At 40.3% G+C, this 287956-nt stretch overlaps 4 protein-coding genes and 2 pseudogenes across 11 annotated transcripts in view; 3 read left to right on the top strand and 3 right to left on the bottom strand.

Annotated features, from left to right (window-relative positions):
- Positions 1–12998, bottom strand: part of SRPX (sushi repeat containing protein X-linked) — a 114951-nt gene extending 101953 nt beyond the window's left edge. For all 4 annotated transcript variants that reach the window (XM_021681685.1, XM_021681702.1, XM_044911703.1 and 1 more), the window contains exon 1: positions 12777–12998. In XM_021681685.1, coding sequence (XP_021537360.1) covers positions 12777–12873 — 97 coding nt within the window. In that variant the 5' untranslated portion in view covers positions 12874–12998. The remainder of the gene's footprint in view (positions 1–12776) is intronic.
- A 37871-nt stretch (positions 12999–50869) lies between these two features.
- RPGR (retinitis pigmentosa GTPase regulator) lies at positions 50870–103505 on the bottom strand. 5 transcript variants are annotated; one of them, XM_044911503.1, is made up of 19 exons: positions 103328–103505; positions 101507–101632; positions 100714–100806; positions 99176–99238; positions 96817–96975; positions 95246–95395; positions 91906–92064; positions 87209–87364; positions 83850–83974; positions 82642–82827; positions 81513–81684; positions 76106–76203; positions 75705–75770; positions 72330–73286; positions 62450–62563; positions 60972–61029; positions 59613–59701; positions 58275–58277; positions 50870–51345 (listed from the first exon to the last, which is right to left on the bottom strand). In XM_044911503.1, the coding sequence occupies exons 1-19, from the start codon at positions 103488–103490 to the stop codon at positions 51139–51141; spliced, it is 3144 nt and encodes a 1047-aa protein (XP_044767438.1). In that variant the 5' UTR covers positions 103491–103505; the 3' UTR covers positions 50870–51138. The 5 variants fall into 5 exon arrangements, with proteins under 5 accessions (XP_044767438.1, XP_021537389.1, XP_044767440.1 ...); XM_021681714.1 differs by lacking the exon at positions 58275–58277 and adding an exon at positions 55196–55198; XM_044911505.1 differs by lacking the exon at positions 72330–73286.
- Positions 74381–74544, top strand: LOC123323582 (annotated as a pseudogene).
- Positions 103506–128899: 25394 nt separating the features above from the next.
- Positions 128900–190559, top strand: OTC (ornithine transcarbamylase). The gene is made up of 10 exons (XM_021681724.2): positions 128900–129127; positions 140909–141047; positions 142506–142587; positions 151914–152001; positions 171524–171677; positions 173601–173723; positions 180259–180312; positions 180393–180542; positions 182998–183135; positions 189888–190559. The coding sequence occupies exons 1-10, from the start codon at positions 129051–129053 to the stop codon at positions 189945–189947; spliced, it is 1065 nt and encodes a 354-aa protein (XP_021537399.1). The 5' UTR covers positions 128900–129050; the 3' UTR covers positions 189948–190559.
- LOC110572765 lies at positions 152329–156240 on the top strand (annotated as a pseudogene).
- Positions 190560–254693: 64134 nt separating the features above from the next.
- Positions 254694–255218, bottom strand: LOC110573270 (ferritin light chain-like). Its single transcript, XM_044911797.1, has one exon. The coding sequence runs from the start codon at positions 255216–255218 to the stop codon at positions 254694–254696; it is 525 nt and encodes a 174-aa protein (XP_044767732.1).
- Between the last annotated feature and the right edge of the window lie 32738 nt (positions 255219–287956).

Here is a 287956-nt window from a genome sequence, read left to right as displayed (position 1 = left end):
GGGGGGGGGGGGAGGGGAGGGGGGAAGAAGGGAGGGAGGGGCGGGGGGGAGGGAGGGAGGGAAGGCAGTAAGGGTACCGCTGGCTGGGCCACTGCTGTGGGCAACTAGGGCTCCATCCTCTTCTTCCCTCTCTTGCACCCAAACACCTGCCTTATGTAACGTCTTTCCCCATTCGGGCTACTCTTAACTATCCATTTTAACTTTATTTCCTCCGGGGGGGAAAAAAAATACAAGTGGTAAAGCAGGGAGCGGGCAAGAGAGTGATCGCTGCCCGACAGGAGCTGGCAGAGACAGCCTTGCTTCTACAGCTGCCTCTCCTGAGAGAATATTCCTTCTCGTATTCAAACTCTTGCACACAAAACCCCAAAGGAGAGACGTTCGGCAGAGTGGATGGTGCCCACAGTCCCCAGACGCTCCGCCTTTCCTTAGCAAAGACAATTAAGACAGCATGTGGTTTGGGAAATTTTCAGGGTGGTCATATTTTACACAGCTAACAAAAAGCAACTTGAAAGGATAACTTTATAAAGGAAGGCAGTACTCTCGTTCGAGGGAAAAAGAATATATTTTTGTCAGTTTATTTTCCTTCTATTGTTTAATATTATAAAGAGCCAAAGCGTGGCCTTGTCCCCCACCTAAAGCTGGAAGAGAGGAGAAACAGGGAAAAGACAGGCGCCTGATTCTGAGGTAGCCCAAACCAGGGGCCCTCAACAAACGGCACCTCCTGCCCCACCAAGGGGCATCCCCAAGGCCCTGGAGGCTGACCGCGCACATTCGACGCCAACACACAGTAAGAGGTCTAGCCTTTAAAGTGAAACCAGACAGCGGCACATGCAAAATCCAAGAAGGGAGGCAGGCCGTGGCAAGGCCTTTGGCAGAAGGCTCCAGAATGCGGCGCTGGCTGAGGTCACACGGCATCAGAGCCGCATGGCGCGCACGGGGGCCTCGGAGCCGGAGGAGGGCTCACCCTGGCGCCGCATTCACATTTGGGGCCCCTCAAACTGCCTCTGGTGCCTGGCAGTGAGGTGATTTTGCTTCTTTACAATTCCGGGCAGAAGGTAAAACCAAGTCAAGGACCCCCCCCCCGCCCCCCGCCGCCCCACCATCCACGGCAGCTCTTGCGCTCTTGAGGCCTCACCTCCATATAAACGAAGAGCGAAGGTCTAGGCAAGAGAACTTCGCAGTTCCTCTCCCCCCACTTCCAGCTTCAGCGTCACTGGCATTTTCAAACTCAGACACAACACAGCATTTACGAACTCTCTGGTAGCAAAGAATGAAAAGCTTCCATCGTAGGCCCGCAGCTGTGACTCCACTGGCCCTGACAGCGAATGGCAAAGGAGAAAGCTCTGGAAGGTGAAGCAGCAGGCTGAGCGCTGAGAAGGAATAGCCAGCTGCCCTGTGCTGAGAGGCGCTGCCTGGGGAGAGGCCATCCCCTCAGATCTGAAGGCTTCCCAGGGTGTTCCCGTGGGGAGAAGGGTCACTCGCTATGGGCAAGGGCACCAGCAAAAGCCAACTGGACTTGACTGGTCTGGAAAGATGGGGTTGCATGAGGAAAGTTTTCAGAAGGGGGAAAAAAGAGTATCCTAGAAGGGGCAGTGGGCAGAGAGGAGAGAAATAGATCTCAAGGGTTGTTGCCGGCTTTCTTCACATTTTTTTTTTTTAAAGATTTTATTTATTTATTTGTCAGAGAGAGACATCGAGAGAGGGAACACAAGTAAGGGGGGTGGGAGAGGGAGAAGCAGGCTTCCCGCCAAGCAGGGAGCCCGATGCGGGGCTCGATCCCAGGACCCTGGGATCATGACCTGAGCCGAAGGCAGGCGCTTAACGACTGAGCCGCTCAGGCGCCCCTTTCTTCACATTTTAATACACAAAACACATTTTAAAGAACACACGTTCGCACCAGTCAAAAGTTGGTGGCTTTCAACTGGAAGAAACTTCTATCAAGCAAGTATGCATGCAACTGCTTAGTGGGACAGATGGGGGACAGATGTTGCTACCCAAAGGTTTGGGGTTTTTTTTCTTTTTCCTCCCCCCTGGGCGTGCAGTGGGCACTGCCACCAGCTTTAAGAAATTCAATGTCATCTTCTCAAACGTCCTGTCCTGGAACCAAAAACACCGTTCCTTTTAAAAACAACAAATGTGATGACACAAACAAATGGAAAGGTATGCCGATTCATGAATTGGAATCATTAATATTAAAATGTCCCTACTACCCGAAGCAATCTACAGATTTAATGCAATCCCTATCAAAACACCAACAGCATTTTTCACAGAGCTAGAACAAACAGTCCTGAAATCGGTATAGAACCACGAAAGACCCCAAATAGCTAAAGCAATCTTGAGAAAGAAGAACAAAGCTGGAGGCATCACAATCCCAGATTTCAAGATATGTTACAAAACTGTAGTAATCAAAACAGTATGGTACTGGCACAAAACCAGACACAGATCAATGGAACAGAAGAGAGAGCCCAAAAATAAACCCACGCTTCTATGGTCAATTAATCTATGACAAAGGAGGCAAGAATATACAACAGGGAAAAGACAGTCTCTTCAATAAATGGTGTTGGGAAAATTGGACAGCTACATGCAAAAAGAATGAAACAGGACCACTTTCTTACACCATACACAAAAATGAACTCAAAATGGATGAAAGCCCTAAATGTGAGACCTGAAACCATAAAGATCCTAGACAAGAACATAAGCAGTAACTTCTTTGACATTGGCTATAGCAATTTTTTCTAGATATGTCTCCTGAGGTAAGGGAAACAAAAGTAAAAATAAACTATTGAGACTACATCAAAATAAAAAGCTTCTGCCCAGTGAAGGAAACAATCAACAAAACGAAAAGTCAGCCCACAGAATGGGAAAAGATATTTGCAAATGACATATCCAGTAAGGGGTTAATATCCAAAAATACATTAAAAGAAACTTACACAACTCAACACACATATACAAAAAAATAAGAATCTGATGAAAATGGGCAGAGGACTTGAACAGACATTTTTCCAAAGACACACATGGCCAACAGACACAGGAAAAGATGCTCACCATGACTCATCATCAAGGAAATGCAAATCAAAACCACAGTGAGATAGTACCTCACACCTGCCAGAATGGCTAGAATTAAAAAGACAAGAGATAACAAGTGCTGGTGAGGATGTGGAGGAAAAGGAACTGTTGGTGGGAATGAAACTGGTGCAGCCACTGTGGAAAACACTATGGAGCCTCCCGAGAAAAAATTAAAAATAGAACTACCATATGATCCAGTAATTCCACTACTGGGTATTTACCCAAAGAAAATAAAAATACTAATTTGAAAAGATATCTGCACCCCAGACAATAAACACTTTCGGCTTTGCAGGCCGCATCGTCCGTGTCACGACTGCTCAACCCCGCCACGGTATCACCAAGCAGCCAGAGACAGCATCCAAACGGATGAGCAGGGCTGTGATCCAGTGACACAGATATCTGAATCTCATAGAATTTTCCCGTGTTAGAAAATATTCTCCTTCTGACTTCTCCAACCATTTTAAAACTGAAAAACCATTCTTAGCTCACTGGTCATACAAAATCAAGCAGTGGGCCCTATCTGGCCTGCCCAGACTGACTCTGGAGATCCCTGCCTTAGATTCCTAGTCCCCAGCCCAGATCTGCCCAACGCAGAATATCGAGCCCACCACCCCCCGCCTGGAAAAGGTGGGAGGCTCCCTTTTTATTGCTGTTACCAGTTCCGTCTTCCTGACTTGCCTAATCCGTGGGGTATGGGGGGTGCTGAGTGCGAGGGGTGGCGTGTGCTCTTCGGACTTCCCCGATGGCATTGCACCCCCACACACGGGGCTGCCTCCTCCCGCACCCCAGGGGCATCAATTGCTAGGACAAAAATGTGTAGTCCCCGTGGTGGCAATTCTCAGTCACAGGACGGGGTCTCGCTGGAGGGGCGGGGCAGGCCCTGATCGTGTGGCTTTCCTAAGGAGCTGAAGTTATTTCTAAGGGACAAATTCTCTGCAGAGCTGAGCCACGCGAGGCCCCTGTCACCACCGATCACTGAAGATGGTTCTGCTGCTGTTGGAGGTTCAGCCAGGCGGGAGGGTTTAAAAGGACACAGAGTCAAGGTCCCCCTCAGGATTGGGTTTGTTTTGGAGTTGGAGGAGGGAATCGAGACCTAAAGGCTGTGCAGGCTTATCTCAGGAATGTCGGGAACTTCGGAAAGGAAGTCTAGCGACCATGATGAAGGCAAAGCCCACAGGAAAGAGGGGGAGGAGGGGAGGGGAGCTATTGTGTGGCCCATAGAAACAGGCAAGCCGCCCTGGCTTGGCAAAGGGCTGAACTCGTTCATCACATCAGTACCTCTGAAATTTCACCGTGGATAAGGGATTGGTGGGGGGGGGATCTTATTCAAATGCACGTGCTGATTTGGTAGGTAGGTCTCGGTGGGGCCCAAGCTTCCCGCACGTCTGATCTGCTCCCAGGGGATCCCAGGATTCACGCGTGCCAGGATGCTGTCCATACGCCAGCACACTTTTTTGTTTTGTTCTCCTTTTAAACAGTCACAAGCCATGAAAGACTATGGCGGTGTCATGGCTCACATGGGGTGAGCACTGACATCTAGACCCGCATGCACAGGGTTGTTCGGGGAACTGCCTACACCATCACACCCACCAAAAGAGCGAGTGGGGTCTCAAATCATCCTGCCCGCCACTCTTCAATCCCGAGTCCTGGGTCCGCCTCCATCCTTTTCCTACTGAGCCCAAAGTCTGTCTCCTGACCAAGCCCGGTGCCCCCGTACCCACACAGGGCATTTCCTTCTCATTTTCCTTCTAATGCACCCAAGGGTGCCCGATGACCAGCAGTGGCCCTGCAGCCAGCAGTGAAAGGGTGGAAGGCAGCCGCAGGTGACTCTCACCTGTATCCTGCCGCAGCTGGCAGAACAGACACTGCTTTCTCACTCAGTCCCTGAGTGGAAGCTGCTAATGACCTGAGCTAAAATGCTACCACTTAATCAAAATGACAGATAATATCAAGAGTTGCTGAAGGTGTGGAGAAGCTGGAACCACCACACGCCGCTGGTAGGAATGGACAAGGGGGCAGTCGCTTTGGAAAATCATCCAGGTATCTATCCAAGAGAAATGAAACCGTATGCCCACACAGACTATTTACTGCATTACTCATAATAATCAAAAAGTGGAAACACAAAGGTCCATCAACTGATGAATGGATAAAATGTGGTCGGTCTACCCATGCAGTGGAATAAACTTCAACCATACAAAGGAATCAAGTAGTGATACCTGCCTCAACACGGATGAACCTTGAAAACATTATGCTCAGCGAAAGAAGCCAGGCACAAAAGGACAAATATTGCATGATTCCATTTATACAGAATGTAATGAATAGGCAAATATGTAGACACAGAAAACAGGCGAATGGTTGCCTAGAGCTCAGGGGTCAGGGGTAGGGAGTGATGGCTAAGGGGACTAGGGTTTCTTTTGGGGATAATGAAAATGTTCTAAAATTGTGGTGATGGATACCCAACTCTGTGAACACACTAAAAATCACTGCATTGGTTTCAGTGGGTGAATGGTATGGGATGCGAATTATATCTCAATAAAGCTGTTAAGAACACGGTGACCTATCAGTTGGGGAGCTCAAAGCAAGTGGTGGAGAGAGGGAGCGTCCAGGACTCACAGCCCATGAGGACACGAAATGAATGAGAGACCCTAGGACCTGCCGGAGGCCTCTGATCCATGAGTAACTAATGGGGAAACAATATGATGCCACCCCTTGGAAAGCTAAATGAAATTCTAAGTGGAAACAGGATTTCAGCACTGGATAGTTAAAGGAATCGGAGCCTTTGTCTGACGAATGCTGAGTCAGTGGCAACAAGTCTGTCAGAGTTCCCACACAGAACGGCCAATCTGGGGGCAGAGTCTCAGAAGGTGGCGGACGTGGCCACACCACCACTTCCTCACCACTCCACAAAGGGCCTGCCAAACCTTGGCTCAGTCTTTGCCCTGTGACCCTAATTCAACCAGTGTTTTTGAACATTCCTGGATCCCTGGATCTGGCAGGGTCATTCGGCTCAGCCGCCCACACAGTAAGTGGCCAGCCAGAGTCATCAGTCAGAGGGTCCCGGGGTGCAATCGGCATTGGAGAGACCGATGCTCATTAGGCACAACCGGGCGCACGCCGCCAACAGCCAGCGACAGGAGACGAGAAACCAGCTGCCAGTACCTGCGACCACAGGTCACTGTGAGAGCGAGCAGAGCCGGAGAAAGCGCGCAGTGATATCTCAAGGCCAAGGCAGAAAGTCTGCCCCCAGTTCTATGTTTGGATTTGTCTATTACTCATAAAAAAAAGTTTTAAAACCAATATACTCAATTTACAACCCCAAACCTCCGGGATAATCCAAGCCATTAGGTCCAAGCCCATTTATCTTCCCCCTGGAGAACAATGCAGAAAGAGGCATCCAGTGTGAGCTAAGGATTACGGGTGAGTGAATCATGCAGCTCAGGAATGAGCACTCCAGAGGTTTCTGAGTCCAGTGCACCACGCGAACTGTAAGATCCAGGTGAAACCAATTATCATCTGGAAAACTTGGGAGCTTAGCAATGCTACCAATGACTTTTCTCTTGCGCAAGCTTTAGTCTTAAACCTCGATCTGCAAATCCTGCCCCTGGGACTCCTGGGAGTTTCTAAGTCTCCTAGAATAGTGTCCCAGGGGGATTTGAAATCCAAGAGCCTCAGCCATTAACTATGCCCTGACTGTTCGTCCGTCCTCTCCTGTTGAGGGCAGTGCAAATTTCCTCCGACATTTTGCAGTCTTGCATTCCTTTTTCTCTGGGAATTATCATCTTGGAAATTCCAGTTAAATCCTGCAGGGATATCTGAAACAGAACCCTTGCTCTCTACCACGATTGTTTTAGTCAGTTCGTTAATCCACAAATACTGACTAACGATCCTCCTCCAGGTCACAGACTCTGGGCTAAGTGAGAGGTACAACGAGTTGCCAGGCCAGGCCCGAAGGCGATTACAATCTATGATTATGCCGGCTTTGTTGGGTGTTGCTTTTTAAGCGAGGAGAAGGAGACGTTGTACCTTTGGTCGTAATCCGAGAGACCACCTGCTCATGGGTTCAGTCGCGGTTTTCCCACTCTGACAATTTCATTTTACTTCGTATGTGGATTTCTGTGCCCGTTAAGGGCAGCTTGCTCACAGAATCATGGAGATCACCTAGTGAGTAATGGTTCCGAACTGGGATAAGGGCCTTCTCCCCCTGAAAAAGAACACCCACGCAGATTTTTGTTTCCAATTTCCAAACGTTCTTAGAGAAGTACCCAGACCCCCTCTGTTAACCTTCCTTGGGCCTGCGGGACCACTGTCACAGGCTTCAGCCATCCCTCAGCATCATTCTCCGATATCCAGGCCCAGTGCTCCTGCATGGCTGCTCTCTGGGCTCCCAGGGCCTGTCCACCTGCCTCTGCTACAACATTTGCCCCCACAGATAAGCCGGTGTCTACTTCCCTGTAAGACAGAAAGCCCTGAGAGAAGGAATTCCCCTCCTTCTTCACCCCATTGTCCCAAGCACACCATCATTCGGTGTCCACTTGAAAAATTCTCCGGATAGAGCTCAGTTTTCATTAGAAAAGGCAGTAAGGGATTCTGTTTCAGAACTACATTCAAATATCCAAGAGAAAAGAGTTTGGGCTTAGGGGCACCTGGGTGGCTCAGTTGGCTAAGCGTCTGCCTTCGGCTCAGGTCATGATCCCAGGGTCCTGGAATCGAGTCCCGCATCGGGCTCCCTGCTCAGCGGGGAGTCTGCTTCTCCCTCTCCCACTCCCCCTGCTTGTGTTCCCTCTCTCGCTGTGTCTCTCTCTGTCAAATAAATAAATAAATAAAACCTTAAAAAAAAAGAGTTTGGGCTTAAAAGGCTCCCATAAACAATGGCCCATAAAAGCTGACAGTCAAGAACTCACACAATGGCCAACGGAACGAAGGGGCTGGCTTGAGAAACTCCCCAGGAACTGGAACTCATTCACAGCGCTCGGCTGGAAGTGAATCTTTAACCTGGGTATTCATCATAACTTGGCGGCCACAAGTTCGTACTATGTTATAGCCTGGCAAAAGGAAACCTTCTTCTGTTTAAACTCGATCTTCACTTTCAATTACCCATTTTAGCCTCGTTCTCTGAAAGGGGAATTGATGTAGCGCACATATTTGCGTTCACTAAGGAAACCATTCAACCACTTTGGAAGGGGCTGGAGCAAAGTGGCCAACAAAAATAATAAATGTACGCTCCAGCCTGTGGCTGCAGTAAGTCTCTCGCCTTACAGCCCCCAACAGAGAAGGTTATTGCTTAAACAGAGGGTGTTCATGGATTTAAAAAGCAACCTCTATAACCAGCAAGCCACAGTCCCTATGCATGGAGATTCATGGTGGCACAAAGCCCTGTGTACCTGTGCACGTTTCTCTCAGCTCTTTTCTTTCCAGTGGCCCATCAGCCAAATTATAGGGCTATTAACTCGATCAGCACAAATACCCACTTGGCTCTAGGTGTTCGGCTAGGCACCATGAGAAATACAAAGGGGAAGACGTAGTAGCGCCTGCCTTCCAGAGCTCAGAATCTAGAAGTATACAGGAGGGCGTAAATTATTGTACCATTCGACACATGTCATAAACACCACAAGAGAAACATGAAGTGCCGTGGGTATTTAAAGGAAGGCAGAAGCTTCCCATTCGAGGGATCAAGGAAACGTTTCATCCAGGAGAGGGTGTCACTGGAGGATGGGCAAAATTTGGGCAGACAGGTGGCTGGGGCGGGGGCCGGGAGGCAGGGGGTTCCAGGTGCAGGAAGCAGCAATCACCAAGAACGGGGAAAATGTGATTCAAGCTCTGCAAAAACAGGTAGTCTGTTTCGGCCACATTTTAGGAAACCAGGAGGGAAAGACTGAAAATTAAGGCTAGAAGCAATCGTGTAGTCCCCTGAAAACAACTGAGAACTTTCTAGTTAACGCGAGAGAGGACAGGGAGCTGCTGCTCTCGGTTTTTGAGGCAGAGAGTAATGTGATAAAAGTAGTTGTACTTAAAAGACCAGTATCTGGCCGGAGAAAGTAAAATGAGTCAGAATGAGGAAGACTAAAAGCAAGAACGTTCTAGTAACCATAGAAAAGAGAGGGGCTATATTTCAGTTGTGGTGTGAAGACTAATGAGGTGAGAAGGTTTGAAGACAGTCCTTGAAGGACGATTTCTGGTGTCTCTTTCAGCTCACAAATCTATGAAATGAGAAACAGTAACACCAACATACTGGACTGCAAGTGTTCTCGGTGAAGAAAATGCTAGATGAAAATGTCCTGCTCTCCCCAGCACTCCCCGCTTTTTATTCCCCCCTTTTTAATGAAGAGGAATTTTTGTCAGCTCCTTACATGTTTTAACTCCAAACAGAAATTTCTAGCTTAGCCTGCTCCTGGAGAGACTTTAATTGTAGATCCTGGGCCAGGTGTTCAGTTCCTAATACTTATCTGCAAAGGTGGTACTTCGGGGGACTGCTTTGGCTGATGTGGTCTGGCTGGGCTTTGAGCAAACCTCACTCGGTTTTCCTGACTGGTGAAACCACCCTAGTTCACCAGTTTTCTCCAGGCATAAGATTCACGGAGCCTTTCTTAGTGCCCGCAGTGCTCATTCTTCGTCTTCAGCCTTGCTCACTGGAAGAGGTGGGGTGAACCTCCAAACTCTCAGGTGTAAAAGAGGTTTCAAGGGTTCATTGAAGCACAGAATAAAAACGGAAATGCAAATCAAAACCACAATGAGTTATCACCTCACACCTGTTAGAATAGCTGTCATCAAAAAGACAAGAAATAACAACTGTTGGCCGGGATGTGGGGACAAGGGAGGCCTCTGTGCAGTGTTGGTGGGAACGCAAACTGGTGCACCACTGGGGAAAACAGTATGGCGGTGCTTCAAAAAGTTAAAAATAGAACTACCATATGATCCAGCATTCATTCCACATCTGGGTATTTATCCAAAGAAAATGAAAACATTAACTCAAAAAGACATCTGCATCCCCATGTTCATTGCAGCATTATTTACAATAGCCAAGATATGGAAGCAACCCAAGTGTCCACTGATAGATGAATGGATAAAGAAGATGTGGTATAGATAGATACACACACACACACATATGGCAGCCATAAAAAAAGAAAGGAATCTTGCCATTTGCAGTTGACAACATGGAATTTCGAGGGCATTATGCTAAGTAAAATAAGTCAGACAAAAGATAAATCACCATATGATCTCACTTGTATGTAGAATTTGAAAAACAAAACAAAGAAAAAACCCCAAGCTCGTAGATACAGAGAATAGATTGGTGGTTACAAAGTTGGGGGGGTGGGGGATGGGTAAAATGGGCAAAGGGGGTCAAAAGGTACAAACTTCCAGTTACAAAATAAATAAGCCATGAGGATGTAATAATGTACAGCCTGGTGATTACAGTTAATAATACTGTATTGCATATTTGAAAGTTACTCAGAGTAAATCTTCCAAGTCTTCATGGCAAGAAAAAAAAATTGTAACTACATATGGTGACCGATGGTAACTGGACTTCTTGTGGTGATCATTTCACAATGTATACAAATAGCAAGTTATTATGTTATACACCTAAAACTAACATGTTATGTCAACTATACCTCAAAAAAGTCCCCAAAAGAACAGAATGAAAACTCTTATAGCCATAGAAACACAATCAAACACAGACAAGTTTGCTATGAACTTTCTATACATTTCATGTGGATTTTTGTAGACACTGTGTCTTTGCTAGGCTGCAAAGAATGAATCAGATGGCCAGAAAAGCTGCATCAAATTCAAAGATGGAAGAACTCCAGAGACTTTCTAGGAGCGGAAATGATTTACTCTCACTCTGACAGATTTGCTATTAAATCTCAGACAGTTATATAATGGTGATGAGAGTGATGGGGCCCTTCATCCCCACCTCCCTCTTTCAGAGGTTCCTGATTCCAGGCCTCTTACCTTCTCTCTTACTGGAGACATAATGTCCACTTGCTAAGGGCGTGCCTCTGAAATGATCTGCAAAGCCCCTCTGTCACCCAGCACTTTAGGGTGAATTCAGCTGATGTGATTTGCCTTGGGACCCACTGGCCTAGAGAGTCTCCCCTCCCCAACCTTCCCAAACCTCTGGCTTGGACTGAAATCCCCTCCTTTGGATTCAGCAGCCCCAGCAGAGCACATTTCCTGAGAGACCCCACAGAGAGGTGCCAAACTGGGGGCAGCCTGCTGGCTGGCAGAATTAGCCAGGGGCAGTTCCCCAAAGACAGAGAGGAGTGCCCAAACTGGTGCACCCATTTTTCTGCGGATGCCTGGGCCCTGGCAGCAAGCTACACTATATTAAGGGTAGAAACTGGGAGAAAGGAGAGCAGAGGGATTTCAAATGGAAAAAAGAGAAGAGGCCCCTTGGCTGAGAAAGGCTGGAGCAGATGTACGGGCAGCTCAGAGACGCCTCCCACTTCAGCGTGAAAGGCTGCCTCTAGCTTCTCAACTTCTCTCCTGCTCCCTGTCCAGTACTGACCTCCCCTGCCCCTCTAGGTTCATTGTGACCCGACTCCTGCTAAAGGGCAGTGGGCAGCCTGGGAATGGCACTTGCCTGGGGCAGAGGATGAAGTCTCCTTTCTACTTTGCCCTGAAGCAGTTCCTACCAAACAGCTCAACACACGAATGTTCCTGTTTATCACTTTACACATCTGTTCGATTCACTCATTCATTTGGGGCTCTGCGGAGTATTTCCGGCAGCCTTCCCTACATCTCCGGAGCACACTATCTGGGAACCCTCCACCGCCCGCGGTCCGTCACCCAGAACTTGGTAGGTTCATTCCTAGGACCCCCGATTTAAACTGCCCACAGTGTTGAACGCAAAGCCAAATGTCTGCACGCCCTAAAGTCCATGTCACCCACCTTCCCACTAGCACTAAATTAAAATGCACCCCCGGATTTCTTCTCCATTCCAGGGGGACAGAGGTGCATCCATGTTGTCCTGCTCCCCTGAAGCCCTTTACTAACCTAAGACTCCCAGATGAGGGAGTTAGCTGGAGCTTTTTTAAAGGTTTTGTCAACACCAAGAGAGCCCCGAATAAATACCCGGGGGCCCCTTAGATGCTAGAGACCACGCCCCCCGCAACAAGAAGCCACACCCCCTGCCTCACAGCGCCGCGCGTGAGTAGTCCCGGGCCCCTGGGGCTAACCGAGCGCATGCCACAAGTCACCACTCTCAGCTGGCACCTCTCTCCCAGAGGCGCAGACTTTCTCGGAATCCCCAGCAGGGGGGGTTGGTTCGGGGGATGTGGGAGAGGCCCCAGCCTGTGCGGTCCAAGGGAGCCGCTCGCCCGTGGCACGTGCCTGCAGCCCCCGGGGTGGCCCGGGCCCTCCAGTGGGAGCGGATGGGGGCTCCTTCCAGGACAAGCTGCGCCCCCGCCCCGGGCCTCGGCCGTGCGCCACCCCGTGACAGGCACAACTCCAGGTGGGGAGAAACCAGCCCGTCGCCAAACTTCCCTTCGTGGCCTCGGGCGCCAACGTGGGTCCGTCCGCTCGGGCCCCCGGCAGCGCGGACGCAGAGGGTCTGCCGCTCGCGGCGCCGGGCGCGGGGCTGACAGCCGGCTCTCCCCTCCCGGCGCCCAGACGCGAGCCCGCGGCCCGCCACCCCCTCCCTGGGGCCGCCAAAGCCGGGTCCGGGGCAGACAAAGGGCGCCCCGCCGGGGAGGCTGCCCCGCCTCCGCTCCTACCTGGGAAGGCGCGGCTCGGCGGGAGGCGCAGCAGCAGCAGCAGAAGCAGCAGCAGCAGCGGCGGCAGCAGCGCGGCCCGGAGTGCGGGGCTCCCCATGTTGCGCACGGCGCTCGCTCGGCCACGCTCGGCTCCGCTCGGCTGCGCTGCGCTGCGCGCCTTCAGGGGGCGGAGGAGACAGACGGGGCCGAGGGGCTGCGCGGCGAGCGGGCGAAGCCGAGCTGGAAAACTCCTCCTCTCGCAGCTATCCCTCCCTCCTTCTCGCCTGGGGCCTCCTTCCTCCGCCTCCCCGGGACGCTGGCGCGGTCCGGGGCCCCGACCCAGCCCCGCCTTTGGTGCCGGCGCTTCTTCTGGAAGCGGGGCTGCACCCCACCCCCCCAGGGCCAGAGAGCGCCAGGCGCGTGCGCTGGCACATCGGATGACCCCGAATATCTTCCTGTTCTCCCATTCCGCTCAGCCCGAATACACACACTGGTGCCCAACCGCCTCCCAGATCTCGGGCCCCCACGCTGTCATCTGTGCGGAGAGCCGCGTGAGCCATTCTGTGTGAAGGGACAACCGATCGGGTCCACAGTGGCCCCTGCGGCCGGGCTACTAACGGCCACGTTCGCTGATCTGACCCTCACGACCACGTCTCAAGTTCGGTACTATGATGCCCATTTTACCCAAGAAGACACCAGTGCTTGGAAACGTGCCCAGTTCACCGTTCCGGGCAGAGAGGGGATTTGAAGTTAGGTGTGCGGTTCTGCCGGCACCAACGTCCATACTGCAGCTTTTTTGTTTCTCTTCTGTAAGGGAATGAATCAAGGGCTGGACGGGGTGCCTGCTGAACTGCGGTTTGGAATGGGGCTTGAGGTTCTCTTTCCAGGCTGTTTGATGGACAAAGCACAAGGCACAGAAAGTTCCCTGTCTCACTCCCAGTCTTGGGAATGCAACTTTCGTAGTTTCCTGCAACCCATTTCCCCATTTCCTGGGTGGTTCTCGACCACCTCCGAGGACACCAGGACCAGCCCGAAGCCTCCATCCTGTGGCCTGGCATCAGGATAGGGTTTCTAGGCTGCCTGCAGGACGGCTCTGGTTTCTTCGAGGCTTTCCCAAATGGTTTTGTTTTGTTGTGAACCCACAAGGCAGCACCTGGCTCCTTTCCTGCCCCAAAGAGGTCTTAGCTAAGGCAAATTGCGATCAGGGCTGCTGCGTCAGGTTGTGCACTGTGCAAAGGGACCTGGAGGAAGAGGCAAGTCGGAGGGGAAATCCAGCCACCTCTGGGTCAGGGAGCCCTGTGCCTTGGCAGGGGCCACATACATTGTGGAAGGGCAACTTTCCCCTTGCCACTAGTCTGATCCACTAGCTAGGCTAAGGGCCCTGGGTACATCCATCCAGAAGGTTTTCAAATTCTTTTATCCCAATTCTCACAAAAGCCCCTGACTTGAACTTCCATCTTATCCTCTCGCGGGCTGGGGGTGGGGTGCTTTTCTCCATCTCCTGTGAGATTCTCCACAGCTGCTCCCTCCTCAAGGAGCCAACAACCCTTCAATAGCCCCCCCCCCCCCCCCAGTCACAAGAAAATGAAGGAGAGCGGCCTCATCTATGGCCTCTGTCAGACCCGACTCGCCTCCGCCTCTGAGTGGTTCTCAGTCCTGTCCAACCACAAAGGGCGGGGCGAGGGGTGGGCATTTCATGAAAACACCTTATCAGAGCTGGACCCCAGACCAATGAGACTACAATCTTTAGGGAGGTGGCCTGGAGTTTGACCAGATGCCTAGTTTTGTTCCCGCATGTTCAGTGGGGCAGGTTTTAGAATGGGCTAAATTCTGGGCCAGCGTTTCTCAACCTAGGCACTATGGACATGTGGGGCCTGACACTGCTTTGTCGGGGAGAGTGGCTGCCCGAGCACTGAGGGATGGTTAGCATCCTGGGACTCTGTGCACCAGACGCCAATAAAACACCTCATTTTCCAAGTCAGGACAATGAAAAACCGCCAGACGTCGTCACATGTCCCCTAGGGGAAAGTCTGCCCCCAGTTGTGAACAACTGTTCTAGGCTCATGAACAGAGGTGAATGTGCACCCCAAATTCCAGGTCCAGGTTAGCCTGCCCAGTGGCCTTCCTTTACTGTGTCACCTCTGAAGCAAGCTCTCCTCACAAAAACCAGCCTAAGTTCTATTACTGGGCCGAGAAGGAACCCCTGGCGCTCTCCTAGCATCTGAATCTGGCTGAATTATAACAAATACCACTCTCTGTGTCAAGGCTTTTTCTCTTTGTGTGTATAATGCTAAGTGAAATAAGCCAGTCAGAGAAAGACAAATACCATATGATTTCTCTCATATGGGGAATTTAAGAAACAAAACAAAGGAACAAAGAAAAAAAGAGAGAAACCAAAAAACAGACTCTGAACTCTAGAGAACAAACCGACGGTTACCCGAGGGGACAAGGGTGGGGGGGATGGGGGAAACAGGTGATGGGGATTAAAGAGTGTACTTGTAAGAGAAGAGAGCACTGAGTAACATATGGAAGTGTTGAATCACTACATTGTACACCTGAAACTAATATAACACTGTACATTAACGATACTGGAATAAAAATAAAAATAAAATACCAAGTTTTATGGTAAAAAAAGTTTTTTCTTTGCTGCCTTAAAGCAAACTCCAATCAGATTTTATTATTTAGTCATAATGTTATTACAGTTATAATAATAATAGTAATACACTACTACTAATAATAATACTATTATTATTTTTTAAAGTAGGCTCCACACCCAATGTGGGGCTTGAACCCACGACCCGGAGATCAAGATTTGCACACTCTACCCACTGAGCCAGGCGCAGCATCACTATTACCATTATTCCAGGTCTCTGACAGAAGGGATGAGGGTGGAGGAAGGAAAGAGGTAATCAGTCCATCCCACAATATCTCGGTAGACAATAGGACGGTTACGTAGATAAATAAATCTGTCAAACAACTGAACCCAGAAGATGGGGTAATGAGTTGATGGAAACAGGAAGGGAAGTCGCTCAGGGAGTGCCACAGAGCTTTGATCTCATTCCTGTCCTGCCTCACATAACAATGACTGAATTGAAAAAAAAGACATTGTTGGTGTGAGACACCAAGACAGGCAGGCAAGAAGCAGGTTCCAAACATCTCTAGGGGCAGGAACGCGGCGTGGACGCTGAACAGTGAACAAGGATATGTACGGCATCCTACATTAGATCTCAAAAGCCAAGCGCACGGATACAGAGGAAGGGAAAATGGCTTCACGGGAACAGCCGTGAGAACGCAGTCTAGTTGCTTCCAAACTAAGATTGCCCGGGCCCCCCAGGGCCATGCTGACAGTGCCTGGTCGGTCCGCCGAAGCATTCCTGAGTGCTGGCCAAGGTGCCCGAGGAGAGCGAGGAGAACACGGACATCGAAGCCTGGCGGGGGCGCAGAGGTGTCTTTCCACCCTGTGCAGGGGTGAGGCGCTGGGCTTCACCACCACAGGCTTCTTCCGAGTCAGAGCAGAGCGACCCACGGTGGAGAAGGAAGGGGATACCCAGGATTCGCCCCCACTTTCTGCCTTGGGTTTGTCAACTGACGCCAGTGAAGGAGAACCTGCCGGCCCCCTCCCCCCCTACTGCAGGACACAGATCTCCTGGGGACGGCCGTCAAGGCCCTTCCCTGCCTGTGCCGCCGCCATTTCCCCCACACCTCCTCGTCCTTCTAGGCTTTCAAACCAGTTCTTCTCTTTCCACCTCCTTTCAGAGTAAAGGGCCTGCAGTTTGAGGGGAAGGTTGGTGGCCCACTGTACCTCAGGAAATGGATTGGCATTTCCCAATGTCGAGGAGCCACTCCGAAGTGAAGCGGCCTGTGTGAGTGCTTCGCAGACCATCTGTAGTAAAGGACTATTATTTTAAGATGTCCAATCCAAAAAATAAAAAAAATAAAACAAAATTTCCAGGGGCACCTAGGTGGCTCAGTCGGTTAAGCGTCTGCCTTCAGCTCAGGTCATGGTCTCAGGGTCCTGGGATCGAGTCCCGCATCCGGCTCCCTGCTCAGTGGGAAGTCTGCTTCTCCCTCTGCCCCTCCCCCCACTCGTGTTCTCTCTCTCACACTCTCTGTGCTCTCTCGCTCTCTCTCTCTAATAAATGGATAAAAAAAATCTTTAAAAAAAAACACCAAAATTTCCAATCCATCGTTGTTCAATGCTTTTGTAAAATCACTAAACAGGATTCACTAGAAAAACAAAATGAGAGAAAAAAAAAAAAAAAGCCAGAGAGCAGCCCGGCTCCAGGGACCACACTTTGAGTAGCAGAGTGAGAGTGGATTTAGCTTTTTACCTGCTGCTCCTGTACGAACTACAGACTACAGTAAACGCTCCAGGTTTCTGGGAACTCAAGACAAGGACCAGGAGATTTGACCTCAGTCTCTTGGAATCCCGCTAAAGGAATGCCAGAAAGATAGGGTGTGTTGGGTCAGTACTTTTGCTGACCCGTATCTATTAAACATCCAGATCGGAGAGGGTTAAAGTGAGAATGCTCCAGGTCAAGATCAAAGAGCTAAGGCCGGTCCAAGAATAGTATCTGTTTACAATCCCCTGGCTTCAAGAGATTTCTTCTCTTTCTAAGATAAATATTCAGAATGAAACAACACAAGCTCTAGGGGATGAAAAATGTCTGCAGTATAAGGGAAAGGGACTGTGCTCTAAAGATTCAAAGGAAGCCATCTCTTTTATAAAAATCATAAGCTACCAAGAAAAGGAAAAGCAATTGTAGAAAATATTTATTTGGCGTATTCAGTAACAGATTCGAGGCAAATGCTTTTAGAAAGTAGGAACAGGAGGTCATACCGAGAATTGAGAAATAAAAGAACGCAGAGATTTAAAAAGCTAATTAACAGCTTTCGGGTTCAATTGCCACATGCTAGGAAGTCATTATTCCTGTCTTGACAACCAGAAAAAGCTGGGCAAGCAGAAAAATCAATCCCTTTTCTTGGACCCAACAAAGAACTGGTTTTTCAGGGCAAATTGTCACCTATCACTACCCAGAAAGACAGGCAGATCCACACAGTCCTGGCAGAGATGGGCTTTCCTGGAGCTGAAGGCACCCGGGAGCCATTAATTGGTAGGAACACATAAAAGGCAATTTAGAAAAATTGCCAGAAGCTGAGTGTGGCCTGTTAGGAGCGTGAGAAACTCCTGGGGCTGAGGCACTGCACAGACTCTTCGTGGTACTGGGGTCTTTACCTCCCAGAAGCCTACCAGGTTTTCACGATGAAGGTCCAAGAGAGACCCTGCCTGCCCTGGCAGGGGGACAGGGAGAGCAATCATTCTGAGATAGGTCCAGAGACTTCTCCACACAAATGGGCCACTCTACAAGTGGACGGACTTCACCAGAGCCTTATCTCACCCCAGGGAAGGGTATTTCCTTCCCCTGTCTTGATGATTCATTCCCAGAAAAACCTCATTTGGGGAACTGCTCACGTGGTCGGTTCTCACCTTGCCCGAGTGCCACGGCCACTCCAAATCTGGGTCATAGGTGTGGTTACAGGAACCAGATCAGGTCAGGAGTAGAACTTTATCCCCGAGCCTCCGTAATTAGAGGGGCGAGCACAGGTCCCAGGCAGGCCAACCAGGCTGGCTCAAAAAATGTTAAGACAAAGCCCAGTGGAAAGAATCCCTCTTTGGGTAGGCGCTGTATGAACGGGACTTAGGAAATGCTAGCTCTGAGTGGGGCTCGGAAAGCCAGAAGACACCACTGTGTAAGCCTCTCCGCCACCAGGGCCATACGACCCGGGAGATGTAGCAATACTTACTCAAGGTGGCAGTGGCAGATAGGGATGCATCTTGAAGTCTCTGGCAAGCTCCGAGCAGGTCCTGAAGGCACAAGTAAGGTGCGTTAGGAAGGGGCCCGAAGGCCCATGGCATCTACTTTTGCTACATTACCTTCTCTCTTCCGGCCTCCATCTCGGGCCTGATGGAACATTGCCTAGGACCAGGTGACTGAGGAAGAAAAGCCTCAGAGCGCTGTGCACGGCGCATCAGTCCCACCTGAGACGGTAGGGGGGCGTGTCCCGCACCGCAGCCCTACTCTCTTGACAGCTCTGAGGGGCCGTGTTGAGGGGAAATCCACCTAGGAGGCAGGACTTTGACTAGTCGACCTGATTATGTGAATAGGCACCCACAAGGGGATAGGGGTTTTCCTCCCCTGTCCACATATTTCTGCCAAAATCACCATCCCACGGTCCTAGAGAATCCCTTATGTGCCATCACGGTATTCCCAAGTATTGCTTCCCGTCAAGGGACTCCCTTCACAGCAAATGGAGTGAGGCAATGGGCGCGCGCTCATGGAATTCACTGGTCTTACCATGTCCCCATCGGCCTGAAGCAGCTTGCTAGAGGCAGAGTGCCCTTTCGAAGACACAGTTAACGCACCAGCTAAGTGCATCGCAGCGAGGGCCAAGGTCCTCCCAGATGCTGTATATGCTTTGAGTCAGCATCCCATATGTGATGCTGTTACTCCCATAACCAGTACTCACTGATCCATGAGTACAGGGGTGAAAACGGGAAGGGAACCATTTACCGTTACCTCCGGTGATCCATTAGCAAAATGTTACTGCTCATCCCTGGGACGATGCATAGGCTCTGCGGGTCTAGAGGTCTTAGTTCCAAAGAGAGGAATGCTTCCATCAGGGGGTCCAACAATGACTCCACTCAAAAGGGAAGTTGAGACCGCTGCCTGGGCACTCAGGGTGCCTTGTGCCACTGAATGAATAGCAGAGAAGGGGGTGACTACCTGGCTGGGGTGATCGATCCTGACGGTCAGGGAGAAATCGTGTTGCTACAACCACACAGTGGGCGTGAGGAGAACGTCTAGAAAGCAGGAAATCCTCCAGATGCCTTGACTACGCCCATGTCCTATGATTAAAGTCCACAGAAAACTACAACAACCCAATTCAGGCCAGGCTGCTAGTAACCCAGAGCCGCCTTCACGAATGAAAGCTTGTGTCCCTCCACCTACCAAGCAAAGAGCCATGACCAGCAGCTGAGGGGCCTGCTGACATCAGCAAAAAGAATATGCAATGCTAGCACATAGGAAGAAGATAGTTATAGAGATCAGCGAGGACCATGTGACCGTCGCAGAGACAAGGACCATAATAGTTATGAATATTTCTTCCTTATTTTAATATAGATGTCTCTATATGCGTTAACTGGATATTTTTGTTTTTCTTTTGCATCCCCTTCTCATCTCACATAAGATGTATTAGTACTACTTAACTTTAACTTAATAGCTCAGGATTTAAGTTATACGGTATCAACGGAAGAATGTGAACCAACTTGGAAAAGGATCAACATCACCCAAGGACAAAAATGGAACTTTGCATTCTCCTTGGGGAAAAAGTTACCATTTTGTTGTTGTTGTTGCATAATGCTATGCGGAAGTAGGACTTTGATAGGGTCCTTCTGCAGAGATTAAGTATACCTTAAGGAGATGTATATGGATGCTAAATTGACTAGGGGTGGATTTTAATGACTTCGTCATGAGTCAACTTGGCTAGCCTGAGCTACATTTCCCAGAATTCACTCTCTCGTTTGTTTCCAGTTAGGGTCGGTCACAAGGGACATTCTTGGGGAATCTGGAGGCTGGAAGGGAAGCAGTGGCCATTTCATGGTTCTCACCTTGCCAGTTTGCTGACATACCTCATTGGCGTCAAGCAGCTGCCGGGCCTGCAAGTACCCTGCCTTCCCCTGACCCTCCCTCAGACCTAGCTGACTCCTAGGCCAGGTGTACGTGCTTAGCTCTGTGATAAAGAGCCCCGCTTCTGCTGGATACCCTCATCACCAAGGTCAGAGGCAACAAGAGCTGACATAGGTCACGGCCCTTCCCCACGGGGTTCCAGCTCAAGATGTGGGTTCCAGTCTGCCCTCGGTCTCCCCCCTCCACTTCACAGCTTGCCTTCTCTACTGCCTCTTTCGTGAGCCTCAAGCTCCAGCATCAGACTCAGAGACAACAGCTGTACGGAGACTGCTTAGCAAGCACCCACAATTGCATAAGAGCAATTTCCTGTAACCCATCCATACTGGCCTTATGCAATATAGCTCCCTACTAACTCTGCTTCCCTGGTTGGACTCACCCTGACACAGGTGAGGAGCCAGTGTGGAGGGAAAATGAGGTGGGTTTCGACCGTGCTAAGATGGCGCTAACGCGGGTGGAAGGACCATGTGGAGGTGGCTACTGCTAAGATCACTGGAGATTCAGTAGGAGAGATGAGGAGAGGGGTAGAGATTGGAAATGCTTGCCTGGAGGTGGAAGCTGAAGGCCGCGCAGTGGATGAATGCCTTGAGGACACTGGAGAAAAGAGGAAGAAAAGGAAAATGAGGATATACAAGCAGAACAGGGGAAAGGGAAGGAAGCCATAGCAAACATCAGCTCACAGGTCTTGACAGGGGTCATCCGAGTCTCAGAGGGGAAGGCCTTTTTTTTTTCTCTTGCCAGATAGGACCTGTGGAAATATATCCAAAGGAACGTGACCCAGGACTGGAGGCTGACAGAAAATGCGACCAAGTGAGGAAACATCAGTCAGATCCTGTGGCATCACCTCTTTCCTACACGGATTGAGCCCCATAACCTCAAAGCTCTCTCCTTGGGTTGAAATGTGGTTTGTGGCATTACTCTCCCTTCGGAGCAGAGAAGTAGGAGGCCAGCACACTTCTGAGACAGGAAGACTCGAAGGTGGTAAAGAGGAAACAATCAATTTCTGCCCCAGAGGCTATGCATCTGAAAAGGAGTGTTAACTGGGATGTGTTTTACCTAAAGACCATCCTCAGGGATAGGCTTCCAACCATTACGATACCAATTTCCAAAAGAAGACCCCAGTCCTTGGCCCAGCAGGATCTGTTCAGGACTCTGCAGAAGCAGTTCGGGCCCCTTCACCCTCTACTCCCAGCAAGATTCTTGGGCTGCCAACCTTGAAGGTGGTACAACCGACCCCTTGCTGAAGGCTGCATCCACTCAACTGTTTCCCCGCTCTCCTTAATCCCTGCTGATTCTGTTGATGTTGGCACATCCTGGGGCCTCTGTCTTCTAGAATGCTGATTCATCCAGAAAGCATCTGCAGGAGGTAACAGCCTGGTCACATGTTTCAAGTCAAAGAAGGATGTGCTGGAGGAGAGGGAAAGCTTTCATTTTCTCTCTTATAATCAACCCAAAGGTCAGCATCCCTGCGAGGACACAGACTGGAAAATTAGCCTTCGACACTCGAGAAGGGCTTCCAGCTACAAGAACAGCTGACATACACCCCTGTCTGTGTGTGGACGGGGCAGGCTGCCTCTCACTGTGCTTGTCCCCATGCCCTTTCTCCTCTTTTTTTCCCTAAAGACCTCTCCTGGTTCCTGAGGGTTTCTGGCTCGTTGTGAGGTCCTCAGGGAGGCCAGAGCACACACACAAACACTGCTGTTTGGCCAGAGCTTTGAGGGCTCCAGCCAAGTACAAAAGCAAGCCAGGTTTGGAAACAATGAGTTAATAGTCCTTCCTGGGTTGCATCATACTATTAGTGACAACTAATCAAATGCTTCATTTAGTCAAATCCTGTTGGACTTCTTGTTCTGAGTGCTTTTCAAGGATCAGCCTTTCTCTGACCCTGGTCAACAGCCAAAGAAAAGTTGATGCAGGGAAAAGTTACAAGACTTGCACAAAGGCCCACACGAGTTGAACACACCCAAGCTAAAAAGAGATTCTGAGCTATCCGCATTGGGATTCTACATGAATATTTTTTAGGTGGCCGCTTGAAGCTTCCCCACATTGCTCGGGTCCTTCTTTTTGCTGGAGTGGGTCCAATTTCTGTTTGTTTGGAACATATAGGATATAGGCACTTTCCTCACGCACCTCATGCTCCTTTCTCTTTAAAAGGAGAATACACCAGTAATGTGTCTCTTGAGTGTCTGATCTGGTCAAGGAAACTTAATGTTTCATACACCTTATTCTCAAATGCATGCTACTGCATGATGGTCATATTATAACATTTTTCCTCCAACTCTTTCTTTCTCTTTCAAAAACGTTGTCTAAACTCTGCCTCTGTCAACCTACTCCAATCTGGGTCCCACATTGCTCCTCTGAATTACCTTCTGCTGTCATGACCTCCATGTTGTTTGTATCAGTAGACCTGTTTTAGTCATCTTTGTACACTTCTCAAAAGCATTCAACACTAATGACTACTTGTCACCTCTAGTAACACTAATAATATTCAGCTTCCTGGACACCACATTATCATACTTCCAACCGCTCTGGATGCTCCTTAGCCTCTGGCCACCCGTCAATCTCTGGGCAACCACTGAACGTTACATTCTATGAGAATCTCTTTACTTTTTCCCTAAGTGATCTCATCCACACTCAGAACTTTAATCACCAGCTAAATGCTGAGAACTCATAAATCTATACCTTTAGGCTCCCTATGTGTTCTTGACCACACTATATAACTTCCCTTGAGTGTCCAAATACATCTCCAACACTACATGTACTGAACAGATTCAGGACCTCTAACCTGCAAAGCTGGTTGTCTTCCAGTATTTTCTGTCTCTATGACGGGCATCGCTACTCATCCTTGACTCCTTCCTTCCATTCCACCCTACCCAGATCCCTAAGTCCTGTTGATTTTCCCCTTTATGGTGCTTGAATCCAGCCATGCTGCTTCATCTTCGTGCCATCCACTTGGCCCATGCTACATTCCATCACTTCTCAACTGAATTCCTATCAGTGACTTCCTAAGTGGTCTCCTGCATCCACTTCTGTCTCTCCTACAACCTCTATATACTCTCCACTTGCCATAGTCAGAACAAACTGTCACTCATCAGCTTAAACCCTTTGATGGATTACTGGCACATGTAGATGAAAGAGCATGCTGCACACAGCATACAAGGCTCTGTTGGTCTGGAGCCCGTTGACCTATGCAGTCTTTTTTTTTTTTTTTAAGATTTTATTTATTCATTTGACAGAGAGACAGAGAGAGAGAAAGAGAGAGCACAAGCAGGGGGAGCGGGAGAAGCAGGATCCCCACTGAGCAGGGAGCCCGATGCAGGGCTCGACCCCAGGACCCCAGGATTGTGACCTGAGCCGAAGACAGATGCTTAACTGACTGAGCCACCCAGGTGCCCCTGACCTATGCAGTCTTTTTTTTTTTTTTTTAAAGATTTTATTTATTTATTTGAGACAGAGAGAATGAGAGAGAGAGAGCACATGAGAGGGGGGAGGGTCAGAGGGAGAAGCGGGCTCCCTGCAGAGCAGGGAGCCCAATGCGGGACTCGATCCAGGGACTCCAGGATCATGACCTGAGCCGAAAGCAGTCGCTTAACCAACTGAGCCACCCAGGCGCCCATGAGCCACCCAGGCGCCCTGACCTATGCAGTCTTAACGCTCACCGCCCTTGCCATCACTCTCAGGACTGCGGTCACACTGACCTTTCAGTCTGTGCTCTGTTCCTTTCTGTCTCAGGGCCTTTGTACATACTTCTCCTTCTGCTTGCTTTTCCTACTCCTTATTCTAGGTAACATCTCCTTATTTTCAGATCGTATCTTAAATGGAACTTCAGGGAAGCTTTCCCAGGCTCCCTAGTGGATAAGTTGAAGTCTGCCTGTCTTATGTGTTGTGTTTTTATCAAGATGGCTGCGACAATACCTCCCCCCCATCCCTCCTGTTCCTCACAATGTGACATTGAACAGTCCTCCCACCAAGGGAGCTCTATACTATCTCCCCTTTCTCAAGGTGGGTCTGTGGCTATGCCAGAAATGACCAAGGCTAGGTCATAGGAAGTGATACAGCTTCGTCTGTTGTTTTGTTTTGTTTTTTGAGATACTCATTTTTAGAAGCCAGCAACTGTGCTGTGCAGAAGCCACATGAAGGGTTCACATGCAGGCATACCACCTGATGGCTCAGATGAGCCCCCAACCGATAGCTAATGCCAACCACCGGAGAGAGGAGTGAGGAAGTCTTCAAGATGACTCTGAACTGAGTCTCACCTGCTCCAGAGGCAAATCCTCCTTATTCTAAGCCAGTCGTGCCAGCCTCCCGGGGACCATTTAGGAAAATGCATGTGACACAGTAGGACATTAAGTTGGGAGGGGATTTCAGAAAGATTTCTTTACTTCTTCTTGTAAATCATGTTCCCCCAAAAGCAAGCTCTGAGATGACAATGAACGTGCAGGAGGTTCATAAAGGAGTGCACTTGGGATCCACATCTGTGGAATGAAAGAGAAGGCAACAAGAGGGGGCAGAGGGAGAAGTGCAGCTGTGATACTGTCTTAGTGAAGACCTCAGCCAACACAACAAAGACCTCTGAAGATGGTCCCGTAGAGCTGTTCTGAGTTGGGGTGAGGAGGCTGGGCCTTTAAACACTTGTGACAAGTAGTTATTGGATATTGGCTACTCCCAGGAAGGGAAGGTGAACTTGGATAAGGCAGTTCTCATCTGCAAAGAGCATTTCCGAAAAGGGCTGCCAGCTGCAGGCTCTGCTGGAAACACTCCCAATAGCTGGGAGAGAAGTCCTCTGATCCTAAAGAGGGATACAGGCAGCACATCACAGCATCCACAATATTCCTAAAAGAATCATACAGACAAGAGAAGTTCCTGTCTTTCCACTGATGTTACTTATGGATGTGAGGCCTAGAATGTGTCAGCCATTTCACAACCAGCTTGTGACTGGAGCCAACATATGGATAAGGGGGAAGTGAAGCAAACTGCAAGCAAAACAGAACCAGAGCCCAGATCCATGGTGCCTGGAGCCTCCTTGTAATTCTGACCTGCTTGATACAGGTGGTAATAAATGTCCTTATTGTTTGCATCAGTTGAGCTCTAGGGTTTTCTCTTACCTGCATCCCAAGCATCCTAGCCAAGGACAGCTAGCTCAGGCAACAGATGATAAGGCTTGGGAAACATATAAAGAATAGGGAAGAAGGCACAGGTACAAGAAACATTACAAAGAAAGCATCAGCAAAACCTGGATCCTGGTAGCATATGGGGTACTAAGGCAGCTTCTTTTTTATAGTAGCCACAATCTTGTTTTTGGAATGGCCAAATAAACTGGATGGGACCAATATTCCATCTGTGGTAGATACGTTTTATAATAGGCCAACACCCCTCCCAACTGGTACCCCAATTTCTTTCCAAGAAACTACATTTCCCTTTTGTAAAAAAAAAAACTAGTAGGATGAGAAATCCAAATGGCTCCCTTTCCAGCTATGGACACCCAAGGGGCTTCAGGAGGAAGCATCCATCTGATTCTTCCTTATTTCCCCAATACAGTGTAAGGCAGGCACCATTTCTTGGTCATTTGGACGCTGAGTCTAGAACAAGTGACAGAAAAATGACAAAATGGTTGGGGTTTTATTTTATTTATTTATTTTTTTAAACACTTTATTTATTTATTTGAGAGAGAGAGAATGAGAGACAGAGAGCATGAGAGGGAGGAGGGTCAGAGGGAGAAGCAGACTCCCTGCCGAGCAGGGAGCCCGATGCGGGACTCGATCCCGGGACTCCAGGATCATGACCTGAGCCGAAGGCAGTCGCCCAACCAACTGAGCCACCCAGGCGCCTGGGTTTTATTTTTTTAACCCAACAGCTGTGCCTTGACTATTCCTATAGTGTTCATTTCCCTGTGCATCCCATCCCCATCCAAAGCCACCCTCCTTTGGCTTCTTTCCAAATCCTTTTCTTCTGCCTTCCTGTCAATATTATGTACTCCTGAAACCCTACTCATTTCCCACCAATATCCAGTCTCTCTCTTTCACACTAGAGCTCCCAAGCTTTAGCTACGCACTTTGATTCCCAACTCAGGATGGTATTTCCTCCCTTGCAATTTGGTGTGGTCATGAGACTAGGTTTTGGTCACTGGAGCTAAGTAGAAGTAGTGTATGCTATTTCTTTTTTTTTTTTTTTTTTTTTTTTAAAGATTTTATTTATTTATTTGAGAGAGAGAATGAGAGAGACAGAGAGCACATGAGAGGGGGGAGGGTCAGAGGCAGAAGCAAGCTCCCTGCCGAGCAGGGAGCCCGATGCGGGACTCGATCCTGGGACTCCAGGATCATGACCTGAGCTGAAGGCAGTCGCTTAACCAACTGAGCCACCCAGGCGCCCGTGTATGCTATTTCTAACTTGTCTTACTCCAATAGAAGGTTCATGTGCTCCCTTAAGCCCTTCCCTTTAATCTTGGCTGGGAGATGAGAACTCAGCAGCCATCTCCTATGAAGTAAATGGAAGCCCCATACTGAGGACTGCACAGCAGTTTTCTTAAGCTTGGACTGCACATTTCTGAACTGTGATCCAAGAGAGAAATATGCACCTTGAATAAGCTACTGAATAGTGCGTTTCTGTTGCAGCATCTTATCATGTGCCCTGAGTGATACAACTTATGGTAAGTTTTTAATTTGTGATCAAACAACCTTATCTGATATGCCCAGGAAGTTAATGATATGTGTTAATAATATGGAAATATTAACAAAATTCAAGCTTTTGTGGGGTTCCAAAGCCCAAATATTGATGGACATGAAATATTTAAACATTTCTGCAGCCATGCTGCAGTGAGATGCTGCTGCAGACACTGGAATATTTATAGTGTAAGACAGGAAGAATCATGGTATTTGTGTTTCCATAAGACTAAGGAACCATTTTCATCTTGGATCCAATCTAGAAATTATTTTTCCTGCCAAAGCTGAGCTTGGATAAAATTCTCTCTTTCACCAATGTGGAACAGAAGCCATAGGAAGAGAAAACTTGAGTTTCCACTGAACAGAGAATGGAGCCACAGCAAAGAGAATGTGATCTTATTTCCAGAATTGTACGATAAAAGCAATGGGCTTTTTTGCAGAGTGCTGGAGGGGATGAACTGACTATATCTTAGGACTTTGAAGTAAACTTTGAGCAATTACTCAATGTAGACATACTTTTCTCTAAACTTTCTGAAAGACCCCATGACACAGACATTTATTGACTACCAAATATCTATGTGCTCCCCTATATTTCCTAGCCTTCTTGCAATTAGGTAGAACCATGGGGCTGATTCTGACTATGAGAAATGCGATCCATCAATCCTAGGCTTTAGCATTTAAGAGCCAACAATTATAGTTAAAAACCTTCCCACGTAGAAAATTCCAGGCCCAGTTGACATTATTGCTGAATTCTAACTAACATTTAAGGAAGAAAGAATACCAATTCCCATCAACTCAGAGAAAATTGAAGAGGAAAAGATATGCCCCAACTCATTCTATGAGGCCAACATTACTCTGACAGTGAAACCAAAGATATTACCACAAAAGCAGAAAACTATGGAATAATTTCCCTCATGAACATAGATGTAAAAATTCTTTAAAATTTAGCAAATTGAACACTATATAATATAAAAAGTACAATACATCATGACCAAATGGAATTTATCCTAGGAATACAAATCAGTGTTAACATTCACAATTCAATCAATGTATTTCACCACATTAACAGACCATAAAAGAAAAACTATATGATAATCTCAATACATGCAGAAGAAGCATTTGACAAAATTCAACATCCACTCCTGGTAAAAAAAAAATTCAGCAAACTGAGACTAGAAGGAAACTTCTTCAAACTAATAAAGCACATTTACAAAAGAACTGTAGCTAATATCATACCTGGTGGTGAATGACTGAATGTTTTCCCCCTAAGATCACAATGTCCACTCTTGCCACTCAACTGAATATTCAATATTGTACTGGAAGTGCTAGCCAGTGCAATCAGGCAAGAAGAGGGAATAAAATATTCAGACTTGGAAGAAAAAAGCAAAACTTCGCACTCAAACATGAAATGATTACCTATGTAGAAAATCAAATGGAATCTATAAAAAGCTATTAGAACTAATAAGTGAGTTCTCTGTACTATGTACTATATAAACAATTGAAATTTTAAATATGGTACCATTTGCCATAGCATTAAAAATATGAAAGATTTAGGGATAAGTCTCACAAAAGCTGTGTAAGGCCTAAACACCAAGACAATATAATACTGTTGAGAGAGAGAAATTAAAGTTCATGGACCAGAAGCCCAAACTGATCTATACAGTAAACTCAATCCAAATCCAAATCTCAGTAGGCTTTTTAAAATAAAATGAACAGGCTGATTCTAAAATGAATATGGAAAGGCAAAGAACCTAGAAAAGCAAAAACAACTTCGAAAAAGAAGAACAAATTTGAAGAAATAACACTCCTTGACTTCAAGATGTATTAAAAATCTACATTGATGAAGATAGTGTGGTATTGGCATAAAGGTAGCCAAATAGATCAATGGAACAGAAAGTCTAGAAATAGGCTGGCACATATAAGGTCAACTGATTTCTGACAGATGTGCAAAGGCAATGCAGTGGAGAAAGGGTAGTCTTCTAGACAAATGGTTCCATTTGCTGGAACAATGAAACATTCATATGTTGATAAAACAAAAAAAGAACTTTGACCCGTACCTCACATTAAAGGCAAACATTAATTTAAAAGAACTGTAGTCCTGAATGTAAAACGTAAAACTATAAAATACCTAGAAGAAAACGGGGGAAAAATCTTTGTGGGCTTGAGGTGGGCAAAAATTTCTTAGATACAACACCAAAAACACAATCCATAAAGAAAAAAAAATATTGTTAAATAGAACTTCACCAACATTAAAAGCATTTGCTCTTTAAAAGACAGTGTTAGGAAAATTAAAAGACAAGCCCCAGATGGAGAGAAAACATTTGCACATCACATATTCAGCATATATAAGGAGCTCTCAAAACTCAATAATAAGAAAAAATAAACAATCCCCCAAATTCATAAAAGAGAGCTCATCAAAGTAGATATATGGTTTCAAATTAAAACCATAATGAGGGGCGCCTGGGTGGCTCAGTTGGTTAAGCATCCGACTCTTGCTTTCAGCTCAGGTTGTGATCTCGGGGTCGTGAGATCAAGCCCTATGTCAGGTCCCACGCTCAGCACAGAGTCTGCTTGGTATTCTCTGTCTCCCTCTGCCCACCCCCCACTCATGTGCGCTCTCTCGGCCTCTCTCAAATAAATGAAATCTTTAAAAAAATAAAACCAAAATGAGATCACTACCGTTCAGAATGACTCAAATTTAAAACACTGGCCATATATATACCAACTGTTGGCAAAGACGTGGAGAAACTGAAACTCTCATTCACTGCTGGTGGAAATGTAAAATGCTATAACCACTTTGGAAAATAGTTTAGCAGTTTCTTAAAAAGTTAACCATACACCTGCCATAAGACCCAGCCATTTCACTCAGAATAATCATGTGGAGTGAGTTCAGCCAGACAAAAAAGAGTACATACTGCAGTGTTCCATTTACACAAATATTAGAAAATGCAAACTAATCTATAGTAACAGAAAACCTATCAATGATTGCCTGGGGGAGTAGATGGGGAAGGGTGGAAAGGAGAGGTTACAAAGGGGCATAAGGAAGCTCTGGGGAGTATTAGGCTCATTACATTGAGTGTGGATATAAATACACATACACCCACATGTGTCAAAACTTGCCAAACTGTACATTTTAAATATATGCAGTTTATTTTATTTCAATTATACCTCAATAAAGCAATGTTTTGAAAAGTGCTATGATTACGGGTGTGGTCCTCAATAAAATCTCTCACTTATATAAAATTACTTAGGGAAAAGATCTGATTAAGAGTTCGGCCTTCTCTGTCCTCTATTCCCTTACCATTCAATCAAGAGAAAGGAAAAGATAGGGAAGTTAGAAAACAGCAAAAAAATGTGCCAGGTCTGTTAATTATGTCCCCCAAAGAACTGTGGGTGTGATTGCAACACAGAATTAATTACAAGCCTATATTAAGAAATCTAATAAGTTTTTACTAAGTTTACTTTTTAAGTGTATAATTCAGTAATGTTTAGTATATTTACAAAGCTGTACAACTATCACAATGATCTAATTCCATAACCTTTTCATCACTCCAAAAGGAAACATCACGCCAATTAGCAGTCACTCCCCATTTTGCCTCCTCCCAGCCCCTAGAAACCATGAATCTGTGATCTTTTGTTTCTGACTTCTATCACTTAGCATAATGTTTTTAAGGTTCATCCACATTGTAGCATGTGTGACCACTTCATTCTTTTTCCTGGTTAAATAATATCTGATTATATGGATATACCACATTTTATTTATCTATTCACCTACTGTTAAGTCTATTAAGTTTTTTCCAAAGATTTTATTTATTTATTTGAGAGAGAGAGAGAGAGAGAGAGAGAGAGTGGGGGAGGGGCAGAAGCAGAGGGGGAGAGAGAGAGAGAGAATCTCAAGCAGACTCCCCACCGAGCGCAGAGCTCACGACCCTGAGATCATGAACTGAGCCGAAACCAAGAGTTGGAGGCTCAACTGACTGAGCCACCCAGGCACCCCAAGTCTATTAAGTTTGTAAGAGTCTTGCTCTGCTTGAGAAGCCACAAGCCTGGGCAGTACCAAACAAAACAAGCCTTTGACTAGTTAAGACTTAAAACCAATCTTCTAATTTTAATTTTAATCCCTGATCTTCTAAGGGCAACTGAGAGAGCTACACAGACTTAAAGAGGGCATATATGTTCTTCAACAGCTAGTTCAGATATGGCAAGGGGCATTATAGAAAAGGAAAAACCTCCACAGAGCAGATCCAGGGACCATAAAGAACAGTGGAGAGTGGAATTACTGTAAGAGAGAAAAACCAGGGCATGATCCAGAATGTTCTTCACTCTCAGCATAGGGGCCTCCAATCATCTGCAAAGCAGAGTTTTGAAATTGCTACGTTTCAGGGACTTCTGTGGGTCTCTCTTGTGCCCCTTTCCACATAGGAGTGTTTATTGTTGCCATTATACGTTAGGTGTATGTTGGAAGGTAAGCCAGATAATTTGTCTTTTTTGTTAGTCTTTTAGACCAAGTAGAGCCAAGACTGGTCCAGGCATAGTTACCATGCATCACCCAGAGATGCAGGACTATGAGCTAGATTCATTGATTAGATGGGACTTTAGTGGTCTCCCTGGGAGAATGGTGGAGCGTGTGGAGCGTGTTCTATTTGTGGGAATGTTTTAGATCAGGTTTCCTAGGAGTAGAGTCTAAGATTCTTATTCAAGTGATTTATTGGGGGTCTATTCTTTTTTTTAAAGATTTTATTTATTAATTTGAGACAGAGAGAATGAGAGAGACAGAGAGCACATGAGAGGGGGGAGGGTCAGAGGGAGAAGCAGGCTCCCTGCTTGGAGCAGGGAGCCCGATGCGGGACTCGATCCAGGGACTCCAGGATCATGACCTGAGCCGAAGGCAGTCGCTTAACCAACTGAGCCACCCAGGCGCCCCTATTGGGGGTCTATTCTTAGCATAGAGGAATTTAGGGAAGGAAGATAGAGCAGGGGGGACAGCCAAGCAAAAAATGTAGTGTTAGGTATAGAATAGATTCGGTCTGATACTATGGGATATTTCTGGAGCACTAGAATTAGTCCCACCCTGAGGCAAGAGAGATGGCCTTTGGAAGGCCATGTCAGTCAATCACTGGCTAAGGTCCACTCCCCAGAGATAGAGGTATCACCTTCCATCCGAAGAGGCTTGCTTTTGGCCAAGGGCAACTTTCCAGAAGAGGGAGGAGCTGTGAGCCATTGGCCAACACCTACAGCCGCTGGGGATGTTGTGCATCTGCCTAATGAAAGAGACCAGGGTGGGGCACCAGTAGCGTCCAGGGCAGGGGAGTGGAAAGCATGAGGGTATTGGATAAACAGAAGTGTGAGCTGTGGCAGAGCCATTTACTGCTTATCGAAGAGCCATCTGTTTGTCCACATTTCCAAGTTCCCTTTACAGTTAAATGGAGTCAGGTGGCCAAAGGACTTGGAGAAGTAACGTTTGTCATTTTCAAGCCCAAGCACTGAACAGCCCACTAGTGCCCCTCTCCTTGGCTCAGCAACCATGAAGTCCAAGTGTTAGGATGTCAGCGTCTCCATTGGCCTGTGTCCCTGAGTGATTACGTGGAGGAGAGCCACCCCAATGACCCACCTTGCTGACTCACACTGGACTTACAATCTGAGCTCAAAATAACCCTTTGTCATGTTCAGCCACTGGTTTTGAGGTTAGTTCATTATCATAGCATAAATGAGCTAGTCCATTAGAGTTCAATTAGGAAAGCAGAACCACACCATTAAGTGACATGGAATTAGGAATTTACGACGAGGATTAGACCTGAGACAACTGTGGGAGCTGGCCAGGTACTGCATGGAAAGCTGTTGTCTCTGTGCACGGTAATGAGCCTGAGGTCACTACAGGTATTAGGGCTAGAAGAAAGAAATGCTGAGCTTGAAGCGGAAGAGACCAAGGACAAACTGGAACCCACAAGGACAAAGTGGAAACCATCTGTTACCATGTCCAGGTTCAATGATGTGGGTAACCTACAGAAGCTGGCATCTTTTCTCCCAGAGCTGCATATGCATCTGGCCCAGAACTTGCAGCTGAAGGAGAGCGGGCAGGAGCTGAAGAGTCTGCAGGCCCAGAATCTGCTGTCCCAGGCCAGCCTATCAGCAGCAACGAATGCACTCTGCGGTGTCGCCTGGCACGTTACACTGACCTTCAGGGAATAGTGACCACTGCTTCATCTTTACCTTCTAAAATCTGTTGTGGTCCATCAGAAACCGAAACCACACGAAGGATGAAGTTCTGGGAAACATAGTTCCAGTTTAGCGAAGCTGACATGGTACAAAGCCAACACATGTGGCCTCACTTAATACAGACCCCAATGGAGGTGGCAGTGGGACACCCATAAGGGGACTTGTCACCAGAACTTGACTAACAATGTGACAACAGAACAACATACACCAAAACGGGATCAAAACAAAGACCATTTTCTTAGTCACACGTGGTGAAGGATACTCATCAGTTCTTCAGAGAGAAAATAATTAAAAATTACTGTAGGAAATGAAAGACAGTGCTGTATTCTACACAATCTACAGTGGTTAAAAGCACAAGTTTTGTGAAGTCAGGAACCCATCTACAAGTTGTAAGTTCTTATGTTAATTCTCTTCTCTGTGACTCATGTGTACATCTGAAAAGGGGGATAATAAAACTTTTCTTATGGACTTGTTGGTAAGATTAAATGAGTTAAATAAAGAGAAAGCACTTAGACCAGTATGTGGTACATAGGCACTTATTAAATATTAACATTGTAATTGTTGTATATCATCATGCTTTACCTTTACAATAAAATATATACATTTATGATTCTTGATAAATTTCTAGGTTGTCCTCATGAAGTTCTGGGTGCAGTGCTTCTTCCATGGTTTATGTATTTCTGCCTGATAGTTGTAGGCAAGAGTCTGGTGTTCAGAATGGGGAAAACCAAGTGTGCCGTCTCTCTTGCTGAATGTTTCCCATTCAAGAAAGTTTCTGATACAATATACACCTCATTGACATGAATTATTCTCATTTCTATACATTTATATGTCTCATCAACACAGGACTTCTGGCCTAGAAAATTGATACATTAACTTTCCATGAACAATCAGTGAGAAAGCAAAAAACTGTCCACTTCTTAGGAAACTCTTCTAAAGTCTGTGCTGTGTGTCCAATGAAGATTTCTCAGGTAAATAAAGGTACTCAAGTAATTTGCAACTGTGGTTTATCAGAGTTAATTCCGGATCTGGGATGATTTCTACTAGAGTGTGTGTGTGTGTGTGTGTGTGTGTGTGTGTGTGTGTGTGTAAGAGAGGCTGTTACCAAATCTGAATTTGTATTTAGTAGATTTTTCATAGCCAATTTGGTTGACTGTATTTTGTTTAAATGTTATTTTAAAAATTGGGTACCTTGGGCGCCTGGGTGGCTCAGTTGGTTGGGCGACTGCCTTCGGCTCAGGTCATGATCCTGGAGTCCCTGGATCGAGTCCCGCATCGGGCTCCCTGCTCGGCGGGGAGTCTGCTTCTCCCTCTGACCCTCCCCCCTCTCATGTGCTCTCTCTCATTCTCTCTCTCTCAAATAAATAAATAAATCTTTTAAAAAAAATAAAAATAAAAATAAAAAAATAAAAATTGGGTACCTTTTTGGGGGTAAGCCTGAGGAGCCATGATTATGCAAGACCACACTGGTTAAGGAAGCTTATAACAGAACCATCTCTCTTTTTGTAAATGAGATATGGCTGAGCCCTTCCAATTTCTGTTATTCAAAACAAAAAAGTCTTCAATGACATATAAAAAAATCATGAAGTTGATTCCTGTTGAATCTCATGTCTGAGTTCTTTCCAGGGTCTCTAGGGTAGTGAGCAGACTCTTCTATGGCAACTCTTGGTCATGGAGGATCCCACTGCATGGTTCACAAAAGGGGTTCAATCTGCCCTCTTGTCTCTCTCTAGTGGGAGCCATAAGGAAAAATGTTACCCCAAGATCCTCTCTTTTCTGGTCATGCTGTTCAACTTCAACTAGATCAACGTAGATCTTTTAAACTGAAAGATCATTGTGGCAGACTTCTGTTTAATCACAGAAGCCTGGGTACATTGCTTCCCAGGATAAAGGACTACATTTTATGCCCTTTTTGTTGTGACTACGTTTTAACCAATAGGATTCGGCAGAAGTGGTACAAGCAAATTTGGGGAAATTTTTTTTAAAGGAGCTGACTCAGTTTTGGGGGAGAGCCTTTTTGCTTTCCTTCCATTCGCTTTCCTAGACTGCATATATAATGGCTGGAGCTTTGGCATCTACCTTGCAACATGGGATGACCTTAAGGACAGAAGCCACATGGTGAGAATGGCTGAGCAAAAAGGATGGTCCTAGGTTCCTGATGACTTTGTGGGGTTGTCACACGAATAGCAGACTATCTACCTGTGAGCTTGTTTTATGCGAGAGAACAAACCATTGTGTTTTTAGTCACCATATTCAGGTTTCTACTTCTAGCAGTTGAATGCAATTCTTGCATACAATTAGGAAAACTTAGAAGGCTATTGGGAGTATGCTCCTTTTTACCTCTTGCCTCAGGCTTTTGCCAGGATGGTGTTCCCTGTAGATCCTCCTTTGCGTCCTAATATAGCTTTCCCACATCATGTTGGTGACAACTTACTAAATTCAAATGGCTTTTGAATGCTCCCCCATACAACTGCCTCATCCCTTCCCACGGGAAGACTTTCCCCTCTGGGTTCTTTCAAGCATTGAGCAGTATCTTTGATTTAAGCCAGCAGACCTGGACAGAGATCAGTTCAGTTTCATGAATGAGGATGATTCTGGATCATCCAGTTCTAGCTTAGATACCTCACCAGTGAAAACTGCGAAGTTGGTGATCCATTTAACTATGCTACCCACTGTGTCCATTTAGGTCCTCTGAAAAGCAGATGCCAGTATGGAGTTAAATGTGCAAGAGATGTATTAGGGTAACAGCTGTGAAGAATAAAGGGTAAAGGATGAAAACCCATAGATTTGCCAGTAAGAAGTGATGGACTTGGTTTATAACAGATGGGGGGAAATCCCAGCTTTGCTAGCCCAAGGCTGAGGTCCTGCTTTGAAGTGAATGTTGATTTATAGCCAGATATTTAATGGAGAGACCCTGGATATCAGAGAAACACAGAAATGCTGAGATAAATTCTCCATACCTCCTCAGTGGACTGCCAAATTAAAAACGTTGGGGAGGCCCAAGAGATCCTGGAGAAAAGTGAAAGCCAAGGGAAACATGAGAACTGGCTACAGCTTCGAATGCATTCCTTAACCATGCACAGTTCATCCCGCAGAGGGTGGAAGCGTTATGGGCTCAGTTGTTAGAACACAACTTCAGCCAAATTAATTGGCTAACCACTAAGGTATTCAGACGCAGAGTGAACCTTTGGAACGTTGGGCTAAAGTGTAAAAATAAGACCTAAACATCTGAAGAGATGTCACTAGCTGCATACTGGGAGTAAGGTGGGATGGTATGGGTTGGGGGGTGGGTTAAAACAGATTCTACAGTGTAAATTCAGTCAAGTTACTAAACACCAGACAAACAAAGCAACCAAAGAAACTCTCAGGAAGATAAAACAATTCAGGGTTATTATAACATATTATATAAAATATTATCTAAAGTGTCTACTTTTAAACCAAAATTTACTAGATATACAAAGAAATTGGAAAGTGTAACCCAAACTCAGGAAAACAGTAGCCAATAGAAACTATGAGTGGACCCAGATGTTGCATTTAGCAGAGAATGTCTTTGAAGCAGGTATTATAAATTTGTTCAAGAAGCTGAAGGAAACTCTGTTTGACAAATTAAAAGAAAATATGCTAATAAAGAGATAACAAATAGGGAGTCTCAATAGAGAAAAATGATAAAAAAGAACCAAATGAAAATTCTAGAGTTGAAAAGTATAAGAACTGAAGTGAAAAATGTAATAAAGCTGTTCAAGATATCAGTTTGGTCAATTTGTTTGAGTTCTATTTTTTTTTTTGGCAGCTGTAGAGGATAAATTTTTAGCCTTCCTATTGAAACATGGAGTATTTCTAAAATGCTGAGAAAACTGTTTTCAAATGTTGTCATATTTCTACTCCTTTTTTTTCCTGAAAACTTTTGAGGTGGTAAATAACTAATTGTAGAAATATAAACACAATTTTCTTATATGGTCAATTAACCTGTGACAAAGGAGGCAAGAACATACAATGGGGAAAAGACAGTCTCTTCAATAAATGGTGCTGGGAAAACTTGGCAGCTACATGCAAAAGAATGAAGCTGGACCACTTTCTAACACCAAACACAAAAATAAACTCAAAATGAACTGAAGACCTAAATGTGAAAACTGAAACCATAAAAATCCTACACAAGAACACAAGCAGTAATTTCTCCAACATTGGCTGTAGCAACATTTTTCTAGATATGTCTCCTAAGGCAAGGGAAGCAAAAGGAAAAATAAACTACTGGGACCACATCAAAATAAAACACTTTTACACAGTGGAGGAAATCATCAATAAAATGAAAAGTCAACCTACTGAATGGGAGAAGATATTTGCAAATGATATAGCTGATAAGGGGTTAATATCCAAAATATATAAAGAACTCCTACAACTCAACACCAAAAAAACCAAATAATCTAATTTAAAAGTAGGCAGAAGACCTGAGTAGACATTTCTCCAGAGAAGACAGCCAGATGGCCAACAGACACGAGAAGATGCTCAACATGACTCAGCACCAGGGAAATGCAAATCAAAACCACAATGAGCTCTCTCCTCACACTTGTCAGAATGGCTAAAATTAACAACACAAGAAACAACATGTGTTGGCCAGGATGCAGAGAAAGGGGAACCCTCTTGTGTGTTGGTGGGAATGCAGACTGGCGCAGCCACTCTGGAAAACAGTATGGAGGTTCCTCAAAAAATTAACAATAGAAGTACCATATGACCCAATAATTCCACTACTGGGTATTTACCCACAGAAAACAAAAACACTAATTTGAAAAGATACAGGCACCCCTATGTTTACAGCAGCATTATTTACAATAGTCAAGATATGGAAGCAACCTAAGTGTCCACTGATAGACAAATGGATAAGGAAGATGTGGCATGTAGATACAACGGAATATTACTCAGCCATAGAAAGGATGGGACAGTGCCATTTGCGACGACATGCATGGACCTACAGTGTACTATGCTAAGTGAAATAATTCAGATGTAGAAGGACAAATACTGTATCATTTCATTCATATGTGGAATCCAAACAAAACAAATGAATAAATGAACAAAAAGCAGAATCAGACCTGTAAATACAGAGAGCAAACGGTTGCTAGAGGGGAGGGGACAGGAGGATGCACAAAATGGGTGAAGGGGAGTGGGAGACACAGGCTTCCAGTTATGGAACGAATAAGTCATGGAATAAAAGATGCAGCGTGGGGAATATAGCCAGTGATGTTGTAATAGCGGTGTGTGGTGACAGATGTCACCTGTGGTGAGCAGAGCATAGGGCATAGAGAAGTAGGATCAGTATGTTGTACACCCAAAATGAATGTAACACTGTATGTCAACTATACTCAAATTAAAAAATTAAAAAAAAAGAATAGTCAGGACCTGCCAACTTCCTTAACATTTGCCCCTGTTTCCAACTCAGGGCTCACCAGAGAAAGGCAAATACACTCTTCAGTACAAGGACAGGATGCCCCTCTTCTTGTTAGCCTGCCCCCGGCTTCCCCAGGCCAACGACTTCTAATTGGAGCATACCTGAAGCCTTCCATCTTTTTCCACTATAAAGCTTTTCCATTTCTTACCTATCTGTGTCTGCCGAACGCAAGTGATAATGGCTGACTCTCTTGCTACAGCAAGCTGTGCATAAAGAGTTTGTTTAGAAATAAAGAAAGACAGAAACACTTTTTCAACTCCATTGAGCCTCACGCAAATAGAAGAACTTTCCCTGCAGGAGATTTTGAGAGGTTAGATTTTTACCCTAAGATTTAGAGGGTTTGGCAGGCTCTGTGGTCATTGGTAAAATCATTTATATTATTTTAAGAAACTTGCACATGGCAGGTAGTTGCTTAAAGGAAAATGTACTTGTGTTACGAAACCAAGTTGCTTCAGCTTCTTGAGCGATGCTCAAATCCAAAAGTTCAGAGGGAGGGTCTATGTTTCTCTGTGTTACTTGGGTTTCATTTCTCTTTCAGCCTTCGCCATTTCAATCCCTTCAAGGCGTCTTTTTAATGTCTCCTATGGTTTATGAAATGTCACATTTCTTCCAACCCCTCCATTCTCTCTTTCATGATGATTCCCCTCAGTATTGGACAGCAACCCTGAGACAAGCACTCTGCTGGGCTCCCTATGAGAATGCATGGGGAATTTTAGGGAACAAGGGACATAGAGCCTTGCAAACCACACACCTGCTGCCTAGTTGACTAGTTGACATCAATTTTGTCCGTCTACACATGTATCTTATTCCTTTTTTTATTGCTTCACCCACACGCTGAGCCTGAGGTCTTACATTTCAATCCCTAACAAAAGCAAATTTTGCTGGTTTTCTCAATATGAAATCTTGCCACTAAGAAGTCATAACCCTACAATGTAGTTCTGACACTGACCTCATGCTGAAGACCGGGGTGTGGTCTCCTGGAGTACTTGCTCTCCTGACTCCTGAAAACACTTGCGTGGATGGAGTAATCCCTTTACTAATGATTATGAAAGACAGGAAAAACACCACTGTCCAGTTAGGTTACTCCATTCAGCTTTTCAGGAAGGAGGTGGCACAGAATCCTCTGCAAGTCCTCAGGTCCTGGAAGCAAAATTTGCTTTCAAATCAATGCAAATGCCGTCTGGTACAAACACCGGGAACAGACAAGATGTATTGATTGATTATTGTCTTTGTTTGGTATGTAGGCCCTTCTCAGAAAATAGGCCATAAATTCCTCTCTCAGTAGATCATAGAACAATCTTTATTCTTCGGTTTCCTCCTCTTTCCACATCTTCAGCCAAGGTCCCTGGATTACTGCGTGAGGCAAGGCCATCTGCTTACCCTTGGTGTACTTTGACACGACCAATAGACACTTATTGTACAAATCACTGGTATCACTGTCACACAAGCCAAAAAATCATTTTTCCAGCACCTAAGTGGAGAGTGAGGGAGATATAGGATATTCCGTGTGTGCTCTTCTTGGAGCCCTTCTGGAATGTCATCGCACTGACCCCATCCAATGTACCGTTTGTGGTAAGATGATAGATGGTACACGTGTTATGGTTAGGGATATTTGCCTAGACTGTAATAATACATGTGTAAAGAGTGGATTCCAGTGGGGAGGGAAGAAAACAGAATCGTCTGGAGAACAGAGCTGACCAAACCTACAGGACAAGTTCATTCTCTGGAGTACACGGGAAACAAGCAGTCATGGGTGACATCAGCAGGCCCTTGTGATCAAAAGCAAGAATGGGGCGGGAGGCCTCTGAAGCCAGAGAGGTTTCAAAAAAGAGACTTCTAGATACGACAGCCAGACCCTGATGTTACAGCAAGACCAGCTCCTGGGTTCTTGGAAGGTCACAGGCAAGGCACTTACTGGGAGTGCGAAGGAAAAGAAAAAGGTCAGCGAGTCGTGCCAAGATGTATCATCACAGCCGAAGCGAGCTTGTCCTTACACTGGCAAAGGGCCATTTGGGACTCAGTTAAATTCCTTTATGTATTTTCTAGTCTTCTTAGGAACACACAGTTATGCTTTGGAAACTTGACTGTTTTATGCTGATTGAACGGTCTTAAAAATGAGTTTTAAACCACAGAAAGTATAAAACTGTCCATCATCCTTCACTCAGTTCATTGTAAAGGCAGGTGCATATGCCCTCCATCGGCGTGTAGAGGAAGTACATTCAATTGTGGCAGTTTCCTTGTTTTCCTGGGATCGCAATTAGCCTCCATTTTGAATTTCCCTTGAAGTTGGGCCCATACCACTGAATGCCAGTGGAATGCAGGCAGAGGGGAGATGTACAGTTTCCAGGCCTGGAGGACGCCAAGGCACAAAGGTAAGACCAAAGCCACCAAATGACAAGAGCCAAGGTCCCTGGATTACTGCGTGAGGCAAGGCCATCTGCTTACCCTTGGTGTACTTTGACACGACCAATAGACACTTATTGTATGAAACAATTCAGATTTAGGGAGTGTTTGTTATAGCAGTTAAACCACCTAGACTGACACAATCAGTACCTTTCATAGAAAACAATGTGGACATTTCTGATGCCATTATTATGGCAGTTGGCTTGTGAGAAATAACATTCTGAGGTTTTGTAGTAATTTGTGAGTTCAAATCAGTTATTCTCCACTTGATGTAGGATAAATGCCTACGGAGTTATTTTAAAAGACATATCCAGGCCCTAGTCTTGACCCAGTGAATCGGAACCAGGGAAGGCATAGGCATTATTATTTTTAAAACTTCCCTGTGTTTTACATACACCCTTGGCTAAGAACCGCTACTCTACAATAAGCCAAATTTTACCTTTAGATTAAGCTAGATTGTCAGGCCACATTGTCTTGGTACATACAATTTGGCTGAATATAGTTTTTTTTTAAAGTATATTTTGATTGTATCTATAAATTAACATGTAACAAAATCTACCTTTTTCAGGCGTACAGTTCTATAAATTTTATTATTTTCAGGTAACACCACCCAAATCAGGATACACAACAAAAATATGCCCCTATACTATCCTTTTGTAGTCACACGGTCCTCTCACCCCAAACCCTTGCAACCACTGATCTGTTCCCCATCATTAGTTTTGTCTTTCCAAGAAAGTCATAGAAATGAAATCTTACATCGGTAACCAGTTGAGACTGGTTTCTTCCACTCGGCATAATCCTTTTGTGATCCATTCGTGTTATTAGCATTTATCAGTAATTTCTTTTTAATGCTCAGTAGTATTCCATCATATGGACCTACTACAGTTTGCTTTCCCTCCGCCATAGAAGAGATCTGCGTGTTGTTTCCAGGTTTCGGAGATCGCGAAGAGAGCTGCTATAAAACTGGTGAACTGGTGTCTGTGTCATCTTAAATTTTCCTTTCTCTAGGGCAAGGTTTCTCAACTGCAGTACTATTGACATTTTGGGATGGGGAATTCATTTGTTAGGGGGGCTGCCCTGTTCACTGTAGGATGCTCAGCAGCACCCCTGGCTTTTACCCGCTAGACGCCAATAGCATCCCCACTTCTCACCCCCACCCTCACTGTGACAAATACAAAATGTCTCCAAATATCACACCCCCCCCCACACCCCGTGGAGAACGACTACCTTAGGGAACAAAAACCTCCATTATTATTTAGTGTGGGATTGCTAGCGACGAGTATCAGTTTTTGTCTTAAAATGCCTTTGTTCACCTACACTTCTGAAACAAATTTTCTCTGGACATAGAATTCTAACTTGACAGTTGTTTTCTTTCAGCGCTTAAAAAAAATCATTATACTCTAGATTTTGTTGTTTCTGTTGAGAAGTCAGTTGTAAGTCTTTAAGTGCTCTTTTTGAGGTAATAGAACACTCTTTCTGATCACTTTCAATATTCATATCTATAGTGGTATTGTGGGTGAAATGAACCCTTGACGTAAGATTTACTTCTGATGATGAAAGTGATGAGGTCACATACACACCCAGAAAGTATGAAAGGTTTATTACACACATCATGAGGCTTACTGGGGAGAGCAGGGTTGGCTTCCCAAGCTGGTCTGAGAATGGTCTGAGAAAGCAGGCAAAGAAGGCTGGCTTGAAATTTGTGTGGTGGTCAGGGAGTGGGGCTGGAGTAGGAGTTTCAGCCTACAGGCCAAGGTTCGAACTTTCATCTGCTGCCAAAGACGAGAGGACCTGGGGGTTTTTTTAAGACTGTATTTTTAAGTAATCTCTATACCCATCGTGGGGCTCAAACCCATGACCCTGAGATCAAGAGCCGCACACTATACTGACTGAGCCAGCCAGGTGCCCCCACACCTGGGCTTTCTTACCAGCTTGCCCAAATGTGGGGCAGAAGGGAAGAGGGAGAGGTGGGCTTAAAAGCTGTCAGGAAGCATAAAAAATAGGAGTCATACGCTATTACAAGTTTGGTTAAAGGTTTTTAATGAACTGCATTGGTGTGGGTTTCTGTTTTTCCTGCTTGAAGTTTGTAGTGTCTCTTGAATTTTGGAGCTGATATCTCTTTGCCTTGAAAAGTTCTCAGGAATTATTTCTTTAAATAGTACTTCTATTCTCTCTTCTCCTTTTGGGATTCCAAATATACATATATTCAACCTTTTCATAGTACCATAAATATCTCACCGACTCTTTTCTATATTTTGCATCCTTTTGTCTCTCTGTGCTTGTCTGAATATTTCCCTCAGGCCTAGCTTTCAGTTTACCAATTTTTTTCTGCCAATCTATTAAGCCCATATAATTATGCCTTGATTTCAATGCTTGTATTTAGTTCTAGAATTCACATTCAGTCCTTTTTTTTTTAAGATTTTTTTAGTCCTTTTTTTAAACATTTATTTATTTGAGAGAGAGAGAGACTACAAGCAGGGGGAGGGGCAGAAGGGGAGAGAGAGAGAGAGAGAGAGAGAGAGAGAGAGAGGGAATCTCAAGCAGTCTCCACAACCAGCATGGAGCCCAATGTGGGGCTCGATCTTACAACTCTGAGATCATGACCTGAGCCGAAATCAAGAGGTGGCCACTTAACCGACTGAGCCACCCAGGTGCCCACTTAGTCCTTTTTAAAATAGTTTCCATTTTCTATCAAAATCCTCAATCTTTGGCATTATTTCCTTGAAAATGTTAAACTTTAGAAGCAACTAATACCTCTTGCTGAAAAGCAGTCCCACATGCAAAGCATATCCATTCGGGCTTCCTTCCTCCCGAATTTTGGCCCCATTATATCTTGTTAGCACTCTGATACTTTCAAGTTCTTCAAATACATACATTTGTCCAACTTTTCTATCGGTGTCCAGTGCTAGGATGCGTTTGAGCCACTTAGAGACTTGCTTTAAAGCCTGTGATTATTTTACAAGACAAGTGCCCCAGTTTGTAAAAACTTAGTGTCATGAAAAAAAAACATGATGAGAGAACTCTTCAAGATTAAGAGAGACTTTAAGAGACAACCTAATACAATGCATGGACCTTGAGTGATTCTCAATTTAAGTGAACTGGCTTATAAAAGATGTTTTGGGAAGAACAAGGGAAATCTGAATAAGAGACTGAGTGGTAAGTAGCGGATATTAGAAAATTACTGATAACTTTGTTAAATGAAAATGCTGGCACTGCAGTTATGTACAAAAATGTCATTTTTAGAAATGCATACTGATGTATTTAGGGTTGGAATGTCAGGATGTCTGGGTAGAACATGGAGCAAACACAGCAAAGTGTAATTGACTTAAATCTATGTGACAGGCTCATAGGTGTTTATTATATTGATCCTACTTTCCTACATATTTGAACTGTTTCCCAGTAAATTAAAAAAAACACAAGAGATTGATGTTAATAACCAGATTTCATAATTAAAATCCCTAGCTTTAATTTCTAAAATTGTATAGTATCTAGTAATTAATGAGGAAAATACTTTTAAATCCCGAATTGGTTTACACTTTTATATAATTTTTGTAATTCTTAATTACTATATGCAGTAAATTAAATAATTGTAATAATTAAGGAGTTAATGTAAATCTGATGCCAAGTTGGGAAATAAACATCTAAACATATGAAATCAAACATTCCTATGGACAGAATTTTAATGATTTTCAAACAACTGACAGACTAAGACTTTTCATAGAAAACTTTTCTGTTACAATAACCTTCATGCCCACAAGGAAAGTTCTGTAAAAATTTTAAAAAGTGTGCTACTATTTTGACAATTCTAAACAAATTACTCATAAAGATTGTGAGGAAGTTCGATAGGTTTTCTAGAATATAAAGACAATTTCTTTCACCTTGGGACAGATGTTTACCAGTGACTGAACCAGATAAGACTTTTCTTAAGTAAAAATAAAAAGGTATCATTGTTGTTTGTACATTTCTTTCTTTTTTTTTTTTTTAAGTAATCTTCACACCCAATGTGGGGCTCAAACTCACAACCCCGAGATCAAGAGTCGCATGTTCTTCCAACCGAGCCAGCCAGGCACCCCCATTTATATATTTCTTAAAGTTAGGTACAGCTCTCTAGTCTGCTGCTAACCTTACTTGGGACACCTTACCTATCATATTATACATGTATTATACATGCCAGATGAATGTGGAAGAGGAACTATCTGGGAGTGCAACCTGGCCTGGACAGGTAAGTTTCCCTGCTGTAGTTTTAGTAGGTAATTTTAGGGTTATGATAGCCTTTCCTGACGTTTTCAGTAATGAGGGTTGTGTAGTGACCGTGTGACAAAGTATCACCTGTTACAATTGTTGGAGGGACGGTTATCAAAAAGCCTGTCGGTCTATTGTCTCTTAACTTTAATGTAGCTTCTTCCAGCAAAAACATCTCACTTCACTGTATTCAATATACTTATACTCCATCATGCCCCCAACTCCCATTACTCAAGAAGGCCTAATGTACATAGGCATGCAACAAAAAAATGACCTCAGTAGAATGATCAGATCACTCTTCTAGTTAATTCTTTAGCTCTCATTTGCTGCTTAAAATCTGGTATCTAACTAGGGAAGATTACAGTTCAGATAAATCCAGGGCCTAATTAATTTTTTTTTTTTTTTAAGATTTTATTTATTTGCGAGAGAGCGAATGAGAGACAGAGAGCATGAGCGGGAGGAGGGTCAGAGGGAGAAGCAGACTCCCTGCCGAGCAGGGAACCTGATGCGGGACTCGATCCCGGGACTCCAGGATCATGACCTGAGCCGAAGGCAGTTGCTTAACCAACTGAGCCACCCAGGCGCCCCTAATTAATTCTTTTAACATATTTTCCTTGTGAACAAATTTCTCTTGCCAAAATACTGTACTGTTTAGAACAGAGGTTGCAAATTGCTTCTTGTTGGCCAAATCCGGCCCGCAGCTACGGCTTGGCTCCCCCCTAACCTATATACATGCATGCATGTACGTGCATGCACACAAATGGGTTATCCATAGAAAAACCCAGATTTCTACCTTCTTTTAAAAATGCTGAGCATCTGGCAATGCTGGGCCCGTCTTGAGAAACAGTAGTTACCAGCTAGAACACAGTGGCAGCAGTTCCGATATGCACACCTGCTTAGCCTTAGAAAATATTTTAGTTATGGGACCCCTGGTTTAAATGCATTGTTTGTTCAATTCAATAAAATATCCCCTTCACTCCTGAGATGAAGACTCCAACCTTCTGATTTGTCTCCTCTTTTGACTTCTTGAGACTTCTTATTCTTACAAGGTAAAAAAGTAAACCACATTTTAAAGTTCTGTCTAAAAAAGATACTCTAAGATTTTTAAAGAACTACTATCAGATGAAAAATCTTTAAACCATGTGCCCTGGCAAAAGGAAATTTGGAGTACGGAAATGTTTTCAGTTTCAATAGCCTCGCAAAATCAAAGCAGGCAGAAAAATGCTTAACTGAAATTCAGGAGCACAATAAAGACATCAGTCTGGCTCTCTCACCAAATAATTATTCTGAGTTTCATCTCTGATTCCACTGCCGCTTAGGTCCCTGAGAGTAGAAGTCTGTGACAGTGACTTGGGCTTCATTCTTGTTGTCAACCCTGATGATTTTAAAACTAGTTGGCCTAATTTTCCCCTTTGGGGTGCTTCGGATGGTGTTTGCTACTTCTGCTGGAAGAGATTCTCTTCTGCTCATGGAAAGACTTTCTTTTCCCTCTACAGATTTATAATAGCCTATGGGTAGAATTATACTGCAATACACCATATGGGAAATATGTTAAAAAAATGAGTTCAAGCTTACAGTATGTGTGTACAAATTTCGAAGAAACAAATCTTTATCCAAACTCTACGACTTCACATGTGATCATTTATTTGCTAATCATTTGACGTTGAACACGGGCCCCCTGGGTCTGGGATCCTGGGAAAGATAACCCCGCTACAATTCCTGCTTTGATGTAATTGGTGGCATCTTAGAGAGAAGTTTCAACACCACAAAATGTCTCCACTGAAGATATTTTATCATTAAAATTCCAGGATTTAGCAAGAGTCTTTCCATTTTAGGAAAGTCAGAGTAAGAATACAAGAGAGGAGAGGCTATAAAAAATTGAGGGTTTTTTTTGTGGGATCGGTAGAGCTCTCAAACTAACGTACTACTACGGGTTGAACTGTCTCCTGGAAAAGACACTGAAGTCCTAAGCTCCGGGACCTCAGAATGTGACACTATTTGGAAATAGAGTCTTTAAGGAGGTAATCACATTAAAATGAGGTCATTAGGGTGAGTTCTAAACTACTATCCTTATAAAAAGGGGAAATTTGGGAACAGAGATAGACATGCACAAAAGACAGACAACGTGAAGACACGGAAGGAGAAGGCCTCGTGAGGACAAAGGATTGGAGTGATGTATTTACAAGACAAAGAACGTCTGAGGTGACCAGAAGTTAGGAGAGAGGGAGCATGCCCTGCAAACACCTTAATTTCAGATGTCTGGCCTCCCGAACTATGAGACAATACATTTCTATGGTTTTAAGCCACCCAGTTTATGGTACTTTGTTACAGAAGCCCTAAGAAAATAATACAAGCACCTTTTCAGAACTGGATAGTTTCTTCATACATAGGAGGGCCTTAGTGCCTACCAATTTTTTCTTTTTTTTAAAGATTTTTTATTTATTTATTTGAGAGAGAGAATGAGATAGAGCAGGAGAGAGGGGAGGGTCAGAGGGAGAAGCAGACTCCCTGCCGAGCAGGGAGCCCGATGCGGGACTCGATCCCGGGACTCCAGGATCATGACCTGAGCCGAAGGCAGTCGCTTAACCAACTGAGCCACCCAGGCGCCCCCAATTTTTCCTTTTCCTTTAATGTTTTGACATGGATTTGCATGCTGTTTTATGATACCTTAAAAATTCTACCACTACTAACATTTTCTAAATTAATATCCTTAGAACACTTGGTCCATAGTAATCTGAACAATGTCAATGACCCCCTAATGTTCAACTCAACAGACTCTATTTTCAGGTCCCCAAAATGTCAGTAAAAATGGCCAAAGCAAATTTACTATATAAAGGAGAGAGGGGAATTCGTGGAAAAGATAATGAAGATGAATAGTTTGGGGATTAAGATAAATCATTTCACTTTCTATTAAAGCTAAGGTTATCAGTAAATATAATTCCTTTTATTTTTGAAACTGGTATAAATTGATCATTTTATTCCATTCTATCAATGATCTTTTCCGGCTTCTTTTTAAGAGTTCTCAAATATGTGAGCTTTGTTTTTTGTTTAAGTTTAGTGTCCACTAATCTCGTTTCCATCCAGTTAGGAAACAGGTTTTTAAGTTGCCCTAAGAGCTCCAGTTGAGAATGCAGAGTCATTCCCCATTTGCTCCCTTGTACTCCCCAGTAACTGTGACTCTGTTCTTAGTTTCTGGCATGGTATCTGGCACAGAGGAAGTGCTCAGTTAGTATTTCTTCAAAGTAAAAGCCAGATGTGACACCATGTTTAGGAAACAAATATAACACAAGCATTTACAGTCCATGGGCAGACAACTGGTACGGTGCTTTTATGCAGTTTTGTTTTGTTTTTTTTTAAGTATTTACTCATACTGCTAAAACCAACTCTTGCTGTTGATGATTCTCTACCAACCGCCTTATTCAAGTCTGAACTGCTTTGAGGCCTCCCAGAAAGCAGGGATACCCTGCCTGTTTGTTATGCTTGTCTCATGTCCACCTCTTCCCAGTGCTCGGACTTAATCCTTTCTTTGGTCTGTAACCTGTCCCATTCTTTTCAGTAATCGGCCAAACGACTGGTATGGTGGGTAGGCTCTAAGATGGTGCCTGTGACTCTTGCCTCCTGGTCTCCTTGCCGTCATCCTGAGTATGAGTAGACCCTGTGACTCACTTCTAACCAATAGAATGTGTCAAAGGGGGCAAAATACCACTTCCATGATTATGTTACCTAAGACTGTGACCCCTGTCTTGCTAGCAGCCTCCATTAACTCTCTTGCTGGCTCTGATGGAGGAAGCCGCCATACAGAAAGGCCTTTCGTCAGAATAAGAGTGCTATTGGTTTCTATCGCTACATAACAAATTATTGTAAACTTAGGGGATTAAAACTACATATATTTATTATCTCATAATTTTCATGGGTCAGGAGCCTGGGCAGTGCTGAGCTGTGTCCTCTGCTCGGGGCCTCACAGGGCTGCAGTCAGGGTGTCAGCCAGGGCTACGGCTTAATCTGAGGATTGGGTTCCTCTTCCAACCTCACTGGTTATTCGCAGAATTCAGTGCCTTGCAGTTGGAGGATGGAGGCCCTCACATCCTGGAGGCTTCCCACCATTCCCTGGTACATGGCCCTGTCTGTAACAGGGCACTTTGCTTCTTCAAAGCCGGCAGGAGAGCATCGCCACTGCTTTGAATTGCTCCGACTTCTTCCATGTCTGACCTCTAGAGCCTCTTTGAAAGGGCTCACCTGATTAGGTCAGACCCATCTAGGATTATTTCCCTTTTGCTTAAAGTTAACTGATTAGGAATTTTAATTACATCTGCAAAACGTCTCACCTCTCCCACATAATGGAACCGAAGCAATGGCGTGGTATTTCATCATCTTCACGGTTCCTGCCCACACTCAAGGGGAAGGGAGTATTCAGGGCAAGCAGAGCCCTGACGGAAACCGTGGGGGCCATCTTAGAATCCCGCCCGCCACAACTGGTGTGTCTTAGTACTGTCGGTGAGCTGTCTCGCGGTCTATAGCCTACGGCTCGGTGAAGTCTTTTTGCAATACTGCGCTAGCGCTGGAGCGGCAACAGCACGATCAGAACTCCCTAAATGTATTTACACAGGAGACTATTTTGTAAGATTTCAAGATCGCATCTACTCTAGACTAACGTCCCTCTGCGTGAAACACAGGAATGGAGTTTCTTTTCCTGTCTTCAAATGGGGCAATGGTCACCGTGAGTGAAGAACAAGTGTGTTAGCCGGGAGCTGGAATGGTGAGAACGAGGGCGGCGTGCCCCACTGAGTGGCCAGGATCCGTGAGCGCAGGACGGCAGCGGTTCTGTCGGAGTACATCTAGCAGCCTTACGCTTCCGATCCCCGCGGCAGGGGGCTGGGCCACGGGGCCAGCCCGGCTACGGACAGCTGCAGCGAGCAAGCCTGGCTGTGTGTGGTCGGGTTAGAGGCCGAGCTGTGGCAGGTGAAACACTCCAGATCATACCACAGAATCTGCCACATTTCCGTGCCACGTCGCCTCCCTAAAGCAGACTGGGAGGCAAAGAAATTTCGAGTTTCTCCACGAAGATGTACTGCTTACAGGGTGGCCCTGATATTTTCTTTACTCAGAGGTAAATGAAGTTTGTGTCTCGCAATATTTTCAACATAAACAGATTTTTTTGGCCCCCGTTCTGTGAACTGACAGAGAATTCCAAGTACCTCTACATTTTATTCATACTCATACATTTAAACAGTGGAAACGACCAGATATAGTTTATTAAAATGTTCATTAAAAACAGTTTTGACTCAGTTTTTTAAAATTGCAAATACATTAAAAACTGTTACAGTGTCATGAGATTGCAAATGTTGCCTTATGAAATTATAAAGAATTTGTTTAGTAAAAACTATGAAATATTTTAATTTAAACTTCACATATAAAAATATATATTTTATTGCAACACTGAACAGTCAAGGCCACAACACTTGAAGGAGAGTTTGAGATACACATATTTTAAAATTGCTTGTCAAAAATATTAGCATAAATAAATACCAAAACTGGTCGTAATATTCAAACCAAATAAAACATATTATTAAACTTGTGTCTTTAAAAGTTTGTTATCAGAAACTTTCCTTCAGAAGTCAAATTGTTTTTCAAGTATAAATTACAATGTGCTTGGTGACCACAGAAACATAAATATGTATTTATAGTATCGTACAAGATTTTGACCTTCTCTCCATATTTGGGGGTGAAGTATCCTGATGATTTTGCCCCATGTGGTTCTGGTTGGCATCTTTCTTACTGCTTTTAAAAGCTATTTGATCTCCTATCGGTTTTATCTCTGGGAGTGGCTCATTATTACTCTGCATACTTTTCTGACTCGTCAATGACATCCTTTTAAAGAGGAAAATCTAGAAAAAAACCCACACACACAAAGAATTCATTTCAGTAAGTGAATAGTCACTTAATAGTATTTAGGGGGTATAATTTTCAACTAGTCTTAACATTATTTCATCACATCTTTACGGGGCACCATGTGTACAAAGGTACACTCTCAGTGTCCATCAGCCTCTTCTTTTACCAATGGCAATCATGCTTCCTCCCCGAAACAAGACCTTTCAGGGTTTAACTTTCAACACTATCTCAGTGCCTTGGTAATACATTATCATTTTTCTTCAAAGAGCAAATTCAGTATTTCACTTTGTTGTGTTGTTAAGAGAAAAAAAGATGAAAACTAGGATATTCTGGAGGAGGACAGACCTCCCGTTCCTATAGATCAGAACTTCTGGCAAAATGTTAGCGCTGCCAAATGATGGCTTTGGGAGCCCCAGGGGTCTGACTAGGCAGGTGGATATATGGATCTGCTGCTCAGGGGAGGCTGGGGCTGTGAACAGGCAGATAACAGCCGGACAGAGGAAAGCAGACGCCACAACCCAGGGACTGCAGGCAGGCAGAAAGGAGAACAGAAGAAAAGAGACTGAGGGAGAGCCAAGTGTGAGATGCAGGCAGAGGAGTGAGCACTGGGGACAGAGCTTTGTAGAAACAAGATCAGGAAAGAGAGGCACCTCAGAACTGAGGGAGGAAAACGTGTTAAGAATGGAGTGCTCAATAGGGTACATACAGGAGAATTTGAGAAAGAGGACGATGGAAATGTCCCATGGGATTTTAGCCCTTTAGAGGATGTAGCCAGATAAAATAAGATTCCTGAAGAGTGACAACACATACATACGTTGGTTTTGACAAGATGCCAAAAACAAAAAAAGCAAGTGAGGACTTGGCTCCTTTGGAAACCAAAATGATGTGAATAATAGCTGGCCTTTAGTCTTTAAAGAATGGAGGAACTCAAGTGAAAAGTGGCGACCCAAAAGGTCAGAGTCTAGAAAAAGGGTCTGTGGGCTACAACGGAGGAACTCCTGTTTCATTTCTGCTATTGTGGAGGAATCTGTATCTTGAAAAATTCTGCTACTACAAAATACCAAGAAATGCTGAATAAGTGCAAAAAACATAATTTTATAATGTGTAAGTAAGTTCACAAAAACAAAATGAAGGAAAATCCCTGTGGGCCAACAAATGAAGAGGGAGCAGGAAACCTCAGAGGCGAGGGAGGAATGAAATGGCATTTATTGATCTCACAACTTAGACTCATTTTGTTAATGTATATTTGATCTCATAAAATGTGGAAACTTGGTACTGAGACCCCTCCACAAAGTAGGGACCCTCTAAGAACTATGCCCTTAATGTAAGTCCACCTACAAACATTCGGAGATGACAAAATACCATGGCTCTCCTGGTCTATGCTTTGAGTGAAGGAGAACCATGTTTTCCTAATGAGAGGCTGGGGTTCCCATTTACTTTACTGGTGTAGGTGGGAAAGCCCTAACTGAGAAATTAACTGAAAGTGGTCCTGGAATGGTAACACCCAGGGGAGCTAACAGAGGCTAATACAAATTCTCTATGGATGGATATGCCTTAATGTAAGTCTTAAAGGGGTTCCACAAAAAGTCCCAGTTGAACATGCACTCACAATCTGAATTTCAAAACACATAAGGAAACAAGATAGTACTAGCAAGTCAACCAGAGCAACAAACAGATTTAGATTGCTAAGGATGTCTGACATTGGAATAACTAAATATACAATATAAAATAAGTATGTTTAAATTATTTAAAGGACCAGAATAAAAAATATGAGCACAAAACAAGATACTAGTTTTTAAATGATTGATTTGAAAAAGAATCAAAATAGAATTTCACTTCAAAATGTGAAAAATATAATCACTGAAATAAAAATGCAACAGGTAGGTTGAAAAGATTAGTCTCAGCTGTAAGGAAACTATGGAATCAAAGAGCTCTGAAATATGAAAGCTCTGAAATTCCCTGAAATATTACTTAGACGTGGACAACGGGAAAGTAACATTAAAAGACATGGATAAAAGAATGAAAAGTTTTGTATCAGAATTCCAAAGAGGAGAGAGGAAACATTCAAATATATAATGGATGAGAATTTTCTTAAACCGATGAATGACTTGAATTCTCAGATTCAAGAGTCATAATGAATTAGAAGAAAGTTAAAGCAAAAAAATTCCCATCTAGGCATCTCGTAGTGAACTGAAGTACATCAAAGATAAACAATGTAAAAAAACCAGCCAGGGAGAAATGATAGATTATATACAAAGTTATCAGCAATTATACTAAAGCAAATTTCTTAATAGGAACAACGGGAGCAGATATCAAGAGAAAAATAACTGCCAACCAGCCATACGATCATTCATTTGCAAGTGAACAGAAACTAAAAAAGTTAACTACAAAAAGAAATCTATGACAGGAACTTCCAAAGGATTTCTTCAGGGAGAAGAAAAAGGATCCCAAGAAGGATATCTGAGATGTAAAACGGAATTGTGAGTAAGAAAGTGGTATAACAAATAATAGTAACATTTGATTGGTGAGGCCAAAAAATTAAAATACTGGATACAATAATATGTAAAATGGAAAGGAAGGGGTGATAGGAGAGAAAACTCTTCTAAGATCTTGGTATTACTTGAGGAAAAGACAGGAACATTAACTAGCTTTAGATTTTAGGTACGTATGTTAAAAAATTTAAAGACAAAATCCAGCTTATAGGCCATCTACAAGAGACTCATCTAAAACACAAGTAAAAGAATGAAAAAAGATGTATCGAAGTGCTAATCAAAGGAAAGCTAGTACAGCTCTATTAATAACAGATATACTTTAGCATTTTTTAGAGATAATGAAGAATACAAATAGTAAGATGATAGATTTAAATGTAACTGCATTAATGATCAGATTAAATATAAATGGGCTAGGGGCGCCTGGGTGGCTCAGTTGGTTAAGCGACTGCCTTCGGCTCAGGTCATGATCCTGGAGTCCCGGGATCGAGTCCCACATCGGGCTCCCTGCTCAGCGGGGGGTCTGCTTCTCCCTCTGACCCTCCCCCCTCTCATGCTCTCTCTCTCTCATTCTCTCTCTCAAATAAATAAATAAAATCTTTAAAAAAAAAAAAAAATATAAATGGGCTAAATGCTCCAATGAAAAGACAGGGATTTTCAGATTAGATAAAAAAAGCAAAACCCATCTTTTTGTTGCCTAAATCAAATGCACTTCAAATACAAAATCACAAATGAATTAAAAGTAAAAAGATGGAAAAAGACATATAACTCTAATCAAAAGAAAGCTAAAGTGGCTACGCAATATCAGACCAAGCAGATTTCAGAGCAAATATTATCAGGGATAAAGAAGTCATTTCATGATAAAGGGGTCAATTAATTAAGAGAATATAACAATCCTAAATGTTACAGAACCTAATAAGAGCTTTAAAGTACATGAAGCAATTGGGGCGCCTGCGTGGCTCAGATGGTTAAGTGTCTGCCTTCGGCTCAGGTCATGATCTCAGGGTCCTGGGATCGAGCCCCGCATCGGGCTCCCTGCTTGGCATGGAGCCTGCTTCTCCCTCTCCTTCTACTGTTCCCCCTGCTTGTGCTCTCTCGCTCTCTCTGTCAAATAAATAAATAAAATCTTTAACAAAAATAAAATAAAATACATGAAGCAAAAACTAATAGAAGTACAAGGAGAAATAGATGAATCCACAATTGTATTTAGGGATTTTAATACTCCTCTCTCAATAATAGATATTACAAGTAGACAGAAAATCAGGAAGTATAGGAAATACTTAAGCAACGCTATCAACCAACTTGATGCAATTGACATTGATAGGACACTCCACCCAACAACAGCATGCTTCTCAACCTTCTCAAGTGCACATGGAACACTAACCAAGATAGACCTGATTCTGGGCCACAAAATAGGTCTCAATAAGTTTAAAAGGACTCAATTCATACTGAGTATGTTCTCCAATCACAATGTAATTAAATTAGAAATTAATATCAGAAACCTCAATGGAAAATACCCAAATATCTTGAAATTAAATAACCCATAAGTCAAAGAAGAAATCAGAAAATATTTTGAACTGAATGAAAATGAAAACACAACATATCAAGTACTTCAGAGAAAATTTATAGAACAAAAAGCCTGTATTAAAAAATAAGAAAAGGCTCAAATCAGTGACCTCAACTTCCATGTTAAGAAACTAGAAAAAGAAAAGCAAATTAACCCAAAGAAAGTAGAAGAAAGGAAATAATAAAGATTAGAGTGCACATAAAATATAATACAGAACAATCAGTGAAACCAAAAACTAGTTCTTTGAAAAGATCAATAAAATTGATAAACTTCTAACCAGTTCATCAGGGAATAAAAAACAGAAGACATAAAATAAATCTGACAAAATCTATGCAAGACCTGTACACTAAAAACTACAAAACATTGCTAAGAAAAATAGAAGACATCCATAAATGGAGAAGTATCTTCATGAGTTAGGAGACTTAATATTGTTAAGATGTTAATTCTTCTTAAATTCATCTGTAGGTTCCAAGCAATCCCAATCAACATCCCAGCAGGCATTTTTTCCCAGTAATTGACAAACTGATTCTAAAAATTCATATGGAAATGCAAAGGGCCTAGAATAGCCAAAACAAGTTCGAAAAATAACAAAGTTGAAGGAGTAAAGCTTCCTGACTTCAAGACTTATTATGAAGCTACAGTAATCAAGACAGTATGGGACTGACACAAGATAAACAGATCGAAGGAACAGAACATAGACTCCAGAAATGTGCCCACACATGGAAAAGTTAACTGATTTCTGATTTCTGTGAAGACAATTCAGTAGAGAAAAGGTAGTCTTTTTTCAACACATGGTGCTAGAACGATCGGATGTCCATATGCAAAAACAAAAAACAAACAAACAAAAAAAACCCACAAACCTTAATTCATACCCTCACCATATAAAAAATTAACTCTGAATACAACTCAGCAATATAAATGAATGAACTATCGATACATGCATGAATGGATTTCAAAACAATTATGCTGAACAAAGGAAGCCAAACAAAAAGAGTACACAGTGTAGGATTTCATTTATATAAAAATCTAGAACTTACAAAATAATGTATGATGATAGAAGGAAGATCAGTGGTTTGCTGAGGACAGCAGGGGTCAGGGGGCATAGACAGGGGTCACAAAGAGGCACCAAGAACCCTCTGCCAACAATGGCACTGTTTACTCTCTGGTGATTATGGTTTCACAGGTGTATGCATATGTCAAAAGAAATCAAATTATATACTTTAAATATGGGGCATTTATTATATGTCAATTATACCTCAATAAAGCTCTTTTTAAAAAGCAGGGGAGTCATTATTGGGTGACCTGAGAGAGACTGTCTCAGGTTTTAAGCTTGGGGAAAACAGACAATGAGAGGAGACCATAGGTATAATCTACCTCAAATTTTCCTCACAACATAGAGTCTAGCTAACTGTGTACTTGAAGCGAGTGTGCTCATTTGTAGCTTGCAATGGGGAACAAAGCATACCATCAGAGAAAAGGTAGTAACTAGGAAAGGCAAGAATTCACAAGCATGCTTTTTTTGGTGGAGACATTCTCATCTCAGCGTCTTTTATTTACGGTAGTGACAGTGAATAAAAAATCTATTGACTGTGAACTGGCATGGGGAACTATCCAGGGGATCTGCCATGTTGCAGCTAGTTTCTGAGGGAAGGCATTTGTTCTTTAACCTCTGTATCTGCAGTCTCTGGCCTTGTGCCTGGCACATTAAGAGATAACCAATTAGTATACGCTAAATAAATACATGAATAAACTAACTCTATAATGTAATTATTTTTAATAGCTAAGAAGTTTACTACTTTTTTCATTAGCTACCTTAGGTGGAAATGAAGCCAATAACACGTTTTTCTTAGTAGCTAACTGTGGATCCGAATTATCAGCAGTGGCTACAGTGTGGAAAAGTAATATTTGGTAATTTCTAGATCTAACAATCACCTACCAGAAGATCTCTGCCGCCAGTTAAGATCATAGGTCCTAACCTGTCTATCTGAAACATTTAAAATTACCAAAACAAAATTCAGTGGTGAATTCTGTTTTGTAGATGCCAAGAGTACAGTTCTTTCTTTTCCTTTTTTTGGATTATCTTTGCGGTATCTGTCTAAATACCCAGGGGGTGGGGGGATGGGAATGCAAAATCTCAAACATATGTTTCTTTTGATGTAAGTTAATGCATCATTTACTTTCCAAGCTTTAAAAAGTTTGATTTGTTTGGCTTGGATGGTATAAATAGGTTAGAGACACTCTAGATTAAAAGAGGTCATATGGGATTGACTAAAAGAAAATCTCACCTAAATCATCTATTTCCTTTTTAAAATATGGAGAATAAGAGTATGTTCTTTAAGTAGAAATACATTTATTACTGCTTGACTTTTTAAATATGATTTTCATTACTTTTTGTTTCCTTTAACCAAGGACATGTACATTTACTGAAGTATATTTTTCCATTAGGTATAAATGAGAATTTGAGCAGAATCCAGGTTTAAGACTACATTCTTCAGCCTGGCACCTGCAGCCTGCTGTATCCTGGCCTGACCTCACCTTTGTCCCGTCCACTGCTGCCATTGCTCGGGCCCCCTGCCTGGCCTGCTCCTACGGGAGCATGCCACTCCCCCGTGCCACATGGCATTTCTCCCCTGGCTCAGCCCTCTCTCCTAGCCCTGTGTATCCAAATCCTCCCACCGATGGGCAATGCCATGCTGAAGGCTGGACAGCCTGAAAAATTCCCAAAACTCGATCATGTGTTCTAGAACACACATTTTCATTTGGTCTGTGTGTTTCAAATATTTTCTTCTGCTACTTCACTTCATTTATCCTCTTAGGTTCTTCTGTCTCCTGACTCCTTTACTTTTCATCTCCCTCCCTCATATTTGACTTTCTTTTCCAGAGTCTTTCCCTGAGCTCTTACAATTGGAAAAAAGTCTTCACAGGATCGCTATGAAGTACAGTAGAATATCTGAAATGTTCTTTTCTACCAGACAGAGAGAATCTGTTCCTCACACTTGATGGTACACGTTATAATTCTAAGGAGGAGAGTAATTCTGAGAGTATCCTTTGAGCCAGGTCACAGCTATCTCTAAACATAAGGCAATTTTTATAAAGATAAGAATACTCACAAAGTAATTTTTAATAAAAGATAACAACAGGGGACCTGTGCCAAAATTTTAGCTTGAAATTTCTGAAGTAATTCTGAAAGGAATTTCAGAGTGGCAAAAGACAGGCTGTTTACTCCTCTAAGGGCTGCTCCTGGTTTTACCCTCCTCCTGTCCTCTTCCTTACCTCCTTACGTTTTATAGTTCATTATCAACCAAAAATATTTACTGAGCATTTACCATGTCCCATATACCAGGGACTGTGCTACATGCCAAGGATCCATTGGAAAGCAAAACAGAAAATAGTTTTTGTCCCACAGAGCTGAAGGCCAGTGGAGAGAGAGAGTCATAAAGCAAGTAAATGTACACTTCACTATGAAATTGCCAATTACGATAAATACAAAGAAGGATGAGAAAAGGGTGTTACGTGACAGAATAGTAATGGGACATAATTTATCTAAGTGCAGCTGGTCACAAAAGGCCTCTATGTAGAAATAACTACTTTAAGCTGAAACCTGAAGGCTGAACAGGAATTAACAAGGCCTTTCATTGATCTTTTCTTCCACATTTCCTCCTAATGCTTCTACCTGGAAATGTGCTCTCCTGATTACAGAAGGTTCCCCTGCAAGTGGAAAGAGTAACTTCCAAGAAGAAGAAACATATCTCTCAGACTATTAACAACTCCAAAACAGGTATTTGGCAGGAGAGGCTGACGTAGCGTGTGGTCACGTTTCCTAAGCAACAACATCCTTATTTTTGCATTCATCCTCCTATTTCTTGGTTTTGACTTACTTTTTTCTAGACTCTCATGATGATTATACTCATAATTTAAGCAAGAAAGTTCTTTTGTGTATCTTTTCCTGTAAGTTGAATCAGTGTGAATGGGATTATTGAAAGGAACATGCTATTAAATTCTGGCTGGGCCACCTGACTCCATCTAAAGTCCAGGAAATAAATAGCTATGTTAAAACATGAAACATCACTTGAAATTCTTCACATGTTTTGGGGCCATAAAACCTCATATTAAGGAGGTAAATTATATGAATCACTATATAAAAAGTAAAAGGAGCAATTCAATACTTTGGTCTTAACACTAAAATGAAAAAATAAATTTCACTTACCTTTGATTTTTTGACGTCTTTACTTGGTGTTGATTCACTATCTTCCAGGACTTCTGAAGAACTGCTCTTTGCACGGTTATGCATGTTTCCTATAATAGAATATATTGAGAAATATGTTTTTCTAATAACGAGAAGAAGGAAAGTCCTGATGCCCTCAGTGCAACGCTATCAAGCCTGACCTACGGGGTAGCACTACAGAGAGCGTATCGCTACCGCTGAGGCAGTAGACAAGGTCTCTACTTCATAGTTCCTAGCGGGCGGAGTTAAGGCAAAAAAGCCCAGAATGACCCGACCAGTGTTGGAGATGTTTGCATGACAAGCACCCAAACACAGCTACAAAGGTAACAGTGAGTGTCAGGAAAGAGTTCTGTAAAATATAAATTACCTTTTTAAATTAACCTAGTTATAATTAAATTCTTTGTACTCAAATGGACATGTTACTTTTTGGTGTTTCAAATTCATCCACAAGTTATATAACGGAAAAATAATCTTTAAAGTATACTCATGAAGTATATGCGTTCTTATAATTTTATATTATCAACTACTTAAATCTTACTTTTAATTAGTTGCAAAGAATACTTACAGACACTATTTTAGTAAAACTTACTACTCTGTTGAAGTTAGAAGGAAAAAAGCATGAAGGGAAGTCCTCCTCCTCCTGCCTAAGTTCAGATCAGATATCTACTACTATGAATGGTCATTTTTAATGAGAACACAGCAAAAAGCACACTTTGATGTGATGGTGTGGAACATGATATAAGGGTTGTACAGCAAAACCCAGATGATCTGGCTGTAGAAGATGTAGGTCTCCAGGGTAGTCGCAGTCCCCTCTATTCTGTGGCACCTGTTCTCCGACACCAACAGTCAGGCCTGGGAAAGGACCTGTCTTAAATGTCCACGATAAGATGAAAGACCCACGTCTGAGCCCTGGGGGAAATAACGGGATGGCCAGCCGTAGCTCCAGGCCAGCCTGGTCTTTAGCAGTGGGGTCTGGCAGTGCCCACCAGAGACATAAACTGAGATGGGGGACAAAAGCCCAACTTACTACTACTGGTTGAAAAGAAAAGAAAGGGTAGTGAAAAGCCTGTCCTGAACCACTTAACACTGATACACGAGTAGCTGGGAGTGATGCGAATATTTTATATGAAGAAGCCGTGGTGGTGATTAATGAGAACAGGTACTCCTGTGTCACGTATTTCAGCGCTTGTCATGAGGCCCATGTGACAGTAAAAGGCAGGAAGCAGGATACACGTCTGTAGGCTTTAGCGCCTCAGCTACAGCATATGCGTGCGGACGTATGCATGCATGCGTGTGTGTATGTTAAAGTAGCTGGCCTTCTGAAGTCAAACGTGTTCACACCTTTTGGATTTTCATTGTATTCACAAATAGCCCGTTCCTCTTGGTTGGTTTTCTCGTCCTATAAATGATAAAGAAACAATATAATAAAAAACATAATTGTGATGGGCTGGAAAACATCATCTGGGTTTTAGGCAAGGGTTCTCGAGTCAGCCTCTAGCTAACAACATAAACACGTGACTACTGCTTCACTTTGCTGGGCTTTTGCCTCAGATGCTGAGTGACTGCTAACGTCCCTTCTAGCTTTAAGTTTTTGGATTCCAAAACGTTGTATGATTCAAGAATTCAACTCCAAGAAGATTCAGGAACGTTAGTTGGTAAATGAATTGGCTCAACATTTTACACTGTCAAACTGGAGTTTCAGGAATTCTATGTTAAAGAATTTCAGGGACTACCCAAACTGGAACTCATAAATATTCCTTATAAATCTTTCCCTCCCTCTGAAAGAAAACAGTAACGGCTAGAAGCTTTTTTTTTTTTTTTCCCCCTCAGTGAGAGGAAGGAGTCTTGAGAAAGGAATTAAGAAGATGATCTCGATAGCACAGCCCCATTTTGTAAATTAAAAATACATGCACATGAAACAACACAGGTTTACAAGTACACATTCAAATAAAAGGACAAGCGTGTTTCAGTGGTTGTCTGTGTTATGGAAAAGGAGAACACAAAGGGAATCAATTTAAGTAAAGAGAAGCCTTGCGCAGACCAAAGATGCAAGTGATTCATCAACAAGAAGGTATGATTAGAGGTACAAAAACTGAAAATGAAAACGAATCGACATAGTGTCGTTTTCAGTTTCGTTTTCTGAATTCTATACCTATGAAGTTAACCCAGAGCAACATTAGCAAATGAATGATTTCAAACCTATCAACTGTCTCCTAGCAGTGTCCCTCTTGGACAAAACTGCCAAATAGAAGAGATGTTTCTGGCATCCCTAGCTCCACTTTTAGGATGACTTCCTCTTCCTCAGTGATAGCTCCCCCTTTTCTTCCTATAATTCCTTTCTTCTACACCACATCTGTACAGAACTGATCACAGCCTCAAAGACCGCTGTGAACAGCTTTCACTTGTCCACATACATGTAAATATACACATGTATGTGTGCACACACCCACGCCTCATTCCTGCCACCAGTATAGGGCTCCTAACTTTGTAATTTGATCATTTCAAGGACCCAGTGCTGAACTTCTCGGTTAATTTCTCAACAGTATATTGTACTGGCCCATATCAGTTCATTTCCACTCAAGCGGGGAACAAACTGCTACCAAGAAGTGTGGAAAGGGTGTTAGAAACAAAGTGTGCCTGATTTATAAATCTGCCAAAGCTTTTCCTATAGCGCATGAACCAAGTTATTCAGAGAAGTATTTCTGCTCCCAAAGGAAGCTGGAGTCTGCCCTCTGCAGAGACCATGGAACTTGCTCTTAGGCAGGATCTCAGGATTTAAGCACATATCATCATACCTTTTCAGTGGTGTCAATCAATACCTTTTCAGCTGAGTTGTCATTGGCTTCATCCGCTGGTATGTTCTTCTTGCCTTCTGGATATTCATCAATTTCCTCATCCATGTCCTCTAGTTCTTCATCTGAAAATTCATGATCCTGTGTCAAAATTGATAATCAGGGAAGAGGTAAGATTTTCTTTTTAAAAAAAAAACAGATTTGATATTGCAGTCATAAATAATTTATATCATCTCAAAGAATACACAGAATATGAATTCAAATACTGAAGGCAAAGAAATAAAATGCTGCATAACCTATCATGCATATCAAGTTACTATATTACCAAGGCTTTTCCGCACATTGATCTATTTCAACATTTTCAATGACTAGGATTCCCAAAATTCTATTAGCGTCTACTACAAGGTTAAAATGGAAAAAAAATTAAATATGCTTTCTGAGCTGTCTCAAAAGAATGCTTTTAAACTTTAGAGAAGTTAAAAAGCTTTCTACTGTAGCATTATAACATAATCATATCTATATATTATGCTCATTTTCCAAAACATAGGGATTTAAAATCACTTCAGAAGTACAATTCACTGATATTCACGCGAGAGAGTTAAGTATAATTACTTACATTCCAGGAAGAAGATAAAGGGACATAGGCAGTTTAAATGGTTTGCTCTCGATTATTTAAAGCAGAGGGAAAACCAGAGGCAGAACTTAAGTCTATCTGGTCCTGTCCAACTAATCCAAATTATAAGACAGCCTGTCTATGGATTTGATAGAGTAAATCATGTAATACTAAATATAGGCGAAAAATATTAGTTATATTCTTTATTCTATACTGAGTTTTTTTCACAGTTTCATATTTTGGGTAGAATACTGCTTATTTTTTTGTCATTAAGAGATCAGGCTCCTTATTGGACTTTTTTTCCTATGCTTTTCATTTATGCACTTCTCTAATGGCCCCTAAAATAGGTGAGGCAGTAAGTAATTAATGCCCTTTACTCCCTTGAAGGATGTTTTTACAAAGTTCACCTCGCCATATTTGCCTCAGACGATATACACCCTTTATATCCCTTTAACACAGTAACTAGCTTCTCATGGTTCACCTTCCTAGTTGCTGTTTGGCTAAGGATGAGCTGGACACCCAAAAGAATCTTTAGTGGGTGGTCTGAAAATAATACCTCTCATAATTAACTCACCTTTCTTCTGGCAAAATAGCAAATGTGAGAGTTCAGGCTAGGGTGACTTACTGTTACTTAGTAACAGACGTTAAGTGGCATCCTCAGGCCAACAGCACTAAGGGTGTGGCCTGATAGCATTTTCACCAAGGACAAGCAATCCAGAAGTGAAGCCTGGAGATTTAAGAGTTTCGGCAGTGACGCAGTTACGCTGAGAGGGCTTGACTTAGGTTAAGCAAAGGTCATGAGGCGGTGCATGTGGGAGGGGAACACAGAGAGGAAAACAGCGTACCAGGGTAGACAGCTATATTAAAGGATGTGCTGCACGTTTAGGTTGGGTAGGGTTAACTATGAGGTAGCTACCATTTACCAATAATTTCTAAAGCTTTCTTTTTTCCTGCATAATTTCCCCTCTAAGTGACTTATATTGTATATTATGCCGAGCCAGAAGCACATAGAAGGTAAAATGATCAGAGACTACTTTGGAGGGGAATGGGAAGCAAGATTAACTAGATTTAAGATTTATGGCTGATAGATAGATGTAGTCATGAATGTATATAAACGAAGGCCAATTGGAAAGAACAGTGTTCCCAAGACAGAGAATTTCAGACTCTGTCCGTCTGTCTCCCACAGGGAGGGGTCAGTGAGCTGTGTTGCAGCAAAGTCCTCTTCTCTTGGAGAATTCTGCTAGTTTAGCACCTGGGTCAACTCCCATCGTGCTAGTTAACTAAGATATTAATGTAACCATAAGACAATATCATGCTATTATAAAAAGGAACATGACATTTTATCTTATTTTAGAAATAAGCAAAACACTCATTTCTTATAATGAACTATAAATTTACTCATAACTTTATGAAAATCTGTAACAATGAGTAACTGCTGGAACGGTATCATTTTCTAAATTTGAGAAAGCTCTTAGAAAACATTTTCACTAGAAATCACATCAGTTGTAGAACTTTGCACTTAAGCACATTTAGAATTAATCTATTCACATCTGGACAACTACTCTAAATCACAGTACTTACCTTCAAACTGAAACAATTTAGGAGAGATTGGCAGAATACTGTCATTTTACAAAGAGAAAGGGCAAAGTTTAAGTACATTCTTGTCACCAGAACCACATAAGACGTTAAGTAGTCTAGAATGGTCAACGGAAACACGTCTTGTGTTGGGACCACAGGAGCGAAGGGAAGGGGGCCTGGCTCTCGCAGAGGGACAGTTGTCTTGCTGGTCAGGCACAGCACTGGGAGCTGCAGTCTTGGGTGTGGCCCAGGGCCACATTTCTTATGGGAAATATCAAGAAACCGAAATGTTCCTCATGAGGTTTCAGTTTGCTTAAGAATACTACATTGCATACTGGAGAAACTTGAGGTTGCTCTCAGCAATTGGCATAGTGGTCATCTGGGGGGATGAGAAATGCCTGGAAGGGGGTTTGAAGGGAAGCCGCTGGGGAGCGCTCTACCTTGATCTGGGTGTTGACTATGTGGGCGGGTTCACCTTGTGGAAAATGCACTGAGCTATACACGCACGAGAAATGCTCTTTTCTAGATGTATTATATTTCAAGAGTTTTAAACAAGTTTTTTAAAGCGACTATAAAGTATAAAATTTTGTGCTACAATTCTCAATTTATGAGATGCCTCAATGTCATATAGGGTAGACAATGTTTTCCAAATAGGTTAATAGAGCATAAAACCTTATATCTACATAATACCACGTGGGGAAATGTATATATTTAAAATCTCAATCTCAAGGCTTTTAGGACAAGAAGGGTTAACATGGCAGTTCATGTTTTTACTGCACTGGAACTCACTGAGGCAGGGAGAGAGAGCGGGGAGGGCATTCAGTACAGAGACCTAGGTACTGCTATCCAAGCTCTGTACCATCAGCCACGGCCTGAGCAAGGGGTCTAATAATATTACTTTACAGTCTCTCTGTAGAATGGGAAAATGACACCAGCAATACCTACCTCAGAGGGTTCGTATCAAAATTAAAAAGATTATTTACAGAGAAAATAACACAAGCAAACAATGAGCATCTGTATATAAGTGATTTTAAGACTCCCTAGGATACACTGAGGGCCATCAAAAACCAAGATGCTTGGGCACCTTTTTGCCATAAAGTCCCAGATCTTATCACTAGAAAATAGTTGATTTAAAGTGTTCACGTATTTGTTCTACCCTCTCGCACAGCTCCCTTTACTGTCTGCCAGGCCCAGCAGCTAGAACAAGCAAGGGAAGAAAGCAGGACCCATCAGGAGCAGCCTAGGACGACAGGGAAGTGGAGGGGCGCCTTGGCTGGACTGTGGGCCAGTGCTGCCTCAGGTCCAAGTCAAGTCCAGAAAACACTGCTACAGTATAAAGTTTCCCGGTATTTCGGTGTTGGCAATGGATTCAAGCGTTACCAAAATCACTGTGTATACCAAGCGAAGTGAGTCTGCAAGCCAGGTTGCACCGAAGGGCTCCCAGTTTGACCTCCAAATTATTGCCTTCTAATGTCACTACTTTACAATCTCTAAACTCCTCCTCCTTTCTATGTACCAATCCCTTAGTTCATTCCTAATCTGGTATTTTTGCCACAAAATCCATTCCAGTTTGACTCTTGTAAGCAGGCCTGCAAAAGTGGCTACAATGCTGAGGATACAAACTTCTTGCTGGTAGGCAATTTTACTCTTTATGTTTGAGTTATTTTTTAACCTATTTTGATAAAAACATTAGGACACAGGGAAATCTGTCGTCCCGTACCATCAGCCTTTCACCACGCTTCAAATGTTGAATAGCAGTACTGGACCCACGTATGGTGTGCAGACTTTCACTCTACCCTATATTTAAGGGGGTTATCATTATTGTTACTTACTTCATTCCCACAGATCTACTTCCATAAGCCAATTTTGGGGAGGGGGCAGCTATGTTGTACTTAAACAGAAGTCAGGTCCACATGACTAGATGTTCATGCACATCTGTCAGTGACCTGGAGATTCCTGAGGGTAGTTCTGTACCTGACTTGATGTGGTCAGAGGGGTTAATTAGAGGGACACGGGTTACCATTTGCTGAGTACCTCTAACATGTTTCATGTGTTAACTAATTTAACTATCCAAAGACCCCTCCCTTTATAAAAAGAAATAAATAAGACTCAGAAAGGTTAAAAAAAAAAAAAAAAGAAAAGCTTTTCCAGGTGTCCACACAGCTAATCTGTGAAGGGCTGGGGTGTGAATCCAGGCCTACTGGGGGCCAGTGCCCAGGCTCTTTCCCAGCTCTGCTCAAATACCTGAAGACCAGAACAGGTGCCCTCAGGGCTGTTCCCCACCCCCGCCCTGAAACTGACAGCTCTGTAGTCTCTTCCTTTCTGCTGATCAGCTCACTTCGACAACATCCTGTGCTTATGCACCCTTGTATATAGTAATAGCAAGTGCAAGTCTAAGGTGTTTTCCCCCAGGGCATCAGTCCCTGACTCTAAGGCGGCCTTCCTGGAGCTCCCTCTTTGCTGGCAATGTGAGCTCTGGCCAGCCTTCTGCTGGGCCTCTCCCAGACCTCTCTGCAGCCCTCCACCATGCCTTCCTTGGCTTGGGTGGCACCTCTCTTTCCTAGGAAGTGTCCCTACACCGCCTCCTTCTCAGACTTCCCTTTCTCAACCTCCCCATTAGCTACTGAGGTTTCCTCAAACTCTGTCTTCAGTTCTCTTCTTCTCGTACTATGAGCGCTGCCTCTCACTCAACTCCATGGTTTCAATGACCCCTAAAAGCTGGCGATACCCAGCAATCTCCCATGAGTTCCAGGCCCACACATGTATCTGTCCGCTGAACATCTCCTGGGTCAACAAGCCCAAGCAGGCTCCTAAACCTGCCCCTACTCCTGTTCTCAGCCTTGGCCAATGGCGCCCTTTCCACCCGGCTCTTCACACAGAAACAAGAAAAGCTTGGCCTTCTCTCTCCCTCCAAGTTGCATCTCTTTACTAAGCCCTCCAATTCTATCCCTAAAGCTCTCTTGATAACACATGTCCCCAACTCTGTCCACACTGTCTAGTCCCCTCTTCTGTCTCTGCCTGCTCTCCTCGAGCTGCCTCCTAACTGGCACCCCTGGTCTGGTCTTGTTCCTCTCCAACCCACCCTCCATATTGCTGCCAGACCGTTACAAAAGCCCAAGTGTGATCACCTTACTCTTGCTGTTTAACATCTTTCAAAAACACATTAAGGTCCTTTGCCTCTCTACCCAGAACCAAAAGACACTCTTAAGTTGTGGTCACACTGAAATACTCTCAGGGCTCCCATCAACTGGGAAAGCCCTGCCCCTGCCGCTTGCATGACTCGCTTTTACTTCTCACGACTCAGCTGACATTTCCCCGTTGCCCCCGGAAGCCCTTTCCTAGCCCTTCTCTGCTGAAGTGCAGAAGTGGCTGCTGAAGTGCCACTCCTGAAACGCTCTATTGTCTGGGTAAAGTTTCTGGTCAGCCTATAGAAACAGCCAAGAGTCCCCTGAGATCCGGAACTGTATCTTACTCTCGGCATACTCAAGGCACAAAACCACTGTCTTCTTAATTAAGGGACTTCATGAAGGAAAGCAAAAGATTTGTTTTCAGATCATATTTTTATTTTCGGGTAGCCCTGGCTAAAAAGAACACGGGAGTGGGGGTGCGGGATAGATCAGGTAACTAAAGGGCATTGTTAAGTCATAGTTAAAGGCAGGGCCATGGGAACTCCTTTTACCTGGTGTCCTTTCAAGACATCTGTACCCACCTAATGTCCCTGACAGGTAAAAGGGCCACAGGAGGCTGCCTGTAAGCGGCCCTCGTTTCTTGAGCTCTCCCTGATTTGGGAAAGCTTCCGTTCCCTTTTGGGTGCTTGCCATGTACATGCTCATTTGTTGAGTGAATAGTATGTACCAGATATTAAGTTACAGGTCAGGGACACTGGGAAGAATGAAGGAAGAAGAAAGTACAGCACCTGCCTCTATGGTAGCATTTTATCTTGAATGTATACGTGTAGAGCAAGCTGACCTCTATAACGCAATTACAAAAAACATTTCATTGCACTCACCTCAAGAGTTACTGGTTCGGCAGCAGCAGATGTTTCTGTGATACTCCTTTGTAGCTTACCTGAAAATATTTTTCTGCCAGAGTCCTCATTTGAAACTGTAACTCAACGGATTCTACACACATACCCCTCACGCTGGCCTCAGTAATAACCAGTGAGAAACTACAATAAAAGCTTGATCCACCAGCAGATGGGGACAATAAAGAAGGAACCAGTTATTCCGATCTGTTTTACCAAGTACTAATTCACATCTCAAAATGACGAGGCCCGTGCTCTTGACCAGAACACTATGCCTGCCCGAGCTACTGCTTCAAAAAGAGCATACAACACTTTGGTTGGCCAGGGAAATGTGAAGAAATGGGTGGGAAATGTGAAGAAATGGGTGGGAAATGTGAAGAAATGGGTAGGAAATGCTGTTTGAAAGTGGCTCTCTAGGCCAGCTCAAATACTGAGATGGGCACATGCTCAGAACACCATTTCAGTGTTGCTGGCTGGTGAGGTCTCACCTTTGACATTAACAACTTGAGGGTTAAGAGTTTCTTTTCTCCCTGAAGGCTTTTCCTTTATGAACTCCATTCTATCGTTCATCTCAGTTCATCATTTTAAGTCAACGTTTTAAATAAACATGTTGGGCCCTAGCATTAACAACACAGCGCACACACTTGATCAAAGCACCAATTCCATTTCACTGACCGTCACTGAATGTGGCAGAATTTGACAGAACCCTGCAATGCCAAATTAGCGTGTTTGGTTAGTTAGGGGAAGCGACCAGAGATCCCTGAAGCTAAAACAAAACCTACAGTTGCTCCTAGGAGTTTCTTCTCTTTGTATTCTAGTCTTTCCCCCCATATTCTTTCTCACAGAGAATCAAATGTGCACAGGATTCAACTACACAAAATTCACAGGAAGTTTACCATCCAGATTCTCCTTGCTAAAAGTAGAAGAAATCCCTCATGCCCAAGATATGGAAGGGACTGGGGTGGGAAACCAGTTGAAAAGGGAGCTATGAATAAAGAACAGTCAAATGATCTAGCTGTATGAAAAATACTGAAAGTTTTAAGGGAAGATTGAATTTACACTAATCGAAATCTAGCCTCTCGAAAATTCAGTATCTAGTGTTAGTTTCTCTTTCCACAAACAATTACTGATGGTACACATTTACATTTTATTTTACTTGAAACATTCTGACAAGCAACAAACAGAATTACAGAATAGTCAATGAAGAACACACTCAGGGTACATAATAGACACTGGGAATGACGATTCTGATAGTACAGTTAAAGCTCAGAAGTTATAGTTTAGAAATACAGAATGACGGAACACAAGATACATTAAAGCTCTTCCTAAGTTTTTAAGAGTAAAGAACAATATATAATTTATAGAAAACTCAATTAATTTTAAAGTGCAATTTTTCTTCTAACTTAAAAAACTTTTATGCAAATGACAAACACAATGGGAGTAAATCAGCCTGTTAGAACAAAAGAATCTGAGAGTTAGGAGGGACTATAGTTCTATCATCTAATCCGCTCCATTTTACACATGAGGAAACTGAACCCCAGTGAGGAGCTCTGCTTGGCTAATAAATACTTACAAGTTTTACATACTTCCCGAATATATGTTTAGGTTCACCTCCATTTCATGAGATATACTGCCATTTGTCCAGACAGTAACTAAAAGACATCACATTAAGATCTAAGCTCTGAATCCAGCTGACACTTGGTAGATTGTTGCAAAAAGGACACATAAAAGGTAAAAAAACAGCACTATTTTTTTTTTAAATGCGAATTCTTCATTTTAGCTTTACAATACCATCCACCTTATAAAATTATTCTACGTAGTAGGCACATTGAAATCAGAGACCAAAAGAAACTCATAAGAAATGAGATGTTTTTATAGCCTTGAAGGATCTGTGCCATCTTTAAAGGGACCAGTTTGTATATACAAATGCAACATTCTTAGAGTATACTATTTCCTAACTCTGTCTTTAATGAGGAATATATAATGTTAATTATCTGCTATGACCTTTTGATATTTTCTAGTGACAGATTTATAATTTGGGGAGAAAATATACCAAAATATTAGTTTAAGAGGAGCCAAATTTACCAGTGCTTTGTGTTGTCTTTATCAGTCTATATTGTACCACACATAAAGTAACCATGACAAAAAGCAATTTAATAAAACATATTAAGTGCCTATTACGTGTAAGATGCTCAAACTGTTGGCTGGTCAACAGTTTTAAATTTAAAGTTTGTTAAATTTAAAATTTAAATTTTTAAAAATTTAAAAAGTTTAACACAAACTTTCAAATTTAAAGTTTGTTACTTCAATTCTAGATAATGTGGTAATACATTATTCCAGAATCTTTTGGAACCTGGTGGCCCATTTTCTAAAAGTTGTTTTGACCGCACTGGCATTTTGAACCTCTGTACCTCATGCTCTTTCCCTTTGCCCTCTGTGTTAGTAATAAACTTTGGGGGGTATGCCTTATCTTTGTCATATTTCACAGATCCTCTGATTTTGCTTGCTTTGTTGGACGCTTTTCCTTCACCCGGTCTTCCCTGCTTTTCACTCTCTTCATCTCCTGTCTCCTCGTATTTCCCCTCTTCTTCCTCAGTGTCCTCCTCTTCCCTCTCCCTCACTCCCCACTCTGCTTCTTCCCCCTCACCCTCCCCTTCCTCTTCTCCTTCCTGGTCCCCCTCCCCTTCTTTCTCCTCCTCCTCTCTTTCTTCCTCCTCCCCCTCTCCTTCCCCCTCCCCCTCTTCTTCCTCTTCCTCCCCTACCTCTTCTCCCTCTCCTTCCTCTTCTCCCTCCCCCTCTCCTTCCTCCCCTGCTTCCCCCTCTTCTTCCTCCTCCCCTGCTTCCCCCGCTTCTCCTTCTTCTTCTTCCCCCTCTCCTTCTTCCTCTCCTTCACTTTCTCCTTCATTCCCTTCCCCATCTCCTTCCTCTTCTGCTTCCTCCTCTTTCTCTGCTTCTCCCTCTCCCTCCTCCTCCCCTTCATCTTCTCTTTTCTTCCCTTCCCCCTCTCCTTCCTCCTCCACTTCCCCCTCTCCCTCTCCTTCCTCTTCCTCTTCTTCCTCCCCTTCTCCCTCTCCTTCCTCTTCCCCCTCTCCTTCCTCCCCTTCTCCCTCTCCTTCCTCCTCCACTTCCCCCTCTCCTTCTCCTTCCTCCCCTTCCCCCTCTTCTTCTCCCTCTCCTTCCTCCTCCCCTTCACCTCCTCTTTTCGTCCTTTCCCCCTCTCTTTCCTCCTCCATTTCCCCCTCTCCTTCCTCCCCTTCCCCCTCTTCTTCTTCCTCTCCTTCCTCCTCCGCTTCCCCCTCTCCTTCCTCTTCTTCTCTCCCCTCTCCCTGTCCTTCCTCTTGTCCTTCTTCCTCTTTCCTTTCTCCCTCCTCCTTGCCTTCTTCCTCCTCCTCTTCCCTGTCTTCTTCCCCTCCTCTCCCCCCCTCCCCTTCCTTCTCATCTCTTTTCTCCTCCCCTTCTCCTTCCTCCATCCCTTTGTTTCTTTCTTCCTGATGGCCTCGTTCCCCCTCCCTTTGCTCCTGGCCCTCCTCCTCTTCTAGGTCTTTCTCTCCCTTACCCAGGCCCTCTATTTCTCCTCCTCCCTTGTCTTCCTCCTCTTCTTCCTCCTCACTTTGCCTCTGTTCCACTCCTGAGTTTCCCTCCCACTGGATTCCCTCACCTCCACCTCCTGCCTTTCCCTTGCCTTCACTCACCTCTGCTCTGTCTGTCAGGACGTCTGACAGGATGTCTATTTCCTCCTCCTGTTTTCTTGCTGGCACCTTCACATTTTCCTCACTTGCCTCTACCTCTTGCTCCTCTATTCCACTTCCTTCTGAATCCTCTGCTCCTTCCTGCTCTTCGGGGATCTCTGACAAGTGGTCACACTTAAAATCATATCTTGCCATGAATCTGGATATTTTGTGTTCAGCCTCTTCCTCATGTACTTGTTCGAGAAATTTTCTGCTATACCACAAGTTTTGCTCGGTTTCCACTTCGTCATCCTCATTCTCTCCACTACTAAATTCTACTGACTCGGGCTGCTCGAAGCTGTCAGTGGTACCTTGCTGACTTGCGCTTTTGCCTTCCAAGTAACTGTCTGTCTCCTCTATAGATTCTCTTTCGCTGTCAAAAATCACATCTCGCTTATTCCTCTTACTGTCCTTAACAAAATCGTTACTGTCTTCATCCTCAATATTCATATCTCTATTTGGTAAGTCAAAGAACATATCAATATTTCTCAAATTCTCTTCGCTTTGTCTCCTAGCCTTCAGATCTGCCATTTCCGTCAGCTCAGTTTCCTTCTCAGAGACTGTTTCTTTTGCGTCTGGATCCTTCTGTCTTTGGCCTCCATCACTTGCCTTTGCTATTGCCTTACTGTCAGGTGGATAAATACAGTGCTTACTTTCACGTCTAAATAGCTCTCTTTGCACACCCTCTGCACGGGTGTCAGCCCGAGACCCAGGCTGGCCCGAGTCATTACCTACGTCCTCATCTGAAAATGCTTCCATAGTCATAGCTGCTTGCATCATGTACATTCCTTTGGCCAAAAGTTGTTTATAGGCTTTCCCCTCTTTCACTGTTTTAGACATCTCGTCACTTGCAAATCCTTTACTATCATCATGTCCAGAGTGAGCTGTACGCTGCTTCAGTTTCTCAATTGTTTCTTGTTTCTGTAAATTTTTGAAGTAATCGTCAAACTACTATTAGTTGACAAAGGTAACTTATCATCTACTACAAAACACTGCCAAGATTTTGCATTACTCTAAGTTTCGATAGCAGAATAAAAATGTCCAGTTTTACCAGACATTTTGCTCAGATTTGGCTTTCGCTGGAGATAACTTCTGCCACTCTCTGAGTCTGCAGCACCTTGGATTCTGCTGTGGCACACATGTCTGCATGCTCACTGCCTGCTCTCAGGATGCCACTACTCACACAGGACCATCAGTATGTCTTCTCTACCCCTTTTCTTAATCTGAATCAAGTCTTAAGTAGAATACCTTTCCAGACTGTGCAAAATACTGGTTAAAAAAAAATGTACACACTTCTCTTGCATGCAGTTGGGTTCAGTTTCTTTTCCTACCTTCCCTGTTACTTTAATTGTCAAATTTTGATTGGTCTTTTAATTCTATGAAATTCACAGAATTAAAGAAAATATGAAAATGTTAAATACTGGAAAAAATGAATAGCTTACTTCTACAAGAAAAATCTGAAATGAAAACTACAAATGAAATCTTTTTATCAGCATACTAAATAATATGTTTCTTTTCAAATTATTGACCCTCTTCCTTTTATCTATTATATTCTTTAATTATCATAACTTGCATACATGAAACTAACCACTATGTGGAAAAATATCTAGGGTAAAATGTTAAGATTTTTATAAAAACTACGAAATTAAACACTGCAATTTGAGTGATACATTAAGAATATGAAATTCATTTCTTGCTGGACAAAATAAAACAAAAATCAAATTGTTGACCTAAATTCTGTAAGCTAATGAATTGAAATATTTGATGAATTTGCATCTCTGGAGAGTAAAACCTCACTAAATCAAGTGTTACAAATTGTCGTGACTGCTAGGCTTAGGAAGAGGTCATTTTTTTTGCCAAAAACACCAAAAATTAAAACAGCACAAGTTAAACATCAATATATGGAAATATCATAATAAATCTTTTTTTCATTCACTAAAATAAGTCTGGTTGGGCCTCTACTTAAAAGGACTATGTGAAGTATAAAATATACATCAGTTTAAAAGGAAGTGCTGAGCTTTGCGCAGTGGCAGTATCGTAGCCAATGAGGTTTATCCGAGGCGCGATTATTGCTAATTGAAAGGAAGTGCTGAATAGAAGAGAATAAATACCAAAAAATAAATAAATAAATAAAAGGAAGTGCTTTCCTTCTGTTTGTTCTAGGTCCTATTCTTTAAAAAGTCACAATTCTTTCAAGAGCCCTAAAGAGAGGCAGAGAGGCCCAGTTGCCAGAAATGATTTTTAAATGTATGTCTCTTTATTTCCCTAGCACAATCAAATAGCTCAGAAGAGGCAGAGCCCTGGGTCTAAGAGAAGAGGAAAGAGAGACACAGGAAAGATGTCTGCTTGGAAGTGTAGTCAGTCAATAAAGTCAGTCAACCTTTGCTGAGCTTCCACACTGGGCTAGGACAACAGTTCTCCCATATTCAAAAGGAATGCTGTTACCATGCCTCTCAGTAAAACAGAGGTAAGACTAACAAAGACTGGCACTAAATTTTTATAATTCAGCAAGATTCTCTTGCATTTCGGTGACTTTGACTTTAAGGATTTTTAGCTTAATAACGTGGCAAAGGCACTGGAAATAGAAATTAAATATTGTCTAGAAGCCTTCTTCCTTCAATTCATATTTCTTCAACTTACTTTTCTAATCCCCAAACCCCACCTTCCTTTCACCCCGTAAAGTCTGGTCCGTAAAGTCAGAAGCAAAGGATTTCAGGGCAGGCCTTTATCTCTCCAGGGTTGTGAAAACCACCAACTATTCCTTCCTCTTCCTATTCACTGGTCATTCATTAAAAGTCTCTCTTTATCACCCATGCATGGTTTCTGATTAATTTCCAAATGTTTAATTTTGTTCTTAGGCTATCAATTCTGTGATAGATTAAAGCCCATTCCACACACTGGAAAAGCAATTATCAAATATTTTCACTAAAACCACCAAATTTTAGAGCTAGAAAAGATGTTAATATCATATTTGAGAACAACACGGTAACTCAACCAAAGTCATGCTCAACCCAAGTCCAAGAACCATTCTGATCAACAGTAGCCTCTTCTAATACTTATGAACTGCCATAATAATCCTTTGCTTTGATGATAAGAAAATGTGGCTACTATGACTTGTTAGTGACACCAAAAAGCAAATTTCAGCAATGAAATCCTGTCATATATCCGAAATATATACCAACAGAACAAACCCAAGTTGAGGCTACCTACAATGTAATCCTCTTTTAAAATCTAAAGTAAATGAAGACTTATCTTTCATGTATTCTTTCCAGAAAACTTTCAAGAAAAAATATAAACTGTTCTTACCCACCATAATGAAAATAACTCTCTATGTTGTACCTTTTGTTTTTGAATTGGTGATAATTTTAATGACTTCTCATTGGAATTCAGGCTCATCATATGTGTCTGCAATAAATAAAAAGTATATGTTCTAAAAAGAATAAAGACTATATATAAGATTATATATTTATACATTCTTGTATATAAAGTGAAGAAAACAGTTCAGACAGTAATATAATCTACTCTCAACTGCATACTAATGATATGAGGATCAAAATTAATTGTATTATATATAATCTATACTTCAATAAAATAATAAACATATAACATATAAAAATAACAAACAAAATGAAACCAAAACCTTTTATAATGCAAGGAACAGCACAGAATGTACACATATACAAATACATGATGAACTGAAATCCAAACATATCTATGTAGATAAATAAGAAAACCATTACCATATTTAAGACATCAGTAGTTTCTCCAAGGCTTTCTGAATCTGCTGCTGAAGAATTGTCTTCCTCTTTCCCTTTGGCCATTTTATCCTGGAAATAATCTGATTAAAAGGGAAAAGAGAAAACCAGCTTTCAATGGAAAATTGAAAGACAACTAGACAATAAATTATTCTGTAATATAAAGTGCAGGCATAATTTTACTAAAGTCCTTTAACCTCATGTTAAGGGAATTGAACAGAATTCATTCATAGTGATAAGAGGTTTTAAAGTCTCTTTCTGAAAGTTCAAAGACTTCCATGCTGATGAGATAGCAACTGCTTCCTTCATATGAACAGGCAAACACTATACCTTTGGGAGAACTACTACCTAGGTATCAAGCACCGTAACAGTGAGTCCCCAAAAAGGGTCCCAGTGACCCACATCCTCCTGATATGGGTCCCCTTGTGTCGTTCCCTTCCACATTTTACCAGGTTGTTCCATATGGCCAACAAAACAAAGCAGCCATAATTGTGATGTTATTGCAGCTTCTATCTCGGTCCCCCCACTCTGTCTTTCTTGCATCACTTTCTCCGGGGGAAGCCATGCTAGGACCATTCCTAGGGAGAAGTCCACGCACTGAGGAAGTAAAACCTCCTGCCAATGGCCACTCGAGTGAGCATGGAAGAGCATCCTTCAGCCCCAGTGGAGCCTTCAGGTGACTACAGCCCCATCTGAAGCATGATTGCAACTGCATGAAACACTCTGAGCCAGAACCCCTCAGCTAGGCTGCTCCTGGATTCTTGACCCTCACAAACTCTGTGAGATGAGTTTTAAGGCCACTTGTTATGTGAAAAATCAGATAACTAGTACAAGCACCTAGAAACTTTCATGGAAAACTGCCAGGTTATTATGTCATCGAGCAGGTAACTAAAACTTACGAGCTCTACTTGATGTTACATTTTTCTCAATTACTACACCCCCATTTAGCACCCACATATTTATTTGAGAGGAGCTCCTGAACGAAGTCTTTGCTAAAAATGCTAGTCCCCACTGATCTCGGCCTTATAAATTCATTCAATTCAAAGGAGCAAATAATCAGTTTGTGTTTATTTCATGTGAAGTGCTACGTGCAAGATAATCAACTTAATTAACGGCTCATTCTTAGTGAACTTATCATCTAAAGGGAATATAAAATATAGGATATACTGGCATGAGAAATCACACCCGAATGTCGGGAATCAGGAAATGTTTCACTAAAGAGGTGCGGGGAAGAGTGAGTAGAATTCTGAGATGCAGCGGTGGAGGTGGACGGAGAAGAAACTGAGGCCCAGTGCTAACAGAAGCAGCAGAATGGCTTCTACTGAAGGCTGACCATGTGCTGGGAACACATGCTTTCACACGTATCGAGTTACCTCCATGACAACAAGAGAGGTAAGCAGCGTATCCCCACTTCACAAATGAATAAATGAAGTGCCAAGTGTCGGTCTCAGGTCTGTCTTGACTTCACAGCCTTCTCCACTAAGTCTGACTGTGAAGAGCTCAGTTTGATCAAAATTAAGAGTTGGGAAACTTTCTCTGTAAAAGGCCATCTAGCAAACATTTTAGGCTTTGTGGCCATATACAGTCTCCATCCTAACGACTCAAACTCTGCCGCTGTCATGTCAAAGCAGCCATAGGTAATACATAAAGGAATGGCGTGACTGGATTCCAATAAAACTTTATTTACAAAAACAAGTGGCTGGCGGGATGTGGCTCATGAGCCGTACTTTACAGACCTGTGACCTACATTAAGGTTATAAGAAAAAGAGTACTGAGAGATGAAGCTACAAAAGCAGGTGGGAGTTCCATGGGGTAACTTACACTTATTTTCACAAATATTAGGGATTCTCAGAAGCCCCTGGAGCAGATGGGAACTAAAGCTGTGCCTGAGGAAGACTGATGTAGAAAGTGCTTAATGGGATAGACTGGAGAAGGCAGAGAATGGAGGTTTGGAAAACAGAGAAATCATTGAAGCTCACGGCCTTGCCTTACACTTGACTGAGAAAAAAAGTCATCAGACCTGATCTGCCTTATCTTTCCCCCCAACAAATGTACACATTTACCTCCATTTTCCTGTTGAAATACAGGATGCGTCTTTCCTTTTAGCAAAGACTGCTCTGTAGGCCAGCCCCATCTCTCCATGTCCATTAGCATACAAAAATGCTCTACTATTTCCCACTGACCCCGCATCTCCTCTAGTTGCCAGCCCTTTTCTCTGCTCCTCTTCCTGACCAAAATACGCAAAAGAATTCTCTACACACCTATCTCCTTTTCACTTCCTCATTTCCCATTCATGCCTCAACTCTTAGCCCTCTGGCTTCTGCTCTTATCTTCCCCTGAAGCTACTCTTGTCAAATCACAGGTACTCTCTACGATGCCAAATCCATGGGATGCTTCTTTGAGCTTTCTCCTTGGCCTATGAGCAGTACTTTGAATTCATGACCCTACTCTCTCCTGATTCCCCTCCTCTTACCCTACTAGCTGATGGGGGCTGAGGAAAATTTCTTTGCTGGCTCTTCCTCCGTTACCCGCTAAATGTTAGATGTTCTTCAGCCTGACTCCTGGCTCTCTTGTCTTGCTACTCTGTTATCTAACAGGTGATTTCACCAAGTCCCATGGATTGTAAATACCAACTCTGTGTTGCTGGGTTCCAAATGTATCTCCCTAGTTCAGACCTCCCTTTCGAACTTTAGGCTTGCATATTCAACTGCCTGCTCCATATTTCTGCTTGGATGTCCTGCAGGTATCTCAAGCTCGATTTTTTTTTTCCTCAAGCTTGTCAACCATCCTCTTGTCTAAGAATCATCCTTGATTCTCTATGTGTAAATTCAGTTAGTTCTAGGTCTCAAATGCACTCCCAGTCTGCCCCCTTCTCTCCAGCTCCACAGCAAACATCCTGGACCACACACGATAACCTCTTGCAAAGGGCTCTTAAGTATTCGTCCTACCTTTGGTCTTTCCTGCCTACGGTCCACACAGAGGCAAAAGTGAACATCTTAAAATGTAAATTGGATTGGAGCACATCACTCCACTGATTAAAACCCTTTAATGACTTTCTATTGTACTTAAGAAAAGCACTCAAATCAAATAGGCTTCTCACAGCCTATAAAATCACAAATACTTTTTCACTCTTTTCTCCAACATCTTGTCTAGCCTTTTCCCACATTCTCTAGCTCCAACAGTCTTCTTTCCTTTTCTTATAAACTGCCTCCAAGTCTTTGCCTATATGATTTTGTTTGCCTAGAATGCATATAACCTCTCTCTTCATGTGGCTGTCTTTCTTATCCTTTATGTTTTAGCTTAAATGTCACCTTCTCAGCAAGGTTTTCCCTGACCTTCCTCCCTCCATGATAAACACTGAAGTCTGCAAATAATTTAGAAAAGTGTTATATGTTAGATATAACTTTCAGAATACTTTTAAGACAGTTTTAGCAAACAGTCACAAAAAGATAAGGAATAGCTTTTCCTTTGGCTCTAGCTACAAAACTCTGTATATGTTCACATTCAAATCTCTTGAAGTGGGAAACAACTTCCCCCAAACCATAAACTTCTCTTTTCCTTGTATACACTGTTGTCAGACTCCACTTTTTCCATGTACAGGCCTGAAGGGTGTCAGTAATGCTTATCTCAAAATGAAGCATACAAAAGTTCTGTGTGAGATGCGAGAAACTGGCTCATTATCAGGGGCACCTGGGTAGCTCAGTCAGTTAAGTGTCTGACTCTCGATTTTGGCTCAGGTCATGATCTCAGGGTCCTGAGATTGGGCTCTGAGCTCAGCATGGAGCATGCTTGAGATCCTCTCCCTCTGCCCCTCCCCCCACATGCATGCTCTCTCTCTCTCTCTCTAAAACAAGTAAAATAAACCTTTGGAAAAAATACAGTTTAAGAAACTTGCTAATGATCAAGGTCCTAGTTGTAGATAATATTCTATTCCCATGGCCCACAATTCTTGCTTTTACTACCTCAACTTTTGCCTAGGTTCTTAATCCCAAAGATAACTAAAAATTATCTGTGCCGTGGTTCTTAATCCCACGTGCCCAAATCATCTTAATTCCAAACCTACTGTTTACTCTGATCTCTTGATCCTGGCTTCTTGCCCTGCCCCTACTATTCAAGCATATGCCCTTTGGTAACATATACACACTCAAGATACACAAATGCCTATAAACAAAATTATTTACAAGAGGTGTATAATAGGGGTGCCTGGGTGGCTGAGTCGTTAAGCATCTGCCTTCGGCTCCAGTCATGATCCCAGGGTCCTGGGATCGAGCCCCGCATCGGGTTCCCTGCGCCGCGGGAAGCCTGCTTCTCCCTCTCCCACTCCCCCTGCTTGTGTTCCCTCTATCGCTTTCTGTCAAATAAATAAATAAAAATCTTTTTTTAAAAAAAAAGAGGTGTATAATAACCAAAGAGCTGGGATTACAATTTAAAATATAATGTGTATCTAAAAAGCAGTGAGGTAGAAGTGTTAATAATAACCATGACTATAACTTATAAAGAGCTTCCTAGAGGTGCTAGGCTCAGTGCTAAGTATTTTATATACCCTATCTCATTTAATCTCAATCACTCTAAAGAAGTATTATTAAACTCATTTCAAAGATAGGAAAACTGAGGGTTAGAGAAATTAAGTAACTTCCCCAAAGTAAGGCACACAGTTAATAAATGTCAGAGCTGGCATCTGACCCCAGATCAGTCTAACTCCATACCCTATGCTCTTTTTTTTTTTCTTTTCTTTTTCTTGAGAGAGAGAGAACATGCATGCAAGGGCGGGGAGGGGAGGGGGAGAGGGAGAGGGGGAGATAGAATCTTAAGAGGGCTCCACGCTGGGCGGGGCTTGATCCCACAACCCTGAGATCATGACCTGAGCCGAAATCAAGAGTTAGATGCTTAACCAACTGAGCCACCCAGGCGCCCCCATGCCCCATGTTCTTGACCACTCTGGTATACTGCCTAAATGCAAGACTTCACATAGGTCCAGAAGATTCACATTCAACTCCGGCTCTCTTCATTTATAAGTTGAGTAACCTTGGCCAAGTCACTCAGTCTCTTCAAGCCTTGCTTTTCTCATCTATCCAAATGAAGAGTTTAGAACTCCCACCTATTTCATGGAGCTGCTTCAGGGTTTAAAGGAGGTAACATAAGAGAAGGTACCACGTATGTTATACATTTGCTCTATACAAATATGCTGCTATTGTTACATGGGATTTTTAGGGTCACTAGTGAGGCTTTGTATTTGTAAGAGTATTCCCGGACTGGAACTCAAACGAGAGATGTTAGCCTCCAACTAGGAAGAAAACAAGTTAATTGGCAAGAACATCCTAAGATAAACATGACACCAATAGGAATAAAAAGTACACTTTTCCTGTGAGCAGGCAGAGTTATCAGCTGTTACCTGGTTCCACTGGCAGCATGGGGTCCTCCTTTTCAAGTATCATTTTCCCTGGCCACTTACTTGCAGACATACAGAAAGGAACTGGCCTGGGGGAAAAGCAAACTGGTGGCACAGAAGTTCCTTCAATTGGAGGTAGAGTTTGTGTCATTTGAAAAGAATCGGGTGATTTCTCCTTTAAAATAAACAGGTTAAATAAACTATTAGATGATGTTATATGTTTAGTATTGACAGAAACTACCCCCCAGTTGCTAAAAATATTTAAGAGAGAGACTTCAAAGTTGCCCACATTCATTTTTAAATTATCCCCAAGGACTCAAAAATGTTTTGTTTTGTTATCTCTGTATCTAAGTTGCTCTAAATTGTTAAATTAGAAGCCTGTTTTTCACACGATGGGGAAAAGTATATGTGTATTCTCTCTGCTTTCCTTAGGAAACAAAAAATCAGTCACGAGACCTAAACAAACAATAACTACAAAATACTGCTATTTCTCAGTCTTTCCATATATACTTTTTCATAACAAAAAGCCAAACTTAACCTTTTTACTTCAAAGGGAATGTTTTGGAACTTAAAGCAACTCTTTAAAAAAGGAACATCTCCTTTAAAAATTATTTGGCATTTTCTGTTTTTTTTTTAAATACAAGTGTCATTGAAATAATTTTAAAGCAGAATGAGAACCTTTAAATTTAAACGAGAAAGAACATTCCCTATCTCGAACTGAAGTCCTTATTTCTCTGTTTCCCACATTTCATTGTTTATAGTGTATAACCTTCCACGGCTCATGAGGTGTAACTAAAAGATAAAAAGCAAAGTAAGTCAATCCATATGGAATTGAGAAAATAATTCAGCATTCAAGCTGAAGTGCGAAGATAGGCCTCTAAAAGGATGCTTTGTATCTTTGCTTTGTATCCACTCTCTATTAAGTCAAGGTTATCCATGATTATTTGAATTTTCTCATTTGTGTGTTTAACAGCTTAACTCTGAATTTGCTTTAAGTTTGTAAGCCTGCACCTCTAACCATTTTACTTAGTAAATCTATCTTAAAAGACCCTTCTTTGATTTAAAAAGAAAATGCATTTTTTTCCCATTCTCTTTGCAGTGCCATGATACAGAACTGGCCCCAACTCTATACCCTCTCTCTTCGCCGCACACGTGCTGACAGAGTTCTGTTCAGTACATTTCCTGAGCTCAGATCGCTGAGGGGCAGAGAAGGTGCTGCAGGGAAGTAAGAATCATTTATTTCTTCTAACTCCATTTCTTCTGTCCCACCGAGTCGTGGAGTGGCAAAAACAAGCATGTGGCACCCGCCACAAGCCACCTGCAGCAAAAAACCACATATTGATTAATCAACATTGATTTCAAACACAAATGGGTTTTTAACAGTTTTCAGCTACAAAATATTTACTTAATGGTAGACTTCCTAGGTAGTCAGTGTGTCTCTCCCCTCCTCCCAGATACACACACACACACACACACACACACACACGAATTATGTCTTCTTTAAACACTACAATTGAAAATTAGAACAAGTTTAACACACCATTTTACTTCCAATTTATCTGGCACATTATGTTCCTCCTCAAAGTCAGAAAATGTTATTTTAATCTGAGAGTAACACAAACACCTTAAAAAAAATTACCCAGAGAAGTTCTACTTGGAAAAAAGGGATCCAAGAAGAAATCAGTCTCTTGGGATAATTATGTCTCCAAACCTTTTTCTTTACATGAACACTTCTGAAGTTCAATGCTTAAAAGTCCTTAGAGCAAAATGTAAGCATGCACTATGGTGGAACAAGGAAAAATGAAACCAACGTTCAAAGGATTTTGAGAAAGAACTGATTTTCAATAAAATGCCTAAAAAACCATTGTGTAGTATTTGTAATACACAGATTTTTTTAGCAACTTTATAGTGTTCTACACGGTGGTTATAAGAATAGCATACTCTGAACATTTCTTTCATAATATTGTGAAATTATTATTATTTTAAATAAGTCTTTATTTATAGGTGATTGTCAGACACTCTGCTGGTTGCTGGAGCAGACAACCAAGCTTCCAGGCATGGCACAGTTCTGGTTCTCAAGAGACACAGGGGAACAAAGCAGGAGAGTCAAGATTAGGGTGAGAACTCAGGACGATGCTCAAAGGAGGAGAATTAGGAAAGGGACAGATTTTCTGAGTGGCATGATGTCTGACATTTGGCTTTTAGGAAATGAGTATACTGATTAGATATAGCCATGATATTCTTTCAACAAACATAAAAGTATCTATTTTCTATGAAATACTGCAAGACTCAAATATATAGGAATATGAAAATGTAAACAGGGAAATGTGATGTCCTTACCAGTTGAACTATAAACCTCAAAAAATTAGAGCACAAAGTGGGAATGAACTGATTGGTAAAATTCTCCAGTCCAAGTCCTAATTTTCCATGGCGGCCATCTCCAAAAGTATACATGAGACCTATATCTAAAATGCAAAAAAAGAGAGAGATTTATAAAAGCCTTACTTGTATGCATCTATTTGTAAATAGGCAAATATATTTACTTATATTGCAATTACCATTTCCCCCTCAAATGCTGCACTGAGTTTACTCTGATCCAATGATATTTCCACACTCTCTGTGGTCTCTGTGGTCCTGCATGTAACATTAGGCAACAGACACTGTGAGAATAAATCACTAAGCCATTGGTGGTTTGTGAACTTGAAGCCCAGTCATGTGAGGCACTGTGTGGAATAGCAGCAACCCAGCATGAGCCATCTCTTCATACACACCATCTTCTCAAGGGGAAGGGGATTTTTGTATTCTGACCCCCTATGTTCCAATACAATCTATTTTTTCCCCCTCAGGTTTCTCAACCTTGGCACTCCTGACATTTGGTGCCAGATAATTCTCGGTTGTGTGGGACTGTCTGGTGCACCGTAAGATGTTTAGCAGCATCCTTGGCTTCTACTAAATGTCCATAAAACACCCTGCCTCTGTAGCTGGGACAATCAAAAATGTATGCAGACACTGTCGTGTGTCCCTGGGTGACAAAATGGCCGCTGGTGGAAAACTACCAGCTTAGATCAATCCAACTGTCTCTTTTACTGATTCAGCTCCTGGGCTGTGGAACGCTGCTGAGGGAAGTGCCATAAACCAACCATGCTGACTAGTCCCTATGGCAATGGCGAGGGCCCCTCTATGGCTCACGATAATGATAAGTAGTCTTGCTGTTTCTCTCCAGTTAACCCTTTTGCCCACTGCCAGAGCAGCTATTCTGAACCTTCACTCCTCTTCTCAAGCCCTCCTTAACACCCTCTCTCTCAAGTGGTGGAAAGTGCCATGGAAGCAGAAGGAAAGGAAAGGGGGCCAGGATGGGGGCAGAAGAGGGGGATTTCCTTCTAGTCTGGGGATTAAGGAAGGCTTTCAAACAGACCTGAAGGATGATTAGGGTATTAGCTGCAAGAAAACACATATGAAGGCTTTGAATCAAGAGAAAACATAACACAGTCAAGAAACTGAAAGGCAACCGATGTGCCTGGAGCACAAAGGGGCCAGTGGTATGAGTTGAGTCTGAAGAGGTAGGAAGGAACCACACTACAGAGGACCCTGTTGGTTCATATTAAGAATTTCTGAACTCTATCTTAATGGCAATAAATTGAATGAATGGTTTTAAGCCAGGAAATGATAAGATCATTTCTAAGGGAACTTCTAGTTTAAGATGGCAAAGTAATCTCACACTAAGAAAATCCAAGAGAACCGAAGGAAAAATGAGGAGAAAAAAGAATATAATTCAGTAAAATTTTCAAAAATTAATACAGAGGGGCGACTAGGTGGCACAGCCAGCTAAGCTCTGACTCTTGGTTTCAGCTCAGGTTGTGATCTCAGGGTCATGAGATTAAGCCCTGAGTTGGGCTCTGTGCTCAGCGCACAGAGTATGCTTCAGATTTTTTCTCCCTCTCCTTTTGCCCCTCCTGCTTGTGTGCTTGCTCTCTCTCTCTCTCGATCACTCTCTTTCTCAAATAAATAAATATTAAAAAAAATACAGAAAATAAATGCCCTATTAATAAGCAATAACCAGTATTTAAACCCCAAATTTAGACTCTTATTAAATTTCTTACTATTAGCTACCTATTTCCTTTCTTTACATATACTCCTTTATCATCCTTTTCCCTTTTCCTCTTCTTTTGACCCTTGATTTTTTTTACCCAAAGTGCTTTTTAGGCTTTGTGTTTTAACTTGATTATCTTTAGCCAGAAAAGATAAACTCTGATCCAAGCTACCTGATTGTACTTCGAACTTGAAAGCTTTTTTAAACCATGAGCCACTGGCTACATAATGGGGAACTGGTAAGAACTTACAGAATAACTCACTACACACCTCTTGTTAGTCCTGAAAGAAAAAAATTCATAACACCTGTCCCCTGACGAAGCTTTATGAGCAAAAAGCAAACAAAGTTAATGGTCAATTATTAGTGCTGTAACTTCTTTCATCAGGGGGAAAGGTAGTATGAAAGTTTAACCAAATAATCTAATTGTGTGTTAGATGATCCATAAAAAGTACGTGTTTCCCATCAATGGCAATTTAGGGTTGATGAAAAACAGCAGTAAGGACAGCGAAATTGACATTAGGACCCTGCAGTAAGGGATACATATCAACAACTCTTCTGGGACTATGAGTGAATAATAATTCTTTACATTCTATATAGTTCTATTTCACGCTACATTAACAAAGACACTGACACTTGAAAATGGGCAGGTAGTTCTCTCTGAAAGGCTCTTTGGGGAAGAAGGAACAGTATACGGTAGTATACATTGTATTTGTGGATTACTACTTGCCCCAACTAGATACCATTAGATGAGCTCCATTTAGCAGTAGCTTTTTTAGAAAAAAGGAAACAAATGTAGAAATACCAGTATCTGGCTTATTGCGAAATACTGTATGATTTCTGCCTTTTTAATGCTTAATTTCATTTTTAGATAGAAACGTGGGCTAGAAATAGTGAAATTACAGGGGCTTTTGTTCCAAAGCAATTACAGTTGTGGAGTATATCAATTACCTACAGGTAAGTGAGTTATTTCTAGGGGAGAATCTTTATTGGGTCCATATTAGCAGCACCTAGTTTTTGACGTTGAGAAGCAGGCCCAAAGCAGTATCTCCCTGGGTAAAGGAGAAAGTACAGAGCAAAAGGTCTAGAGGAGCCAGGTATCCACCTAGTGGCCTTTGAGGTGTGTTTCTATCACTGTGGAGAAAGTAGCAGTCACTCCTGGAAACGCCTCCTAGCGGCAAAAGCTTCATAGGAATTTACTCAGCCTGTATGTAGCTGTGTCACACTGAACATGGAGAACGTTTTAAAGTTCTTTCCTGTAAGACTTTTCCCTCTGGCCTGAGCAGAGTTAAGAGTCTTCAAACTGATGCAATTTCAAAAAGATTCCAGCTTTCTGCCAAAGTATAATACTATGATATTACCTCTGACAGCACTGACTTGTTTTGAGGTTCTAAATCTTTGGATCATTTACACTGATTTGAAATTGAACTGAAATGTTAAAAAAGAGTTTACAACTTTACACTTTGGCAACTTTGGCATATTAAACAAGAACTCCCATTTTCTCAATTATTGATTCCTTTGCTTACGTTAGATACATTCGTTCCAACAGTTTGTATTTTGCAGTAAAACATACCCCGTTCTAGAAATATGTAACAGAAATTCTCATCTGTACCTGTTATCAGAGCTGTGTGATTTTCTCCACAGGAAATAGAACTTATTTTCTGATCCTTAATATGCTCAATGACTTTGGGTACCGAAGTTTCAAAACGAAAGGTACCAAGACCCAGCTGACCAAACTGTCCCAGCCCAAAGGTATACACGGCTTTCTCTGAAAGGGAATGAGCAAATACAAGAAAAAGATTGCAGGGAAGCGGACGCTGTCACCACTGTATCTAGAAAACTGTTGAATTCAAACTTTTGTGATGAAAGTTAAGTGCCTCTGAAATATCCATGTAAGAATACCTAATGCTGAGGTATACATTCTCAATGATGAAGGAGGAGAAAAATGACAAGGCACACGATTATAAAAGTTATGGCATGGGCCTGATTTTACCTTTTACGTATGACCGTAAAAAGAATTGCTAAAGACATATCAGTCAGTGAACTACCTAACATGTCCCTATAATTACCACTCAGCTCTTTAAAAACAGCATCAATTGTCATTAAACTAATTCCTTTCATTGCCTTAAAAAAGAGAGTAGTGTTTCCTACAGAAGAACTCCTTACTTCTCAAAAATAGTTTAACAGAATAATCTATTTTGTAAAACAATTTCAGAGGAGAATTTGCATGAGAATTGAAACTCACCGTAGATATGCTTGATTTACTCACAGGTCAAGTTCCTTTACTAGGAAGCGCAACAATAATGAAAGGGGGGACAAAAGCTTTTCCTTTTTGTTAATTTTTTTTGACTCCAAAGACCTCCAATAACTTAGTAAACATTAGTTCATATGTTCTCGAGAAATGGAAAAGCACAAAAACAGGATAAATGGGTGGTGACGAAAGGGTCCCTTCAGACACACAACTCTGGCTGGCCCTGAGTCAGGAAGTGTGGTCTCCTTCTCCAAAGTCCCACACATCGCCTCTCTGCACTACAGGAGGAAGAGCAAGAGCTTTGGATTCAGGCAGGAGTCCAAACCTCCATTATTAATGGCTGTGGCCAGCACGCCAGTTACCTAAATTCTCTGATGTTATGATTCCTCTCTAATAAAGTTGCTGTGAGGCTTACATGAGAAAGCATTCAGGCACATTTGAACACACACTAGGACATTCCGTTGTAAGAACATTTTTCTAAAAAGTAATCGACTCATCTTATTTCTGACAGTGGAGGATCCTGATGAACACACAACTATCTACTGTCGTATGGCTTTACATTTTTCCTGTCTAATAATACTTACTTCATAAACAAGACAGAGAGATAATACCTCTTAAAGAAAATATGCTGTGTCAGGATACGAAGCCACACTGAGGCTATGGCAAAACATCCTTATTTTAACGTAGAAAGTACCATCTCTTAGTTTAATTAATAATCGCATGGCATGTCACCAGTTCTGAATGTCAGGTTAGCAGTAGAGTGCTGGGTAAATGAAGACATCTGTCCATCTCTAGCTGGCTGCTGATCACTCTAGGTTACGTGGGCTGAGATAGCCTGTGAAGTGAGGCCATTCAGGCAGCCGGAGTCACGTGCCAGTTTTGCTCCTTACCCTATCGGGTTCGCTTTCAGGTACTTGGCTGATTAGCAGTGATGACAGTTTCTACTTTTCTTTTCTTTTTTTTTTTTTTTTTACCTAAGGACATTACATATAACAACTCATCCAATTGTTGGTCTTATCATCTTTGTAACATTTAACAATGTAATTCGATGTTGACAAATGATACTCTATTAGGAAAACAGGTTTTAGTAGGTGGCTTCATATGAATATTATTCTGATTTCTCAGAATACATTTGATTTCATGACTAGTAACTTGTTGCCCTGTAGAGATCCTGAGTTTGTCCAAATATAATCTAGAGAAGTTAAGATAAATTCTTATTTTCCCTTGGGATCCAGAGTTCATTGTGGACCCCATCTTATAACTTTCTTAGCTTTTGCTAATGCTGGCGATGACATTTCAGATTACGTATATCACTCTGCTTCACTTAGTGTATCCCAAGTTCCAAGCTGACACTTTCTCAGCAGTCCACTGTTTTCCCGATTCAAAGTAGAAACTAATCATACCATCGCCACAACCAATAGTTTTATTTTCTAACCTCTTACGATCACGTGGAGTATTATGTTTTAAATAAATTCATTGGCAATAAACTAATTTAAATTATCTTTAAAGTAGTTTAATGAATGGTACCCAAACAGATTTTGAGATCAGAGTTATAGACAAAAGGAAAAACAATGCTAGGGAGGGCCCCCATAGAATCATCTAATCCAAGCCCTTCCCTTTGGTGAAGGGAATGGTCTAGAACAGATGGTTAGCTATTCTTTCCTTTAAGGTCTTCAAAGTATTCTATAACTCTTAGGTATTCAATTTAGTACTTAGTCAAACTGATAATCAATATGTGCTTCAGGTCTGTTTCGTCATCAGTTAGGACTATTTCTGTCTACACTGTACTCCGGAACACAGGTTTCTCACCAGGGCTGGCGCATAATAAAGCTTGCACAGGTCCATGGAGAAATGTGAAAAACAGACAAAGCAGTAAATTTTCCATACAGATAAGTGAATATAATTTAAGAGGGTATCTTTTACAATAAAATTGAGAGTTTTTTAATTTTTGTTTTGAAATGCCCCCTTATTTACGATACAATGGTGAAAAGGTTGCATTTTTTCGCAATGCCGTATTTAGCCAAATGCAGATCAGAAGATCGCAACCATCTGTTGGTCTTCATATTCTTGTCACAAAATTAAAAACTTAAAATACAAAAACTCACATACTGGTATGTGAGATCCCAAAGTCTACAAAAATCTAGAGAGAATAATTTCTGGCAACATAGTTTTTAACCTCAAAATTAAGTCCACAGAAAGCTAAATGTCTATAATATTTCAAGAAAATATCATACTTCAGGGCATTTTTAAGTATAATTAAAAGTATCATGGATTATCTGGGTGCTCATTTTATGTAATGATATTTTATAATATATAGTTGAATGATGTTATTTTTACATAATCAACATTTGTGTGCTTTAGAGTAACCTTCAATCACCTAATAAATTCTATAATGTTTGTTTAAACTAGAGAAATTACAGAACACATAAGGAATAAGTTGAATTTCTGCCTACAGAATACATTTTCAGATAATTTATAGATTAATTTCTAAGTTTAAAATTCCTAAAATAAATCTTCTTAAAAATATATGGAAATCCGGGGCGCCTGGGTGGCTCAGTCGTTAAGCGTCTGCCTTCGGCTCAGGTCATGATCCCAGGGTTCTGGGATCGAGCCCCACACTGGGCTCCCTGCTCGGCGGGAAGCCTGCTTCTCCCTCTCCCACTCCCCCTGCTTGTGTTCCCTCTCTCGCTATGTCTCTCTCTGTCAAATAAATAAATAAAATCTTTAAAAAATATATATATATATGGAAATCCATTTTGTTAGCAGAAAAATCAAAGAAATCTTAAACCTCAGAATTATTTCCAAATACAGAATGGAGGCCTTGAAAAAAAATCATTTCTAACTTGGAAAGAGATTCCATCTGGGAATTGTAATTCTGGGAAACCACCGCTTAACAAGCATGACTTGGACTAGAACAAAAAGTCAAGGAAAAGCAATATGAGAGGAAAATCTAAAGATAAAATATTGCTCAATCACCTTGCAACAGTAAGCATATCATCTGAGAATTGGGTATTATTCAAAATTTGCCTACAACACTGCTAACTTTGGGCTACTGAAGATTAAGTGGTGACTTCAGAAACTGTTAATTTCTTTTTGACCAAAAAAATACAATAGTTCACTAGCTGTATTACCTGTATGCTACTCAAATAAATCTAATGTTGAACAAATTTGGAGGCAGCAATTTAGTAAGCATAGTATCAAGGAGTATGTATATTTTACCATATTGACTGGAATCCTGAAAAATGACATGTCATACCAAATATAAAATTCAGAAGCCAAAATTGACATTGCTATTAAGATTCTAACTTTCTTTAAATATCTGTAATTTAAAATCTTAACACTTTTTGTTGAATTACTATAATAGAACATAAAAAATCACAAAGAAATTACCAAGTTTTACATTGTGAATATCACAAAGAAAAGAATTATCAATGACATATAGAAAACAGCATGAACAGGGAAAAGAAGGTATTTCAGGAAAAGTGATATCAATTTTAGATAAATATAGAATACACACACACACACATGCGCGCGCAAGGCAGTTTGTCCTTGAAAACAAGTTAAAAACAATGTTATCTGCTGCCATTAAAGGTGTTAAGATCATGAAAATGTCCATTATGTTAGCAAAAACAATTCCACAAGATTCATTTTTTTCTACTTACAATTTTCTTCCATAGGCCAAAGATGTGTATTAACTATGGAAATCAAAGATGGGGATCTTAATGAAAAAAGATGTGAGGCCATCTTGTATGAGGTATCTAATAAAGTCAAGCTCACAGAAGCACAGACTAGGGTGGTGGCTGCCAGGGGCTGAGAGGGGGAAAGGGCTGCAGCTAATCAATGGGTATAAAGTTTCAGCTATGCAAGGTAAGGTCTAGAGATCTGCTGTACAACACTGTGCCTGTAGATAACAATACTGTATTATAGACTTAAAAATCTGTGAAGAGAGTGGATCAGATGTTGTGTTTTTATCACAATAGAAGAAAATGAGTGTAATTTTTTTTTTATTATTAGCCACCCCAGAAAGCAGGGAACAGAGCAGCAGGATCCACACATACCTGTGAGAACCACGGTGTGCCCTCCACCACAAGCTACTTGGACCACCTTCTCGGGAATTCCAGGCACCGGCTGGGGCATTTTGTGATTGACCAGCAGCTGACTGGGAAGACCTAACTTCCCACACTCTGGTTCTCCAAATGTGTACAGTTCTCCCTCCGCTATTGAAGGAAAAGAACAATGATCAAGGATGACATAATTATGGACAAAATACTAGTCTTTGGGGTACACATTCTCATGTTCAATAAAAAATTTAGAAAATGACAACTTGATCAATTTACCCTTTCTTGAGATATTTTTACTGTATGGTAAGGAAATAAAGCTAAAATCTTAGCTTGATTATGCTAATCCAAAATCTTTATGAATTCATGACCATCGCTACTAATGAACTAGAAAATGATTTTAGCTGTTTCACATAGAGACCATCTTATTTCTTCTACTTCCTTTTATAGTAAAGCAAAATGACTAGACATTAAGCCCCCATTAGGACATGGATTTTGTCTCGCTCACTTTGGTATTCCAAGAACCTAGCAGTGTCTGATATATGAAATACTCAGTGAATACTTGTTAAATGAATAATTGCTTTTATGAAACTTGTTTTAGAAAATGCATTTGTGTGTGAAGGAAATATGTTGAGTGAGCCTTAAGAGAGCAGATTTTGCTCAGTTAGATGGCACTTCCTCCGGAAAGATTCTCTTATCAAGGAACTCGTGACATTTAATCACTGTCTTGTCCATACCAACACTACTAAAAAAAATCATTTCTAACTTGGAAACAGATTCCATCTGGGAATTGTAGGAGCCAGAAAGTTGCCAATAAGTTGGTAGGTGATTTTTTATGTTCTTACCACACTATGACTATGAGCTTCTCGAAAGCAGGAACTTTTTAGAATTCATTTCTATGAACTGAACTGAGTTCTATAAGGCAGGAGTTTAAACACCTTTGTAGCTACATAACCTGATCTGACACAAAACATATCACCATTCATGTGAGGAGAGAGGTAACACAGCATATCTGGTTGGTTATTATCCGCATGTCTCCAAGAGAACCATGATTGACCATTGACCAACCCCTGGGAATGCGGCCCTTGGAGTGTTATGTTAGTGACTGATGATTTTGTTTGGTAACCTGACCAACAAATTACGACAGCTTGGGTTCTTAGGGTTGCTTTGAACAACCATCAACATTGATAACGTACACTTGGTTTCACTGTTGAGGGATCGGAGTTTCAGTTGCTGTGACTAGTTGCTAGCAGGGTATGCCTACACAATCAGCACCCCCACATAAAAGCCAAAGATCCTGAGAATAGAGTGGGCTTCTCTGGGCAGGGACATTACACACACATCCCTGTAGTTCAAAGCACGTCCTGTGCAGCAAAGAGTAAGGACTAGGAAGTGTATGCTAGACTTCTCTGGAGGACACATAACTCCTTCCAGCTGTGTTTGCTCTGTATCCTTTGCTGTAATAAATCTTTGCCATTGAGTATAACTCTCAAGCTATTGAAGCTTGAGAGTCCTTCTAGCAAAAGAGAACTTGGGGAAGCTGTGGGACATCCAACACACATAGTATGCACCACTTAAAACTTGGTTAAATACTACAAACCCAGCTCTACTGATTTTCTGGATTGATCTGCACAGAAAATGAAATTTTCTGAAGAACAGTTTTCTATACAGTATTTAGCAAACACTAGCACAGAAGTGCTCCCTTCCTCTTTTTCCCATGCCTCTTACATGAAAGGAGTTACTAAGTCCAGATGAGTTTCTTTCCACTTTTGTCTATAAATTCCTGCTGCTCCTCACACCTTAACATGGGTGAACTGTAAAGTATGTGAGCTGTATGTCAATAAAGCTGGTTTTGTGTATGTTCTTTGACTTTCTTTTTTTAATTTTTAAAATGTTAATTCCAGTTAGTTGTGTTAATATTAGTTTCAGGTGTACCATATAGTGATTCAACGCTTCCATACAACACCTGGTGCTCATCACAGTGCACTCCTTAATCCCCTTCACCTGTTTCACCCATCCCTCCTACCCCCGCCAACCATCAGATTGTTCTCTAGTTAAGAGTCTGTTTCTTAATTTGTCTTTTTTTCCCTTTGCTCATTTGTCTTGTTTCTTAAATTCCACCCAATAAAGCTGTTTTTTAAATAAAAGGCATAAATATAAACAAAATAAAAAAAGCTCAATGCAACGCCTGTTGGCTACAATAAGCAATTCCTTGTTTTCCTACTGGCTAGAGTTTAGTCATAAAACTGAATTTGGCAGTTTTATTAAAATCTAAAGAGAAGACAATGCTTTTGCTTGGACTTTTATTTGTTTTTCCATCTGTGTTTTTTGTTTGTTTCTTTGTCTCATAAACAAAGTGAGCACAGACTACACCAACCCCAGGAGCCAGAAAGTTGCCAATAAGTTGGTAGGTAGCATTGCCCCAAGGAACACAATGAATTGTTCATTCACTTACTTCCTCATTTGACGATATTTATTATTAGTTTGTTCAAGATACAAGCTGATATAGTGGCAACCAATGCCAGCTGAGTCGGGAGTTTGCCCTCTCTTGGTACCATGGTGCTACCAATTCACTGGGAAATCTGAGTGCCACTGGAATGGGTCAATCAGCACTTTCTAAATCTGAATATGAGGTGCATAGAATGTAAAAGATTTAGAGACATCTAAGAGGGGCCACAAAACTATTCCCTCTAGGTGTTTATGCTGTTAGAAAAACCACCAATAAGATGGAATGATCATACTTCTATCACTCCCTGTGTAGATACAGACTATAACATTTCAAATATTTAACTAAGGCAGAAAAGGTTGCCAGGGAGCCCCAGAAAGGGAGAGACTGGGGATGGTAAGGAAAGTTCCAGCAAAGGAAATCCTATCTCATACTGAGCAATCTTCCCTTTCCATCTACTCTACATCCCTGCTCTCACAGTGAAAGTCTATGACTCCCTTACTGAAACAATAAAAGCTAATTAGCAGGACAAGAGTAGAGTAGGTCTAAGTACAGAGGCAAGTGCACCAAGGGAAAGTGGCCCATAGATCTCATTTCCAACGCCAAGGAATCCAAGAAGTTTGAGAACCAAAGTTTAGAAGTCTCTGACATACATTTTGCTTTTCTAATATTTTCTAATATTCATTAAAAAAGTTAACATCTCAGAGTTTTGAATTATAAACTGTCATTACTAAAATGGAGAGGCATTGTGACCCAAAACGGACCACAATTATTTCATTACATAGGCTGCCATGGCATTATTTCTACAGAACTGTAAAATGTTAGATTTTATCATTAACTGAGTAAACACTTAGAAATACGAGGTAACATAATGAATCCAAAATGTTGTCTTACTTGTTACAAAAGCTGAATGGTAATATCCACAAGAGATCCAGGAGATAGGTTTCCCAACAGTCACTTGTTGAGGGACACACACATTAGTTATATTTTTTAAACCAATTTGCCCTTCAGAATTGTCACCCCACATAAAAAGCTCTCCATCCTCTATAAAGAAAACACAAGGAGGAAAAAAAGGTTTTAAGAGGTAGCAAGGCTATCGAGTTATTATATTTCCAACACAGCATTTATTTTTTAATTTAGAAAAACTACGTGTCTTGAGAGAAAAGTGCTACTAAGACATTCACACCAGCTAGCTGCATAAGAGTTCAATTTCTCCTATGAAAGGCTTCTATGATGATAAAGGACAGAGGATAACATGATGCTAATCGTGTCCATATTTTTATCTCAACTTAACCTTTTCCTAGTCTACTATCTCTGAACAGCAAATGTTTCTTCTTTTCAAGCAGTCAGCCTGCAACTGAACTGAACGACAGCATGAGCCACACTGGACATTTCCTGGGCAAGTCCCAGGTCAAAAGGGCCTGGAGGACCTTGCTCTTGAGAATACTATAAAAACGAAGTTTTAAAGAAAGACAAAAAAGAAAAAGAAATGCATTTCACTTTTTTTTTTTTTTTTTACAATTTATACTTGAAAACACATACCATAACTTCAGAGATTAAGGAGATATCTGAGCACATGGAGCATCTCCCAAATGCATTAGCGTGTATTCTTTCTGATTAGGGTTTCAATGGAAGAAAAAGTGAAGCTAGGCAAAATACTTTAGAAATTATCAAGACTTACGTCCTTTAATTTAAAATTTTCAAATCTTTGAAGTGGTTTAATAATAAGGCAAATCAAAGGAAAACTGAAAACAGGAACCACAAGGACGCCAAGAGGCTAAGTGGACGGTGGACGGTACTGCGGGCACAACGCTGCAGATGTGACTCCAGCCCTCCCGGCAGCCGGAGCAGCACCATGGGCCACACAGCTCCCCCACTGGAGCGGAGAAGCCCACAGCAGCTTCTTCACAGACACTGCGTGTATCCTGGCTCCCATTTTAAAGACACTTCTCATATGGGCTTTGAGAGGGAGGGCAGAGAGATGCAATGACCAATACAGACCATATTTTATTTTATTTTTTAAAGTTTATTTATTTAAGTAATCTCTATACCCAAGGTGGAGCTCGAACTCACAACCCTCCAAGATCAAGAGTCACGTGCTCTTCCGACTGAGCCTGCCAGGTGCCGCCAGACCATATTTTGATAACACATATCTAATAGATTTCTATGTTTCTGACAGCAACCTTATAACGGCTGCAAATATAACGTTCAGAACACACAATGACGATTTAATATCTACAGGAGTAGATGGAGGCATGGCAGCTACGTGTGAGTTTACATCTAACTCTAAATAAGCACAAAACTGGACTCTATGTCATGATTCAAAGTTCAATTTTTATGTCTTCATAAACACATAGTTAATGAAAGAAAACGAAACAGCAATGCTGGGGTCAGGTGACTCAGTTGGTATATCCTGGTCTAAAGGAAAGGGATGGTTCCCAGCCTGAAGTGGAACAAAGTCTCACCAGTTAGTGCAGCTGAAGTATTGGATCCAGCAGAGAGCTGCTTAATCTTATGCTGGGAAGTAAAAAAACTAATTAGATGAAAAGAGTTTCTCTCGTCAGTGTCACCAAGTCCCAGCTGTCCTTCATTATTTCCTCCAGCTGCGTATACTTTGCCTCCTTCTGCATATGGAAAAGGAAAGAAACATCAATATACTACAGTCACCATCTTTACGAGACAGGCCAGGTACCAGATATTTCCCCTGTTAACAGTGAAGAAAGCTGAAAGCTGACATTATCCTACCATTTATTATCCTACCATTTGGTGAACAACTTTAATTCGGTATCAAAAATCAAGCAAAACAAGCAAGGTTATACATGTTTGTGAGATTTTCAAAATCGGTTTAGAGCTTAAGTAGCAACTGAAATGCACAGAATGTGTGGAATGTATTTTCTTGCTAAGGCAGCACTTTATTAAATCAGAGCAAAAAGAGGAAAGTAATTTCCAAATTAGTTTATAATCCAAATCAAACTATTTTAAGAGATGTGGTTCATTAATTTTAACTTCCATACCCATTAAAGTTAAGATATAATATGTAATGAGTAAAATGAGGCAAATTCAAAAAGAGTATCATTAGAAACATGAAAATTCTATGTGTATTTTAATTTTCTAGCTAAATAGGAAGGCAGTATAGTATTGTGTTTAGGAGAAAGGACTGGAGAGCCAGATTTCCTGGGTGCAAATGCTGGCTTGCCACTCATCAGCTGTGTGACCTAGGGCAAGCTGTACTTAACTTCTCAGTGGCTCATTTTCCTCATCTGCAAAATGGGGATAAGAATACTGCCTACTTCACAGAGTTGTTTATAAAGATCAAATTAGCTGACATTTATAAAATTCTTAGAACGGCATTTGCTTGTTGTACACACTATGTAAATGTGTGTTAATTACTTTATTAATTAAATATGAAGTGTATCATGCCCAGATAATAAAAATTGCCAGTAAGCTCAAAAGTAATGAAGATTTTTAAAAACATACCCATATTAAAAATTAGTTATATCTGTCATACAAATGCACATGAAGTTAAAGCCTCACTAAATTATAGGGGAAACTGAGGGCAAAATCAGCCTGAATCAGTAAAAATTTAAAGTTAGATTATATTAGAAAAGATGACACCTAGCTGAGGAACCAAGACTAGCTTTCCAACGGAACATACCACAAGGCCACGTGATTTAACACATATCACGTGACCCAGAGTTGGTGGAATACTAAAGCAGTTCAGAGCATGACATGAGTCAAAGTTGAATAGGCACAGAAAGCTCCATGGAAGAAGACTTATACTGGGTCTTAAAAGATAAGAATCTGAATAAGAGAAAGATATTTTAGCAAGGAAAAAGTATGAATAAGGGGAAAGGCCTGAGGAGGAGCCGGAGGTGGTGAGAATAACCTGAACACAGAAGAGGCTATGGGAGAGAAGGAGGTAAGGAAGGCTGCTCGGTGATCAGCGCCTGGATGTCCATTTGCTCCAGCAGCATCTGTTGAAAAGACTACCCTTTCTCCACTGAATTGCCTTGGCACTTTTGCCAAACATTAGTCGGGCATATATGTGTGGGTCTACTTCTGGACTCTGTTTTGTTCTGATAATCTTTGTCTCTCTTTTTGCAAATAGCCCAGTGTCTTGATTACTGTGGCCTTAGAGGTCTTGAAATCAGTAGTGTTAGTCCTCCGATTTTGTTCTTTTCAAAACTGTTTTGGCTATTCTAGGTCCTGTGCTTTTTCATATAAACTTTAGAATCACCTTGTCAGTTTCTACACAGACACATACACAGCCCATTTGGATGTTGATTGGAATTGTGCTCACATCAATAGCCTTTTGGGGGTGGCTTCCACTCGCCCTCAGAAAAGAGGAAAGAGCGGGTGCCTGGGTGGCTCAGTCGTTAAGCGTCTGCCTTCGGCTCAGGTCATGATCCCAGGGTCCTGGGATCGAGCCCCGCATCGGGCTCCCTGCTCCACAGGAAGCCTGCTTCTCCCACTCCCCCTGCTTGTGTTCCCTCTCTCGCTCTCTGTCAAAAAAATAAATAAAATCTTAAAAAAAAAAAAAAAGAAAGAAAAGAAAGAGCAAGATCAGGAGCAAGCAGCCCCTGAGGTGTGCGCATAGGTAAGGATGGGCTTCCCCTTGACATAATCCAAGAAAAGAAGATTTTCTGCAGCCAGTTAACATTTATCTATGTATTTTCAAAGGCAAACAAGTGTGCTAACCATTTACATTTTTAAAAATCCTAATCTTATTATTGCCAAGGTACCATTTCTATTAATTTTACAAAGCCACAAATGAGAACTCTGTCCTCAAACTGGGAAAGAAGTCATACAGATTGAATACTACACCTGTTGAAACTAGGGTGTGGTTCCGTCCACAGGCAGCAAATTTCACCTTTTCAGGTTTTAAAGCTAAAAATACAAAAAAATATGACAATTAAAAGATTTTATGGTTACAAAAATGATAAATAACACAGGTCAAATGGTAACTAAGCAGTAGAAACGAGATTTAAACCCAGGCCCGTCAGACTCCAAAGTTGATGTTCTTAACTAATAAGCCAAAAGTTTTCAGGACATGCTGTGCATCATAATAACCAGCGGAGCTTTGAGAAAAATACAGATAGCTCAGCCCCACCCCTGGAGAATGTGAGTCAGTAGGTCTGCTATGTATTTTTCAAATCTCCACAGGTCATGAATATGTACTGAGATTTGTGGCACTGTTATGCTGCCTCCTCACCAACCTGACCTATTCCCTAATCTGCTATCACCATTGTCAAGTTCACCTTCTACCTCACACAATGAAACACTACAAGTCCAATATTCATAGGCATAACCTATAGTAAAGCTCTTCACTCATTCATTTACATGTTCAAAAAAAATTTACAGAACCCCTCCTAAGTGCTTAGCATAGAGGCTGCAAAGATCACTAAGACAGAGTCCCTGGTGTCAAAGTTCACAGTCTAGACAATCTGTTACTTCATCTATTAGATATCTGAGAGTAAAGATCATGTGAATAAACCCAGGGTTTTTAAAAAAAAAAAAAAAAACCCAAACAACCTAGGGTTTATAGTACATTGTGCTCAATAAACACTTTTTGACCAAGTAGAATACTTTGAAAATTCCATAACATTATCTATAAATAGCATGGATATGCTAAATTACAATGACATTTTGAGCTGAAATTAAAAATTTAGCTAAGAAGATTAAGAATACTGCTCTTGGCACATCCCAAAGAATCTCCATCACCACTCAAACTTAGCTGATGTTCACAGGTAACAACCCAACAGAAGCTTTACACATAATGCTAAGAAAGCTCTGTAAAGGTATTATACATCCCATATTTTCTGGGACAGTCCTGATTTAAAATATTTTGTCCTGTTCTTGTAAGGACACCAGTACTAATTAACCCCTAGTCCCGTTGTCTCATTCAGTACAGCTACTCACTATATGCAGCAGGGTAAAGCATAATTCATAAAACCAACAACTACATAGAACCATGATGTCCACAACTCTAACAAATGAGACAAAGCTCAAAATTCTTATATACTGTATTGGTTGTTCTTTGTATATACAATAACAGTAATATTTAAGCAGGTTAACAAACAGGCAAAATAACAGGATATTCAAGTGCAATACTGGAGAATTATTATTTCCTTTGTGTTCTTCGGGTTTAAAAAGCAATGTGATTTTTAGACCCTAATATATAAAAGTAGTTCTGATTATCATATAAAAAATAAAGTTAAACACCAATAATAGGTAAATAATGGAAACTAAAGAACTAAAGGCTTTATTATTCCTAATATGATATTAAAGAACATCACAATCAATATAAAAGTACTTTATGTAGTGCAAGTATTTAAAGCAATAAAGAAGAAAAGACCCCAAACCTTTGACACATGTTGGCTTGTTAACAGTTGACTTTGATCCTAATCCTAACTGGCCCCAGTTGTTACTGCCAAACATGTAAAGTTTATTATTTCCTGGTGGGAAGGAAAAAGACATAAGAAACTGAAGCATTTTCAACATAAAGTCATGTGAGATGAAGTCATCACAAAGCAATAAAAAAGCTACACTTAAAAGTTGTATTGCTTTTCCGTGTTGAAACAGGTTACAAGGTTACAAACAGGTTAAAATGAATTGTTTTAACTGTCCATCTAAGGGTTACCAGATTCTGTTAGGTGTAAAAAAGTTTCTAAGAGGGGCGCCTGGGTGGCTCAGTCGTTAAGCGTCTGCCTTTGGCTCAGGTCATGATCCCAGGGTCCTGGGATGGAGCCCCGCATTCAGCTCCCTGCTCTGCGGGAAGCCTGCTTCTCCCTCTCCCACTCCCACTCCCCCTGCTTGTGTTCCCTCTCTCGCTGTCTCTCTGTCAAATAAATAAATAAAATCTTTAAAAAAAAGTTTCTAAGATTATGCAGTAATCACTTTTGATCATATAGATATATTAAAATAAATTTATTCCAAGAAAGTAGTGTGTATACAAAATCATATTTAAATATACCAAGGGGATTCAAAATTTAAAACTCTCTTGATGAATCAAATTGTCAAGAATTCTCTGATAAAAGAAAGAAAAAACATTATTCTGGTAAAGGAAATATATTCAACATGTTTGAAACGCAGCACATCTATAATATTCAGGGTTCTCTAAGGATTACCATCCTCACTTAGGCTTTCAATACTAACCTGTAACAATAGCAGTATGTTCATCTCCACATGAAAGAAATGTAGGTATATCATTTTTAAACCAAAATTTGCTGGGAATATTTTCAGCAAATTTAGTTTTTCCAAATGTAAACACAGCACCCGAACCTGCAAATATATGACAGTATATTTTACAACTTTTACTATGTTGTCTGTTACTATTTTTTTCAGTAACTTATCTATACAGATTCCTTGTCTTGTGGCAGCTTTGCTTCCACTCTAGCACTGTTTACATCCTCCTTCTACCTTCAGTCTCACTCCTCAGACTTTATTCAGGTTTTATTTATGAAATCTACTAAATATGTATATTTACTGGTGGAAAGTAAAAAAAGGAAGGCAGTTCTCAATGCGTTACTAAAAGTCCTGCTGTGCCCAGGTGGACCATCTGCTCCCTGGAATGAGCTGACTGATAAAATCCGTGCCCCATTAACACTGGTTAACACCTCATGGTCTAGCCCGATTGAAGGCTTTTCTCCACACATGGGAACAGGACAGTATTGAGTTTCATCATTAGCATCATGTCGATATAGGATGTTGAGATTTAACATTCTTAAATTAAGTCATTAAATACTACCTGATCTGAGTAGTATTCACAGACTATTTTGGTCCAGTACCATTTTAGAGAGAGACCAAAAATCCCTACCAGTTTTCAATAACCATTTAAACACACACACACACAAGGCCAGATCCAGCTTTTGAGGAAATCTCAAGGAGAATAATCACACATAGGGAACATAAGTATTAATAATAAATGATAATGTACAAGGGACTAGCCACTGTGAAAAACTCTTTGAGAACAATTGTGAGGCGTGTCAATTCAAACTGGTAACTGAAATTGAAGAGGCCAGGTTCTAGAACACACTCTGGGTTTTTCTAGAATGAATAATTTTGTTTTGTTCTATTCTGGCTTCCCAGATAGCCTGCCCTGATACCCTCACCCCAAGCCAGGGTTTGGTGGCACTGCTCTGTCACCTGGTATCTATTGTGAAATGGTACTGTCATTTTGTTTACTTTCTAGTATCTCTTACTAGCCTGTGAACTCCAGGAGGTCAGGAATCTAATCATGTTAGAGCCAAGAGCATGGCAGAAAACGCTAAATATATATGTACACACACACACTTGATTCTGCTGTAATCCAGTGTTTTTTTTCAAACTGTTGGTCTCGACCCATTAGTGGGTCAGAAAATCAATTTAGTGGGTCACGATTATCATTTTTAAAGGAATGTACTATAAAAAAGATCTGAGAGCATACGAAGTGGTTAGAATAAGCACCACTTCATGAAACGTCTACGTCTGTTACACTACACGTGTGGTACGGCGTCACAATGTCAACTGTATTTCTGGAGCTCAGAGAAAAAGTCTTGAGAGAGCACTCGTAATGGCTCCCTCTGCACCCCCTTTCTCTAAGTTGTTTCCCCCCTTCCTTTTACCCCACGCTCTCTAGTCACCCACTCTTTACTGCATTCAATACATAACTGGGTCCTGGGGACCTCGAGGGAGGTACTTTGGGGAAGTTTATAGGGAGGTAAAAACTGACCCCGCGTTCGAGAAACTCATCGAAAGCTTATTTTAAAAGAAAGAGAAGAAAACACAAGCACCCCCTTCCCCGTGTTTCCCCCCGCCTTCCTTTCCGCTCCTCTCCAGCTTTCGCGGAGGCGCGGCCCGAGCTCCAGACCCAGTCCAGCGGCCGCCGCCCGGGCCTTTCCCCCGACGGGGCGGCCCGGAGGCGGGACCTGGCCGCCCGCCCGCCCGCCCGCGGACCCTCCCTCCCGGCCCGCCGCCCCCCCCGCGGACGCGACTCACCGGGCACCACCTCCTCGGGTTCCCCCATGCTGAGGGCGGTGCGGGGAGCCTGCGCCTGAACCGGAAAGGTGGCAAAGGCGATTCGGTGGGGCCTATGGCAGCACCTCAGTCCCGACGCGGGCCGCGGAAGCCCCCCGGGCCCCCATAGCGACACCCCGGACATCGGCTACTACCGCGTCCCCGGAAGTCAACAAACAGCCGCTAGGGGCAACGGAGGCGGAACGTTAGGGCGCGAGGCGGGGCCGGCGCCGGGGGAGGGGAGCGGAGGGCCGGGCGGCTGGCACGGCGCAGGCGCAGGCGCAGACGCAGCGGGCGGGGCGGTAGAGGCCGCGCGCCCTCTGGGGGCCGGGAGGGAAGGGGCGGCCACGCCGCGCAGTGATGCTTCTGAGCCCGCACGCTGATGTTGGCGGTTTATCTAGGCCCCTCAGGGACCCCGTAAGCATAGTGACAAACGTCACAAATATCACATGCTCTGTCACTCAGGCTGTGTGACGCAGGCAAACGTCGACACATAACTGTAATAATACTAGTAATAAGTGACTGTCTCTAACTAAATGAAATAGGGACTCTGCTAAACATCCAAAACGCATTTGTATTCCCAGCATGTAACCCGAGACCTTCCATATACTAGATGCTCATTAAATCTTTAATGAATGAATGAGTCCTACCGCAGTCCTGTAAGGTGGTTCATGTTGCTCCCTCGTGGATGTGTTGATTATACAGTGGAGGAGAGCTGGGGTCTAGTTTAGCCAGCCCAACCTGTCGACAGCTTTGAATGTCTCCCTCTGTCCTCCCCCAGAAGGCTGAGGTGTGCCATCCACTACCGACAGGAAATGCACAAAGAGATTCACCAACATTAGAACACCATTGCTTTAGGATTCATCCAGAGAGATTTTTCTACAGTCAAACTTTAATTTCCCATACACCATAAAACAAAGAGGCAAAAAGCCAACTTCCAGGACGAGGAAATGTATGTACATGTGGTAGTTGTGGGCACGAGCTCTGCAATCAAAGCTGGATTCAAGGACCTTGTGTGTAGGAGAGCATGTTATTGACTTTCTCAGGAAGTTTGATTAAAACTGGAAGGAGAGATTAAACGAGGCAATACACAAATAATCATGTACTTACAAAGCAAAGTGGGGGGTACAAAGAAAGTGTTTAATGGAGAGCACTGACATGGTGTGAGATGTTAAGAAATGCTTATCTGAAGAAACATCATTAAATCTAAGAACTGAAGAAGGATAAGCTGGGAGAGGTGAGAGAGCTCTGGGCAGAAAGTAAATCGTGGGCAAAGGCTCATAAAGAACAGAGCTCTTTCCAGGAGCTCAAAGAGGTAACACCAGCTCATGGCAAAGTGGCAGGGTTGTGGGCCTGTTAAGGATCTGAGATTTCACCCTAAGGACAATGGGAAGCCATTGAGGGGTTTTAGGCAGTGGAGTGACAGGATCAGCTATGTGTATTTCTGGAATCATTCTGCCTGGCTGATTTGTGGGGAATAAATTGGAGCAAGGAGGAGGGTTCAGAGACTACTGCAGATATACCAACAACCAGTCACTATGGCTTAGAATATGGTGTATTGGCAGATCTGGAGCAGGCCGACTTGAAAATGTCTTAGGAGGTAGAATCAATAGGAAATTATATCTGACTATTGACTCAGGCAGTGCAGGACTACCAAAGAGCTCTTAGAATAACAGCAAAGGGGGCGCCTGGGTGGCTCAGTCGTTAAGCGTCTGCCTTCGGCTCAGGTCATGATCCCAGGGTCCTGGGATTGAGCCCTGCGTCGGGCTCTCTGCTCAGCGGCAAGCCTGCTTCTCCCTCTCCCACTACCCCTGCTTGTGTTCCCTCTCTCGCTGTGTCTCTCTCTGTCAAAAAAAAAAAAAAAATCTTAAAAAAAAAAAAAAAAAAAGAACAACAGCAAAGAAGGGCCCTAAATTATTTTGGGAAAAATAAGATATTCTTTGTGAAAGCATCATAATAGTCACTATGGGAAAGTAAGAATTTTTAAAAACTTCCTTTAGTTATGCTACGTTTAGTTTTTTTTTAAAGATTTTATTTATTTATTTGAGACAGAGAGCGAGCTAGAAAGTAGGAACACGGGAGGAGAGGGGGAGGGAGAAGGAGCCTCCCCACTTAGGAGGGAGAAGCAGCCTCCCCACTGAGCAGAGAGCCCGATGTGGGGTTCGATCCCAGGACCCTGGGATCATGACCTTAGCCGAAGGCAGACGCTTAACCAACTGAGCCCCCCAGGCGCCCCAAGTTTGTTTTTTTTTTAATTTCAAAAAGAGAAAGCACATTTTGCTGCTGAGTGTTCCAGAAGGTATTGATGCAGCTCTACTCCCGGGTTTTCAACATAAGCAAAAAGGGGAAGGGTGGTGCCATTCACTAAGATGGGGCACACCGAGGAAAGAGAAGGAAGGGTGGAGTTAGGCAGGCGGGGTGGGGAGAACATTACAGTTCAGCCTTGAGCACACTAAGGCATCAAAGTGGAGGTGCTGAGCTGAGCAGCCAATTGGCAAGTAGGAGCCCCAGATGGAGAGACATATTTGGGGGTGCCTGGGTCTAGGTAGCCTCGGGAAAGACTTCTAGGTGAAAGACTGGAAAGTGACTATAGAATGAAAAGGAAAGAGAGGCTAGGATGAGTCGTGCTGAAGGCCAACATTTAATGGCCCAGCAAGAGATGATGAAGCTCGAAAGCAGAGAGGAGCCACAGAGAGAGAGCCGACAGAATAGGGTTTCAACAGGAGGGTGTGGTCAGTTGTGTCACGTGATGCTGAGAAATGAAGTAAGGTGGAAACTGCCCCCTGAATTTCTCAATGTATATCATTAATGCGGAAAAGAAGTGTTTGGTAGAGTGATGGAGGAAGAAACAATACTGGAGTAGAGAGTGGGAAAAGATGAAAGAAACAAGTGTGGGTGAACAGTTTGGACATCCAGGAGACTGAAATGGGATGGGAGAGGACAGGAGATAGTATTTGGAGGGGCAAGAGAGGTGGATGGAGAGCTTCTCTTAAGTTTGGAGAGACCTGAGAATGGTGAGGGGCAAAGCAAATAGGAGAGAAAACACAGATTCAGGAGAGTGAAGGAATAACCAATACTATAAGGGAGGAAGAGATGGTATCCAGATTGCCTGTGGAGGGACTAGTCTTAGCTAGAAGGGGAGACACTACTTTAGCATAACAAGAAGAAAGGAAGAAAACCTCCTTGCACAATATGCCGCATGTATATATGATATATATATATCATATATATATATCATACCTATATCTTATATATGATATATATACATATAAAAAAGATGGTATCTACATAAACTTGATACATATGATACAGATACATATCGCATATGTCATATAATATATAATACTATTGTCTGTCCTGGAAGGGGAGGTACTAGATCATGCACATGGAACACACTGTGGTGCCTGGGCTAGGGAGTAACACTCAACAGTGTTAGCTCTCATGAATAAGGCAGAGTCAGCTACACTCACTGTATCCGCATAACCCAGGCTATGCTACATCGCAAGCAACACTCAAATCTCAGTGGCTTAACACAAACAAAAGTGTTTTTTCCCTCACTCATGCTACATGTCCAACATGGGTCAGTGGGGAGGATCTGCTTTACCTGATCACTCAGGGGCCGGGACCACTGATCTCGTAGCTGCACCATTTGTGACTCCTGACCTCTTTGCTTGCCGTAGCAGGTCTAGAGAGAGAGGAAGCAGGAAATGAAATGTTTCAGGCCAGAGGGAACACGTTTCTGCTTCTTACCACCCCTTGGCCAGATCCAGTGTTCTGTGCCCCTGCATACTACGGGCAGGCGGGGATAGGGGGGAGCATCCGTGACATTCAGGAAGGAGTACGTATTTCCACCACACCCCCGTAGCCAGATGGTCTCAACCTGTGGAGTCACTTCCCTCGTGCTGGAGAAGGCAGGGAGTTCTGAGGTATAATTTTACGACTCTCGGCTGCAGTCCTGTGTTCTCACCGTGTGTGCTCCCCTTCCTAGCTGGCCAACCTCAGGAAATCATGTTGATATAGAGGAGTCATCACATGTCTGACGACATGCACAACTCTGGGCAGTTTCCCCTATTAATTCTAGTCGTTATTCATTTCTGGAGCATTCTGTGTCAACTTAAAAATAGAGGCATGTACGAACAAGGAAGACATTTGATGGATTATGCTTCCTGGCTGAACTAGTTCCTTTCTTGGCAGCATTCAACAAAACCTCCAAGGCTTGCATTTTGAATTGCATTACAATGCAGTTGCCAACACTGTTTCTTTCTTGGGAATCAGAAAAACAGGTGTATCTCCACTTTGAAAACCCCACTACGAAATCCCATAAACATCCAGACTTACAAATCAGATTCTTTTTTTTATATTTACGATTTATTTATCTGAGAGAGAGCACACGTGCACACTGGGGGGCAGGGGGAGGCAGAGGGAGAGAGAATCTTAAGCAGACTCTGTGCTGAGCGGGGAGCCTGATGCGGGGCTCAATCTCATGACCCCGAGATCAATAAATCAGATTCTAATAGCTTCTTTGATTTCTGAAATTTTGTGGTACAGCTCCAGGATATATGAACTGAGGACATACAGGTCCAAAGCCAAGGAATTTCATTTATAAAAAAGCAGCAGCAGCGCCTCGGTGGCTCAGATGGTTGAGCATCTACCTTCAGCTCAGGTCATGATCCCAGGGTCCTGGGATTGAGCCCCGCATCAGGCTCCCTGCTTGGCGGGGAGCCTGCTTCTCCCTCTCCCTCTACTGTTCCCCCTGCTTGTGCTCTCTCACTCTATCAAATAAATAAATAAAATCTTAAAAAAAAGAAAAAAAGCAGCAGAAAGCAGGCAGGGACTACTATGCTATTACCCCAGGGAAGAAAATTTGCACTTTCTTAATCACTTAATCCAGTATTTAAAAATCTTTAATGCATATAAATATCATCTAGTGGTCTTGTTAAAATTAAGATTCTGATTTAGCAGATCTCAGGTGGGCCCTAAGAATCTGCATTTTTAACAAATTCCCAGCTGATGCTGATGCTCCTGGCCCATGGATCACACTTTATGTAGCAAGAGTTTAACTCACAGAAAAGCCTAAGAAGTACTTTACTGAAGCAATAAACAAACAGGCTGGTAAATGTGACTATAGATAATTTGTTGGATAAAGGATCTAGTATTCAGAATACGTATAGAATACTAATGAGTCAATAAGAAAAAGACAAAAATATAAGAAATACAAAATAATCAAAGGATATTGCATTCGCAGAGATAAAAATCCAAATGGCCAATAAACATATAAAAAGATATTTAATCTCATTGGAAATAACGAAAATGCAAAATAAGGAATCATGAGATAATGTTTTATACTCATATTATTGGCAAAAATAGTAACATTATTGACTTTAAGTGTGTTTGACTCTTTAGGAAAACAGGAAGCTTGCTAGTGAGAATGCAAATTATTACAATCCCATTATTTAAATAATTTGCCAAAACAAAATAAAGCTGAACACGTAACTGTGCCCAAAGAGTCATACGTGAAGTTGTTCACAGCAGCATTGTTTATCCTAGAAAAAAGTGGAAATAACCTATATGTCCATCAGTAGGGGAATGGAAAGACTGTTTATTCACACAGGAATGAATATTGTATAGCAGTTGTAACAAATGAACCAGTTCTCCATGTATGGACATGAAGAATTCTCTAAAAAATGTAATGTTGAGAAAAATAAAATTACAAAGTGATATGCACTATATGATGCTATTTTATTGAAAATAATTTAAACATGAAAAATAGAACATTTGTAGGGGTGCCTGGGTGGCTCAGTCCGTTAAGCATCTGCCTTCGGCTCAGGTCATGATCCCAGGGTCCTGGGATCGAGCCCCGAGTCAGACTCCCTGCTTAGTGAGGGGCCTGCTTCTCCCTTTCCCTCTGCCACTCCCCCTGCTTGTGCTCTCCCTCGTGCTCTCTCTTTCTCTCAAATAAATAAAATCTTAAAAAAATAAGAAACAATTTTTTCTTTTTAAGTCAACTTGATTGGACATAACCAAAATAAAATAAACGCACCCATTTAAGTGTATACTTTGATGAGCTTTGGCAGAGGTTTATACCATTACACCATGTGACCACCACCCTAAGCCAGGTAAACATTTCCCCCTCCCCTTCCCACTCCCCTCTCCTAGAAAAAAAACCCATTCTGATTTTTCACCAGTCATAGATTAGTATTGTCTTTTGTATAATTTCATGTCTAGTTTCTTTTACTCAGCATAGTGTTTTTGAAATGATTTCACGTTGTTGTGTTTATCAATAATTTGTTCCTTTTTATGGATATACCTTAATTTATTTATCCATTTACCTATTGATGGACCTTTGGGTCCTTTCCAGTTTAGGGCACTCATAAATAAAGCTGCTATGGCTATTCATGGGTTTGTGTGTGTGTGTGTGTGTGTGTGTGTGTGGACAAATGCTCAAACTTCTTTTGAGTAGATACTTAGTGTTTGTTGTCAGTTTTATGTATTGCGAATATTTTCTCCCAGCCTATGGCTTGCTTTTTCCAGAACTTAAAGAAGAGAAAAGGAAAAAATAAAAAGAACCCAACCAAAAAAAAAATCAATGCAGAAAAATAGGGAGTATGTACAAAAAAAAAAATTAAACTTTAAACATTTGAAAAGACAATGAACTCTACTATTAAAAGTGCAAATAAAACCATAAAACTTATATTTATTTTTCCTACTAAACTGGCAAAGATTAAAAAGATTGCCAGGAGGGCGCCTGGGTGGCTCAGATGGTTAAGCGTCTGCCTTCGGCTCAGGTCATGATCCCAGTGTCCTGGGATTGAGTCCCGCATCGGGCTCCCTGCTCCTTGGGAGCCTGCTTCTCCCTCTGCCTCTCTCTCTCTTTCTGTCTCTCATGAATAAATAAATAAAATCTTAAAAAAAAAAAGATTGCCAGGATATGGTTAGTAGGAGAATAAGCACATTTATTCACAGTTTTTAGAAATTCAGAAAAAATATGATTTTTTCAAAAATTATAATTTTTTAAAAAATGGTATATCATTGTTACTCAATGTAACCATTTCTATAGATAAGTTCTTTCAGAACTTTTTCCTACAGAAATATAGAAATTTACACCAAGAATATGGGCAAGGATGTTACTGTAGCATTGTTTGTTACAGTGAAAAAGAAAAATAAAGACAACTAAATGACTTCACTAAGCTACTGAATGAATACATTATTGGGCTTCCATACAAGGGGATACTATGCGATCACAAAAATCAATATAATAGTTTTATGTGAACTTAAATGGAAAAAATATCTAAGATCAAATTTTAAGTGATCAAAACACATTGCAAAATAATATGCAGAGTACTATCCCATTTCATAAAAAGTAAATTAACATATGTGCATATATGGATAGGTATGATAAACACATAGGTAAAAATCTGGAGCAACATTTACTACACTGTTTAATAGTAGTTCCCTCTGGGGTGTGGAATTAAGAGGCCTTCTAATTTCTAAGTCATACATATCTGTATGGGTTTAATTTTTTTTACAATTAACACAATTTGCTTTTTCAATCAAAAACAAAAGGGTTCAAAATGAAAAATAAGAAATCAAACAACTAATAGAAGTTGTCAATCATAAGAGCTAACATTTCATGAGCATTTACTATGTGGCAGGCACAGTTCTAAGTACTTTACGTACATTAACTTAGTGAATCCTCACATAACTCTCTGGGGTATATTTTATTGAGTCTCCTCGTTTTACAGATAAAGACATTGAGGTACAGAGAGGTTAAGTAACTTGCTCTAGGTCAAACAGTAGGAGATGGAGCCAAGATTTGAACCCATATCTGTCTGGCTACAGAACCCTAGTTCTCAGGACCATGCTATCTGCCTATTGAGGAAAAATGAAAATATGTCAGGAAGGAAAAAATATAAGATCTTAGTTCTTACCAATCCTGAACAAACTGGCCATCTACTGATTATTGTACAAGTTTTGACCATAAAGTAGTAATGATTACGTCTCTTTATTGGTTTTGTTGTATACCACATACCTGATTGAGGCCTTTTACCTACATTATCTCTTTAAATATATGTTCAGAAAGATCAAGCTTCAAAATATATCTGCAAGATTAGGATAATACCCTCTAGGTCCATCCATGTTGTCACAAATGGCCAAATCTCATCATTTTTATGGCTGCATAATATTCCTGTGTGTGTGTGTGTGTGTGTGTGTGTGTGTGTGTGTGGCATCTTCTTTAACCATTCAGCTATCGATGAACACTTAGGTTGCTTCCATATCTTGGCTATTGTAAATAATGCTGCAATAAACATAGGGGTGTATATATCTTTTTAAATAGTGTTTTCATGTTCTTTGGGTAAATACGCAGTAGTGAAATTATTGGATCATAGGGTATTTCTAGTTTTAATTTTCAGACTAAGAGAGACAAATACCATATGATTTCACTCATATGTGGAATTTAAAAAACAGAACAAATGAATAAACAAACAAAAAAGCAGAATCAGACCTATAAATACAGAGAATAGACTGATGGTTGCCAGAGGGACAGGTGATGGGGGATGGGCAAAATGGGTGAAGGGGAGTGGGATGTACAAGCTTCCAGTCATGGAATGAATAAGTCATGGGAATAAAAGGCACAGCATAGGGAATATAGTCAATGATATTGTAATAGTGATGTAATGGGACAGATGGGAGCTACACTCGTGGTGAGCATAGCATAATGTGTAAACTTGTCAAATCCACCTGAAACTAATGTAACTTGTATGTCAACTATGCTCAAATGAAAGAATATATATATTATAGAGAATAAAATAAAAGAATATATATGTGTCGTGTGTGTGTATATATATATATATATAATACCTGCAAGCTCATTATGTCTCATCACCTCCACTATCACCTCCCAGTCCCAAAACACCATCACCTCTCACCTGGACCATTGCCATCACTTCTTTTTTTTTTTTAAAGATTTTATTTATTTGACAGAGAGACACAGCGAGAGAGGGAGCACAAGCAGGGGGAGTGGGAGAGGGAGAAGCAGGCTTCCCGCGGAGCAGGGAGCCCGATGTGGGACTCGATCCCAGGACCCTGGGATCATGACCTGAGCCGAAGGCAGACGCCTAACAACTTAGCCACCCAGGCGCCCCCATTGCCATCACTTCTTAATCGGTGTCCCTGCTTCCATCCTAACAGTCAGAAGGATTCTTTTTTTTTTTTTTTAAGATTTTATTTATTTGACAGAGAGAGACAGCGAGAGAGGGAACACAAGCAGGGGGAGTGGGAGAGGGAGAAGCAGGCCTCCTGTGGAGCAGGGAGCCCAATGTGGGGCTCGATCCCAGGACCCTAGGATCATGACCTGAGCCGAAGGCAGACGCTTAATGACTGAGCCACCCAGGCGCCCCTCAGAAGGATTCTTTTAAGAGCATGACATGCCTTCCTCTTTCTCAAGACCCTCTAATGGCTTCCCTGCTCACTGAAAATAAAAGCCATAGTCCTAACAGTAGTCTACATCATCTGGCTCTCCACCTCACTGAGCTCATCTCCCACTCAGAATCTGCAGCAAGGAATTTTTAAATCACTTTACAGATGTTAATGATCTGTAAGTGATTCTATTAGCAAATACTGAACCAGGAATAAAACTTGGTTTTATTTGACACTGATGATTAGACTCCCTATATTACACCATGCTCTAATAAAATGGTTAATTTTTTTGCAGTAAAATGACCATTACTTTTGCTAGACATAAAAGACATCCAAATGAGACATTTCCCCTTCTTCGGGAGGTCACTTAGTCTAGCACCACTGAAATTGTTGAGAACGTGCTTTGACCGTCTTGGAAGAAACTCCAGAGCTTGAGGTATGCTTCTGTAAAAAGCTACAGAAATGTAAGTCCTTAATCTTTGCATTTGTATTAGATTTTAGAAAATAGATTTGTTTTGAAAAATAACTTGAAACTTCAGTTGATGTAAACTATAAAAAAATTTCAAGAAGAAAAATATCCTTTGGGGCAATAAATAAAGTGTGACTATTAAGAAATGGATCTGATGATCTCAGGTGGCTCACAAACTAACTCAGGAGCCAGGTACCAAAGAAGAGCTGTAAGGGAAATATGGCAGTAGTTTTATGACAAGGTGCTTTCCTGGATGATGACTTTGAAGGATCATGTAATGTGATGATAATGGCTTATATTATTATATTCTTATTTTGCCAGATATTGGTCTAAGCACTCTATGTATTAATTATTAAATCTGCATATTGTGTAAGAGAAAACTGAGGTACAGAGAAGTTAAGTTATCCAGCGTCTCTCAGCTAAAACATGGTAGCTGAGGTTTGAACATGTGCAGCCTGGTTCCAGAACCTATGCTTCCAACAACTACACTATACTGCCTTTTGAAAGAGCACAGAGCAGTGGTCTTCAAATTTTTTGGATCACACATCACTTATAACCAACAAGAAGTCAGGTGATATAAGAGCTCATTGATGTGGCCCATGCAAATCGGTTTTCCTGAGTCTATACCTAGTACTTGAGGCTATCAGCTGGTGTAGACAATCAGTGAGTAGTTTGAGGGATGAGGCTCAGAAAAAATAAAGACAAAGATCAAGGAAAACTACCCAGTAGAAGCAATACACTTGCATTTACATATTTGTCTGCCTGTACTACTTATTATGTATATTATAAAACATGCACACAAAGATTTCAGATAATCTGATAAAAATTAAAATAACTAAAAGTTCTAACATTGGCTTTGCTCCACCAAAATGGATTGTCTTGACGATCTCCTGGGGGATACATGCCTCAATTTCAAAAATAGGCTTGGAATAGCATGGCTTTGAGTTGTGACTTTACCACTTGTTATGTGAGTAATCTGGGAAAGTTGCTTACTCTTTGCCTCTGATTCTTCACCTGTTAAATCAGGAGAATACTAATTTGCAAGACTGTATGGTTTAAATGAGATTATGGGTACAAAATCTGTGGGGCCTGGCTTTCAGCAGGCTCTTCACATATTGTTTATTTTCTTCCATAACTTTAATTCCCAGTTTTTGTTTCACGGTTCGTGTTTGTAGAATTTCATTGCTTTGTACATACTCTAATAATGAAGCTGGAGGCAGCCCTGCAGTTAGGCTTGGTGCGTCTAGATGGAGCTAGATTAATAGCTTTTTCATGCTGCATTGTTCCAAACATGGTGCAGCTGTGTCTCTCTGACAGCGAAGAAAACTGTAGAGGAGACATGTGGAAGAACCTATGTGCATTTTCCTTTGTGTAAAACACCATAGGACTTGGGAGAGAGGGAGGGAAGACTTGATGACTGTCCAGACACTTAAAAATGAATGGCCCGACTATTCAGCAATTGTATGTCTGTGAACAGAAGCTTCCTTTTACAATTAACTGTTAGCCATTGCCCTTTATGATTAGGGGTCAGGTTTGAAGACTTTAAGTGGATTTTGAGCTATTTTTATCTATGCCTTTCCATGGGTGACTTTTTCCTAACAGAGTCCCTTGGCTATATTCAGGCTCATTTATTACCATTCACTGAAAATTTCACCCTTGACCCCAACTCTGGGCTTTGGCTCCTTCTTTATCCTCCTGTCAGAATGCTAAGTCTGTTGGGTTTCTTTGGCACAAAGTTAACCGGAAAATGAAGGCATATCGTCAGGTTTCTGACAAACAGATGACACCCTCTTATTAGGATAATTGGAGAAGGGTTTATTTACAAAGGAACTCATTTCAAAGTGTTGGGGGGTTGGAGCAACCACAAGGCATGGTGCAAGGACCCAGGGCTGACAGCTTTGGCCCCAAAAGACGAAGAGATGGTGAGCTTATTAGAACTTGGAAGGAGAGAGAGTTGTGTAGAGTAGGCCACCTTGGGAGGAACAGTGAATTTCTGTTGAGGAACAGCCAACCCAAGGTGACCTCATGAGAAACCAGAAGGATAAATCTTTTTTTTTTTTAAAGATTTTATTTATTTATTTGAGAGAGAGAATGAGATAGAGAGAGAGCATGAGGGGGGAGGGTCAGAAGGAGAAGCAGACTCCCTGCTGAGCAGGGAGCCCGATGCGGGACTCAATCCCGGGACTCCAGGATCATGACCTGAGCCGAAGGCAGTCGCTTAACCAACTGAGTCACCCAGGCGCCCCAGAAGGATAAATCTTTTGACTTCACTCTACTCCCTCCCTCTATTCTCCAGCTCAACCAGAAGCTAGAAGAAAAGGGAGCTCATTGATGTAGCCCATGCAAATCAACTTTCCTGGTTGATATCTAGCCCTTGAGGTTATCAACTAATGCACAGAATCAGTGGGAAGATTGGGGAATGGGGCTCGGAAAAAAAAAAAAAAGTCATAGATCAAGGAAAGCTACCCAGCAGGGGTAGCTTAGACAAAGCCACTGCTTTCACCATGCTTCTAATCTCATTGTCCCTTCGTTTTTTGGCCACATTCTTGAGAGCAAAGTACTGGAGTGGAAGCATCCAATTGGCTGGGGCTAGTTCACCTACTAGTTCACCTTCTTTGCCAAGGGGAGAGAAGACAGGGAATATTGCTTCCTTTGGCTTCCTTGATGAGAATTGGGCTGCTGCTTTCTTTCAAAATTCACACATTTGGGGATTTCTAGAAATTTGGAAAGAGCTCAAAAACAAGACAATTCTGTCTCCTCTTAAAAAAAAAAAAAAGACAAATCTCCATTAACAAATGACCTCCTAGATATCCTTTATTAATCTGCAACAGTAAGACTATCAGCAAGAGTACAGAGATTTGGTTGTTGTTTCTAGTTCTCTGCTTGTTCTCTCTCTCTCATTTCCTTCCTTCCCCCATTTCCCAATCTTAGGAAGTTCCCTTTATGTCTCTAGATCCTTACATAAGAGAGCGGGAATAAGATTTTTTTTTTTTAAAGATTTTTATTTATTTGTTTGTTTAACACAGAGAGAGAGAGAGCACAAGTAGGCAGAGCAGCAGAGAGAGGGAGAGGGAGAAGCAGGCTCTCCGCCGAGCAGGGAGCCCGATGCGGGGCTCGATCCCAGGACCCTGGGGTCATGACCTGAGCCGAAGGCAGACGCTTAACGACTGAGCCACCCAGGTGCCCCGGGAATAAGATTTTTAAGTCTAATTGGGGGTTCAAATGCTGGGCAGCCAAAATATATATATATATATATATTAGCCCACCCAATAAAATGCCCTAATCAGTGTTTTCCTGATAGAACACCTAAACCTCTTGGGTTGTTAATACCTAAACTCCATTGAACATATATTTCTTTCAACACAATGTTGGTGTTTTTCAGCTGCTATTCATATAGGAAACACTTGTCTCCAGTCTTTAATCTTGTCCCTTCCATGTCTCTAATCATCTGGCCAAACCATTAACAACTGCTTGTGAATTCCTATAGATTCATGCCTCAGGGCTTCTCTCCTTCCAGGTTAAATGCCAGTCAAGGTACTCTACTTGAAGTTTTGCCCACTAGGAGCATTTCCCTTCTTTACTCCTTGGATTCGATATAGCTACCCAATCTACAGTGAATCTTAAACTGTTGGATCCAGACCAACCCAAAATTACATCTCTCCTCCTTGATCAAGCATCCTTTTACTCTATTCTCATACACCCTTTCAGAGTTTTTTCAATATAAACTAGAAATCCAGGAGTTCTTTGCCCTCCTTGGCTTCTGATTTTATCATTGCCATCCCCCTCCCAGAATTATGATGAGATCTGACAATCTTGGAAATTGGTGGGGGAGGATGAGGAGAACTGCCTTCATCTTACAAGGTAACTCTCTTCAGTAAAAATACATCTTCAATCAAGGGAAGAACAGGGTCATTAGACAGGGTAGGAGAGATTTCTTGAGCTGGCAAGGGAGAGTCAATGAGAATGAAGGGTTCTCTAAATCCTCTCATATATTTCCATGTGAATTTTCTAGCGTTCAGTCTAACCCAGATAATGCCACAATATACACCTCTGAAACCAGGGCTGTGAATACCACTGATATTGTAATTCATCAGCACACAGGATCAAACCAAAGTCTGAGTTTATCTTTGACCATCTCAGATCTGCTGAGGCAGATGACTTTTTTCACCATTAAGAAGCAGCCACCTCATTGGCTATCACTGAACTCCTCATACCCTTCACACGCTTCTCCTTAAATTGTACTCTCAACCAGCATTCCAGGTGACCATAAGCAATTATTTAATTGGCTGTTTTGCCACTGTATTTCTAAGGGGAGGTCAACCAACCCTGATTTTTATCACTTTTCCCTGAGGGTCAGTTGCCTGCAGCTCACTTTGTGGTACCAATTTCTGAATCAGCCAGAGTTCTTGCAGGGGAGTGGAGAAGAGGATTAGTAGGAAATCATCAGGGAACCCATAGAATTAACAGAGGGTCTGTCTGGAGAGGAATAGCTTGGGCAAAGGGGGGAGACTAGGAAGGCAAGGCAACCAGAGATTGGGGGAGGATATTTCTGCTGACTTTGCTGTAGTCCACAGCCACCACTGGGCCTAGTCACCATGGCAAGAGGGTGTTAGCCACTGGACACAGCCAGAAATGCTGGTAGATTATAGCATTGTAAACCTCATCTCCCTGGCTCTTTTTCTTTTGGTCCTTCAAGGTTCAAAGCCCCAGGTGGGAATGTCTGCTGGATTGATTATGTGTCCATGACCTGGCTTTGCAGGGAGTGGAGGGAGGGAGGGAAGAGTTTTACACTAAGACTCTACACTAAGATTCCACAGTGAGAACTAGAGGGGGCAGAGAAGACCCCTCCTTTTCTGTCAATCAGTGAAGGAAAGAGCTTTCCCTAACAGTCAAGAAGCCACTTTATTTCTTGCTCTCTCACTTGCTTTTTCTCTCTTTCTCCCTCCTTTACCTGACTTTGAGTACGTCACTGTATTTCCCTGGTCCTCTGGAGAAGAGAGTTGGATTAAGATATTCAGGGTCCATCTATGTCTAATATTCCATGATCTCAGAACTCTCAAGAATCTAGTAAGGAAGATACTATGCTTACATTAAACGTTTAATAAATGCATAGCCTAAAATCTTTCCTTTTTTCTAATGAGTAGTTCTAAACAGTCAGTTTGACCCAGTTTCTCATTGTCTATGAAACTTCTACCTATATCAGCAAGTCATAGTATTTGTGGAATTCCTCCTATGACATTAGATATTGAAGCATTCTAACCATACTTGCCTTTTGACATTTCATGTTGATTTTAATAGCTTCCCCAGTATCCCCCATCCAAGTTAAGAGGTGTGTAAAAATCAAGGTGAACCTTAGGGAGAAGAGCGATAAAGCAAGTTAATATTCCAGGAGGCCTTAGGGTCTTATCAAGGTTGATACATCAGTTTTACTTTAAATCTCTTATCTATCTAATTATTTCACCACTTTGATTAAATGAAGCTAAAATTGGTATTGATGAAAAGAGAAAGCACAATCAAAGAGGCAGATAAGCAAATAATTGAACATAAATAACTTTTAATTATACTTACTTAATAGAGTTAAGGAAGAGTGTCAGGTGCCAATATTACTTTGTTAAATGAAAAGGTAGAGTCGGGATGAAAAAGAAAAAAATAGCACAGAATGTTCTGAAAATTGTGATCAATTTCAAAATTGTTAAACACTTTTATATGAGTTGGGTTCCAAAACAACCCTGAATCCTGGGTGGTGAATCTATCCAGAGCCTCTAACGGAAACCCAATTCTTTGGATCCTTCACCATGTCTCAGCCATTTGTAGAATCATACTAAAGTTCCCAGGCTTCCCCAAACACAAAGAAATAGGTGGCCTTCCAGGTATGGCAGTTATACCTAGCAAGTTCAAAATGTTGTCCCATTCGGAATTACAATAGGAAAACGAGCAAATAGCTTTCACTTTAAGTTGATCAAACAGTTTCTTCTAAACTCAATAATGCATTTACTCTTTGCCCCCTACCTAACCTAAGGTTGCCTGGATTATTTATCCTCTGTGTCTAGTGTCCTGCTGTTATGATGCATGGTGCACAAAAACACCTGCGAGTGGGCGCCTGGGGGGCTCAGTCGGTGAAGCGTCTGCCTTCAGCTCAGGTCATGATCCCAGGGTCCTGGGATCGAGCCCCGCATCGGGCTCCCTGCTCGAAGGGGAGTCTGCTTCTCCCTCTCCCACTCTCCCCTGCTCATTCTCTCTCGCAAATAAATAAAAGAAAATAAATAAAATAAAACACCTGGTAGTGATATAAACTAACTCATACAAGACATGAGATGTGAACAGCACATTCCTTGCAGAAAAAGAGCTTGTGGGTGGGGGAAGAGTCAGTCATATCATTGGAAACTGAAGGTGATCATGATGTGTTATTCTCATATGAAATTTGCAAAATGTATTGATGATGTCTCCAGACTTTTTGTGTTCAATTGATTAGGGACACCTGCTTTGGAAAATCGACTGGACTGTTTTCATGTTCCTCATTGCTTTGCATAAACAGGCAATAATTATAAATTTTAAGTGACAAAAAGAGTAGTGGCCAGGATAGCAAAAAGATTTTATGATCTGTTTTTATGACACTGTTTCATTATACTGGAAAGCAACACTGGCTGTTGGCATTTACAGAGTCCTTTGTATTTTCAAAGCACTTAATCATTAATTACTTTATCTTATTTCCATCTCAAATGGGATAGGTTGGTTAGCATGGTAGGGTTACAGAAGGAAAATACTATAGGCAGTAAAAGATTCGAAACATGAAAAGTTAGTTGAAGTACTGAGGGAGAACAAAGTCCCTGGTTTTCCCATCACTGAGGGGGAAAAGGAAGAAAGAAGAAAACACATCATAGGTCCTCATTGAGAAACACTGGTTTTATTTCTTTCTTATTTTTGATTAATTTAGAGGACAATGGCGATAAAAAAAAAAAGTAGGGCGCACCTCTCTCTTATTTCTAGGAAAGTGACTAAAATAAACCAACAACCGGGATAGGGGGTAGGGGCTCTCACCGCATGTTCTGATGCCAATAACTACTAAAAGCTAACATTTATTGAACTGCTATAGTACTCTGTATCCATCAGTCACATTTCGTCTTCACAACAAAGTCATGAGATAGTACCACCAGTTAACAGAGGACAAAACAGGTTTAGAGATGAAGCATTTTCTCATAATAAATAGATCTTCAACTGTAATTGACTGACTCCGAAATTTCTGGATTAATTGTCTTTGTATGGCTTCCCAGATGATTTGCTTATTTCTTAATGGTAATACACTGAGGAACTATAGAGGATGACCTGGGAAGCCAGGAACTCCTTGGTTCTTTGGAAGAAAGGATGTTGAATTCCAGTTGAAGAATTCTGAAGGATGGAATCAGTCATGATGAGTGCCTAATCCCCATGACCCAGACTCCAAATGGTCAACAAAGCTCCAGGAAAAGGGCTTGTTTCTCTTTCACTTTAGAAACAAGAGTCTCATAGTTTATCGTCTGGACCCTGGTTAGGTCCCATCTTTATAGGCCACAAAATGTTACCAGTAGAGCAGCCTTAAAAGAAGGCTAAGTTTAGCTAGTCACTTAAGGTGAGAGCAGAGCTTAGAAGATATGGTCAAATAAAACAATTACTTAGAAGATATGGTCAAATAAAACAATCTTGAACACATAAAGAGGACTTTGCAGGTAGTGTCTGAAGAGAGGGACCAACCACAAAGAGGACTGTAGCTTTCATCAAGAGCCAGAACAGGTTGGGGAAGGCATTCACCAGTGATTTTTGAGGACATCCAGGAAATGTGTCCTGGGCTCAAGGTGAGAATATTGCCACAGATATTACTTTTGGGACAGTGCTTCTAGACCAAGGGCTGGGCAGCGGGAAGCAATGCCAATAGCCTCACAGGGCCCCCACATCACTCAAATTCTAGAAGTATCTGGGGCCCTAGGGAGCATCAGGTGTAATTGTTGAGGCCCTTGGTGGACTTTGAACCGCTATGATTTCCCTGTTTGCTTAATGCCTGATAGCCTTTGGTTTGCTAATAAATCTCCTTTATGCACAGATTGACCTCTGTGCTTCCGAGGGGAGGAATTGGAATCAGCCTATTGGGAAAGAGATGGCTCTAGGATTCTGGGTGGGAGCTTAAGCAAATAAAAGGGCACCCATAAAAGATAACCTCACCTTTTGCATCTCATCTGCCTCTGACACTAAGGTTGGATCATTAACCACATTTATTTGCCCTTTTCCTACCTTATAAATTGTGTGTGCATTTCCTAATATTGCCTTCTAAGGCCAGAATTTACCGGATCACAAAACAAAGAACACCAGGTAGGAAAACTTGAGATTTCTGTCCTTATCTAAGCTCTGAAAAATTTGAGGTCCTGCTTAAAATCACCAACTGCCAGAGTAAATGATTAACAGAAGAGTGACTTCAATGGAAATGTGATTTTACGACAAGAGAAAAAAGAGATTACACTTGAATTTGATAACCAGCATTTCATGCTCTGGTTCAGAATTTGGGATTTCATGTAGGACTCTGTCTACCTTCTTCACATGCCTCAATTGAAAGGATATGGTGGGAAAAAAGGTGGAGAGGGGATCAGAGATAATCTTCACTGATTTCACAATTTCCCCTAGGGCCTGCATGTTTGAACAAATACTTAGCAGTGATGCAGCAAGAAAACACCCCTGAATCAATATTGTGACAAAGTCCTATTAATATCTGTTAATTAAAAAGTAATTTTCAAATTCTCTGTAAAGCAGGAGCTCTGTGAGTGATATATATATGAGAGAAAAACATGGTAGCCAGCTGATGGGTGATTTATTTCACAATCATAATCCTAATTTATTTTCTATTGTCAATTCCCATGCATATCCAAGCCACATCAAAATATGTTCTTACAATAGAGCATAGCTTTACAGTTCACAAAGCATTTCAGGGACATTAACATACAAGGATTTTTTGAATTCTTCAGCAAATTGGATATGACCTAGGACATAGAGGGCTTTTAAGGAAAGGGAAAATGGATTCCTATATGCCCACCCCCCCCAAACCCCTAACCTAAACTTCATACCTCAACAAAACTTAACTCAGAATGGATCGTAGATCTAAATGTAATATGTAAGGTTATAAAACTTTCAGAAGACATAGGAGAAAATCTTTGTGACCTTGGCTTAGGCAAAGAGCTCATGGATATAGCATTGAGTTGAACTTACCAAAATTTAAAACTTTTGTTCTGCAAAATACACTATCAAGATAATGAAAAGACAAGCTGCAGACTGGAAGAAAATATTTGCAAATTGAATATCTAATAAAGATTTGTATCAAGAATATATAAAGAATTCTCAAAACTAAACAGTAAGAAAACAAATGACTCAATTAAAAATTCAAATAGGCATGCTATATGAAATGTAGGAAAGTAATAGTTCTCATCACAAAGAGAAAAATTTTTCCCTTTTTTCTATTCTTTTTATTGTATGTATATGAGAAGATGGATGTTAGCTGAACCTATTGTGGTGATCATTTCTCAACATATATAAATCAAACCATCATGCTGTATGCCTTAAACATATGCAGTGATGTATGTCAATTATTTCTCAATAAAACTGGACAAAAAATTAAGTAGGCAAAAGATTTGACAGACACTTCACCAAAGAAGATATACGGATGGCAAATAAGCACATGGAAAGATGCTTAACATCATTAGCCTTTAGGGAAATGCAAACTAAAACCACAATTAGAAACTACTACATACCGGGGTGCCTGGGTGGCTCAGTCGTTAAGTGCCTGCCTTCAGCTCAGGTCATGATCCCAGCGTCCTGGGATCGAGCCCCGCATTGGGCTCCCTGCTCGGTGGGAAGCCTGCTTCTCCCTCTTTCACTCCCCCTGCTTGTGTTCCTCTCTCACTGTGTCTCTCTCTGTCAAATGAATAAATAAAATCTTAAAAAAAAAAAAAGAAAAAAGAAACTACTACATACCTATCTGGATGGCAACAATGAAAAATACGGACAATACCAAGTGCTGCCAAGGACCCAGGACAACTGGAGCTCTCATGCATTACTAGGGAAACTGCAAAATGGTATACCCACTCTGGAAAATATTTTGGCAGTTTCTTCAAAAGTTAAATGTATACCTACCACATAACCCAGCCACTCTACTCCTAAATATTTACCCTAGAGAAATAAAACTTATGCTCACACAAAAACCTATATACAAATGTTTGTGACAGCTCTATTTTTAAGTTCTAAAACCAGGAAACAACCTAAATGTCCTTTAATGGGGAATGAATAAACAAACTATGATACACACACACACACACACACATACACACACACACTGGAATACTGTTCAGCAAGAAAAAGGAACAAACTAGTGATAAACACAGTAATACAATGAATCTCAAAGGTAAGACACTGAGTGAAAGAAGCTAATGTCAGAAGATTACATACTGTATGATTCCATTTATGTTACATTCTGGAAATGGGAAAAGCATAGGAGAGAGAGAAAAGATCAGTGTGCCAGGGATTGGGGGTGAGAGGAGGGGGTGCCTACAAAAGAATTTAAAGGGGAATTGTGGGGGGAGATGGAACTGTTCCGTGTCTGATTGCAGTAGTGGTTACACGGATCTATAGATGTGCTACAACTCATAGCTCTTTGTATGCTATGAGTATGCTAAATGTATGCTAAATATGTATTACATATTTACATATTTACTGTATGCTAATTTAAAAATTTTTTAAAACTTTAAATTACACAACATATTATGTTCTTTTAATCAAAATAAAAATATTTAATCAAAATAAATTGAATCAAAATTGAAAAAAATGAAGATGGGGCACCTGGGTGGCACAGTTGGTTAAGCGTCAGACTCTTGGTTTCTGCTCAGTTTGTGATCTCAGGGTCATGAGATTGAGCCCTACATGGGGCTCTCTGCTCAGAGGGGAGTCTGCTTGAGATTCTGTCTCCCTCTGCCCTTCCCGCTCATGCTCTCTCATGCTCTCTCTCTCAAATAAATAAATAAATCTTTTTCAAAAAAGAAGAGAAAAAGAGTATTGTTTTTGTTTGCAGATAGGAAACCGACTTGCCCAAGGTCATTCAATAAATAAATGATAGGTTCTGAACTAAAACCCACATCTTTGAAGGACATTATTGTTTTCCTGTTGTTATATGAGAAATAAACCTTCAAAAACCTAAGCCAAATTGTGTATTAGTTAGCATGTATTTGGTTGTGACAAAAACCTCAATCCAAAGTGACTTAAACAAAAGGACATGTATTGTTTTATATAACAAGGTGTCTAGTGGTAGGGAGGGTCATGAGGATGGTTGATTTTGCAACTCAACGATGTCATAAATGACCAAGATTCCTTCCTTCTTGCATTCTGGCCAACCACAACTTCATTCTAAGGCTGCTTCTCCTCACGGTCACAGGATGGCCTCTGGTGTTGTTTCTCCTCATGGTCACGGGATGGCTTCTGGTCTCAGATAGGGATACATGATTTTTTTGTTCTTATCTAGTGTAAGATAGAGAGCCAGCAACAATCCCATAGAGCTGGTAACTAAAGTGTATACTGCATGCAAAAGCTTTATGTTTCTTAGGATCCTAAAGATTTCAGACAACCAGCTATAAAAAGTATTTATGTCATTAGTAACACTGAAATAAACAGAGTTTCTCACTGCAGTAACAGCCATATGTCTTATTTGTACAGAGCTGAAATTTGCAATAGATCTTTGGCAATAGCTATGCCAAGGCTCTTAGACACTGTACCTCATGTTTGGTTAGCATGTTAAACCTTCCCAAGTAGTGTAATAGCTCATTTTGTAAAACCTTTATTTAGACAGGTGAGGACTCTGAGGGTCTTAAGGGAACCAAGTGATTTGGCCAAATTCACTATCTGTTAGCAACCCAGCCAGAGGTCACATTTGATCTTCAAGCAGCCTTCCCACAATTCTTTACATCACACTGATTCCCCCTTCAATGCCTGGACTTCACTAGGGAAACAGTAAGCAATTTCAAAGGAATATTGCAAATTCATACATGATGCTTCTAAGCTTTAAATGTCAAGAAACTAACATTCTTTATATCCCCAATGGAACATTTGGCCATTTGGAATTTTAGACTCAAATGTCAAGTGACAGGATAAACTTGAAATTCTGGAGTCTCATTAACTTTATCATCTCCCTTCTGTCAACATCCTATCAACTGTTCTGATAGGTGGAATCTAATCGCTAAATCTCTCTGGCATCCATCCTGTTTTCTATTTCCACATCCTCAGTATGTACTCATGTCCTTGTTATAACACAATAACCTTTGTCTCTTTGCCTCAATTTTCTGTCCACTGTACTTCTTACACAATGCTGCTGGATTGATATTTTCAAAATACAATGCAGATAATAACATATGTCCACCTGTCTGCCCCAGCTCTAAAACTTTAGTAATCTTCTTTTGACTACAGATTAAATTCTTAACCCCATAATTTGGCTTTCAAGGCCCTCAACAATCTGGCTCCAATATCCCTTTTCAAACTGAGAGAGGATTCTCCTTTCTGGGTGGGAGTCACAGGCGGTGGTGTGCTCACAATGGCCTGCAGGAGCCAATTTTACACCTCTCTTCCCAACTCCATGTTCGGTGATGTCACTTTGGTAGCCTGAATCTGGCCATGGTGGGAGCATATACACCACACAAATTGGTCAATGCCACAGATCAGAGCTTTTTTTTTTTCTTTTTTTTAAAGAGCTGGTTATTAAACATTTACTAGCACACTACCAGTTTCAAGGTAACCAGGGCTCAGTCTGAGAGTGAGGGTTCCATATGGTGTAGGGAACGAAGATGTTGACACTGAAAGCCCAGGTACCAAGTAAGAGATAAGAGGTTCTGCGGGAAGAGAACACAAGACAGCATTGAAAAATTACTGAAAAGGTAGATCTGGGCAAATATTGAGTTCCCACAGAAGCAGATATTGAGAGAGGAATTTGAGGTCAAGTGATTTACTTGGAAGATGATCCCAGGAAGCCCTGGTGGGGGAACAAGTGAAGGGAGAAAATGAAGGGACGGCAGCTACTACAGGGTACACGGATGAGCAGGTTACTACTGTGGATAATCAATGCTCAGTCCCACCAGGGCCCTTTAAGGGATTGTGTAAAATATGCCCCATGGTTGCCACACAGGGGTGAGGAGTGACTTGAGGCAGACAGCTGTGGGTGCTCTCCTTAAGAAGTGGCAGGTACGTAGGGGGAGACTGAATGCAAAGGGGATACAAACAGGATATGGACACTCATGGTTTTGTTTTTCATAATTTCCTGGGTGGTAGTGGGGCCTCATTTAAATGGTCAATGATGAGGTGGATTCATCACTGTGAAAGTTGTTGTTACCCCACACACCCTATTTATTCCTTCCTCTGGGTCTACTCACAGGTTCCTTCCTTTGCTGTAATATCTTTTGTAGCTCCCTCCAGTTTTGACAACTCCATAACTCTTCCCAACTCATCAAGGATCAATGCTACCGCCTCCAGAAACCCCAACTAATCTCTACCCCAACCCCCGATGATGGAAGCTGGATGAAGAGCAAGCCAAGCTGGAGGTCCCATGGGGCCTGATGCAAGGAAGCAGAGAACAAGCCCCTCCCCCTTGGTTAGAATGCCTGGATTCAGGGGAGGGAGACAAAATTTGTCCTCTGGAGTCATTCCAAATGGTTGACTCCATTTCCATGTGGGAAAGTACTCATCACTCTTGTTTATCACTCTATCCCTCAGAGCCCACCTGGTACAGAGATCCAGCCTGTGGCAGCTGCACAGCTGTTGTTGGTGGAAGAGAAAAATGAATGAATGGAGGACTGGGTGAACAAAGGGAACGAGGTAGGGAGCCAAACCAGGCGTCGACGTGGAATTAGAGGAGTCATGGTGTGGGTCAATAAAAGCCTCTGGATGAATTCTGAGGACTAATGTCAAATCCTGTAAGGTGCTTTCCCACATGTTACCCGGATATTTTGCCTCTTGAGAGTCAATGAAATTGCCTCTAACCTCATCCCACTTGTGGTGCAGCTTTTCTCTTCCAATCTCTCTTGGGGTTATGGGTGGTTTCAGTTTTCTTAGTCCCCGCTGGGGGACTGAGCTCCTACCTCCACAGAATTACAAGGGTTTCTGAGTTGCTTTGGCATCTCAGAAGTGCTGCCCCCTTTCAGACACTTCTTGATTTCTTCCCCAGCATTGCTAACATGAGTTGTTTGTGGAGGTAGCACACTTGACTAAGATACAGGATTTACAGTAGCATGCCGTTTGAACTCTTTTCCCTGAATCTCACTGCAAACATCCAGTTTCCTTCCTTGTATTACGTAGAACAATTTCACTCTAGGAAATCTGTCCAACTGGCTTCTTTTGCCTCTTCAAAGATGCTTTACAGTCTTTTCCAACAAAGCAGCCATCTCTTCTCCCACTTGGAACATTCACTCTCTACCTTCTTACCTCTGTACCCTTGCAAACACTTGCCTCTACCTGGAATATTCTTTCCAGGACAGAAGATTTAGTAAAGATTTGGACATTTCAGTCTTTCCCTCTCTGTTTCACATCATTCTTTGTAAGTAGAAGGGAATAGTATCAAGATTTATTTCCCTGCTGATATTAATTATGACATTACAACCATCCCTGCCCTTGTAGTGGCCATTATTGATTTTTAAATAACACCTTTTTCTTTTTTTTTTTTTTGCATTGCATAAACTTCTAGCATGTGCTTACCTGGGTTTGCGAAAGTTGTATCAATTGATCAGAAGAGGCAGCCCCCACCCCTTTCGCTCTTTCCCTGCCTGCCACCCTTCCCAGCTTAGAGTACTTTCTCTTCCCTGTGATATGGCAGCACTTTATCTGGACCTCTCCTATGGGTCTGTATTATCGATATTTATTTACAAATCATATCACCCTTACTGAACTGTAAACTCTGTGAGAGTGAGATCATCTTCCTTCACTGAAATTCCAGCCTAGTCCAGTATCTGATACAGAACAGATTTTGAATAATATCTGACTTACAACTGTGGATGAATGAATGAATGTAAAGTGTCGGATGACCACTTAGTGATCTGGAGAGGCTACCAGGGGAGGAGGAACATACGGTACTCCGTCCCCACGTCTACTGATTGTGGGTCCCTGCAAGAATTAATAGGCAACTACTTGCTTATTGAAGACCTGCTATGTGCGAGGCACAATGGGAGCTACAGGACTGAGATCTTTTTATTAGACCTCTATCCCCACTCCAGCTTCTTGCCACCAAAAAATAGCTCCAGGGCATTTCTTTCTATTTGTTTTTGTGGGAAAGCTGAGACTTAGAGTTACAAAAGTAGTATCACTGGAAATACTCAGGGCGGTCATGTCTACCTCTGGGGTTTTGCACTGATGATTCACATTTTCTGAAAGGGTTAGTTCTATGTATCTTCACAGCAGCTAGTACTGCAATGCCCTGCATATATAATACGCTCAATGAGTACTTGTCAATTGATTTCATACAAGCATGTGACAGCATAAATATATTATGCAAAATGAGGAGTTTGGGCACCAAAAGAATCAGGATTCCTTCTAAACACACACACACACACACACACACACACACAGAGTGGTGGAGCTTGGCTTAAAGTTCAGGTGTTCCTGTACCCTGCCCTGCAGTATCGCTAACCAGGGGAATTTGATTAGATAGTTGAAGGCTGATATTACCTTTGCTCTCTCACCACAATTGAAATCGTTCTTAGCTTTTAGGTGGACCCCACTGTCTACCTTGGTGAGGCGTTTTCAAGAGCATAGAATCATCTTTTTCATTATCAAAAGAAGATGCTGTTTAATTTGAGGATCCTGTTGAACAATGCAGCTCTTAGAAATGGTTACAGTTTCGTGGTTCGAAATTTTCGGTAAGTGATGGCCAGAGATTTGAGTCTGACTTAGGAACCATAGTGATAACTGAAGTTCTATTCTGAAAAGGAGTGCAGCCTGAAAAGGCCTCTTTCTGCAGGGTGTAGTGCTGGGTTCGACCCTTATTTGAGACAGCTGTCTCTAATTCCAGCTGAGCTTTCATTTCTCAGTCCTCTGTAATCAGATTTCATAGCAGGCTGTTTGTGGGGTCGGGCGGGGGGGACGTTAACCTCGGCAGGTAAAACAGACTAAATGTTCTGGACATCTTCCATTTGTGTACGTTTTAAGCAGGCTACTGGCTGAAGAAAATTAGAACTAATTTACACAGGGCCTTCAGTTTGTATTTGGGTTTGCTGGAAAATTATCATTCTAGGGAGTGTGGATTAATCAGTTCTTTATAAAATAAAAAAACCAGACTCCAAATAACAATTGGATAAATATTTACAAAGCTGCTGCAAAGGAGCCTTAGGTGTGATGAGGATAATGATATTTTTTTAAATGAAATCCATATTTGAAATCTATCCCTGAAATTCTTGGTAGCATATGAATGGGGGCTGTTTCCAATGAATTCATTATAAAAGCGACATCCTGTTTACAGCCACTGAACGTGCAGTGGCAGGTGGCGTGGAGTGTGTCTGTGGGGAAGGGGACAGGGATAATAAGTTAACCAAGGTAGGAAGGCCATGAAATGTGCACATCGTTGCTAGAAAGCTTCTGGAGTAATGGCACGTTAACAATCACATAGAATTTTCCCAGAGACTCTTTACAACCAACCTCAGAACAACTTCACTGACTTCCTAAAGGGAGAAGCTTCTAGTCTGGAAGTTCTCTTCCACTGTTAGGAAGCAGACCTGTGACAGTGGCCCTGAGTACCTCCTCTGGGGCCACCTGGCAGCTTTGTGTTCTTTGGACTCTACCACGAGCACCATTTCTTCAGTGAAGAGAAGACTCTCAGAAGCCAGATGACATTGTAAATGATACTGTAAATTAAGCCTGTAGTATTAGACCTAGATGGGACCGCAGAGCCACAGAATATTAGCCTTCTCTTATTTTACAGATAAGGTCAGTGAGGCCCAGACAGATTATGGCATTTACTGATTAGTACTAGAGTTAGATCACATAACCTAAAGATGTGGAGGAAAGCTCAGGTTTTGGAGTCTAAACTAGATTCAAAGCCTGGCACCACCACTTGCTGGCTATATTGACCTTGAGCAAGTCACTAAAATTTTCTGTAATGTTGCTTCACCTATAAAATGGGAAAAAGAGTAATATCTGCTCTGCTTACATCACAAGGTCGTTCAACAATTCATTTAATAAATACTTATTGAGCACCTACTTTGTGCCACACTCTCTGCAAGGTTTGGGGATACAGTGGCAAAGAAGGTAAGGAAGGTCCTTCATACCAGACACATGAAGTCATAGTCTACTGATAATCAGTGAGATAATATGTGTGCAAACTGTAAAGTGACAGACGAATGTTATTTTATTATTCCATCCCACTGAGGTACATCAGATAAAAGTATGATGAAATTTTATTCCCGAGTTTTTTTTTTTTTAAAGATTTTATTTATTTGACAGAGAGAGACACAGCGAGAGAGGGAACACAAGCAGGGGGAGTGGGAGAGGGAGAAGCAGGCTTCCCGCGGAGCAGGGAGCCCGATGCGGGGCTCGATCCCAGGACCCCGGGATCATGCCCTGAGCCGAAGGCAGACGCGTAACGACTGAGCCACCCAGGCGCCCCGACTCCCGAGTTTTTAACAAAGAATCATCACTGAGCTGAAAATAATCAACTGAATGAATAACCAAAGCTTGGAGCTTAAACTTATACTCTTCTTTGAAAATTACAGTGATGATTGATTTTTAAAATAAGGACGACAAGTTCAATTTTTGCAAGTAAAACCCCTTCCAAATATTTGGGCTTCTTTGGTATTTACTAATATTCTATTGTCTCTATCCAATAGCCAGACTGTAATTCACAGAGTCTTGGCTAGCCATCTCTCACAGTGAATGGGGGCTGAGGCAAAAGCATGGCGAAATCAGCCTGAATCTATACCTGCTATTTGAAAATATGAAAGCCTCGAATCACCCATGTCATTAGAAACTTAAGAGCATAAGCCTCTTGTGAAAATGGGATAATGTTGAAATGGTATCGTTCTCATGTGGCATGGGTATTTTTTTCCAACTATTTTAGTTAGCTATGCTACCTGCCAGCGAGATGAACTCAGAATTGCTGATCTCCAGTAAGACCTCTGGCTTTTGGTGACCTCTCAACAACAGAGAAAAGCTCCTTGTCAACTCTGCCTGTATTGTACTTTTACTTTGATTTTCAGCCTTCCACTGAGATTCGAGCTCTTTATTTCCTCCATATCTCTTGGGAAAGGTGGAGAGACCTTGCTACAGAATGTACCACATGATCTTAACACTAGAGCATAATAAGAAATGTGTGGTGAGGTTGTGGCAGCCATATTGCCATGGACAGGATAAAAATGACAGCTTCAGTGAGGCTGAAGCCATTCAGGCAGGCTCCCAAATCAATCATTTTTAGTCAATTATTATTTCTTTTTTTCTCCAAAATCAATAGGCTCAGACACCAAGACTGCCGAAAACACCCAATCCATAGGCTTTTCATCTCACAAACAAGGCTCTAGAGCCTGGCGGTGTTTGGATAATAGACAGTGTCCCATGATTTGTTGCCTATTAGGGAAACCACTTATAGCTTTTAAAGAAACCACTAAAAAAATCTCTTTCTTTATCAGAGAAGACCAATTTGTAAGTGCAGTTCAATTTCATCTCACAAATAGAAATTTCTTCAGAGAATATTGAGCTAAGCCACCCAATTTTGTGGAGGTTATGGATTGGGGTGGAGGTGACTCGTTTTCAGGTATTTCATTCCAGACCTCTCTTAAGGGCTTACATAACTCATTATGCTCCCTTCATCCCACACACATACTATCTCTATGCACGTGGACACATGGATGAAGCAATTATAGGCCATCCATGCTCTTGCCTAGAGGAGAGAAAATAATCCTCTTTGATTATTCACATCTTCTGTCATAGCTGAAAATGAATGCCTTTTAAAAAACATATTTCCTGACTTCAGAAAACTAGACAAGGTCTGAGATCAGGCATGGAACCGGGTTATGATGTTTCCCTTGGCCAACAGTAAAATTTGAGTCTATTTCTAGTTTGTTATTTTTAGTAATTTAGTGATTTAACTGAGATAGAAGAAGTAGAGGCAGATACAGATTTTCAACAGTTTCGGGGTTCCAGCCCTTTAATGTATCTGTACAAATCTAACCCTCTTCAATTTTCAGACGATGGGAAGTCGTGCCAGTTTAGAAGGTTGACGATCTCAGGTTTCTTAGAAACCACCTGTCACCCAGTTATAACAGTGACTTAGACCACATAAGAGCATGAGGCAACAGTGAGAAAGGTTGCAGGTCAATTTTTAGTAATAGACTATTGTTATTGTTGTTAATGAAGTAAAGAAATTTGGAGATAATTAGTGCTTTATTTTTTCAAATCAGTATAGGATGAGATTCAAGGGTTTTGTGAAAATAAAGTCACTCTCCCTTGCATGCATTGCAGTATGACTTCTTGAGATGGCAAGAAAGGGATGAAATTAAAGGCGGGTCACTGAGAATTCAGATGGCTCCAGTATGACCCATGGGAAGTCTTGTGTTTATAAACTTCATGGATGTTGTGGAAGACGAAGACAAGATGGATCACTGATTTTGAGTTGATTTTCTTAATTTTTCAGATGAGGAATTGAGGCCAAAGATAGAAAATGATCTTCCCAAGGTCACAGTTGAACTAGGACTAGAATTGGAATAATTAAAACCACTGCTCTTTTTTTCCCGCTGCTTTGATTACTTTGATCTTTTCAAACTGATCAAGTTGGTCATTCTACCCTTGCACAATCTCCTTTTTAAAAATACAGCCAAAATATCTCAGTAAAGGAAAAAAAAAAAACAAGAAAATATGCTTTAATGGTTGCATCAATCTGCAACATTAAAGAAAGACAAAAATCTCAGCCATAAGGCCCACTGTCTCCCTCTTATGCCTCCAGAAGATAAAGTCTTCATCTCAAATTTTCCATGGGGATCAAAATACCATTTAACACTGAATTTTTTCCTATTCTGGCAAAGTCTGTTTCTGACTGACCACGTTTTACTCGAATCAAGCACTTTCTCTTCCAACAAAATACAATTATACAAGGGAACACATCCAGATCTCCTTCCGTGCTCCAAACAATTTACCAGAGTTGGAAAACACAGACTCTTGCAATGAAAGGTTTTATTCTGCCAATACAGAATATGCTTCCATTTTCTAGCTAGGAAGATATTTGGGTGAAGCTAACACAAAGGTCTACTATTACCTTGGCTTAACTTCTTAGCATTCAGTGATTTGGGGTTGAGAAATCTATGTAATTATTTTTTCAAGGGATAAAATTAATGTAAGGAACTAGTCTTGCTTTTTTCAAAAGCTCTGGCTTTAGCCAGACTGCAATGACAGTTTTGACAGAAAATCTGCACATGGTTCTCATTGTTTTCTCCAATATTGTATCCTCCCTATTGTGTGTTGGCTGAAAAATGATAATGTGGTTTAGGTCTGGTTTACCAAGGAGACACACTGAAGTATAAGAAAACCAAGTATTTTATGGGAGCACTAAAATAGCAATTCTGGCCCTGGTTCAGGTGCTCCAGAACCAGAGTAGGCTGCTTCCAACTGAGGCATGGGGTCTCTATAAGAACTTAGAAGCCATTTATGCCAGTGGCTTTAGCTGGCTGATTTGAGTTATCGATTTATCACCAGAAAGCAAGAAATGCTTGATACAGACCAGAAAAAAAGGGGGCCTGTGGCAGAGGCATTTCAACATGGTACAATTGTGGAACTCTTCTACTTTTCTCGAATTTTTAAATAGCTTAGGAAAGAGGTGTGGCAGCTCCATTTCAGAGCCAAGAGGAGGTCTATGAGGAGACAGTAAACAGGATAGGAACTTAAACTTGAACCATTGTGTTTGCTTTCCTTCCAGTGATAAATTTTCCTGGTTAGTTCTTGATATCTATGAAAAACAGCTATTTTTCCTATGCAAACATTTCCTGCCCCACCTCCTGAATAGAATCGAGAAAGGTGGTGACTCCTCTAATGATTTTTCAATGGTATGACTCCCCTTCACTGGTTGAGATGCAATTAAAAAATTTCCAGAATCTACCTCTCTACCCTTTTTGTCCCCAAGTACCCTGGGGACTTATTCTGTACAAGAGGGGCTCATGGAGAGAGGGAACCATAGTATTGGTATAGTTCGCTGTTACTGTACTTTGGATTTGGCTCTCATGGTGCTATGGGCAGAAGTTTGTCCCACCAGGTCCTCTCACCAGCTTTCCAGGTTTTTCCACTTGACTCAGACTGCTGTGCCTGAGATCCAAGGTTATAATGCTCTTGTTTCACATGCATATGTCCAACTATTGTTCCCAGGAGTGTAAATACTGTCCGAGAATAGTTGAGCCCTGGGGAATTTCAACTTTAACAACACACTAGGCCACAATCAGTTTTCCTCCATGACTCTCAAGCCTTGTGTTCAGCCTGGGCCACAGCCCATACTTGCTTTTCCCTTAACATTAATTCTGTTTTGGGAGCTCTTGGTATTTTTTTTTTCATCATCAGAGTTTGATCAGGATATTGAAAATCCATCATGGCAAATCTCTCTAAATTCATTCTCAGAAATCTGCTGAATTCATTCATATACAAATTGTTCTACTTCTTCCCAGAGATATATCATTCATTCATCCTTTTACCTAAGAAATATTTATTGAATACCTACTATATCCCAGACATTGCAATAAGGACTGCATATATATTAATAAATAAAACAGGCAGGATCCCTGCCATCATGGATCATATAGTTCAATGGGAAGGTAAAAAGTAAGTAATATAAAGAGACACACAAATATATATTTAAGAATTGTGGTAAATATCATGAGCAAAATGAAGGCAAAACAGAGACTACTTAGTACAGTCAGGGAAGGAACCTCCCAGGAGGTGGTATTTAAGCCTAAGGATGAGAAGGAGCCAGCATTGAGAGCTGAGGGAATAGTGTTCTGGACAGGAAGAATGGTATGTGAAAGAGTCCTACAATGAGAAAGCATTTGGAGCATAGGCAGTCCTTCCTTTGTAAGGTCCCAACATGCAGGAATTTCAATTAGTGCAGTTGAGTCAAATAACACCAGTCTTTCAAGTACACAGTTCAAGTTTCAGCTGCCATAGTATATTAATTGTGAGTAGCTGCATAAAGTAAAAACCTCATTGCTGGCACTTTTGTATACAAATCACTATGTAAATCACTATGTAAATAACAGCTGCACATCATGATCAGTGACCAAATCACATCAAGTTTCGGTGATTGCTCACTGTGCATCTGTTATTCAGTTTACGTAAACAGCAAAGAGTATAGTTGTGCTGCTTTTTTCCCCAATGACAAACTGATGTGCCATTTTATAAAAATGAATAACTGAAAGGAGGAATTGTCTGACAGAGACCAAAGTGCAGCAGAGAAATAAAAAATAACACTGGCAGTTACATTTGAATCAAATGGGAATGCATTTATAGAAAAAATAGCTGCTGGTGGGATTGTTGACCCTGCTACTGTTTGAGAGGCTCTAGCTATGCAGTCAGAGGAATTGAGTGAAGACAAACTTACCGACATAAATGAGGAAAATGGTTGTGACATAAAGTATAAAGATGTTCCAGAGGAAGTGACACCAGCAAAACACTTAGACATTCAAGGAATTATCAGAGATATTTTACATATTGAAAGTGCAAAGGATAAAATGTTGGAAGTTGATCCAAACTTAGAAAGTACGGCAATTCACCAGAGCATAGACAAGATGTTTGCTCTGTAACATATGCTATATAATAAGAAGACAGCATGCACGGTTCAAACTACTCTTGACAGTTTTACAAAAAATAAAATACTCTAAGTCTCAATATTTCTAATGTTTTAAATTACAGTGTAATAAATATATTTGTTTTACTCTTTTTTTCATTTCCCTACACATTTATAACTGGAAATATGAGAGTGTTTCATGTCTTGACAAAAAATTAAAAGTCACGGAACAATTGTGATTTTTTTCCAACTTATTATTAAGGTTGCTCTGCACGGTTGCAGATATAATGGTCATTTACAGTCCCACACTACCATGCAAAGCCAGAATGATCTGTATTTAAAAAAAAAAAAAAGAAAAGAGAAAAGAAAAGAAAAAGCTTATCTGCTAATACTTATCAGAGGTGCAATCCCAGGGCAAGAGTGAAGGCGATATTATCAGTAACTGCCCTATGGAGATTGGAGTCACAAGGAGGTATTCTTCTGATTACTTGTGGTCTGAAAGAAATAATTTGAAATAAGGTTTCTCTTGTTATATAAATTTTAAAATGGAAGGTCTGGATGAAATGGGAAGATTCAAGCAGAATGTTTGTATCTTCCTTTTATCTTTAAACTTGAATCTGTCAATGGAGAAATAACAAGAACATCATCTCACAGTGCAATCCCAACAGCACAACATTAACCCAACCCTAAACCCAACCCTAATCCCAACTTCTTGGAGTATAAGGACAAATCTGAGAAACACCCAGAGACCTTTTACTTCTCCCAATCTGTCTCCTGCTTATAAGAGCTGGAAGTTGGAGCTTTTTTGAAGTAGCTGAAGATGATGTTGGGTCTCCTCTTTCACCATTATTTTCCTGCTTTCTCTCACGGGAAGGGGGAGAAAAATTAAGTTCCATGCATCCTTTCTTTTTCTCTGAGATTCAACACCACCACCACCACCACCACAATTCCAAGATCTATGCTATTCTCTTGAATGAAACTTGTAGTCCTGTGTTTAGAAGGAAGTAGATACAACACAACCCTGCAAGGGCTGAGAGTGTGGGAGGGTACTGAATCCCTGAAGTGTTGCCCTGATGACTCAGCTTTTCTGGGCTCCAAAATTGCCAAGAGAATGAGCTTGAGCTCTCAGCAAAAAATAATTCCTCAAAATTAGCATATGAGTGGTTTCTCCTGTTGTCGATGGGAGTTCAATAACCATAGTGATGTTTCACAAATATTATATGTTGGCTAATTGAACATAATAAAAAAATTTCTCAAATCCTGGGGAGCAGGGTTTTCCAGCAAAGCTTTTTCCCTTTTAAAAATAATACTGGAGGAAGTCTTAAGCCATAGAATATTAATGTTTTATTTGAGATACAGAGTCAAGAGAGTTTATCCCCTGTGATTTTATCTTACTTGGACCTTATTCCAGAAAAAAAAATTTTTTTTTTGCAAAGATGCCCTAAATGTGAATTGGGAAAGTTTAAGCTGCATGCCTCTACTTCAACTCAGATGTTAAACCTGTTTACAGATACCCAAATTCAGTTGACTGTAAGAAATGCAAGAATATCAGTTTAAGGGTTTACTTCTCAACAATATTAGTACTTGTTTATTCCAAGTGTTGCTTAATGTTATCACTAATTAACATTATCAGAACCAAACACATAACCAAAATACATATGTAAAAATACATTTTCTGCCTAAATGTCATATCTTTAAATTATCAAATTTCTGAATAGTATTATCCAAATCTTGGACACAGTTTTGTAAGATTTTTACTAGGGTTCAAGTGGAAGGAAGAAAATGAAGGTCTATTCCAGAAACTTGTTTAGCCAGCAAGATATTTTTGTATATTTACAAATTTATTTTTTAAATATTTGGTTCTTCTCAGTCTAAACTTTTACATTTTCTAATGTTTTGTTTTGTACACAGTCTATTAGGGTAGTAACACATATATTATATAAATAAGTAAACATACATTGTAGATCCATGTCCAAAATGTTTTAATGTTAGGGGTCTGTAATAAAAATAAATTGTGGACCACTGCTTTAAAGAAATTTCCATTTAGAGAATAGATGAATGACATATTTTTAAAAGTTGTAAGTGATGGGTGCACCTGGGTAGCTCAGTCGGTTAGGCATCTGCCTTCGACTCAGGTCATGATCCCAGGGTCCTGGGATCCAGCCCCATGTCGGGCTCCCTGCTCAGTGGGGAGTCTGCTTCTCCCTCTCCCTCTGCCTGCCACTCCCCCTGCTTGTGCTTTCTCTTTCTCTCTCTCTCTCTCTGTCAAATAAATAAATAAAATCTTTAAAAAAAAGTTGTAAGTGATGAATCACTGAATTCTATTTCTAAAACCAATATTGCACTGTATGTCAATAAAAATTTAAATAAAAAATTTAAAAATAATAAAAAAATAAAAGTTGAAGGCTATGGTACATCTTTGAAACGGGTACGTTGACCAAAATTTTGATCCACATATTAGCTGAAAACACTAATTTCTATTGGAATTGAATATCATTAGTATCTTTTCTTAAAAGATATTTTATTTATTCATTTGAGAGAGAGAGAGAGGAAGCGAGAGTGTGAGCAGGGGAGAGGGTCGGAGGGAGAGGGAGAAGCAGACTCCCCACTGAGAAGGGTGCCTGACAGGGGGCTTGGTCCCAGGACCCCAAGATCATGACCTGAGTTGAAGGCAGCCACTTAACCAACTGAGCCACCCAGGCGCCCCTGTCATTAGTATCTTATATTAAATCAATCAGTCAACCATTAGCCAACTAACTCATAAACCCTCGATCTTTATGGAAGTTCCTTTCCTTACTAACTAGAATCTCTGAAGGGCTTAACGTCACAAAAAGTCAACTGAAAAAAATCTATTCATCTATCAAAGACTAAATGAACCAATCAACTCTGCCAGAAAGTTGAATGTTTAGTGAAATATTCCTTTATCTAAGTTATTTGACATCATGCATTGGAAACAACAAATTGAGTGAATTTGTGATTTTCCTACCTATCCTCTTGTCATCATTGCAAGACATACATAAATCCCACCAAAGAATTTACTCTTCATCTCAAGTAGTCCAAGCTCTTTCGTTAAGCTGAAATTCAAGCATGATCATTTTGTGACAGTTGTTTTACTTCTAGTAAGATTAATGTTTAGTGCCTGTGGTGAACCACAATTTGCCCTTCATTATTCATAATTTCTAATTGTATACAATATAATTATTGTTAAATAGAGATAACACTGGGAAAATGAAAGAATAAACATTTTCAATTTTAGATACTGACTGCCCCAAATAATAATTATTGTCATCACAATGTTACCAAATGTTAAAATGGGACTCTTTCCATCTCAGTTTCTGCTCAGGCCCAATAGGTGTTACTCTTCCCTCATTCCAAAGTGAGATGCTATGCCATTAAAACAGGAACAAAGGAGATACATAAGAATTAGTTTTGCAACCCACTGGTGACCACTTCCAGCTTCTAAAATGGACTGCAGAAACTAAGAGATGGGTTGTAGATTAGAAGAGGACTTTTAAAGTGTTACCACTGAGTATGACAGGGAGAGGTACTCTCCCCTCACCTCCAGCCTAGGGAAAGTGGCTCCAAGGGCATCGATATCTTTAATAGGACAGCTTGAGGACACCATACACCAAATCCAGGCCTATACCTGGGAAATCTAGAGTAAGAAGGACAGGTTGCCTAGCTGTTTTGATGGCAGAACAAGAGGAGAGTCTATACTGGAATGAAACTGACTCTTGTCACAGCAAAGAGCATGAAGAGCTTCCCATGAACCAATACAGACTGAGAAAGAGACCTAGCATGGTATTGTTTCACATGATGGCCAAGAGACCTCTGGAGGTTGGGGAGATCTCTGCAAAAGGAGTCTGGATGCGTTCCCTCAGATGCAACGAGCAATGTAATTGTCCACCACCAAGGACTACTGTGAGAAATTCCCAGTGATGACAGAGTTCTCCGAAGGACCCTCCAAAGCACCCCACAAGAGAGAGAGCCTCAAGTACCAGAACAGAACCAGACTTTGTCTGACCCTTAACTCCTCGCCTTCCCTAGGCTTTACTTGGAGGGACTAAAGGCAGGGAAATAGAGGAAACAGCTCAAGGTCCCTCTTCCCTCTAGAGGGGGCCAGCTTGAATTAGGCATGAGCTGGAAGGAAAAAGGGTGTTAACTTGCAGTACATTTCTTAAAGTTAAAAAAAGTCATTATTATTATTACACATTATTTTACTGAGACTCTTAGGGGAGGAATAAAGTAAGCACAGAGGATTGTTTTTAATTTTATTTTCTGAAAGTTACTAGAAAAGCCACAAGGCCCATTGTATTTGGGACAAGTAAAGAACAAATCTCCCAGAATAGATTTGAAGGGTGGTAGGGTAAAAAGAATGAAAATGTTTTCTATTGTATGGACATTGTAAATTCTGTTTGTATAATCAATCATATAATCAATCAATAAAAGAGCTAAAATTTATCGAATGCTTATTCTATGCCAGGCATTGTCTGATTTCCATGCATTAAATCATTTCATCCTCACAACCCTATAAGATTATTATACTCATTTTCTAGGTGAGGGAGAAATTTAGGTGCAGAGAGAGATTAGGTAACTTGTCTGAAGTTGCACAGTTAGTAAGTGGCAAAGCCCAGCAAATGGCTATTCCCAGCAAATAAGAATTCAACTCCTTCCTCAAAGGTTTCTTTTCTCTCAACATCCAAAATATTGGATATCTAAAATGTAAACCAAAGCCATATCAATTTTAATGCATTAGCACTTTGCAGAGACACATGAGGCTCCATGTGATTTGCTATGTTTTGTTTCAAGAATAAAACAATGAATCACCATAGGTCATGGTTTTTTTTTTCTTAAATATATATTTCTCTTTCTTTTTCTTTTTTCTTTTTTGTAGATGTGGACAACCACTACAAAATAAAGTACAGCTGAAGGGTCGTGACCTCCTCACTCTAAAGAACTTTACAGAAGAAGAAATTAAGTATATGTTATGGCTATCGGCAGATCTAAAATTTAGGATAAAACAGAAAGGAGAGGTATGTAGCATTTTCATCTTACTTTCTGATACTACCAACCAGCCTTTTTAAAGACAGCCTTTCCGAAGAAGGAGGGGAAAGAAAATATATTAAAATTCCTAAACAGTAGCTAAGTAATGAAATCACACAGTCAAGGTAATTGATTATCACTGAGTGTACAGACATATAAAAAGCATAAGAATCAGTTATTCAATGACAAGTCATTGCACTTCTTTCATGTGGAATGTTGAAATTCATTATTAATTGGATCAGAACCTAAGGAACCATTTCTCTGGAAAGATTTTATTTTTATACCTTCATTCTTGTCTCTGTGCGTTTTCTACCAAGTTAAAAATAAGGATGATACTTTTTTTCCTGGCAAAAAATTTCAGTTGTGAATAACTATCAGCTATATGATCATTAGGATAATGTCCAAAAATTCATAGTGATGTGACAGTGTTAAAAATAATTTAGATTAGCAAAGAAACAATTAAGTGGTAACCAAGTAGGAGAAGAGATTGGATATGGTGCTTAGCGGTAAGCATTATTCTGCATTTTGAGCAATTTATGTTTGAAACACACTTAATTAATGCAGCAGCTTCATTTAGGCTGCTTAATTGTGAAAGCATTTTCGTGTTCCAAGCTGGTTCAAAAGCACTTTAAAGAGCTGGTTTCAGGTTGAGGAAGTTTTACACAACCTTGGTTCTCTTATCTAGTTCATTAGCTCTCCAAGTTTAGAAAACAGGAGTGTCTCCAACTATTATGAGTTGACATTCCCATATAAGACCTGAAATAAGGAGAAAAGGTCCCCTACTACCCCAGGCCTATTCTTCATACTTTGTGTGTAAGGAAAGTTAGTTGGCAGGAATCTATTTGTTCCAGAACTCATCCTATCGGGAAGTCTATCTACGAGAAGAGGAAGGAGGTAAAGCCCCACCCCACACCCAAACTCTCCAGATCATTTCCAAATGATTTCCAGAAACAAAGCCTTTGCACTCCCACAAGGATGCATGATTAAAGTGTAGTTGGGGCTTCATCTTTAGGAGTCTTAATGCCCCATGTTGTGACAGAGTAGCATTGTTTCTAGCTGAGAAAACACTTCTGAACCAAGCATCTTCAAGGTCATTGAGCATTGATATGGGTTTCCATGGATTTAGGTAAAAAGATGGCTCCAGTTGGAAATATTAAGATACTTTGGAACAAGTGTTCAGGTTGAACTCAGAGCAACTAATATTTTCTAATTACAAGTCAATAAGCTGTAGGAGTTTTCCTGTTCCCTTCCTCCACTTGTATAGAACATGAAAAAAAAAAAACACTTTAAATTCACTTTTTAAGTAATATTTTGAATGCTTATTTGGAAGCAGTGATTAATTATTCTACATCTTCTGGTAATGTAAAGAATAACTTTTGAAACATAATCTTTGATATTGGATATAAAATATTTTTCATTTTAATTATATTCTTGTCCTTAATTTTCAGTATTTGCCCTTATTACAAGGGAAGTCCTTAGGCATGATTTTTGAAAAAAGAAGTACTCGAACAAGACTGTCCACAGAAACAGGTGAGTCCCCAGACAAACTCGCACTTATGCTGAAGAGGGGGCCAGAGGGTGAGGATTTGGGAGGAGTTGCCCAGTGGGGGAATTTGTCTGTCTTGTTAGCAAGCACAAAGGGAAAACACTGTCACTGGGAGTAGCAGTGTGAGCCTCTGAGTGTTCTTTCCAATTCTCAAAGAAGCTGTAAGCAGAAAGATTAGCGTCATCTGTAGGAATTCCATGAAGAATTGATTACAAATCCCAAAGAGCTTTTCATGTTCAGTACAAAATATGAGTGGACACAAATTCTCAGCCTTCAAACTCATGTGGGTAAGAAATGTGTCCTAATAGGTAAAGAATTTTTTCTTGCTTGCTCCAATTTTGCAGGATGGTGGAAACCGAATCTCTGCAATGTTTGGCATCCTCAGTCATTTCAGGGTTTACTTTGTCAATGTAGGCTCTCTTCTCCCTTTCCCCACAGTCATGGGTAAGCCCTGGAGAGTATGTGAAGGAGATGTCTAGAGCTATGGGAATCTGAGCGTTGGTAGTCAGGACATCATCATCAGATATCCACACTGGAGTCCACTGGGACTTCTATATCCCCATTGGACCTTGGCTGTCTCCCATTCACTGGAGTTTGCTTCACTTGGATCACAAGACCTGAAATGTTTCTTGGTTTGACTCTCTCAACCCTTGGCAGCTCTCCATGTCATACTGGGTACAGAGATACTGCAAGGCTTTCTCTATCCTTCCTTCTTCAGGCTGAGTGCCAGGGAGTTCTATAACATGTGTTGCCTCCTAGAGCTCTGTCTTAAAAATGAGACACAGGTGTTATCAACTCTGGGGTTCCCCAGACTCATCTGAAATTTCCATCATGCTTCCCACCCCTCAGTAGTTGGCCTGGGGGGGCAGACAGCAGGGCACAGTGTCAAAGGTCCATCAATTTCTATTTCTGTTGTTGCTTCTCTCTTGCTTCTCTTTTTCTGCTCTAAGGTCCCAGTATTGGAGGCTAGGTGATGAAGCAGGAAGAAAAAACTGGCTCTGACTATCCAAGATTTCTTTCAAATCTACTGTTTGTGCCTGGAATCTTAAGCTATTGAAACTCAAAATTTCTTTTTTCTCAAACTATTATCTCTGTTATGTTTCAAAAAGTCCATTTTGAAACTCATAAATCACATATCACCTCTTTTCTTTTTCTCTGCCTTTCTGCTCTGTCAGATCTCCCTTGAATCAATAACATGACTGCCCAAATGGACGAATGGATAGGATCAAAGAGGAGGTACCACAAACAAAAACACATTGGTTGATTCTTCAAATATTTCATCCTATCTACAAGCATCAGAGCTTTCTAGGGTTAGTTAATTAATTAATTAATTAATTAATTTTAGAGAGGGAAAGAGAGAGAGGAGGGGCAGAGAGAGACTCTTAAGCAGGTTCCATATCCAGGGCAGAACCCAACGTGGGGCTCGACCTCACAACCCTGAGATCATGACCTGAGTCGAAATCAAGTCAGACGCTTAACAAACTGAGCCACCCAGGTGCCCCATAAGAGCTTTCTAGGGTTTAGAAGCAAACAACTATTTTACGCAGTTCTTGCCTTGTAATAATCAGTAATGAGGTTCATCAAATATATAACAAAATAAAGTTCAGAGGGATTAAGTGACTTGGTAATACAAATAGCACCAGGATACAGATCTCAAGTTCACTGTTCTTACTAATGCACTCCCCTTGCCCCTGGAGAGAAGAAAGGAGGGTGAGAGGAACCATATAAGGTGTCACCTAGTCTTTAAGTCTCAGGAAGAAAACAGATGAGAACATTTTGCTCTTTAAAGATGGCTCCTTTAAGAAATCATGTTGACATTTGAGGGAAAATGAATATTGCATAAACCAGTCAGTAATTCTCATATTCTGCTCCTTTTCAACGCCAGCCTTCTATGAGTTGGGCAGAATTTTATTTTATTATTAGTACTTAAGAGAGGTGTTCTTTTTTGAAGTCATCAGAAGAATGGATTAATACATAGACATTTCTCAATTTTAAGGTTTTTAAAATTAATTTTTCTTAGTTGTTGGTGTTTTCTGCAACTTTTCTCTGTTCAGATGCTATGCTACTTTTGATGTCAAATATCCCTGAATAAGTGATCAGTTTTACCATTCACATATAATGTGGTAGTTAAGCTATTAATAAAACTAAGAGTGAAGACTTAATAAGCCTTCGGGTACAGACCCTGTGCCAAGTGCTCTACATTAATTACAGGGATTATCTCATTTAATCCTTATGAAAATTCCATGAGGACAAGACAATTGAGGAAAACAGGCTGAAACGGGTTCAGCAAATGGCCCACAGACACATAGCTAATAAATGGCAGACCTAGGATTGTAAGCTATGATTAAATGTATTTTTTAAGGATCTAATTTAATTTGAACAGGTAATAGTCATGTTTTATTCCAGTAAAATTGTTTCTACAGATGGCATTAAGCAGTTTGTTGGATGATGGTTTTGTATCTAGAAGCGCTCTAAAACTGGCACAAAATTGCAAACTGTAACAACAAATACATGAGAAAAGCAACATCTGACCATAAAAAGTTATGGTTCACAGAATATTCATCATTATCTTCAATAAATATCCATGAGTCTAATTGTACATGGCATCCTGCCAAACTCAACAGGAGGAGAATCTGTCAGAATAAGTAGTTGCTTTAAATGCTTACAGAAACAGTAAACCTCAACCAAACCCATAGCAGAGCATTTCTATAATGTGCATGTGCATCTTATTTGTTGTCCTTTGGCACAATTTTCCATCAAAATCTGTTACCTTGGTATTTAGAATGAAAGTAGGATGTAATTAAAACTGTCTATTATTGCCTCAGACTTGTGCCAGCCTCCTCATAGGAAAGTCCTTGAGGATTCCATCCCCAGCCTGAGTTGCAGAGATACAACCGTATTTCTACTTATCTCAGGGGACAGAATAAAATTCGCCACTTAACTTAAGCCATCTGAATTGTTCATGTAATATTTTTATTAAAGTGTAACATGCCTACAGAAAAGTGCACAAATCCTGAAGCTCACATAGTTCAATGAATTCTTACAGTAAACACATCTTCGTAATTAATACCCAGAAAGAGAAACAGGACATTAAGAGTGCCCAGAAGCCTCCCTTGTATCTCCTTCTAGTTGCTACTCCCCCTACCCAAGGTAACCATGATCCTGGTTTCTAACATCACAGGTTAGTTTTGCCTGTGATGGAATCATTCAGCATATGCTCCTTTCTGTGTGGTTTCTTTTGCTCGGCATTATGTTTGTGAGATGTACCGACGTCGCTGTGGTAGTTGTAGATCATTCATTCCTCCCCCATTCTGTGTGTATGCCTGCCAGGCAAACTGCAATTCTCCTATGTGTCTACCAATGATTATATTCTTTTATTGCAAATTAAGTGAGCAGATAGAAGGATACATTTATTAATCTTGGTAAGTGCTGTAGCTGATAGAAAAAATGCACAAGGCATCCTAAGAGATGGTTCTTTTCATTATTTAACTTTGGTATCTCACTTTCAAGGTGACAGAGAAGCTGGTGCTTTCCAAGCTATTTCAAATGCATCATCTTTACAAAGGTGACAATGTAAAAAATCGTGATGCTATACTGCAGGTATGAAAGTGAAGCACAGAGAGGCTCATACTGCCTTAGTTCTACCAGCAAGAGCCCTCAGAGCCCTCACATTTCCAGTGCATGACTTCTTTTTAAATAGAAATAAAGCTTGCACAGATCTGTGAGGAAAAGAGAAAAATCAGATGTACACTTATTTTCCCAGCCAGAACCTAAGATATTAACAGAATAAACCCTTTGTTCAAAAAATATCCAACATGCATGCATAAACAAATGACAGATAAAAGCAGACTTCTCTGGATGAAGGGTGAAGAGAGAGGCGAGCCCTGTCCCTCTGCCCTCCTCTCCTCAGCAATGGCGGCTCCAAGAGGTGGCTCTGAACCCCTGGTACTCTCCAGAAGCACTTATCACCAGCCAGGTCTGAGAAGCTGGCAAATGCTTGACCTGTGCTTTTAAACTGGGGTCTGAGGCTTCTTTCTGACAAGTGACCACAATTGCAGAAGAAATTCCTTCTCAGAGGCAATGTCCCCCCATCTTATCTCCTTCGAGAACTGCTGAAGGCTTGGATTCTTACTTTTTTTTTTTTAAAGATTTTATTTATTTATTTGACAGAGAGACAGCAAGAGAGAGAGAGCACAAGGAGGGGGAGTGGGAGAGGGAGAAGCAGGCTCCCCACTGAGCAAGGAGCCCAATGAGGGGCTCGATCCCAGGACCCCGGGATCATGACCCGAGTGGAAGGCAGACCTTAACGACTGAGGCAGCCAGGTGCCCCTTGGACTCCTACTTCTTAACATTTTCTATAACCCCTCTCCCTACCCCTACCTCATAAGTCCAGGCTTGATGTGAGTCTTCCTTGTAAAACAAAGCGGAAAGTGAAAAGGCAGCAACCTAATCCTTCATTGTTATAGCAAAATGACTTCTAGTCGAAGTAAGAGTATGACTTGGAGCAGACCTGCCAGGAGGTCTTAAACTCTTTGAAACCTTCCTCCATAGTTTCCAACCCTCAATGACATTCATTTCTGTGCTAGGCAAACAGTAGGTGCACAGTAAGTCCTTTCTTGGTGAATGTGCAGTATTCACATTTGTGTAGGTGATATTCCCTGTTTAGAAACAGATTAAATACTCAAGAGTGATTAGTGATTATAATCATCACTAAATTCCATCAGCTCACTTCACACATAATAGAAAATTCTGTTCTTTCTGTTAACAATATTAAGAGATGTTTGCAAGTGAAAAGAATGGGTCCCCTCCCCAGAGTCAAAATCCCTCCTACATTTGTTCAATAAGTATTTGTTGAGTCCTTACTATGTACCGGTATTTATTCTAGGTTCTTGAGAATGATAAATCAGTGAACAAATGAGAGGAAAATTCCTGCCTTCGTTGAGCTTATGTTCTAGTGGGTACACAGACAATAAACAATAGACATAATAAATAAGTGGATGATATAGTATGTTGGAAACAAGGAGAAGAATGTTCCTGGAGCTGAGGGCAAAACACGTACTCCATTATTTGGATTTGGCTTTTACTCTGAGTGAAATGAAGAATCTTTGGAAGGTTTTGAACAGAGGGACATGATCTAATTTGCATTTTATTTTTTACTTTTTTTACTTTTTTAAAGATTTTATTTATTTATTTGAGATAGAGAGAGAGAGCACGAGCTGGGGTGGGGGGCAAAGGGAGAGGGAGAAGCAGGCTCTCCACTGAGCAGGGAGCCCAACACGGGGCTCGATCCTAGGACCCTGGGATCATGACCTGAGCAGAAGGCAGATGCTTAACCGACTGAGCCACCCAGGCACCTCTAACTTGCATTTTAAAAGGCTCTCTTGGACTGCTCTGTTGAAAATAAACTGCAGAGGTTGGGGGTTGAGACAAGACAGAATCAGTGAAATCCATCAGTAGGTAGCTATAATACATGGAGGCAAGGGTCAGAGTGGTAGCAGTGGAAGGGGTAAGAGGGACACATTCTGGATATGTTTTGAAGGGACAGCCATCAAGATTTCTGACGTATTGGGTAAGAGAAGAGATGTTAAGGATGACTTCAAGGTTTCTGCCTGAGCAACTGTGAACAGGATGGACCAGGTAGAGCAAGATAGAGGGGAAGATCAAGGGTTCAGTTTGGGAAGTATTGAGTTTAAGACATCTGTTAGATACATGAGCAAAGATGTTGAGAAGGCAGTGAGATTTACCCTAGAGATATTTGGGAGTCATCAGCATATAGATGGTATTCCAGGCTATGAGACTGGATATGATTAGAGAGGGATTAAGTATAGATGGAGAGAAGAAGACCAAGGACTGGCCCTGGGGGATATCAACATTAAGGGGTCAAGGAAAAGAGAAGAAACCAGCAATGGAGATTGAGAAGGAGCAACTACTAAGGTAGATGTAAAAGCAAGAAGGTGTGGTATCCTGGGCAGTGTGTGAAGAAAGTTTATCAAGGAGAAGGTGGTGAACAACTTTGTTAAATGCTGGTAATTCAAGAAAACTGAGAACTGAAATGGCCATTAGCTGAATCATTGGTAACTGGTGAGAGGAGCTTTGGTGCAGTGTTGTGGGGGGGGGAGGAGGAGGTGCGTGCAAAGTGTTATGGGGATATGAGAAAAGAGGCACCGAAGAGAGAAAGAAAAAACAGTTTTGCTGCAAAGCAAGCAAAGAGTTAACGGGGTACACAGCAGGGGAAAGAGGGACAAGAGGAAATTTGCATTTGTTTTTTATTAATGAGTGAAAAAATGAGAATAGCATATTCATGATGAAGGTAATGTAAGGGAGAAAGGAAAGAATTGCTAGAGCAATGTTCTTGAGTATGCAAGGAAGCATGGCTTCTAGTACATACATAGGGCATGAAAAGATCATCTATGCTTAATAGGAAGGAAAGCAGGATATATAGGCACAGATGCTGGCAGGTGGGGAAATGGGTGGTGGAATCTGGAAGTTCTCTGATTGCTACCATTTTATAGTGACACATGAAGCAAGGTCATCTGCTGAGTGCTGGCTCTACTTTCAAAATATATCAAGAATCCAATCACTTTCTCATCATTTCAGCTGCTACCATCCTGGTCCAAGCTATCAACTGTCACCCAGAGTTTTGCAAACGGGTCTAGGGACTGGTCTCCCTGCTTCTGCCCTTGCCCCACCACAGATGTTATATTAAAACATAAGTCCATCATGTGAGTCTTGTGCTCTAATCCTCCAATGGCTTTCTATCTTACTCAGACAAAAGTCAAAGTTGTTGTTTCCTTTCTACCTTCCTTCTGCAACCTCACCTCCTACTACTCTCCTCCTCACACACTCTGTACCTTCCCTACCAATCTTCTTGTGCCTTGAACCCACCAGTCATGCTCCTTTCTAAGGACCTCAGGACATGCTCTTTCCACTGTCTGGTATGTTTCAGTGTGGCTTCTTTGACCACATTCAAATTACAACTCATATTTCCTACATTCCCTATCTCCCCTCCCTGCTCTATTTTTCTTATGGCACTTACCAACGTCTACCATACAACATATTTAATTTACTCATTCAGTTTATTATTTGGCTCTCCCCATTGGAATGTAAGTTCTGGGTAAGCAGGGACTTGTACTCTGTTGTTTATAATGCTCTCCCCAATGCCTAGAATATCACCAGGCACATTCTTTTAGAATGAATGAATAAATTTCAGAACTATGCTGTGATGCCAGGGCCTATTGTGATCACTCCACAGAGACGAAATGTGCCTTCCACCAAAATTTGGTTTGACTGTTGACAGTGAGGATGCCACACACGCACCAGGAGAGCATGAAAAGGTTTGTTACTCACAATGTGGCTTCCTGGGTAGGGTAGGACTCTCTCCCACGCTGGTCTCAAAGTGGCATTAGAGAGTGGAGAAATGATACTGGCCTGTGCTTTTCGTGTGGGTAGGAGGTGAGGCTGGGGTGAAGCTTCCCATGCACAGGGCAGGCCTTGTTCAGTTTGAACCTCCTGCTAGTGCCAAGGGAGGGAGCATGTGCACTTTCTTACCAGCTTGCCCAGATATAGGGCAGAAGGATAAGGGAGTGTGATGGTTGGCTTGAAAACTGGTAGCAGTGAAACATCATAAATGGAGTCAGACTCTTTACTACAGGACCCATTGCAAGTAGAATCGTTAGTGTGTTTCATGTTCTCTGACTCTACCTGGGACGTAGCACATCACATCTGTGAGGGATCTCAGGGCTCTAGGCAAATTGTTTGATTTTCCAGATGAAAATGACTGAGTACAATTTCACTATATTGTCCTGTCTTTGCAAATTCCAATGGAAGTTGGCTCAGAGGCTGGCTCCCCTGTGGCAAGCCCTAGGGCTGTAAGTTCTTAAAAACAATCTTGAACAAGGTTTTAAACTCTTGACTCTCAGAACCTTTGTCTATAAAATTCTTTTTTTTAATTTTATTTTATTATGTTATGTTAATCACCATACATTACACCATTAGTTTTTGATGTAGTGTTCCATGATTCATTGTCTGCGTATAACACCCAGTGCTCCATTCAGTACGTGCCCTCTTTAACACCCATCACCAGGCTAACCCATCCCCCCACCCCCCTCCCCTCTAGAACCCTCAGTTTGTTTCTCAGAGTCCATAGTCTCTCATGGTTCGTCTTCCCCTCCGATTCCCCCCCTTCATTTTTCCCTTCCTACTATCTTCTTTTTTTTTTTTTTTAACATATAATGTATTATTTGTTTCAGGGGTACAGGTCTGTGACTCATCAGTCTTACACAATTCATAGTGCTCACCATAGCACATACCCTCCCCAATGTCTATCACCCAGCCACCCCATCCCTCCCACCCCCCACCACGCCAGCAACCTTCAGTTTGTTTCCTGAGATTAAGAATTCCTTATATCAGTGAGGTCATATGATACATGTCTTTCTCTGTTTGACTTATAAAATTCTTATATAGTAATATCTACTGTGCTTTTGTTAGAGTCAAGGTTTCAATGGAAGAATGTTTATAAAGTGCCAGCACATGGTAGTGCTCTGTGAATAGTCATTGCTAGAGTCAGAACATAGTACCCTCTAGCTAAAAACCATTTGCTCTGGGCATATTTAAGAGAATACTCTTAAACTGTATAAGATAGGTAGAATATAATTATTTCATTCCATTTCAGAAGGAACTACTTACTTTATTTTCCTTTTTTTTGGCCTACAAACTCTGTCAAGGTATAAAACATTCCCATTACCCTAGGAAGTTCACCAGTGTTCCTTCCCAGGTACCCACCCTCTCCAGAAGCAACTGCTCTTTTAATTTCTGCCACTCTCTGGTAGTTTTGCCTGTTCCAGAACTTCATATAAATGGAATTATACATATTTACTCTTTTGTATGTAGCTTCTTTCATCTAGCATAATGTTTGGGAGATTCATCCATGTTGTATGTATTAGTAGCTCATTCCTCTTTATTACTGATTAGTATTCCACTGTAATTCACGATGAATATCATCATATATTTTAAAGAACCAAAACCAGGCATGGCCTCCAAAAGGAAACAATGCCCCATTATTGCCAGGTTCTGAACAATAGGGTGGAGAAATGGACACACATCTGAAGGAGAGTTGGCTGTACAGAAAATTTCATCTACCTCTCTCAGTTCCTCATTTTGCTTTGCCTGGGAATTCCCTAGCAGAGATGTTACAGAGCTTTAAAGAGTTTGACTTCTCAGTTGAGATGGTGTCAATTCCTCATAATTTTGTTTTCTACTTTAGTTCTTTTTTTTTCAAAGTGCTATTTTTTTCCTTTTTCTTTTATTGTAGGCTTTGCGCTTCTGGGAGGACACCCTTGTTTTCTTACCACACAAGATATTCATTTGGGTGTGAATGAAAGTCTCACGGACACAGCCCGGTTTGTAAATCTTCTCTTCAAAGCTTATTTCAGAAGTGATGAATTTCAAAAAGAAAATATGCTTCTCTTTAAATAAGGTTTTTTTTTTTTCCTCTCAGCATCCTTTGTACTGTTCTCTGTTTCCTCCTTTCTCTCTTTACCTGATGTTCTGAATGCTTCTCCCCTCATCCTCTGGTCACTTTCTATCTGTTAAGATAATTTTTTTCTTAGCAATTTGAAGAGGTTTCTGATTATAAAATTTCAAACTTAGGGAAACCTAGAAAGCGTCAAGTGTAACTCATATTTGACAGTTGAAGAAATAGATGTCCAGGGAAACTGACATGGTCAATGACTCATAACTTAGTTAGCATCCCAGAGCAGGTAATACTATTAACAGCTAACATTTATTGAGCATTTATTATGTGTTAGGCATTGTTCTAACTCACTTAATCCTATAACAACCCAAATAGATTGGCATAACGAGGTGAAACAACTTAATTAGGAATGTACTAGCTACTATAACATAAAATCTCAAAATGTCAGCATTGGGTGTTATACGCAAACAATGAATCATGGAACACTACACCAAAAACTAATGAGGTATTGTATGGTGATTAATATAACATAATAAAATAAAATAAAATAAAAATGTCAGTGGCTAACATAGTGTGGATATTCCTGATTGGTAAGAGGGAAGGATTAATTATTCATGTGGCCCTTCAGGGACTCTGAATGAGAATGGCTCTACCATTTTCAGCGTGAGCCTCCAAGGTTGTTCTGGGTGTTAACATCCCATCAGGACCTAGGGGAAGAGAGGATGGAGATGGGATACTTGCTTCAAACTCATCTTAGCAGAGAAGTGACACAATCACATCCACTCCCATTCTATTGGCAAGTACTAGTAGCTCATCCCTACTCAGATGAAAGTAGAAGTAGGAAAAGCCTCTTAACAATTATATTATAAAGACTGAAACATAGGCCCCCTGATTCCCCATGCAATGCTGTCACCATTATATCATGTTTGGTTGAGAAATACAAAGCAAATGTCTTTGTTTAAATATTTCGCCCTTGATATCAAAGACTAATGACTTTTTTTTCCTGAAAATGATGTGCCATCAGTAACTCCTCGCAACACTACTTTTTATGGTACCTGCTCTAGTATATACTAAAGAATCTACCCCATTTGAATTGCTAAAGAGATTTGAAATAACTCATCTTTAAGTCTTTTAGTGACATTATTTCAGATGGACAATGTTAGTATTAAGAAGTGTGGCGTTCATCTTCTGGATGCATGGAACTAAAAGAATAAATAAACATAAATGAGTTTTTTTTTTTTTCCAACTATGCTGCCACTGACTGGGATTACATTTGCCTACTAATTCTGCTTCCACAAAAGTAAACTATACTTTACTCAAATACAAATATTACAGGCTGGTTAAGGGATGAAGCCAGGGGCACATCCAGGAGAGAAGTTTCAGTAGGGATCCTCCATATAGAACCAAGAGAACGATGGTGAATAAATCCTGTGTGAAGTAGTGGTTGGAAAAGGATAAAGTTGGAGGAATAGCTGAGCATCCAATAAAGAGTTAAGGAGTGCATATTGGCAGCCAGAAAGAGGTCAGGACCCAGAAATCAGTGGAGTGGGACCCAAAAGCAAGAGACAAATAACCAAGCATGGGTTGAAAGCTGAGAATGAGTATAAACGTGTTCTTTGCTGTGCTTGCTGTCCACACAACAATTCCCACTTCAAGTCCTTAGTTAGAGGAGCTCTACACAGAACCTGAGAAAAACAATCTGCTCACAAGTTCTAACATAATTGGAACCTTTTAGTCTATATAATTAGTTCCATTGCTACATAGATATATGGATACATAAAAGTGGATCCATAGAATTCATTCTGATCGTTCCATCTTATCCAAAAGACTCTGAATAAAAATAATAGCTCCTCCCTGAAGGATGGGTTTCTTATACTATTATCTCTAAATCTTTGTAAAAACCTTAAAAATTATATATTATTGGCCCAGCTCTATAGATGACAAAACCATGACTCAGAAAAGAAATGGAGCTTAGCAGCTAAATCAGCATTTAGATCATGCTTTTTTTTTTTTTTTAAGGCGATGCTGTTTTGACTACCCCTACTACCTCTTATATATAGCCCACAAGAGGGCCAGTGAAATACATTATGGAAAGCATTGGCTTGCATGTCATGAAGTCCCCAAGACCACCCCCACGTTTGATGATTCACTAGGAGGATTCATGGACTCAGCATATAGTCATAATACTCACAGCTATGATTTATTACAGTGGAAGTATAAGCACAATCAATGAAGGGAAAATGCACATGTAGCAAAGTTCAAGGGAAACCAGGTGCAAGATTCTAAGAGTCCTTTCCCAGTGGAGTCACTCAGGACATGTTTAATTCCCTTAGTAATGAGTTGTGACAACACCTGTGAAATGTTACCAACCAGGGAAGCTCCTTAGAGACTCAGTACCCAGGGTTTTTATTGGGGGCTGATCACATAGCATCCTCTGTTTGACATATACCCAAATCCCGACTCTCAGAAGGAAAGCTGGTGTTCACTTTAAACCATATTGTTTATAAAAAAAAAAATTTAGGCACAGTGAGCCACTCTTATCAGTCCTGGAAACCCTCCCCAAATCAAAGTTCCCAGATGCCACCCAAAGGCCAACCTTACATGCAGGCCTTTCTTTAAAAAAAAAAAAAAATTAGGGCGCCTGGGTGGCTCAGTTGGTTAAACGACTGCCTTCGGCTCAGGTCATGATCCTGGAGTCCCTGGATCGAGTCCCGCATCGGGCTCCCTGCTCGGCAGGGAGCCTGCTTCTCCCTCTGACCCTCCCCCCTCTCATGTGCTTTCTGTCTCTCTCATTCTCTCTGTCTCAGATAAATAAATAAAATCTTTAAAAAAAAATTATTTATTTATTTGAGAGAGAGAGAGAGAGTAGGAGGATGGGCAGATGGGGAGGATCTCAAGCAGTCTCTGCTCCACGCTGAGCGCCGAGCCTGACACCAGGTTCAATCTCACAACCCTGAGATCATAACCTGAGCCGAAATCAAGAATCGGATGCTTAAGTGACTGAGCCACCCAGGCGCCCCGACACAGGCCTTTAAAAGGCTATTAGTCAGGCATGGATTGAAAATCACAAAGCTTGAGATCTAGTCCAAGCTTTGCCACTTACCTACTGTGACTCATAGCTGAAAACTTCCCTGGTTTATTTTCTATAAGATGAGGGCATTCTGAAAACTTCCCTTAGTTTACTTTTCTATAAGATGAGGGCGTTCTGATCCTTAAGGTCCAATTTATACTCTCCAGTGCATGTGAGTGTATTAGATATCAAGTGGTGGTCCTTACACAGAGGTGTATCCCAATGCAGAAAAATGCAGAATTCTGGGCCCCACACTCAGAAATTCTAATTCTACAGTGAGAGCTCAGATCGTTTTGAGGAATCTGTATTTTAACAAGCTCCTCAAATGATTCTTTTGCATGGGTGGCTGGACCACACTTTGCGAAACCCTGAATTAGAAGGCTGTGTAGTGATCCTGGGCTGTTGTGCTGTCAATCTATGGTAGAGTGTGAGTGAAGGGAATGGTAAAGAAGGGTCAGCTAATAAAATATGTATATGGTTTCATGATAACTGATTGTGAAGGGTACATTGATAGTGGAGGCAAAATGATTTCAGATTTGTTATTCTTAAAATATATGTGGACACATTAGCAGAAGCAGAAAAATGAAAGGAGTTTCTGCTTTGGAGAGCAGGTGCTAGATTAGGTATTAGATATGTTGCATTAAAGGCTGAACCTCCAATGCAAATGTCCACAAGCCACCGGAGATAGACCTTGGGTGAAGTTGAGAGCTGGATAAATAGAACTGTAAGCTCAGTGGTAGAAAATGAGCTCCAGAATCTCCCTGTGGGAGAACTGCAGAAAGCTGAACCTTGAGGACAGGTGCAGTTAGGGAAGGGCAGGGAGGAAATGCTTAGGGTACAAGGAGAATAAGGATAGTGCAATAACAGAAGAGGCTGAAATGGGCAATGGGGATGTCAGAAAGAGGGGCACAGTAGCTACTGTGGAATCTGACTTTCTTCTATGTACCCCGTTACTGCTTAATTTGCCAAAATATCTGACAAACAAGATATGGCTGAGATTCAGAAATTCAATAAATCTAAATTGAAGAAGACAAGAGAAATCCACTGCCTTTCACAGAAGCAATTGAACTGGAGAAGCAAGGAAGTGAATCTTAATGACATCTACCCTGCCAATATGCACTGTACAATCCATAGCAATTGCCTCTTTGCTTTCTGTGGAAGTCCAACTTTGTAAGATGCAGAGATTGGATGATGTTTAAATGACAGTGCTGGCCTTTTCAAATTAAGAGAATAGTGCACACCTCACACTGATTGATGGTGTTGCTTCTCCATCTGCCTGTCTGGCTACTTTGGGGGCCTGGTGGAATGAAAACAGTGACTGCCCATTGGTGAAAGGAGAACCTAAGGGGGAACACAGTGAATGTGGCAACAGGAAAAAAAAAAAAAAAAAAAGAAGGCAAAACTGGGCTAGTCTCCTAAAAGCTGTTAAGTGCAATTTCCAAAGTGTTAATTATTTAGTCAAATGATTTAATTATTTGTTTATTCAAAAATATTTATTGAATGCCTAGTTTTTCTTCCAGGAATTGTTTTAGCACTGACAATAAAATGCTGATCAAATCAAACAAAATCCTTGTTTGAGTGGAAATTATAGTTCAGTGGAAGAGGGCTTTCACTAAACAAAGAAATAAAGCATGAATAGAATAGCAGGTTGGGATACGTGCTATGATGAAGCAAAAGCAGGGTGATCTGTGGGTGGGGTGGGGCTGACTTTCGATAGCGTGGTCAGGAAAGGCCTCTCTCCGAGGAGCTGACAGTTGAGAACTGACTGAAAAGGCAGAGGCACGTATGCAAACCTGTGGGAAAATGCATCGCAGATAGAAAGAACTGCTGCTACAAAAGCTTAAGGCAAGAACAAGTTTAATGTATCCAGGAAGAGAAGGACAGCAAGCAATGTTTTAAAATTTGCAAGTAAACATATTTTAGATCTTCAGATAATTAAAAAAGTACCCTTACAAGTTGGTCCTGTCTTAGCCACCAAAGGAAAGATAAATCAGACCAAGAAGTACCTACATACACATTCAAAATAAAACGTATTGCTCTTTACTTTCTTGACTACAAGAATAAAACCTGTCCACTCTTCAAAATATTGTGGGCAAATTCTCCTTAGCTGAGTCTGAGTTCAGTATTGTGTAATCTGAGGGTGCTAATGGGGAATAAGGGGAGCACTGAGATGGAGCTGTTGGCTGATATTGTGGAAGAGCTGGTGTGTCGGGTTCCCTAAGATCACCCCCAGGTTCAAGAATTCATTAGGAAGGCTCACTCGTAGGACACAACATATGGTCATACTAATGGCTAAGATCCATTACCAAAAAAACCAAAACAAACAAACAAACAAACAAAAACATACAAAGGAAAATCAGCAAAGGAAAAAGGTGCATGGGGCCAAGTTCAGGGGAGACCAGGCACAAGCTTCCAAGGGTCCTCTCCCTGTGGAGCCACACAGGACGTGCTTAATTCCCCCCCAGCAATGAGTTGTGTCAAAACATGTGAAATGTTGTCTATCAGGAAAGCTTATTAGAGACTCAGTGCCCAAGATTTTTATTGAGGGCTGGCGACATAGGCACCCTCAGGCTAGCATAAACCCAAATTCTAGACTCCCAGAAGGAAGGGAAGTTTCCGGTATAATCCATAGTATTTATACAATTTAGGCAGTGAGCCATCCTTACTATTTCCAAGAATGGTGGAAACCCTCCAGAAGACCAAGTTCCCAGATGCCAGCCAAGGGCCAACCCTGCAAGTAGGTCTTTCAAAAACAGCCATCTCAGGACTGCTGTGTTAACTCATGTTTTGCACCGCTGGCTTCTCATCCCTTCTGGATTTTGCTAAATGTCCTTTACCTAGATACACTCTAACTGGTAAGGGAGTATATATTGCATCCATGGAAGGAGAGCCTCAAGAATTAAACTGTTTCCTCAGTTCAGTGTGGATCCCTGTAGGGCCAAGCTCCCAACAGACAGAATCAATCATTGCTCACTTCCCTCTTTTGAAAAGTCTCTTAGCAATTCTTTTCCATCCCTAACATATCATAAGACACAAAAAATACGTATTTTTTCATTTAAATTTGCTTCAGATTTGAGGGCGTTTTCAGATTTTGGCAATTCTCTGGTGCTCTACTGGGGTTAGAGTCCCACTCTTAACCTCTAAGCCTTCACTCTGGGCTTGTCCTTTTAGATGTGACACCCAGAAGTGACACCTTAGCATGACTGAGATCATGGATTCCTTGGAAGTTTAAAATTGGATGGAACTTCGCAACACCATGGGACATTATCTCTCCACATTCAAGGCTTTCTGTGTCTTCCATAATGATGGCTGTTGGTGTCTAATGCTCTGAGTCCGCCGTTGAAAGGGGTATAATAACTTTACACTCATCTTCACTTTCATACAGCACCTAGTGATGCAGCCTCAGGAACGATGTGTATGAAAGGCTCCACAGAAAACCAAACAGTGTAACCTTGTTCTACTCTAACTATTTTCCCTATAGACATAATTAACTTACGGTAGCAATGGCTAAAATGTGTTCCACCAATGTAAAACTAGTAGAAAGGAAAATCAGCAGAAACTACTGTATTTCTTAGGGCTGCCATACAAATGACCACAAGCTTGGTGGCTTAAAACAACAGAGATTATTCGCTCACAGTTCTGGAGGCTAGAAGTCCAGAATCAATGTGTCAGCAAAGCCATGCTGTCTCTGAAGGCTCTGGGTAGAATCCTTCCTTGCCTTGCCTAGCTTCTGATGGCTCTCGGCAATCCTTGGTGTTCCTTGGCTTGTAGCTGCATCCCTCCAAACTCTGCCTCCATGTTCACCTGGGCATCTTCTCTGTATGTCTCTGTGTATCCCCTCCTCTTCTTATGAGGATATTGGTTATCGGATGTAGGGCCCACCCTACTCCAGTATGACCTCATCTTAACTCATTACCTCTGCAAAGACCCTATTTCCAAACAAGGTCACATTTTGAGTTTCCAGGTGGATATGAATTTAGGGGACACCATTCAACCCACTACACAATCACACATCCACATGCCCCTGCAACAGCATGGAAAGGTTTCAAATCATAGTCATTCTGACAGCTCAAATAATGGAAGTTATAGAGGGATTTGTGGATGAGACACAGTCCTCAAGAGAAGGAGTGAACCACTATCATATTGAAAGGAATGTTTTAAAAAAGCTGGAATACTATTATCGAAGGTATTTATACAAGTGATATTAAGACCGAAAAAGGCAATCTTAGATTTCTTACTAAAACATTTTAAAATATTGCACCTAATTAGGTACTAATAAATTGATATATCTATAAATTGAAAATATGGCATCTCCATGAATCTTTACAGAGGTCACCAAAAAGCTAGCAGGCATGGCTGTTTTATGTTCTTGGGTAAATGGCAACAAAATTCAGTCCTTCACAACATGAACTATGACTCTTCATAGTATAGAGGCAGTTTCCCATAGTGTAAACTGCAGGGGCTTTGAAGCAAGGTTGGGCTTCAGTTTAAGTCACAACTCATACCACACTGGACTAGTTGCTTCTGAGTCTTAGGTTCCTCAGCTGTAAAATGGAGGTACAAATACTTATCTCAATGAGTTACATGAGGATGAATGAGATAATGGTTATAAAGGACAGGCACACAGAATAAATTCAAGCAATATTGACTGAACCAAGTTATGGCTTGATTCAATCTCAGTAAAGCTCTAATTTAATTCGAGACATCACTGTGGTTTCGTAGTCAGCTTACAGTGACCCAACACTGAAATTCCTATAGCACATTTTGAGGAGGTCATTCTCAATGCCATTATGCCCTACCCATTTATCCCTAAGGTCCTCAAAACTAGGCACTAATACCTAAGTCAAAATAATCTGGCCATTATAGAAGCTTTCATGAATAAATTGCATGTGGCAATTATTCAACATCCCTGGATTTCTTCTAACACCAGCCCATTTGAGAGGAGCCCATCTGCGTTTGCTAAAGGTATTATTTTGTGTCCTCATTGTTCTTATATTGATATAACTAAAATTATAACCTGGGTAGAGATATCAGAGCACTGGAATATTCTCCATCCTGGAGGGAGACTCAGTTAACCAGTTTATTCCTTGACCAATTTACTTTGGGGATAAAGTCTATGCCTCCTCTAAGGCCTTGGCCTGCTTCAATAAAAAATAAAAATAGGAACTATCCATTTTTTAATAATTATAGATTTCTCCGTGGTATTATGCATAGCCAAAAATTCCTCCCACTGCTTGCCAGTCAGCTATTCAACTGACTGGAGGTGTCACTGATAACAAACTGGAATTTAGGGGGCACACAATCTGATTCAAGGCAGGATAAGGACAAAAGGAAGAATGAGTGGCAGGACCCCATGAGAATACAAGTTCCGTTTGCTTTTGGCTTTTGCAACACATTCACCACGTTCCAATACATTTAGGAACAATTCAACTTCTAACAGCATCAGGATTATTGTATGATTGTCCATCTCACCAGTATCCATGTTTGCTCTTAAGATCTGGCCCAGGACACTATTGATGTTTTCTTTTCTGTTTTGTTGATTGTTTTGTTTTGGGGGTGTTTGTTTTGTTTTAATGTCTGTTCACCCAACCACATAGACTCTGCATCAGGCCTTCCTGGGGCCATGGGGGACTTTGCTCACGGTATTTTTTGCTTTGTTTTGCTTTGTTTTGTTTTGGCCTTCTGGGGGTTTTAATTAATTCCTAAAAAAGTTTTGATCTTACACCAAAGGTAAAAATATCAAAGAATAATAGAAATTCGAGGTCAGAAAGGTCTTTATGGGTTATTTAGATCAGCCATCCTTTTCATGCCTCCTCCACACCATTTCTTCAAAATTGTCCTCGAGTTTGCATGAAAATATCCACTATCAGGGCACTCTACATACCGTGCGATCTTGTCTCATTTTTATGCAGTCTGACTGTTCTGATAAGAGTTTATACAAACTGCCTGAGAGTTCTCTTCTACATTAACTTGAAATTGGTCTTACGACTCCTGTCAATGTTCTTCTGCTCTTTCATCTCTTTATAAACTCATTTTGAGTTTCGAACTTTTAATATGTTCGAAGGCTTCAATTCATTGCAGTTATTATTCCTATTGTTGCTCAAATTACCCCATATTTGGCCAATGTGATCCATCCTCAAGTTGGCTACTGGGTCATTTTGACATAACTCTATCAGGCTTTGATAACGCCCTTGCTTTTTGATATGGCAAAATGTTCCAGGCTCATCTTATACATTTATTTACCAAGGCTAAGAATTAGCCATTGCTCTAAGAAGCCTTAATTCATTCTCAATTACTTTCAAAATCATGTTTGGAAGAAATGTTCTTTTTTGAACGATATGAGGTTTTTTCCCTTGGTTATTATAGTAATCATCCTTTTGGTAGAAAATACTAAAAGAGATAGAAAAATATAGATAGAACCACCAATACTGCCATCATCCTGAAATAATCAATGTTAACATTTTATCTCCTGAACCATCTTTCCATTTAAAGTCCTATGCCTCAGAAAAGAGGTGATGGGGGTAGGGGTAGGGGGAATAGACCACATTTTAAACATTTAAGTAAAATCAAGTTGAATAGATGTTTTAACTTGTGGATTGTTTTTTATAAACCCTAATATTGGCCATTGAACATTCAGAGGAAAGTGATACATGTGAGAAACTTTAACTTTGGGTAATTCGGATTTTGCAAAAGCTGTTTTGCTACCATCGTTGACAGAGGCCCAAGATTGTCTACAAAGCTGCAGGAATCCACCAAATGGCAAACAGAACTCTATATATTCAATGGAAATGAAAAGGGACAAAAATCAAGTCATTATAGAGCTAGAGAGAGTATTTTAACTTGTCAGCCTTTCATTTGTAGCACATATAACTCAGCTCTTACAATGCTTAAAGCTGGGGTTTCAAATTGATGGAGAGGCATAGAAAGCCCAGATTACCGTTAATGGCTCTGTAAGTCCAGCTCTAGTTATAGCTTTGTCATTGTTTCCAGTGAAAAGGTTTTTTGTTTGTTTGTTTTTTTAAAAAGATCTTTAGTAACCTGGAGGAAGAAAAATAAGAGTGGTAATTTCTTTATGATTTATAGCAACTTTAAACATTAAGTAGAAAGCAGCATCATTGACAAAATAATAGAACCAAGTAAGTAAAGGTCTTTACTATCTTTGTTTCCATAAGTGATTCCAGTGTGAAAACAATCTGGGAGCTGTTCCTTTGCCCCTTGTATCATTAATTCTATTTCACCTTCAGCTTCTGTGGTGGAAGGATAGAAGTGGCATTTTCTATCAAGCTTTGTCGTACTCCCTTTTGCCCAGAGATGCTTGAATGTCCACGGGGCTTTCTGTGCCTAAAGCCATGGACCCTACTTTTTGTACTTTGTTGACAGTCCAAAATATTAATCTTATGAATTTATCAAGCATTTGGCATTCCTTTAAACATAAAAGAGTTAGCATTCCTTGGTGGTTCTCCAAGTGTGGTCCCCAAGCCAGCAGCATAAGCAGTGTCTGGGAGTTTGTTAGAAATGCAAGTTCTTTGGGGCCCCAACCCACACCTACTGAATCAGAAACCCAACTGACTGTGTTCCAACAAGCCTGCCTGGTGATTCTGACGTGTGTTCAAGTTTCAGAACAACTGCTTTAAACAGTCACATACTACTTAACCAATATATCAAATACATATTAAATGAACAAAACAAGTCTCCTCAACCGTTTAAACACCGATTGCAAACTTAAATCAAATGCTTTTAAACATTTAACTTAATCACAAGCCTAGCATTTTTGATTTCCTTGGATGCTCTGAACATTGTAAAAAGGAAAAGACACAGATAAAATAGCCCATTGATTACAGAGCTGATTAATATTTTAACAACAAAACTGGGCACCACGCTATAAATATCATAGATGTTTTACATTCTTATCCCTACTTTTATTCTTATCCTTATATGGCCCTGGAATTGAAACTTCTCTACATTGCTGGTTTGTTAGGAATTCTACAAAAGACTACTCTGACACCTTTTCAGGACTTATCTCTGTAATTTTACCAAACTGGGAAGAAAGAAAAAAAAGAGTATCTCAGGAGGGTAGGGAATGCAGGTTAAGTGGATTGCTGAACACTCAGTTTTGGTTGGGTTGTGGTAGTTCAAGATGAACTAAACTCACATGGCTGGCCACGAGGCTGAATATATTTTTAGCACATCACTTTCACTTTTTAGCATGGATCTATATTGGTTTCCTATTGGTGCCTTAACAAATTACCACACACTAAGTGACTTCAAACAACACAAATTTTTATCTTATACTTCTGGAGGTCAGATGTCTAAAATGAGGCCACAGGTTTGTGTTCCTTCTGGAGGCTCCAGGGGAGAATTCAAGTCCTTACCCTTTCCAGCCTTCCTCCATCTTCAAAGCCAGCAGCACAGCTAGCTAGCATCTTCTCTCTTTTCTGACTGACCTCTTGCCTCTCTCTTATGAGGACCTTGTAATTATATTGGGCCCACCCCAGGATAATCTCTCTGTCTCAAGACCCTTAATTTAATCATATCTACAAAATTCCTTTTGCCATCTAAGGTAACCTAATCACAGGTTCCGGGTATGAGGACATGGGCATGTTTGGGTGGGGCAAGACTCTGTCTACCATAGGATTCTGATTTTAGTTTTTTCATACAGATTCTGACTTTTCACAGAAATTAAAAGATAAGGTATCCTTTAGGTTTTATTTTCTTTGTTTTTCATCTCTGGCAGACCCACCGCAATTTCTTCATGATATATTAACCTGGCCTGGTTTGGATATTTTAAAATATATGCCTTTCTTAATGACATTGTTTTATAATTAGTCGGGTCATCAAGAAGTTTTATTCCTAGGGAGGCAGGAAGGTGAGTCTGAAAATTTAGATTCTTCTTCAGGACAGTTAACTAAGTTATTTTGGAATAAATGGTCATATCGTCTTTCTAATTGGAAACTGTATATGGCAACTGGTGCTAGTTAACTGCTAGACTCCTTTTCTACTTCACTTTATATAAAACCTCAATGCTGATGACATCTGCTCATTTATGTTAGTTTCTACCATTTCTAGGAATTTGGCTTATAAGTTAATGTAATTCTTTGTGATTTACACACATTAAAAATGGTATGTATCTATGCTTTATAAACAGAAATATACTAATGGATCATTGAACACTACATCAAAACTAATGATGCACTATACAGTGGCTAACTGAACATAAAAAAAAAAAAGAAATATACTTAACAGGAACCCATAAAAGATCTATCTGTATAGTTATATATAAACACCTTCTTACTTAGTAAATAAATTCAAATGTACATGGTAATAGTCATTCTTCACTGATACTACAATTATATTTTTGTACATTTTTTTGTATTAACTCTTTATTAGCATGATGGACTTTTACAAGTGCAACTTGTTTTATTTGATGATTTTTATTACTATAGGTGATCACAACTTGACAAATGGGAGCCTCTTTAAGTTGATTTTTTCTCCTTTTAGCACTGCCTCTACCATTTTAAAATCGCTTTTGCCTCCTGGAAACAACAGGGTCTTATAGATCTATACTGATTTTGTCCAGCCTAAGGACATAGAATCGACTATCCTGTAATAGTTTCTGGTTCCCTTTTTTTTTTTTCTTAATAGAACAATATTAAGACCAAATTCTGGGCACTAGGGATACTTAGAAGTGTTGAAGAGGAAAAGATTATAGCTATTGCTGCTGCCATGGGACTGTTCCTGGTAGCGACTGAGCTGAAAGGAAAATACGTCTTTTTTTTTAAAGATTTTATCTATTTATTTGCTTAGAGAGAGAGAGCAAGTGCACGGAGGGGGAAAGGGAGAGAGAGAGAATCTCAAGCAGATCCCATGCTATGCGTGGAGCCTGAGGCAGGGCTCGATCTCACAACCCCAAGATCATGACCTGAGCAGAAATCAAAAGTCGGCCACTCAACCAACTGAGTCACCCATGGCGCCCCGAAAATACCTCTTTTATAAGTGTATAAGATCTTGTTCTTTCCAGTATAGCATATCATGTTGTTAGTTCTTACTTTTCTTATACTATGGGATTTCAGCAACTACTAAGACTTTCTGCCTCTCCATTGTTCCATCTCACAGCAGAATATCCCACTCTCCTCCCACCTCCTCTCTCTATTTTTTTTTTAGCAATTTTTTTTTAAAGATTTTATTTATTTATTTGTGTGAGAGAGAATGAGAGAGAGAGCACATGAGAGGGGGGAGGGTCAGAGGGAGAAGCAGACTCCCTGCCGAGCAGGGAGCCCGATGCGGGACTCGATCCAGGGACTCCGGGATCATGACCTGAGCCGAAGGCAGTCGCCCAACCAACTGAGCCACCCAGGCGCCCTCCTCTCTCTATTTTTGAGGACAATGGTTCTCAGTCTTGTTTTCATATAGGAATAACTTGGTAAGCTTTAAAAATATCGATGTGAATTCTCCACCATATCTTCGGCTTTAACTTTCCAAAGGGTAGAATATGGCATCAGGATTTTTATACCTCCAGAGGTGATCCTAATGGGTAGTCAAGGTCATGAACCTCTGTTTTAGGTGTTGGGCAACCTCAGTAAAGCAGACCAGGTACTCTCCCATAAGATTCTACCATACAGTTTCCTGGGATACCAAGTCCATATTATAAACAGGGCAAGTAAATGTATGCTTGCCTTTTGGCTGCTTTGCTTTGAGAGCTCTTGGGATTGTTCAAGGGAGGGAACCACAACTGCCCTTTTTCAATCATCTTGAAAACTTCATGTCTATAGGGCATTGACTTCTCCAACTGCTCCCCTCATGTCTCCCTCTTTCAGCCTCATCTTTCTGCATTCTTTCCTAATCTTGCTCTAATTACTTCAAGGTTTGCAAGGCCTTGGTTTCCTTATCATTGAGGTTAAGATAACATTTACATGTAATACACACTAAATCTAGCAAAACTCACCAATACATTGTAAAGTTCTTGAAACCGTAAGAGGTTGGAGGCCCATGGTTCTAGCTCCCTAAAATTATTTGAGAAGCTACAATAGAAGTAAAATCGGACTTCCCTTCTGAGATTCTAGAAGGTCAACTGCAATGGTTAATCCAGATTATTTTTTATCCTATTGTTACACAATTTAGGAAGTGATGCATATTTAAAGAAGTCCTTTCCAGTCAAACACTCCTCTACATCTCTCTCTCAGAGGATTTTAGGTATCATAAAGATAACCAATTCTTCTGAAATAGGGAATTGATAAGTGATTACAGTTATAAACCTTAGTGGGATATCTACCTTCATCTAAGTGACTTCGTCATGATAGAGTTAAAAGCCTGCATTCCATACCATGAAGCATCAGTATATCTGTACTGGGGAGGCAATTTTTATTAAGATCTTGAAGAAAAGGAAGAAGATTTAAAATTCTTTTAACATAAAGCTTTTGCCTTAGAACAGTGGTTCTCAACGTTTGTAAGGTTATCTGAGTTACCTGGGAAACCTGGTAATAGTACAAAGACCCAGACTTCTCCCCTATTTCAGGAGCTTGGGCCTCTGTAGTTTATTAGTTTTTTATTTAGTTCTGATACACACCAAAGTTTGGGAAACATTGCCATAGGTCATCAGATGGCTCAGGGCCTGGTTATTCTAATGAGGGAGGCCTTAATGGAGTGGATTATTCACTTCTTAGGATTTCAGATGCCTTTTTCCTTCAGTTGAACTAGAAAGCACTCCCTACCAGAGATTATGGACAAAATCTTGTTTTTGTGGGCTGCCATCCCTTGATAGTTTTTTTTGGCCTGGTTAGGGTTCTAAGAAAAGAACGGATGGTACTTTTAAAAATATGGTGGCCTCAATTCTGTCTTTATTAGGCATCTCAAACTTTAACATGAAAATTGTCACCTGGAAACCTTGTTAAAATGCAGCTTCTGATTCAGTAAATCTGGGTGGGGCCTGTGATTCTGCAGTTCTTTCTTTCTTTTGTTTCTGGGTGGGGCCTGTGATTCTGTAGTTCTTTCTTTCTTTCTCTTTCTTTCTCTCTCTCTCTCTCTTTCTTTTCTGCAGTTCTAACAAGTTCCCAGGTGATAATGATGCTGTTTATCTGAGGAGTGAGGTGCTAGCTTTGGTTGTCAACCTTGGATGCACATTGGAATCTCCTGGAAAGTTTTTAAAAAATACTGATCCCTAGGTCCTATCCCTAGAGATTCTATTTTTCTGACAATAATTGATAGAGATTACGGTCTGGGCACCAAGAATTAAAAAAAAAAAAACTCTCTAAGTGACTTTTATATGCAGCAAACATTTGAAAACCCGTCTTAGACATCCATCAAACATCATTTGTTTTGCAAGAGAAACTCTAAAGTGGCTCTTTCATTTACCTCTTTCATGCTACAATATACAATGTGTTTAGATAGTTAAGAGCACTGGATTCCAAATCTTGACCCCTCCACTGATGCCCTGCCATGGGAAGTTTTCTTTCTTTCTTTCTTTCTTTTTTTTTTTTAAGATTTTATTTATTTATTTGACAGAGAGAGAGAGACAGCGAGAGAGGGAACACAAGCAGGGGGAGTGGAAGAGGGAGAAGCAGGCTTCCCGCAGAGCATGGAGCCCGATGCGGGCTTCGATCCCAGGACCCTGGGATCATGACCTGAACCCAAGGCAGACACTTAACGACTGAACCACGCAGGCACCCTGGAAGTTTTCATCAGAAGTGGTCAAATAAGAAACATAAAGATAATATAGTGAATTTCATAACCTAATTTAATTCAATTTCAAGGATCATTCTTTCAGATTAGGTCATTCATACCTCTTTTGGCATTAAAATGCCCTTTCTTTTATTAAATGAAGATATTAACATATTATCTGTGTATAATTGCTTGTTGTTTTATGCCCCTAATTTGCTAAGCAAAAAGTTGGCAATCTTATGATCTCCATGTGTTTTTGGAAATTGTGCTGATCCATGAAATCTGAAAATCTGGGAACTATGGGTATGAGAAATCTATGAAAATTTGAAAAAAATGTGAATATTGTTACAGGGAAATGGTTTTCAGTATTTGATTCTCTAATCTCTGATATTGTTACAGGGAAATGGTTTTCAGTATTTGATTCTCTAATCCCTGGGGGCAAGGAGCTTTTTTTGTGGTTCTTGAATTTTATAAGCACCAACAGTTTTCTACCGACTGAGGTAAATAATATATCTCAGATATATAAGAGGGACTCATTTTCCAAATATATGATAATTAAAATACAAATTTATGAAGACCTTACTGAATATATACTAGCTTTAGTTTTTATGCATTAAAAAAATTTTTTTTAATCTTTTTATTCAAGTATAATTAACAGACAGTGTTATATTACTTTCAGGTGTACAATATAATGGTTCAACAATTCTATACATTTCTCAGTGCTCACCAAGATAAGTGTACTCTTATCCCCTTTATCTATTTCACCCATCTCTCTACCAACCTCCCCTTCTGGCAGCCACCAGTTTGTTCTCTGTAGTTAAGAGTGTTTTATTGTTTGTCTCTTTTATTTTTTGTTCATTTGTTTTGTTTCTTAAATTCCACATATGAGTGAAATCATATGGTATTTGTCTTTCTCTGACTTATTTCACTTAGCATTATAACCTCTAGATCCATCCATGTTGTCGCAAATGGCAAGATTTCATTCCTTTTATGGCTGAGTAATATTCCATTGTGTGTGTATATATATCTATATATCACATCTTCTTTACCCATTCATCTATTGGTAGACACTTGTGTTGCTTCCATAATTTGGCTATTGTAAGTAATGCTGCAGTAAACAGAGGGGTGCATATATCTTTTTGAATTAATGTTTTTACTTTCTTTGGGTGAGTACCCAATAGTAGAATTACTGGATCATACAGTAGTTCTATTTTTAACTTTTTGAGACATGTTCATTCTCTTTTCCACAGTAGTTGCACAATTTGCATTCCTACCAACTGTGCATCAGCATTCTATTTTTTCCATATCCTTGCGAAAACTTATTATTTCTCATGTTTTTGTTTTTGATTTTAGCCATTTGGACAGGTGTAAAGTGATACCTCATTGTGGTTTGATTTCCATTTCCCTGATGATTAGTGATGTTGAGCATCTTTTCATGTCTGTTGGTCATCTGTATATCTTCTTTGGAAAAATGTCTATTCAGGTCCTCTGCCCATTTTTTAATTGGATTATTTGTGGGTTTTTTTTTTTTTTTGGTGTTGAGTTACAGCTTCTTTTGACATGGTAATAATATCTACTACTTTTTTGATCTCTTACTATGAATAAGGCATTGTACTGTACACTTTAAATAGGTAATCTCATGAAATCCTCACAACTCAATAGAATAGATATTATTATTATGATTTTAAAGATGAAGAAACTCAGTCACAGAGAAATTAAATAACATTTCCAAGGTCACACAGCTAGTAAGTTACAGAACCAGAATAAGAACCCCAAACCAGATGGTTTATAATCATGACTATATTTACTCTAACTACTATCATGAGAGGCTTTCCAAATTTTTTTGTCATTAAAAAGAATTCTTTAAAACTGGAATGGTTAGAAGCCTCTGTTGTAGAGGTTTCCCTTTAAATAATAAGAAACCAAGATTTTAAACCAAAGGCTATCTTTGCTAGTCTTGCAAGGTTGAAGATTTAGCTGAGGAACCACCATCACTCTGATGCATGGAAAAAAGTTAAAATCTGGATCCCAGGCTTTCCTTCCAGATATTTTCATGTGCAAAGTTGAGGCAATGTGTTGTAATGGTAAGAACATGGACTTTTTTTAGATTGATTTATTTATTTGAGAGAGAGAGAGAACGAATGGGGAGAAGGGCAGAGGGAGAAAATCTTCAAGCAGACTCCCCACGGAGCACAGAGCCTGATGTGGGGCTCAATCTCACAACCCTAAGATCATGACCTGAGTGGAAACCAAGAGTCAGACACAACCGAATGAACCACCCAGATGCCCCAAGAACATGGACTTTTGACGTCAATTGACTTTGGGTTGAGTATGAACTCCTCCAACTTAATTAGCTGTGTGATCTGGGGCAAGTTTCTTAACCTCTTTGTGTCTCAGGTCCTTCAGCCATAAAATGAGAATAATAACATTCATCTTTCTGTGTGTTGTTTGCATTCATAGCCATGATTTGGTTCGTGTTGCTTTTTTGGTGGATTTTTGTGTTTACGATGTTGAATACTTTCTGTCTTTTTCAGAGATGCTGATAGCTATACAGGGTGCAGGGACAAAGGCTGAATGCCTTCTCAGGCTTGGCCCCTACAGGAGTTTATTGTGGTCTGTGTCATTCAAGTTCATGGAGAAGTAGACTCCAAAATGGAATTAGAGATGCAAGAGATTTATAGGGTGAAAGAACTGTGAAGGATGGAGGGAGGAAGCAGGAGTAGGCAGGGAAAGCCTTCAGACCACAACGCAGGTCCTACCCCAGTGAAGGGAAAAGAGGGAAGAAGGAGGAGCGTAAAAAGAACCTGAGACTGCAGCACAGCTCTGAGAAAGCCTTGGCCAGGCCAATGGGGGACCTCAGAGCAAAGACTGCCCATTGGAGCAGCCCCATGTCAGGCACAATCGCTCTGCTCTGGTGCCCCCACTGGGCTCAGCCATTGGCTGGGAATAGCGTGGGGGGAGCGTGTCCTTAGTGGAAACCCTACAGCGTATCCTAAAAGTACAGCAGCTGGGGGTTGTCAGCTAATGGGATTACTCCCAGAAGGTTTCCTCTGGTGCGGCGATCTGCGTGTGTACCTTCATGGCTGCCACACAGGTACTTTCAATTTTACAATGTATACACGTCTGGGGGATGATGTCAAAGAAAATGAGCCACATGCCAGGTCATTAATGTTTCTCTGTATACCTTGTTTTTCGTGTTGTCCCTTTTAAGTTTACCAACTGCCCCTTATCAATTATAATGCATCATCATAACTTGTTAGGCCCTCAATTGTTTTCTTATCTCTGTAAAAAGTAGTAAAATCAGTGGTCACTGGATGAGATCAGTGGAACAACATCTGGCTTCTATAATGACTACATGTTTAATATTGCTTCTATTTTTTTTAGATTTTATTTATTTGAGAGAGAGAGATAGTATGAGAGAGAGAGTACAAATGGGGGGAGGCGCAGAGGGAAAGGGAGAAGCAGACTCCCTGCTGAGCAGGGAGCCCTGAGGTGGGGCTGGATCCCAGGACCCTGGGATCATGACCTGAGCCAAATGCAGATGCTTAACCAACTGAGCCACCCAGGCGCCATAATATTAGCTTTTAAATCTGTCATGTTGATAGGTAGCTGTAACTTAGCAAAAATTCTAATTTGTTAGTGTTTTTTCCTGTTTGAGATCATGTTTAAAGAAGGAATTATTAAGCATGATTAACTTAGATGATCTTTTCTTGGTTTCCTGCAGTGTGTTGTCTAGCATGACAGATGCAGTGCTGGCTCGAGTGTACAAACAATCAGATCTAGATACCCTGGCTAAAGAAGCATCCATCCCAATCATCAATGGGCTGTCAGATTTGTACCATCCTATCCAGATCCTGGCTGATTACCTCACGCTCCAGGTTGGCTTATTTGTTTGCCTTACACAAGCGCAAAATAAATAAGTTGTTCCCGACTAGCTCTAAATGGAATGATTTAAATCATGGTATTGTTGTTTTGTTTTCAAATATCATTTTGGCAAAGAATTATAGTGTATGTGTGAATACTAGATCTCCAAGGGAGACGGGGCATTTAAAAAACAGATCATCAGATCCTTCTGTTCACAACTCAACTCCCAACCTCTTTTAGCACCCCCCCAAACCCCTCTTCTCTCAATCATTTTGGTTTTTGGTGACATATTTAACACAATGGATGAATAGAGAATGCTGGTGCATACAGAATCGAAAAGCTTTTTTAACGCTACATGTATCCGGCTCTGTGGCTTGGGAGTGAAGACTGGCAGAGTATGCTTTGAATATTCAAAATGGTCAACTACCAGATCACTTTCTGAGAAGGAGGTCGTTTTCTATCATTTTAATAAACTAATTGTTTGAGACTGGAGTTAAGAACACGTAGAATTTATAGAATTGAGGCAAATTTAGCCTTGTCCTCTTAAATTAGAAACTTGAATAACTTTGAAAATATTCATCTCATTTGGTTTGCCACAGCCAATCTACATGGTCTTGCCACCGGGAATCCTGACAACCATGGTTTCTGTGTCGATGGACTGTCCTGGGAAGACAGGGAAAACTGGATAGGTCCATATTTCTCCTTATTTGAATAAGCCACACACATATTAATGTGAAGTTAAACTCAAAATGAAATGGAACTCTTTGGTGATGAGGATAAGATTCATGCAGAGAAGATGATACAGCAATGTCAGATACCAAGTGGCTGCTTGCAGCTGTGGCTTTACATATATGCCAGATAATTTAATGCTTCCCCCTGGGGCTTCATCATTACTAGATTACAAATTTGTTGTAGGACAATAAAATTTCCTATTCACCATATTGTCCCCTGCAGGACCTGGTGCAATGCCTTCATACAGAAGATACTCAAAACAGTAGTTGAATGAATAAATAGCAGCTTATTAAGAACATGGCATCTAAATCAGATGGACTTGGATTTAAATCCAAGGTTCGCCATGTAGTAGTTCTGTATCTCAAAGTTGCTTAGCCTTTCTCTTTTTAAAATATTATCTTTATGAATATATAAAATCTGTGAAACCTACAGACAGTTCAAGAAAAAAAAAAAAAAACACCCTTGTGCCCATTACATAGTTTTGTCAAATCTTACTTTAGAATTTTTTTGTTTTTAAACAGAGTTGAAGCCTACTGTGTAACTCTCCCTGATTCCATTTCCTTTCACCCCACAAAGAAATTATTATCCTGATGTTTGTATTTATAATTCCCAGGCATGTGTTTATACTTTAACTACACATGTCTATATCTGTAAACAATCAAGAATATTAATGGGCATGTTTTTTAACTTTATATAAATGCAAACATAGACACCATGTTCCACTGTTCCAGATGCATTGTTTCCCCATTCTAATACCAATGAATGTAAGCTCCATAAAGGTAGTGATTTTTTTTTTTTTTTTTGGTCTCCTTTCTTCATTGTTCTCTCTCCAGGGCCAAGGAAAGCCTCTGGACATTGATGGCACTCAATTTGTTGAATGAATGAATGAATGAATGAATGAATACAACAAAGATTCAGATTTGAAATGTATGAAACTATGAGTCTCTGTATGAGTTCATATGACGTCATGGTTTAAGATATTAAGTCGTTTTGCTATTTGTTGTGATTGTACATTCATGTATTGAATTGCTCTGTATAATGCAAAAAAAAAAAAAAACAAAAAACAACCAAAACCTAGTAGTTTATTCATTCCAACAAAGCTTTAAAAATGAGGTGAAGACTGTTTCCTTTATTTTAGCCTCAATAATTTTTTCACATAAGTGGATTTCCTCCTGGATGTAATCTTCTCCTCCCTTGCCTCTTAGGAACACTATGGCTCTCTGAAAGGCCTCACCCTCAGCTGGATTGGGGATGGGAACAACATTCTGCATTCCATCATGATGAGTGCTGCAAAATTTGGGATGCACCTTCAGGCGGCTACTCCAAAGGTAGGGGGACTTTCTGCCTTGACACTAAGCCCTTCTTAAATGAAAACAACCTCTCTTCCATTCAAGGAAAGCACAGGTGAGCCCACAAACTTAAAGCTACGTTACCAGCCTTACTATTACAGCTATGTGGCCTCTGGAGTGCCCATTTCCCTCCGGAGTGCCCATTTCCTCTGGAGTGCCCATTTCCCATCTTGGCTGATGCCTCTCATCTGTGAGGCTTTCCTAAAAGCCTCTCTGAATTATCCCTCTGACTGCCCTGAAACCAGCCATTATGATGACTGGCATCCTTGTGCACTGCTACCACAAAGGCTGAAGAAAGCAATGAAATCCAGACAGCATAGAGTTCCCAAGGCATGGAGAGAATGTTGTCATTTTTCTAATACTGCAATTTAGTAGAAAAATGTCAATCTAGTGTGAAGGTCACAGTGATGGCATCTACGCCAGCTTATATTTCAAACTCAACTCCAGCAGCCTTGCGGCTTTTTAAATCTGAGTCCCAGGCGGCTGTGAAAATGCCCCCTATATACTTCCTGCTCTGCTGCTAATCTCACACAGCATGTACAGGAGGCATGACTTCTTTCATGGGTCCAAAGTAACCCTTTTGATATGTAAGAAGCTGGTAATGGTTGCTGTCTCTGAGAAGGGGAACTGGGAGGTTCAAGGACAGAGATAGGAGGGAGAATTTATTTTCATGGTATATCCTTTTATATGGTTTGAATTTCTTAACATGTTTATATTTTACCTACAAAATGACATAAATCCATAAATAAATACACCCAAATAAAAAATATAGATGCCCCAAAGAGAAGCCCTATGTTAAGATGCCCCCAGTCTCATACAAAATAAATAGGCATTTTAGAGGACAAAAATTAACCCTCCAAGAGACTCATACACAAACCAGTCCTGAAGGATCCCCACAGAACCTTTTAAATATCCCATCACTAATAAGTCAAGCAGAGAAAGTCAATTATCATAGGGTTTCTCTTATTTGTGGAACATAAGAAATAGCATGGAGGACATTAGGAGAAGGAAGGGAAAAATGAAGGGGGGAAATCGGAGGGGAAGACGAACCATGAGAGACTATGGACTCTGAGAAACAAACGGAGGGTTTTAGAGGGGAGGGGGGTGGGGGGATGGGTTAGCCTGGTGATGGGTATTAAAGAGGGCACGTACTGCATGGAGCACTGGGTGTTATACGCAAACAATGAATCACGGAACACTACATCAAAAACTAATGATGTAATGTATGGTGATTAACATAACATAATAAAATAAAATAAAAAAAAATACCCCATCACTACTATTTCCCCATTATGTTTCTGATTGGCTACTAATATCCAATCAGGAGTCTTTAAAGGGAAAACTCCCCTAAACAGAGACTGCTTCAGAAACAAAGTGAAAGATAGAATTGGCCCTCTCATTAAGAGATGACTATTCACAATTACTGTGCACTAGTGTGTTTCTGGCAAGGCATGTGTTTGCTGTTATCTCAGTAGTGAGTGCGAGGGTTCACTCTGATAAGCTAAGACATCCAGAGGCAAATACGTCAGGCCTAAAAATCACTCCCTGCTTCTGCTTCTTGAGTTTGAGATGTTTATTTGCCAATCACCAGGAACATGAATTACACAATGTGGGTTAATGCCTGAATTTCTCTCGTAGGAAATACCCAAATCCCCAAGGCTTTCATGTGCTCTTCACCCCTTCCTGCATCAGTGTCTTGGGCTGGGTTCCCCACAAGGGATTTGATGAGGATTTGTGTACAGGTGATTTATTAAAGAAGTACTCCTAAGGAAGACCTGTAGGAGAATAGGAGAAGAACAGAGAAAGGGAAGAATCTAAGCAAGAGGGCCATTTATAGTCACCAACCATCCCGGTTTGCCTAAGATGGAGGGATTTCCAGGAACATCGGACAATCGGTGCTAAAACCAGGAGACTCCCAGGCAAACCGGCATGATTTGGTCACGCTTGTGCCATGTCAGGCACCATCCTACAGAAGGAAGCTTCAGCCTGATCCCACAGGTGAGCTCAGGAGCGTAACTTATGCCCCAGAGTTGTCTCAACCTGAGGCAAGGAGGGTGGGCTTTCTTTTTTTTTTCCTTAAAGATTTTATTTATTAAAAAGATAGAGAGAGAGAGAGAGAACACGAGCGAGGGGAGGGGCTGAGAGAGAATCCCAAGCGGGCTCCACACTGAGAGCCGATGCAGGGCTCGATCTCAGGATCCTGAGATCATGACCTGAGCCAAAATCAAGAATCAGATGCTTAACCAACTGAGCCACCCACGTGCCCCCGAAGGTGGGCTTTCATCCTTTGAACCAGTCATTGGTCAAGGGCAGCAAGGGGAAGTAGGGTGGTAAATCCCCTGGCACTTTTGGTAGGAAAAGCAGCTGGGTAGCCAGAGGGCTGTCTTCTGAGGAAGAGCTGCAAGTGCTGTTAAAAGCCCATTGAAATGGGGAGAGGGAGCAAAAGCTATAAAAAGGTGCTATCCTAGGATGGTACCTGGGTAGAGCACCGGCCTTGTCCGCTGCCTCCTGCCAAAGAAAAAGGAAACAAAATGCTCTTCCCTAGTGCTCTTGCTGAACCAGTTTGAGTCAATGCGCCCTGCTGCCTTAGTTTGCAAGGGCTGCCATAACAAAGTACCACAAACTGGGTGGCTTTGAACAACAGAAATTTATTGTTTACAGTTCTGGAGACTAGAAGTCCAAAATCAAGATGGTGGCAGGGCCCACGCTCTCTCTGAAGCCTCTAGGAGAGGATCCTCCTTGTCTGTCTCCACAGCCCCAGGCTTCCTGGGCTTGTGGCTGCATCCCTCCAGTCTCTGCCTCCATGTTCTTGTCTTTATGCCTGTGTTTCTTTATACAAATGCCCCTCTTCACAGGAGGACATCAGTCACGTTAATGTAGGCCCACCCTAATCCAGCACGACCTCATCTTAACTCATTACATCTGTGAAGACCCTCCTAAGTAAGGTTACATTCTGAGGTTCTGGCTGAGAAAGAATTTTGGGAGGATACTATTCTACCTAATACACTTGCTGTAGAAGGAATGGCGGGCACGGACCATAGCATGTATTAGAAACCACCCTATTATAGTAAACTGTGGGGACTCAGAGAGAGAACTCTTACAGCAGATAATTCTCTTTCATTCAGCATAAACGGAAATGAAGGGTCAGATCCGACATGTGCTTAAGGCGGTTCTTCTTCACTTTATGGGAAAAGTTAGCACACTGTCACTACAAATCCAGTTTGAAGAAAGGCTCTGTATTAATGCAAACTATGATTGCATTTGGTTTTTACAGTGAAAACATATCTTAACAATAACTGTTACCTGCTAGAAGATGTTTCTGGAGAGGCTTTATTCTGTTGGAAAAATATAGGATTTAAACATTTTATGGTGTGTCAGAGATGTTTTATTAACACCAAAGGGAAAAATTTGAGTCTTACAAAGTAGGTTCAGTATTGTTCTTATGCAGAAACTCATTTAAATGACAGAGAGCGCTGAAACTTTGTTAAATCTTAGTGGGAGTAAGAGTTTTAAAAAGTCTTTGGGAAAGTCCGATAGTGCAGAAGTTGTTCAGTTAATTTGTAAGTAGGCCTATTTTCTTTCAAGATAAAGCCAGGAGATTTATTGTAAATTTAAGAAGCCCTGAAGTTTCCAAGGCCATAATTAATCTATTTCCCCATTCTTCAACTGAGAATAACTTACATGTTCAAGAAAACATAATTTTGTCCTTGACTGTAAAATTGCTCCATAAACTATTGATGGTAATGATTTTAACATTGTTCTAAGTGAATATTTAGACTGAACTGGGTTTGTTAATCACCTTCTTCCTCTGGTTTTAAGATTTATGTAAAAGCCAATGAGTGATTTAGTATTGAAAGCTGAGCTGTGAGTAAAGAATTTCTCTTTGTATTCTCAGTCATGGCCCAGTGCATGCAAGGTTGGGTGATTTTCTAATTTCCAAACCTCTCTGTTGCTTCTCGAAGTACTTATTGATTCCTTCTGTAAGAATGATTATATGTAGGGAGTATAAAACCTGCTCTCTAGAGGGAAGGCTAAATTTTCAGGGCAGGAGGCACACGGGGTAATGGCCAAGTCTCTTCATTTATGTTTACTAGTATGAATGGTCACAACATTAGTTACTAAATTAGCAAAGCTTTATTAATTACATTCTCCAAATCCTGATTAAAAAGCTCCAGAACTTATGGCTATTTGAGGGTGCTAAAATGTCTGCAGCCATCATCATCAGCGTCATGCGTAGTTTCTTTCGAGAATTTGTAATGAGAGAAGGAACTACAGTAGACACTCGTGTGCAAATAGACACAGTTTCAAATGAATGAACCTGAACATACCTGTGGCAGGATGAGGTTCCTGGGAGTAGACTCTGAGACAGAGTTTGGTGTGCAGGATGTTTATTAGGGCATGCCCTTGAGATCAACATCTGTGGAAGGGAAGGGAAGGAAGCAGGAGTGGGCAGAGGAAGAAGCTGAGCCGTAGTGCCAACAACAGCCTCATCTGACCTTGCAGAGACTTCTAGATCCGAGATGGCCATTTAGAGCTGTTCCAAGTTGGGAGGAGGGAGTCAAGTTTCCATCCCCTCCTGTCAGTCAGTCATTGAATGTAGGCCGCCCCAGAAGGGGATGCGACCTTGGATGAGTCAGCTCTCTGCAGCTGAGGCAGTGCCCAAAGAGGGTTGGCGGCTGAAAGCCATCTTCTGGCAGCACGCCTAGCAGCTGGGGGAATGAGTCCTTTATTCATGAAGGGGGGGATATGAATGGCATATCACAGGGTGCACCACAATGCTCCACTGAGCATTTATAAAACCCGACTTATAATAAATGCTAAGAATTCAAGAAAATGAGAAGGATAGAGGAAGGTGAGAATAACTGTGGTGTTTAGACTGACAAGACCTCCATATGGAGGGTCCAGAGGTGAGGCTGGGCTAGAGGTTTGACAAAAGAAGAGCTGACATGTTCCAACAAAGACACCCAGGAGGAGACAGGGGGAGGTGTTCAAGGGTGAAAGGCTGAGATGGCAGAAAAGGGCAAGACATGTACGGCGATAACAATAAGATTGGCTTTCCTGCAGCAAGATGTTGAGAAGAATTAAAAGAGACAGAAACCCGGAATGTTGGCAGGGGGAGAGACTCTTAATCAGCTTTGACTTAAGGAACAAGTGGTAAACATTGCAGGCTTCAGAGAAAACAACCCTTGCTGCTGTGTACAGAACAGATTGGAGGGTGGGGAGGGAGGCAGCGGGGCTACCGGGGGGTCTGGAATAGCTCGGTGGGGGGGCTTTAGTGCCCCCTAACGTCCCCTCACCTAGAGTTGAGACTAGGCCAAGCAAGCAAGGCTCCTCTGGTGTGCCATTTGTGCTCGCAAAGACTCTGACAGGCCTGCTTAAACCCTGTGTCCCAGGCACCTGGCGTGCTTCACCCAAGCGCTGACCCTGCTCTCACCAAACCATCCCAAACAAATATATTTGAGCAAAACCAGCGTACTTGTGGTGTAAATGCCATTTCAAAGCACGCGCCCTGCACTCAGAATGCTGCCACGTGGCCTGTGAGTATTTAGCTGGGGTGCTTGGGGAAGGTTCTTCTGAGAGGGAGACATTTGAGCTGAGACCTGAAAGCATTATCCACAGGAAGTGAGTGGAGCAAAGCATTCCAGACAAAAAAGCATTAAAAAAAACTAACAGACTCTTAATTTCAGGAAACAATCTGAGGGTTGCTGGAGTGGAGGGGGGTGGGCGGGATGGGGTGGCGGGGTGATGGACATTGGGGAGGGTATTGCTACGGTGAGCGCGGTGAATTGTGTAAGACTGATGAATCACAGACGGGTACCCCTGAAACAAATAGTACATTATATGTTAATAAAAAAATAAAAAGAGAAACGAGTTACAAAAAAAATAAATAAATCTTAAAAACAAGAACAAAACAAAACAAAACAAAAAACCCACACAGCTCGTGGAAAGATGGAGACAAAACTGCATCAGCTTGTAGAATTATGTATATAATCCTTTTACGCTATTAGAGGAAGGAGAAGAGGCACTACGGAGAGCTGGAGAGCACCACGCCCTGTTTATCTTGCTAATTAAAGAGGTCAAGGATAATAAGAGAAAGATGGGGCAGCTGGTTACCTTGTTAAATTCCCAAAAGCACTATGAAGGTTTGGAATTCTATTTTTTTTTTAAAGATTTTATTTATTTATTTGAGAGAGAGAATGAGAGACAGAGAGCACGAGAGGGAGGAGGGTCAGAGGGAGCAGCAGACTCCCTGCCGAGCAGGGAGCCCGATGCGGGACTCGATCCCGGGACTCCAGGATCATGACCTGAGCCGAAGGCAGTCGCTTAACCAACTGAGCCACCCAGGCGCCCCGAAGGTCTGGAATTCTAGATGTAAATATCGTATTCTACTGAAGGCGGCTGAGCTACAACTTGAAGGACAGCGAGAATACTGTTGAGAGTAAAATAATGCATATATAAGACAGCCTAATACAAAACAATTGCCTAAATAATAGTTGAATTCTTCCCTCTGCAGGGTTATGAGCCAGATCCCAGTGTGACCAAGTTGGCAGAGCAATATGCCAAGGAGGTATGCTCCTTTTATGTAAACTTAGAATGGCCTTTCTCTGTCCCATGAAGTGGTTTAACTGGCATGCTTGTGTATGCTAGAACGGCACCAAGCTGTCGCTGACGAATGATCCACTGGAAGCGGCTCGTGGAGGCAATGTATTAATTACAGACACGTGGATAAGCATGGGGCAAGAAGAGGAGAAGAAAAAGCGGCTCCAGGCTTTCCAAGGTTACCAGGTTACAATGAAGGTACAAATTGATGCCTCTCTGAAGGTTCATTAATTCCATTCATACAGGGCCGAACCATCTAATCACTCGTTCACTTTGGGGACAGCCGACTGTCCTTTCCTTCCCTATAAAGGACTCGCTGACTGCATCCTCCAGGGATTTCTCTCCTCCTGAAGCTTAGCTATGTCCTTTGGAAAGACACTTTTGTCCTGGATGCAGGAATTTGCAACCTGGGCGGAAGGGAGAAGCAAGCTTTTCCCTCTCACGGCAATGGAGGCATGGAGGCATTGGAGTGCTTTGCTCAGTGTGTATCTAGAGACACTGCTACTTTTGTTGCATGCAGTTTCTTCTGATTTCTCCTCTAAGAAAAGCTGCATAATTATGTTCTTCAGGCTAGTCCTTGCCTCTAGTTGTTAAGGACTCTCAAGTCCGGTTTAGCTTTGCTTACTGCTTCCAGGGCATTCATTCCCAGGGGAATCCCATCTACTCTGATGCCTTTCATTAAGATCCGAAGCAATGCTTCTTAGTGTTGAGCCTGCCTCCGGATTGCCTGGAGCTGTTAATACACAGCCGGCAGGGCCCCACTCCCCTGGGGTTCAGAATTAATAGGTCAGAGGTGGGACCCAAGAACTGCAATGCTGCTGCTCCCGGGTCACACTTGGAGAACGGCTCTTCTGGAGGAATACTCTACCAGGCAAGTGTACATTGGGATTTTGTCAGCAGAGCAGCTAGTCTGTTTTGGTGGAGAAAGGGATTGAGCAAACACAATAGATATTTCATTGATAAAGCAATATATAAATACAAGCTCCTTATTTATCCATGTCAATAGAATGAAGTTTGGAAAATAAAAAGTGAAAGTGTCTTTCCTTCATCCCTTCAACAGTGACTATTCCCAGAGGGAGCCACTGTTCAACAATTTGATGCATCTCTTTGCAGACCTTTTCCGTGTATTTATATATGCCTTCACATACACACACACAACTATTGATTGCTCATAAATGGCATATTAGACATATTATTCTGACTTACATTTCCCACTTAACAAATCTTAGATTTTCTTGTCCATTTATTTAGATACTTTTCATTCCTTTAAATGGTTGCATAGAATTCCAAAGTCTGGGTGGACTATGTTTTATGTTGATAAATTAGGCTATTTCCAATGATCCCAATTACAAACAATGCTGCAATGAAGATCCTTATACATATTTCTTTGTGCAAGTATTATTGGAGAATAGATCTCTGGAAAAATAATTTCTGGGTAAAGTGGTATATACTTTTTAAAATAGATAAATGCTGCTAAATAGCCATCCAAAAAGAATTGATAATTTATACTCTCTCCACACTCTTTCTATTCTTAGTTATTTACATTTTTAATTTTTAAAATCTGTATCTCATGCTTTTTAAATTTTGCATTTCCTTGATTACTAGTGAAGCTAAACATCTTTTCATGTTTACTGGCCATTTCCATCTGTTTTTCTATAAAATGCTATCCTATCCTTTGCCCATTTTCTATTTTTTTGCCATCATTGGCTATAGGAATTATTTATACATTATGGCTAATCCCTTGTCATATATGTGGCAAATACGTTCATGGAGAAATTCTAAACTCCTCGTGGTTTATCTCGTACTTGCCTTGACCAACCTTACGCATTTTTGTGGTGCTGAGACTGCAAGCTTGAAGGACATTCATCTCACTGATGTATGACTGACTCAAACGTTATTCCTTTCCCATGTTACTTTGCCACTATTTTAGAAATTCAGAAGGTTCTGAACCTCGGACAAGTATGGGAAGTAAAACAAAATCTTAGTGCAAAGGCAGTAATTTTGAGGTAAGAAATTATGAGGGAATGCAGTTTTGAATCTGTAAGTGAGCAATGGAAATGGATGGAAAAATGTAGCTTTTAGGACGTAATGGCTGGAGAAAATTGAAACTGTTAGGACTTTTGCGTTAAGAAGGAAACCTCTGGTGCATAGTGCCCATAATCCTGTTTAATGCACTCCTATCTCAGCACGCTCTCTTTCAAAAGTGTTTTAATTAGTGATGAAGTGTGCTTCAACCGCTAAAGACCGTAACGTGGAGATAAGCTCAAAATATAACATAATCCCATAAAAGTGACTTTTAAAATATATTGGGGCATAATGGGTGACTTTTGCTATCAGCCACAAATTGTACCGATAGAACTCTTTACTGAAATGTCCACAATCCCTCTAGACAGAGAACCAGAAAACTGAGTTAGTGGTTTAATTTGGAGTAATGATCTCCCAAATCAAAAAAATGGCTATAAAATTCCATAAGTTGAAAGTACCATTTACGTTTCCCTTTGGTGCCTTGAATTTAAACCACCACTCTGCCTCATCTCTCCCTTTGCATTTGGTCTCTGACTCCACACCATATGTGTGTTTAAATATTGAAGAAGACAAATGTGATAGCCGCATATGCTAGTCAAAACACAGTCTCATCCCATCTCTTCTTTAGACTGCTAAAGTTGCTGCCTCTGACTGGACATTTTTACACTGCTTGCCCAGAAAGCCAGAAGAAGTGGATGATGAAGTGTTTTATTCTCCACGATCACTAGTATTCCCAGAGGCTGAAAACAGGAAGTGGACAATCATGGTAAGCAAGAAATGGGGAATGGAGACTAAGAAGGGGTTCTCTGTGTGACCCTAACGTAGTCATTCATACCTTTTGGTAAATAATAAGCAACTGAGATTATCCACCTACATGACTTGCTCATATGGCATCTATTTTTTTCCCAGAAAGTTCATAATAGATTATTACTGCTTATTAGCATTTATATTATGTTTTTAATGGTGTAAAATTGATCTCCTTCCAAATATATCTATTCTATTATTATTTTTTAGAGAGAGAGAGAGAGCAGGGGGGAGGGGCAGAGGGAGAGGGAGAGAGAGAATCCCAAGCAGGCTTCACACTGGGCTCAATCTCATGACCCTGAGATCATGACCTGAGCTGAAATCAAAAGTCGGGTACTCAACCAAATGAGCCACCCAGATGCCTCCAAATATATCTATTTTAATAAAAATTCTGACTGCTCTTGATCAGCCTGAACGCCAGCCACCATTGCCTGCCAACCATTATATTGTATAATTCTTATTTTACAATCCCCTTGTTAATGTTTATAGAGGTCCCTAATTCAGTGCCTGGCACAAAATGAGTGTTCAAAGAAATTGTATTTCCTTTCTCTTCTCTTCCTTTCATGACTTACCTAGCTCATTGTTTTGGTTCTCTACTTGACTTTGGCTTATAGATATATCTATTTTAGGTATTGAACATTTTGAGAACTGCAACAAATCTTAAAAAATACTGGTCCCCTTAACATAAGTTTCACCTTCATCACTGCTATTCTAGGAAATACTAACCTCACATCTGTGTGTTACAATATTCCAAACATCACCTTCTTCTCTAGAAAACTGATATTCAAGTGCCATAATTTAGTACCACTGTTTTTTCATTTTTAGTTGATTTAACTGATCTCAATTTTTGTACCAGCTGGAGTCTTACTGGAAAACAGAGTCCACTCTAGGAAAGATAAAAAGATAATATAGGAATTTATTAAAAGACATTTAGCAGTGCCCAGAATCTCTGGGGAAAGAAGGTGCAGCAAATCATTCTTGGATACCACATATTCAGAAATACAGGCAGGACAATCGCCCAACAACATTGTGGTTCTTTAATAGCCAAAGACCACTGACACAGCTACCCAAAGCCTGGTACCTAAGACCCTTGAAACTAAATGCCAGATACCCCATTATCGCTGCCCCAGCAGAACCAGATACCCCCACCTGCAAATAGACCAGAAGATCTAATCTCCCAGAGGATGGCTTCCACTGCACATTGTTCACTTATGGCTCTAAGACTTGAGTAGATACATTTGAGTGGCATGTCTGCACCTTAGCTTCTGGGAAATGTAGTTTATAGCTTGCAACTTCTGGAGTACAGAAAACCGAGCTGGAAAAGACTCTGGTAATATTTTTTTATCTAATGGGAATACATTTTATCTAAATGGGAATAGATAGGGTTATTGTGAGCATTAAAATAATACATGTAGAGCATTTAGTATGGTATCTAATATACTGTAAATATTATTACAATTATTATCACTGACATCATCTTCATTGTTGACCTAATACAGTGACCAGCAGGGGTTTGAGCTCCACTATGGCTGCTTGAAAGCCAATCATGATTCCCTTTTCAAAGGAAAGTTATGTGTCAGGCCTAAATTTGTCATATCTAATAAGAGGGATGGGTTTTTTTTTTTTACTGTGCTTTCCAGCTTGCCACCTCAGGACACTAGCTTTGGTCAAAATGGCAACTGCCACGTTACCTAGACCAGTGCTTCTAAAGCTTCAAATGTCTATTTGAATCACGTAGGGATCTTGTTAAAGTGCAGACCCAGTAGGCCCGAGATGGGGCCCAAGAGCCAGCATTTCTTTTTTTTTTTTTTTTTTTTAAGATTTTATTTTATTTATTTGAGAGAGAGAGAGAATGAGAGACAGAGAGCATGAGAGGGAAGAGGGTCAGAGGGAGAAGCAGACTCCCTGCCGAGCAGGGAGCCCGATGCGGGACTCGATCCTGGGACTCCAGGATCATGACCTGAGCCGAAGGCAGTCGCTTAACCAACTGAGCCACCCAGGCGCCCAAGCCAGCATTTCTAACAAGCACCTAGATAATGCAGATGCTGCTGTCCTGCAGACCACATTTTGAATAGCAAAGATCTAGATGACAAAAAAGAGAATGTGAGCTCTCCAACCATATACCTCAGGAAGAGGCATGGCAAAAAATTTTCCTCAAGCTCTATTCTTTCTCAGAAAACGATTGAAGTTACAAAGATGAATCAACCTAAATCTGTTAAAATATGACCTTTGTAGAAATCCAGTGGGGAAAAATTAAAAGAAATGTTGCCAAAATATCATTTATGGAGATGCTCTGTGCTTCCGAATTTTTGAAGAGCTTATTAAACAACATCTTTAAATTGAATTTACTTTATTTTTTAAAGATTTTATTTATTTACTTGTCAGAGAGAGAGACAGAGAGAGAGCACAAGCAGGGGGAGTGGCAGGCAGAGGGAGAAGCAGACTCTCCGCTGAGCAAGGAACCCGATGTGGGACTCGATCCCAGGAGGAGGAGTCCCTAAGGAGGAGCTTAGGGATCATGACCCGAGCCTAAGGCAGAGGCTTAACCCACTGAGCCACCCAGGCGTCCCTTGAGTTTACTTTAAAAAATTAAATACATCATGTATTCACATTGTTGATATGCTTACAAGGATATATATATATATGTGTGTATACATATACACACATATATATATATGCATACATACATACATACATACATAGAAACACATACACACGTACATACACAAAGTGAAATTTTATGCCCACCTATTTTCCATCTGTCTAAGCCCTACCACCATCTCTCCATACCCCACCTTCCTGAAGTGCCCACTATTATTAGGGGAAAATATACTTTAAAGCAAACAAGAGGCATAGCCATGTTAAAATGAAGGTAGAGCATCTAAAATAGAAAGAATACTTGCCTGCGAGCGAGGAGACCTGTACCCTAGCTGCATGCTTTACATACTGCTTACTTTATATACTTTATATAGTCTTTAATGCTAGTCAGCTGTGCCATCTTGGATAGGTATTACCTCTCTGGTCCTGGTTTCCTCACAAATAAGATAAACAGGTCAAGCCATATCGATGGCAAATGATTTTTTTCACAGGTCCTCAATCTCACCAACAGGCTACTGAAGTCCTATGTTCTGGAAGAGAGGAGGTGACACACATGCTACACTCTTCATGTGTCTGAGCTAGACGATTGGAGGTCCCACTGAGTGAAGTTCATGTTGGCAATCATACACTGTGCATCTACTGGGTGCCAGTCCCTCTGCCAGGCATTGGAGATTTAAAAAAAAAAAATGAATAGTATGCAGTCCCCACTCAGCCTGTACAAGTCATAGGAATATGACATTTTCAAGAGAGATGAGACCCTAGAGATTGGCTAGTCTAAATTCCTATTTTACGTGCAAAGAAATGATTCTTACGTAGCTTATTTAGAATGGCGTTTAGGCTCAACACTACTGAGATAGATTTATCTGGGATGTTCTAAAGTCACAGTATCTGTTTTCCTCTATAACTTCCCTATCCAATGCAATAGCTACTAGGCACATGTGGCTATTTCTATTTAAATTTAAACTAATTAAAATATAATACAATGTACGAGTGAATTCCTCAGACATGCTAAGCACATTTTAAGTGCTCCATAGCCACACTTGGCTGGTGGCTACATTATTTGTATTTGACGGCAGAGACATAGAACATTTTGATAATTGCACAATGTTCTACTGGACAGGACTACTGTCTAGAGAATGATTTCCACACACAATTTCATTTAAAATCAGATGGAAAAAGAAAGGAAAAATATAATCTAGCCTCAAGTTCTAACATGTCCATAATGACTGATAATGATGGCAAGTATATAACTAAATTGGGTGGGGCTTGTTCTAAAAGCATATAACATTTTTAAAGCAAATGCATACTCTTTCAGTACTTAGAGGAGCTTTTCAAGGCCTCCATGTTGGGTGAATTCTAGCTATGCTTGTCAGAACACTCTAGTAATCATATCATTCTCTCCATAGAGCACAGGCTTTTGGATCCCTTTTTAAATATACCCTCTCCTCCCCACAAAGGTTGCTTTTGCATTTTTCAATAATTAGTAAGGTTGTAGGACTCATAAAATGTCAAGTACCTTTCTTCCTTTGCCTACAATTTTTACTGTGAACCTAAAGTAACCTAAAGGGACCCTGCAAAAGAGCTGATACTTCAAAGCACTGCTATCAGGATGATCCTTAGATAATATAAGACCACTGCAAATCTAATTCACAGTATTTTAGTCCTTTATTTCTCTCCAAGTTAGGGGTGCCAGATCAAATACAAGATACCCAGTTAAACTGGAATTTTAGATAAACAACAAATAATTTTTTAGTATAGGTATGTCCCATGCAATATTTGGAGCATACTTATAGTTTTTTTTTTTTTTTAAATGTTGCTTTCTGAAATGCCAATTTAACTGTCTGTATTTATTGATTTAACCAAGTCTGGCAACTCTACTCCAAGTTGACTTTCTAAGATTTAACATTTGAAAATAAATTTGACACATGCAATGACCATTAAAAATAAAACAAAACCTGAGATGTGATCCTAGAAACCCATAAAGAAGCTAAAATATTTTACCTGGGAGATGTTCTTATCCCTGAGTTTGGCCTTCCTAGTTTCCTCTTGTCATTCAGATTTGAAATGCCATTCCTTTAACAAGGCCTTCCCTGGCCACCCACTCTTAAGAGGTTCTCCAGCCTCCTTTATCCCATTTTTAATTTTATTTTATTTAAAGATTTTTTATTTATTCATTTGAGAGAGACAGAGAGAGAGAGAGAGAGAGAGCGAGCAAGCAAGAGCATGAGCGGGGGGGAAGGTGAGAGAGAGAAGGAGAAGCAGACTCCCTGCTGAGCAGGGTGCCTGACGTAGGGCTCAATCCCAGGACCCCAGGATCATGACCTGAGCCAAAAGCGGACGCCCAATCGACTTAGGCACCCAGGTGCCCCTCCATTTTTTATTTTATTTTCTAATGACACTTATCACTACTTGATATTTTCTTGTTTCCTGTCCCCCTACTATAATGAAAACTCCTTCATAAGAGCATTGATCTTGTCTATATTGTTCTTCGTTATACCCGGGATGGTGCATGACACCCTAAATATGTGCTCAAAACATTTTTGTAGCCCAATGGCGATATAGGATATTGGTTCTAGAACACAGACTTTGGAAATCAAGTTAAAATCTGGCTTTCTGTGTGATCTTGAGCAAGTATAAGTCCAGTTTATTCATATGATAATGGAGATAAAAATAGGAACCACTTTGTAAGTTTATGAGGATTAAATGAAGTAAGAGTCATCTGAGCATAGTGGTTCAGGTCTTACGCACAGGCAGATGCAGATCTATCCCCTACTATCACCACTCAGGAAAATACCTACACCTTCCTCCTCTGGATTTTCTCTCTCTTAACAATTCATACAAGTAGGGAAGGATATTAAGTGGTATGATGCACATAAAGCACTCAGTACAGAGCCCAACACATGGTAACTGTTCAATAAATACATTCAATGAATACCTATGAAATATAAGACCTGCATTTCTGATATAGGCTAGGGACACATATACAATATGGTCAAAAGGAGACAGTAAGTACCTGTAAGGCAGTAAAACCACCTCCTAAGGGTGAAGTCAGAGAAACCTGAGTCCAAACCCGGTTGTGCACTATCTGTTGTTTCCAGGATTTTCCCATCTATAAACGATAATAACAGAAGTTACCTTAGAAGCTTATTGCATTAAATGAGATAATGTATAGACATTTCTCTCTAACTTACCTAGCAGCACCTAGCACAGTGCCTGGCAAATATTTCTTAAGTGACCAACACATGATAAGGCACTTAGTCTGGTACATAGTTAAGCATTCAGTAAGCATTTGTTGTGGTGGTTTCTGATATTATTACTATTGTCATTATTGTGGAAGTTGGGAAGAGTAACAGTGCAAATTACCATTTGTGGGTGACAGCCTAATGGGAAGCTATATTCTTGGTTATAAATATTCCTTCATGAGGACCCACATTCAGATAGACATTGTTCACTAGCCCAAACGATTTCCTTTTCTTACTCTACATCTGATTGATTCTAAACTTCTCTAGGTTACAAGTGACCAAACCACAGCATAACATCAGGATGAGAGGGATTATATTTCTCCAAAACCAGCCAATACCTAGGTTTCACTTATGACCAGAAAATCCAGTCATGGCTACCACCATGGTATCTCATTTCACCTCTCTCACCCGCTAGTCCTGGAATGAGGCCTAAGTAAACATGGGGTTTCTGCATTTATTCGGGTCAGCCTGATCCCTCCTGACCTTCCTCTATCCAAATAAAAATAAATATTAATTCAGAACTGTCCCCTTGTCATTTCCTTGGGAAAACACATTTTAATGACAGGCCTTCAAAGTGGCAATCCAGTTCCTCTTCCTTAAGTCCCTAAGCAGACTCTTGCTAATGTTTACCCATTTCTTTCTTTCTTTCTTTCTTTCTTTCTTTCTTTCTTTCTTTCTTTCTTTCTTTCTTTCTTTTTCTTTCTTTCTTTCTTTCTTTCTTTCTTCCTTTCTTTCTTCCTTTCTTTCTTCCTTCCTTTCTTTCTTTCTTTCTTTCTTTCTTCCTTCCTTTCTTTCTTTTTCTTTCTTTTTCTTTCTTTTCTTTCTTTCTTTCTCTTTCTTTCTTTCTTTCTCTTTCTTTGTTGTGTCATCCCAGGCTGTCATGGTGTCCCTGCTGACAGATTATTCACCTCAGCTTCAGAAACCAAAGTTTTGATGCAGTGATGTTTGTCAAGAGAGAAACAATGTTCTTCAGTAACTGAATGAGTCAATTTATGGAGGAAGAAGAGAATCTAAGAAACAAATCCTGATGCACAGTATAGGTGAATGAAATGATATTGCTTTGCCATTGCGGAACCTTCCTGAAGGCCTTAATTGAAGTGCAGATGTACTACGATACATGGCTTGACTTGGTTTAAACTCTCTAACGCACAATTTCTGAGTTACATTTGGGTATCATATTAATCATCATATACATTTGCTTCAACTAAACATAAAATACTGTGTTCATAATGCATAATGTCTAAGCCATTAAATGTAATCTATGCTTATTACCTTAATAAATTATCACCCGTGCTAATTTATAAGTAAACATTTACCAGCAGTCGGCTGCTGGTAGATCTGTGGGCTGTGTTCATATCCCCCAGGACCAACAAGGAAGCCAAATGATCCATCTTGCTGATGTAGTACAGTTTTCAGGCAAATGAGGTGCACAGACTATTCACTTATGGAGGCAAATGATGAAATTCTCAGAAAACAGCTATAACTGTGCCCAAACTCAAGTTTTTTTTCCAGTCATATGTGGGAAGGAGGATTTTTCAAGAGCACACATCTCTTCTCCGTAATGAACACTTAATGTCAAAAGCCTAAAGAAGGCTTTGTGAACAAGTGGCAAAACCATGGAAACCTAGCTGGGAACATAAGATCCATTACAGAGTGGCATTTTCATAGGTTCAAATTCTCCAGCAGGAGCGATTTAATTTTTTCATGTTTGTGCTTATTGTGCATCTACTTACACCACACACTGAATGTGTCTATAAATCTACTGCTTGCCATATTTTAGTCCATTCTTTCTCTACAATTTTTGTTCAGGATAATAAAAATTTGCATCACTGGATTATAATGTAATTAAAGCTACATGCTTTTGTGGGTGACCAAAATTTGTATTGTTGAATTATTATGATACAAATTAAACATTTTTAGTTAAAATATTAAATAACATAAGTGGAACTTTAAGAAAATAATGTATTTTGCAGAGGACAAAAAAAGTAACCATCTTTACGTTTCACCTCTACTATTAGAAGAATGTTTCCAGGCTGGTTGACAGATACTCTTTAGCAGATACCTATGACTTAAATGAGTAAGAGATGAATTACAAAATAGATTTGCAATGAACATGCAATAAAACATATTTTTAGGGGGGAAAAAGGCGGATAATGTTACAAGAGAAAAATCAGTTTTTCTAGTAAATATCAAAGTTGGCTTTCTTGTCTATGATAATTTCTTGGGACCACTTAAGAAAGAAATAATGCAGGGCGCCTGGGTGGCTCAGTTGGTTAAGCGACTGCCTTCGGCTCAGGTCATGATCCTGGAGTCCTGGGATCGAGTCCCGGGTCGGGCTCCCTGCTCAGCAGGGAGTCTGCTTCTCCCTCTGACCCTCCCCCCTCTCATGCTCTCTCTATCTCATTCTCTCTCTCAAATAAATAAATAAAATCTTTTAAAAAAACTGTAAAAAAAAAGAAAGAAATAATGCAGTTTAAAAGACTATCTTCTTTCAGTAGAGACTATAGAATGATTGAACCAGAAGGTGCCATGTAGACTGTGGAGGCTCTCCCTCAAATTACCTACATACAAAGGACATAATCCTGAATATCCTTCCACTTTCTAAATGGTTGTCCATGGCATGGCACTTAAAAACTACCAAAACCAGAACGCAATTAAAAACATATCTCTTTACTGCTTACTCTCTGAACCAAATGGAAGGTATACTTTTCTTCACTCAATCAGAAAGAACTTCTAGTCATTTTCTTGTCATAATGTAGTCACTTTACCTCAAAAATCCTCAAAGTTTTCTTTTTTGTATACACACAATTTAATATCTTTCTCAACCCAAAACCCTAGGAATTTATTTGCTTTAACTTTTCATCTTAAGAAGACATTATTTATAATATTAGGAATAAAGAAAACAGGGAAGGAAGATTTAGCCTTAATTTTTCCAAAGCTATTTTTAATCTCCTGTTTCTTTTTATGCTTTCCTCCCTCATCACCCTTCCTATGTATCTACTTCATCAACAAAGATTAACAAAAACTCTAACAATGACCCTTGGGTCTCTGGTGTACATAATAGATCCTACCCACTTAATATAATTAGCCAAAGAGTTCCTTTCTTCCAGGCTTTCTTCATTGCAATATTGGAAGTAAAACATCAAGTAATTACACTGCAATGATTTCAGTGTTGGGGAAGAATTAACAGTTTTTTTTCCCAATTATAAGTTTCTAGGAACTTTAGAAAAGTCATTCATTGTCAGCTATTTCTAACGGATATTGCATTAATGATCTGACTGTAGTAAAATCCCCAGGCATATCTGCACAGTTTAGCATGGCAATGCAACGTTAGACCTCCTACACAAGCAAGTGACCCTAGAACCTCAGTTAAAATGGCAGGGGCCCCTTGGTCCAATGCCAAAGTTTCAAGGCAAGTCTCCTCATGTGATAAAAATGAACAAAGAATACATACAGAGAAGGTATATCCAGAATATATTTTGGGGGGGCACCTTTCTGTTTTGGAATCTCTCATCAACATCTAGATTATGGAGGTAGTTGAGGCACATTTTGAGACATGGCACCACTCAGCAATTTTGTAGGATTGATGTCTTTTGATAAATATAAAGGGTTATATCAAAGAATGGAAAACCAGTTCAGTCACAATGATCAGACTCCTACAACTGGGAACCCCATATACTGATATGAAAGTTGTGAAAGGATGCAGAAAATAAGGGATAATGCATATATTCAACACCCTCTGCAAACTATCTGGGATCCTACAAATGTAGCCACTTGACCTGATTTACCTTATAGGCTGAGTGGAGAACAGAAAGCTGGCTGGTCCAAGACTATGGTTCTGTGAGGCCAAGGGATAGAGAGGAGAGTTCATACCCGAGGCAGGCATGGATATAGATACCCAGGGATATGAGCGGAGATCCAAAAGATATTGATGTAGTAGATACTGTTGGTGCCCCATCCAGGTCCCTTTTATCTAGGTTTGCCCATCCCCCAACTGCCATCAGGGTTGTCTGCTAATAGCTCACAGCTGCCCTGAAGTGCTACCCTCAGCTACCAGGAAGCACTTAGCCCAGGAGATTAGACTCTCACCGTCATCCCACCACCAGCAGCGCACAGGCAGTGAGTGACTGAGAGAGGGGTGTACAAAGACTTGGCTCCCTTCCCTCCAGATAGGACCAACTGTGGTAAAATTCATGCTCCAGAGCTCCCCACGGGATCAGGCTGAAGCGAGTATCTGTTTAAGAACACATCTTTGATTAGCTTCCCCTGCTGCTTAACCTGTGCCCCTTCTCCTGAGAATGCTTTCTCAATAGGTTACTTGCACAAGAATCCCCATCTCAGGCTCTGCTTGTAGGGAATCTGATCTAAGACAATCCCCAAATAAGAGTTTTTTTTTTTTTAAAGATTTTATTTATTTATTTGAGAGAGAGAGAGAGAATGAGAGAGAGAAAGCACATGAGAGGCGGGAGGGTCAGAGGGAGAAGCAGACTCCCCGCCGAGCAGGGAGCCCGATGCGGGACTCGATCCCAGGACTCCAGGATCATGACCTGAGCCGAAGGCAGTCGCTTAACCAACTGAGCCACCCAGGCGCCCATCCCAAACAAGAGTTTTTAGAGGTCTGTACTGTACTGCTCATCCTTCAGGGCATCAAGGGAGGAGTAGGGAGTTAAGAAGCCATTAGAAAATGGTTCAGAGCTTTGCTTAGCAAGCAAAAACTTCTCTGGTTACCAGGATCAGCCTTTCTTAGAAGGAAGCAGAACATTATACATGGCAAATATTATTTTCCTGCCACATGTACAAATTCCTAATAAGGAATTCCTAATAAGGAATAGGAGACCAATTCGTTTTCCCCACAGAAGAGTAGAGCTGAGTTAACTGACCCAATATTTCTGGTTTATTTCTGTAATATTTTAGTATCTTGATAGACTTAGTTTAGTTGGCCTGCCCTTTGTGTTTGTTTCTTGACTTCCCCCAAAGCTTCTTATTCAGCAGGTCTGGATTGTGGCCTGAGAATCTGTGTTTTTTTTGTTTTTTGTTTTTTTTTTTTTAAAGATTTTATTTATTTGAGAGAGAGAGAATGAGAGACAGAGAGCACGAGAGGGAAGAGGGTCCGAGGGAGAAGCAGACTCCCCGCCGAGCAGGGAGCCCATGTGGGACTCGTCCCGGGACTCCAGGACCATGACCTGAGCCGAAGGCAGTCGCTTAACCAACTGAGCCACCCAGGTGCCCCGAGAATCTGTGTTTTTAACAAGTTCCCAGAAATGCTGATGCTGCTGGTCCAGGGACCACACTTTGAGAATCATTGGTCTGAGGCAATTCTAAAGACTTAGTTGAAATATTTTTATCCCCACATCCATAAAGCATTTGACACAACCCAGATCCTCTATTAATCTGTCTTTGGAGCTACTGAGGCCTTGATTTCATATCTCCTCTGCTATATAACAGCTATCTCCCTGCTCTCCTTATCTGTAAAATGGGAATAACAATGCCCACCTCATAGTATGTTGGGAGGATTAAATGAAGTAACATATATAAGAGTATTTGGCTTAGAGCAAGTGCTAAATAAATACTAGCCTCTTTTTATTTGATCTATTATTTCTAGTACTTTATTTTTTTCTTTGGCCCTTCATAACAAAATTATATTCCACCATCAGAAACATATTGAGTAGAATAGTTGGTGTCCAAAAAGAAAAAATGCAAGGAATGAGCTTGCCTTCTTAAGTTGGCAGAACCCAGATGAGGCTTCAGTTGAGCTATGTCTCTAGGAACTGGTTTGTGAATATGTTACCCAGGTGAGCGACCTGGCTCTTTGCCAAGTCAAATCATTGACGCCAAGAAGTTCAAAAATCTAACCAAAGTGACTAAACTCTTTGCTTAGGAAAACATGATGGGAATGTACATTTATGTGAACTAAACTAGAGACATTTGGCAATTGTTGGACTTGGGGTCTAGCTGATAAAAGGAGAAGGGGATTAGAAAGAACTCATCAGGATTTATCTATCTCTGAGGCTAGAACTCCTCAAAGAAAGAAGTTTTAAAACTGTTAAGGCAGTAGTTCTTGAACATTTTGGTCTAGGACCTCTTTACACTCTCATAAATTACAAAGATCTCAAAGAGCTTTTGTTTATGTGGGATATATGTACTCATATACACAGTAGAAATTAAGACAGAAATTTTAGAAATAATTATTTATCGATTCATTTAAAAATAACAATAGTAAACCCATTACAGGTTAACATAAATATTTTTATAAAAAGTAACTCTGTTTTCCAAAACAAAGTTAATGAATAAAATGGCTGACACTGTGTTATACTTCTGACATGTCTTTGGTGCCCACCTTAATAGAAGACAGCTGAATTCTCGTATCTACTTCTGCATTCCATCTGTGGTGCTATGTTGGTTTGAAGTATAGGAAGAACATCCAGCCTCACACAGATAAGTAGTTGGAAAGGGAGGGCTATTTTAATAGCATTTTGAAACAATCATGGATATTCTTTGATGTTACACTGAAACTCCTCAAGTGATAACTCCTTGAAGATTAATTGCAATTTGGAGTCTGAAACCACATCAATGAACTTTTTTCTACACTATTACATTAAGCCTCATGCCTGTCTTGCACTTTGAATAATTTTTTATCCATGTGTGATTCCACATTGGTCATTTAGAAAATATTAGTTCACTGAATTATGCAGATCTTCCCAAATGATGGCATATTACATTACATAAAATTTTAAAAATCACATTTGTTAATATCACCACTGGTATGGTCTGAATGTGTCCCCCCAAATTTCATATATTGAAATCCTAACCCCCAAAGATTATGGTATTGAGAGGTGGGGCCTTTGAGAGGTGTTTAAGTCGTGAGGGTTCTCCATTCATGAATGGAATTAGTGTCTTATAAAAAGAGACCCCACAGAACTCCCTAGCCCTTTCTACCATTAGGGCACAGCTAGAAGTCAGCTGTTTAGGAATTGGGAAGTGGGCCCTCACGAGACATTGAATCTGCCAGCACCTTCATCTTGTACTTCCCAACCTCCAGGATTGTGAGAAGTAAATACCTGCTCTTTATAAGCTACCCAGCGTGTAGTGGTTTGTTACAGCAGCCCAAATGGACTAAGATAACCACCTCTCTCATCAGAAAAATCTTAAAGTATTGCAAAGCAGATACAAGTTTTACACAAATCTAATTTTCTCTTGGAAGCTCAAATTTTACCTTTGGCAATAAATACTGTCAGTTCATCTCCTTGAAGTGACAGGTTTACCTCGTTCATTTTCAAGATATCTGCCAAATACCAAGACCTAATGACCATAGTTTGTCAGTTGTTGTTTTTTTCCTAATTAAAACTGGTGTACCATGCAAAAGGCAGCTAGTTCAACACACAACACAAGGAATTGCACAGGTGCTTTTCTTCAAGACAATTACAATATTTTGTAATGCTTATGTCTCATGTCATTACACAGAATATTAAAGAGATGTGTATTCAAGGGTTGAAATTTAATATTAATGATATTTACCGCTTCATCAAGGATATTCATAAGTGAATCTGGCTTTTAAGAACACTGCCTGAATGTGCTAGTGAAGAATAAAATGACTTTTGGTTCTACTGCTTTGATTTGTGCTAAGGTGTCAGCAATTTTACCCACCATTCCTTTTGTACCATCCATTGATGCTGCTGGTACAGAGACCAACCACTGTGAAGCAAGGTCCTATACTGCCTCCGGGGATCCAAGGGAGGCCATGTGGGAAGAACTCTGGAACACTCAAACCTGATTAAATCACAGCAGCTGACTGTACTCTGATTTTATCTGTAATTAGTAGCATCCCTAAAAAGATTCTGGTGGAAAATAAAAAGTTTATAACTCACTTCTATAAAGCAAGTCTTGGCTGCACTAACTATGGATAAAATCCACATTGAAAAATTTTTTTATTCATCCTGTGCATACCAAGTCATCTACTGCTTTGAGTGCCAGCTTTGTGCCACACACTGGGTTGAGCACTGGAGATAGAGTTATTGACAAGAAGGACATGATCCCTGCCCACATGGTGCTTATCGTCTAGCAGGAGACACAGAAAACCAACCGCGTGTAAATAGATATTGTGATAGAGCTAAAAGAAACAAATGGGATGCTCTAATAGGGAACAAAGGTATGAAAGGATGGATACACATTTGAATCAGTTCTCAAACTTTGGTGAGTATGAGAATGACCTGGAGAGCTAATACAGAATACAGAGGCCCTGATTTATTAAAGTAGGGAGGGCCTGGGCCTCTGTAGTTTGACCAAGTGATTTTCTAAATTTGACCAGTGCTGCTTTAAATACAGTGCCCAGAGCAAGCCTCTCAGAGAAAGTGATCTTAAAACTGAGCCCTGACTGATGAGAATCATTGGGGGGGGGGGGGGGTGGCGTGGCAGTGCCCAAGCTTTTCACTGGATTTGGGTTAGGTTTGTCTGAGGTGATGCCAATTCTTCTACAGCTGTAGGTTGAACTTTAGGGCTGGTAAGTTCATTTATTGCTTAAGCGAGCCCATTCTGTTTCTTATTACAAAAACATTTTGTCACTTTAGTGAACTATAAGTTTCTATAACAGTTTAATGAGCAGAAGTGGTTACACTAGACATTTTGTATTTACAATCCTTGTCATAAAACATCTCTCTGAAGATCTTGTCCCATTAACAAGAGACACAGCACGTATCTTTATTTTTAAAAATTTATGCCCCTATTGGCTACCTTCCAAAATGACTTTTTACAGGGTCACTGGAATGTAAATGTCCTCTGACTTCTTTTTGTTATCTTCCTGAGACTTGTACAGTCATCATGACACTTTGAATTAATTCTCAAGGTGCTTATGCTAATAAGATTATTTCCCCTCAAGGCTTTTCATTAAATATAATTGTAAAAATTACATTTCTTTAACTAAAATCAGTAAAAGAAACTAAGGTATTTAATTTCTGATCCTCATATAATTAAGTGAAAAATGGAGGATAAGAGTATTCCAGCTAGAGGGAATAGTATACAGGTTCAGCCCTGAGGAGAAAAAGGGCTTGGCTTCTTCAAAGAACTGGAAGAAGATGGTTATAGCTAGAATGTAAAGAGCAAGGGAGAGAGGAGCACAAGACAAGCCTGGAAAGCTCAGCAGGGGTTAGCCCATGTAGGCCTTTGAGACCAACACAAGGATTTTGGTTTTTATTCTAAATGTAATGAGAAGTCAATGATAGGACATATCCATTATGAGTGTTCTGTGATGACAGCTATGAGTTGAATGTATTGTAAAATAGTGTCATTGTACACAAATATATTGTTATCTGGATTATCTATAGATCTCTTAGATATTTGGTGGGTATAAGTTATACTCAACTATTGACAAACCAGTAAGATGGCATATCTACAACTTTAAAGCTGAAAACTAAATATCTGACTGAATTTGAGCCATTGAAGAATCTACAACAGATCTGCTTCTAAAAGGAGGACCCTGGAAGACAAATGTTGACAGAACCAGCTCCAGAATCCTAAGCTCCATTTTATTGGCCCATGTGTCACTCCATCTTTTTATTTCTCCATTGTTAATTCTTTGCCTCCTCTGCTTCTCTGAATTCATCTTTCTATTAGTCTTTCAATGGGTCATTTCCCCCAATCTCCCTTTCTTCCTCCTTGAGAACACATCTTAAGTGCACTATAGCCTAAGGGATAAGAATGTGGGTTATTCAAATCCTACCTCTCTTGTTATTAGCTGGATGACCTTGTCTAAGTCCTATAACATCTCTAAGCCTCATATTCCTCATCTGTAAATAGAGGATAAAAATAGCGCCTACTTATAGGTATAAATGTGCAAATTCAGGGAAAACAGTGTATGGTCTGTTGCATAGCACATGCTCAAAAATGTTACTAATATATCTTTAATTTTCTAATTAAATTTTTCATATTTATCATCCTCTCTCACATTTTGAGCTCTTTCTGTTCAAGAAGTATATATTTTCAAATCAACCATGCCACCTTTCATTCTGTTGTCACTCTATAAATAATTCTCTGTCTGCTTAATACAACTGTGAAATGCCACAAGACTTCAGAGAAGGGAGAAAATACCTCCCTTAGGACTGATAAGAAACCCTTCAGGTCAGTAGATGGATATGACTCCATCACTGAAGGACTGACAACATTTGATTAGGCAAAAAAAAAAAAAAAAAAAAAGCATTCAAGTCAACAGAACTGTGATCAAATGTGTGAGATGGGAATGTATGAGAATTCTTATTTGATGGTCAGTGAGTAGTCCAAATTATTAGAAATGGAGGATTTGTGTGTCTGTCGAAGTATTTGGAAAAGTATGTTAATGCAAAACTGAGGCGCACCTTCATCAATAAGTTACTAAGTTTAGAATTTTTCCTACCAGCTTTGGAGAGCCATTGAACAGTTTGACATGAGAGAGGGACATAATGAAAGAGTTCTTTCATCAATATGGATCTGATGATACTGTGTAGATTTATTTGAGAAACTAGTTTCATTACTATTTTACTGCCTGAACTGCAGTAGCAGTTGGGGGAAACAGAAGATTTGATCCAGGAGAAAACGGATGGGATTTGACAATTGAATCTAAAAGTTAAGGAGAAGAATAAACACTTTGAATTTGAAATCATTATGAAACATATAAAAGCAGGTCACTTTGCCTCTTTGCCTCTGTAATTCTATTTTTTTTAAATATTTTCTTTTTTGTTTTTTTTAAAGATTTTATTTATTTATTTGAGACAGAGAGCATGAGAGGGAAGAGGGTCAGAGGGAGAAGCAGACTCCCTGCCGAGCAGGGAGCCCGATGCGGGACTCGATCCCGGGACTCCAGGATCATGACCCGAGCCGAAGGCAGTCGCTTAACCAACTGAGCCACCCAGGCGCCCTGTAATTCTATTTTAAAAGCAGTGTTAATAACATATAATCTCTCAGCTACACAGGGATGAGAACATAAGCAAGATACTCAGTTGAAGCATGACTATGATAATAGATGCAAGGATCCCTAGCCCCTTACCCAGCATAAGGAAAGCAATGAATAAACACTTGTTCATTTTTAATTATTTTGATACCTTGGAAATAGAGCCCCACATTCAAATCAAGGCAGTTTTATACAGTAACACTAGATCAGGGAAAGGATTAAAGGAAGTGCTAGATCTATATTTCTTGTCTTCAAATCCTGATTTACACATTAATAGATTAAACAAACATTTCCTGCTCATGGGCCTAGGAGTAGAATAAAGCAGGGAAAATCCTTAGTTATAATTATTAATGGTTTCCCTGTCTTTCCTCTTTCATAAGTAAAAGCTCAGAACAGCGGAACCTCATGGATGTAAACATCTGTTTCTCTGACCTAACAAAGTCCAAGTTCTTTGATATTTAAATTATTAATCCTTTAATTGCCATTTAGAAGAAGCTATACATATTTAAGAGTGGACCGTTACTCTCAGTAATAAAATGCAGGGTTCATTCCTTCCTCTGAGAATGACTTCTCTGATCCCTGAGGTGACCATTTTCCCCCCTCATCCCACTTCAATTTGGGCCATAGATTTGCCTTTCAGTTTTGAGGAATCATTTCCAGTGGCTTTTCTAAGGGCCTTTGGAATTGTAAATCTGTTCTTTCTAGAGGTCTGCTTCCAAAGAACCAAGAATACCATAATAAGTAGTCAATAAAATAAACCCACATCAAAACCCTGTACATCTAGCAGGGTAAAATCATGCCAAGCTCTCTAAGAGGTTCTGAGAGCACTGACATGGCTTTTTCTTGCCAGGTAATAGCCTAGTTAGTCTTACTTAAAAGTGGAGAATCTCTACCAGAATGGCTAAAATTTAAAGGAATTACAATACCTATTGTCTGTGAGGCTAGGATAGGATAAAGAATAACTAAAACTCTCACACCTTGCTGATGGGAAGGTGAACTGGTGCAACCACATTACAGAACTATTTGACAATATCTAACAAAGCCGAACATACATATGTCCCATGACCCAGCAATTTCACTTCTGGATATGCACTCAAGAGAAATGAGTGTTCATGTCCATCAAAAGACATGTTCAAGAATCTGTAGCAGCTTTTTTCATAATAGCCCCAAACTGGCAACAACCCTAATACCCATCAATAGTAAAATGGGTCAGTAAATGATAGTATATTCATGCAATGTAATACTACATAGCGATGAAAATAAATGAAACATAGATGAAATTCATGGACATAATGCAGAGTTAACCCAGGCACAAAGGAGCTCATAAAATTAAAGGACAGGCAAAGTTAATATATGGTTATAGAAGTCAGAAGAGTGGTTATTTTACATGAATGGGTCCTGACTGGGAAGGAGCATGAGGGAGCCTTGGGGGTTTTCAAAATGATTTTTATTTTGATCTGATTGGTGGTTACATAGGTGTATGTAACCTAGGTACTGAACTGAACCATTCTTTTAAAATTTGTGCACTTTGAAGCATATAAACTTTATCTCAATTACAATTAAAAATAAATAAACAAATGTATTTATATTTTTGAACATTAAAAAAGGTAGGGGGATCCAAAGCAGAGGAATTAAATGAGTTGCCCAAGGTCATCTTTTGTCTGGATTTGTATATATATTCCACTGCATTGCTTCAACTACACTGCTTACCAAAGTGGAATTACATTTTGAAAACATTTTATTTGATTACAGAAATTGGGCATCTTCTTTATTAGAATGAAAGTCTGAATCTTCTGCAATTGGTAGATTCACCAACTTTCTGCTCTTCCAAACTATGAAACAAGAGAGAGATTCAAGATTGAAAAGCCCGTTGCTGTTTCCCAATCCCAGTGCTAAAACTATCCCCAGAATGAGACTATTTTGGCTGGGATCCTTATTGGTTACCTATCCAACATATTCAGATTATCTATAATGTTTTTAGTACTGTACCTTATATTAAGAGGATATAGGCTCCCCCCCTTTTAATGAAGAGGTTATAATACATCCTTAAGAAAGTTACAGTGTCTTTTGAAGATGTGTTGCTTATCTTTCTAATTCACTTTTAAGTAGCAAACCAACAGTCACTGAAAAGATCCTGATAGGACAGTGAAAAGAAGGGGCACACGCACCCCAATGTTCATAACAGCAATGTCCACAATAGCCAAACTGTGAAAGGAGCTGAGATGTCCTTCAACAGATGAATGGATAAAGAAGGTGTGGATCATATATACAATGGAATATTACTCAGCCATCAGAAAGGATGAATACCTACCATTTGCATCGACATGGATGGAACTAGAGGGGATTATGCTAAGTGAAATAAATCAAGCAGAGAAAGGCAATTATCATATGGTTTCATTCCTATGTGGAATATAAAGAGTAGCGCAGAGAACCATAGGGGAAGTGAGGGAAAACTGGCAAGAAATCAGAGAGGGAGACAAACCATGAGAGACTCTGGACTCTGGGAAACAAACAGGGTTACAGAAGGGAAAGGGTGGGGGGATGATGGGTATTAAGGAGGGCACGTGTTGTGATGGGCACTGGGTTATATGCAACTAATGAATCCTTGAACACTATATCAAAACTTAATGATGTTGTCTAATTGAACATAATTTAAAAAAAATCCTGATAGGACAGAAAAAAAAAGGCCCACAGAAGTCTCTTGTTAAGTGAGATCAGCAATAAATTCTGTAAATGGGTGTTCTTAACCATCCATGTGGTCCAACGAATGGACTTGAAGTGGTCCATGAACCCCACAAAATTACACACATTTTTCTATGCGTATATTAGTATTTTTCTGTGAAGGGTAACAAAGCTTTTGTGGTAGCCATGAAAATGGACCTCTCAAATCCACTGCAAGGACCATAAGTGACTGATGGTCCCAGCTGCTGCACTCTGAAATCCATCACTGTGTTGATGCCAAGGCCATGCTTCCCACAGCCTGCTCCAATCCAATGATGCGGGACTTCTCTGATGGCACCTCTGGCTCAAGGACTCCCTGACAGCTTTGCAGAATGCCTTCAGAACTGCACTGCAGTTTAAGACCCAACCTTCCTCCCTTCTCTCTCTTTTACCCAGAGTCAGATCTGCTTTGAGGGCTCCAGCCCCCAGGTTCCCTCCCTATTTCCTCTCACAATCACAGTCCCCAATAAATCTCTCTTTTTTTTTAAGATTTTATTTATTTATTTGAGAGAGAGGATGAGAGGAGAGAGAGAGCACATGAGAGGGGGGAGGGTCAGAGGGAGAAGCAGACTCCCTGCTGAGCAGGGAGCCTGATGCGGGACTCGATCCCGGGACTCCAGGATCATGACCTGAGCTGAAGGCAGTTGCTCAACCAACTGAGCCACCCAGGCGCCCCCCAATAAATCTCTTATATGGCTAGTTCCATTGTGGCATCTACTTCTCATGAGGCCTGGACTACATAAGTAGTACCAGGAGTCTGAGAACATAGGCACTAAGATATATAATTAAAACTTGGGGGCGCCTGGGTGGCTCAGTTGGTTGAGCGACTGCCTTCGGCTCAGGTCGTGATCCTGGAGTCTCAGGATCGAGTCCCGCATCAGGCTCCCTGCTGGGGAGGAGCCTGCTTCTCCCTCTAACCCTCCCCGCTCTCATGTACTCTCTCTCTCTCTCTTTCTCGCTCTCTCAAATAAATAAATAAATCTTTAAAAAAAAAAAAACTTGGTCATTCACTGCCCTCAGGTGAATATGACACTGTCCTGGTTGGTAGGTGGGGCACAGACTGTCCCTGGCACAAAGTAGTGACTTAATTGCTAAAGATTTCATAGGTGGTTATCCCAGTGGAGGAGTCCGGGGTCACGGGCATGCTGGAATACTCTTTTCAAAGTAAAAAACAGTGCTGTGTCTTATATCCCCTACCACAGAGAAGCACAGCATCTGGGAGGCCTCTTTGGGTTCTGGAGGTAGCACATTACACTCCTAGGAATATTCCTCTGACATGGAAGACTGCCAGCTTTCAGTAGGGTCCAGAGCAGGAAAAGGTTCTGTGGCAGGTCCAGGTTTTTGTAACACCATACGGTCTGTTGGATTGTACAGCCCAAGTGGAAAGACTTTATGGTGTTACAAATATCAGTGGTGGAAAACGATATGGTATGGAACTTATGGCAAGCCCCAGCAGGAGAAAAGCAATGCAGGCCCTGGGAATCAGAAGCAAGGGTCATCCACAGCAGAAAATGATATGCCTTTTGGGAAACGAGTCCTGATATGTTACTGGGTCCCAGGAGAGACAAAATGTTTGACTACAGGTACCAGTGACCATGCAGCTGGAGCTACCCATTGAGGGCTCCAGCCCCCAGGTTCCCTCCCTATTTCCTCTCACAATCACAGTCCCCAATAAATAGTTATAAAGTCAGATAGGCCTAGCATCAGTCCATAATAACATGGAAATGGTACATCCTGGATGGGACCTGGGCAAGGTGAGGGGAAACAAGTAAACTGCATGAGCAGGCATCCCAGATGCCCATGTCACCCATAAGGGTCGTACCAGTGCCCCACCAAGGCTTGAACCCATAGCTATATGGGGGAGGGTTCTCATATGACCAGCTGAAGGAAGAGAATAAAGCTCTTGCTTGGTTTATAGATAGTTTGGTCCAGTGTGTGAGTGAAAGCTGAAAATGGATGGCGGCTATATTACACTATGTTTAGGAGTATCCCTGAATAATAATGAGAGGAAAAATCTTCCCAATGGGTGGAAAATAAATGGTGCATCTGGTCATCCACTTTGTGTGGAAGGAATGATGGTCTGAAATAAAAATATTTAGATTCACGGGCAGTGGCCAATGGCCTGGGAGGAAAGACTCAAAGATCAGATACAAGAAGTTCTGGGGTAGAGCAATGTGGCTAGAAATATAGGAGTGGGTACAAAATGTGAAGATATTTGCATCACATGTAAATGTCCACCAGAAAGCATACACCACAGAAGAGGCACCAAACAACCAAGGAGGCAAAATGACTCAGCTAGTTGACATCAGCTAGCCTCTGTCATCAGCCACTTCAGAACTGGCATGATAGGCATATTCATGAAGTGGCCATGGTGACCAAGATATAGGCCAATAACATGGATTCCCACTTATCAAAGCTGATCTAGTTACTGCTGCCTCTGAATGTCAAACCTGTTGGCAACAGAGATCCATACTGAACACCCAGGTATGGCACTTCCCTTGGTCATTTGGTGTTAAGTCAACCCATCCCGGAAGGGTGGGTATGGGTTCATCTTTCCTGCTTGCAGAGCCTCAGTCAGTAGCACTATCCAGGGGATTATGGAAGGCCTGATCCACAAGCATGCAACATAGCATCTGACCGGGGGCTCATTTTACAGCAAAGGTGGGGTGGAAGTGAGCCCATGACCATGGGATCCACTGGTCATATCATGCACCATATTATCCAGAAGCAGCCAGCCTCATAGAACACTGGAATGGTTTTGAAATGAGTAACTAAAGCGCCAGTTTTGAGGCAACACTCTAAAAGAAGGGGGACCTTCAGGACACAGTGTATATATTAAATCAGAGACCTCTATCTGGTGCTGTGTCCCCAGTAGGAAGAATACATGGATCCAGTAGCACCTGGGTGGCGCAGTTGGTTAAGCGTCTGACTCTTGGTTTTGGCTCAGGTTGTGATCTCAGGATGGTGAGATCAAGCCCTGTGTCAGACTCCACACTTAGCACACAGAATCTACTTAGAGTTTCTCTCTTCTTTTCCCTCTGCCCCTCCCCCACTCTCCAAAAATAAAAAAAATTTAATTAATAATAATAATAAAGAATACATGGGCGCCTGGGTGGCTCAGTCGTTAAGCGTCTGCCTTCGGCTCAGGTCATGATCCCAGGGTCCTGGGATGGAGTCCCACATCGGGCTCCCTGCTCGGCAGGAAGCCTGCTTCTCCCTCTCCCACTCCCCCTGCTTGTGTTCCTGCTCTCGCTCTCTCTCTCTCTGTCAAATAAATAAATAAAATCTTTGAAAAAAAATAAAAATTAAAAAATTAATTAATAATAATAAAAAAGAATACATGCATCCAGAGACTAAGGGGTGGAAGTACCACTGGAGGACTCTGCTTCTAGTCCCATCAACTCTGGGCATGACAGGGTTGGTGGTCATGGTCTTCAAAAAGGACACACTCTTGCCAGAGGACGCAGAAAGAGTCCCACTGAACTTTAAGCTATGGCTACTACCAGGAAACTTTGGATTTCTTGTGCCCAAGGATCAGAAGGCAAGAAGAGGAGTCACAGTCATGGCAAGAGTAACTGACACTGATTATCAGGAGGAGGTAGGGCTGCTTTTACATAATGACAGTAGGGAGGAATATGTGTGATACACTTGGGCACCTCTTGGTATGCTCTTACCCAATTATAACTATGAATGGGCAAGTGTAGCAATTCTAGCTTCAGAAGAGTATGATTCCCAAAGGCTTAGATATCTCAGGAATGAAAGTTTTGATTATATCATCAGGTAAAGCCAGTAAGACCTACAGAGATGATAATTGAGGGTGAGAGAAATTTAAAATGGATAGTAGAGGAGAGAGATGATGAATTCAGCTGATGATGAATGCAGCTCCAAGACCAACTGTAGCAATGGGGGTTACAATTTGCCCCACCAAGCCTCCTTTTCTGAGATTTCCCCTCAGGAAAAGAGGCCCATGGTGGAGGATCTGTTCTCTGAATTTGTGTGAGGTGGTTCTGTGCAGCACAAGAAGTAGACAGACAGCCATGAGAATGCCCTTTTTAGACCTCTGACTGTAAGGAGTGGAAGTGACCCATAGCCCATTGGCTCCCAGCCAGTGAGTGAGTATGGTAGGAATACTAAGGCAGGTATGTTTCTGGCAGATGTAGGATTCCTATGACAGGCCAACTTTGGCTCAAGGACTCCTGAAGAACCTTGCTGAACTCTCTGAAAACTGCACAGAAGTCTAAGACACTTCCACCTAACTTTCCTTCCCTTCCTTTCTCTTCCACAGGGAGTCAGATCAGATATCCTCAGTCTGACAGCTCTCCTAGCCTCCCCTGTTCTGCCCTCCCCCCTCATATTCCCTCATGAGCCTCTCTCTCAATAAATCTCTTGCACAACTAATCCCATCTTAGAGGACTTGACTCAACACAACTTTCATCAGATACTCAAAAATTCTGGGACCTAAAAAAGGTTATGACCCATATGCCAGATGCTGAGTTTGCATTCTTGCCTTGGAAGAACTAGGAACAGAAATTTGAAGAGTCCCTGACTCAGATCAATGGTCTCATTCTTGCTATGTCAAGGTGAATAGGATTGTGCTGATGCATCTGGGAAGATGAGTCAACACTGGGAATAAGTTTAGGCCCAACAGTGATTTCTCTTCTCTCTGGCCAGACAGGTCACCCTTCCAACGGAGTCAGCCTTATTATATAAACTATGGGGATTCAGTGGAATGTCACAAAAGCAATTAAGTTAGAGAAATAGTCTGCTTTAAATTTACTTATTAAAATAATATATTAAAGAGAATAAAAATCCTTCCCAATCATCCAAGTTGCAATGCTATCAGTCACTCTAAGAACTTGAAGTATACCACAAACACAATGGCTTTCCCCATCCTGAAAAATGCAGTGATGAGGGAAGATGATTGCAAACCATTTCTGGAGAAAAACAAATACATACATTTTAGGTTTTAGACAGTTGGCTTTTTTTTTTTTTAATAAAATGTGCACTCTCCAACCACACTTGAGCTTTCTCCATGACATTAATTGTGTTTTGCTGTCAGGGAGGGGGACAATATCTACCTAATGGATCTATTACCCATGGCGGGGAGTTTCAGAGGCTGGCAGCATCCTCCTCTCTTATTAATGACAAGACTGATTCAGAGTACTCTTCCCTGACCCATTTATTCATGGGTATGTTATCAAGAATAATCTTAAGCTTTCTCTTTCACAGTATAATAAAAAACAAATGGACTCAAGCAAAATTTGTACTCTGTCTGCTTTCTGTCCCACTCTTGTCCTGGTAAAATTGCGGGGGTATTTGCTCCTCAAAACAGCAATTAAATAAAAACCTTTTTTTTAAATTTCAATGTCTGAAATCTCTTCAAGATGTCAGCCCAACTTAAAGTAGCCGAGGGTATGACTTGTCTAGGGTAATGTGAGGAGAGAGGAGAGGCTGAAGTTGGGATCCAGGGATATATGTGGAGTGAAGCCTTTTTCAAAGCAGAAAAAGTCCCAAATAACCTTTCCTCAAGAGTGATGTCTCTGGGGGAGCATCCTGGTGGTCACAGCAGGATATTAGGATGAAGAGACGGCTGGAATATCAGTAGATTGATTGGATCTCTTCTTCATTCTTATATCCATAGCTGATCTAGTTGCCAAAATCATCTGGGAATTCTCTTAGGGACAAAAAAAAAAAAAAATACTGGAGGTACATTCCAGCTCTGCGATTTAATCAGGAGACCCAATTCACCAAGGGACTCTAGAGGAAGCATTTAGTTTCTTGCACCTAAATTCATCCATTTGTAGAACTAAGATAATGTTACTTATCTCTTCTTCATTCCATATGTTCTTATGAAGAGGAAAGATACCTTGATTTTAATTTAATCAGGTTATAATGGCCAAAATAAAATGTCAAACGTGATTCACAGGAATCTTTCAACATTAACCATGTTGGTTTTGTATTCATCAAAAGAAAACTTAGCATCCCTATCAAAATGCCAATAGTATTTTTCACAGAATTAGAATAATACTAAAATTTGTATGAAACCACAAAAGACCCCAAAAAGCCAAAGCAATCTTAAGAAAGAAGAATAAAACTGGAGGTATCACAATCCTAGATTTAAAACTATATTATAAGGCTGTAGTAATCAAAACCGCATGATACTGGCACAAAAATAGATGCACAGATCAATGGAACAGGATAGAGAACCCAGAAACAAACTCACACTTGTATTGTCAATTAATCTGTGACAAAAGAGGTGAGAATATACAATGGGGGAAAAGACAGGCTCTTCAGTAAATGGTGTTGGGAAAACTGGACAGCTACATGCAAAAGATGAAAACTAGACCATTCTCTTACAACATACACAGAAATAAACTCAAAATGAATTAAAGATCTAAATGTGAGACCTGAAACCATAAAACTCCTAAAAGAAAATGTAGGCAGTAGTCTCTTTGATATCAGCCTTAATGACATTTTTCTAGTTATGTCTCTTCAAGCAAGGGAACAAAAGCAAAAATAAACTATTGGGACTACACCAAAATAAAAAGCTTTTGCATAGCAAAGTAACCATCAACAAAACAAAAAGGCAACCTACTGAATGGGAGAAGACATTTGCGAATGATATATCTGTTAAGGCATTAATATCCAAAATATATAAAGAGCTCATACAACTCAACACCAAAAAAACCTAATGATCTAAGTTCAAAATGGGCAGAGGACCTGAATAGATATTTTTCCAAAGACATACAGATGGCTGACAGACATATGAAAAGATGCTCAGCCTCACTAATCATCAGGGAAATGCAAATCAAAACCACAGTGAGCTATGACCTCACACCTGTCAAAATGGCTAGTACCAAAAGACAAAAAATAACAAGTGTTGGCAAGGATATGGAGAATGGGAAACCTTGTGCACTGTTGGTGGGAATGTAAATTGGTGCAGCCACTAAGGAAAACAGTATGGAGGTTCCCCCAAAACTCAGAAATAGAAATACCATACTATCCAGTAATTCCACTGCTGTGTTTTTACTCAAAGAAAACAAAAACACTAATTTAAAAAGATATCGGTACTCCTATGTTCATTGCAGTGCTACTTATAATAGCCAAGATATGGAAGTAAGCTAAATGTCCACTGATAGATAAATTAATAATGCAGCTGTGGTGTATACACAGACACACAGACACACACACAGAGACACACACACACACACACACACTGGAATATCACTCAGTCATAAAAGAGAATGAAATCTTGCCATTTGTGACAACATGAATGGACCCATTATGCTAAGTGAATTAAGTCAGACAGAGAAAGACAAATACCATATGATTTTACCACTTAGATTTATGTGGAATCTAAGAAAACAAACAAAAAATAAACACAAAGAGAAACAGACTCATAAATACAGAGAACACACTGGTGGTTGCCAGAGGGGAACAGGGTAGGGGGAATGGGCAAAATAGGTGAAGGGGATTAAGAGGTACACATTTCCAGTTATAAAATAAATAATCAAAATAAATAAATAATTACAAGGATGAAAAGTACAAAAAAAAGAGAACATAAAACATGGTAGCTCTGACAGACTCAAAAGATGCAGCTTGAAACATTCTTTGAGACCCTTGAGGGGGGAAAGGGACAAAATAAAATGTTACTAGTTAATTATTACTAGTTTAAAGACAACAATGTTTGTATTATAGAACTGTTCCCCACATGGTATTTTTCTCAAAAGAACATATTTCATGCAACTAATGGTAAATTCTAAATAGGTTAAATATTTTTGCTTGTATTTCAACAACTCCGTGAAGGGAAACACACAGTCCTCAGCAATAAGTCTTAAAATTCCCTTTTGTATTCCTTTCCCATACACTCCCATCACACACCACAGGTGCTCCCTTATCTCTCTCCTTCCAACCAACATTTTGACATTAGCAACCAATGTTTACATGGATGACTAGTCTACATCTAGCAACTCATGATTCCACAAAACTCTTATCTATACACTCTGCTTCACCATTTTTTTTCTGACTACAGCACAGAAGCTCTCATACCAATTTGTCATCAGAAGTCCTTCCTTGGAAGACAGAAAAAGGAATGAATAAGAAAAGAGTTCATTTTAAAAGGCATGGGGAGGGTAATGGCCATAAACTCTCAAATGTCAAGAATTTTTACTCCATTGCACTATAATCTGGCTTGCACCTACCACATTACATATTTAAAAATATTAAAATATTTCCTGAATGGTTTTTACTATTAGCATATAAAGAGTAATGGTTCTCATTGGAAGGAGAAACAAGCCATTTGACATGGAAATAACAATAGCCTCTGTCTCTAGTTGGCCAGCTGCAGCTACACTAGTAATTGAGTTGAATGTTTTCCGAAGTTTCATTCACTAAGAATTGTTCATAATGATGTCTAGGAGAGTTTTTCCTTCTAAATTTCACAAGCACCTTTCAAAACAAAACAAAAAAAAAAGGGAAAAATTATATATATATATATATATATAGAGAGAGAGAGAGAGAGAGAGAGATATTATCAAATAAAAAAGTTTTAATAATAGTTGGTATACATTAACTTCTTTGGACATGGCGTGCATGCGTGCGCATATGTGTGTATGCATGTGTGTGTGTAGCATAATTGGCTATTTCAGATAGGTAGGTCAAGTTTGCAGAAAATATGTTCATGTGCTAGGAACTAGTTCTTATTTTAGAGCACGTATTGTATTCTACATCTTGTATTATTATTATTTGTTAGCAGATTTGGCTCCATTAGCTCATAAATCTCTTAAATTTAATGGCAGTATCTTTTTTTCTTTGTATTCTCTAAAGCAGTGCTGCACAAATGATAAAGGGAACAATCCAACAAAAAGATATAATAATTATAAATATATACGCACCCAACATGGGCACACTCAAATACATAAAGCAACTATTAACAGACATAAAGGAAGAAATTAATAGTAATACAATAATGCTATGGGACTTTAACACCATATTTACATTAATGGATAGATCTTCCAAACAGAAAATTAACAAGAAAACAGTGGAATTAATGATCAATTGGACCAGATGGATCTAACAGATATATTCAGAACATTACATCCAACAGCAGTGGAATACACATTATTTTAAAGTACACGTGGAACACTGTCCAGAACAGATCACATGTTAGGCCACAAAACAAGTCTCAACAAATTCAAAAAGACTGAAATCAGATCATGTGTCTTTACCAATCACAATGGTATAAAACTAGAAATCAATTGTAAGAAAAAATCTGAAAAGGACATAAATGCATGGGGGTTAAATAAACAATGAATAGGTCAACCAAGAAATCAAAGAGAAAATTAAAACAATACTTGGAGACAAATAAAAATGAAAACCCAAAGGTCCTAAATCTTTGGGATACAGCAAAAGCTGTTCTAAAAGGGAAGATTATAGCATTACAGGCCTACCTCAGGAAGGAAGAAGAATCTCAAAATAACAGCCTAACCTTATACCTAAAGAAGCTAGAAAAAGAAGAACAAACAAAGCACAAAGCCAATAGAAGGAGGGAAATAAAAATCAGAGCAGAAATAAATGAAATAGAGACTTAAAAAACAATAAATCAATAAAACCAGAAACTGGTTCTTTGAAAGATTAACAAAATTGATAATCCATTAGCCAGACTCATAAGAAAAAAAAGAGAGATAGAGACTCAAAATCGGAAATTAAAGAGGAGAAGTAACAACCAACACTACAGAAATACAAAGGATTATTACGAAATAAAAATCTATAATTATCTGTAATCTCTGAGAGATATCTGCAATCTCTCTACAAAGAGAATATTATGAAAAACTATATGCCCTTGCTTCCCTTGCCTTTGGCGATGTTTCTAGGAAGAAGTTGCTGTGGCTGAGGTCGAAGAGGTTGCTGCCTGTGTTCTCCTTTAGGATTTTGATGGACTCCTGTCTCACATTTAGGTCTTTCAACCATTTTGAGTCTATTTTTATGTGTGGTGTAAGGAAATGGTCCAGTTTCATTCTTCTGCATGTGGCTGTCCAATTTTCCCAACACCATTTATTGAAGAGACTGTCTTTTTTCAAGGGCAAAAATGAACTATTGGGACTTCATCAAGATAAGAAGCTTCTGCACAGCAAAAGAAACAGTCAACAAAACCAAAAGACAACCAACAGAATGGGAGAAGATATTTGCAAATGACATATCAGATAAAGGGCTAGTATCCAAAATCTATAAAGAACTTATTAAACTCAACACCCAAAGAACAAATGATCCAATCAAGAAATGGACAGAAGACATGAACAGACATTTTTCCAAAGAAGACATCCAAATGGCCAACAGACACACGAAAAAGTGCTCAACATCGCTCGGCCTCAGGGAAATCCAAATCAAAACCTCAATGAGATACCACCTCACACCAGTCAGAATGGATAAAATTAACAAGTCAGGAATGACAGATGTTGGCGGGGATGCGGAGAAAGGGGAACCCTCCTACACTGTTGGTAGGAATGCAAGCTGGTGCAGCCACTCTGGAAAACAGTATGGAGTTTCCTCAAAAAGTTGAAAATAGAGCTACCCTATAACCCAGCAATTACACTCCTGGGTATTTACCCCAAAGATACAAATGTAGGGATCCGAAGGGGTACGTGCACCCCAATGTTTATAGCAGCAATGTCCACAATAGCCAAACTGTGGAAAGAGCCAAGATGTCCATCGGCAGATGAATGGATAAAGAAGATGTGGTATATATACACAATGGAATATTATGCAGCCATCAAAAGGAATGAAATCTTGCCATTTGCAACGACGTGGATGGAACTGGAGGCTATTATGCTGAGCGAAATAAATCAATCAGAGAAAGACATGTATCATATGATCTCACTGATATGAGGAATTCTTAATTTCAGGAAACAAACTGAGGGTTGCTGGAGTGGTGGGGGGTGGGAGGGATGGGGTGGCTGGGTGATAGACATTGGGGAGGGTATGTGCTATGGTGAGTGCTGTGAATTGCGTAACACTGTTGAATCACAGACCTATACCTCTGAAACAAATAATACATTATATGTTTAAAAAAAAAGAAGAAGAAGATAGCAGGAGGGGAAGAATGAAGCGGGGGAAATCGGAGGGGGAGGCGAACCATGAGAGACTATGGACTCTGAGAAACAAACTGAGGGTTCTAGAGGGGAGGGGGGTGGGGGGATGGGTTAGCCTGCTGATGGGTATTAAAGAGGGCACATTCTGCATGGAGCACTGGGTGTTATATGCAAACAATGAATCATGGAACACTACATCAAAAACTAATGATGTAATGCATGGTGATTAACATAAAAAAAAACTATATGCCAACAAATTGGACAACCCAGAAAATGGATAAATTCCCAGAAACATACAACCTTCCAAAACTGAATTAGGAAAAAATAGAAAATTTGAACGGACCAATTACAAGAACAATATTGAATCAATAATTTAAAAACTCTCAACAAACAAAATTGATAGTCCATTAGCCATACTCATAAGAAAAAAAAAAGAGAGAGACTCAAACAAAATCAGATGGCTTAGCAGGTGAATCCTACCAAACATTCAAAGAAGAGTTAATACCTATTCTTCTCAAAATATTTCAAAAAATAGGAGAGAGGAAGGAAAGGTTCCAGATTCAGTGAGGGCAGCACTACCCTGATACCAAAACCAGATAAAGACACCACTTATAAAGAGAACTACAGGCCAATATCTCTGATGAACATAGATGCAAAAATCCTCAACAAAATATTAGCAAACTGAATCCAATAATACATTAAAACAATCATTCACCATGATCAAGTGGGATTTATTCCTGGGATGCAAGCACAGCTCAGTATTTGCAAATCAATCAACGTGATCCATCACATCAACAAGAAAAAGGATAAAAACCGTATGATCATTTCAATAGATGCAGAAAAAGCATTTGGCAAAGTAAACCATCCATTCATGATAAAAAAAAAACAACTTTGAACAAATCAGGTTTAGAGGACACATATCTCGACATAATAAAGGCTATATATGAAAAACCCACAGCTAACATCATACTCAATGGTGAAAAACTGAGAGCTTTTCTCCTAAGATCAGAAACAAGACAAGGATGTCCACTCCTCCACCCCTTTATTCAACATAGTACAGGAAGTCCTAGCCACAGCAGTCAGACAACAAAAAAGAAATAAAAGGCATCCAAATTGGTAAGGAAGAAATAGAATTTTCACTATTTGCAGATGACATGATCCTATATTTAGAAAATCTTAAAGACCTCACCAAAAACTACTAGAACTGGTAAATGAATTCAGTAAAATTTCAGGATACAAAATTAATATAGAGAAATCTGTTGCATTTCTATACATGAATAATGAAGTAGCACAAAGAGAAATTAGGAAAACATTCTCATTTACAATTGTACCAACAATAGTAAACTATGTAGGAATAAACTTAATCAAGGAGGTGAAAGACTTGTACTCTGAAAACTAAAACATTGATGAAAGAAATTGAAGATGATACAAACAAAAGGAAAGATGTTCTATGCTCATGGATCAAAAAAACCAACATTGTTGAAATGTCCATATTACCCAAAGCAATCTACAGAGATAATTCAATCCTTATCAAGATACCAACAGCATTTTTCACAGAGCTAGAACAAACAATCCTGAAATCGGTATAGAACCACGAAAGACCCCAAATAGCTAAAGCAATCTTGAGAAAGAAGAACAAAGCTGGAGGCATCACAATCCCAGATTTCAAGATATATTACAAAACTGCAGTAATCAAAACAGCATGGTACTGGCACAAAATAGACACATAGATCAATGGAACAGAATAGACAACCCAAAAAGAAACCCATGCTTTTATGGTCAATTAATCTGCAACAAACAAGGCAAGAATACACAATGGGAAAAAGACAGTCTCTTCAATAACTGGTGTTGGGAAAACTGGGCAGCTACATGCAAAAGAATGAAACTGGACCACTTTCTTACACTATACACAAAAATAAATTCAAAATGGGTTAAAGACCTAAATATGAGACCAGAAACCATAAAATGCCTAGAAAAAAAACACAGGCAGTAAGCTCTTTGACATCAGCCATAAAAATATTTTTCTAGATATGTCTCCTTTGACAAGGGAAACAAAAGCAAAGTCAAACTATTAGGACTATACCCAAATAAAAAGGGTTTGCACAACAAAGGAAACCATCAACAGAACAAAAAAGACAACCTATTGAATGGGCAAAGATATTTGCAATTGACATATCCAATAAAGGGTTAGTATCTAAAATATATGAACTTATATAACTCAACACCAAAAAACAAATGTTCCAACTTAAAAAAATAGGCAGAGGAATTGATCAGACATTTTTCCAAAGAAGACATACAGACGATCAACAGACATATGAAAAGATGCTCAACATCAGTAATCATCAGTGAAATGCAAATCAAAACCACAATGAGATATCACTACACACCTGTCAGAATGGCTAAAATAAAAAACACAAGAAATAACAAGCATTGGTGAGGATGTGGTGGAAAAAAACAAACCCTCATGCACCATTATGGGAATGCAAATTGGTGCAACCACTGTAGAAAACAGTATGAAGGTTCCTCAAAAATTAAAAATAGAATTACTATATAATCCAGTAATTCCACTATTGGGTATTACCCGAATAAAATGAAAACACTAATTCAAAGAGATATATGCACCCCATGTTTATTGTAGCATTATTTACAATAGCCAAGATAGTGTGCATAGATAAATGAATGGATAAAGAAGATGTGGTATATATAGCCATATATACACAATGGAATATTACTCAGCCATAAAAAAGAATGAAATCTTGCCATTTGCAACAACATAGGTGGATCTAGAGGGTATAACACTAAATGAAATATGTCAGTCAGAGAAAGGCAAATACCATATGATTTCACTCATATGTAGAATTTAAGAAACAAAACCAATGAATAAAGTAAAAAAGAGACAAACAAAAAATAGACTCCTAAGTATAGAGAAGAAATTGGTAGTTGCCAGAGGGGAGGTAGGTAGGGGAGATGGATGAAATAAGGTGGAGGGGATTATTCATGGAACACTACATCAAAAACTAATGATGTAATGTATGGTGATTAACATAACATAATAAAAAAAAGGTGAAGGGGATTAAGAGTACCCTTATCATGATGAGCACTAATGTACAGAATTGTTGAATCATTATACTGTACATCTGAAATTAATATAACACTGTATGTTAATTATACATATCTATATTATATGTATGTGTATGTGTATGAAATAAAGCAGTGCAACTCAAAATGTGGTTTATGGACCAGAGCTGGTCCCTAGCCTATGAACTCTTTGTTGCCAGTCTACAATAAGTACACAAACTGAGGGTATGTATTTACAATCTTTTATAGAAATTTAACATTTCCATATTGTTTAAGTGCGTGATCATCGTATTCATCTTGCTTAACAAGGCATAGACCGGATTAGGTGGTTTTTTTTTTTTTTTTTACCATAGAAAGTTTGAGAAGCGCTGCTCTAAAAAAGTAGTTGGCAAACTATGGTCTGTGAGTCAAAAGCTACTGCTCATCTACCTGGTTTTGTATAACTTTTAGTGGAATAAGTCTTGTCCATTCATTTCCTTATTATCTATGCTGCTTTCATCCTACAGAGACAGAGTTGAATAGTTGTAGCACAGACAATGGCCTTCAAAGCTTAACATATTTACTATATGATCCTTTAAAGAAAAGGTTCACGGATCCTTGCTCTAAAGCTATTTTTTTAACTTTATTTGACTGTAATCCACAGTAAGAAGTGCATTTTACTCTGGAAGCAAGTAGGCACATACATACCTATGTATCTGAGATAAAAGTTTTACAAACAATACTTACTCACTCTACATTTGATGCACTCTTATATTTGTATTCTATTCTGCTTTGCTCTATTTTATTTAAAAAACATCGGACACACATAATAAATTAATATTGCAACCTATTACAGATTTTTACCCATAATTTGAAAATCACTGCTTGAAATCCTGTAGCATGTGCGTGGCACAAAGATGGCACATAGAAAACATTTATCGAATAGTTCATTGATATTTACTCATATAAGAGTTATTTTCCCTCCATGTCATATAGAGTTTACTGATATAACATAGTATTATTTCAGTATTATAATACTATATTATTATAATAATTATTATAATAATATAGTATTATTTCCCCCTTCCATGTTCTTCCCTATACCACAAGGACTGAAAGCCTGGAAACTATATTTTCCAGATTCCTTTTCATCAAGGTTCCAGTTAGATTTTGCGATGACAGAGTGAAGGAGGAGCTATTATTCCCTAATGGCAGGTACATGGGGATCAACAGATGCAGGCAGTAAGCATAGGATTTTGCCACACTTCCAGTCATCCACTTGAGAATTATTCTCTCCAGTGCTACAAGCAGCTGAAATAATTGGTGGCAGTTTTGCTGTGCTTCCTGCTCTTCAACAAAAGGAATTTGAGGGGAAAATTACACAAAGGAAGAGTTATAGTCAGTGGTATGCTGGTAAATGTTTAACAACTGGCTGTTCTATTTGTAGGGTGTGCCCATTTCCATGGTGTAAATACTATACCACAATGGTCAATTTCACTGTGGTGTCAATGAATGGTGGAGTTGGGGAGAGATGCACAGGATCAGGTCTGTAAGCTAGTGGGAGCTGGCTACAACATACTAGGTATAGTGTTCCTAGTCCCAGTTTTCACCCACTGTCTAGACATTCCATCTTCCACTTCCCAAAATATTTTGAGTCTATTCTTGTTATTCATAGTAATGTTCTATAAAGTCACTGCAAACGTTGAATTAGCAAATACTGAAACAGTGCTCCTAAGGAAAATACAGGGTTAGGTTCCTGCAAGTCTTTAGTCACAACACTTTCATCAATTGCTCAGCATGTAACTTTGTTTTATCTGTGTTTCTATTTAATGATACCTGACTTCATACACATTGTTGGTTCATTAACATTGAACTAATGGCAAAAGCACTATGCCTGAATGAAACTTATCCAACACAGGTATTTTCCCCATAAAGCACATCACAGCCTTCTTGCACTAGGAACACTAGCCAGAACTTCCAACACTTTGCTTGGCAGCCATTTTAAACAGCAAAATCACCAGCAGAAGCACAGAAATGGGGAAAACCTGGCACTACATAGGCTGCAATAAGGACCCTTGTTTATAGTATAAGACCTTAAGCAAGAAGGTGGAGCACTGCCATGTTCAACCTCAGCTAGGAACATGCACAGTGGGCAAGCAACTCAAAATTTTCACCACTCTGCACATGTCTGTGAATGACAGCAAAAGCACCACACAAAATTTTGGGTGTTACAAATAAATTTTAGTGAGTAGGCAAATTCATAAATAAAGAATCATGAATCCATTTGTGAATCATGAAAATCAACTATCTATTATGATCACCCTAGTGATTAAGTGACAAAAATAATTAGGTCTTTTCATGGAGAGAAAGAATAGGAGCACTGGAAGAGTTAGTTGGAGAGGAGAAAAGATTTGGAATTTGGGCAAGATTTTGTTGAAGAAAATTGTTTAAAAATCAACTTAAAGGAATTGCAAAGGGCCAGACAAATCAGATTTGTTACAGGGTTTATCTTTCTCTAGAGCCCCAGGAGCTCAGAATTCTAACCAGATCTAGACTCTTACTATAGATGTTTTAGTCTGCCAGTTGGCAATTGGGATGAACAACAGGGTCACTACCTTCATCCTGAGGACTTTATTGGAATTTGGAATTTACTGGAATTTATTGGAACACCAACCTGCTTCTTATTGGTTTTCAAAATGAGGGAGAAATTGAGAAATCCTGAATTCTGGGAACATCCTTATGAAGTCTGATCTTTTGTTCAGGTCTATTAAAGAATCAGACTGGTGCTGAAAGTGTTTATCACTTATGCATCAGATATTCCCTATTTATGCCTCCAGTTTTACTCTCCATTTTTCTCCATCTTGCTATCTGCCCAAGGAGCCAGCTTTTATAGATTGCATCAACAAACTTCTTTGCTCTCTGGCTCCTGGTTATCCAGTGACAGACACCCATAAATCATAGAATGCTAAGAGAGTAAAGTCAAGGTATTCAGTCCTCTGATTACTTCCCTGTTGGGTTGCCACAGGTGGATAGTGGTTACATTTCTTTACCATATGACACGGCTGCCCTTGGGTGGCCTTCTCTTTCAGCTACAGCTCTCTTTTTAGATTCCAGGCACTGCTCTCTACCCTTCCAAGCCTAGGGTTAATGGTCCTAATGGAAGAACTCATACGAATTCTAGAGTACTTCATTGTTCTGTGTTGGTTTTCCTTAACCATGACCACATCTTGGTAAATAGTCTTTTCATTAAATTGCCTTATTATCTTTTTTGGCTTGTATGACAGTAGAGTTATATTGTTTCCTTCTGTGACTCAACTGAAGACAGTAGGTAGGTTCATGTGCTGTCAGCCTGATCCTTCCATTATAAAGGTCCCTGTTGACTTCCACCTAATGATTTTTACAACTTTTGATGACTGCTGCTAGAATTCTTCAACTATATAGTTAGCCTAAAATATAGATTGTACAAGAAACAGAATAAATATTTGATTCTCTCTTTATTAATCAATTTTTATTAAACATTTTTAAAAATTTTATTATGTTATGTTAGTCACCATACATCATTAGTTTTTGATTTAGTGATCCACGATTCATTGTTTTCGTATAACACCCAATGCTCCATGCAGTATGTGCCCTCCTTAATACCCATCACCAGGCTAACCCATCCCCCCACCCCCTCCCCTCTAAAACCCTCAGTTTGTTTCTCAGAGTCCATAGTCTCTCATGGTTCGTCTCCCCTTCCGATTCCCCCCCTTCATTTTTCCCTTCCTTCTCCTAATATCCTCCATGCTATTCCTTATGTTCCACAAATAAGTGAAACCATATGATAATTGACTTCTCTGCTTAACTTATTTCACTTAGCATAATCTCCTCCAGTCCCATCCATATTGATGTAAAAGTTGGGTATTCATCCTTTCTGATGGCTGAGTAATATTCCATTGTATATATGGACCACATCTTCTTTATCCATTCATCTGTTGAAGGGCATCTCGGCTCTTTCCACAGTTTGGCTATTGTGGACATTGCTGCTATGAACATTGGGGTGCATATGGCCCCTCTTTTCACTACATCTGTGTCTTTGGGGTAAATACCCAGAAGTGCAATTGCTGGGTCATAGGGTAGCTCTATTTTTAAATTTTTGAGGCACCTCCACACTGTTTTCCAAAGTGGCTATACCAACTTGCATTCCCACCAACAGTGTAAGAGGGTTCCCCTTTCTCCACAACCTCTCCAACATTTGTTTCTTGCCCTGTCAATTTTTGCCAATCTAACTGGTGTAAGGTGGTATCTCAATGTGGTTTTGATTTGAGTTTCCCTGATGGCTAATGAGGATGAACACTTTTTCATGTGTCTGTTAGCCATTTGTATGTCTTCTTCAGATAAGTGTCTGTTCATGTCTTCTGCCCATTTTTTGACTTGATTATTTGTTTTTTGGGTGTTGAGTTTGAAAAGTTCTTTACAGATCTTGGATACCAGCCAACTGTAGTGTAATTTGCAAATATCTTCCCCCATTCTGTGGGTTGCCTCCTTGTTTTGTTGACTGTTTCCTTTGCTGTGCAGAAGCTTTTTATCTTGATGAAGTCCCAAAATTTCATTTTTGTTTTTGTTTCACTAGCCTTTGGAGATGTATCTTGAAAGAAGTTTCTGTGGCTGATGTCAAAGAGGTTATTCCCTCTGTTCTCCTCTAGGATTTTGATGGATTCCTGTCTCACATTGAGGTCTTTCATCCATTTTGAGTTTATCTTTGTGTGTGGTGTTAGAGAATGGTCGAGTTTCATTCTTCTGCATGTGGCTGTCCAGTTTTCCCAGCACCATTTATTGAAGAGACTGTCTTTTTTTCCATTGCATATTTTTTCCTGCTTTGTCAAAGATTATTTGACCATAGAGTTGAGGGTCCATATCTGGGCTCTCTGTTCTGTTCCATTGGTCTGCATGTCTGTTTTTGTGCCAGTACCATGCTGTCTTGGTGGTCACTGCTTTGTAATACAGCTTGAAATCGGGCAACATGATGCCCCCTGCTTTGTCTTTTTCAACATTTCCTTGGCGATTCGGGGTCTTTCCTGATTCCATACAAATTTTAGGACTGTTTGTTCCATCACTTTGAAAAATGTCATTGGAATTTTGATCGGGATGGCATTGAAGGGATAGATTGCTCTGGGTAGCATAGACATTTTAACAATGTTTATTCTTCCGATCCATGAGTATGGAATGTTTTTCCATCTTTCTGTGTCTTCTTCAATCTCTTTCATGCGTGTTCTGTAGTTCCTAGAGTATAGATCCTTTACCTCTTCGGTTAGGTTTATTCCGAGGTATCTTATGGTTTTTGGTGCTATTGTAAATGGAATCGTTTCTCTAATTTCTCTTTCTACAGTTGCATTGTTAGTGTATAAGAAAGCAACAGATTTCTGTGCATTGATTTTGTATCCTGCCACATTACTGAATTGCTGTATGAGATCTAGTAATTTGGGGGTGGAGTCTTTTGGGTTTTCCACATAAAGTATCATGTCATCTGTGAAAAGAGAGAGTTTGACTTCTTCTTTGCCAATTTGAATACCTTCTATTTCTTTTTGTTGTCTGATTGCTGTTGCTAGGACTTCTAGTACTATGTTGAACAATAGTGGCGAGAATGGGCATCCTTGTCGTGTTCCTGATCTTAAGGGAAAGGCTCTCACCTTTTCCCCATTGAGGATGATATTCGCTGTGGGTTTTTCATAGATGGATTTTATGAACTTGAGGAATGTTCCCTCTATCCCTATACTCTGAAGAGTTTTAATCAGGAAAGGATGCTGTATTTTGTCAAATGCTTTTTCTGCATCAATTGAGAGCACCATATGGTTCTTCTCTCTCCTCTTTTTAATGTGTTCTACCACACTGATGGATTTGCGAATGTTGAACCACCCTTGCATCCCACTGATAAATCCCACTTGGTCGTGGTGGATGATCCTTTTAATGTATTGTTGGATCCTATTAGCTAGGATTTTGTTGAGGGTTTTGGAATCCATATTCATCAGAGATATCAGTCTGAAATTCTCCTTTTTGATGGGGTCTTTGCCTGGTTTGGGGATTAAGGTAATGCTGGCCTCATCGAATGAGTCTGGAAGCTTTCCTTCTGTTTCTATTTTTTGAAACCGCATCAGGAGAATAGGTATTATTTCTTCTCTGAATGTTTGGTAGAATTCCCCAGGGAATCCATCAGGCCCTGGACTCTTCTTTTTTGGGAGGTTTTTGATCGCTTCTTCAATCTCGTTACTGGTTATTGGCCTATTCAGGTTGTCAATTTCTTCCTGTTTCAGTCTTGGCAGCTTATAGGTTTCCAGGAAGGCATCCATTTCATCCAGATTGCTCAGTTTATTGGCATATAGTTGTTGATAATAATTTCTAATAATTGTTTCTATTTCCTTGGTGTTAGTCGTGATCTCGCCCCTTTCATTCATAATTTTATTTTATTTTTTAAAGATTTTATTTATTTATTTGACAGAGAGATAGACAGAAGAGCACAAGCAGAGGGAGTGGCAGAGGGAGAGGGAGAAGCAGGCTCTGCACTGAGCAGGGAACCCGATGCAGGACTCGATCCTGAGATCCTGACCTGAGCCGAAGGCAGACGCTTAACCATCTGAGCCACCCAGGCGCCCTCATTCATAATTTTATTAATTTGGGTCCTTTCTCTTTTCTTTTGGATAAGTCTGGACAGTGGTTTATTGATCTTGTTAATTCTTTCAAAGAACCAGCTTCTAGTTTCGTTGATTAAAAAATTTTTTTAATTTATTCATTTGAGAGAGAGAGCACATGATAGCAAACATGAGCACAAAATAGCAAACCTGTCCCCCTGCGGGGACAGGCAGAGGGAGAAGACGACTCCCCACTGAGCAGGGAGCCCGACACAGGGCTCGATTCCAGGACCTGGAGATTATAACCTGAGCTGAAGGCAGACACTTAACCATCTGAGCCACCCAGGTGCTCCTTTATTAATAAATTTTTAAAACAGTGACTTGATGTTCTAGTAACTTCCCAACAAGCTCATTTTTTTTCAAAAATTGTAAAATCATGGATATTTATATATTTGGTGTGCTTCATTATTTTTTCTGATGCTCAAGGTGTCCCGTCTTTCACCAGCAAGAATCTTTTTGTCATGACTCCAATACACTTTGATAGCTTCTTTGCTTTCTAGAACATGATATCTCAGATTCCTTTCATAGATTCCTTCTCCAGACTTGGAACTAAACATAACTCTAAGGAGCTCTGATTCCTTTTTGTGGAAAATGCGATTTAGAGACCATAATTGGAACTTCAGGGATCCTCATTCCTACCGGGTTTTCATTGCTTCTGTACTTTTTCAGTGAACAGAATTAGGAAATATATGCATTTTTAGAAAGTAAAAAACAAATCATGAGTTTATACTGATATTTCCAAGTCAAATTTAAAGTTACAGGGTTCTTAACTTATTTGATTTTATATTTGTATCCCTCTTCTCCTACAGTGAAAATATTTGTTCCTAATTAGGTTAACATAATTAATAATTTGATTTATCCTATTTTACATATCATTGTCTTGAAAACAACAATATTTTAAAGATTTATTATTTATTTATTTGAGAGAGAGAGCATGCACACAAGCGGGGGGAGGGGCAGAAGGAGAGGATCTCAAGCAGACTCCGTGCTGAGCACGAAGCCTGATGTGGGGCTCCACCTCACAACCCTGAGATCAGGACCTGAGCCGAAATCAAGAGTCAGATGCTTAACCGACTGAGCCATCCAGGTGCCCCCCAAATAACAATATTTTAAAAAATAAGTCTACTGAGGGCAGTATAAGGGGGTTATTTGGTCTTTAGGATATAGCCCTCAAAGAATGTAAAGGGATGTAGAAGAGATGCATTTTAAGTCACTTGCAATAATTCTTCTATGGTTAAGCTACCATATGAATCTATAAGTTCCATCATTAAAGTTTGTTTTATATTTTAGAGGTTGCTTGCTTTTTATTCTAATTTAATTTTGGTTTTTGTGTAAAAAAATCTATGATTCCAAAGTCAAAAAATGATAGAATAAGGTACATCCAGAGAGTTCTGGCTTCCATCATTGTTCTTGCCCTCATATTCCCTTCCTCCCTCCTGTAAGCGATACTCTTCATTAGTCCCTTCATTGAGGGACATTTGGGTTATTTCCATTCTTTTTGCTTTTACATATAGGATGAAAGGAGCAGTTTTTAAAAAAATATGTCATCTTGTGTTTTTGCTAGAGCTAGAAGTGGGATTGCTTATACACAGGGAAGTGTATATGTAATGCTTTAGTGATGTTAGAAATTCTTCTCCAAAGGAACTGCATTTTCAATAGCTCCATAATGAGAGTGTCTGTTTCCTCACAGCCACAACACCAGGGTATGTTGTCAAACCCTGAAATTTTTCGCCCCTCTGATAGGTGAAAATAGTATTTCAGTGTAGTTTTGGTTTTCATTTCTCTTATCATGATCAAGATAGGGCATCTTTGCATATACTTGAGGGCATTTGCATATCTATTTGTATGTACCTCTGTCTTTTTGAGAGAGGAAAGATTTGGATGCTCTTTAAATTATGTAACATGAATGTCTTAGGTTGCTAAGAGGCAGACCTTGAGACAAGGATTCATGTGTAAGTGACTTATTAGGAGGTATTTCCATTAGGCAAATGGAGAAATAGGACAAGGAAGGAAAGGAGGCCAAGCTGGGGTGTGAGAGCAAGCAACATTTCAAGGAATATTACTTTGGGTCAGTCTCAGAGGGGCGTTAGAGGGACAGTGTAAAACACATCTAAGAATTGTCCCCATAGAAGGGGGAAAGGGAGCTGTAATATTAATCCTCTTCACTGTCCGTCATTGGTTAGGTGCTGCTCTCAGGGGATAGAGATTCCCAGGTACCTCCAGCTCTCCCTGTCTCCAGGCATATCAAGTTTCAGCTGCCTAAGGGTAGTCAGCCAACTAAGAGATTTAGGTGCTCACTGCTGGGAATGAAAGCCTGCATAAGGACAGAAAGCATGAAAATGGTAAAGGGATTGGAGGAGTTACGGGTAGAGCACTGGCAGCATCTGCTTCAGGGAATAACTACCCATCCCATATTCATGGGGGGTGAGCACTGTACAAAAGAAACATTTATCAGGCCTGATTTCAAAATCAACACTTGTGTCTATGATATATGAGAGAGCATCACTGGCATTTTATGTACTTGATTTGACTTCTTAACTGCTTGCTCATTACACCTGTTAAAAGAAAAATACAGTGTATTTTGTACACCCAGTTTTCCCTAGTCACACAATGTTGAGTCAGATGGCCCCTATGAGGCTGCCTTAGAACTTCCACAGACACCTAAACTAATCCGTTTGTGTGAAAGCAACACTTAGACTTGCATTGGAATTAAACCAGGGTCCCCCTGACACTAGCATCAGAAATAAACAGAGCCTTGTTTTTCCGGCTAATGAGAGCAAACAGTTCTATCTCAGGTGGCCTTCCTTAGAGGTTTTGCAACTCTAAGATAATCACACGCAGGCCAGAGGTGCAGTTCAACAATCCTGAATGAGAAACCAGGAAAAGAATAGAACAAAATGCCTTGCTTGACACTATCTAGTGTATTAACCTGTGGCAAGAAGTTTACTGACAGAGCAAACAGATTTTACCTGTTAGGCCTTTGACCCTGGACTCCATGTTTTGATTCACAGGAGGATCTAAACAGCTGTGAGAGCTCAACATCTCAGAGAGCAGAGAGCTGTTCCTAATTTCAACTATTTTCTTAAAGCTTAAAATTAGTGAGTAGAAACATAGAAATTGACCCAGAGGGTAATTGCCCCACATCCATATTTTTTTCCTCCTCAATTCTAAAGTTGAGCATAGGCAAATTTTAGGGTGAACTAATCTGTCTCAATTTTCCTGGACTTTCTTGGTTTTAGCATTGAAAGTCCTAAGTCCAGAGTAATCCCTTAGTGCAGGGCAGACTGGGATAGTTGGTTATCCTAGCAATTTCTTGAATAATTTTGGTTATATTAATGGTTTAGGACTGGGCTTCTCAAACTAAAGTGCATCCAGATTCCCTGGATATCTTGTTAACATACTGAGTCTGATTCAAGAGGTCTGGGGTGAGGGGCCTGTAAGGCTGCATTTCTAGTTCCCAAGTGATGCTGATGCTACTGGTCTACCCATGGACCACACTGAGTGGCTAGGGTCAAGGGCAGGCATAATATTGATGCTAAGGTTTTGCTACAAATCTCCAATATTTGAAACTTAATTTTAGTTCATCTCTGCTTTTAACTTAATGAAAGAAAAATGTTTGTGTGATAATATTATTCCTTTATGAATATTTGTAGTAAAGAGAAAGAAATTAATTTACTTGCCCATAATGCAGTGGGTTTATGAAAAACAGTTTAAAGGAAGGGTATTCAACTTACAACAAAGCAAATTTTAATTGATATGAAAATTATAGATGATGGTTGTTGCTCTACTTTTTGTATTATACTATTCACCTTTTATTTAGTTCTTTTTTTGGATTTTGAACAAATTTTGAACATGATATTTTTAGATAATTTTAATTTCATTAATATATCTGTACTGCCCATTCCTATCAACCACATACAGGCACCATCTGTATCTTCGAATGGAGTTGTGTGTTTTTAAACTGATTTCCTTATTCTTACTTTACAGGGACATAGTTCTTTGCAAATCTTATATGTTTCATATATAAGATAGGAAAGTGCTTAATAAGGATTATTCCTAGACTTATTTCTTCAACTCCCTATCTAAAACTTCATTGATTTACTTTTCTTTGGGCACACTTCCCCATAGCAAATCAGCTTTGGACAGCACACTTCATTGATGCCATGAGACAGCTTTGATTCCAGGAAATAAAACCTGATTTTGAGAATACCTAAATACCACAGCAGCAGGGCTCCTTGTTATTAATCTCCATTGCTATCATTAACATGATAAACAATATCAAAAGCCACGCCATGCTTTTCCAATGAGTTGTCTAGCATTATTTTTTGCCAGCTTTCTCAATTACAGGGTATCCTGTATTTGTATATTTGGTCAAGTTTCTATCTATTACAGGAGAGGATTCATAGAAAACAGCAACCATTTCATTTATTAGTCTTATCACAGTTAAGAGTTATCCTCTCAAATCCGCCAACTTTATTGGACTTCTAAATATATTAATGGTTAATAATTGTGTGTGCATGTGAACTAGTAAGTACAGTGAAGTGAAAATACGTATTACCTTTGTCTATAATAAAAACACCAAATAAATTTATTTTATTTTATTTTAATTTTAAAAATTTATACTCTACCTTGTACTAGAAATTATTTCACACATTGCAACATAAAAAAATAGCAAGCATTAAAAATGGGGTGAAAACAAATCAGAGGATAAAGTGAAACTAGGAATAAATGCAGAAGTAGATACCATACTAATATTCACATCTAGAGTTTAAGTTTCTAAAGTCAGGTATAATAGTGTCCAAGAGATAAAAGCAAGCCAACTGACCTATATCTAGTTCAATGTAATATTTCATCTTGTTCCACTGGCACCAGTGCCAAGAACAAACTGTTTGTCCTAAGAAAATGAAACTTCCAATCAACTAAATTGACATGTTGTTTACATACACTAAAATGTACCTATTTTAAGTGTATATTTTGATGAATTTTGACAAATTTACAAACCTGTGTAAACACTACCACAAATAAGCTGCAAACATTTCTAAAACGCCTAAACAATATTCCCATGTACCCCATTCTAGTGAGCCTCCCCACCTCCAGCCCTGGGCAACTACTAATCTGCTTTCTGTTAGTATGGATTAGATTTGTCTTTTCTAAAATGTCATTTAAATGAAATCATAGAATATATATTCTTTTGTGTTGGGTTTCTTTCCTTCAGCATAAAATTGTTGAAATTCAGCCATGTTTTTGTGTGTATCAAAAGTCTATTTCTTTTTATTGCTGAATAATATTCTGTTGTGTGGATATGCAATTTGTTTAATCATTCACTGGTTGATGGACTAATGGTTGTTAAGAGAAGGAAATAGGAAACAAACAAGCAAAACAAAACCGTAGACCTGTCGCTTTGGCTTTATGAATAATAGAAGATACAAAGAGAGAAGGATTCTTGTTAAAACATTCTTTAACTCAACAACTAAACTTCTGCCTCCTTTTCTTTTTCTGGGCCTGTTGCTTTTCTAATTAGTAATAATGTTATTGTACAAACCTAAAATACTTCAGATTCATGTAAATTGCCATTGGCAGAAATCAAAGCATGTCATATTGATCAACTTTGGCTCACACATCATCCCTGAGTGGCAGGCAGATGGCAGAATCTATGATCCTCCCTCAACTCAAAAGGAAACCTCTGGAAGTAAACTAATATTTGGGGCTGTGGCAGAAATTTGGGACCAAAACCAGGAACACATATCAAGTTCCCAGGCCCCAAATTATTCCTCTACTCTCTTCCCTCAACCTGAAATTTCAACTGAGAAAAGAGGCAGAACTGAAATGAAACAAAAGTACTTATTTGGGGTCTCGTGATTGTAATCAGGAGCACAGATTTGGGTGGCACCCTAAATTGTGTCCCACTAGGGAATAAAGTCAATTTTTAAAGACAACAGGAAATGCTTGTTTATGCTGTTTACAAAGAATTTTGATTGGTGTTGGTGGCAGAAAACTAATCTTAGCTAAACATAATTGGTTGCTAAGGCTATCACTAAGCAAATGTGCATTACTGTAGCAAAGGAAGCTGCAGGTGTTCGGTCTGAGTCCTTGGAATATCTGCAGTTTGGCCCAGTTCTGAAGTTCATGGTTCCACCTAGTGAGGACGAGCATAAGGCCCACCACCTTAATGGCCTCCAGGCTTTATTTTAAAACCCTGTTGACGTAAGTGACTCCACTTTATTTCACCTTGTACATTATCCTGACAGGGGTGGGGGAGTGGACTGAAACGGTAAGGCATGGCCCTCTTCCCCTCATCCTCCATCCAATCACCTCTTCTCACTTCAACCCAAGCAGCTGGTCTTTAACTTGTTTTATCTATTGAATTTGCATGTAAGATTTCATTTGCTAAAATGGTTCTCAGGTTAAAAAAACAATTGAAAACCCACTGAACCAAATCATCCTAAGAAAATGAGGATTCTATTTTAAAATACAAACTTTCGGTGATATAATAATGCCTTCCACTTATATGATACTTCTACTTCTTTAAAGACTTTTCACAGACATTTCATTTGGCCAGAAGAACAAAGTTAATCAATAAAGGCAATCAATTAAGAGTATGCATTCACAAATGTGTTAAGTCCAGTGAACATTTAACTATCCTTGTTAATAAGAAATGAACCCAGTATGTGCATGCAGAATCCACACACACAAACTAAAAAATTAGAGCAAGTAGTTTCTAACTTCTTTCTCATTAAATTTTGCCTGGAAGTCCTAAAAAGTATCCACAGTGTCCACCCCCTCCTCCAAAAAAAAGGCAATGTGTGTGGGTTTCATTTCCTGTCTCTCCCGCAGGAGTGTGGTGGTGGAGAAATGAAATAAGAATCTTGGGAAAGCAGAATTTTTTTAAACCCTCAAAAATGACTTTCCAAAAACCAATTGCCAAAATTTGACATGATACAGACATATCTTTTAAAAGTGACTTAAAAGTCTTTCAACGGGCAAATATTAACACATCAACAAGAGCATGGCTTGACTTTGGGCGATTACTGAGACCAAGAGAAGGGGCAGGCCATAGGAGAGCAGAGTAACAATTGATTTCAGTTTGCCTGGACAGTTACAGTTAACAACCATCAACCATTGTCCTGGCATAACTGTTTCTAGCTCTCTCTTTCACTTTCACAAGTGTCCTGATTTGGATGATAAATTCTATGGTTATCCTAGCTATGAGGAAATGGTGCTAAGCACAAATGACCAAAAGTGGGGGCATTTCCTACGTGTTTTTACTTCTCCTTCCCCAAAAGATGCTCAAACTGACATCTTGCGTGATCTAAATTACAGATACAATGAGACTTCTGCTTCTTCTATTCATTTCTACCACTGATTTGCAGCCCTGTGCACTTGTTAGAATTATTAAAAATACTGATGTCTGAGAAACATCTTGGAACAATTAAATCAGTGTTGCTGGAGGTTGGGCCTAGTCACTGATACCGTCTCAAAGTTTCCCAGATAATTCTAATGTGCAACCAGGGTTGAGAACCACTGAGTCTGACAGATATTAAGCAATTATTTTTATTACAAGGCACCTGGTAATCTGAGTGATGTTTGAAACTTATTATCTCCTTGGGGAAGAAGGATACCCCTGCCCACCACCCTTAACCAAGGACCATAGTTTACTCCCCTTGGCCTCATCCTCTGAGTGGCCAAAGGTCCTGCTCATTCTTGTTATTCTCTGTGCACACAAGAATAAATCATTCTACTTTTTCCTCTGAAATCTTCAATGCCCATACTGACAATATAACAAAGCTTGAATTGTAAAAGTCCAAGTGAAGAGCTGTTTTGCCCTGAGATAAAGCCACTTGAAATAATAAGTGATAAAAGCATTTGAAGGGACGGACCTTCAAGTTGGCCACTCATTATTTGATGGAAGCTCTGACATTCCGAAAGCTTAGCAACCGAAGCTAGGTGGCAGTCCTGCTTAGGCAATTAAAGGAGATGCCATTAAGACAATTATAAAGATCCACACAGAAGAAAACCCAAAAGAAGTCACTGGTGTAACACCAGCATGGGATCAAGAGGGCACAGCTGACTTGCTAATATCGTGCCTTTAAATATAATCTTCCTTATCAAAGTTGGAGAGTTTCCCTAAAATTATGACAACTCTTGAATTTTCTGGATGCTTCTCGATATTCTCCATAACTTTTTCACATTCCAGTTTTCTGAAGATTGCCCCTACCACCACCTCTCAGGCATACATCTACAAATGGGCACTAGCTAATTATATATTTTCTATAAAATGAAATCATGTGAAGGGATTATGGAGAATATTGAGAAGCATCTGAAATAGTAATGTACATTACAGATAGCCAAAACAGTGGCAAAATGTGTTTCTTTTAAAAGAACATTACCTATGTGTCTATAACTATGTTTACCAAAATATGAATAGCATTTATCTCTAGGTGGAAGGAACTGTGGAGATGTTTATGTTCTTACTGTCTTGTTTAAGTTGTTTTATAATAAGCATATTTCCTTTTATTCTAAAATTTCACTGTTTTTATGAGAGTCACAATGTCCTTTAACTTACTAATGTCCATTAGTGATTAGATAATTAGCAGATCATGACTGTTTTCTGTCATGTTTATTCTCAGCCCAAGGCCTGCTTTACTTTAATTGATGGGTCCCCTAATTAGAGTTGTTAATGGATGATGCCAGTGTGTGTTCATCCCAGACAATCAATAGATTGTGCTTGTACTCACTCTAATTTGGAAAGCTAACCAGAAGTTGATATTTTTGTTTGTTTGCTATTGTTTTGGGGACTACCCAATATGAGGCTAGGGTATATTGAGTTGTGTAGGTTTTATACACCCTAAAGTGTTTAACAAAGTATTTTTCAGAGCACATGTAATTTTAGAAATTAAAAGATAAATTGCTACATCAGAACTAAGATCTCAAAAATATTTTGTGATTCTTCTAAACACACGTTCATTTAGTTATCTGAGTTCAGCACAGTACATTAATAAGAACAGTTGGGAATACAACTGACAGTAATAGTTGAGTAGCCCAATGCCTGATCAACTGTTGTCAAAAATAATGCTTTGATGTGTAACCAGATATTGAGTGGGATTTTCCTGCTACCCTTGCATTACAACTAAGGCCCAAGTTTGATGACTAAAGACTAATTAGTACCCTAAATCTAAGTTCATTAAGCCATCTGTGGTTGGGGCTAGCCACACCCCTGCAAGAAATATAAATCAGAGATGAAAAAAACAGACACTACCATTACCCACTCTACCCCATCCCTCTCCTAGTCAATGTAAAAGGAAAACTGGGGGAAAAGCCCATGGGCTTTTTAGTATCTGTAAAGTAAGCTGTTTTAACCCTCCACCATTACTGTACACCTTTTCTCTGGGTTGGGGGAGGATGCTTCCTGCTTCCCTTTTTCAAAGCCAAGATGGGGGCTTCAAGAGACTCATAAAGTTATGGATGCTTTCACTCTCTCCTTGGATGTCTCCTTAGCCAGAAGACTTGTTGAACTGTTCCTGTACTATGGGAGGAGGGAAACAAGAATTGGGAGATGGCAAGGTAGGGGACTACCAAACAGAGACTATCAAGCAGGAACAGACCCCATTTAAGTTCATGTTTCCTGAGAGGTATAAAAGATGTATTCCACATGGACAGAAAGAAGATGCAACTGGGAGTTCCAGTCCTGCCGTACCACTACAACATGGGAGGAAAGAGGCTTAGCCATCAGAAGAATGTGTTGTGGCAGTACCAACTCGGAGATTTAAAAAACTATCTAGAATGTAGCCCAGAGACAAGAGATAAAAACTACAAAAGAATGATTAAGGGGTGCCTTGGTGGCTCAGTCGTTAAGCGTCTGACTTCGGCTCAGGTCATGATCCCAAGGTCCTGGGATCGAGCCCCACATTGGTCTTCCTGCTCAGCGGGAAGCCTGCTTCTCCCACTCCCACTGCTTGTGTTCCCTCTCTCGCTGTGCCTCTCTCTGTCAAATAAATAAATAAAATCTTAAAAAAAAAAAAGATTAAAAGACAAGCAGGTAAATAACCATTTTAGAGATCATGGATGAGAATTTTCCAAAATTCTTGACAGACAGTAAATCTGATTATGAAATCTTAATAAATCCCAAACAGGCTAAATAAAAAGAAATCCACACCTTCATATATCCTAATGAAACTATGGATTAACAAAGACAGAGAAAATACCAAAATCAGACAAAGAGAAAAGACTAATAATCACTTATAAAGGAATGGCTATTAGATCACTGGCCACAATTGAAGTCAGAAGATGGTGGAATAATATCTTTAATATTCTGAGATTAAATAACTGTCAACTTAGAATTTTGTACCCACAGAAACTATATTTCAAGATTGACAATAAAGTAGAAAACTTTTTTGGACTAAAATTAAAATGTCTTGGGCGCCTGGGTGGCTCAGTTGGTTAAGCGACTGCCTTCAGCTCAGGTCATGATCCTGGAGTCCCAGGATCGAGTCCCACATCAGGCTCCCTGCTCAGCGGGGAGTCTGCTTCTCCCTCTGGCCCTCCCCCTCTCATGTGCTCTCTCTCTGTCTCTCTCAAATAAATAAATAAAATCTTTAAAAAAAAATAAATAAAATTAAATTAAAACATCTTTATCAATAGATCCTCAGTAAAATAAATTTTAAAGGATTGTCATTCAAGCAAAAGAAAATAATCTCAGATGAAGATCTAAAATGCAAGAAGGAAAGATAATGAATAAAATCCAAATTGAGTATATAAAATAATAAGACAAGTGAATATATGGATAGTCTAATATATGGATACCTAATATTTAAGCACATAAGGAAACTGAGAAAGAGGAGATACACCTCAGTTCGTTCAATGACATAGATGTAGTCAATATACCCTCATGATCATAATAGCAAACTAAAGATAAAAGGGACCTTCTTTAACCTGATAAAGGACATCTGTGAATATGGATAGCAATTATTGCACTTAATGGTGACAAAATGAAAGGATTATTGTTAAGATCAGGAAAAAAAAAAAAAAGACAAGGGAGACTTCTATTACCACTTCTAGTCAACAATGTAGTGGACATCCTAGCCAGTGCAATAAAACAAGAAAAAAATTTTAATGTGTAAGAATTAAAAAGGAAGGAAAGGCTGTCATTATGACAGATGATGTGATTATCTGTGTAGAAAATCTGACAGAATTTATAACTTATTAGAGTTAAGAAGAGTTTAGCAGGTTTCCTGAATTTAATAAAAAAGTATAAAAGTCAATTACACTTTTACAAACAATCAACAATCTGTTAGAAGATGTATCTCTTCTACTTCTTGAGTTTTATTAGTAATTTTATTGCTTCATTTCCATATTTTACATTTGCAGTCTACCACTTACTTTAGTGTGAAGTTAGTGCCTCCTGCCAGTTCATTTGCCATGGAGTCTCCATTCACTTTTGAGAAAATTTCTTATTTTAGTTTCATCAGGAAGATTTCAAAGGAGTGTATTTCCTGAATTCTTGTGTATCTGAAAATATTAATCTGTTGGCTCTATACTTGAACAACATTTTAGATGGTTGTAATAGTCTTGGGATTCTTTTTTCCCTAGAAGTTTATAAGCATTACTGTACTTACTATTTTCTAGGGTTGAATATTACTGTGTAAGAATCAGAAGTCAACCTGATTTTTCCCTTTGTAGATGGCTTTATCTCTATGGGTTTTTTTAAAAGATTTATTTACTTAAGAGAGAGAGAGAACACAGGTGAGCAGGGGAAGGGGCAGAGGGAGAGAGCGAATCTCAGGTAGACTCACCATAGAGCGCAGAGCCCAGAGCCCAGTGTGGGGCTTGATCCCATGACCCTGAGATCATGACCTGAGCTGAAATCAAGAGTTGGACACCGAACCAACTGAGCCACCCAGGCACCCTTATCTTTATGTTTTAAGGCCAATAGGATACCCTCTTTATTTCTGAGGTCTAAAAAACTTGCTAAGATAGGTTTTGTTCTTGCTTACTCTATCAGCCAGGGTCCAGTCATTAAAAGAGACTTCATACTGAGTATTTCAACAGAGGGAATTTAATACAGGAAAATTCTCACAGATGTGAGAGAACTGAAAGAACAAAAGGAGAACACTGGGGGAACCCAGAGATAATATTTGCAGGAAACAGCTATCCTTTCTAAGACTAGGAAAACAAAGGGAAGTGATGATCAGAACCTAGAAGCCTGGAGGAGGGGACTCCAATCCCCAAGGAAAGGCTGCTGCCTGGCTGGTGCTGTCACTTAAGGAGTTTGAAGAGACCATGCAGAGCTGAACGTCAGACCTCTGAAGATTATGCACTTCTGACTGCTGCTGTTACCTTGAAGGAGCAAGATCAGTCCGTTACGTGAATGCCAAAAGAAGCTGGAAACAGGAACCAGCAAAGTACCTTTGCTGGGTCTATTCAGATGAGGAGTATCATGCAAACAAAAGAAAAGATGTTCCCTAGTCCTGCCCCCTATTGGCAGAGCCTAACAAGGAACAAGCTGGCAAATGAAAAATGTAATTTGCAGAGTCTCAGCCCTAGCATCACCAAATGGAATATAGAAGGGTATGTTTAGAGCTGAGAGACTAATAACTGGCACGCTCATTAAATGTCAGATTTTCCTGGGATACAGTATGCCATTCCCATCTGTATATTCAAGGCTCCTTTGGTTTCAGCAATGTTTTCTTAATTTATATTTGCGATTTTTACCCCCATTCCATTATTTGGTCCTTAGGTTTTCTTCTTGTGGGCTACAGATTGGTGAAAAGAAACCACCTCACGCCGATACCATATGGCTAAATTAATTCCAAGTTTGTTAAGCATAGCATATATAAATCTAGCAGGAGGAAAATGGCTACACAGTGCAGCATGGCTTTGCACGCCTTTCAGAGGTCACCACCACCACCACAATTGCTACGCCCTTAACAGGGAAACACTGTGACAATGGCACCTTGCTGCATCTAAGAAGCTAAATTTCTTGTTTGTAATCCAGGATGATACTCTGGAAAAATTCTCCTACTGTCACAGAGATAGTTTTACTTTTTTCATTCCCAGCCCATTTTAGAACCACAGATCCCTTCTCCTGGGGTCTGAGAAAAGAAATCCAAACAATAAAACCAAAAATATATTGAAGATAAAAATCACATAGTGACTAGTTTTTTTTTTTTTTAAGATTTTATTTATTTATTTATTTGAGAGAGAGAGAGAGAGAGAGAGAGAAACAGCATGAGAGGGGATAGGGTCAGAGGGAGAAGCAGGCTCCCCGCCGAGCCGGGAGCCCGATGCGGGACTCGATCCCGGGACTCCGGGATCATGACCTGAGCCGAAGGCAGTCGCTTAACTGACTGAGCCACCCAGGCGCCCACATAGTGACTAGTTTTAAGATTCTTTTCTTTCTTGTTCTATTTACAGCTTTTGACTAACAAACTTTCCTCAAATCCTTACCTTTAAAAGTATCAAGAGTGACTAGCACATAAAGTTCAGTTGAAGATATTTTATCTGTGTGCTTGTGTAACCTTTAGTTAACACAGAAACCAAAAATTAGATGTGGAAATTGCATTTTGTTTTAGGATGATTGCTCTCCTCCATAATGATGAGTATGGTGGGTGGATTTGTGAGCATTCCTCACCCTGATACAGTCATCTTTTGCAAATTGCTCTTCCAAATGGCAAGCTTCATCTGAAATTAGACACTTTACTAGAGACATTATTTGAGTAACAATTTGAAAGATTCTAAGCTTAAAGGGAATGGGGGGAGGATGATAACTACATCAACCATAGGAAGCTGTAATGAATGAGTTTATTTACCTGACCAGTGCCTGCAAAGACAGGAAGAATACTTATATTCTCTTGACCTCAATCTCTTCTGGTGACACTTTAGATCTAGCTCCATCAATTTTTTTTTTAAAGATTTTATTTATTTATTTGAGACAGAATGAGAGAGACAGAGAGCACATGAGACGGGGGAGGGTCAGAGGGAGAAGCAGGCTCCCTGCCGAGCAGGGAGCCCGATGCGGGACTCGATCCCGGGACTCCAGGATCATGACCTGAGCTGAAGGCAGTCGCTTAACCAACTGAGCCACCCAGGCGCCCTAGCTCCATCAATTTATATTTTTAATTACTTCCGTTTTACTGTTCCTTCCCTTTGCTTACATTTTTAGGTTCTAGCCGGTATTAAAAATAATTATATCCTACCTCCCACAAGCTGCCAAACTCATTGCAATCAAACTTCTTGAAAAAAATTATTCTCATAATCTGCTCATTGTTTATCCCCTTCAAATGTAGATTCCAGTTTTGCCGCCCCACTAAAACCACTCACCAATGTCACAGATGACTTGTTAATTGTCAATCTCATTGCTGTCTCCTTTTCCCCATTCCTCTCCATCTCTTTCCATCTTTTCATCTTGTTCTCCTTGAGTCTCTCTCTTCTCCTGACTTTTATGATACAAAAGCCTCTTTGTTCCACTTCTGGATGCTTCTTCTCTGTCTTCTGCACTGATTTTCTTCCTCCTCTTGCTCTTAAAGGCTTCCTAAGACTTGTCATCCTCACTCCTGCACCTTGATGAGTTCATCAATGTCTGTGGTTCATCTTACCAAACCTATGTCTCAATTCATTTATTTCTTCAAGCTCTATTCCTATGTTCACAACTTCCTGATGGACGTCACTCCTGGGATAATTCAACAACATCTCAAATTCAACAGATCCAAAGATAAATTCATTATGTTCTCCCACGAATTATCTCCTTTCCCAAAGGCTGGAAGCCTGTTCTTTGTTCCTCACTATATCTAATCAATTAGGAAATCTATGGCTCTCTGCTTTTGCCACATCTGCATCTGCCCCTTATACTCCATTTTCCCCCTTCTTCTCCATTTGTTTTTGTTTTTGTTTTTTTTTGAGTATAGCTGACACACAATGTTACATTAATTTCAGGTGTACAACTTGGTGATTTGACAAGTTTACACATTATGCTATGCTCACCACAAGTGTAGCTCCCATCTGTCCCATTACATCGTTATTACAATACCATTGACTATATTCCTCATGCTGTACCTTTTATTCCTCTGACTTACTCATTCCATAACTGGAGGCCTGTATCTCCCACTCCCCTTCACCTAACTCTCCTACCCCCTCCCCTCTGGCAACAATCAGTGTGTTCTCTGTATTTATAGGTCTGATTCTGCTTTTTCTTTATTCTTTTTTTTTTTTTTAGATTCCAAAGCTGTAGTGTTCAAAACAGTATAATTCTGGCATGCACACACAAAAAAACTACATAGATCAATGGAACAGAATAGAGAGCCCAAAAATAAACTTACGCTTATATGGTCAATTAATCTAGGACAAAGTACATACAGTGGAGGAAAAGAGTCTTTTCAATAAATGGTGCTAGGAAAACTGGACAGTTACATATAAAAGAATGAAATTGGACTACTTTCTAACACCCTATACTCCATTCTTAACACTACTGCCCTTACTCTCAATCCTCACAATCATTAATATTGTCTTTTGTAATAAGCTTTTAATTTCTCTTCCCCTACCCTTCTTTTTTCACTCCATCATATTCAGCAGGTCAAATTAATTTCCAAAACTAGAGCAATGGTCATTTGCTTGCTCAAAAGCCTTCAATAGCTCCCTAGTTCCTTCTCAATTAAGTGCAAATTTATTGTCCCTACATTCAGGCTTCTTTGTGATATATTCCCAACTCATCTATGCCTGGCTTCCCCCCCCCCCACCCACTCCTACTGTACACTACAAGAAAACTGAATTACTTGTTGTTCCCTATACCTGTCCCTAGATTCTCTATGCCTTCATTCATACCACTTGCCTCATCTTACTTGTAAAATCCTAACCAATATTCAATATCACTTTGGATGCCTTGTCTTCCATCTTCTCTTATAAAGATTTGGTTGAAACTTTTTCCAAGACCCAATCTGAAACTTCAGTTATGTCAATTATGTCAATTATTACATCTTGCATCTAATTACAGTTTTCTGTGAACTTGTCTCATCCCCCTACTCAGACTGGAACCTCCGTTTTTTAATTGGGTAATATATTGGACAATATATCTGTGCTCCACAGATCCCTTTTTGCCTTTTTATTATTATGAGCCCTTCCTCCACCAACATTAGTGTTCTTGGAATTGCCAGGCCAGCACCTGTGGTGGCTCTTCTTCAGAGAGTTGCCCTCCGCCTATTGGAGCCACTTTGCCCACAAGGTCAGATGGCTAATGCTGGGAGTCTCTATCCTCCCACTCTACCCTGAGGTGGGTGGTTGTTAACCAGTGGATATAGATCATAGGACTATGAAAGCACAGCTGCCCGACCTCAAGATGATACGACTTAGAAGGCTAACTCACACTAAGAATTCCTTGCAGGGGGGAAAAAAAAAAAAAAGAATTCCTTGCAGGATCAGGCTAAATTTGCCCCTTGTAGGATCTTTGCTGAGATTCTATCCTTGCTTGTCTTCTTCTCCTTCCCTGCTCCCTAACCCATCGGCCCATCTCTTAGGGCGCTGCCAGGGAGGCCTGGCTAAGACAAGTAACATTTTTAAGTACCTACCGCATGCCAGGAACCACGCTACATGTGCCTGTAAGTAATTTCATTTAAATTTAACCCTCACAACCACTCTGAGAGCTAAGTACTATTATTCTTCTGAATTAACAGATGAAGAAACTAAAGTTCAAGAAGTTACTTTTTCAAGGCTATATAGCTAGCAGGTGGCAATATCAGAAATACAAATAAGGACTGAGAGGCAGCTCAGTCAATCATTTTGCTATGCTCCTTCCAAAACTACTAAATGGAAGGTATATATCTAAAGTGGCTCCCCATGATTCCTCCCTCCTGGTATTCACACCCATATTAATCCCTTCCCCTTCAGTGTGACAGGACCTACTGATTTGCCTCTAACAAATATAATATGGCATAAGTGACGAGATGATACGTCCATGATTAGTTATTTTAGACTGTCACTTCCCTCTTGCTAACAGGCCCCCTTGTTGGCTTTGATGAAACAAGCGCTCATGCTGGGGAGGCCCGTGCAGCAAGGAATTCAGGATGGCCTCCAACAAGAGCCAGCAAGGAACTGAGGCCCTCGTCCAAACACCTGCAAGAAACAGCATCTTGCTGACAACCACAAGAGTGAGCTTGGAAGTGAATCCTTCCCCAGTGAGACTACAACGACAGTCCACATCTTGATTGCAGTTCATGAGAGATCCTGAGCCAGAGGGCTCAGCCAAGCTGTGCCTGGATTCCTGACTCCCAGAAACTGGGAGATAATACACGTGTGGTGTTAAAAAGTGTTTTTAAAACCTGCTGCCCAGAAAGCAGAGAAGGAGTCAGTCTTACTATTCTGTGTAACACTTGCAACTTCTGGCTCAGCAACTCACCAAAGGAAATGCTAACCGATAATCTATCACCTCAGGTGATTTTACAGTCCAGTAAACTTAGCTAGGGGGCAAAGCTTGGGGTGGTGGCAATAAACCGCTTGAAAAGCATTACCTTTCCAGTGTGACTGATACTTGGTATCCTTAGAACCAAGTAAACAACAAATAAATTATGACTGAGGATTGGGTAAAGAATTTTTTAATGCATCCACAATAAGTGTTTGGTTTGGTGCTTATTTCAATCAATCAATCAATAAGGGGTGATGCAAATCAGGCACCAGCTGTCTTCTTGCACCATGATAAGCAAAGTTATGTTCAGCGTCTCCCAGTCAACATCATGTTTCCCAACATGTGTCTGTCTCTGCCCCTGCATCTCCACCCACATATAGCACAGCTGTCATGGAAATGGATATCGGCCAAGGCTGCTTTCTCCAACTCTTTATTCCTCTTGTTGCCATGGGATGACAAATTAAAATGCAGAAAAGATAGAAGTAAAATTGAAAAATATGCAGCCCTCCAACTTTCACAGCAAGAAGAGGTAATAAAATGGAACGGATGACATTGAGGCACAGCTAGCCACGATGATGGTAGGAGGAGAAAAAGTCCAGAACATAAAGGCAATTGCATAATGACCCACGGGGGAAAATACACACCCTCTCCATCCTTTTCTTTATCCTTTAAGTGGCTGACAACAACTGTCCTGATTTGTCTGAGATTGTTCTCATTTTAGCACTGAACATCCTGTGTCCCAGGAAACAGCTCAGTTCCTGGCAAGCCAGAATGGTTGGTCACCCCTAGCAACAACCATTAATTCCCAAAGGGCTCTGCTCCCAATGACATTTGCTTTTTAATTGGGAGGGGTGTCAATATAAAGCAATTTTCTTCACCTTTCTCTGTGAAAGCTATAAATGGCAGGGCCTATTTTTTAAGGTAGTGCCACAATTTCTATTTCTTCCACTAAAGAGTGATAAAGACATTGGAAAGATTTTACTGATCTTACTCAGGTGAAGTTTTGGAGCTGAAAGGTGGGGGATGAGATACGGGAGTGGGTTTGGAAGACAGAAAACTGTCAAAAATATGGACGAAGAACACATTTAAATTATCAGTATATTATTGATTAATGGAATCATTTGGCTAGATACAAAGGCACAACTTAATTATGTTGGTAGTCACTTTTCATCCCTAGAGATCTGGGCCTTATAGTCTGTAAATTTTACAGCCATAAGATGTCTGAGAGGTAATCCAATTCAAACCTTGACTGTTTAGATAGCCTTCAAGGAAGCCTCAACTTGCATTTTGCTGCCTGTTACTGATACTGGTTTGGGTAGATCTAAACAGGTGTTATATGGTAAAAGGGTTCCTTGGTCTTATAAGTTTGGGAAATATCAAGGTAAGCAATATCAAACAAGTTTCTTGATTGCAGAAGTTTTCTAGGCATTTTATATGCTCACAGTGACTCTCAAAAACATACATTAGGGGCGCCTGGGTGGCTCAGTCGTTAAACGTCTGCTTTCAGCTCAGGTCATGATCCCAGGGTCCTGGGATCGGGCCCCGCATCGGGCTCCCTGCTCCGTGGGAAGCCTGCTTCTCCCTCTCCCACTCCCCCTGCTTGTGTTCCCTCTCTCACTGTCACTCTCTCTGTGTCAAATAAATAAAATCTTTAATATATATATATATATATATACATTAGAATCACCTGGGGAACTTTTAAAAACTACAGATGATTAGGCCCCACGCAGATCTAGGGAATAAGAAAAAAAAAAACCCATCAATCTCTGGATAGTTCTGATGTTCACCTGATTAAGAATCACTGGCTAATGCATACTGTGAATCTACAAGAGTAAGAAAATACCTGCAATATCGGCTGTCACAACATTTTTCTAGCTATGTCTCCTCAGGCAAGGGAAACAAAAGCAAAAATAGACTATTGGCACTATACCAAAATAAAAAGCTTTTGCTCAGTGGAGGAAACCACCAACAAAATGAAAAGGCAACCTACTGAATGGGAGAAGATAATATTTGCACATGATATTTATGATAAGAAGTTAATATCAAAAATATATAAAGAACTTATAACTCAATACCAAAAAAGCAAATAATCTGATTAAAAATGGGCAGAGGGCCTGAATAAATATTTTTCCAAAGAAGATATCCAGATGGCCAACAGACACATGAAAAGTGCTCAACATCTCTAATCATCAGGGAAATGCAAATCAAAACCACACTATCACCTTACACCTGTCAGAATGACTAGAATCAAAAAGACAAGAAATGACAAGTGTTGGCAAGGATGTGGAGAAAAGGGAACCCTCATGCACTGTTGGTGGGAATGCAAATTGGTGTAGTCACTGTGGAAAATAGTATGGAGGTTCTTCTAAAAATTAAAAATAGAAATACCATGTGATCCAGTAATTCCACTACTGGGTATTTACCCAAAGAAAACAAAAACACTAATTTGGAAAGATTTATGAACCCCTGTTTATTGTAGTGTTATTTACAATAAAGAAGATATGGAAGCAATGCAAGTGTCCATTGATAGATGAATAAATGATAGATGAATTGATAGATGATAGAAAATGTGAGATATATATATATATATATATATATATATATATACAATTAAATATTGGCCATAAAAAAGGATGAGATCTTGCCATTTATAACAACACAGATGAACCTAGAGTATTATGCTAAGTGAAATAAGTCAGACAGAAAAAGACAAATAACATATGATTTCACTTATATGTGGAATCTAAAAAACAAATGAACAAACAAACAAAAAGCAGAAACAGACTCTTAAACATAGTGAACAAATTGGTGGTTGCTGGGGGGTGGGGGGTGTGGGGGGATGGACAAAATAGGTAAAGAGGAGTGGGGGGGAATAGGCTTCCAGTTATGGAATGAGTAAGTCACAGGGATAAAGGGTACAGCATAAGGAATACAGTCAATAATATTGTAATAGTGTGGTATGGTGATAGATGGTAACTACATTCATGGAGAGCATAGCATAACATATAAAGTTGTTAAACTATTATGTTGTACACCTGAAACTAATGTAACACTGTGTGTCAACTATACTTCAATAAAAATAAAAATGACAAAAAATAAAAACAAAAAAAATCTGCAATTTTTCTAACTTTACTTAATCATATATTTATATATACAGTTATATGTAGATGTATATATATATATATATATTCTTTCTTCCCTCTCTCTCCCTCCTTCTGTCCCTCCATCTCACCCTCCCTCCCTTCCTTTTTCCTTTCTCTCTTTCTTTCCTTTCATTTTGGTCTGGGGAAACACTGGTTTATATTTTCAGGTTTTGTTTGTTTGATCAATTATTCTAAAAGGAGAAAGTGGAAAATTATAATGATATCTGTAAATAGAATTTGATTTATTTAAAAACAGATTACCTTATACTTTATTTAACTCTTTAATCTGAAAATTTAAAAACATATAGGAAAGTAAGAACAGTAGTATAATGAACCCCCTTATACCATCACAAAGTTTCAACAGTTATCAACACATGGCCATCTTGATTCATGTATACTCTAAACTACTTCTCCCCTCTCTCTACCACTAGATTTTTTTTGAAGCATATAATCATATTATTGTATTCATAATAAATATTTTATTCAATTCATAAATATTTCAAAGTGTCTCTCTAAAAGACAAGAATTCTTTTTAATGTAATTGCAGTATCACTATCATAAAAAAACTAACAATTCTTTAATACTATTAAATATTCAGTCAGTATGAAAACTTAGAAGTTAACTTAAGATGAATTGACAACTTAGTGTCAGTAAGTTTTCCTAACCCAGAACACAGTATGCCTTTTTATTTTTTCATGTGTATTTTTGTGTATTTCAGAAGTGTGTTATAATTTTTCTCATACAGGTTTTAGACTTTTAAAAATAATTTTCACCTAGGAATTATATTTTATTTTGGCTTATTCTCTGCTGTTTTTATTTATTTTTCTTTTTTTATTTGAGTAGTTGACACACATTACATTAATTTCAAGTGATGCAGGCTTCCAGTTATTCTTTGCTGTTTTAAATGGGTTTTCACTTCCATTATATTTTTAACATGTTACCGTTGATATATTTCAAGTTTATTAATTTTAATAAACTTTATTAAGGTATAATTTACATGCAACAACATGTGCAGGTTTTAAGTGTATAGTTCAATGAGTTTTAATAAAAGTATATACCCATTTAACCACCACTCCCATTATTGATTTTTATGTGTTGATTTTATAATCTGCTAATTTACTAAATTCTATTTTTTAATATATACCTTAAAAGTTCTTACTAGCTTTGGGCCAGTCATTTCAAAAGGCATCATATTCCAATTTGTTTTTTCGGTTTTACTTCTCACTCTATCCCTTCATGCCACAAAAGATTTTCCAGTCAATACTGTTATAGGAACAGATTTAATGTCAAATTTTGACTGCTCCTAGAGATTTAATTTTTACATGCATAAAGAAACATGCTCCTCTTTGCAACAGGTGTCATGCTAAATACAAGTTTACTGATGTAAGCAGCTAATAATAATTGGAATGTGAGCTGACTCAAGAATAGAAATCCAGCTCGTTAATATTTGCTTCAGAGAAATAGGCTCAAATGTTCTCAAGTCTCAGTGTGTCCATGATCTGGATGTTTAGATGAGTAAATTTATAGTTGATTCCAATCCTGAGGTTGTCATTACTCAGAGAATTCCAAGTGACCACTGTCTGGAAAAATGTGTTTACTGAGCCCCAGCTGTTGTACTTATGAATATTTAGGAAGTTACAGTGGCCGGTAATGGTCTCAGTGCCCGACCCCCCCCCCCCCAAATGTGACAATTTATCTGGAAGTTGAAAGGCAGCCAACTCATTTCCCTAGCTGAGATCAGAATAAGAGCAGCAGTTTTGCCTGGGAGTCAGAGCTTTCCAGGCTGTGTCCTCCAGAGCCATCAATACCATGAGGATACACTCCTTATCTGTTATCTAGGGGCAAGGTAATGAGCAATATATGGAGCAAGGTAGTGGGAGCAGAAGAGTGAGGCATACTGGTTGGAGGATAAAAATAGAAAATAATGGGGTTTTCCAGGACTTCCTAGAGCTAATAGAGACTATAATACATGAGTTATTCCTTCATTTTTGTCTTAGTTTGTGGTTGTGAAAAAGCAGACCCTGAGCAAAGGTCTGGGTACAAGTAGTTTGTTGGGAGAAAAGGTGTGATCTCCAGAAGCACAGTGAAGAAGGAAGGAAAGGGTTACTGTTGTGGGAAACCCGGGTCTCCATCTCACTGTGTACTTCCTGAGATACTTTGTAAAACATGCCTCAGGATTGTCCTACTGAGAGCTGAGGACACTGAGATATTTATATGCTAATTTCCATCCCTTATCAGTTCAAGGTCGCAGTGAGGAAAGGGGTGAGAGTTAACTCCCGGCACTTCTGCACTCTCCCACATACAGACCAAGTGTGCTCCCGGTGGCCTGAGTGCCCTTTGGCAAGGGGTTGTATGGGAACGATTTACAAGCAATTTCCAGGGTAGATGAAGAGGATGTGGGTTCTTTGATTCTATATTGCTTGTGATTGTTTTTATGTGTGAGTTTCATTCACTAGCAGGCATGGAAACTCTGAATGCATGGGCCAAAGCTTATCTTTGTATTGCTTCCTCCATAAATTCTGGCCAGGTCCTTGCTACTGCAAGATTAAATCCATTAAGACCACCATGATCTAGGCCTTGCCCAAATGTTCTCTCCAGACTTCTCTTTGTGGCCACTCTCTCATTTCAGGCACTCCAGTCATTCCATTTACCTCAAGTGCCTAGAACATCTTTTATTCCCTTGTCAACACCGATCATCTTTCAAGATGAGCTAAGTAACTCTTCTTTCATAAAAGTGTTCCATGTTCCACCCAAGTAGAGTAATCCTGTCCTCTTTTGCAAACCACTACCTGGCTCTCACCTCTACGACACAATTTATCACACTGTACTGAAGTTATATTTTTATGTGTTAGTTTTGACTGCCAGAGTGTGAGCTCATTGAGGAAGTAAACTCTATCATACATTTCTTTAACTGCAGCACTTAGTTCAGTGCCTGGTATGGAGTAAATGCTCAACAAATATTTTTTGAATGCGTAAACAAACATGACCAATAAATACTTCCTGATTATGTGAAACAAGAGGCTGGACATACCTGCTTTGGACACTTCTAATAATACCTCTCAAATATTTTATATTGAATAGAGAATATTCCTCCAGAATAGAGGTGTCATTGCCCTTCAGGCAAAGATGACCAAAAACACATCTGTAGTACTTGCACAAAAATAGACACATAGGTCAACGGAACAGGATAGAGAACCCAGAAATAAACCCACACTTATATGGTCAACTAATCTATGACAAAGGAGGCAAGAATATACAATAGGGAAAAGATAGTCTCTTCAATAAATGGTGCTGGGAAAACTGGACAGCTACATGTAAAAGAATGAAATTGGACCACTTTCAAACACCATACACAAAAATCAACTCAAAATGAACTGAAGACCTAAATGTGAGACCTGAAACTATAAAACTTCTGAAAGAAAATATAAGCAGTAGTGTCTTTGATGTTGGCCTTAGCAACATATTTTGGATATGTGTCCTGAGGCAAGAGAAACAAAAGCAAAAATAAACTACTGGGACTACACCAAAATAAAAAGTTTTTGCACAGCAAAGGAAACTATCAGCAAAACAACAAGTCAACTTACTGAATGAGGGAAGATTACTGCAAATGATAAATCTGCTAATGGATTAATATCAAAAATATATAAAGAACTTAAACAACTCAATACCAGAAAAAGAGAATAATCCAGTTTAAAAATGTGCAGAAGACCTGAATGGACATTTTTCCAGAGAAGACATACAGATGGCCAACAGACACATGAAAAGTTGCTCAACATCACTAATCATCAGGGAAATGCAAATCAAAAACAATAAGATAGCATCTTACACCCATCAGAATGATGAGAATCAAAAAGACAGGATACAGGTATTGGCAAGGATGTGGAAAAAAAGGAACCCTTGTTGACTGTTGCGAACCCCCATGCACAATGCAAGTTGGTGCAACCATTGTGGAAAATCAGTACAGAGGTTCCTCAAAACATTAAGAAATCATGAAAACACTACTTTTGAAAAGCTATATGCACCCTTATGTTCATTGCAGCACCATTTACAATAGACAAGATATGGAAGCAATCTCAGTGTCCATTGATAGATGGATGGATAAAGAAGATGTGTACACCTCCCCCCCACACACACTGAAATATTACTCAGTCATAAAAATAACAAGATCTTGCCATTTACAACAACATGGATGGACCTAGAGGGCATTATCCTAAGTGAAATAAGTAAGACAGAGAACACAAATACCATACGATTTCACTGTAGAACTTAAAAAAACAAACAAACAAAGAAAAACAGAAACAGACTCATAAATAGAGAAGAAACTGATGGTTGCCAGGGGGGAAATAGGTGAGGAATGGGCAAAATAGGTCAAGGGGATTAAGAGGTACAAACTTCCAGTTATAAAATAAATAAGTCACATGAATGAAAAGTACAGCATAGGGAATATGGTCAATAATATTATAATAGTGTTGTATCGTGACAGATGGTAACTATACCTATCGCGGTGAGCACTGCATAACGTATAGAATTATTGAATCACTAGTGCAACTGAAATGAATACGACATTGTATATCAACTATACTTAAACAATATTTTTTTAAAAAATCAAAATAAAAAACACACCTGTAGTTAAACAAATTGGAATTTTACTCATTGCAGAAAGAAAACACACATCATGAAGGACTTTGGGTTCTCACTAAGAGTATGTTTGAAAGAGACTATGATAAGATTCGGGCTTATGATAGATGATTTTGGGAGGAACAAAGGAAACAGAGATTTGCTCTAGATTAGATGCTGTCAGAAAGCATGGGCAATGCTATGATTATTTTGTGAAGGTATGGTCTCTGATTTTGTCTGTGCTTAGACAAAATTATGAAATGACCTCCTCATTTTATTTCATTTTATGATGATTGCAGAGTAACTTTATCTCAGTTTGGTATTCTGTGAGATTGTTTATATCCAACAGAACAAAATGGCCTGCCTGTGAACATCATTTGACCAGCTTGTAATAATACTGAGGCCCAGTTATAAACCTCAGGTATGTTTTGAACATCAGGGAATGCTCTTTGTTTGTGATGATGAGTGGGAAAGAAGGCCCGAAAGAAAGGCTCTAAGTACAGGTACTGATAGTATTCACAAGTGTGGAATGAGAACTGAAAAGAAGGGAATAAAAATGAAAAACTGAATCTTCCATCCTGCTCTGTGACCTTTCAGGCTGACAGGAGTTTTAAATCCTGAGGCTCTGCATACTACTAAAGGCATATAATAGCTGAACGAAAGATTTTTTCGCCAGAAAAGCAAGTAGCACAGATTCTCCTTTGAAGATATAAAACCATAAGGTCTGAAAAATTAAAATACTCAATCCAGCAGCGCTATCACTCGTGTAGTGATAAAATGATAGGATTTCCTTTTCCTTGCCTCCCTGTTCTGGCCACTCTCTTTAAAAAAATTGTTGACATCCTTTTTGGGGATGAGGGTTAGATAAGAAATATGTAAGTATATAATTTATATTCAGGAAGAAAAAATGAATTTGGAATTTTCTGGTAGTTAAATTGTTTATGAAGCCCTGAGACTAGAAATCTAAGTTCACAGGGTCATTTGAAAGCTGTTACATATTTATTCAACAAATTACTTTTGAGCTCTTAGTGTAAATTAGTTACTATGCTAGATGCAGTAGTTACAGGACTAAATTATCTGTGATTGGCTTTTGTGGGACTTCTTATTTAGATACAATTCCAAACTTACAGAAACTTTTTTTTTAAAGATTTTATTTATTTATTTGACAGAGAGAGACACAGCAAGAGAGGGAACACAAGCAGGGGCAGAGGGGAAAGGAGAAGCAGGCCTCCTGCGGAGCAGGGAGCCCGATGCGGGGCTCGATCCCAGGACCCTGGGATCATGACCTGAGCCGAAGGCAGACGCTTAACGACTGAGCCACCCAGGTGCCCCAAACTTACAGAAACATTGTAACATCAGTTTACCCCTCATACAGACTCACCAATTGTTTTTGTTAACTATATGCAACTTGGAGAAATTGGACCCAGCCACCCCTAAATACTTTATAGTGTGTATTTTCTAAAAGGAAAAACATTCTGCTACCTAACTACCATTCAATTACTCAAATCAGGAAATTTAAATTTTTTTAAAGATTTTATTTATTTATTTGACAGAGAGAGACATAGCAAGAGAGGGAACACAGCAGGGGTTGGAGGAGAGGGAGAAGCAGACTTCCCACTGAGCAGGGAGCCTGATGCGGGGTTCGATCCCAGGACCCTGGGATCATGACCTGAGCCGAAGGCAGATGCTTAATGACTGAGCCACCCAGGCACCCCAGGAAATTTAGTGTTGATATAATACCACATCGAATTAAAATTTTATAAATTATCTTAACGTCTTCATTGTTTTGTTTTGTTTTTTTCCCCTACACAGACCCGACCCAGGGGCATGCATTTAGTTGTTATGCATTTTAGTTCTTTAACCTGGGACAATTCCTCAGTCTTTCTCTGCCTTTCTTGGCCTTCATGTTTTTGAGAATTACAAGCAAGTTGTTTTGTAGAATGCCCCTCAATTCAGATTTGTCTGATGTTCTCTCATTATTAGATTCAGGGTATGAATTTTTTTTCCTTTTTTTAAAATATGTTATGTTAATCACCATATATTACATCATTAGTTTTTGATGCAGTGTTCCATGTCAGGGTATGAATTTTTAGCAGGTGCCTGTGCTTGATTTTAAATCCCAGCATAGTCACCTCTACCCACATCTCCCACACTTTGACCGGACACCTTGTGCAGGTGGAGGACCTCTGAGGTCTCCTGGTGAAATGCAGACTTCTCTCTGCTTCCTCTTACGATCCTTAATTTAGCCATCAGAATTGCTAAAATCCTGAGGAGGATGTCTGCTTCCTGAAGAATTTATACTTAGCTGAAACCTTTTATTAATTCAAAACTCTTTCCCAATGTGTGGCCCCCTCCCCAATTCCTCATGTGTTAGTGCCTGCTTCATTATTATTATGAGGAGTAAATTATTCATCAAGGTGGATAAATGGCTTAGGGAGATAAATAACATGACATGAATGCAGTAAAAAGGTTTCCCTCTTCTAAATAAGTAGCATTTTTAGCCCAGCCCTTTAAGATTATACATCTCTCTGGAGAGAAACAGTCAACTGCACAGTTCCCCCAAAACCAGAGCTTTAAACAGGCCCTACAATAAAGGAGAAGTTCAAGGCCTCAGTGATGCCTGGGGTTTTGACTGTGCCTATTCAGTCTCTGCTCCCTCATGCTGAATATCCAAGGCTACCATGAACTGGAAGGAGGAGGATGTGTGGGTTAAGAGTGGGCAGAGAAGACTCCCAAGAATTGGAAACTATGCAAAGTGTAGCAGCCAGCAGCTAATTAGTTTCAGCTCTGAAATGACCCCTTTGTGTGGCTTGTCCTTCCTGAGAGAAAGGTTAAAATGCTGTCATGCCTGCTTTTAGCAGTGTGGTAATTAAAACAATTAATCCCAGATCCTAAATAAGGTGACTTCGCTTATTTGGCTGAAGAGAGAATGGTCCTCCTTCATTTTTTTTCCCCTCCTACCCACTAAACATCATATCCAAGAAATGAGAAAATCCCTACATTTTACTTCTACACATAGGGCCTATTTAGAGGGAGGAGTGATCATTAAGGAAGATTCTAGAATCTACAGTTGTCTATTTTTCTAAAACTGAGAAGCAAACTTATTTTGAGATGTTACTATCGTAGCTCTTTATGAAGCTCTGCTCATATACAAAGTCACTTGATAAAGATAGCTAATAATTATTGTGCATTTAGCATGTGCTGAGCCACATCGTAGAGATTTTATATGGTTCATCCTATTTAATCCTCCCTAAAATCTATGAGTTGAATAGTATTATCCTTATTATAATCCTGTCTAGTTTGTCAGATCAGAAAGCTGGGACCAAGAAAGGTGAAAAGACTAGACCATGATGAGTCAGAGTGGAGGTAGGATTGGAACACAGGCATTCTGGCCTAGAGCCCATTGTTCAACCACCATGCTACCTGTATTTCAGATCCCAACTTCCCTATAATCTAGTGGGTATCACAAAACAACTAAAAGAAGATGAATCCTTGCCAGATGAGTAGATCAGGTTCATCAGGAAAGATTTCACAGAAGAAGGCAGATTTAAATAAGGCTGAAAGGTAGACTGAGTTTGATTTGGTGAAGAGGGGTATGAAGGGCCTTGCAGGGAAGGGAAGCTACATGAAAACTGCAAGTACTGGGACAAGAAACTGAACACTTTAGCTCTGGCAGATAGTGTCTGTAGCCACTTGCAGGAGACCTTTATCTCCTAGGCCTCATACTTCTTCTTCTTTTTAATGATTTTATTTATTTGAGAGAGAAAGAGAGAAAGAGAGGGCATGAGCAGGGTGGGGGGGGGAGGAGGGGCTGAGGGAGAGGGAGAAGCAAACTCCCCACTGGGATCATGACCTGAGCCAAAGGCAGATGCTTAACTGACTGAGCCACCCACACCCCCCTGGTATAAGGAATTTCGTCATAGCCTATGGGAATCATTTATTATAACTCTCTGTGCAAGTACACACACACACACACACACACACACACACACTGGTTAGCAATAAAGGAAATCACTGTTGGACCTGTTTCCAAATTAATCTCTAGAGTTTTAATGTCATCAACTCCCTACTTTTCCACAAATAAACTTGCCAAGAACCTTAAGTCATTTTTAAAAGCCAAACTAATATGTTGTCCATATGCCTTTGAATCATTTATTGTCTGCCCTGCAAATTGCTATTTTCCAAGAATTATGTGATGACCAAAGAACATTTCAGCCTATTTGGGAGACTTTATAAAGCTTTCTCCTATGGCCTTATTCTTGACATTAAAAACACTAATAAGTAATGACAAATATAACGTTATTATTTGGGAATAAATGTTTGCATCTTTCTTCCTAAATAATCTACCTTATAGTCTTTCAATTGATCTCACAATATTAGGTAATTTTTTTCTCATTCTGATTTATGTGTTTATTTTGATTGCTAATTTGAAAATAATTTTGATTTTAAGTATAGAGATCCAAGTTTTAATTCAAATCTGAAAATTGTTAAGTGCTTCCTTATATCTCTTACTGCCAACTACAAGCAAATGGGCAGAATTCCTTTCTCCAGGAATAACTTTTCCAGTATATTCTTTTTTATTATCAAAAGACTTTGCATGAAAACAGGAAGATAAGGTTTTCTCCTTAACTGAGCAAAACAATTGTCCCAATCTCTGTAAAATATTCTTCCTATGCCTCTGACCCTTGTAAGATAAAAGAAATGGTAGTATGCCTTTGGTCTTCCTGCTCCAGGAAGGAAAGGTGCTGTAGAAAAAGAATTGATTTTTTCAACTTCTGTGGTTTGAGAACAAGTTATAATTCCAGTTTTGCAAAGGGCAAGGAAAATAATACGTAATTATTACATTGCTATCTGTGGGACACAAATGTATGGATTTAGTAGAAAAGAACTCACCAGGAAAATGAAGCACATTTTTAAAAGAATGCTACATTACATTTTACTGCTTCTCCTTCTTTTGGCTTCTGGAATTTAACCTCCATCTGACCCGCCTCCATTCTAATCACTCTGGCTCTGTTAGTGCTTCCTTAAAGTTATCTTCTCTTTTCTCTGAAATGAACTGCAGAACCATTTTTTAATCAGCATATTTAAAGTTTATTTATCTATTTATACACAACCTTGTTCTAGAAAGGGCTTAAGGTGGCTTAAAAGAATCCATAACATACACCAAGAAATTAGTAACAGCAGAATCAGAGATGACACTTGTGTAAAAATGCTTATACAATCCTACTCTTTTAACTCTGGGTGGACCACAAATTTGGCTCTAAGCTTTCTCACAGGCAGTCAGAAAAGGAAACTTAATTAGTTACATCATTTACAGTGTCCATAAAACAAAAACAAACCAATTACCCAAGTGAAGAACTCTTATTCCTAATACTAAGACCAGAAAGAAATTTCTCTTGAGAGGCTTCATAAAGAGGTCAGTGTATGATATAATAATCAGTGTTCTCAGTAGCAACCTAATTGGAGACACAAAGATGAATTTCGCAGGGCTTTTTTTTTATTATATTCAATATAGCAGATGGCATCACAGGAACTTAAAAACCAGGAAAATCGATTTTATCATGAGTTTGAGGGTTGGGGGTGGGCACAATATGATATGGTCAAGGTACTCAGCTCTCTCTTCTGCTAGGCAAAACCAAAGGTAAATTTTAAAACAATATAGAGTTTAGTCCAGTACCAAGAATGGCTTCAGAGAAATTCTAAAACCTCTAAAATTGTATGCATTTTATGGATAGGTAAGTTCATTTTTCTTGACAGAGAAAACATAGTGTATCGGATCCTCGATGTACACAGGCAATTCACAAAAGTTAGGAACAATTTCTTAAGAAAATCTAGAGAATTAAACATACTACAAATCCTTCATCGTATTCTGTATATTTCCCCCCCCCCCCCCCCCCCCAGCCTAGCTTTTTTGTTGGAATGGAAACAAAAAAGGACCTTTTTTGTTTCCATTTGATCTCACAGCTTGGACAAGGGTTTCATCATGGTTAAAAAGTTGCCTCCTGGGTGGAGAAAGAGGCTCCAGCAGAAATTCTGACACCAGGGGAAGGCAGACGGGTTCCTCAAAGGCTGCTGGGCACCGGAGTCTCCTAGTCGGGCTTCAGGGTGAGCCTTTCGAAGAGATACTCACTCAGCGCGGCCTGGGGGCTAGCCAGCCTGCGGAGGTTGGTCAGAAGGTCACCCATCTTCTTGATGAGTTTCATCTCTTCCAGGAAATGGCTCTCCAGAAAGTCACAGAGACGAGGATCTGTGTTGGCAGAACCCAGAGCATGCAGATCCAGAAGGGCCTGGTTCAGGTTCTTCTCCAAGGCCATCGCGGCTTCCATAGCATCCACGCTGCTAAGCCACTTATCTTCGGACAGATTCTGCTCATCCTGGAGGAGAGGGCAGCCACTCCACTGGTTTTGCATCTTCAAGAAGCGCTGGGCACCTTCATACTTCTCCTCAGACAACTCTTCGAAGAAGTGGCCCATGCCCTTCAGAGCTGCATCGTTACCTTCAAAATAAAAGCGCAGAGCGCGGTAGGTATAGGAGGCCGGCAGATGCAGGTTTACCAGGTGCTGGAGAGCAGCCTCCACCTTGGCGGAATAATCCTGGCGGATCTGGGCACTCATGGTTGGTTTGCAACGAGGAGCTAAGCACAAAATATGGTGTTTGCAGGTCCCGGAAATCGGAAGTCTGAGATAGCCAGGAAGATGATTCCATCAGAAGTTGCAAATGGAAGGGGAGGGGCTAGAGGGTGGTGAGAGGTTGGCAGGGATAGGAGGAGGTGGGGAAGAGGTGGGAGTACCCAGTCTGTTCAATCCAAGAGACAGTTCTAGGGGGCTACTGGGTGCACTCTGAGTTTAGCTTTTTTTTTTTTTTTTAAGATTTTATTTATTTATTTGACACAGAGAGACATAGCTAGAGAGGGAACACAAGCAGGGGTAGTGGGAGAGGGAGAAGCAGGCTCCCCGCTGAGCAGGGAGCCTGTCGCGGGGCTCGATCCCAGGACGCTGGGATCATGACCTGAGCCGAAGGCAGACGCTTAATAACTGAGCCACCCAGGCACCCCTGAGTCTGGCTTTTGGTAAGAATTTAATTCTTATTTCTTTCCTAATTATTAGAAACAAGTCTTTAGCTCTCATTTTGCCCCAATTCTTACCATAATTCCAAGATGAGGTAAGAATGTTCATGGTCAGTACGTTAAATATTGATAGTGAAACACCTCCAATCTTCATTTCTTCATTTGTGATTTAAAACTCCCTTGTTTCTTATTTTAGAGTCTATAGGAATATATTGTTTTCTGTTCCTAATCCCTCATTGAGAGGGTGACTGGTTTTTTGTTTTGTTTTTAATTTTTAAAAAATTTTTATTAACATATATTATTTGTTTCAGGGGTACAGGTCTGTGAATTGTGTAAGACTGACGAATCACAGAACTGAGAGGGTGACTGTTAGTTCCAGTTTGCCCAGAGCAGTCTTGTTGTCCTGGTGTAATTATTAACAGTGTCCCCTAATAAATAAATCAAATTAATAGTGCCCCCTTTCACACTCAAAAGGGTCCTTGTTTGGAATATACATTACATGGTCACCTTACTTATTAAGGTCAAAATCCACACTATAGAATGAGAAATGGAGAGAGCTTGCAAGACATTGAGTTTGGACACAATTCATTTCTATTTTATTAATTAATCACACAGTAAGAATCCCCTTAAATTTTCTACTATTCAGCCTTCATTTTTTTCATGTGTTGATGCATTCATTCCTTCTAATAGAAGTTCTACTGAATACTATGTATGTGCCAGGTGCTTTGTTGGGTACTGGTGGCTTCTTGTGATTACCCAGATAGTCCACCATTAACTGAAACATGTCATGTGAAAGGGCATTAAAGATGAAAATGTAGACTTATGAATCCTACCAAATAGAAAATAACCCATACAGGATGAGTTAGCTATTCTCAGTTGGAAGATGAGGGCAGAACTAGATGTTCTCATAGGGTCTCTTCCAGGTTTGTGATTTCATGCTTAGCATTTCATTCTCCTAAATACCACTTGCTTGGGGCTGTTTCACAATTAGAACACTTTCATGTGTTTTCTATCAAACAGGAAGGCATATTCTATTCAGGGTAAACAATATTTGAACCCAGAGAGGGGAGTTTTTCTCTAAACCTTGGACCCACTTCTAAATGAAAATAAAAATCCATTCTTTTGCAGCTACTTCCAAATTTTATTTTCTATGTTGCTGGAAACTGACATCTTAAAATTTCAAAAAGAGTTCTGCAGTCTCCGTTCACTGCTTAAGCTAAAATATGAGCACATATCCTGTATCTACATACAGGATATATTGTAAATTTTTTTTCATGGAGGGTTGTTGTCCAAAAGTGTTCTCATGTTGCATTTGAGGTTTGCAAAAACTGTTAGAATTCTGGAATAGCACATTTTTCAATCCTGGAGGGAACTGGGTAAAAGAGCAGTAGTTCTGCAGCCTTTCTGGCCTTGGTTCTAGGGCAAAAAAGAGGCCGGGGGTTAAGAGGAGGGGGAAAAACAAAAATTCAAACCCAGGAACAATGCTCGCACGTACTCAAATAGGAAAGAAGTTATGCAAGATGGAATACCCTCCAAATGACTGCAAAGAAAATATTCATTTTCTACCTTGCACATAAACCATTAATCATCATACTGACCTTGTAATAAGAAAATGCTAAGCTTAGAGAAAACTTCACCATATAACATATTATCTGTATTATAGCATGTCAGCCTCATTGAATATATTTCAATTTCCTATACATTTATTTATTCTTCTCAGAAAAGAAAAATGTCTATATAAACCTTCTCAGATGAGATAGCTTTCTGCCTTGTGAAAATGTTAACAAATCTTTCCCTCATCACTTTAGAGAGAAGAGAGTCAATGTTGGAACAGTACTCTGATAGGTAGTTAAGCACATAACTGTCAGAATCAGACTAATGTGGGCTCAAATCCCATGTTTGCCACTTCCTCTGAGTGTGACCTTAGGCAGGTAGCACAAGCTCTTTGAGCCTCAGCTTTCTTTTTTTTCTTTTTAAAGATTTCATTTATTTATTTGAGAGAGAGAGAGAATGAGAGAGAGTGAGAGAGCACGAGAGGGGGGAGGGTCAGAGGGAGAAGCAGACTCCTCGCTGAGCAGGGAGCCCGATGTGGGACTCGATCCCGGGACTCCAGGATCATGACCTGAGCCGAAGGCAATCGCCTAACCAACTGAGCCACCCAGGCACCCAAGCCTCAGCTTTCTTGCCTGTAAAATGGGACTGGTATTATCTCACAAGTATACCACAAGGATTAAATGATATAATGCATGAGAAAACACTGCCAAACAGGTAGAAAGCACTCAAAAATAGTGGGAGGGATGGGGTGGCTGGGTGATAGACATTGGGGAGGGTATGTGCTATGGTGAGCGCTGTGAATTGTGTAAGACTGTTGAATCACAGACCTATACCTCTGAAACAAATAATACATTATATGTTTAAAAAAAAAAAGAAGAAGATAGCAGGAAGGGAAAAATGAAGGGGGGGGAAATCGGAGGGGGAGATGAACCATGAGAGACTATGGACTCTGAGAAAAAAACTGAGGGTTCTAGAGGGGAGAGGGTGGGTGATGGGTTAGCCTGGTGATGGGTATTAAAGAGGGCACGTACTGAATGGAGCACTGGGTGTTATACGCAAACAATGAATCATGGAACACTACATCAAAAACTAATGATATAATGTATGGTGATTAACATAACATAATAAAATAAAATAGTGCTGTATCATCAATGAATTTTGCAGTAAAATTGTGGCGATCCTCTTAAACCCTAGTATCAGATTCATATCCCAATAGGTTTTTTTTAAATTTAAATTCAATTAGCCAACATATCCCAATAGAATTTTGATCCAAGTTTCCTTACCACTGACCTGTTTGGCTGAATCACTATTCTCAATGGCAATGTCCTCTCAAGTATGAAAGCACCGAGTCATAGCCTTGGGTGCCAAAGATCTAATTCATTTAAAACATGAGCAAAACCAGCTTCTCTTACTTCCCTTGCCTAAGTGAGATTCAACAACACCTCCTGGGGTCCTTTGTGGCCTTCTCGGCTGTGGAGGCAAGGGGAGCAGTGCCTAGGTGGCAGAGGTTTATTTGTTTTCTCATTTCTCCAGCCCAAGATTATCATCCACTACAGCAAGAAACATCTAGTGAACACCGACTTTATAGGAGAGGGTAAGATCATGGAACATCCCATGTGAATAATAAATTCATCTCCTCTCCCACTCAAATGTAGACTTTGGAATGCTTATGTCTTGGGTCAGATTCCCCAGAAGCAGACCTTGAAATGAAGATTCCTATGCAAGTGATTTATTGGTAAAGTGCTCCCGGGGGAGACCAAAACAGAGTGGGGAGAGCAGCACGGAGAAAGAAAGGAAGCCAAGGAGCAAGGCTGCAATTTCAGGAAAAGTCTGAGCTTCCTAATAATCTCAAGGTTTAGCTTTGGAGTATAAATTACAACCAGTGTTCATTTCAAGGGGATTGGATTTTCATAGTCCTGTCCATTGGCTATGGGCGTCCCCAGGGAAATATAAATTCCCATGGTCTTTGTACAGGTGAGGCAACTCCAATAGCACAAGGGGAACCAAAGGTGACAGGTGCTAGTCATTAGCAGAAAAGCACACCAGAACTGGGTGCTGAGCACACCAAACCAGTAAAAGTGATCTGACCGGGTTTGGGCAGGGCCTGTATAGTGTCCACCACCAGCTTGCTTCCCTACTTGACCCTGGATGGCACAGTGGAAATGAGAAACCCCAATTAGTACATTTTTGCCATGAATCCAACCGATGAAATGAAGACAAGATCATAGGTATTAACCTATATGTATATCTCTCTGCTACTTCTATTTACGGGGAATACAGGAGTTTTGGACTCTCCATCTGAAATCTCTTCTGCCAGCACTGAAAATCTGGAACTCTTTTCAGGGGTCTCATTTCCCCTCCAGGGGCCACATATTCCAGGCCAAAGAAGACCCAAAGCTCCAGCTAAGAAAGCATTTGCATGTTTTATCAGACCCTCTACTGTAACTGACAGGACTCCCTCTACTGGAACCACATATTGATTTGTTTAATAGCTGCATAGAAGTACTTAAAAGTGAAAACATCCCTAACAACCCAGAAACCGACAGGCTGTGAAATGGCTGCTTAAGAACCTGTCATCCAAACTGAACTCACCTGAAAACTGATGTTATACAAATAGCAACATGGTTTCTGTGTGCTTGTCATTTTTAAAAAAGGAACAGTAAGGGGTACAGTTTAGTTCTGGACTGTTCATCTACTGTAGACAAGGGACAGCTTGACATCAGGCACAGAGCTAAAACAGAAAGAATATCGTTTTCTCTCCCACAACACACACACACACACACACACGCATGCACATGCACACACACATAGCCTCCTCCTCATTCCACCTGCAACCCCCACTAAACTCTGAAGTGCACGAGAAGCTTGTCCACAGCCTAGCCCAGCACATCCACCTCGTAAAACCTACCCTCCCTGTGCTTCCCGTGGGCACCTGAAACAAGCAGTGGTTCTCAACTAGGGCTGATTTTGTTCCCCAGAAGACATTTGGCAATGTCTGGAGACATTTTTGGTTGTCATAACTAGGGGGAGGAGCCTCTTCTACTTAATGGCTATGTAACTTTGGGCAAGTTGCTTAACCTCTCTGAGTCTTACTCCATTTAGCTCTAAATTACCAGTAATATAATCTACCTCTTAAGATTACTGTGAAGATTCAGTAAGAGAATACAAGGAATTTAATACCACCTCTGACACATAGTAGCTACTAAATAAATATTAGCTGCCTTCACTCCTTTTCCCTCTCCATCCTCTCAAATCTCTTGTGTCAGCTCTCTGTCTCACAGTAAGTCCGATCCTTTCATTCTGGTTCTAACTTCCAAAAGAATATAAAATAAGTTCATCCCACATTTCCACTAATCTAAGACTCTCCTTCTCCACCCAAATGGACCTGGCTTCTTCCACCCCTCCACATGCAGCCTGATCTGTGGGTCTCTACTCTCTGGTCACTTTCCATAAGGAAGTAGGGTCCCCCCAAGGAGACAACTTTCAACCACATCCTTATCTGGGATGAAATATTCTTGAAGAACACATCCTTTTAATTTTGATGCATGTGGATCAAAATGGGTTCTTTATGGAATAGTGTTCTCTTTTAACATAAAGAACAAAATCTGTCTAGTCAGAAAAGCAAGGCAGGAAATGATTTTCTCTTTCCTTATCATGCTCCATTTTAACTCTTGAAACTGTTTCTTCTAACCCGTACTTGCCCTTTAGCCCTCCGCAATTTGAAAACTACTTTTCGTTATTTTTTAAAAGTAAAATTGTAATGTTTCATAGAAAGAAACAAGATTCACATTCCAAATGGAGGTGGTGTCATATTTCAGAAGGTCTGGCAAATCTGCCCTTAGTGGTTGCCAAGAGGTGGGTTGGACAGACCCAGCTTGAGCTGGAAAGAACATCCAGCCTTGAAATCTGAAGTGGCAACTTTTGCAATGCTACTCTCCCTTCCCCTGCTTGAAGCCCCTCAATGTTCCTTCTGGTCACGTTGACATCTGGCTGGAGAACAGAGTCATCCAGCAAGAGATTTTGCTTTTCATTACCTATAACATGATCTCATTTTTGTAAATATATGTATGTGTATGTGTATGTGTAAAGACACATACCAAATGTTAACTGTGGTCTGTATGTTTGTGTGACCAATTTACTTTTTTGTTTTCTATATTATCTGATTTGGGGGCACTGAGCATATACTTAAAATTATTGCAGAAAAATTAAAAAAAAAAAAAGACCTGTTTCTAGCTTCAAAGAAAAGGAAAAACTTGCTTTCCTGTCTCAAGTATATCATATGATCTTGGTCCACAAATCAATGAATGGGACTCAGTGTTGTCTCCTGAAGCTAGAGCTGGCTTGATGAGTAGTATCCTCCAGCCTGGTGGGTACCAAGGTACTTTACAAGCGAGAAATTAAAATTCAGGAAAATGAAGGGCTTCTCTCTCCATGTTCCCTCCACTACTCCCTTGGGACTTCATGGGTAATCCTTCCACCCCCTACTAGCCACCAATAACCTGAGCTGCAGCCTGAGGACTGGGAAGAAAGCAAAATCCCTCCTGGGACTGAGTTGGCTCACAGGGCAGGGATGCTGCCTTATATTTCTTCCTTATTCCCTGCTGGGCCTGGCAGTATGATTAACACAAAGAATCACAGATTCTCAGGGATGATGAAACCACAAAGGTCATTTGATCCCAGTTCTTATCCCCATTGTCAATGCTTAATAATTACCTGATGAACAAATTAAATGTGCTACTGGTCACTTCAGTTGCTCAAGAGGTTTGAGCCACAGAGTCAGATGCCCCAGTTCACTCAGACACCATCCCCAGCCAGTCCTCTCTGCCAGTGTCCCAGGAATACAAAGACACGACTTGGCACTTATGCTTCCACGAGTGGGACAGGAGAAGGGGCCCCTGACCCGTGGTGGGACCAGCACCAACAACAGGTCCCATTTACAGCTTCTGGAACCGGTGATGTCTGCGTGTTTGGCATCAGTACAAGTCTCCCCTCCCGTGGTTCCCCTGCCCCCTCCTTAGGGTGCATGCACATGGCTGCAGGCCAAAACACAGCACTGTTCACCAGTTCGAGATAACGAAATATCTATCTGGGCCTGACTCTCTATATAAGCACCAGATGGTAATGATTAAAATTAAATTAAATTAATGTTTGACAGTCCGTGAAGGGCATAAATTGCATGGTGTGCTGGTTGTCCAATCTGTCATCTTGTTTCCCTTGGCTCAGGTCAACAAACAACAGCTGAAAGCTCCCTCTCTGGGTCAAACAGTAGCTTATTTCTCTGCTATGGAAATGGCTGCTCAGTTTACTAAGTTGAAGGCTCCTAGGTTGCCAAAATTGTGATTAAGATGCCTTAAAAGGCAGAGAATTCTATCTTCTCCCCACAATCTCCAGCAACCATCTCCCAAACACACTGTAATGGCCATTACTGGTTAAAATTCAGAAACGGGGACATCTGAACCTGGCCTAAGTGCAAACCACTGCCAAAATCACAAAGCAATTTCCAGCTCTAATGACAGCCTTCTTCATTCACATGGTTTCTAGAGCATGTAGGCAGTACTGATATGTTATCAAGTTGCAAAAGAATCCATGGTATCACATTTTAAAATCACCCATCTGCCAAGTACTCCCTTCCAAAGAACTCTCAGATTTAGACTTTTGCTCCTTCCCCGGTGTTATGCAGGAATCAGGGTTCCAATATTTACATTGTCTTTTTACCTACCGACATCCAAAGTCTCACTTCAACCTTTGTACTTTTGCAGAAGAACTTTAATGAAATTTTCTAACTGTTTAGCATATATTCTTTGGTGGCAAGGATCTGTTTCTCTTTGTGTAAGCCAAATAGAACAAGCAAATGAGGCACACACAAAGTGGTGGAAGCCGGGATGTACCACCACCCAGATGGCCCTTCAGGAATGAAACACTTATTCCCCTAGCCGCCTGGAGAGCTCCTGGAGGGCAGCCCTCAGCTGTCAGCCCACTTTGGAGATGGCTTCTGCTGAAGAAAACCCCCTCATCCCAGATCTCATCTCCTTCTGAGGGTAGCCCACATATCCCAGCTGGGGACAACTCTGAGGAGCCCACTTTCCCCCCTATTTTCTCTGCCTGGGCTTGTCTTCCAGATTATATATATTTTATTAAAGATTTTATCTATTTATTTAAGAGAGAGAGAGCACAAGCAGGGGGAGGGACAGAGGGAGAGGGAGAAGCAGACTCCCCGCTGAGCAGGGAGCCCAACACGGGGCTCGAGCCCAGGACCCCGGGATCATGACCTGAGCTGAAATCAAAAGTTGGATCCTTAACCGACTGAGCCACCCAGGCGTCCCTGTCTCCCAGATTGTTGCCTGACTCCTTCTCCTACTTTATTCAGGTCTCCGCTCAAATGTCACTTCATCAGAAAGGCTTCTCCTGATCATTTTTCCTAAAGTAGCGCACACTCCCCACTTCCCTGCAGTGCCCCCTCCATAGCTCCCTGTGCCCTTGTCATGCTTTTGTTTTCTTCACAACTCTTACCACTCCCTGACATTATTTAGATATTTAATTATTTTGCTTATCACCTGTCTCCCCACTACAATATAAGCTCTATGATATCTGGGACTTTAGCTGTTTTGTTCATTTTTTTATCTCCACTACCTAGAAAAAAGGCCTAGCACATATAAAAAGGGTAAATATTTGTATTTTTTGCTCAGTAAATATCTGTGAATCAATAAATGAATGATTAGTCTCCTAATATCTTAGCTACTTCCTAGTATTTACACTACCTAACTCTCACCCTTGATATCCTAAGAATCAGAGTCCTGCCAGGGAAGCATAATAGTCAAGAACATAGGCTTTGGAATTAGGCTGACTTATTCACCTAGTTCACACACAATTACATAGCTCTTAAGCTGTGTTAGGCATTGCTCTTGGCACTTTATTTTTTTAAGATTTTTATTTATTTATTTGAGAGAGAGAACACGAGTGGGGGCAGGAGCAGAGAGAGAAGGAGGAGCAGACTCTGCTGTGCAGGGAGCCTGATGCAGGGCTTGATCTCAGGACCCTGGGACCATGAGCAGAACTGAAGGTAGACACCCAACCAAATGAGCCACCCAGGTGCCCCACTCTTGGCACTTTAATATAAATGCACTTAATGCTCATAATAGCCATAAGAAGTAGGTATTATTATTATTCCCTTTTTAAAAAAGATTTGAGAGAGAGAAAAAAACGCATGGGGGAGCGGTGAGGGACAGAGGGAGAGAGAGAATCGCAAGCCGACTTTCCAGCTGAGCATGAAGCCTGACACAGGGTCGATCTCATGACCCCAAGATCATGACCTGAGCTGAAGTCAAGAGTTGGATGCTCAGCCGACTGAGCCACCCAGGTTGCCCCCTTTTAAAGATGAAGATCCTAAGCAATAGAGAGGTTAAGTATTTGCACCAGGTCACACATCTAGTAAGAGTCAGAATTTGAACCCAGAAAGTCTGTCTCCAGAATGTCTGCCACTTACCAACTGTATAATTTTGAGTAAGTTCCTCTCTGAATTGGTTTGTGTGCCCATGAAAATGAAGATCATAATGCCTGCCACATGGAATTGTAAGCAAGAAATGAGATGATGTGTGTAAAGTGCACAGAGGGGTCCCTGATCCACCTAAGTACTTAATAAAGGTAGTTGTCATTATTTTCCCCCGGCATCCCAACAGACTGCATGAACTTCCAAGTATTAGGCCCACCTGACTTTTGTTTCATTTTGGATGCCCTATATCGACTGCATGACCCTTGCTGAAGGCCCTGGATGATATATATCCACTCGCCATTCTGATGCTCCGTGGACAGCCCCAGCCTGTGTCACACCCCCACCCCCCACCTGCCACTTGACTCCAACCTAGCTTGCCTTACCCTTATAGACAGATGTAGGGCCAGATCCAGAACACTTCACTTATGCCCTTCCTTGTCAGATCTCAGAATAAAATGATCCTTAGAAGCAGAAGCAGCAAAATTCAGGTGGCATAACTTGGCTTTGACAACTAGCCGTAGAGTTCTTTTGGGTTCCCACTACCTAGTATCATCACTCAGATAAGCCATGGCGGCCCCAATTTGACCAGGTGTGGTGGCCACTTTCATGCCCTGCCCAGATCCCCCTTTAGTGAAGTCCTTGTTGTCACAGCTGCTAGGAGTCCTGGTGGTAGACAGGCAACTGTCAGTTCTCAGTCCCCTTAAGGGTTGCCTCAGCTACAGAGAGGCACCTTGGCCAAAAGGCAGTTTCCTTGATGACCTTCTGTGGTTGTCCATATCCAGTAACAAATCAATGCAGGAAGAGAAATTCCTACCATTCTGGCTCAACTGAATACAACTCTGAAGGGCCATTCTAGCTCCAGAGCTACCTGTAGGTCAGCCAAGGCTGTTGCTGGGCCTGCATCACAGCCCAGCTTCTCCCTGTGCCCACTCCTGCTTCCTTCTCCTCCTTTTCCCAGGTTTTGATCCCAAGGGCATGCCCTAATAAGCATCCTGCCTCCTATGCTCTATCTCAGAGTTGGCTTCCCAGAAAGCCCAGCCTATAACACAAGACCTAGTTCAATTCACTCATACTCATTGTCAGGGTCCCTGCATTCTTCCAGAAACTATTAAACCCAGGAGACAAAATGGCCTCCCAGGATTACAGCTCCCTGGCCAATCCCCCACCTCATCCCCAATCATTTTTTTTTTTTTTTACTTTTTCTCAGAGGTATGTCTAGTCTAGCCTGCCTGCTTACACAAGCATATAAGTGAAGCCAGAAAAATGATCTTCCCTGATGCCTATTAATCAATTTTTTGCCTACCGTTCATCGCCTAAGCTCAGGGCTTCTCTTTCCTCAAGGAAATGAGACAGATGATCATGGGTTGCCACACAACACTGGTTCTTTACTTTGACCTCATGAGTCTTAGGAGGATTTATCAGCAAACAAGCTCATTTAACTATAAGTCAGAAGCAGAGAGTCAGTCATTAAGGGAATATAAACAACTAGGTGCTTTACCCATTCTGTAAAGCTGATATATTTATAAACATGCCCTTGGGCAAGGGTCAGCCTCAATGATAGCCCCTTTGGGAGTAACAAATCCCAAACCACTTATTTGTTATGACTATAAATGACATCTTGATCTGAGTAATCATTAAAATATCTGTACTTTTAATGGCCCATAAAATCTTAACATGCCTCATACATCAGATTTCCTACACTACAACTGTATGAACCTCATAGCTTCATTTGATCTTCTAGATAAAATAACTGCTCTATTTAAGTGTGCAGCACTGTGTGTTTGATAAGTTTCATAAAGTATAAAAATGCAGCAGAGTATAAATGTTTTTTTAAAGATTTTCTGTGGGAAGATACTTCATCTCATTAAGCAGGTTTTCCTAAGTAAATCCTTTGCTTTCGCAGCATGCAACCTAATTCTTAAAAGGGAATTAATACTTGAGAGTCCATTGGTTTCTCATGCTAGTTTTTGTTTTATTATGTCCCTTTGGAAATACAGTTTCATTTTTGATCCTAGACTGTGTCTAGATATCCAAAATGGAGCTGTTATTGTTAGGAAGGCATGGATACTGATCAATATTCTGTCCTTTATAGTGAATGATGATATGATTTATGCTGACCTCAATCTGTATGGACAACTACAGCTGTAAAAACAGATGCTACTCTCCCAGGCCCATCCCAGCCATATGCTTTGATTCATCGTTCTGGGCACTTGGCAGAGATAGGTATTTTGTGTAAGTTAGACTCTGATACCCCTGGACTATCTGAAGATCATTTTTAAAAAGTTATGATTCACTGCTGGTGGGGCTACCTGCCTCTGTTGCCTCCCAGGATTCTACAACTCCTATGGCTCATGCTCTGAGATTTTGCTTTTGTGCCCCAGATACTTATAACCACCTTATTTCAGGCCCCCCACAAAGTAGTTACTTGGATCACTGGTACAGTGAATTGATAAGGACTTTTAAAAAATATTCAGTATTTTGGGGCACCTGGGTGGCTCTGTTGGTTAAACCTTTGCCTTCGGCTCAGGTCATGATCTTGGGGTCCTGGGACGAAGCCCCACCCCCACCCGGGGTTGGGCTCCCTGCTCAGCAGGAAGCCTGCTTCTCCTTCTCCCTCTGCCCCTCCTCCCGCCCCCCCCATCCCCTCTTGTGCTCTCTCTCTCACTCTGCTGTCTTTCTCAAATAAATAAAATCTTAAAAAATTATTTGGTATTTTAAAAATCATGGTTGTGTACATCACTATAGGGGAAACTAGTGCAATTTAACACCTTCCCATAGGAGCTTCAGATTTATTGGGGGAGACAAAATGAAAACAGAGTGATGTCTGCCATCATTGAAATGGGTTGAATTGAATGATTACTCATATAATCTGAAAGTGAATCGTGGGGGTCCTTATTAAAATGCAGTCCCCATCACAGATCTATTGAATAAGAATCTCTGGATTGGTATTGATATCTGCATCTTTAACAAGCTCTCCGGTGATTCTCATGCACATCAAATGTTAAGCACCATTACCCCAGAGATAGATTTCAGCCTAAGCATGTTTCCTACCCCGCCACCAGTTAGTGATTCTCTGTGTTTTGGAAGGAAATGGCAGCAATCAGTGATTATCACCACCAAAATATGCCATTAATCATCAAAATGATGACACTGATGCCCCACCCAGAGCCCCTTTACCAGTCTAGTGAACGCATCCTCAGCTACTGACTCCATCTTACCCAGAACCAAGACTGGCTCTGTTTATTTGCTATTTAGCAGCTATGAGTGTTAGCTGCTAACAGCTCACAGCTGCACTCTTCTCTGGAGAAATGTTCTAAACTGACGGAGCCACCTCATCTAGAGATGCCTAAGGTTATATAGCCACCAACACAGCAAATGACTAATATGAAGGAGCAAAAGACCAACTCCTTTGCCTCAATGGAGACAATTCTGTGGTGTCATCTTTGCTCTAGAGCTCTCCATATAATCAGGGTGATGCTAGACTTCTGTTGAGTCTACCTCTTTGCTTAGGTTCTTCTCCTGCCTTTCCTCCTTCCTTCATGTCCTTCTTTGGAGGTTTCTCCTGAGAACACTCCCTCAATAGAATCCCTGTCTCATTCTCTTTTAGGTTACTCTACCTAAGGTAATATTGTTACTCAGAAGTTGAGGAGGCTTTTCAAAGTGAAAAAAATGTTATAAAAATAACAAGAGAGACTCTGTGAATAAATACACAGATATAGTTGTAGAAAGATGTAAAAGAAATAGGTGGTTCTGGTTCTAAGTAAAATGGGGGTAACTATACCCTGTTTATCCCACTCAATGCAGCTATAAAACCTGGAAAGAATGTATAAGGCAGCTATTTGAGGACCTTGAAAAGTACAGTGTAGCATGAAATGTAGATTTCCCATGCAGGGAAAGAAAACAGACCAGAATCCAAAGTACTAACTGGTGATGAGTTTATTGTTTACTTTTCTTCTGCTATCTCTGGCTTAGATGCAAGGCAGCCCAAAACCTGCAAGTGGGAACTAGGGCATGGATAAAGAGAGCTCCAGGAGAAGCCCTCTTGTTTTGTCTGGAAGGGGAGGAAAAAGATCTCTTGATGCTTACAGAGAGTGGGGGAAATCTCCCAGGGTTTTTTTTTTTTGCCTTTTCTCTGTTCTCTTGCACTCCAGGAAATCCTGAAGTAGCAGCAGCCGCAGAGACAACACCAGCAATGGGGGTCTACAGGTGTCCAAAATTCTGGGGGAGGAGAACCATTATATCTGATCAGAATAGCTCTGTCCCAAGAAGATGTGGTGAATCCCCATTGCTGTTTTTCTCTCTCTTCCCTCCTACTGCTTGGTCTCAGACATGGGTACAACTGTGGGAAGTGCACAGCCCAGCATCACAACCAAAAGCTCATCTTTCTGGGGTTAGAGACTGAAAGGTGAGCCCCAGGGAAGAAAAAGGAATGGGGAAATGTTGAAGAGGGTACAGCTTGGGAAAACAACCCCATAAAATTGTTTATGAATGCGTAAGCTCAGTCTTTAGCTGTGCATATGTGAATCTGACCCTAAACAATATAACAATGATTTTGAGAACTGAATTATGGGATGGAACACTGCCCAGATCCCAGATTGGCCACTGGGTGGCACACACATGTGATAAAGTTGAATAGTGCTACAAAGGCTTTGTGATTGAACTGACATTAGAAACACAATCCACAGAAGGCTCATTGGAATGTGTGGTCTGAACTCAAACAAACCAATTGCCTGTTAATAATATCTACATTCCCCATAGGATTTAAACAAGACCCAGAAACTCATAACACAGAGTCTCCCAAAATATCCAGGATAAAATCTAAAATACTCACCGTACAAGTAAGCAGGAACAATCTCAACTCACATGGGAAAACACAACCAACAGACACCAATGCCAAGATGAGACATGTTGGAAATACCAGACAAAAGCTTTAAAGATAACTATTATTAACATATTCCAAGAAGTAAAGGAGAACACTCTTGAAATAAATGGAAATATAGAAAGTCTCATCAGAGAAATAGAATACATAAAGAGGTATCAAATGGAGATTTTGAACTGAAAAGTGCAATAGCCAAAATAAAAAATTTGTAAGAAGGGCTCAAAAGGAAAATGAAGATAATAGAGAAAACAGTGAATTTATTGGTATATTAATAGGAATAATTCAACCTAAACAACAGGGAGAAAAATACTGAAAAAAATAATGAACATAGCCAAAAAATAATAATAATAATAATGAACATAGCCTCAGGGACCTGTAGGACAATACTAAAGGTTTAACATTTGTGTCATTGGAATCCCAAAAGGAAATGAGAGAGTATACCATAGAAAAACTCCTTGAGGAAATAGTGGTTAAAACCTTCCCAAATGTGGCATAAAACATAAACCTACAGATTTAAGAGGTTCAATGAATCTCAAATAGTATAAACCCAAAGAAATTCATGCCCAGACACATCATAATCAAACTGCTAAAAAATAAATACAAAGAAAAAGTGTGGTGAGCATCCAGAGAAAATGATTTTTGTGGTGAGTGTAAGGTCAGTGTCTTTTTTTTTTTTTTGCATGTGGATGTCCAGTTGTTCCAGCACCATTTGTTAAATAGACTATCTTTGCTCCATTGTGTCACCTCCGTTCTCTTACCAGAGATTAGTGGTCAATATTTATGGGGGTCTATTTCTGAGCTTTTTATTCTGTTCAATTGATCTATTTGTTCACCAAAACCACACTGTCTTGATTACTGTAGCTTTAGAGTAGGTCTTTATGACAGGCAGCATCAGTCGTCCAACTTTGTTCTCCTTTAGTACTATGTTGGCTATTCTGGGTCTTTTGCCTCTCCATATAAATACTTGGAGTCAGTTTGTTAATATCCATGAAATAACTTACTGCAATTTTGATTGGTACTGTGTTGAATATATAGATTGACTTGGAAACAACTGACATCATAACATTATTGAGTCTTCTTATCATGAACATGGAATATCTCTCCATTTATTTAATTCTTCAATTTCACTCATCGGAGTTTTGTAGTTTTCCCCACAAAGATCTTATATATATTTTGTTAGATTTATACATAAGTATTTCATTTTAGGGGGTGCTAATGTAAATGGTATTGTGTTTTTAATTTCAAATTCCATTTCTTCATTGTTGGTATATAGGAAAGTGGGTGACTTTTCTATATTTACCTTGTGTCCTGCAACCTTCCTATAATTGCTTATTAGTTCTAGGAGTTTTTTGTTGATTCTTTTGGATTTTGTACACAGATGATCATGTCATCTATAAACACAGTTTTATTTTTCCTTCTTAGTCTGTATACCTTTTATTTCACTTTCCTGTCTTATTGCATTAGCTAGAACTTCAGACACAATGTTGAAAAGGAGTGGTAAGAGGGGGGATATGCTTGTCTTGTACCTGATCTTAGAAACATTCAAGTTTCTCACCATTATGTTATCTGTAAATTTTTTGTACATAGTCTTTATCAAGTTGAGAAAGCTCCCCTCTGTTCTTAGTTTACTGACAGTTTTTATCGCAAATTGGTGTTGGACTTGGTCAAATACTTTGTCTATATCTATTGATATGATCATGTGATTTTTCTTTTACTAGTTTGTTCATATGATGGGTCATATTGATTTTTGAATGCCGAACCAGCCTTGCATAACTGAAATAAATTCTACTTAGTCCTGGTGTATAATCTTTTCATACTTTTTTGGATTTGATTTACTAATATTTTGTTGGGTGACTCTGAATCTATGTTCATGAGAGATATTGTAGTTTTCTTATAATTTTTTTGGTCTAATTTGAATATCAGGGTAGTGCTGGCCTCATAGAATGAGTTAGGAAGTATTCCCTCTGCTTCTATCCTGTGAAAGAGATTACAGAGAATTGGTATAATTTCTTCCTTAAATGTTTGGTATAATTCACCAGTTAACCCATTTGGGCGTGGTGCTTTCTTTTTTTTTTTAATTTTTATTTATTTATTTTTTTTCTTTAAAGATTTTATTTATTTATTTGACAGAGAGATAGAGAGACAGCACAAGTAGGCAGAGTGGCAGGCAGAGGGAGAGGGAGAAGCAGGCTCTCTGCTGAGCAGGGAGCCCGATGCGGGGCTCGATCCCAGGACCCTGGGATCATGACCTGAGCTGAAGGCAGCCGCTTAGCCGACTGAGCCACCCAGGCGCCCCGGGCCTGGTGCTTTCTGTCTTGAAAGGTTATTAATAACTGATTCAATTTCTTTAACAGATATAGGCCTATTCAGATCATCTGTTTCTTTCTTGTGTGAGTTTTAGTAGATTGTGTCATGGGATCTGTAGTAATGTCCTTGTTTTCATTTCTGATATTAATAATTCACGTCTTCTCCCTTTTTTCTTTAGTTAGCCTGGCTAAGGGCTTATTGATTTTATTGATCTTGTCAAAGAATCAGCTTTGGCTTTTGCTGATTTTTCTCTATTGATTTCCTGTTTTCAATTTCCTTGGTTTCTGCTTTAGTTATTAATATTTCTTCTAGTCTGCTTATTTTGCATTTATTTTTTTCTTCTCTTTCTAGTTCCCTAAGGCGGAAACTTAGAAGATTGATTTTAGATCTTTTTTTTAAGGATTTTTATTTAGTTATTTGAGAGAGAGTGAGCAAGAGAGAGAGAGGGTGAGCACGAGTGGCAGAGGAGTAGAGGCAGAGGGAAAAGCAGACTCCCCACTGAGCAGGGAGCCCAATGTGGGGCTTAATCCCAGGACTCTCAGATCACGACCTGAGCCGAAGGCAGCCACTTAACCAATTGAGTCACCCAGGCACCCCAGATCTTTCTTTTTTTCTAATATATGTATTCAATGCTATAAATTTCCCTTTAAGCACTGCTTTCAATGCATCTCACAAACTTTGATAAATTGTGTCTTCATCTCATTTAGTTTAAAATATTTGTTAATTTCTCTTGAGATTTCTACCATGGCCATGTGTTATTTAGAAGTGTGTTGCTTAATATCTATGTATTTGGGGATTTTCCAATTATCTGTTATTGATTTCTAGTTTAATTCCATTGTGGTCTAAAAACAGACACTGTATGGTTTCTATTCTTTTAAATTTGTTAAGGTGTGTTTTATGGCCCAGAATGTGGTATATCTTGGTGAATGTTCCATGTGAGCTTGACAAAAATGTGTATTCTGATGTTGTTGGGTGAAGTAATCTATAAATATCAATAATATCCAGTTTATTGCTAGTGTTGTTGGGTTCAACTATGTCTTTACTGATTTTCTGCCTGTTGTATCTGCACATTGCTGATCAGGGAGGTGTTGAAGTCTACAACATGATAGTGGATTCATCTATTTCTCATTGAAGTTCTATCAGTTTTTGCTTCATGGTAAAAAACTACACAGCATAGTTTGATGCTCTATTGTTAAGCACATATATGTTAAGAACTGTTATGTCTTAGAGAATTGACCGCCTTATTTTATAATGTCTTTCTTTATTCCTGATAATTTTCATTACTTAGTAGTTTTCTCTGTCTGAAATTAATATAACTACTCCTGTTTTCTTTTGATTAGTGTTAATATGGTATATTTTCCTCCACCATTTATATTTTTTATTAAGTATAATTGTTATACAGTGTTATATGAGTTTCAGATTTGACAATTCTATACATTATCTTATGCTCTCCACAATGAGTATAGTTACCATCTGTCATCATACGGTGCTATTACATATTGTTGACTATATTCCCTATGCTGTACTTTTCATCTCTGTGAATTATTTAGAAGTAGAACTTTGTACCTCTTAATCACCTTCACTTATTTCACCCATTCCCCCTAAACATCTCCCTTCTGGCAACCAATAGTTTGTTCTCTGTATTTATGAGTTGTTTCTAGTTTGTTTGTTTTGCTTTTTAGATTACACATATAAGTGAAATCATATGATATTTGTCTTTATCTGACTTATTTCACTTAGCACAATACCTTTTAAGTCCATCCACGTTGTCACAAATGGCGAGATCTCATTTTTTATAGCTGGGTAATATTCCATTGTGTGTATATACATGTACACACACATTTATATATATATATATATATATAAATTATATATATTAAATGTTTTACATATATTACGTATATATATATATAACATTTCTTTATCCATTCATCTATTGATGGACACTTAGGCTGCTTCCATAACTTGGCTATTGTAAATAGTGTTACAATAAGTATAGGGGTGCATATATCTTTTCAAATTAGTGTTTTCATTTTCTTTGGGTAAATACCCAGTGGTGGAATTACTGGGTCATATGGTAATTCTATTTTTAATTTTCTGAGGAACCTCCATAGTGTTTTCCTCAGTAGTGGCACCAATTTATAGTCTCACCAACAGTGTAGGAGGTTCCCTTTACTTCACATCCTCACCAACACTTGTTATTTCTTGTCTTTTTAGATTCTAGCCATTCTAACAAGTGTGAGGTAGTATCTCATTGTGGTTTTGATTTGCATTTCCATGATGATTAGTGATATTGAACACATTTTCATGAGTTTGTTGGCCATCTGTATGTTTTCTTTGGAAAAATGTCTATTCAGGTTCTCTGCCCATTTTTAATTGGATTATTCTTCTTGTGTGTGAGTTGAGTTGTATAAGTTATTTATATATTTTGGATATTAACTCCTTAACAGATTTATCATTTGCCAATATTTTCTCCCATTCAGTAATTTTCCTTTTTGTTTTGTTGAATGTTTTCTTCAATGTGCAAAAGCTTTTTATTTTCATGTATTCCCAATAGTTTTTGCTTTTGCTTCCCTTGCCTGAGGAGATATATCCATAAATAAGTTGCTAAGGTCAGTGTCAAAGAGATTATTGCCTATATTTTCTTTTAGGAATTTTGTGGTTTCAGGTCATCACATTTAGGTCTTTAATCCATTTTGAGTTGTGTGTGGTGTAAGAAAGTGTCCCTGTTTCATTCTTTTGCAAGTAGCTGTCCAGTTTTATCAATACCATTAACTGAAGAGAATGTCTTTTTCTCATTGTATATTCTTGCATCCTTTGTCATTGATTAATTGACCATAAAAGTGTGGGTTTATTTCTGGTCTCTCTATTCTTTGTTTTCTGGCCTCTCTACTTTGTTCCATTGATCAGTGGGTCTATTTTGTGCCAGTACCATATTTTTTTACTATAGCTTTCTAATATATCTTGAAGATTGAGATTGTGATGCCCCTAGCTTTGTTCTTCTTTCACATTATAGCTTTGGTTATTCACGGTTTTTTTTTTTTTTTTTTGTGGTTCCATATAAATTTTAGGATTATCTGTCCTATTTCTGTAAAAATTATTATTGTATAGGGACTATATGAAATCTTCAGATTACTTTGGGTAGTATGGACATTTTAATATTAATTCTTCCAATCCATGAGCATGGTATATCTTTCCATTTGTTGCATCATATTTAATTTCTTTCTTCAATGTTTTATAGTTTTCAGAGTACAGGTCTTTCACTTCCTTGGTTAAACTTATCCCTAGGTATTTTATTCTTTTTGGTACAATTGTAAATGGGATTGTTTTGTTAGACCTAATAAATGAACTTGGTAAAATTGCAGAATACAAAATTTATATATAGAAATCTGTTGCATTTCTATACATTAATAATGAACTAGCAGAAAGAAATTAAGAAAACACTCCATTTACTTTTTAATCTATGTATGTCTTTATATTTAAAGTGGGTTTCTTGTAGAAAACATATAGTTGTCATGTTTTTGATCCCCTCTTAAGTCTCCGTTAATCGGTACATTTAGACCAATGAATTTAAAATGATTATTGATATAGTTGGATTAATGTTTATCATATGCATTACTGTTTTCTACTTGTTGCCATTGTTCTTCTGATTGTCTTCCACTCTTTTTCTGTGGTATATGGTTTTCATTGAGCATTTCATATGATTCCATTTTCTCTCCTTTCTTAGCACGTTATACTTCTTTTTTTAAAAAAAAACTTTGTTTAGTGATTGCTCTAGAGTTTGCAATATGTATTTACATCTAATCCAATTCCTCTTTCAAATAACACTGTACCACTACACTGGTAGTGTGAGTATCTTATAATAACAAAATAATCCTAATTCCTTCCTCCCATACCTTGTAGTATTGCTGTTATTAATTTCACTTATATATAAGCATATATAAGCATATATATATAGAGAGAGAGAGTTGTATATATACATACATGCACATAAGCATACACAATTGAATACACTGAATTCATTATATTGAACAAACATGTTAGATGAATTAAGAATAAGAAAAATTAAAAACAAATTATTTTACCTGCACTTATTCCTTCTTTGATGCTCTTCCTAATTTTACATAGATCTGAGTTTCTGACCCATGCTATTTTCCTTCTTTCAAAGAACTTCTTTAACATTTCTTGCAAAGCAGGTCTACTGGCAACAAATTCCCTCAATTTTTGTTTGTCTGAGAAAGTCTTTTTTTTCTCCTTCACTTTTGAAAGATAAATTTACATGGTATAAAACTCTAGATTGGTGTTTTTCTCTTCTCTCAACACTTCAAATATTTTATTCCACTCTTTTCTTGCTTGCATGCTTCTGAGAAGTTGTATGTAATTCTTAACTTTGTTCCTCTATAGGTAAGGTGTTTTGTTCCTCTGGCTTCTCTAGGACTTTATCTTTGATATTTTTTGCAATTTGAAAATGATATGCCAAGTTGTAGGGTGTTTTTTGTTTGTTTGTTTGGGTTTTTTAAAATATTTATCCTGCTTGATGTTCTCTCAGCTTCCCAGATCTATGGTTTGATGTCTGACATTAATTTGGAAAAATTCTAAATCAAATTGTTTCAAATATTTCTTCTGCTCTTTTCTCTTCTTTTTCTGGCATTACCATTACTGGTATGTTACATTTTTTGTGTAGTTGTCCCACATTTCCTGGATATTCTGTTCTGTTTTTAGTCTTTATTCTCTTTGATTTTTAGTTTTCAAGAATTCTATTGATATATCGCCTGGCTCACAGATTTTTTTCCTCAGCTGGGTCCAGTCTACTAATAGGTCCATCAAAGGCATTCTTCATTTCTGTTACAGTATCTTTTATCCCTTGCATTTCTTTTTGGTTCTTTTTTAGGATTTTCATTTCTCTGCTGACAATGCCCATCTGTTCTTAACATGTTGTCTACCTTATCCATTAGGGCCCTTAGCATATTAATCACAGTTGTTTTAAATTCTCAGTCTGATAATTCCAAAATCTCTGTCATGTCTGGTTCTAATTCTTGCTATGTCTCTTTGAATTGTTTGTATTGCCTTTTGGTGTGCCTTGTAAGGTGTGGGTTTTTGCTTTTAATAGCCAGATGTGATGTACCAGGTAAAAGGAACTGCTGTAAATAGGCCTTTAGTAATGTGGTGGTGAGGTGTGGGGAAAGGGAAAGCATTCTATAATCCTATGATTGGGTCAGTCTTTTAGTGAGCCTGTGCCTCTGGACTATAAACTTCACAAGTGTTTCTCAGTTTTTCTCCTCCCCTCTTGGGTGGGACAGGATGGCTAGAGTGTGTTGGGGTTGGGTATTTCACTTCTCCCAGTCAGTTAGGGTCTGAAAATACCCCTAGCAGGTTAGGCTCTGGTTAACTAGTTTCCTCTGAGAACAGGCCTTGTTAAGAACAGAGTGTTCTAGCATATTTCAAAATGGTTCCTTTTCCTCTTCCCCTGCTGGAAGCCTGAGAGGATTTTTCTCTGGTATTTACTGTGGGAACGTGGCTGAGCTTCTGGAGGTAAATCTCACAATATTGTAAGGGTTCCCCTATGAGTGGGTCCCCCAAGGGGTTTTAACTCTCAGAGTTTTCAACACTGAACTTCTAGCAATTTGTCAATTACAATTCAGATTTCCCTACCCCAGCACTGGTTCCCACAGTGGCTTCTGCTAGTGAGTCTCGGCTCCAGTAAGCTGCAAATCCCTTTATTTGCCTTTCTGTCTCCCATCTTGGGGGCAGTGGCTTGCCCTGTGTCCTTCCTTCTCTTATGGATTCAAGAAGAGTTGATTTTTCAGTCTGTTCAGCTTTTTACTTGTTAAAATAGACTGGCGACTTCCAAGCTCCTTACATGTGGAACTGGAAACCGAAAGTCCCTTGCCAGCAGAACTTCTCTGAAAGAATTGCTAATAGAAGTTCTTCAGACAGAAACTTGGAACATTAGAAATGAAAGAAGAGCAACAAAATGGTAAATATCTGGGTAAACAAAATATCCTCTCCTGTTGACTTCTTTAAAATATGTTTGATAACTGAAAGCAAAGTTTATCACATTTTCTGATCAGTTTTTGATGAAAGTTTTCTGATTTTTCTGATGAAGTTTTTGATATATGTAGATATACTACAAAAAAGGCAACTACAATATAAAGGGTAAAGGGACCTATAGGATGCTAATATTTTTTTCCACTTAAAATAGTTAAATATTGATTCTGAGTAGACTGTGAAAAGTTGAGTATGTATAAGCTATAGAACAAACATTAAAAATACTATATAAAGAGACAGTAAAAAACACAATATGAAAAATAAAATGGAATATTAAAACATGTTCAAATAATTGAAAAGGAGGCAGAAAAAGGGAAACAGAGAAATAAAAACACAGAGGAACCACCACAAAACAAATAATAAAACAGCCTAAATCCAAACATCAATAATTACATTAAATTTAAATGTAAAAGAAATTGTCAGAATGGATTAAAAAATAACAAGACCCAACTATATGCTATCAACAAGAGACTCACTTCAAATAGAATGATATAGGTATATTAAAAGTAAAAAATACATACTTTATGCAAATATGCAAATACTAATAAAAGGAAAGTTGGAATGACTAGTAAAAAATACAATAGACACTTTGGCAAAGTGGCACAATGCTGAATCAAAGCTACTTGTCACCAATAAATTAGTTCCATTTTTTTCTCAGGAAAATTTTGCTTCATCTCACCCACAGACCTTCCAAGCCTCTAGATACTAAAAAAAACTGTCAAGCTCTAGCTTCTAGCTCTAGCTTCTCTTAGGCTTCCAGCAGGGGAAGAGGAAAAGGAACCATTTTGAAATATGCTAGAACACTCTGTTCTTAACAAGGCCTGTTCTCAGAGGAAACTAGTTAACCAGAGCCTAACCTGCTAGGGGTATTTTCAGACCCTAACTGACTGGGAGAAGTGAAATACCCAACCCCAACACACTCTAGCCATCCTGTCCCACCCAAGAGGGGAGGAGAAAAACTGAGAAACACTTGTGAAGTTTATAGTCCAGAGGCACAGGCTCACTAAAAGACTGACCCAATCATAGGATTATAGAATGCTTTCCCTTTCCCCACACCTCACCACCACATTACTAAAGGCCTATTTACAGCAGTTCCTTTTACCTGGTACATCACATCTGGCTATTAAAAGCAAAAACCCACACCTTACAAGGCACACCAAAAGGCAATACAAACAATTCAAAGCTGGTTTGGAATTAGAATCTTGCAGATTGCTCTAATCTAATGGCTTCCTTTAGGAACACAAGACGTAACATCTTTCTCCTTCACTTTCCCAGTTAGGCACAGGGATATTTTCTAGACAGATCTGTTTCCTTTAACCTGAATAGATCTTTTTGTTTTCCATTTTCATTTTACCTTCTCTATAGTACAAAGCCTTGTACTTCAAAATTACAAGAAAAGTAGGTGGCCAAATAACTAACATCACTTGCCTTGCATCTCATTTGTCAGCTAAGAGAGCTATGCACGGCCGCAAGTAAGGAGATACCACTCTGAAAGTTTCCTTTATAAGAATAGTTCTTTAGAAGGATAATCTTCTACCGTTCCTATATTATATCACACATAAAAAGTGATAATAATATTTGTGACATTCTGGGACAAGTAGGAGGAGAGTGCCACAGCCAGCAATTGGCTTGGGGCGTTGAGCTCCTTTAGGCTGCACCGGGCTGTCCTGAAGGCTGTAGGGAATGATACACTGGCACACCTATAACCCATTTGTGGAAGCTGCAATCAGAAGGATGGGCACTATTTTAGCATAAAATACAGGATCTTGCTATAGCAATCCCTGTGGATTTCCCTTTTGAGTTTCCATAATCCTCAGCTTAATTGTACTTAATCTCTTTCACTTTTTAAATACTTCAAAAATTTTTAAATAGAAGAGAACATTAAATCATGTTACACAGTAGTTTCCTCACACATTAAAAAAAAAATCAGTACAAAGCTATGCTAACTTCCCATGGAAACGATAGGCAGAGAAATGAGAGAGATTTGGGACCTGGTTTCCTAAATTCTGGAATGTTACAGATCCTTTCTCATTTTCGTATTCCACTATATAATGAAGATAATAACACTTGTATGCTATGATTGTTGTGAATGTTAAGATACCTTCTGAAATGTGCTTAGCATAGTGCCTGGCACATAGTGGATACTCAATGAACACAGTTAGCTTCCTCTTCATTTTCATTCCCTAGAGTGATTTTTGCTAAATAAATTGAGAGTAAAGAGATATGTCAGCTTTGAAGTCTCACAGAAGGCTTTACGGAGGGTATGTAATGATCTTGGCCTTAAAGGGAAGCTGAAATTTGATGGACGGTGAAAAAGAAGAAAGGCCTCCCAGGTCCTGGTAATAAGATGGCATGAGGATAATCTTTGAAGTCTCAGGCAGCCAAAGGTAGGATTAATGAATAAAGAACACTTGCTAAGTAGAAGAGATATTGATTTGGAACCTAGCCTTAAGGAAACACAATGAAAAAGTCTTACTTGTATGGGTATGAGAGTTGATTCATGTTAGCCCATGACCACATGGTGAAGTAGTCAAAATTTTCCTTCAGCGCTTTTCCAAAATGACTTTGCTGTCTTTTCTTCCCTTTCAGCATCACTTCTCCCAGGGACTCCATTATACTACTTATGCTCAACTATCACCTACTTGGGAAGGAAGTGGGCTAAAAATATCTAATTCATACTAAAGAGGTTTTGATCTAATGAGTTAACCCTTCTACTTCATCAGCATTTTAAAAGAGAATCTTGGATTGCATTAATCAAGGGAAAAGCTCTCCAGTGATTGAATTTCCAGCACTTCTCCTGAGTAGGGAAGATATTTCTGATTATAGAGGCTACCCACTCAAATCATACCACAAAGATAACTTCCCACTCCATCTATGGGTGATAAGGACCCTAATTAGTAGACCTGGGTATGCACAGTTGAGACATAATCATGCCTTAATATCAACACTCTAAATGAGGCTCTAGAAGAATTTGTCTGCATCACCCCCATGCGAGTGTCGGGGTTGAATAGTCAGGAGAAACACTACAGGGATTCCTGGCTGAAGCAGCCCAGGGTACAAAGAAATGGCAGAGCAAGCAAGTGAGAAAAGCCAAGACCCAAAGTAATAGTATTAAATCCAAAGGGGCAGATGCCTGATTAACAAGCATCCTCCACGCTTTTGGAGTTAGGGGAGGTGGGGTTCAAAATAAGAACTGGTCAGGAATAGCTGGTGAGTCCAAGGGGGTTACAGTGGCCAGTCTATCCATAACATCCATGGCTCACATTTCTTATTCAGCGACTGCCAGCTGTGACTGCCCACTGGATTAGTTTGAAAGGTTAAAGGCAGAGTGAGCATAAAGGATGCAGCAAAGGACTTGTGATGCTATGGGAAAATTTTAAATAAATATTAGAGAATAATTGGTAGCTATTAAAATACAGAAGCTATGAAGCTATTAGAATACAGAAGTTATGGCACATCCAGAGGAGATAGTAAAATCACAATTTAAAGACTCATTAGACACCCATTCATTTTTAAGACAGGATTTAAGAAAAATAATGAGATCTATCTTGTGGTAGTGCGGAGATATGAGCTAAATGACCCACGAGAGGTCTCTTCAAACCCAAGAGATTCTGTTTAAACGTTAGAATCCATCTGCTGTAATGGAAATTAAATCCAATAAGCATTCTCCTTGGAAAAACATTGCTTTATATGAGCAATGCTCTATTTGCTCTTCTATTTCTTTCTTTTCATCCCTTCCAAATTAAAAACTGGCTCAAACCTATCTCCAAAGTAATTTTCTTGATATTAACCCCTAAGAACAGGATTCATAGCCTAATATACCAAGAATAGCAAATAGACTTCATCTTGATAGAGGTTTCCTGAACTTTGTGTTGAGAAATATTTTGAAGCTACATTCAGAGGGCTGTGTCTGATTAGCAATGCCGCCCTGCAGGAAGGAGGGATTAGAGTGTGCTTAGCAGGTGTTTGCTACTCCTGCAATATAACAACTCAAGGAGTATTTATAATTAAAAGCAATAAAAAGATAATCTAATATTTTAATATTCTGAAGCATATATGATCTCACAGGTATCAATGAGATTTGATGCATCGTGTAATGGACTCCTTCCAAGTATATGGAAATAAGGGGCTAGTTATTGTTCAAAAGAAAAAGATCCAATAGAAGAGGAAAAGGCATAATACTGGTACACTAAGAATAGATAAACTTTTTACAAATCCACTAGCCTAAGGTTGGAACCCTAAGAAAAATATTTAGGTATGATTTAAAGAAGAGAGGAAGCAAGAACTGATATTTTTATGGCCATATACCACACAGCTTGGCCTAATGGAGGACACAGATAATATTCTCCTAATATTGATCAAAAACTGATTTTATAGGCATAGAGCTGAACTGCAATTGTCATCCATTTCCAGAGCCATCTTGTTAAGCACAAAGCTATACTGCCTAAATCTCAGCTGGAACTCTGACCCCCTGCAGTGCTCAGTAACTTTTATTTCTTTAGACAGCCAAGCCTACTCAGCCACCTAATGGCCTTCAGGGTCCAAAAGGTAAATCTTGCTGGTAAAATCACTTTGGTTTCCTGAAGAGCTCTTCCAGGGGATTCAACCCAGAATTTCTCAATCCTGGACTCAACCCCCAGGTCCCCGTTGTACCATCTAAAGTTGTGGAGATTACATGTGGTTCTGGTGGTTATGGTAATGTGGAAGACTCCAGCCCGGCATACGACTTACATTCCTCCATCCTCCTATCTGCTCTATCTGAGATGAGTCAAAGGGGTGTCTGGGAGTTGGGGGTGAGATGGCAGGGGGAAATGAGGGGATATTGCTTGACATAGTGTTGGAACTCAAAGATTTATCAAATGAATAGTTGAATGAATGAATGGAATCTGGGGGACCACCTTAAATAATGGGAGGAAAAGTGCTTTCTAGCCTTGGAAAAATAGATATAGCAAGCCAGAAAAATAAAGCCAGGCCACTGTAGATAAGACTGGTGCTTTCCTATCCTACTATCACCAACCATCCTCCACCTAAGACAGGAAAACTGAGATAGCTTTGCACAGGAGGTTTATCTGTCATTGGGAGAACCCAAAGACAGAAAGGTTAACCTTCAGGTTAGCAGGGGGAAGTTTATGCAGACATGATGAAATTTGGCAGCACTTAATCTGGGAGTTTTCTAGCATGTACAGTGTGAAATAAGAGGGTCATGTACAAGATCACTGAAGTGTACAGTGTGTTCTACCTTTGAACCTGGGCTTGGACAAATAGACTTTTTCTCTTGAACAATATACTGGTATGTTAGGAGATAACAATATCAAAAACTCCAGAGACTTTAACAACTTTATTTGAGGAAACAACTGTGCTTAGTCTTAGTGGCTAGAGATAAACCTGAAATCATTTCTGAATAAGAAGTTGGTTTTGTTTTCAATTTAGTCTTTTCTGAATTGTTTGTTTTGGATTTTAAGCTATGCTGCTATTGTCATTTTTAAAGAGCTAGAGAGTTTGGTGGTATTTAGCCATCTAAGTAAATTAATGCCTAAGGCTGTATGAAACTGGCTGTGTATTGGCTTCATTTAAAAAGTGCCCGTGCAGAGGATATACAATCTTGAGAACAAGTGGTATTTATAATCTGGTACCGGAACAAGTTTTGCCTTGGCAAATGCCAATTTTGCTTTACAATTACTTGGACAATGTTTCTGTCTTTTGTTTCAATTTCAGCTATTTATAAGCAAAGTAAATTATGAAATTAAATATGTAACTTAACCTCCACTTAGGTTTTGATACCATGCTAACTGAAATAACTATCTACTTGAAGTTATATGGAAGAAGAGGACATTCTCAGCCTCGACTTACTCATTATCATGGACTGCTGTCAATGAAAAAAAAAATACTTCATACCACCAGCCCTGCTCCACAGAGCTAGCATGTTTTGAATCTTATGCTCTTCTGTATAACTTGTTAGACTGCTTAATTCAATCCATGACTGGAACATAGGGAGGAACATTTAATTCGTTCTGTGCTGTTGGGATCAGAATAGGACTGAGTTTTCTTGGGGATTGAGAAGACTGGGAATTTACAAAATGTCCATTTTCATGTTTAATTAGGAAAACTATCAAATTATGTCATCTGGAGTTGAGAATTCAGAATTCCTGGATATTCTGTAGGGCAGGCTATATGAGCACTAGGAAATGAAAGCCCTCCAGGAGCAGTCATGCACTGATGGATGGGAACTGGATGAGCACACCAGCTCTCAAGTCTCTCCGGTGGGATAACCCTGAAGTTCATGTCTACATCACGGGTAGCATACTACTTCTGCACAGGGCCAAAGAGTAAATATTTTAGACTCTGCAGCCACACGGTCTGTGATGCAGCTCTTCAATTGTGCTGCTGTGGAGTGAAAACACCCACAAACAATTCAGAAATGAGTGAGCGTGGTTATGTTCCAATACAATTTTATTTATGGACGCTGAAATTTGAATTTTGCATAATTTTTATGTGACATGAAATATTAGTCTTTTGATTTTTGTGACTATTAAAAAACATACAAGCCATTCCTAGCTCATGGGCTGTATAAAACCAGGCTGGATTTGGCCCACAGGCTGTAGTGTGTGAACTCCTGTTCTACATTATCTTTTGAAGTTTCCCTCAGGATTCCACAGTGGTATCCTGCTGGAAAATTCACCCTTTATTGCTTTTCCTTATCTTTCCCATCTTGCTTCCCCAATCACCTAACAATATTCTCGGGAATCTCCTCCCAAATAAACTACTTGCACTTGGATACTTGTCTTGAGGTCTGCTCCTGGGGGAAGCACAACTAAGACAACCAGCTTGGCTGATTAATCACTGAACTGAACGTTCATTGCTTTGGCACCATGAAGACTCCCAGAAAGACTCCTGCCTATGAGTAGATTTAATAAAAGGCTCCTTTCATTATATTCCCAGATTGACAGTGCAGTGAATTAAAAATGCATAACCTTTACCATTCCAGTCTTCTGACTTGTACCTGAGGTAAAACTGAGAGTGTTAACACCTGCAATGAGCCCAAGGCAGCCATTTCATCTTGCATCCATGGCTCTCAAACCCTTGAGGACGTCAAGGTGCTTCCTCAGCAGCACGTGTCAGTGAGTCAGAGTTAGCTGAGCCATGCAACAGCCCATAGGAATCCAGGGGCCTTGGGAGGGATGATAACCACTGCAGCAATCTCTGTAGCCATGGGGACTTAGGAAATGGGTCTCCTTCCCAAAGCTCCTTGAAAATAACCAAAGGACTGAATTATTTCCAGATCAAGGATAGCAGGTGGGTAGATGGGGCATTCATTTTTTTGGCCCCATATTGCTCCTTTTATATAGTAATTTCTTTCTTTGCAAATTGAAAAATCTTTCCTCACCCTGTTCTATGCTGTTCCAGATGGCTATACCCTCTCAACCTGGCAGGTGCCTGCCTGTTGGCAATGAGGCTGTGAACTTACTAAGTACAGCATTTTCAGATCTGCAGACACAAATGAAGCAATGTAGATTCTTTTATTAATGACAGGCTTCTCTAATAAAAGGATGGGCCATGACATGTGAACTACAAGGAGATTATGAAACCATATCTGGCTCTAAAGTGCTAGGGACCTGTGCATTACCTAAAAATTGATTAATAGACACGGGTTTCCTCTATTCCTAATTGGTATGCAACATACAACACAAATATAATTGTAAACTTAAAAGAAAAAAAAAGTTGACATTCTAGAACTAGCTCTGGGGTGTTTACCAGTTCTAACAAAACCCTTCAAAACTGTGTTTTAATTGGGTTTCCATTAGTAAGTCTAATCCACTGGGACTCCCTAATTACTGAGGTAGGTCTTAATTCCCTTTCATCATTATTTTCTCTCTTTTAGTCCAAAATAGAAAGAAAGAAGTACTCTTTATTAAGATGTGAATTTTAAATTGAGCTTCAGTCCAGCAAAGTAAGCTACCACTGGTCCTTTCTGAGCCTAACCCTCTGGGGGGCTTCATTTTAAAATTCAAACACAGGGAGATTATTTATCAGTGTGGTTTTGGCAGTGACATAATTGCCCCTTGAAGAAAACAAATTGGCAGCCTTGCAAAAGAGGAAGTGATTTTTATTTATTTATTTATTTTGTATGGGAATTAGGTTCTGCAAACAAATGTCTCTGACTACTGGGGCTTAAAAAAATGCTGCATGGTGTTCAAATGAAAAAGTAACATGAAACCAGTGAATGCCCATGGTCGCAGGGTGTGGGAAGTGTAGCCATGGTAATAAAAACCAAAGTGCCAGGGAATAGCACACCAATGCCCAGAACCATAAGCTTGCTGAAATTTCCACCCTAGACTCCGCATTCCTGCTTGAAAAACACCTCCTTCTTGATCTGACACACAAAGGCCTATGTTTCTGTGGTGTAGAAGGATGCAGTTAGGGTAGAGTAGAGAGAGAACTGGCTCAGGTATGGAGCATCCAGGTTATCTCCCTGCTTATAACAGTCTCGGGGCCTGTATGCTGCAGGCTGAGGAGAAGGAGAGAAAAAACTATTTCTTACCATCAGCCAGCATCACAGCTCTGGCATTTTTTTCATCAATTTGCATACCCAGGAACAGCAGGTGTATTTCAGAAGCATATGGATCACTGCCCCACCTCCCCAACACACACATACCTTCGCCTAGGTCTCCCTCCAGGCCCACTTTATCATATACATTCCCATCTGCTTTTGAATGCTGCGAGATTCACAACTAGGGATTTATTCCTTGGATATAAGGCCTTGTTTCTTAGTAATGTGCACATAATCCTGGGATATATAACACCTTAACCCCTTAGCTTTTGAATTTAAACAAACCCACCACATTCATTGAAATTATCTCCTTCAAAACAGTCAGAAAATTAAAATGAATACGCTCTATTAATCACTTATACTTTACTGAATACAGGTAGGGAAAGGATTAGGCAAAGAAGGATTAAATAAAGGGGGAGATTGTGTGATCTCTATAACGATCAGGTCAATGGAAATGAAAACTGCCATCATTCTATTCAATCCAACCTCTCATTGCCACAAAGAAAGAAGATTCTACACAGGTGTTTATTCTTTACACTTGCTAGGGTATACTTTTTCTGTGAATGAAATATATAATAAAGTACATTTTAAAATAAGATTCATATTAAATACCCTGTTTGGGAATGTGGAAATGAAATTCATCGAAAATTCTTCAAAATTTAATCTATTTGGCCAGTAGAGATATCGTTACATGGCATTTCTCCAAGTCCCCAAGTTTATTTATATCACTTTGCTATCCTCATAACATCTGTGCTCTTAGGAGAGTAGGAATATATTTAACTGAATACTTTTCTATTTAGCTGGGAGAAGATGCATAAAAGCATGGAATTGTAGGAACTGTCATATCGTGATAGTGTAGGGAATGTAAAACATTCATAAACAGTTGGTTAGAGTATAACTTGGAGGACAAATTTGGTCACTTTATCAAAACATATCACGTGATATAATTTATTTTTCCAGAAAGTTATTGCATAGGAGCACCCCAACGAACAAGTGAACCAAGGTATAAGATATATGGGAGATACCAAGATATTTGTTGTAACATTGCAAATGTGGCAAATGATGGAAAAATTTAAATATTTGTCAGTAGGTTAAATAAATTACGGCCTATTCACGCAATGGAATGATACACAACCACTAAAAAGATTTAAGTAAATTTATATGTGCTGATACAGAAAGGTATTCTATTAAGTAAGCCATAATGCATAGAATCATACATACATTTTTTTACAAGGAGAAATGGACAGGCACCTATTCATGTGGTTACCTCTGAGGAGGTAGTATGTTGTCAGGGGAAATTTTTACTTTTCACTTCATAGTCTTCTGAACTGTCTGAATTTTCTTTTTGGAAGTATCCATTCATTACATGTATAAAATATTAATAACAAGGAAAAATAAAAAAGAGAAAAATGATAAAAGTGAACTGTCCTTTTGAAAGCATACCTTGGTATCATCTGGGCC

Source organism: Neomonachus schauinslandi, chromosome X (genome assembly GCF_002201575.2).
Source record: "Neomonachus schauinslandi chromosome X, ASM220157v2, whole genome shotgun sequence".
NCBI classification, from domain to species: Eukaryota; Metazoa; Chordata; class Mammalia; order Carnivora; family Phocidae; genus Neomonachus; species Neomonachus schauinslandi.
The sequence above is the reverse complement of the archived record's forward strand: the minus strand, read 5'-3'. Positions and strand labels throughout refer to the sequence as shown.

What these genes read in the sequence shown, in the direction of transcription:
- RPGR (XM_044911502.1), bottom strand. Translation starts at nt 103,490, where the DNA reads ATGTCCGGGGTGTCGCTATGGGGGCCCGGGGGGCTTCCGCGGCCCGCG. An exon ending in ACATACTGCTATTGTTACAG is followed by an intron (nt 100,807 to 101,506) that starts GTTAGTATTGAA and finishes CCTTCCCACCAG; the next exon opens with GAAATAATAAACTTTACATG. An exon ending in TGAGGTTTATAGTTCAACTG is followed by an intron (nt 82,828 to 83,849) that starts GTAAGGACATCA and finishes TTTTTGCTGCAG; the next exon opens with GTGGCTTGTGGCGGGTGCCA.
- LOC110573270 (XM_044911797.1), bottom strand. Translation starts at nt 255,218, where the DNA reads ATGAGTGCCCAGATCCGCCAGGATTATTCCGCCAAGGTGGAGGCTGCT.
- OTC (XM_021681724.2), top strand. Translation starts at nt 129,051, where the DNA reads ATGCTGTTTAATTTGAGGATCCTGTTGAACAATGCAGCTCTTAGAAAT. An exon ending in TTCAGGCGGCTACTCCAAAG is followed by an intron (nt 173,724 to 180,258) that starts GTAGGGGGACTT and finishes TTCCCTCTGCAG; the next exon opens with GGTTATGAGCCAGATCCCAG. An exon ending in ACAGGAAGTGGACAATCATG is followed by an intron (nt 183,136 to 189,887) that starts GTAAGCAAGAAA and finishes GTGTCATCCCAG; the next exon opens with GCTGTCATGGTGTCCCTGCT.